General features: G+C 39.4%; 14 protein-coding genes, 2 long non-coding RNA genes, 1 other non-coding gene and 1 pseudogene across 24 annotated transcripts; 11 read left to right on the forward strand and 7 right to left on the reverse strand.

Annotated features, from left to right (window-relative positions):
• Positions 1-13,518: 13,518 nt before the first annotated feature.
• LOC149015497 (protein STRICTOSIDINE SYNTHASE-LIKE 6-like) lies at positions 13,519-15,827 on the forward strand. Its single transcript, XM_089156140.1, has 4 exons — positions 13,519-14,083; positions 14,220-14,527; positions 14,883-15,015; positions 15,098-15,827. Exons 1-4 carry the CDS (start codon positions 13,655-13,657, stop codon positions 15,359-15,361), a joined length of 1,134 nt encoding a protein of 377 aa, XP_089012266.1. The 5' UTR covers positions 13,519-13,654; the 3' UTR covers positions 15,362-15,827.
• Positions 15,828-19,294: 3,467 nt separating this feature from the next.
• Positions 19,295-31,585, reverse strand: LOC149015498 (Zn-dependent exopeptidases superfamily protein). The gene is made up of 11 exons (XM_089155562.1): positions 31,301-31,585; positions 30,897-30,954; positions 30,693-30,803; positions 30,253-30,390; positions 28,816-28,885; positions 28,668-28,723; positions 28,267-28,392; positions 24,626-24,765; positions 20,357-20,429; positions 20,200-20,274; positions 19,295-20,106 (listed from the first exon to the last, which is right to left on the reverse strand). Exons 1-11 carry the CDS (start codon positions 31,438-31,440, stop codon positions 19,795-19,797), a joined length of 1,299 nt encoding a protein of 432 aa, XP_089011688.1. The 5' UTR covers positions 31,441-31,585; the 3' UTR covers positions 19,295-19,794.
• Positions 31,586-35,690: 4,105 nt separating this feature from the next.
• Positions 35,691-41,735, reverse strand: LOC149015499 (butanoate--CoA ligase AAE1 pseudogene; annotated as a pseudogene). Its single transcript, XR_016173566.1, has 3 exons — positions 41,372-41,735; positions 39,772-41,127; positions 35,691-35,765 (listed from the first exon to the last, which is right to left on the reverse strand). The product of XR_016173566.1 is annotated as a butanoate--CoA ligase AAE1 pseudogene (transcript).
• A 6,138-nt stretch (positions 41,736-47,873) lies between these two features.
• On the reverse strand, positions 47,874-49,162 carry LOC149015500 (uncharacterized). Its single transcript, XM_089156830.1, has 2 exons — positions 48,885-49,162; positions 47,874-48,794 (listed from the first exon to the last, which is right to left on the reverse strand). Exons 1-2 carry the CDS (start codon positions 48,973-48,975, stop codon positions 48,262-48,264), a joined length of 624 nt encoding a protein of 207 aa, XP_089012956.1. The 5' UTR covers positions 48,976-49,162; the 3' UTR covers positions 47,874-48,261.
• Positions 49,163-53,109: 3,947 nt separating this feature from the next.
• On the forward strand, positions 53,110-53,610 carry LOC149015501 (putative UDP-rhamnose:rhamnosyltransferase 1). Its single transcript, XM_089156536.1, has one exon. It carries the CDS (start codon positions 53,110-53,112, stop codon positions 53,608-53,610), a length of 501 nt encoding a protein of 166 aa, XP_089012662.1.
• A 1,192-nt stretch (positions 53,611-54,802) lies between these two features.
• TRNAR-ACG (transfer RNA arginine (anticodon ACG)) lies at positions 54,803-54,875 on the forward strand. Its single transcript has one exon. It is a non-coding gene; the product is annotated as a tRNA-Arg (tRNA).
• Positions 54,876-66,475: 11,600 nt separating this feature from the next.
• On the forward strand, positions 66,476-71,891 carry LOC149015503 (uncharacterized). Of its 2 annotated transcripts, none has more exons than XM_089155847.1 (2): positions 66,476-66,675; positions 70,245-71,891. In XM_089155847.1, exon 2 carries the CDS (start codon positions 70,646-70,648, stop codon positions 71,786-71,788), a length of 1,143 nt encoding a protein of 380 aa, XP_089011973.1. In that variant the 5' UTR covers positions 66,476-66,675; positions 70,245-70,645; the 3' UTR covers positions 71,789-71,891. The 2 variants fall into 2 exon arrangements, with proteins under 2 accessions (XP_089011973.1, XP_089011971.1); XM_089155845.1 differs by lacking the exon at positions 66,476-66,675 and adding an exon at positions 69,610-69,682.
• A 17,615-nt stretch (positions 71,892-89,506) lies between these two features.
• On the forward strand, positions 89,507-90,241 carry LOC149015504 (uncharacterized). The gene has a single exon (XM_089156538.1). It carries the CDS (start codon positions 89,507-89,509, stop codon positions 90,239-90,241), a length of 735 nt encoding a protein of 244 aa, XP_089012664.1.
• A 12,553-nt stretch (positions 90,242-102,794) lies between these two features.
• LOC149015505 (uncharacterized) lies at positions 102,795-103,221 on the forward strand. The gene is made up of 3 exons (XR_016173613.1): positions 102,795-102,836; positions 102,976-103,038; positions 103,129-103,221. It is a non-coding gene; the product is annotated as an uncharacterized LOC149015505 (long non-coding RNA).
• A 12,251-nt stretch (positions 103,222-115,472) lies between these two features.
• LOC149015506 (E3 ubiquitin-protein ligase RDUF1-like) lies at positions 115,473-116,192 on the reverse strand. The gene has a single exon (XM_089156539.1). The coding sequence runs from the start codon at positions 116,190-116,192 to the stop codon at positions 115,473-115,475; it is 720 nt and encodes a 239-aa protein (XP_089012665.1).
• Positions 116,193-116,371: 179 nt separating this feature from the next.
• Positions 116,372-129,493, forward strand: LOC149015507 (uncharacterized). Its single transcript, XR_016173682.1, has 5 exons — positions 116,372-117,245; positions 120,156-120,247; positions 120,387-120,449; positions 120,540-120,596; positions 128,693-129,493. It is a non-coding gene; the product is annotated as an uncharacterized LOC149015507 (long non-coding RNA).
• A 3,175-nt stretch (positions 129,494-132,668) lies between these two features.
• On the reverse strand, positions 132,669-133,406 carry LOC149015508 (uncharacterized). Its single transcript, XM_089156540.1, has one exon. It carries the CDS (start codon positions 133,404-133,406, stop codon positions 132,669-132,671), a length of 738 nt encoding a protein of 245 aa, XP_089012666.1.
• Positions 133,407-137,606: 4,200 nt separating this feature from the next.
• Positions 137,607-165,689, forward strand: LOC149015509 (uncharacterized). Of its 3 annotated transcripts, none has more exons than XR_016173416.1 (6): positions 137,607-138,177; positions 140,042-140,168; positions 140,279-140,349; positions 140,493-140,574; positions 142,177-142,416; positions 165,289-165,373. XR_016173416.1 is itself a non-coding variant. In XM_089155296.1 (5 exons), exons 1-5 carry the CDS (start codon positions 137,945-137,947, stop codon positions 165,349-165,351), a joined length of 576 nt encoding a protein of 191 aa, XP_089011422.1. In that variant the 5' UTR covers positions 137,607-137,944; the 3' UTR covers positions 165,352-165,689. The 3 variants fall into 3 exon arrangements, 1 of the variants encoding a protein (XP_089011422.1); XR_016173417.1 differs by lacking the exon at positions 165,289-165,373 and adding an exon at positions 159,649-159,816; XM_089155296.1 differs by lacking the exon at positions 142,177-142,416 and having other exon boundaries at positions 165,289-165,689.
• A 4,609-nt stretch (positions 165,690-170,298) lies between these two features.
• Positions 170,299-171,006, forward strand: LOC149015510 (uncharacterized). The gene has a single exon (XM_089156541.1). It carries the CDS (start codon positions 170,299-170,301, stop codon positions 171,004-171,006), a length of 708 nt encoding a protein of 235 aa, XP_089012667.1.
• Positions 171,007-176,429: 5,423 nt separating this feature from the next.
• LOC149015511 (uncharacterized) lies at positions 176,430-177,047 on the forward strand. Its single transcript, XM_089156542.1, has one exon. It carries the CDS (start codon positions 176,430-176,432, stop codon positions 177,045-177,047), a length of 618 nt encoding a protein of 205 aa, XP_089012668.1.
• A 536-nt stretch (positions 177,048-177,583) lies between these two features.
• On the reverse strand, positions 177,584-180,286 carry LOC149015512 (SEC1 family transport protein SLY1-like). Its single transcript, XM_089157294.1, has 2 exons — positions 180,006-180,286; positions 177,584-179,865 (listed from the first exon to the last, which is right to left on the reverse strand). The coding sequence occupies exons 1-2, from the start codon at positions 180,034-180,036 to the stop codon at positions 178,031-178,033; spliced, it is 1,866 nt and encodes a 621-aa protein (XP_089013420.1). The 5' UTR covers positions 180,037-180,286; the 3' UTR covers positions 177,584-178,030.
• A 395-nt stretch (positions 180,287-180,681) lies between these two features.
• On the reverse strand, positions 180,682-210,641 carry LOC149015513 (DEAD-box ATP-dependent RNA helicase 35). 4 transcript variants are annotated; one of them, XM_089155289.1, is made up of 4 exons: positions 210,189-210,641; positions 210,026-210,106; positions 207,891-208,933; positions 180,682-181,934 (listed from the first exon to the last, which is right to left on the reverse strand). In XM_089155289.1, exons 3-4 carry the CDS (start codon positions 208,808-208,810, stop codon positions 181,070-181,072), a joined length of 1,785 nt encoding a protein of 594 aa, XP_089011415.1. In that variant the 5' UTR covers positions 208,811-208,933; positions 210,026-210,106; positions 210,189-210,641; the 3' UTR covers positions 180,682-181,069. The 4 variants fall into 4 exon arrangements, with proteins under 4 accessions (XP_089011415.1, XP_089011416.1, XP_089011413.1 ...); XM_089155290.1 differs by lacking the exon at positions 210,026-210,106 and having other exon boundaries at positions 210,363-210,641; XM_089155287.1 differs by lacking the exon at positions 210,026-210,106 and having other exon boundaries at positions 210,352-210,641.
• LOC149015514 (uncharacterized) lies at positions 194,091-194,764 on the forward strand. The gene is made up of 3 exons (XM_089155291.1): positions 194,091-194,289; positions 194,444-194,574; positions 194,663-194,764. Exons 1-3 carry the CDS (start codon positions 194,127-194,129, stop codon positions 194,744-194,746), a joined length of 378 nt encoding a protein of 125 aa, XP_089011417.1. The 5' UTR covers positions 194,091-194,126; the 3' UTR covers positions 194,747-194,764.
• Positions 210,642-211,715: the final 1,074 nt, after the last annotated feature.

Here is a 211,715-nt window from a genome sequence, read left to right on the forward strand (position 1 = left end):
TTCGCTCCATGGGTGGTCCCTCTTCTAATCAAGAGCCGACCATTCTGAAAAAAGGTGAAGATAAAAAGGTTGATAAAGAGGCTTCTACACCTTCACCTTCCCAAGAAAATGTCAATTTTAAGGGGAAAGATGCAGAAGAGGTAGTAGAGCCCTTCTAGCCTCTGGATCAAGTTGATCTAAATCCTTCTGATGATAAAATATCTCCTGTCATGAGAACTGATAACCCTGATACTGAAGATGAGGAGTTTTCGAAAATTTTCCTTAGTCAATTAGATAAAATGGCAATAACATTTGCTTCCCTAGGTAAATAAACTATTCCATTATTGTTTGGTGATTGTCATTTTTTTATTTTTTATTTTCGATTTCCAATTACCGATTATCGCTTTCCAAATCCGGTTATCTGTCCTTTTTAAGAGAAAAGAATGTTTAATACTTTACTCTAATCGGATAATTTGCGATTTCTAATTATCCAGTTGCCGATTAGCGATTTCCAAATCCGATTATCATCAATTTTCAAAGATAAAGATGTTGAATACTGTACGTATTCGGATGAATTTTTATCCGAATTTATCCGATCCTATAAGCAATTATCCAAATCTAAATCCGGTTGCTTATTGGAGCATACAAATATTTTTGGATAAGAAAAACTCAAGATTCGGACATCCTTAAACAAATACGAATGCAAATTTTGAAGCTAATTTTGGCTATCCATTTATAGGTCTAATCGCAAGTTCCCTCAACTTGAGATATCAAAATCTCGGGGCTCTGAACAAGGATGTTTATTTGCGGTAGCCGCTGCTGATTGTTGCCAACAGTGGTGATCGCACCATGTGATAAAATAATATTGAACGGTTGAGAGTCAAATGAGGGTTTACTTGTAAATACTAATTTTTATTCTTACATTTTAAAAGTTTAAGGTTCACTAATTTACAAAATCAGACCCCTCATTTACCCGAGTTCAAATCCTAAATCGCCCAATTTCCCAAACTCTAAGTGCTCCTTCGCTCCACCTCCACCATGGGCATGTCGAGAATGATACATTTTATAAACTTCCGCCAGATATAGAATTAGATTCGAATACCAGTTTTACTTATCCGAATCCAAACCCGATCCATTACAAGTTTACTTGAAATTGAGTCCCATGGGAAAACCCACGATTGTCATTCAAACGAGATTATCATAATATATCCGATAAAGTTCTAGATTCGAATTTGGATATATTTTGTAAACTTTTCCCAAATATCGGATCAGGTTTGGATAGTAGTTTTGCTTATCCGATCTGTTTACAAGTTTACTTGAAACCAAATCCCATGGGAAAACTCAAAGATTGGCATCCAAATCAAGTTTGAATCTAGGTACTCAAGTTTTTCATGGGATTGGGTTTCAAGTAGGATAAAATAATGTTTTACCTTATCCCTTGGATCAAGAGCCAAACTCGAAAGGGAGAGTAAGAGATAGTAGAGAGTCTTTTTTGGTGATTCTATCCTATTATGCACAAACAGGACCTTCCTAGCTAGGGTATGTGCAATAACATTTGCTTCCCTAGGGCTACGTTTGTTTGCAAAGGTGGGGTGGGAAAAAAAACATGTGGGTCCTATGTGTAGTGGGATGAGGGAGAAGGAAATGAAAGGAAAGGGTTTTGTGGAAAAGTAATGGTGGTGGGTCCCACTTTTTACTTTTTCCAATTTTTCCACAAAGTCCCACCAAATATGTGAGGTTTTTAAATGGCATGAGATGAGAAAGTTTGGGTGCCACATCACCAGACAAGTTTCCTTGATTCAAGGGAATTTGTCTCTTACTTTCCCATCCCAACCAACCAAACAATTTACTATTTTGGGATTTAAGGGAAAAGTAAGAAATCTGCACTCTTTTCAAGAATTTTCTCACTCCTTTTTTCCCACCCCACCTTTATTCCAGCAAACAAACGCAGCCTAGGTAAATAAACCAACTGATAGTCAAGAACATCCAATAGACAGATGAATACTCTCAATAGGTGCCAACACAAAAGGAAAGCAGTGGACCGGGGATTTACATAACCAACCACCAAGTGAAAATTAGTTTGGATTAGCAGATAGTCCACTGCTTGGGCCAGGCCTTCCAGAAGGCCCAACCGAACTACTGAAGCTTTACCCACTAGAATCTCATTAAACAAAGGCCCATCCGAGACTGCTGACACCAACCCACCATCAACTTCCTTCACCACAAACCCCCACACCTCCTCTTTTCTTCTTAGCATCCCATGAAGCATCACACATCAGCATATGGGTCCCTCGTGGCATATTTGAAAAAAGTTGGTCTCCAGGAGGCCATGTGGAGTCGTTCCTATATTGGCGTCTTCTCCACCTTTTGAAACCCAAAAATAGACGCCACCATGTGAAGGACTTGTTTTGATCCCTTTTCACCCTTCAAATTACAAATTGATTTCTTGCAAGGTTTAAAGTATTCCATAATATCATATGATACTAGTTGATACATATCCATATTTGATCTAACCGATGCCGTACATCTCGATACATTTCTCCATTGAATTACGCTAAAATACATTAGCCAAAGCGATACAATACTCGATACAAGACGATACGTCTCTTAAAATCACCTGACTGATACGATACTCAATACCGATACTTTAAATCTTAGTTTCTTGCGTGCCTTAAGTACCAACCGAGGCAGAACTATGAAGGGGCCGGGGTCCCCCGGATTTTTAAAAAATAATACTATTTTTCTTTTTATATAAATTTCCTTAATTTTTCCAGTTTTTCTCCTCTCACATGTGAAATGTCATTATTTGGCTCCCCAAAATATTGAGAACAATTTTCAAAGGTAAAATAATGGATATAAATGTCATTTCTAATTAAAAACTACCTCCTCAATCCCTATTTATTCTCTCCTCTCTTCTCTCTCATCTTTTATTTCTATTTATTCTCTTCTCTTTCTATAAACGTGGGTTAAAAAACTTTAGGAAAAAAAATCTTATTGGGTATTCAAAAATTTTATTCCTAATTAAAAACTAACTCCTCTGTCCCTATTTATTATCTCCCGTCTCCTCTCTCCTCTCTCTTTCTTTTCTTCTTATTTATTCTCTTCATTTTCTATAAAAATGGGTTAAGAAAATTTGGAAAAAAAATATACTCCACAATTAGGGACTCTTTCTCAATTTATTTATCGTTTCTCTCTTTCTCCTTTTTTATTATTCTTTTTATTTGATTTTATATTCTCCGTTTTGTTATTTCTTCTGCAATTTTTGTTATTTAATTTTGTATTGTGATTTGTGAATAAAATGTTTACTACCATTGGTTTGAATCTCTTACCTAAAAAAAAATAATTCTGGTTTACATTTCTTGCCAAAGACAATTTTGGCTTGCATCTAACTTTTTGGGGTTGAAGTCATGTTTATATAATTTTTTGTAGGGATAATTACTGTTGCCCCCCTGTAGTTTGATTTTATTACTAATAAAACCCCTTTCTGGGAGTTAAGGCGAAGTTTGAATATTAATGCTAATTTGTAATTAAGAAATTTCTTTAATTATAAAACCATATAAATGAATTTTACCTAATGTCAATGAAAAGAAAAAAAATCATTACTCAATAATCTAACTTATTTTTTTCAGAATATGAATAGTGGTCCCCACAAAATCATTTTTAGGTATTTGTTTTTGTGGTCTATTTTCTTATTATAATAAAAGGAATAGTTTTTAGGGAATTAAGGGACCCCAAGGAAAAAAAAAAAGAAAGAAAGGAAGGGGAAAAAAAAAGAGCAACAACTAAGAACAACGGAGGGGAAGAATAAGACAAAGAAGGGATAGAAAAGAGGGAACAAAAATAAAACAAAGACAAAAATTATCCTTGTATATGCTAATTACCATATTTTGTCAGAAAAAAAATATCATTATCAATAATCTAACTTATTTTCATCTTATCATAATTTAGAGATGGGACCCTCAATGGGTCTTATAAGAGCCCACAAAATATGTGTGGCAAAAAAACATTAGTGCTTCCCCAACGGGAAGGTTATCTGGCTTTTGTTCTTCGACCGCAAAAAAATCCTTTGCTGTGCACAGAGTGCGGCACCACAATTCGACACGTGGCGCATTTCTTAATAAATGGCTCAGATTAGAAGACAGGGTTTTAAGTGAAAGTGATCCATCTTATGACTCATTTTAAAAAATAATAACCCGTTTTGGTAACGCGCTTCTAAATATGGATGTCAATTTTTTTTTTTCTTCCATTTTTCTCTCATTGTGTCCCCACGCGATGTTCCCTTTCCTCCGTCTCTGTCACCCCATTTTTAGAAGCGGGTCACTAAAATGGGTTATTATTTTTTTTTAAATGAGTCATAAGATGGATCACTTTCACTTAAAACCCTGCCTTCTAATCTGAGCCGTTTATTAAGAATACGCCACGTGTTGACTAATGGTGCCGCACTGTTGTGCACAGTAGAGGTCTTTTTTCCCTCTTTGGCCCTCCACTAACAAATCTTGGGTCCACCCCTAGTACCAACTAATGGAGCTACAACAGGCCATGAACTCCTAGGCTCCTTTGCCAATAAACTTTCCACCGTGCTTCACATTTTCCACCACTCCAGGGAGGTCGTTGTAGGGTTCCACACACTCCAAATCACCATGGGAGATCCTAGCACACTGTCTTAGTAAAGGAGAAAAAAACAACACATGTGCTGTAGGCTCCACTGAAGCTCCACACCGCAAGCAACCCTCTACTTTTGCACACCACAAGAAAGATGTAAGCCTGGGCGATGCCTCGCAACTCTATGCAGCCCTCCACACATCCTCACTCACCAAACTCCACAAGGAGGATTGTGAGGAAGGGTGTCTATCCTCCTGAGCCATTTGCTGGGCATTAATGAGCATATTTTATGTTGTCTTCACCGGAAAAACCCTTGTCTCTAGATTTGCCCTAGTCTCAATTTGCTTTTATTTATCCATTTCCAATATTACCATTGCATTCTAGGCGAAGGAGATACAAATGAAAGGAAAACAAAAAAAATATTCATGTAGATGCAAGAACAGTCGAGTGTAGGGTTTTTCATTCAAGGCTATTCTTGTATTTTTGAAAAGTTCAACTTGCTTACATTAACACGACTTTTATTTCCTAATAGTAGGAGGTTTCATTGGTATATTTTTCAAATATAAGGGGTTTAATTGATAAAAAAAAAAAATTTGTTGATAAAAAAATAGATATAGATCAATAATTACATTATTTGCCCTTCCCATGGGTTTTCCTCTCTTAATGCTATTTCTGCTATCAAACTAGCACTCTTAAAAATCTCTTGGTAATTATTTGTGCACATTCTTAGCTCCTCTATGATTGGCAATAAGAACATTAGATCTTGGATTGCTTCAAAGGGCCATGGTTTTTTTGGTTTTGGTATAAGCTCTTTAATCTGATTCCACTGATCCTCATTTGTTATAATGCCTTCAATCCGCAGATTGTGAATTTCTACCCGTTTCAATCCCAGAACTAGTCCTTTGGCTATAGTAGACACCAAGTTGTGTTCCTTGTATTTTCCACAGTAGCATCCTGTTTCATTGTTTCCGTCTTTGGTCGTCCCTGCACAAAAAGCATTGTGAGATTTTCTGGTATTATCGATTGTAGATTTAAGAATTGCATTCCTTTGTCATTTCCATTCCAGTCTACTGGTGGATTCGGACTAACATCTATAGTCCCTGGTGGTTTTAACTTTAGGTTATTACACCATTTATTAATATAGGCCAACACATTCCTGGGGTCCATTGTGGCTTTCCTGAATTTTATCGCATTACGAAATCACCACACACTATAGCATGTAATGCTTATAATGGAAAATAACCACCTTAACATCGTCTTATCAAGGTTTGAATTATAAAACAGATCTAGGCAGAAATCAGAGATCTCTGCAAAGGGTAACATTTCTGTTCTAAGTCCTAATGGTCCCGCCGTCCAGATCCTCCACGACCATTCGCAGGTGAAAAAAAGATGCCAAGCTGATTCAGTACTGCAACCACAAAGTATACAAGGATCTGTATTTGGGTTCCATCTGGCCAGTACCGCATTAACTGGAATACCTGCATTCACAAGTCGCCAGAAAAAGTTAATAAATATGTGATGGATCTTAAGTTTCCATAGAAAAGACCACCAATTTTTATATACACAATCAAATAAAGACGGGTTTTGCTTAGACATCAAATGTTTATATGCAAATTTTGTGGTCACTTCCTGTGCAGATGAATTTCTTGGCTTCCAAACATCCTGTTCAGGTGAAAGCATAATAGAGTTTATAGCAGAAGAAGTTTGTGAATCAAAAGTAAGAGAAATTTCAGAATTAGATGCATCTCTGGAACCTATCACTTCTGCCAGATTAACCTTGTAATGCGCAAACAGCATGTTAAAATCACCCACCACATGATCTGATTTATTTTTAACCCACCAATCAAACCAAAAAAAGGTTTTTTCCCCATTCCCCACCTTCCTAATCACTAGATCTCTAAGAATGGGAAGAATAGCGCAGATACTATTCCAGACTAGAGATCCTTTCTTTTTCCACACTTTTGGATCACACAGAGAAGTATTATGAAAATATTTTGCCTTGAAACATTTTACCCAAATAGAATTTTCCTCCGTTAAGAGTTTCCAACCTAATTTAATAAGTAGAGCCTTATTCATGAGTTCCATTTTTTTGAAACCTAATCCTCCCAGAGATTTTGGACGACAGCATTTGTCCCAAGTAATGAGGGAAAGATTCTTACCTTGTCTCGAGTTTCCTAGCCAAAACCTTTGGCATATGGAATCCATTGATCTACACACCTTTTTTGGAAACAAAACATACTGCATATGATAAATAGGCACTCCTTGTACAACAGATTGAAGTAGAACCGCTCTCCCCGCAAAGGAAAAAGATTGTGCTTTCCATCCTGCCAGCTTAAGCTTCATCTTATTCAAAACTGGGCATAATCTGTCCGATCTAGCTTTCCCGGAAAACAGAGGACTCCCCAGGTAAGATGAGGTATTATCCATCTCCTTGATGCCTAGAGAATTGAGGATCTGCTCCTTTATCATAGGGCATGTATTTTTGCTGAAGAAAGCTTCACTTTTGTCCAAATTGATTACCTGTTCAGTAATATTTCCAAAAGTATCTAGGATAGTTTTGATCACACAGACATCTTCTATAGTAGCACGACAAAAGATGAAAGTGTCATCAGCAAAGAAAAGATGTGAAAATTCTGGAGCATACCGTGCTATTTTAATTCCTCGGAAAGCATCCTTTGCTCTAAAGACTCCAAGGAGCCGGGAGAGGATTTCCATAATGATCAGAAAAAGATAAGGACTTAACGGACAGCCTTGTCTTAGCCCTCTACTCCCCTTAAAAAAATTATAGGGGGCTCCATTCAATTTTATGGAAAAGGAAGTGGAAGAGATAAGACAAGAAATCAGATCACAAAATTTATCATTAAATCCCAGACATTTTAAAACTTTTAAAATGACGCTCCATTCCACCCTATCATAAGCTTTTGACATATCCAACTTAAGGGCAACAAATCCATTTTTTGCTTTTGACTTTTTCATGAAGTGGAAAATCTCATGTGCAAGCATAATATTATCAGTTATTTGTCAACCTGGCACAAAAGCAGCTTGGCAAGGAGAAATAATATTATGCAACACAGACTTTAACCGAGAAGCCAATAGCTTCGCAATTATCTTGTAGGACACATTACACAGACTAATGGGTCTATAGTCAGTGACCTCAACAGCCTTATCCTTCTTTGGAATAAAGCACAATAGAGTATGGTTAATTCTAGGGGGAAGACCAAGATGATTAAAAAAGTCAGAGACAAAACGCAACACATCCAATTTAATCAATTCCCAAAACTGTTGAAAAAAACATGCCTGGAAACCATCAAACCCAGGGGCCTTCGAGGCTCCAAGGGAGAAAACAATTTTTCGGATATCATCCAAATTCGGGTAGGAAGAGAAACTATTATTAACAGTAATAGAGCCTTCAGTAGGGAAAATCATATCAACAATTGGGGGAAGGGATGGGTTGCTGGATTTATACAGGTCCTGCATAAAACTTGCAAAACAATTAGCAATACTGGCAGGATTAGAGACATAACCCTCCCCTTGTTTGATAAACTCAATTTTCCTACTTTTCACATGAATTTTTGCAGCATTATGATAGAACTTGGTATTTCTGTCCCCATCAAAAATGAATTGAACTCTAGATTTTTGAAACCAAAAAGTTTCATGAGCTTCATAGATTCTGTGTAACCAACTAATTTTTTGGTGATAAAGATCCCAATCAGGCCAAGAGCATTGTTCTATAGTAGCCAATTCCAGTTCCAGTCTTTCACATAACGACTAGATATTGCCAAATTTCTTAGCATTCCATCCCCTAAGAAAATTTGATGTTGTAGCTAATTTTTGACCGAGACCCCCACACCCCAACTTGTTCCAAGACTCTCTCAAATCACTTTGGAATTCCGGGTGACCTAACCATGCAGCTTGAAAGTGAAAAAGTTTCTTGCCCTCGGGCAAGAAGAAGCAGGTATTGATAAGTAACGGAGAATGGTCAGAACCAGCTGCAGGTAGAATAGAAAGTTTTAGATTTGGGAAATGACTTAGAAAATTTGGGTTAGTGAAGACCCTGTCGAGGACTTCAAGGGTAAGATGTGGGGGTTTTTTGTGGTTTGACCATGTAAATTTTGATCCTTCCCCCAGTACCTCATTCAGATTGAAGCTGGAAATTATTTCTTCCAAATGAGTAAGGCTTGGAGATGGCTTAAAAGTACCCCCAAATCTATCCAAAGGATAAAGTAACTTGTTAAGGTCACCACACAGAATAAATGGATCAGAAAGAGAGGATAGTTGAGACATCAAGTCCTTCCAAACTGGAGTTTGTAGATGATATTGTGGTGGTGCATACACAAAAACAACAACCCAATTGATGACCAGATCACATACTTTGATCGCAATGTAATGATCACCAGAAAACACCACAGAAAGGGACTTGGATTGATTCGAAAGTACAGAATAGCCACCTTGGAAGCCTCGTAACCCTTTACTTGGGACAACATGGAAGACATCGTAGGATAACAAGGATCCGTGGAAACGTTTAAGCACATTACTGAAATCTTTACACTTGGGTTCGCAAAGAAAAATAATTTCAGGTTTATGTTTTCTACACAATTTTTCAAGTCTTGAAATGGTAAAGCTTCCATTAATACCACGAACATTCCAACTAAACAGTTTCATATCTCCTAACTTTTCTCTCCTCAGTCCTTCAAAAAGGTGAGTAGGACGAAGACAAGTGACACAATAAGAGACGCAGAGAGAGAAAAAACAAAACAGAGGAAAAAACAGCTACACAAAGACCTATCTTAAGGATAGAGCGCATGAAAATTTTCGTTGAAGACCTGGGTTACCATACACAATCAATTATAAGAGATGTTAGAAAGCACAAAGAACAATGGATTATTAGAAGAAAAATTTTGCAGTCTTACGAAAGCACCGGAAAACAAAGGTGCAGCAATCAAAAAAGGAGAGAACAATAAAGTCAAGAAACCACAAGAAATGAGAAGTAGGGGTCACCTGGTTGTCCATCAGTGGTTGATCCTGAGCTGGCGCTGGATAGAAGTTATTGGGAAATGGGTGTAGCATATTCTGATTTTCCCTCTCAAAAATTCTCATCAAAATATCCTCTTTAATGGAATTGAGAAGAGAGTCAGGATTGAAGGAATTGGCAAGGAGAGAGTTGACAAAAGCATGGTAGGATTCCATAGGATCGTAGGGCATAATGTTAGTGTTGGTCATTCTCATTCTCTTGCGGTTTGGGTGTTCAGCTTCCGTCTCCCAGTTCTCACTAGATTCAGTAGGCATTCTATTGTTAGCCACCTTTGTCATGCTGCCTTGACACCCCCCCTTGGAGACTTCATTGTTACAATAAACATGATAGATGTTCACGTTATGGGCCCCTTCAATCAATTCTTTCTCCAGATACGCACCACATTTGATTGGTTCACACATCCCTGTACCTGTAGCTATTTTCTCACAGGTTTGTTTGCCCTTTCTTTTGTAACTCAACACATTTTTTCTGATCTTCATCAAAAAGTTCTTTTAGATTGAAGCCTTCTGTGCTGTTTCCCTCATCAGTTTTTTCAGCTTTTGTAACATTCTCTGGCTCCCCATCACATTCCATTGCCGCCAAGTTAGTGTTATCAATCACCATTGATGCTATGGTGATTTTATGCTGTCCATCTTTTAGAGATGATAATTCTTTGGTTTTGAGCTCTAGGAACTTCTCCAGGTTTTTTGTCGAGAAAATCTTCGAAGAGCTTGACATTATTGGCCGGGTCTTTGCCTTCATGAAAGATCCCACAAGTGGGATATCAAGGTTTGGATTCCCTGCACCGCTGATTTGGGAAGGGCAGTTCATATCTCCATGGGAAATATGGCCACATCGTGAGCAAATCATTTTTAATTCAAACAAACACTTTGCCTGAAACATATTGCCTTTTGTGTTTTTTTATAGAAACTTGCAGTTCCACAAGTACGTCAAGATTGTACATCACCTTCACTCGAGCAGCATTTGTTGGGAGACCCAGTGCTTTTACGTTGATTTGAACGTCAGCAACCTTCCCAAATATAGATGCTGCTTCAGCAATTAACGGCTCCTTGTAGCAATCTTCCCGAATGTTGTGGATCTGTAGCCATACTGCCAAGGGGGGTGCTAGATCTTCCACATTTGCTTTATCTGGAAAAGGCGTGAGGGCGAGATGCAGGATACACGACTCTATCCACCATGGTGCAGAGGATATTGCACGGTTGCGATGCTCCTCCGACATAAACTCTGCAACCAGCAGATTTTTGTTGTAGCAGATAATATAAATAGCTCGCCACATTCCCACAGCTTTGCCAAGCTTTTGACCACCTCCGCTACTGGTTGGACTTTATATCCCATTACTCTGCCGAAACACACGCGCTTGCTGCGCTTGTGAGGGAGATGTCGAGTAACCGATCCTTCCAGCTTCGTGATTCCATGTTCGGACAGCTTCCAACAAGCCGCTTTGTCTTCAGTTCCCATTTGTTCTCCAGTCGCAGGGAACCAGCTTTTCCCAGGCGAGCTTCCAAGAATGCCAGAAGATGACCCACTGTGAAGATGGCCTCGAGGCGTTGACGAAGAGTTCTGTCTACCCATAGCTTCACACCGCACCCGCAGAGAGAATGAGAATACCGTCAGAAGAGAGAGTCACCGTTCAATAGAAGAGATAAAGGAGAGCAGAAATAGAAGAGGGAGAGTCACCGTTCAGCAGAGAGCTTCCGCTATTTTTCTGATGGAAAGAGAATAAGAGGAAGCAAGAATGACTATTTTCCCGAGAGAAAGATAGAAAATTACGGGGGATATCGAGAAAGAAAAAGAAGGAGATTTATTTAGAGAAAATATCGCAGAAGAGCATTTTAGGAAGGTCGAATTTCATTCGTGAAGGGAGAATTGGGAAAGTCTCTCTATAAAAGGAGTGACCGTAATACGGGGGAAGTAAATACGAGAGAGGGAGATAGGTGAAGAATTAAAGAAGGTAAGTAGAGGATTTAATTGATTTGATTTTTGAAAGGAAAACTCATAAAGGCAAAAACGGCTACACCCCTTTTCCTGTTAAATCCGCACCGCCTCAAGATCTTCTCTGATTTCCCACCAAGTGACCCCTAGAAGATTTACTGACTACAGAAGACAAGAAAACCAGTCATTGGTTGGGAAGTCCAGATACACATAGAGAGAAAGCAACGTGTCCAAAGAAAACCTAACATTGAGGTTTAATTGATAAATTTGATAACTCAAAGGGTGACGTTAATTTTGGGGGATAACCCAAGGGGTGATGCTGAAATCTCCCTAGTTTAAACCATGCGCGACAGTGGTTAAAGATCGTCACAGACATCTACAGGCACTCATCCAAGTAGACATAGACAAAGGTACAAATTAACTTCTTTACCCTAAAAAAAAAAGTGTAAACAACTTATTAAATTAATTTTTTCAATGGCAATCATTTTACTATCACAAATAGACACTCCTATGCAACATATTTTAATTTCCGCAGTATAAGGATGCTCTATTTACAACAGAATTAAATTCGTCGTATAAAATTATCATTTAGTTTTGGTCGTGTACATCTACTATGGTTATAAATGTAAATTATATAAGGTAACCTGGTACTATGGGAATTCATTTTTGTCTAAAAAAAATCATATCTACCCAATTTTCTTGTAGTGCACTGCACACAACATAGTTTGAGCTTGACCATGGCACCACGGACAAAGAATCATAAAAATAGAAGGGGGACATTTTCTCCTCTTTACCCCCAAATTGCCATCCACTAGTTTTCATACATGGTCAATCACCAACTTCTGAGAGAAGGTGATCAATGGCAAACCTCGGTCCACATATGGGATTTTGCGAAGGTAAGACATGATGTTTATCTTCTTACTAGTCTAACTTTGAGCATTGAAGTTTTCCTACCAGTCAAGGATTGTGCTTGGTAGCAGTGCCGCTCTCAGCTGCGCACGGTCCAAATGTATTTTAGAGTTTAGAACAAATTTAGACCATTAAATAAACATTTCATTTACCGATCTAGATTTGCTTTAGATTCTAAAGTGCATCTAGGCATTTGACTGGTGGAAGCAGTAGTAATCCTAGGCAAAATCACAAGAATAGACATTCCCCTGACTTTCTTTTTTCTTTGCGTGTGGTCACACCAAACCCTTAGAAAGAGCTTAACAGAATCTGCACACAAAAGAAAATGTCCATAAGGCATAAGTCCAATTCAACCGTATTATGATGGGTCCAAGGAGTCTAACTTTGCTATAGAAAGTTAAAAATGAGAAAAAGATGTGATCCAGATCCTTTAAAAGCATTCCAGATCAGGCATACAAAGAAAATAAGTGTTCCAAACCAGTAATTTCTCAATTACACGACAATACCACCACCGATTGATACCTCATTACCAAAAATATAAAGGTTAATTTGGGATACCAAAAATTTGGATGGAGTTTCAATGCCGTGCAATAATTGCATAACATTAAAGTGCGTTGGGTGAGGATGGAATGGATGATCAAGGGTGAAATCTTGACCACCTAATTAAAAAAAAAAATTAGAATTTTTGCAATCATATCTATTTGTAACAGAAAAAAATATGAAAAATGAGTGGTCAAGATTTCGTCCTCAACTACTCGAAGAGATCGTAGCCATACCCAGCTCAATGTTGCTCAATGTTGCTCATTCCCATTGAATGCCCAACACTTAACCCAAAAAATTTAGATTCATTACATTTGAATTTAGAGCTCATTGTGTGCTGCGAACGATCGAGATTTTAATATTAACTATCCGTTTTATACACCTTTTGAAAACGTACTATCGTGATCTCGATCTCTATCATCTATCATTAGCTGCTGCTGCGCATTACCCAAGCAATTTTAGCCACACCTTTTGTCTTTTGTCGTGTCTTAGTCATATGTGCGAAAGGGGTAACCATGCAGGCAACGACCATGACTAGTTGACAGCACGCCGGTGATACCGGATCTGGGAAATTATTTTTCTAACGAATCTGGAGTCCTACTTCTAGTTCTTCAGTTAGTTGCAGTCCTCAATCCATTGTTCATCATCTGCGGAGCAGTCATGGCGAACTCCAATACATCGATGCTTTTGTTTTTTGCGGTGGCAGCACCTGTGGCGCTGGCGGTTCTCCTCTATAGACTTGATGAGTTCAACCCTGCATCGCTTCCCGAACACGGATTGTCTCGATCGCCACCCATTCTACCGCAGAAGCGTTACGGCCGGGTGTTAGAATTGGCGGAGCGAGTTGGAGAAGGGCTCTTACCAGGGCCTGAAGACTTCGCATATGATGCCGAGACAGGGCTTCTATATACCGGTTGCGCAGATGGTTGGATCAGGCGTTTTAAGGTGCCAGCAGACTCGCCTGATGAGGAGGAGAAGACGAAGAAGACTCAGGTGGAGATCGAGAACTGGGCGTTCACCGGTGGTCGACCGCTTGGTTTGGCTCTTGGAGCCGACAAAAAACAACTCATCGTCGCTGATGCTAACAAGGTCTACTTGGAATTAACAGAGTCTGATATAGACTTCGATCCTCAATAACCTAGAATCTATTTCCTGAGCACTAATTTTCTCTTCTTTGATCAATATAGTTGGATTGAATTGAATTGATAATTTTTTAAGGTTGCAGGGACTCTTGAGGGTGACTGAAGGAGCAACAGTGGAACTATTGACAGACGAGGCAGATGGTTTGAAATTCAAGCTCACAGATGGTGTTGATGTGGGGAGAGACGGAGTGATATACTTCACTGATGCTTCATATAAGTACAGCTTGGAAGAACACGTGGTTGATGTTCTTGAAGGTAGACCTTATGGTAGGCTGATGAGCTATGATCCATCCATCAATAAAACCCAGGTGCTGGTTCATCACCTATACTTCGCAAATGGAGTTGCTCTATCACCCAATCAAGATTTCTTAGTCTTCTGCGAAACAGTGCTGTAAGTCTTTCTACCCAGTTATGTTGTCACAGGAATTCTTGTATCTGACTTCGAAAATGGAGTGTATATACGTACTTTGTCTCACCTATGAGAGATTTGGATTTTTTGTATTAGGGTTTGGGGTGAGATTTTTTGTGAATGGTTGAGAGACATCTCCGTTATTTTCTTTTTTGTAAACCACTCTAGGTTTCGCTATGCATGCATAAACCACCCTGTGTTCTTTTCGTTTTGTTTTTGTTTTAATTCGTGATTTGTTGGTGTTTTCTAACCAGCATTAATGAGAATGATTGAACTGGATCTTCACTACAGATGTTGACACTCTACTGATCTCCAAGTACCCAATTAATAATTGCAGGAGAAGCTGTAGCAAATATCATATTCAAGGTAAGAAGCAAGGAAGCGTGGAGCCCTTCATTAATAATTTGCCTGGTTTACCTGACAACATTCGCTATGATGGAGATGGCAGTTTTTGGATTGGATTAGCCACGGTAATTCATTGCCCACTTGTACTTCTCTTTGCAAATTGAAGTACAGAACTTGAATGCTTTTTTTTTTTTGTGGAGGAGGCAGGGAAAGACGATGTTCTGGGATTATCTGATGAGATATCCACTGGTCAGGAAAACTGTTTGGATGCTGTCAAAAGTGATGAAACTTCCTCAGATGCAGAGTAATGGAGGAGTGATTGCTGTCAATTTGGAAGGAGAAGCCATTGCACTGTTTTCTGAACCTGGGTTGTTCATGGTCACTGTTGGCATCAAGATTGGGAACCAACTATACATTGGTTATCTTGGCAATTCCTACATCACTCGTCTCCATCTCAGCAAACTTGCTTAGAAGTGTGAGAGTGGAACGTGTAAACAATGAGATTGGAATCCAAACATGGGCTTTTGGTCTTCAAAGAAAGAATAAACTGGGAAAGAATGTGCTGAAGACAATCTAAATATTGAGTTTCAGATCTTCAAGGGGAGAAAGGCATGGGAGGGGATCTTCAACTTTCCCTCATAAACTGCATTGTAGCAAGCCTCTACACAAGTCCTCTTCAGCAGCAGATATTTTGAATGTTACATCATATAGTATACCTTGAAAATCGTTTCTCTTTTGTAATGTTGAGATAATTTAGAGGTTTAGGATTTAAGGTATAGACTATAGAGGTTATTAAATATGACAAAATCATTAAAGACGGAGAGGCACCTTCTTATATTTATTCACTACTAAAGCATTTTCTAGAAGATGTAAACTAAAAGGTAGAGATTAAGACCCCCACTTAAATGTTGAATTTTATCCAAAAAAAAAAAAAGAACACCCAAATGTTGAACAAGTTTGGATCACCGCTTCATTCAAGGAACCCATTGCTCTGCCACGCTTTTTTATTACATATTTTGTGAGGCTCATATATGAGTATAATAAAAAAATTTAGATATAGGACAATTAGTGGGTCCTACATAAAAAACATACGCATATCAATATTCCACCATTAGTACTTTCTTTTTCCCTTCTATCTGTTTTGTAGCACATACAGGGATTCTTACCATTCCTTCCAACAAAAAAAAAAAAAAAAAAAAAAAAAAAAAGGGATTCTTACCCCCTCCCACTTTTACAAGGGTTCTTTTTCCCTTCTATCTGTTTTGTAGTACTTACAGGGATTCTTACCCCCCCCCCCCCCCCCACTTTTACAAGGGTTCAAATGAATAATCCCAATAGTAAACCAAGCCGGCTACCTTAAAAAAAAAAAAAAAACTCAAAAACCTGCATCGTCTTCTTTCTTCCTCGATTTCCAAATTTTCCTTCCTTGCTCTCTCTCTCTCAACGTGGTTTCTTTTATTTCTTTCTCTCTCTTTCTATCAACACCGATTCTCTTCCATGGTTTCCTCTCTCTCTTGATGGTAAGGTCTGTTGAAGAACATCAGAGATTTTTATTACATGGATGTTACAGTGTTCTACGGCAATAGCAAGAATGAAACTACCCAGAACAAGAGCGATGACATCATCCATGTAAGTTTCTGCAACTTCATCTGCGGTAGAAATTCCGAAGAGTGGGTAGAGGAAGAGAGGAGAAATGGAGGTAATTGGCATGGGTACAACTTCTGTTAGCCACCAGAGAAAAACCCATGAAAGGACTGCAAGCATATCTCTGCTGGTGTCGGGTTTGGGTCCATCAAAGCGGACGAAAAGTTTAATGGCTGCACAGGAGAGAGGGCCTAGCAGTATGAACAAATTGCTGGTGGTAAAAATCGATTTCAGAGACCAATGGAAGTTCGGCGATGAATTCTCTGAAGAACCATGGATTGGTAGTAGTGGGATCTTTAGGTTGTTAGAAGTTGACGTAGCTCCATGATTTCCGCTCATTTTTCTTCGTTTTCTTTTTTATTGTTTTGTGTCGTGAGGGAGGGGGTGAGGATTATCTAAGATTCTATTTCATTTGGAGAGATTAGAGATGATGGGTTTTGATGATTGACTGAAATGGCAATCTTGAATTCTGCAAATTTTGGTTTCGTTGGGAAAGAAGACGATGCAGGGATTTAGAGTTTTTTTTTTTTTTTTAAATGAATAATCGGCTTGGTTTACAATTCGGATCATTCATCTGAATCGAATTGTTTGATATCCGGTTTAATGGGAAAACCATTTTAAAACTTCAAATTAAATCTAACGGTTTTTTCTTTTTCTAGTGACATGTGGCGGCCATCAGGAGCTGCCGCTGGATGGTCGCATAAGACTAAAACCCCTTTTACAATAGTTCGGTTAAAGATGATATTTATTATCTAAAAAGAAGAAAATTTCTTTTTTACTACTTGTTTTTATCGTTTATGGTACTTCAAAAGATTTACTATTTTTTTTTTTTTTTTTTTTTTGTGTAAGAACCATGGTAAAACATTTTGTCAAAATTTGATGAATTTCAACTGGTTCGAATACTAAATTTGACAAATTTGGCTCGAATTTCACTCATGGATGAAGATGCCAAATAGGAGACGCGAGGAAGAATGGCATTTTCTGATTGTTCGAAACAGTTATTTGATTATTTATTACTTAAAATGAAAAGACAAACCCATGTGTATTGACACAAAGAACATACTTCCCTGCCATTTGAGGTATGCTAACCTAAACCATGTGATATTTGATGGTATGCTAACCGATATCATGTATGTGGTCTTGTGTCAGACTCGAAATCTGGGTCAGAGTGCAAGACAATTCTTGAAAAAGAAACTTTTTTGGAGCGGGGGGGAGGGGAAACAAGGTCCGAATCAGGAACGCCCCCCCCAGCAAACCCCCATGGGGGATTGGGGAAAGTGGGAAAAGTAAAAGGGACCCACCCGATCACTTTCCACAACCCTCCTCCCCTCCCCCACCGTGGGACCCACAGTTTTTTCCCACCCCACCTTTGCAAACAAACGCACCCTTTGGGAAAGTTTTACCAAAATTTTCGGCAAATTTGCCCGGATGTCGCACCTTACTAAGAACTTAAAAAGATTTACTTGATAACACTATTTAAAAGAAATTACATTAGAACCATTTCACCCTCTCTCACATAAACACCATAAAAGTTTCGAAAGAGATTACACTAGAACCATTTCACTCTCTCTCACATAAACACCATAAAAGTTTCGAATTCCTCAACAGCAATACCTATCATCTTCCATTCTAGTGATTTTCCAAGCAATTTGAGCTAATTCTTGTCAACAAACTCCAATTCACATATCTAAGTTGACACATGTCTAGAGCTGAGAAAGGACATTCTGAATTCTGGAGTTGCAGTGATGGAAATTTGGAGTTTAAAGAGGATACCAGAGAAAAAGCTTGGTCTCTCCCGGGGCTCTAGAGCTGAGAAAGGACATTCTGAATTCTGGAGTTGCAGTGATGGAAATTTGGAGTTTAAAGAGGATACCAGAGAAAAAGCTTGGTCTCTACCACAAGAAGGGTGGTTGAAATTAAATACAGACTTCTCTTGGTTTGAGGATTCTGGGCAAGGAGGTGCAGGTGCCATCTTGCGGGATCATTTGGGCCAAATCATCTGGGCTTGTTCTGATCGAGTGGAGTGTGGGTCGGTACTTGAAGGTGAGGCTTGGGCCTTGAGAATGGGTTTGGAAGAGTTGGTCTATGGGGGCTTCTCCAACATCATTCTCGAAGTGGACTGCAAAGAGCTCGTGGATCTTGCTTATGGGCATGCCCCGGATGACCCTTTCCTTGCTTCTCCTTTGTTAACCGATATCAGAAATTTTATTTGTAGGTCTGATTCCTTTGTTCTTTAGCCCATTTCTAGAGCTGCCAATTGTGTGGCTGATGCTCTAGCCAGGAAGGCCTCATCCTTGGCAAGTAAGGTGATTTGGCCAAATTCCACTACATGGCTCCTGGACCTGTGTTGCCAGGATGTTGTTGGTCCATCTTGCCCCTTTCAATGAAATTACTCTTTACCAAAAAAAAAAAAAAAAAAAAAAATTAACACATGTCAACCTCAAGGGGTTGGTTCATTTTATAAAAGACTAATGTTTCATGGTATGAGATCAACAGTTCAAAATCTGGATCATCTACTTTGATTGATAGAAATTTGTATTTCTTTCACACTTCTTCACCATATAATAAGATGAAACTCATATTTGAATTCTACCAATAAAACTTTAAAGTAGATTTTTCTCCTAATGTGTTGTAAACTACTGATGCTTGTACTAGTAAAATCCAACGGTTCTTATTATTTTATTTTTTTAAAAACCAACGGTTCTTATTAATCCTACGATCCGTAATTTCTTTCCACTCCATTGATAATTTGCCTTGTTTCCCAGACAACATCCACCATGATGGAGAAGCCTGTTTTTGGATCGGATAAGCCATTGTGATCGATTATCCACTTGTTCTTTCTCGCTTTCCTCTGCTGGATTGGTCCGTTAGGCAGTGAAAATGTTAAAGACAATGAATGTCTTGGGAAGTACTATCTCCCAGATTTTGCAACGATTAATGAAAACGATGACCAAAATAAAGCTTGTATAAGGTGTACAGCAATGAAAAAGGGTTATTGGCAAAGTATAGACATCAATTTCCTGTTCTGAACTTCATGAACACAAAATCAGAATATTTTGCATTATGGGTAAACAACTGTTTATCCTAATATCTGGTGTATAAGCTACAATATATGAACTTGACATGCAGAGCCGTAAGCTCAACGATATCCTACCATAAAAATAGAAAACTTTTTAACGAAATCCTCCCCGGTCACACGTCTTCCCTGCACTATCCAAGTCATCAGTGTTAAATAAATCAGCTTCTAGGGATGAAAAAAATCAGAGTGGTAAGCCAGAAACTACTTGTCTGCTATACTTCGTCTTTGAAATCCTAGAACAGAACATGAAGAACAAGAGAACTGAAGATAGTAAAAACAGTCTGAAATAAGTCCTTATCTCCTGCATGCCAAGCTCAAGAACCTCTTTCTTCTTGCCGTATCTACTGCTCCTTTCCATCAGGTACCCAGATAAATAATCATCTATGGATATCCATCCCTCTGAATTATTGACGGACCCTGAATGTAATCCCAGATAGTGTGGCCCTTTTTGGAAGATCATCAAGAATGCAGCACACCAATCATTGATAACTCTCTGAAATCCACAAAGCCACAAACGAAGAAAAAAAAACGATGAGATTGTCAGGAAATAATAAGGAGAAGCATCTGTTTTAAAAGTGTCACATACATTGAATGTTGTCAGGTCAATTGGGTTGAACATTCTAAAGCAATCTTTTGCTGAGGCCTCTACATCTCCATAGATCTGTAAAACAGAGACATTTACATAAAGTTCTCCAAGGATGAATCCCTCAAACAGCACCTGAGAAAGTGCTTGTCATTCTGACCTCAAACGTGAATGCCATGGGCACCTTGATTATGTCGTACATGTAATCTGTGGCAGTTCCATGAGCTAGATACCTGAAATTTGGAAGGACTCAGAAACACATGTTCACGGATAATATTAAAGGTATAAAAAGGTACAACAAAATCAATGAAGAAAGAAATATTCATGGGAAAACAAACCAAAATAATGGAACTGGGTACCCAAGAGGTAGCTCCAGGGTTCAAGACTGATTCTGCAATCAAGGGTGTACAATGTATAGAATCTTGATTGTATTCAGAACCTGGATTAAAATAACAGATTGCAAGCTCCTTGGGCCCCAATTTTGAGATTATTAGTATTGCTATTTGAACAACTGATTGACACAAAGGCATAAAGGAATGCAGAACTCTATGCTTCCAACATTTATTTGATATGAAAACCAAATGAGAAGAACAATGGATGCAGTGCTCAAGGAAAACAGTGCTCCTTGGGGGGGGGGGGCAATTGATGTAACTTGGGTTGGACTGCTTCCTAAAGTCAGACGAATTACCCCAGGGATATTTTAGTTATTCTCCAGCCCCCTTTTAGGGCTCAATATGAGTCTTGATAAAATCCCCTTGATCCAATGGTCATGGATCTACTTTTTGTTTTTTGTTTGAGTCAGTAGTTTTAAGTCATTTTTAAGTTGTGTTGAGTTAGTTAATTGTGGATATGATAAGATTCCTTATCCAAAGGAGAACTTGTTATTTAGAGTTTGTTTCTATTTGGAAGTTAATCTTTTATCTCTTAGAGTTAATTTTATTCTGAAATTAGTAGTTGAGTCCTAATTTGGAGTCCTTAGTGAAGTTAATTTGGGATTTGAAGGCTATGTCATTGGGTGTAATAGTTAGTGTTGATTGATGAATAAAATTGATTTGAGAAATTGACTTGCGAGAAGTCGTGGGATCCTTTGGGAGACCTGTGGCTGGGTTTGTGGCACTATTCCTGCAATTCTCAGTTTAGTTCATCTTCTTCAAAGCATTCCAGCAGCAGTCCAATGATCCCTCAGTTTACAAGTATAGAAGCTTCCCACCCCTTTCCCCATCTCCCCTAAGCCATTGCACTCATACCCCAGCCCCTTCCCTGATCTGTGCACCTAGATTTTCCCCTTGCTATTGTTGCTGCACCTACACAGCAGCATTCCCTCAGCCTCTACGGATCCATCTTCCCCTCCCCTAAGCCCAACGATAGCAACAGATCCCTTAGGAAATTCTGCAGGTCTGAAGTTCTGAAAGGAGCATCTGTTTCAGTTTTGAAACTGCAGACGGTAGCCAATTTCCCCTTCCCTAACCCTAGCCAAGACCTTCCCTAACCTTAGATTAAGTTCACTTTGAAATTTAAATCTGAGATTTCAAATTACAGCAACCTCAGGCATAATTCCCTGTTGCAGCAAGGTTCCCAAAAGCCTTAACATACCTAAACCACCTTGTTCAGACTTCCTAATTGCTGGAAATCCTGGGCGGTGCTAGGAAACAAGGAAATTACCTTACTACCCTTAACCCTATATTTGGGGTTTCATCAGTGGTATCAGAGCTGCTGGTTCCAGCACTTCTAGGAGTCCTTACTCAGCATAGATGAAGCAGTAAGCATGGATGAACCGACTAGATCACTACCAGTCTCACCACCATATCTACAGGGGGATACGACAGCCATAGAGAACTTCAGAGACATATGAATTAGAAACATATGATGGTGTTAAAGACCTCCAGGTGTTCTATGAATAATTGCATGATCTAGACAAGTATTTTGAGAAACATTATTATTCAAAGAATGATAAGATAAGGTTTGCATAGAGATACTTGGTGGGAGACGCTCATGAACAGTGAAGCTACAAAAAGGAGCAGCTGTGGTATACAGACTGAACCAGACACTTGGGAAGAGATGTCAGAGGTGTTGGGCCAATTATTCTTCCCATAGGAACACCCAGTCATGTGACACCAACAATGAGACTCATGAAAGTTCACTGAATTTGATGAAAGAGATCATGAGGTCTGGTACAGAAGAGCACGTGACAAGGTTAACCATATCAGCCATAACAGGTCCTACACTCACAATTTTGACCACGAGGTACACATCCACCGAAAGACTGTCCATAGGAAGGATCCACCGCCCACTAATTCTCCTTCAAAATTATCACCACCTCCTAGGACAGTGTACAACAGGGGATCCTACATCAACAAGGATTACTTAGCCAGTGAGTGCCCTCAAAGAAGGGGAGATACCCCTACTCCCCTAAACTAGCTCTTGAAGAAGTCATCTTTTGCCCACTTCTAGAAGCAACCAGCAATGATGAAGAAGAAGCCTTGAACAAGCCACCAGCTTTTGAAAAAGAGACTGACACAAACCAAGCCAAGACAAAGGAGGACCTAGCCCATAATGCCAAGGTCCTAATAACCAAAGGAGGAGTTGAGGTACCCACTCCACCAGGGTGATGGATATAAGGCCCATATCAACACCACTCCTATGCAAGATTGGACCTACTTTGGGTCTCAATTTCTTTTTGGGAGAAGATATTATATCTAAGGGCAACCAGCTATAGTCATGATAAAAGTGGTGACACAAGAAGACCCCAAGGGCATGGCTATCAATTCCATCCTTCCTCCTAGGGCTTCTAACACTTAGGTCCCTAGGATTGAAGATTACATTGCCACCGGTCCAATTTCACCAAGGTTCTGTCAAGGAAGGTGCAAGTAGCAACACACCTACTACTTCTTGCCCACTACAAGATGAGAGGACGAGTCCACATGCAAGCCCTCTAAAGGGTTGACCCTAAAGCACACGAAGAGCACATTCACCAGGAGATGAATGTTTCAAGACCCAAAGAAGCTTCCTAAACTGGACGAATGACCCCAGGGGTATTTTGGTCATTTTCAGCCCCCTTTAAGGGCTCAATATGGGTCTTGACAAAATCCCCTCAATCCAAGGGTCATGGATCTACTTTTGGTTTTCGTTTGAGTCAGTAGTTTGAGAGTTATAGCCCTTTTAAGCTGTGTTGAGTGAGTTGTGGATAAGATAATTCCTATCCACAAGGGAACTTATCTTTTAGAAATTGTTCCTATTTGAAAGTTAGTCTCTTATTTCTAGTTGAGTCCTAATATGGTAAGTATTTGTTCGATCCTATTAGTAGGGAGTCCTTAGCGAAGTTAAATTGGGATTTGAAGGCTACAAATAACCTAGTTGTTGGGTGTAAAGTCACTGTTGATTGATGAATAAAATTGATTTGAGAAATTGACTCGTGAGAAGTCATGGGATCCCTTGGGAGACTTGTGGCTGTTTTTGTGGCACTATTCCTGCAATTCTCTGTTTACTTCATCTTCTTCAAAGCATTCCAGCCGCAGTCCAACAATTTCCCTCAGTTTACAAGTATAGACGCTTCCCACTCCTTTCCCCATCTGCCTAAGCCATCGCACCCATACCCCAGCCCCTTCCCTGACCTGCGCACCTAGGTTTTCCCCTCCCTATTGTTGCTGCACCAACACAGCAGCATTCTCTCACCCCTATGGCTCCCTCTTCCCCTCCCCTCAGCCCAACGATAGCAACAGATCCGCAGATCCATTAGGAAATTCTGCAGGTCTAAAGTTCTGAAAGGAGCATCTGTTTCAGTTTTGAAATTGCAGACGGTAGCCAATTTCCCCTTCCCTAACCCTAGCCAAGACCTACACTAACCCTAGATTAAGTTCACTTTGAAATTCAAAAATGAGATTTCAAATTACAGCGACCTCAGGCTTAATTCCCGGTTGCAGCAAGGTTCCCTAAAGCCTTAACATACCCTAAACCACCTAGTTCAGCCTTCCTAATTGCTGGAAATCCTGGGCAGCCCTAGGAATCTAGGGAGATTACCTTACTACCCCTAACCCTAGATTCAGGGTTTCATCAGGGATATTCTGGAAAACGGTTGAATTTAAGGACGGAAAAAAAACCAAATACTAGTAAAAATTAATAAATAAGAACAAGGTCTTCCAGTGATCTTAAATTTTATTTATTAATTTTCCTTTATGCAAGAACAGAGACTCCTTTCGGTATGCTTTATAACTTGTACCTGAAAAGAAGCAATCATTGGTCCACAAAAGATTTCAGGATGCTAAAACAACTTAAATTTCCCAGTAAAAGGTCAGAGCACTGGATCCATTCAGGTCATTTATACTTTGATGGGAAGTCGAGGAAATGAAAATCAAATTATCAGTTATTATAACAACTTAAAAAAATCAGAATGTCATCTACTATCTACATTCTCATTATAACTGATACTTACCCAACAGATCCGCCTCCTGACCCAATTATGCAAAGGTCGTGGCAGTGATGATGATTTAATTCTTTGAGCATCATTCTCATTATATTCGAACTCGATTCATCTGGAGTCGTGTTTTTATGGTCATATGGCATGAACAGAGCCTGGACAAAGTAACTTTGACATAAGAATGTAATTATTTGAGAACCAAAAGGAAAAGGAAAAGGAAGAGCAATAATAACAAGATACAAATAGAAAAGCTATAAATATAAAATCTCTAAGCAACACAGTTATATTCTGAGTCCACAATAAACTAAGGGGACAACATATGTTTGCATCCCTGAATTCCATTTTTATTTCCATATAATTGTTAATTTCATTCCCCACATGTGATCATAAAGCTAGAAATGAACAATCAATCCTCATCGTATTCTTGTTCACTCTGCTCACTCTTCTGTCCTCAATGCTATTCTTTTCTCCATCTGTTGAAATCCAAAATATTCCATCCATTTTATAAGTTTCTAGTCATCGAAATCTTTTAGTAGATTATTGAGGACTCCCAATACTAGCTGAACCCATATCCAAGTGCTAATAGGATACCAAATTGAGAATGAACTTCCTAATGAACTCAACTCAACATAAGTCAACTAAGCCTTATACCAATTAAATGTGATCGGACACATAGAACTGTTTCACCCATCAATGGTATGTAAAGTAATGCTTGTTTGTCACCCTTAAATGATCCAGTTTGAAAGAACAAGGCAGCCAACGGTAAACCAGGACACTGAACAGTTCCAAGAATGACAAAGAGGTTTAGTTTTGAGTGTCTAATAGGTTATATGACCACGGGCGTAGTATTTTTTATTTTTTATTGAAATGGGTCAATATTATAAGGTGACACCCCTTTGTGGCTTAATATTGTGGAGTTACAATCTAACAAGGAAAACAAACAAATCAATTAAAAACTGACACCTAAGCAACAAAAGTCAGAACAAGATTAGAACTTAGGAAACTAAATAACATATCACAATGGAGATTCTCCTCTATCATGAATACGCCAAGGACTAAAGCTACCGCCAACTTCACAAACCCAAACAGGGTCTTTGGTCACATTATTTTTCTAACTCCATTTGCACTAGAAATTTCGTGATCCTTACTCCTCCATTTTTAACATGTTCCCACTTGTTTTCACTTGTTATCTGATTTCCATTATTTTTTCCAGTTAGGATAAAGCTCTGGTGATCTGGTCATTATTTGGCAACTTACAAAGTCAGTTCCAGTTTCAGCTAGTGCCTAATTTCTGTCATGTTTTGCCATCTCAGATCAAACCAGAATGCTTCTATTTTGATTGGTTTCAACATTTTGAGCCTAACTGCCATTTCTTCTCAATCATTACTACTGTTTTTTGGAAATATCTATTTTTGGATCACTTCCATATCTCCAGATGCATCCACTGGATCAAACTTTGCAGGATTACTCCTCTCCGCTGTAGGGTTAACCCATTTTCAATGCCATTAGATTTGTCCATCTTGAATCATTAAAAATCTCATCAACTTGGTTCTAAGGTTGTGTCCTGTGGTCCATACATATGGTGTGCATCTAAACCTAACTTTAGGTTAACCAGATTGCACAATTAATACAAGCAAGTCTTTTCCCACTACTTATCTCAGAACACTTAAAGCCTGCTACTTGGTATTTGCCACTTGCAATCTGAATCATATCATTCCTCTTTTACAAGTGCACTCAATGGTCATCAATGCGCATGATGCCATGACGCCCATACTACCTCAAACAACTTTCTCTTATTTGTTGTGTTCACTATTTTATCTTTTCTAGTAACACATCTATCTCAACATCCTCATCTTGATGCAAATCCCACAATGAATTGGCCTATTTTGCTTTGAAATCAACCTAGGGTTGATAAATATAGGTTTTGGGTGTTTGTTTAACAAATTTATGTGATCATGGGCTTATCTTATGGGGACAAAGTTTAGCTTCTAGCTCTAGAGAGGGGGGAGGGGTGCTCAAGCTATGCCAGCCTGGGGTTACAAGAGTGAAATATCTAAGTCCCAGGTAACAACAACGTGCCTATTCCTTGGGTTATCTACAAGAGGCTTATGAGGCAAGGGAGAGGTTGGAGGAGACATTCCTTGCAGACGGCTTTCCGAATCTGATGCAAGGATCTAGATTTGGCTGTCCATTGTTACGTTCCATAGTTTAATTGGTCTAATTACATAAATTCTGCCCAACTTAAGTTCTAAGGGCAGAATAGTCTTTTCCTTATGTCTTACTTCAGCTTTAGGTAAGTTAGTTTCTATCTTCCTAATTTAAGTCAGTTTCTAAGTCATAATTTCACCATGAGTTCTAATGTAAGGCTATAAATAAACCCCCAATTATTAGAATAGATTACAATTAATTAAAAGATAATTTTCCCTTCAAGCCTTGAGTGCTTTTATGTGTGTGTTGCTGCTGCAACTATTGGTTTATGCCAACTTTGGCTAGAGAAGGCCCAAGAGTTGAGTAATCCCATTGAGGTTCTTGCTGAAGTCAAGCCAAATCCTTTGGTTAAAAAGACAGCCTTCAAAAAGCCATTCTGTGCAACCATTTTTTTTTTTTTTTTTAAATTTCCGTACTTCTTGAAACCCTCAAGACAAGAACCTTGATATCTTCTAAGTTAGCCATCCAAACGCAACCAAACTTGGGGAATCATATCCCAAGATTACTACCTACATTTTCTCCAAGTTCCAATCCATTCTAACACCTATAAACCCCAGTTTCCCATCTCAAAGAATTTATTCCATGTCTCCCATGGGATGGGCTAAGCACCCATGTTGCCTTAAATATTACTTGAGAGCTTATGATTTTTACACACAAAACTCTAACTTAACCTTTTTGCCCCTAAAACCAAACCTTATAAGTTGGTTTTCTTAAAGATCTTGGACAAACTAGCCCTCATTCAATTGAAACTACATCACATCTTAGTCACACTAGTTTTGTTTATGTTGATTTTATCACTCTACCACATTCAAGTTCAAACACCAGTGCTAGTCTTACAGCTGTTCTGTTCTATAAATTTTATCTTTGAGTTTTAGTGAAATGCAAATGCAACGATTAGATAATACCCAAAGAAGGATCTCTGTACTTCATTAAGACTGATCCAAGAATGTTGGAAGAAAGTGTGAACATCATACACGTTACTTGAATCAGGGCATAGTGGATAAATCCCCTTCCATTGAAACTTCATTAGAAATTTTCTGCTCCCTTTCTTGTTTTGAGTCATCTTGTGTTTGGAAAACTCTCAATAGGTTGTTATGATTATGGAAAAAAAAAAAAAAAAAAAAAAAAAAAAAAGAGAGAGAAAAAAAATTCTAATTGTGAATTGCCAGTGATGGTTACAGAAGTTAAACATATGCAGAAAGTTATAACCAAAACAAAAAATCAATAAAAGGAAAGAAAAGGAGGGGGGGGGGTCGGACAATGTCTGTCAGAACTTCACTTCATATCTACAGTGATTCTCAAGGGAATATGGTGAATTTACATACAAAACTCGATCATTTTATCTCGGTAACTCAATGTGTCACAAAAGTTCGATCAAAGAAACTCAGCAAGAAATATGTAATAATATCAGTCAAAACGGGGAATAAGATTAGCAAAACATTACTCACTTCCATTCCAGAGTGCACATTAATCCATATATGTGGATTAAATGACTTAGAGATTTTCCGCATTATCTGAGTCTCAGGCTCGCTGAAGGGAGCCACTCCTGGATTTTCTTCATAGGGATCATAGTCCTACATAAAATATTCAGAAGATGAAGATGGGGAAGAAAGAAAAAAAACTGCCCTCAATAATTCCTCCATTGTATTAAAATGAACAGGGAAAAAAAATATTCCAAATGACGACCAGCAAGCAAAAGAGGGAAAATAATCAGTTCTAGAGCAAGTGGCAAATGATAAATCACTGTAACCAAGTCAATTGCTCTATCAGACCCTGTTATGCAAGTGAAGACCAACCCAAGTGGAAAGCAAACAACTGGAGGCAAAGATAATGATGGTGCCAAACCAACCTTCTCTTTCTTCCCCCAATCTACACTCCAATTTCGATTGAGGTCAACCCCCCTTCCTGCAAGACAACAAAACATTAAGCACTCAAATATCTTGACACCCAATCAAAAATATTCTATGCATATAAAACAATCAAATGAACAGTCAAACCATTTCTCCTCTCACAAAGTTTGCCTTCCTCAACAAGTTTGCGGCCATTCAAATTTTCCATTGGGACCACCTGAAATTTTGAAAGATATGAGGATTCCTGGGGTACCTAAGTTCCCTAAAGCATAATCTTTAGAAAGATAATGATAAAATCTATAGACAATGTCAAGAATTTGTTCAACTTTTATGATCTACATTGAGAAGAAACAACGTGAATGCATCTATTTCAGATATGGTTCAGCTACACCCAGATGTTTAAAGGTTTACGCAACCAAATTACTTTTGGAACTGTCAAAAACTGAGGAATGAGAGTCGAACAAGCTTCAGAAATAGACTCAAGCTAGATAACTTAGATAGTTGAATAAGAATTGTAATAGACATCATTCATTAGAACCGAGAGTAGGAAATTGAAAGTTAACAAAAACTTGCTGTTACGGAAGAGTCAGGTCAAAAAGGTTAGGTGGCAAAGTTACATTTACAGGAGAATCGGTGCAAAAAAGATAAGTTCCTATTTGTTCTTGGGGCCCCAGGTTTGTCATAAGAAGATAGACTTGTGAGCAAACTATATCTACTCTTCCATATGCATCAAATAATAAGTACAAGCCATTACCTAGCGCATTCTTAAGGTTGGTTCCTTAAAAAAATATCAAATAGGCTAGCCTTATAATCTTCCAGTGTAAATCATACACCTATGAAGCATTGAAACAAATCTAGGCACTGATTATCCTCTCTACTGCTTTCACAGTACCAAATTCAGCACCATGAGTTTCAATATTACCATCTAACTTACATCTCAGTATGTCAGACTTTGCAATTGCAGAAGCACATCCTTACATCCACACCAACGTGTGCAACTGTGCAACTATGATATACAGAAAATACTCCAACAACTGAATAAGTTGGTCAAACAATATCAAATGCAGTTAACAGAAAAGAGGACTTTGATGCCTAAGTTCACAATTCCTAAACAAGTTATGATCACAGTAACTTTATAAAGTGATTTATTTATTTTCTTCAATCTATGATATATATGAGGCAAACCCAATCACCCTTCCAGGGACGTGACTAATAAAAATAAAACCGAAATAAGTACACAGAGATGGAAACATGTGAGATGCTCCAATCAGGAATTAAGGAATCACAGGCATGAAAGGGCCAACCTGACATCCAGGGTCCAAGCCAGCTCACCAATATTTGAAAATTTGAAATTTATTGGGCTTCTTATGCAGCAGAAAATCGAACTCCAACTCAATCCCCTCACCTCCCCCCCCCCCCCCCCCCTCTCTCTCTCTTTTCCCCCCCAAAACATAAAAGGGACTGGGGGAGCTACTACAACTGGTGGTTGTTATGCAAGAAGATGAGTAATTGCAAGCAAAACTCACTGAGAATAGAAATCCAAAAGAAACTCATCCAAATTTTGAAGGATTCTTTTCAATTTACCTTTATCACAAGCTTCTCAAGTATTCGATTTAAAGAAATTGGATCTATCTTGGGAATGGATTTTTCTCCGCTTAAGATGGACAGTAACCTGAATGCAACTTCAGAGGTAATAAGCTCCCTTCCATGCTGCCCAAAACTCTGGAAGACAAGGAATCCTCTGTCAAAAAAACCAGCCATTTACCAATCTCAGACATATAACCAAACCTAGAATAAGTATAAAAAGTTATTTCTTTCCAAGAACTAAAAAGTATTTCCGGAGTTCTAAAAAGACAAGCCAATAATTTAACGACATTCTTTCACTACCCCCCCCCCCCTCCTTCCTTTTTTTGTGGTATTATAGGAAAGCACTAAGGCCAAAACCCCTAGTAATGTTGCAGTAAAGATCCTCGTTGATCTGCTTAAATAGTAATCCAGGAGAAGTGGGCTCTAGAAAAACTTACAAGAAGAATCCGAAACTTTGAACTTTCATTGATCTCTTTGCTAAATTCTCCAGAAGTAACTACCAAGACCTCTGCATGGTAGCCATTGTTTGCAGTTCCAATTGTCTCCATCTGTTAAAATTAGCACCGAATTTTTACTATCAAAAAGTAATGCCTACATTACTGAGCTGAGATCAGAACAACAAATTTAAATTAATGACTTACGCTAAGTCTCTTTGGATGACGACCCACTAATGCCTTAATTTCTTTAATCAAAGCTTCACTGCCAAATTACATAAGAACAAACAAAAAAGTGAAACCTTATATAAAAGCCAGCATAATTTCTCCACTACAACATTCCAGGATCCCGTTAAAAATGAAAGATTTAAAAAAGAAACAAGAACCGGCTTCACATCTCGTCTACCTCAAAGATGAAGCCAACTCAATAGTTAATAAAGGAAATGCAATTCAATCTATTAATCAATTAAAGGGCACTAAAATGAAGAAACAGGTTTCGGCTCTACATACCTCCAACAAAGAAAAACACATAAAACTAGTCTAAAATGTACGCAGAACAGAAAAACCAGTAACTAATTTGAAAATAGATAAATGGGTATTGACAAGCGTACCTCGAATGATAAAGATCGTGTCTGATAGCAGTGATAGGTGAATCAGAAGAATTTCTGCCATTAACGAGTGAGAAAAATTGCAGAAGACCCAAGAACAAAAGCAAAGTGGAGAAAGAGGAGGGAGACGCGAGACAGCCCATCTGCAGAGAAGCTCCCCTTCCTTCTGTCTCATTTGTTCATTCAAATCTTTTTGTAGAGAACTAAGAAGATCAAAAGAAAGAGAGAAAATTATCGAAAGTAGACTTCGGACATCAGAGAATAAAAGGGCTATTCAACCCCTCCACGTTCTACGGTTGTGATAATTTGGAATCGTTGCTTTGAACCATTTTGTAAATCATTCGAACGATCAGGATTCACTGGTAAACCATTTGCATCAAATTATATAATATTTTTATTAACGGTGAAAAGAGAGCTGTAGATGAGAAAGAAACGAAGCTTCTTTACATTATTTCTTGTATCGAAATTCGAAAGTCCTGAACTCGACAGACATTAATCATTTAAAATGTTGAATTCTAATTTCTAAGATCTAACTACCACGAAAAAAGGAAAAGAAAAGAAAAAAAAAAAAATGAATACGAAAAATGAATTTCTAAGATCTAACTAACATGCCACCTTGTCAAAATTTTGGATCATTCAAGAAAGGTTTTAACCAATCCATTGTTATATATATATATATATATATATATTTCTTATTCTTCCTTATTCCTAAGAAGCATCAAAAAGTTAGTTCGTTGGCAATGACAAATGCCTCTTACTGAGGAGGGTCAGGTTTGATTCTTATTGCGATATATTTAAATTATATAAAAGAATTATTTTAAAGAGATCTAGAAAAAAAAAATGCTTCTCCCACCTAAATAATGGTAATTTTCATTTCAACTCATGAAGTTTGACTCACATAGTCTTTAATTAAAAAAAATGACATTTTTCATATACTTGTCCTATGGTATTCAAAAAGGACCACTAACGATGAAACTTAAAGGGTCCAAATAAAAACAACACATAAACATATCTTGGTCATCAAAACCACTAAAGAAATGAAAACCATTTGATCATTAACAATATGTCTTTAGTCGGTCTTCTTTAGATATTTCAGAGGAGACAAATGCAAAATTATTATTTTTTTTAAAAAAAAAAAAATTTTTGTGGAGTTTTTGTTGTTAGAATATTAATTTAATATTCCACATAAGGTGGGCTTCATTGATTGTGTTACACTTTGATTTGGTTTCTTATTGGTCTGATATGGGTAATATACAGTTACTAGAACTCTTATATGGCTGGCTAGTGTGGGCTAATAGGAACCGTTAGATCTTGATGGACGATCTAACGGATTTGCCTATATAAAGGATGCTAGGTCCCTCCTCTAAACCCTAATCATAATCACAATCACATCTGCTTAGTCAGAAAAGATATACCATCAAGCCAGTGAATAGGGAGGAGTCTAGAGGAGAAGATCCAACATCAAGTTGATCATAGAATCAACTTCCACCTCAAGTTTGTTCCTAGTGGGAGACATAAAGAAGATATTCCGCTGCGCTTCATCTCCAATAGAACCATAGAAAGGTATGCTCATCATCATCTTGTGTCATTATCATACTAAGGTGTTTTTAGTCGATCTATGTGATCTTGGATAATTTAGATTCTTACATGTGGTATCAGAGCCTGCATAGAATCGATTAAAAACCCATAGGATTGTTGACTGATGAACTTAGGGTTCTAGAATGGAACCTATGAAACTTGTGAATTTGTTCTCCGTGTTTTTTCAACAAAACCGTGGGGTTTTTTGTCAATAACTTTTTTCTAGAAAGAATTTTGAAAATCTAAAACTACCACTGCGTAGATCTCGGAAAAAGAAGAAATTGATATATTATGGGTCTCCATCGGACTTCGGACGCGCCGGCAATCGCTGCCGGAATCCGGCAGCATCTTTTTGATCTTTTTTAAATTTGTGCGGTGTTGACGTGGCCCGCCAAGGCGACCCGTTTTTGAACCCGTCAGGTCAAACGGGTCGACCCGGTTGACCAGTCATCGGTCCAAGCGAATGGATTAACTTGGGCGAACCGGATTTATTGTTTGAACCATTTTGGACCAAACTCGTTTTTTGACTCAGCGAGTCAACTCGCTGATTTCTGTTTAATTTATGATTTCGATTCGATTTCTGATTTCGATTCCGGTTCAATTTTGGTTCAATTCGATTTCTGATTTCGATTTTTCGGTTCAATTTCGAATCGATTTCTAATTTAGATTCTTGGTTCAATTTTGATTCGATTCAATTGCTGATTTCGATTCGGTTCAATTTAGATTTGATTCAATTGCTTATTTCGGTTCGGTCCGGTTCGGCCTAATAAGATTCTGATTTATTAGACCGTTTTTATTTGCTGGTTGAACCAGTTTAATAAATAAATAAAAAACCGAATACTATATGTTTAGTATTTGTTTATTTCTGACCAAACCGTAAGAAACTTTAAAGCGTTCTTCTGGGGTTTTATATTTTGGATCATTTTGAACGCAATGGAATCATTTTCAAGACCCAATTCTACCCCTATATATGTGAAATATTATATATCATGTTTTGGTTGAGCCGATAATTGGAATGCTATTTATTAGTATTTTTTTATTTTTGGCTAAACCGTAAGGAACTTTAAAGCATTCTTTTGGGGATTTATGTTTTGGACCCTTCCGGACACAATGGAATTATTTTCATGACCAAATTCCACTTTTATATGTATGAAACATGATATGACATATTTATGTTGTATATGTAATTTCACCGTTGGGTGAATTTTTTAATATGGATTTTTTTATCAAATGGCTTTGTATTGTAAGCATGTTTTATATGATATTATACAATTGTAAAATATATATCATGCATGCCTTATAAAGGGTTTGATTACTTCTGGTAATCCGGATTTTTATGCAAATGTATTTTCGATTGCCTTTTGGTAATCCGGAATTTTAAATGTATGATGTATTTTATACATGCTTCGATTGCCTTTTGGTAATTTGGAATTTTATATAAATGTATGATGTATTTTATACATGCTTCGATTGCCTTTTGGTAATCTGGATTTCTTCCAAACAATGTATTAGCATTATTTGTGGGTAACATAAAGTATATCCCAATATGAGAATTTCATGAGCTTGATTGTGAGTGACTGCCAAAGTGGCATTCATGGTTGGGTTTATGGAATGTCAGCCATATATAGTAATGGGATGTCTCTTGATGTTAATGCATTTTTATACGCCCAAAGGTGGTAATTATGTGATAGCATTAAGAGGGAGACATGTACAACATTTGGTTGGGAGTTGATTAATCTAAGAAGTTTATACACCCAAAGGTGGTAAAATTTTCGAAGGTTGGAATACTCTCATGGACGCCGACGTATAAGGGAGTATCACAACTATATGTCATGAATTCTGTCCAAAAGGTGTTTTCATGATGATATATGTGTACTCTTTAAAGTGATGCACTTATAAGTTATATATTACCCACATTGTGATAATAAAGCGATGTACTTATAAGTTACATATTAAAGTGCTAATAAAGTGATGGAGTATCACAACTATATGTCATGAATTCTGCCAAAAAGTGTTTTCATGATAATATATGTGTGCTCTTTCTAGTGATGTACTTATAAGTTACATATTAAAGTGATAATAAAGTGATTGAGTATCACAACTGTATGTCATGAATTCTGCCAAAAAGTGTTTTCATGATAATATATGTGTGCTCTTTCTAGTGATGTACTTATAAGTTACATATTAAAGTGATAATAAAGTGATTGAGTATCACAACTGTATGTCATGAATTCTGCCCAAAGGTGTTTTCATAATGATATATGTGTGCTCTTTCTAGTGATGTACTAATAAGTTACATATTAAAGTACTAATAAAGTGAGGGAGTATACAAACGTATGTCATGAATTCGTCCAAAGGTGTTTTCATGATGATATATGTGTGCTCTTCGTTAGTCACATTTGTCTATAACAATATGATTGTTATTGAGATTCTTAAAAAGTCAAACTTCATGAAATTGTTGATGATGTGTTGTTAACACACATTCTTGTACTGAGTAACGATGGATATGACTCATAAGAGTATAGAAGACAAAAGTTGATTTTTTGCAGAGGTGAAAAGTAGTTATGTTCTTTTACGCCATTAAGAAGTCCATCAAGGAACACTTGATGAATTGTTTACCAGAATGCACTGTTTTGAAATTGTTGAATGGAGGTAAAGATACTAAGTCTCATCTAGTGTTGAAATAAGTATATTTTTGTAAGAGTTTTTTATCATAAGGTGGATGGTTTTGGAGGAGTTAGGGATTATTTCATCAGGATGACTATTTTTTAAGATAAAACTCAGATTCCTAATGTTTCTTTTATTACCCTTGCTATTATCCATCAATGCCCTGCATCCTCATGAGTTTGGAATTATAAAGATCAATACCTTTTTCAGAAGAAACTTTGTTCTTATGAGCATCAATACTCATAAAAATGTTCAGGGTAAAGACTAAGAGTCCGGCGGACTAACAATTTGGGACGTGAAAACTTCCTTATAAATAAAGATGATTGTTGTAAGTAGAAGTTGCATTGAGTATAAGGTCCGGTTAACTAAGTGCGAAAATGAAAGCTATGATTCCTTGGTTTTTGTTTGAAGATTTGATTTTCTCTTGTCCCATCAGCATGGTGTCTAGATAGTGGTCCTTATTCCTCCACCTGCGATAAATTATTATTTCATCATATTGTTCATGACCACTCTAATATGGTTTTTGTATTCAATTAAAGAATAATCTAAATCTCTAAGATCTTCAAGAATTTTAGACTGAAGTTAAGAAATTGTTAGAGACCGGGGAGGAGAGTATTATGGCTGATATGAGGATCTTGGACAGCTTAAGGGCCCATTCGCTAAATACTGGAAGATTCGGATATAGTTGGTCTGTTCACTATGTTTGATAGTCCCGAGCAAAATTGTGTAACCGAAAGGCTTAATCACAATTTTGTGAACATAGTGAACAGATGGTATGAAAACTATTTTGTCTGAATTATTTTTTATAAGGTGAAGCCCGATAAAGACCTCTTATATCCTTGATCATGTTTCTTTCCAAATATGTTCTTTTTTTACTCCCTTTTCCATTGCAAATTATTCATAAATCTAACTTAAACCATTTTAGCGTTTGAGTTGTTCTGAAATCTAAGGTTGAATAATCAAGTATTGTAGAAGTTGGAACATAAAAGTTTTTCATTGTTAATTTGTTTCTTACTCAGATCTTGTTTTACCATCATTGTTAAGACAACAGAATTGTGAATTCTTAAATAGTTTTTGGAGTTTGATATAGCCAAGAAATGTAGCTTGTTCCCAGACTACTTGATATAATGAACATGAATATAACATTGGCATTATGGTTGACCCAGATTACTAAAAAGTTGTATTTAATTAGATTTATGATTGGGTGCAACGAGATATATGATATAGTTGATGAGACAATATGATGTTTGGGAAGCTTGTTAAGTTGCCCAAAGGCTTTAAACCCATTATTTAAGTGGGTGTATAAGACTAATAAATATCAGAAGAAAGATTGTAAGGTTTAAAAAGAGGAGCAAAGAGTTTACTCATAAAGAGGAAGTAGACTAGTGAAATTTCTCACATCTCTTCTAAGGACTCTTTTAGAGTTATACCAAATAGATGTGAAGATTGCCTTTCTAATTGAAAACCTTAATAAAGAAGTCCATGTCATTTAGCCTGAGGATTTTGCGGTTGATGACCCTGAGGATTTTGCGGTTGATGATTTTAATCATCTTGGTGTAGACTCAAGAAGTCTAATTTGTGGTTTTAAGTAAGCTTCCAACTATGGTGTTTAAAGATTAATAATATTGTGACTTCATTCGATTTTGTTGAGAAACTTGTAGATCAAATATATATATATGGAAGGTCAGTGGGAGAAATTTTATCTTTCTCATTATTTATGTTGATAATATTTTGCTCACTAGTAGTGAGTTGGCGATAAAGAGAGCAATTGTTATTTGAGAATTATGATATAAAAGACCTTGGTAAGGCATCTTTGTCTTGGGCATTGAGATCCATAGGGATTGTTTATGCTATTTATTGGATCTTTCTCAGAGGGCATATATAATTTATATTTAAAGAAGTTCAGTATGCTAGATTGCATACTTGAGAATGGTTTTGATTCTCAAGGGAGATACACTGAGCTTATTACAGTTGTCCTATAAAGGATACTGAGAGAGAACAATTGAAGAAAGTATCTTATCTTGAGATACTTGAAGAGGACAATTGATGATAAGATAATCTACAAGCTTGTTCCAGACCTATAGCATTAAGGTATATATATTTGACCTTGCTAATTGTCCGAATAATAAGAAGTCTACTTGAAGTTGTTTTCCTTGATGGCATGAGGGATAATATTGTGAAAAGTGTAAAATAAGGTAAAATTACTTATTTCATCATAAAGGTTGAGTTTGCTACATGTTATGGGGCAGTTACTCAAATTGTTTGACTAAAGAATCTCATCAGATAATTGACAGTTCTATTTTAACATTTTGCATAGATCCATCCAGTGTACATGATCACAATCAGTTGTGTTGTTTATTAACAACAAGAAATGTGTGATCATAGGGTCTAAATACATGATGGTCGAGTATTTGACCACTAAAGAAAAAGCGTTTGGTTAAGGAACCCATTAGACAGTTGACATTTTTTTATGTGGATAGATCTATCCAGTGACTGTGATAACAATCGTTGTGTTGTTTGTTAACAACAATAAGGGTATCACAGGGTCTAAACACATGGAAATTAAGTATTTGACTATTAAAGAAAAGGTTAAAGAATGTGACACCACAGTAGAGCATATTTGTACAGATAATATGGTTATAGATCCCCTAACTAAGGGTCCCTGCGCAGACGTCTTTGATAGACATGCGGTAACTATGGGTTTAGGAGGAACCTTAGATGCGGTTGTTTAGTGGGAGTTTGAGAACTTTGCTCTATTGTGTAATAAGGTATTCTATCTGTACTTGTCTCTTGTATGCACTGATAATTTATTTGAATTCAATAAAGTTCTTTGGTGACATATTAATCTTCACATTATTATCATGTTGCATGTTATGAAAGTCTTAAAGTATGTGTTAACTTTAAGCAAAAGCTAAGGCATTCATGTATTAGCCTTAAGGTGTGTCATGTAACACATAAAGTTAAAACTCGAGTTATAAAGATGACACAGGTTCGTGGGAACCATAATGTACATATAATCTCATTTTTGTGGCATTGAGTCACAGGTTCGAACCATAATGTACATGCTTTCGTGGCATTGAGTCACAGGTTTGTAGGAACCGTAAAGTATATTCTTTTGTGGCATTGAGTCACAGGTTCGTGGGAACCATAAAGTATATTCTCTCGTGGCATTGAGTCAGGTTCGTGGGAACCATAAAGTGAGAGATTTGGATTGACAACAGAATGACACATGAGGATTTCTATAAAGTGTCATTAGTTGCCACACTACCATATTGCATCTATTTTCAGTAAAGTTAAGAGTATTTGTGACCATGGATGGTCCTGTGTTGCATAAAAGATGCAGTCACTGCCATGATTCGGTACTTAAGGCTCTATGTGAAGGGATTGAGCTCTAGGATTATCCTCAGACCAATATAAAGTTGTGCACATAAAGGTCAAAATGTTTTCAATGTATCTTTTTCAAATGTTTTCTTAAAACAAAGGAGATGTTTTGTTTTACTCGACTGTGTCACAATCAATATAGCCCAAGTGGGAGAATGTTAGAATATTAATTTAATATTCCACATAAGGTGGGCTTCATTGATTGTGTTACACTTTGATTTGGTTTCTTATTGGTCTGATATGGGTAATATACAGTTACTAGAACTCTTATATGGACTGGCTAGTGTGGGCTAATAGGAACCGTTAGATCTTGATGGACGATCTAACGGATTTGCCTATATAAAGGATGCTAGGTCCCTCCTCTAAACCCTAATCATAATCACAATCACATCTGCTTAGTCAGAAAAGATATACCATCAAGCCAGTGAATAGGGAGGAGTCTAGAGGAGAAGATCCAACATCAAGTTGATCATAGAATCAACTTCCACCTCAAGTTTGTTCCTAGTGGGAGACATAAAGAAGATATTCCGCTGCGCTTCATCTCCAATAGAACCATAGAAAGGTATGCTCATCATCATCTTGTGTCATTATCATACTAAGGTGTTTTTAGTCGATTTATGGGATGTTGGAAAAATAAGATTTTTATAAGGGGGGGGAGCACTTTGCCGGGGAGGTTTTTTTTAAAAAAAAAGAGGTGGGGGGTGAGAAAAAAAAACAATTGAAATTTTTTGAGTGGTGTGTTTGTTTGTTGGGGTGGGGGGGGGGGGGGGGGTTTGTGTTGTTTTTGTGTTTTGTGTTTGGGGTGGGGGGGGGGGGGGGGGGGGGGGGGGGGGAAACACAACAAAAACAGTAGGAGCCATATAATGGGGAAGACGATTGCGACAGAAGTTGATTATTTCCTCAGCAGTGGCATCAATACCTTCTTTCAGCTTCACAAAGGCACAAGGTGTTTCTCCCCAGTGATCATCTGGTCTTCCTACAACAGCAGCCTCAAGAACTGCTGGATGACTAAAGAGCACTGATTCTACCTCAATTGTGCTTATATTCTCTCCACCAGAAATGATAATATCTTTTGATCTGTCCTTCAACTCTATGTAACCATCAGGATGTTTAACACCCAAATCCCCTGTTCTAAACCATCCACCTTTAAAAGCTTCCTGTGTTGCTTTCAAGTTCTTGAGGTACCCATTCATCACTGTGTTACCTCTGAACATAACCTCACCCATGGTCTTTGCATCAGGTGGAACACTTTGCATGGTCACTGGGTCTTTTATATCAACCTCTTCCATTCCATTATGATGAAGACCTTGGCGTGTTTTGATCTTTGCACGTTGATCTGCAGGCAAGGAATCCCACTCAGGCTTCCATGTACAAATTGTCCCAGGACCATATGTTTCAGTCAGCCCATATGAATGTGTTACACTAAAACCCATCTCCTCCATCTTGGAAAGGACCTGTGGGGGTGGTGGTGCAGCTGCAGTCATTACATCCACCTTGCAAGGCAGTGGCTTTTGATCACTTGCAGGAGAATTGATAATCATGTTCAACACAGTTGGTGCACCAGACATGTTTGTTACCTTGTGAAGGGCAATACTATCAAAAATGCCCTTTGCAGAGACATTTCTAAGGCATACATTGGTACCACCTTGAACTGCCACCCCCCATGTAAGACACCATCCATTGCAATGGAACATGGGAACAGTCCATAAGTAGACAGGCATGGATGACATATTATGAAGAAGAACACCAGCAAGGGAATTGAGATATGCACCTCTATGGCTATAAACAACTCCTTTGGGGGTCGAAGTTGTGCCAGAAGTATAATTTAAAGTAATTGGATCAGACTCATCTTTAGGCCATTTGATAATGAAATTGGGTTTTCCCATGGCTAGTAAATCCTCATATTCCAAGTAACCTGAACTGGAGTTGATTTTTCTAATGGCAGATTCTGGCTTATTGTTTTCTGGGATTAAGATCAGGAGAGGCAAGTTGGTTTGTGTCTTGGAAAGAAGCTCAAGTGCTCCAAGTGCAACTTCAAGAAACTGGTAATCAACAAAAAATAATTTCGACTCTGAATGTTTCAGTAGCATGGAAATCATGGTGGAGTCATGGCGTGTGTTTAGTGCACAAAGGACAGCCCCAGCCATTGGGATACCAAAGTGCAGCTCATACATTGCTGGGATGTTTGGAGCTAATGCAGCAACCTGCTCAATGCACAATTTTTGTATGTTCAGACTTCAATTAATTACAAATCAAACAAGAAACTTGTAAGTCCATACATAACACTAGACTAAGTGGATTTTAAGATTTAAAAATTTAGAAAGTTATATACCCCAAAATCACAGTTGAAAGACAGAGCATGCAAAGATAGTAGAACACAAAATTAGACTAAACTGAAGGAGGAAAACATAAAGAAAACAGAGAAATGATGAATGATCTGCAACTTACTACGTCCAATGGGGAAATTCCCATCTGGGTAACAGAAGAAGCGAGTCTGAGGCATCGTTCTCTTGTCTCTCTCCATGTATACTTGACATTACCATAAACGATGGAGACCCTCTCTCTGTAAACACTAGCTGACCTCTCTAAGAAGCTTATGGGAGACAAAGGAATGTAATTTGCAGAGCATCGAACCAGTCCCTCCATTGATGAGCTTGGAATCAAGAAATATTTGTTATTTCAACTCCTTATGTGCTGAATCTTAGAATTTGAATTACCTAAAAGTGAGAAAGCTCAGAGTGAGCAAACTTACAAAGAATCCCCAGAGACACAGATGCGATCTACATATTATCATGTTAGGGGAATGTTAGGTGGGTTTCACTTTCACGCCTGATTAACTATGTGGGTTTCACGAGGGGAATCAAAATGACTCAGTGAAGTCACATCAGCATGTGACCATGCTCATTAAAATAAAGTCAATAATGCATAGCAGTTAAACATGAATACATCACATGGGGAAGAATCTATACCAACTTGTCTCATAGGGAATTTTGAATTTTTAAAACCTGATTACCACCTTTTCTTATCAATTAAATGCTTCTCAATCTCTGGATCAAAGTAAATTTTAAAATTTGAAACCTTAGTTATCTCAAGCATAAAACATTTATTTTTCTCTTCCTACTTAGATTTGAGATTTGAAATAACTATTCTTGGCATAGATCATCAATTAGTGACGCCCATATCATCTGATTACATAACTCAAATGGGCAATCCAATCACTCAGATTGAAGAGTTAGATGTCATGAATTTACCGTATAAAAGTCAGCGTAACCGATCAACAAATGACCATCCAATGAAGCACTTGATGAAACCTGTATAGATCAGTCTCCTAAAACAAAAACCATTACATTTTTTCTCTATTATAGATTTATTTTATTTTATTATATATATTTTTTGTTGGCCTGGTTATATTCTTTTTCCCCACATGAAAGGAAAAAAAAACTTCAAATGAGAAATCATAGGAATGGATAAAAATGCCCCTCCCTATAGCCTTTTAACTATATGGCTATGGACAATCATCCTCCGCCAAGAGGAAAACTCAAATCCAAAAAATATGTATCAGTCGCCCCTCTCTTCCTAGCCATTAAACAAACACCATCAGCACCACCTATCCCTCCTGCCTCCCCTGCATTCATTCAATCTTCCTTTGCTCCAACACATGTTTAGAAGGGGGACCCATCTTTGGACCATCTTGTTGGTGCTCAGAAGTGGGCTCTCTCATAAACTTGTGGTGGAGGGATGCGAAGGGAGCACAATCTGATCCAAACTCCTACAACTCATCTCACTCCATTCGTCACCCATCCCAACGTATTGCCCTCCCTCTGCATCTGCCTAGGTTTTGCTTAGTTGCCTACAAGTCTCCTCACAACTTGCATCTCTAGAAACCATTAGCCACATTTAGGGCAAAGAAAGGGGAAAGTCAATCAGGGGGGTTGAAAGGAGCAAAATAGACGACCATGGTGAGGTGGGTCTAAAAGGCAAGGTGGAAAATTGGGTGAGAGTAAGAATGGCAAGAAGAAAACCTACAAGATAAAAAGGGAAAAGCCAACTCCCTATTGGAACTAGAATTCCGGCTTTGAGATAATTTGGGTCCAAAGATTTGGGGAGTTGCACCTCTTTCATAGTGAATCTTATGGGATTACAATCTTGGCTTTGAGCTGAACTCCTGGACTCGGTCAACTTCTCATTCTACTAATCCAGAGTATGAAACAATATTGAGTGAAATCTCTGTTATCTCAATATGAGAATAACACATGTATATTTATAGTATAACCTAATAATACAAGATACGGTATATAAGAGAAAATACACAATACAATACTCTTATACAATACTCGTATCTCTCACACCCTCCCGCAAAGTCAAGGGTCCTGGAAGAAGCCTAACTTTGGACCGAAGAAGTTGAAACCGAGAAGACGAGAGCCCTTTTGTGAGAATATCAGCTAACTGGTCCAAAGTAGAAATATAGTGAACTTGAAGATCACCCTTGGCCACTTTCTCACGTGCAAAATGAAAGTCGACCTCAATATGCTTGGTTCGAGCATGAAAAACAGGGTTCACCGACAAGTAAGTAGCCCCAATATTGTCACACCATAAGACTGGAGGAGAAGACTGGGAAAGGCCTAACTCGGAAAGAAGAGATTGAATCCAAGTAAGCTCAGTAGTAGCAAGAGCAACAGCACGATACTCACTCTCAGTACTAGAACGAGCAACAAGAGACTGTTTGCGGGACTGCCAGGATACTAGATTATCACCGAGAAAAATAAGATATTCCCTTTGGGATTTTCGATCATCAGGGCACCCAGCCCAGTCAACATTAGAAAAAGTGGCTAGTGAACAAGAGGATGATGGAGTGATATGAAGACCATAAAGAATGGTACCCTTCAAATAGAGAAGGAGACGTTTTAAAGCCACCCAATGATCATCAGTCGGGGAAGCAAGAAACTGACAAAGCTTGTTAACAGAGAATGCAATCTCCGGCCATGTCAAGGTGACATATTGCAAAGCAACAACAAGACTCCTAAAAAGAGTCGGATCAGACAAGGGCTTTCTGCCAATACGGGAGAGGTGATGAAAAGACATAAGAGGAGTGGATATGGGCTTGGCATCAGACAAACCAACACGCTGAAGAAGTTCAAAAATATATCGTTCTGAGAAAGTAATAGACCATTAGAGAATGGTATAAGCTCAATACCCAAGAAGAATCTAGCAGTACCCAAATCCTTGAGAGCAAACTCTTCCCGAAGTGTGACCAAAAGGTCTTCAATAGCTCTAGAAGACGGACCAGTTATCAAAATATCATCAACATAAACCAATATATAAAGAGGTCCATGGGGCCCATGAGAATAGAATAACGAAGAGTCAGTCGTAGAACCATGAAACCCAAGAGTCAGAAGAAAAGAACTAAGCCGTTGAAACCACGCTCTAGGGGCTTGCTTAAGCCCATAAAGAGAACGTTGAAGCTTGCAAACATGGGAAGGATAGCTAGAGTCAATATAACCAGGCGGCTGCTGCATATAAACATCCTCTATTAAATGCCCATGCAAGAACGCATTATTGACATCGAGTTGTCGTATTGGCCAATTAGAGGAGACGGCCATGGCAAGCAAAATACGAATAGTAGTTGGTTTGACGACTAGGCTAAAAGTCTCATCATAATCAAGCCTGTACTCTTGGGTGTATCCTTTAGCCACCAATCGTGCTTTATAGTGTTCAATGGTGCCATCGGACTTCCGTTTTATACGGTATAACCATTTACATCCAATAATACGGCGACCCTTTTATACGGTATAACCATTTACATTCAATAATACGGCGACCCGGTGGAGGAGGAGTAAGAGTCCATGTGTTATTTGACACTAAAGCATGAAACTCATTATCCATGGCATTGCGCCACTCTGCATGCTTAGATGCTTGTGTGTAACAAGTGGGTTCACAAGTGGTCGAGACGGAGGCAACCAAAGCATAAGGAAGAGGATGTCAAGAGGAATAAAAACTCCGTGGAACTCGAGGTTTACGGGTCCCGTCTTGAGACCGAGTTACCATAGAATGGGTACGAATAGTATGAGATCCATCTACTATAGAATTGGTAGTGGAGGGTGGAGGAACTATCAAACCATCATGTTCTAAAATGGAAGAGGGTGCAACATCCAAAAACTCATTACTAGAACAGATTGGCAAACTGTTAGAGGGCCCAACAGCAACTATAGAAGGCCCAACAACAATATTAGAAGGCTCAACAGCAATATTAGTGGGCCCACCAGCAACTATAGAATGCCCAACAGCAATATTAGAAGGCTCAACAACAATATTAGAAGGCCCAACATCAATATTAGAAGGCCCAACAACAACAGTAGAAGGCCCAATATCAACAAGAGAAGGCCCAACAGCAATACCAGTAAGCAATTCATTAGGAATTCTACTACCAACTGTACTACCAACAGCAGGAGCACATGACCCATTAGGAAAAGAATTACATAGTCCAAGTCCATAAGACTTATCATACAGTCCAACAGTAGTACAATTATTATTACAAAACTCATTATTATTAACAAATGGTTCAAATGGAGTAAGTTCTTGAATAGTAGCAGAAACTCCTGGAACACCATTCAGAGGCTGAGCAGCTGTGGAAACATCATGTGCAGGCAAAATAGCAGCAAGAGAAATACCAGTGGCAGATCCAACAATAGTTGAACTAGAATCAGACAGCATACATGGGGCCCAAAGAGATGCTGGAAGCTCCTGTGAAGCTGAAGAAGAAGCCAAAAAACTAGGCAACCTGTGCTTATAAGGGAAAAATGACTCATCAAAAATCACATGGCGAGATACAATAGTCTTCCCAGTGATAGGATTAAAACATCTGTATCCATGATGTTTAGGGTTGTACCCAATAAAGGTGCAAGGAGCTGATCATAAATCAATTTTATGAGAATTAAAAGGACGAAGAAGAGGGTAACAACAACAACCAAACACCCGCAAAAACTAATAATCAGGCCACTGTTGATAAAGCCTATGAAAAGGAGAGTCAAACTGAATAGTGGAAGAAGGAAGTCGATTCATTATATAAACAGCAGTGTAGAAAGCATCAGACCAAAATTTTAAAGGAAGCCCAGACTCAACCAAGAGAGCAAGACCCATCTCCACAATTTGTCTATGCCGTCTTTCAACTTTCCCATTTTGCTCGGAAGTATAAGGACAAGAGAGCCGATGGACAATACCAGAACTCTCCAAAAGTTTAGAAAAACTATGAAACTCACCACTCCAGTCTGACTGAAAAGATTTAATTGTAGTTGAAAATTGATTCTCCACAAGAGAGTTAAAAAGTTGAAAAACCTTCACAGCATCAGATTTATGAGAGATAGTGTATAACCATGTATATCTAGAAAAATCTTGATATTGAGTGAAATCTTTGTTATCTCAATATGAGAATAACACATGTAAGGGTGTCAATTTGGTTAAAAAATCGTTAAACCATACCGTACCGAACCGTTTAAACCGTACCGTACCAAACCTTTTCCAAATTCGGTACGGTACGGTTATGGTATAAGGTATCATACCGTCGGTAAATACCGTTTACCATACCGTTAAACCGATTACCGATTACCGTTTACCATACCGTAAAGTTATTAACCCTTTAAAGTTTAAACCCTAAACTCATCTCTCACTTCACTTCATAGTTCACTCCCACCTAAGGGTGTCAATTCGGTACGGTACGGTATAGTATGGTATTGAATTTGAAAACCTCAAACCATAACCGTACGGTACCATATTTATATGGTACGGTATGAAAACGGTATTTTAAAAAACAGTACGGTATAAAATTGGTATGGAAAAACGACACGGTTCGGTATACAGTATGGTTTTATTACGGTATTGTATGGGAACAAGTGAAAAAAATCAAACCTAAACAGAAAACTAACAGCAAATTACTTAAAATTCAAATATCTCAACCCAGTCACATGAGGTTGAATTGTCATTAAATTAATACAACCACCATTCTAAACATCTTGCCAATGATGTTATAATGCATTATGGAATGGCCAATGACTAGTCTTGGCTTCCTTGCTTCGGTTATAATGCATTATGGAATGACAATGACTTGGTCACTTAAAGGAAAAAAACTCAACGGACCTTCAAAACATATGAAACAAAAACCACAAAGTCCTTTATATTGGGATTGCTTGGGATGCCAATCTTTACCTGGGAAGCACTTGGGAAGCTTCAGCAACTTTAGATAGACTTAAAGAGTTTAGTGGTACTGGCAGGAACAAGGATCACTACCAAGAATAAAGAACCTGAAAACCTATTTATAAAAATGAAGCATGTTATCAAATGCCTACCTGCAGATAAGAATGGCCATCAAACAAGCCATCAAGACAAGAACCAGATGTGGAAGCTCAGCCTCCCTGATTGGGGTCATAAGCTTATCTAGCTGGATCAAAGCCATTATTAACTTGATAATCCACTGGGTCTCCTTGTATTATGTTTATATCTGCGCCGTGCTTGAATTTCTTTTCATTAAGCAGATTGAGGCTGTAAGGTGGGTATGAACTATGAAGTGAAGTGTGAGATGAGTTTAGGGTTTAAACTTTAAAGGGTTAATAATTTTACGGTATACGGTATGGTAAACAAGAATCGGTAATCGGTTTAACGGTATGGTAAACGGTATTTACCGACGGTATGATACCTTATATTTATAGTATATCATAATAATACAAGATACGGTATATAAGAGAAAATACACAATACAATACTCTTATACAATACTCGTATCTCTCACTCAGACTACCACCAAAAATGGCACCATTTAATCCACTTCATTGGAAAATTACAATGTGGAAGATTAAATCAAACTAAATTTGTGTTACGCCACATAGTTCTAACAGTTGATTAACCTACAACTCTAAGATCAACAACTTGTTAAAATTCTGCACAAGCAGTAGTTAAACACCCTGACGACCTCTCTCTGTTATTAAAACTCAAACCAGAATAGACTCCTCTGCATCCTATTGTTTAGTTCTTATCATGCAATTCAATTGATCAGTAAAGAGTACTAAAAAAATTCCAAATGTTAATTTTTTTGGTGAACAATTCCAAATGTGTGACATAAAAATTCTCATCATTCACAGAACTCCCTAAAGAAAAACAATCAAATATATACACATTCTATTGAATTATCCAAATTCATAAGGAGAACAAAAAGAAACAAAGGGAAAATGAAGAAAGAAAAAAAAGAAAAAAAAAAAAAAAAAAGGAAATTGGCATCAATTTATCATTCTTGAAAGTAAATGGCAAGAGCACTAAGATCAAGAAGCTCCAACAGAGAACTCCTTCAAAGTTCACGTTTTAAGAATCCTGGGAGCTCCAGCTTTTCTTACTCCACCAACCACTGCCGTTAAGGAGATGCTAGACTGCTTCTTCTTCTCCTCATTGGCCTTGCTGTTGCTCCGCACTCGCAGAGGATATCTGGGAATCTCAGTGCTTCCACTAATAGAGAAATTTGCAGGGACAGATTTTCTTAAGTTCCCAAATTTCTTTAAATCCCTTTTCTTCCCAGATTCATTATTAACACCCAGATTACAAACACTCTTCCTGGAATCCTCCTTTCTTTCACCACTCCTTTTCCCCTTCAGCCTCTCATTCCTTCTAGCTGAGTATTCATCATATAATCTCCCTTTCTCGAAGACAGAAATCGAATTAGCAGTAAAATAATCAGGAAAAACGGTATTACCCAATTTGCGGTTCCCAAATTCATGTTCGATCATCTTCGCCAAAGCCCTAAACTCACATGAGATGGATCGGTATTCCGGTCGAGTATCCAAATCTTCCATTTCCCACGATTTATTTCGGGTATGTGGTTTCGCCATTGGACCTGCAGCAATTATAACAGAAAAATAAATGGAATATAAAAAAATTGAAGTTTGAGAAATACGATATTATTGAGTTATTCATCTAGGATCACCCGATAGGATTGGAACGGTGGAGGAAACACTGGTGCGCAAGATCCCATTAGGAAGACGATGAGTCGAGGAAGGCGATCTCATCTTCGACATTGAAGCTTCGAATTCGCAAAAGGAGGCTGCAACAAAAAAATCTCAATCTCGTCCGGAGGAATTTCGTAGGAAAGATCGATAGAAAGAGGATAAGGAGAGTTGAATTTCTTTGAAGTCTGGTTTCTTTCTTCTATAAACAAGGGATGTCAATTTAAATGAAGAGGAGCGTCACCAACAGTCATTTCAACCGAATGGCCGAAAGAGAAAGAAGTAGATGTCCCACTTTCCTGTTAAAAGACAATAGACAGAGAATGTGACTAGGTAATCCCTTCTTTTCCGGGATTAAATTTCCTTTCCTTTTTAGAATTTTTTTAAATATATTTTGATTTAGATCAAGCTCTTTATGGGAAATTGATGCGCACTCATGCGAAATTTTGGATCATCGAATCTGAAATTTCGATCGAGATTTCAATCCCAACAGCTGAATATCAACAGTCAAGTTCGATCCGGCGGTAAACAATGTTTGGCCGGCAAAAAATGTTTGGCTCTTCAGTCCTATGCATTAACTTAAGCGAGGTCACTCTTTATGGTTTGAATCTTTTTTTTGGTGAACACTTCTTTATGGTTTGAATCATGATGACAAGAGAGGTAGGTAATTACTATGATCACCTGGCCCTGGGCCAAGGGATATGAAATGATTATGCTACCCCTATAGATGAGGAGGAATCATAGTTCTTGTGATTTTTGTGGACATTCTTCATTGGTTGTTGCTAGGTTGTATGGGTGGCCTTTATGGTTTGAGCCTCACTTGGCTCATCCGAGTCTGAACTAGACTTGCTCAAAAATTTGGCCCTAAGAATGGGTTAAGAACAAGTCAAGTTGACCCTTATTTAGGGTTAGCACTCTTTAGGATTGTGTTTTTAATAAGTGCTTTGGTAAAACTAGGGCAACAACATAGAATTTTGTATTTTTATTTTTTAGTTAATGTCAATGTCAAGGCAAAGTTGAATGTCTAAATTGGATTTGTCTAGCCTTGTCTATCTTTTTTTGGTACGAAGTTGAAAAACTTCATTCATGAACTTGAAAGGAAATACAAACATACATAAAAAAAAAATAACAAAGTACAAAAGATAGATGCAAGAAAAACATAAGGTTCGGTCCGAACCAAGGAATGGAAATTGACCAAATTTCATAAATGCAATAGACAAGGTCATCCAAGCTAAGGAATGGGTTGAGCCCAATAAATTCTTAGAATAATGGTTGTAACAACCACAACAACAATTAAGCACAAGGAATATGACATACGTATCCTCCATCACAAACGCCCAAATAGGCACCACGCCACAAATGGCGAACACAAACACATTATAAAGATGGAAATACACGCCACAAGGGCGGAAAGATAACATGCCACAAGGACGGAAAGATAGCACGCCACAAGGGCGGAAACGACAACGACGAAAACACACCGACAATGACCAACAACACAAGACTCTCGCAGAAGCAAAGCTTCCAGATCCACCAGAGGCACTTCCAGCTCTGGCGTAAAACCTTCAGATCTGCGGAATGCACGACTATATCTCGCATCTACTTGAGTAATAATTTTTTATTTTTTTTCCTAGATAACTACAAACTTCCACCGGTGGGAAAAAAGATAGCAAAAAGAGAAAACAGAGAGAAAGATAAACTGAGATTTTTGCTTCTGCTTCCTCGTTCCGACTAATTTGCTTAAAACGAAGATGAATGCGAAAGATCCGCTATCAGTAGGGTTTGAGGAGGAGAGCCTCGATCCGACTAACTAGAAACCTTGCGGTGTAGGGGGGCGAGAAACCGGAAACTTGGAAACAGCGGAGAGAGAGAGAAAGGAAAAAGCGAAGACGAGGGAAAATGAGAAAGGAAAAATGCGAAAGATCAGAGAGAAACAAAGGGAAGAAAATACCCTAAACAGAGATAAACAGAGGATCGAAGGGAAAGATGCTAAGAGAAACGAAGTGGAGAGAGGAACGAAGGAAAAATAAGAGAAGATGAGGTGAGCAGATGGAGAATAGAGCTGGATAGAAGAAGAAAGGAAACAAGAAAGCAAAAGCAGAGAGGCTCTCCACCTCAAAGCACGGCGCCGATCGAGTTCCTCAGAGGCGCTATCAGTAGGGTTTTCCGCGTTTTCCAGTCTTGTCTATCAATGTTAAGGTTTTAAAAAGCCCAATCCAAGTGACCCTAGGTCCCTGCATTGATATAATCCATATGTCAAAATACTGATCTCTATGATTTCACTAGGTGAGTCTGTATTCACCTTGAAATTAAAATCATTTGTCTGTTGGACATTTCAATTTTCAAACCATAATTTGGAATATGTAAATTTTGGAAAAAAAAAACTATAAGATCCATGTAATTCAACTTAATTCATTTGGGAGTATTTTGTTGTAGTCAAGAAAGGCTGTCATGTTTTTCGGAAAGCTAATAATGTCATGGATCATCTGGCAGCTCAAGCAGTTAAGGATCAATCCTCCTTTTATTTTGATTCAACACCCCCTTCCCCAGTTTTATGTTGGCTTTTGTTAATTGATAAACTTTCTTGTTCTTTCTCTCGTGGTTTTAAATTCAAATAAACTGCTAGTAAAAAAAAAAAAGATGAACTTACATAATCTAGCAAGGACAGCCTTGTCAAGAGGGAATTCAACAAATGGTCTCGATTCCAATCCAGAATCCATGGTTGATAGATCTCTATAGTCTATCTTCTACAACTTTAACTCTTGAATAAATTTACTTTCAACCCAAAATAAAATGAAGGTGAACTAAGAAAATTTGGTTTTTTTTTTTTTTTTTTTTTTTGATGTGCCAGTATTTCCTTTAGAGTTCATTAATGAAGATTTTCAATTTCTTTTTTCCCTCACCTAAAATCCTTGCCCATTCAATCTATATGTACATATACTAGTAAAATTTCTTTTTTGGACAAAGAAAGTAAAATATGTAAAATATTACATGCATAAGCTGGTTAATTGTCATTACTTTCATTTTTTTTCAAAATAATTTAAATATTAAAGGGTTTTCATATTGAGGGAGAAATACTTTTTTTTTTACCCCTTTAACCGCATTATGAGATTTTTATTTAACATATCTTTCTTAAGTCATTAGAGTTTTTTTTTTTTTTTTTTCTTTTAATTTTTTTATTTAATATGTTGAATAAAATTAGGTATTAAAATTAATTTGGTCCAATGTAAAATCTACTATAAATTTGATCAATAAATAAATGAAATTGGCCTTATAAACAATACAATGCACCAATTACAGTCAACAAGTACGTAACAAATAGGACAAATTGGTCCAATGAAAAATTGACCACAAACGAGTCACAAAGCTTCAACAATGTAGGGGTTGCTAGAGTGATAAAGACTCATACCTCTAGGTTCGACCCTTACAAACAACAGATGTAATACATGCATCCCCATGCATAAAACTCTCTTGCTTTCAAAAAAATAACAATAATATAACTCTTTGACGGTATTTTAGGCAATGTGATCAATTACTGGTAATTATTATATTTTAAATAATTTTATCCATTAATAATAACAATTATTATAAATTCTCTCCTATTTTGGAAAAAAAAAACAATTATTATACTTATAAATAGAAATTACAATTTTAGATATCATTTATTAAAGATTTAAAGGTCTAATGAATTGAATGGATAAGGGTATTTAAGAAAATGAGAATGTAGTCATGTTCCTTGAGTTCCTATGGCAACGATTTTGTGCCAATTTGCCACATTATCAACTTTTTATGCTTATACGCCAAGGTGGGCAAATTAGATACAAAATATGTACTGAAATTTTGTATGTTTGAATATAGATATACACGTTTCTCTATCAAAATGGACACAAAATCTTATATGGTATATACAAAATGGATAATTTTTTTTAATAAAATAAATAATAATAATAAAAAGGTAAGGGTATTTTTCATCTGGACCCCTTGAAGTTTGGTCCATGTCACTTTTAGTCCAAAAAAAGTTCTCCTTTGCATCTGGCTCCCCTGTGATTTTGAGAAATGATAAAATAAGGACATATCATAATTTTGATGACCAAAATGCCCTTATGGTTTCGATTAACGGTTCATATTAAAAAGACAAATTATAATTACAAATATAATCTTTTCATTTTATATTCAAGGGTTTTAAGATTTCAAATTTACAAAATTATGCCCGATATATCAAGCGCTAAACTAATCGTAGATGGCTTACCAGCTGGTGCCGAAGCTATCGTCGATATGATCTCCATGGATCAAATACAGTATCTCAAGATAGCCTATGACCTCTTGAAACCACAACTCAAGCAGTTTTTCTCCCAAGATACCCCAGATTGGATCGTTCAAGATTTTTTTCCCCATTGGATGTCCGAGATTTTCCAGGAACTCAATCTCGAAATCCCTGTCATCTTCTTCTCAGTCTTCACCGCTGCCTTGTTAGCCTTCCTCGGTCCACCAGAGTACCTCACTGTTGAAGCCCAGAGTAAATATTGGTCAACCCCTGAAACCCTAACCTCTCCATCTGAGTGGATCACCTTTCCGTCCACGGGTGCTTACCGACCATTTGAAGCAGGCCCTTTACATGTCGGTTTCTTTGGTAACAATGCCTCAGGCATCACTGACACTGACCGAGTCGAGATCACGGTGAAGTCTTGCAAGGCGATCGCTATATGAAGCTGCAAAGATTTTGAAGGTGAATACGGTCGATTTGCTGGAGAAGATCTGTCTTTCTGATTAATGGTTATGGGTTGTATATTTCTGTTAAAATCAGTCAGGTATTGCTTGTGGGTGCCCCTGGAACACAACTGAAACTAGGTAAAGTGTGGAATTACAAATTCATATTATTATTGTAATTCCTCAAAAGTAAATTTGTATTGCGTTCCTGCTTGCCCGTATCTATTTTTGGTGAGGCGTCTTCTCTTTGGCAGCACATCAGTATTAGTTTGACGCTTGATATTTCGGGCATAATTTTGTAAATTTGAAATCTTAAAACCCTTGAATATAAAATGAAAAGATTATACTTGTAATTAAAATTTGTCTTTTTAATGTGAGCCATTAGATTGAAATGGCATATATGGATACAATCTTGACCTTTGCACCATAAGGGCATTTTGGTCATCAAAATTATGATATGTCCTTATTTTATAATTCCTCAAAATCACAGGGGAGCCAGATGCAAAGAAGAATTTTTTTTGGACTAAAAGTGACATGGACCAAACCTCAGGGGGTCCAGATGAAAAATACCCTTGTTTTTTTGAGCAAATTTCACCAGTACCTATAATGGAGACCTTGAAGCACTGACTCCCCATTTTATGTTTAAAAATACTAATACTCCAAAATTAGATTTTTATTGGATACATTAATTCAATTTGTCACCGAATATCATTAAATCACTATCAATCTTCTTCCCATTCCAAAAATATGCATATAATAAATAATGACTTAAAGGTTGTTAGTGACAAATTTGACTAATGTATTCAATAAAAATCCAAGTTTGGGGTCTCTGTATTTTTCAAACATAAAGTAAAGTACACTTTAAGACCTCTATGTTGGGGTGCCATGCAATTTGATTTTCTTTTATGTCCAAAAGAGTTCCTTCTTTTAGTCAATGGTAGTTCCTCTTTTTTTTTTTATATTTTATTTTCCCCGTAAATTTGTCCCTCCCCCTCAACTTAATTTATCATTTGCTTCTCTCGTACATTTATTCCTCCCTCTGTAGACTAAACAACAAAACAGCCACCACATCAGTGAAAACTGAAAACACAAAGAAGGCTAGTACTAAATTGGCGATGGAGCAACCCCACAACAACTTGATCATGAACCAAAATTGTTCTATATTTGACAAATCAATTCCATATGCATGTATGACTTCATGGCCCAATGGATAAGGCGCTGGTCTACGGAACCAGAGATTCTGGGTTCGATCCCCAGTGAAGTCGTTTTGTTTTTCATTTTTCTCAATTGGGGGCAACGTCTACTTTGGCCGGACTTTTGAAATTTTAGATCTTAAACGGACCAGGCGACTCCTTTCTCCTTACCCACCTTGACGATCTCAATTTTTAGGTCTCTCCCTTGCACCATTTCTCACAGGCTCTGAGGTGTCTCCTAAAACTGAATTGTGAACCCCTTTTTTTGGGTAAATAACTGTGAACCATTGAAGCTTTACGTAATAATGTTTCTCATGTCTACAGATAGACAGAGAAAAAAATAATAATAAATAAAAAGCCCATTCTCATAGGGTTGCTGGTAACAATTCCCGTATTTCTAACATGGAATTCGTATTGCAGGTCCGAAAATTCGAAGGTGTAGCCGGGTAAATTTCTGGAGTGTCCGGATAGAAGTCCTTAATCCATACCCTGAACCCATGGATCTGGATTCTTTTGTTGAAGAGCCTGCCTTGCTTGGTAGTTAGATGTTTAGAAGGCAAGTGATGTCTGGAGATATCCAGAATGAAGGTAAGACCTCCCCCATGTGTTAATTATGGTTAGGTTGTACTTGGACTTCAACCCCTTGAGCAAAGCACCCTTGTATAGTAATATACTAGGGGGTGGTTGCTAGTAGCGGTTGATTGGACCAAACGACCCCTCAAGCGACCGCTTGGTCCTGGTTGCGGGGTTTTGCCATATTTTGCCCCCAGACTTCTATAAATAGCAACCCTCGTCTATTTTATGAATATTATATTAGGAATTGCTGTTTTTTGTGGATAGGCGACAATGGAGACGTGCTGGAAGGTGATCCGAAATGCTGTTAGTGATTTAGAAGCTTCTCCCGTCTTTTCTAGTTGATTTGGTTGAGGTAAGTGATTCCCTGTTCACTTATACTCTACTCTTGGCTATGATTAAAGTAGATTTGTTTTCCTCTTTGGTTGTTCATGATCTTCTTATTATAGTACCTATCTTTTTAATTCTCTTGACGAGATCAGGTCCAAAAACGAAACCCTGCTTTCGTGAAAATGACTGATCTAGTCAACAAGAGGATTCTAGGTAACCAATTTGGTGTCAATTGTTAGGTTTCATATTACCCTTGGTTATGGGAGTGTTAAGTTTGAAATTCGAACTATGATCATTCAAAAATTGGATTGAAAACGGATGATCAAAAGCCTGAGTTTCGAATATGAAACTCACTGTTTTGGGGACGGTCACTAATGGCGGTTGCTCAGCCAAAGTGACCGGCCTAAGTGACCGGCTGGTTTCCAGTGACCAAGTAACTTTTAGATTTTGTCCGATTTGATTCATTTGACTTACATATTATTGTAACCCTGTTTATATGTATCATCTATTTCCAATAAAAGTCTTATAGTTGTCTCTGGTTTGCAATCTAGAGGATTTTTACTTATTTACAAGTAAGGACATACAAGCTCATCTTTATGTAATGACTTGAACATGCTAGTCTAGTGTCTTTCAATACTGTTCTTTCATTTTATATATTGTTGTACCCATAAATAGCATGTTGATCTTGTTATATGCTTGTTGTTTGTATTGTCATTACATATGAATTATCAATCATGAATGTGGTATGATGATGATGGTTTGTGGTTCTGATGGAAAGGGTATTCCATTGTGATATCTTAGCTTGGGATATCAGAGGGCTGTGATATAGGATACATGCTCGCTGATGTCTCCAGCACTGTCATAACTATTGGATGACATACCTAGGCAGAGTCTAGAGTTGCGTGGCTAGGTACCCCACATACTACTACCCTTTTGGTAGGGGAATTGAAGCCGGATGACCCGTGACGATAGTGGTGTGACTCTGTTTCATCCTACAGCGGTAACCGGTTGTGCGAAGACTCAGTGGTCCACTGTTGGTCATACAATGATAGGGTTGCATATGTTAGGGTTGGGCTCATGGACGTCCAACAAACGGATCGAGTGTCGTGAGGAGTCATGAGAGCATTCCGCCCCAACAATATGTGGATGATCATAGGGTTATGGAATGAAGTCCACTAGCGGTAACCAGTCCGTGAGGGTTCTCATTCCTAGGTTGCGAAGGATACTAAACCGAGTTGGTTGGTACCATAGGGGATGTATCTGGACTTCATGTAATATGTTATCATTATGACCTGCATTGGATTAGAAACCTCGACATGTGCCAGTACTCATGCCAATGGTTGTGGTGAGAGAGTGTTGACTTAACCCCAGCCATGGTTTGAGAGCCATGTGTGGACTTACCCTTTTTCCCAGATCCTTACAGAGGTAGCAGTCCTTGCTGGATCAGAGTGACTAGACCTACCTAGAGGAGGGCTTATGTATATCTTAAAGCATGTCAATTGTTAGAGACTTGCATAGTTAGATCTTATTGGTATTCATACTTTGCATTTCATACATATCATATATTCATTTCTAATGGTTTGACATACGGATGAGAATTATTGTTGTTCTTACTGAGTTCACCATAACTCTTCCTTTATTTTTCTATGTTATATTAGCCTGTACAGATGGAGGATATATGCCGGAAGATGGATTGGATTTCCTATGAAGGAGCCTTCTCGTATGAAGAGGATGTGACACCAACAATGGGAAATGGAGATAGCCTGTGCGGGAGCTCCTGCGAGTGCATGGAGTGCGCTTATAGCACCCATTGATTGGTGGAGGAGACAAGTTGCTAGACAGTTTGCCCATTGGATGGATAAGAATTGGAGAACCCCTCACCTTGATAAACTTGAGTCTAAGCTTTTAGCTTTAGACAAAGAAAACCGGAAAGAAACTTATTTAAACATTTTGAGTTGCTTCCACTGAACTCATATTCTTTTTGATCATTTATTCTTTCCTTGATTATTTTATTGGAGTATTTGGACTCCTGTAATCCTTTTATTTAATTATTGAACTTATTCTTGCTCATGATTATCTTTACTTGCATTTATTATTATTGATGGGTAAGACCGTGGATCCGTGACAGATCACTCCCACGGGTTGTCGAGCGAGTAATCGAGACCGGCGGGTGGGGTGTGACAGTTGCAATAAGGTTGGTTAGGATTTGGCTTTTTGAACTCTGAGGTTGATTATGACAGATCAAATCAAGCCCGTACTCTTGATTGGCCATAATTAGGAGATGCTGAGTTGAGTAAGTCTTGATTGATCTTGTCTCCGACGTTGTCCTTCATCACAACAAGAATAATCTATTATCATGGTTGAAATTAGGGTTAAACTAGGCAATTTGCCAGGATTAAGCCACGTCTTCTGGTTTGATAATAACTTTTGATTTTAAACATGTGAAGTTTGAGTTGTTTTAAGTGAATTAACTAGTAAGTAGATTGGTTCGGCTCAATTCCGTTTAATACCAAATCGGTTCAAAAGGTGCAAACCGAGGCATTTTGAAATGTCAAATCCAAGGAAATCTACCCTCTTCTTCTTCGTTCTCTGAAAACCGAAAAGCATAACTTGGAGGAGAGAGAGAGATTCTGCAAACAAGAGAAAGAGAAGAGAAAGAGAGAGAGTTGGTCTATTAAGGTTTCCGACAACGAGGGTTCTTGCTTCCAGCTGAAACTTGAAATCGTGTTGATGCGTCCAAAAATTGTTCAACCTTTAGATTCCTACAAAACAGATGTCAGACATGGGTCAATTGTGTCGTTGGGTAGCCACCTCCGAAAGTTAAATCAGTAGTTGGAACACCACAGAACTCTGGTCTGATGCAGAGCTTGAATTGAACGAATTAATGGAGGGAAACGATTCAGATACCTTCACCGTGTGTCCTCTCTTAGTTTATATAGGTTTTACCTATGGTTCATAACCGTTGGATCAATCATTGCCTCCCCTTTGTGGCTGCCCAATCATAGACTTATACCTCTCTTTTGAAGGTAATGGTAGTTACCTTCTTTGGCATGATTGCTCATCCCTTATTGGTGTTAGTTACTTTCTAGGACACAATAGTATATCCTAAATTTTAAGGAATCATGCCACCTTCTACAACTGTTCAAGTCCCTTCCTCTTCACGTTACTTGATGGTTCAACCATTGAGCCAGTCTTGACCGGGTCATCGGCCCGACCGTGGTTGAACCTAGCTCAGGGTTATTTTGTCTATATCACGTGCGAACATGATAGTGCGAAGGAGAAAAGGAGAGAGTGAGGACATTTGCATTGTGTTCTCGTCTTGCATCTGCTTGTTCATTCTCAAATAACTGAACGAGAAAGATTTGCAAACAATAATTTCCTACAATGGTAAGGACGAACACAAATGGCCTTTATCTCATCAAAGTTTGAGGGTACTCATTGACTCTCTTCTATAGGCTTTTAAATTTTCTTTAAGTCATGAAAACTTAAAGCTTTGTCTAAGAACCTTATTTTAAATAGCCTTTGATTTAGCCATTCTCTTAACTACTCGTCTTTTCTTTTCTTCAGTTCTTGAACATTGTGGAAGGCAAATGGGAATGTGAATCTGGTCCATGAGGGGGCTTAGGAGAGAGCATTGCTCGAAAGTATCTCTGAGATATAGTCGTTGGTTGATGTATCTGCATGGTCATGTATGATCTAGAAGCTGGGCACTTTGTGCTTATTGTTGATATTTTCACCCCAAAAATAAATAAATTATATGTGATATGGATAACTTTCTTTCAACGCCTTTCTTCTTTTGCTAAATTACCAACAATTTTAAGTTCAATTGTTTATTTTCCTGTGGATATCTCTGTTACTTTGAATGTTGATATGTGGGGTGTGAATTGGTCCTTAGTGTCAACCACTTCTATAGACTCTAGTATTATTCTGTTCTTTTCTGATATATGATTTGGTTAATATTGCATTCATTTAACAAGTATTATATAGGATGACACCTGAAATGCATAATTCCCTGTCAGATGATATTGGGTTTGTCTGTAATAAGATATTGTCTGTATGTTGATTCTAACTTAAGGTTCAATATATGAGTATTGTTGCAGCCTGACGTCAAGTTATCAAAACAGCCTCCCAGCAAAAATTGTTGGAATAAGGTTGCATGGGAGAATTGTTACATTTTTCTAGGGATTTTGCTTGTGCGGAAGCCTTTGGTACCGGATTCGCCCTTATATGAGTATTGCTTGTCTTATATCAATTCAAGCACAACGTCAAGTGTAAAAATGGCATCTATGGCTTTGTCAACTTTTTTTTTTTTTGTTGCCAACCCCGGTTTCCAAGGCTTTGCACTAACTAATCCGGTGTTTGACCTGGGTAGCACACTTGGCTGTGGTGGGTGAGTCTCCCAGCGGGGATTTTTTACATCCTCAAGGTTTTGATACTGGAACCTTGCTTAAGCTATGGATAGGTGAGTCTCCTGGTGAATGGCTACTTTCTACCAGGTTCCTTGCGCATTTGTGCTTGTGCATCTGGCTTTCCTTTTATGAAAACACACTCCTGTATAACTCAACTTGGAATAACCTTGTTTACCCAAAGAAAAAAAAAAAAAAACTTGGAATAACCTTAGTGGGGGCACAGTGCGTGCATGGTATTGGACCAGTCCAAACTGACTTCATGATCCTTGTGAAAGATGAACCCGGTCCTTGGGTTCAATATTATATTTAGTCCATTTATTTGTAAGGTCTTCGTTTAGCTGGGGCATTTATTGTAATCTTTTCTTTTTATTTCTGATGAGCTGAGCATTAGGATTTTATTTCAGTAATCATCTCAATTAGGAGCCATCATGTTTAATCCCAGCTTCAGGTTACAATTAAGAATCCATATTTCCTTTTAAAAAAAGTTAAAATTGTTGTTTCTCTCGGTTTCATTTAAATAACTTTTTTGTGTTTTTTAATTGTTACCAGAATTGTATGATAGATGCAGGCTGTGAGAGACCTTTTCCTCTGCTATCTTCTTCGTTCCCCTAGTACATACCTAGAAGGCTACTGCACTGTTCTGGATGGTAGTTCTGTTCCAATCTCCTCTCTTCCTCTTCCTATATCTCTCAGGTTCTGTATGTAGAAAATCTTTCATTCGGTGACCAAAGGCCCCAATTCTGGTTCTTGATCTTCCTTTGATGTATCCTAGATTGATAGACGATCAGCTAGGTCCTTCAATATCCAAACCCCCCCCCAACCCTGGTTCTTCAGCTACCTTGATGTGGTCCTGGATTGATAGATGATCAACTAGGAGTCAATTCTTCCAAGATCTTGATTAGAACCAACTTGTGGGATTAAATATGAAGTCTACTAGCTTTGGTTATGGCTTTGTGGATAGGGTATTGTTATTTGGGCGAAAATGGGATGATTTTGATGTTAAGGATGTAGATGCTTAATGTAATTAAGCTTGGCAACCTCAAATTGGAGATACGTGTGGTTCAAAAGAATTGCTGTAAGTTTCACTGCAATGAATTGGGTGAACCTGTCCTATTTCTCAGTGATGTAGATGGTATAGACTTAAAGGTGTCAAAATGGGATTAAAACTAGGATATGATGTTACTAGGGTTGGGGAGGTGATGGGCTTAAAATTTGGATAGATCTGATGGGTAGATTGGTGTAGATCTAACCTTGAAATTTGGGTATCTTGAAAAGTCTGAAAATAAGAGAAATAGAAAACAGGGGCGGATGGAGGCTGCTAAAATACTGGGATGGTGGAACCTTATGGAGCACAGGAGCATTGGGTTGAATGGTGATGGAGTTTTGCAGCCTTTGAATTCAGCTACAGTAAGGATCTTTGCTTGACTTCACCTAGGGATACTCATATTTAGGCCCCCCTGCAAACGTGTTGCAGCGTATGCTGTTTTTAAGCTTGGAGAACATTTAGTGAAATGGCACCATGTCCGTTTCACCTCTTGCGGGACAAGCCTCTGTTGAAACGGCAGCAACCTGTCGTGCCTCAGACTCTAAATGAATAACTTGTTCTTTCTCTAGGGGGTTAAATAGCTTAAAATGGCCTGGCAGCCATGCCATGTAATGGACGATTAAACGGCAAAAATAGAGGCACCAAAATTGGAGTGCTCGCTTTTTTAAATTATAACATTTAGTGAAATGGCACCAGCTCCTTTGTAGCCTTGCGTTTTTTAAATTATACTGTTCCAGTTGAAGCATACAATTAGGCTATTGTATCCACTCTAAGGGCACCATGCCGGTATTTCACAATTGTGATTTCCTGAAACGTAAGGAATAGTTGATGGACCAGGGCTGTGAAATTTTCCAGTTGCCTTGAAAGGAAAAAGACCAAAACAAAAAAAGGGGGGGGCCAAAAGAAAAAAAAACCCCCCCCCCCCCCGGGGGGGGGACATGATGTCGTTTTAAATTATAAAGGGTTTAGTGGCCATGCCGTTTCAAAATCTTGCAAAATAACATCATGCTATTTTAAATTCCAAAGGTGATTCATACATTTTAGTGAAATGGCATGGTGTTATTTCACAGCTGCAGAGAACAACACCATGCCGTTTTAATTTGAAATTTTTTTGTTCCTCGGTATGCTTTGGTTTAAAAAAATGTCATCGGATTCGTATGCATCGAGGTACCTCCATCGAAGGCTTTACTAAGTTTCTTCAAATTCTTATAAATTGAGAGTATTTTCTCACTACCATCGGATTCATGTATATTGCTTCAACTTACAAGAGTTGAATGCCTGGGAAAATAACAGCCTTTATGTCTTTCAGTGCCACAAGAAATTCTGGAAATGGTAAAATTGTCCTCTTAATTGTTCAACAGGATTGTAACCTTCTTTAAACCAAGCAAAATAAAGTGTCTGGACTCTGGAAATTTTTAGCTTTCCACCATGTCATGAGCTCTGGTTGCTATCATTTTTATGGACATTTATCAACATATCTGATCAAATTGTCAAATGCTAATTATCTTCTTTGGACTAATTTAAGCATTTTTAGCCTGGACACTTTATGGTTTCTTCATTACTTCAAAACTGCATCTATAATTTGGAGAGTTCGTAAATTGATTTCTCAAACCAATACAGAGTCTATGCATTTCAAATTTTCAGTTTGTAGATTTCATGTCTAGTGTAAGGTTATATTACAAGATCATAAGTCCAATCATCAAAGGAGAAATCAGTCAAGAAAATTTGAATACGAACAGCCCTACCTCAAGTTCCCAAAGCCCTTGAATCCAAATGGAAAGTCAATACAGGATTAGAAAAACTTGGACAGTCTTTTTAACAGATGATTTTATATATTAGGAATGAGGGTATCATTTAATATAAAGCCAGGTTCCACTCCTGGTCTTGACGGGATTCATACTCCTGATCTACTTGGAGGTGGCAGTCTTTATCGAATGTGACAAAACCAAGATGGAATATCATAAATTATACCGTAACCTTAGCAGGGTCATCAAATTTCCATCGGCCATAGTGTAAGGAAACAATCTCAGGATGGGAAGGTTATGCCCGGATGATAACTTCAAAGCTCATAAAATATTCACATTGTTCTCTTCAAACACACAACATAGTGACAAAGCAAGACGAGTGGGTTTTTTTTATACCGAAATTATACCATACCGTTTTTCTTGTACCGATTTTTATACTAAAACCGTATTGAACCATTTTTCAAAATATCATTTTCATACCATACCGTATAAATTCAATGCGATACGATTTTGATATGAGGGTTTTAAATTCAATACGGTATCATAATGAATTGACGCCCTTCCTGGTCCCTTCAGGATTGAGAACTGAAGTTTTCTCCAACAGGTGAAGGCTTCATTCTTGTGTGGGACTCTCCTCACATAAACTGCGGGACTCAAAACAAAACTCATTGCCTTCTTCAGTTTTTATAGGTATTTGCCTTTTTATTGGAGACCTAGGAACAGTGTGGTGTATAGATAAGTTACAGCTGATCCTCTATGGATGTTACATATAAATAAATATATAAATTATCAGAGTAGAGTTGATCTTGTTTCAGATTATATTAACTAGCAACCTCTGCTTTTTCCTTTGAAATTTACTAATTTTTCTAACCCAATTCTAAGTTGTAGATGGGTAACCAACTCTAAATTGAAAAAGATACATGGGTGTACAGTGTTTTGTTAGCAAGGATCTTCATTGAAAGTTGAAACCACAGGTATTTTCGAAATGGAGAACCAGGTGAAAACGCTGCTTTGGAGCATTATGAAAACCTTGGATCTCTGGGTCATGCATTGGCACACATTCAAATGGAAAAAATGGCCGAGTGCAGACTTGATGCCTGTACAAAGCTTGACTGGGTTTGTCAGGATACTGATAAAATGCTCACGTTTTAAGCCAAAACTTGGACATGGGCTTAAATATATTCAGGATAATGTCGGCTGTATTGGCTGAACTTGAGATTACTGGTTGTTGATGAATTGGTGGTCTTGACCATCCATGATGCCCATAAAGTTGCTCAGAAGATCCTGAAGAGGAAGGATAGTAAGATGGCTTTATGGATCATGGAGTGAACTCAAACGCCAAGAGGCCAAGTGCTTGTGAACTGTAGAACTTCCTTTGACAGTAATTACAGGAGAAGACTCTTGGCTCAGCTTCGGCACCTTGGGGAGACTAATCTGGGGAATTCTGTGATGAACCCATGTTGAAGCAATCGATAAGATTGAGTTCTTCCTTCTACCCATGATTTGGATGACTGTTAGAAAGACTAAGATCTAATAAGAGAACATACAACCAAATCAAAAGAAGTAATAGAGGTTTTTCTTACCTCGGTTTCAAGTTTGAATTTCAGCACCAGCGAATAAATTGATGGAGAACAGAAAAGATTTGATGAGAAAATTAAATGCCGATGGTGAAGATGAGTAACTCGTTTAAGAAGCATAGCAACCCGTGAAAAACTAATAGCAACCCGTGATGGAAGGTTAACATAATTAATTAATGAGAGGAAAATTAGAAACTTTCTTGGACGATTCAGATAACAATTTGCGCGTTTCTTCAGCCACAATTTAGTCATTAATTGATTAATCAAAATGACGAGGGAGTGATTGAACCAAAAGAGAGTTTTCTTTTCTGTAACAGCCATCAACGTTGTCGCGAGTAAAAAAAAACCGCCGTAACACACATAAGATAAGATGCAAACAAATGTATTGACATATTTGATTTCATTAATATGTAACAACTTACAATATCAAGATTCAAGATTCAAACAGTTATTGTTCAATTCACAACTAAAATTTACAAGGTCCTAATGAGACCGTAAGTAATCAAGATTCAGATTGTTTTGGCATTGCAAAACGACATAATGGGCACGTGTTCTTGTACTCCAACCACTTGATGATGCATTCGCTGTGAAAAAAATGTGAACAATCCAACTTTATGATGTCAGCTCCTCTCACGTAATCATCCATGCAAATCATACACAAGTCTGTAGAAGAGGCATTGTGTAATTTCTTTATCTCCAAAGCTTCAATCGAAGATTTTGAAGCAGAAAGCAAACTAAAACCTTCATCTACATTCAAATTGGCTTCAAATTCTCTCATTTCTTGCCAAATATCTACATATTCTATCATACAGACATCAATAATTATGACGATATTCAATTCTCCATTATTTTTTTCTCCATTATTTTTTTTGGCTTTGTGGAACTCTGTCTGCTTTTTAGAAACATATGTAGATATTTCATCTTTCAATCTCTCAACGGAGACAATAGGAATGTCAAGTTCGGTAAGCATAGTGTGGATTTGATACTTATTAACTTGAGGAATAAAGAGGCTATGAAACTCAACCTCAAATTGTTTCACCGGTAACAAATTAGTTGTCTGCTCAAGAATAATTGAATAGCAATCATCGTTTGGGAATGTTGCCCTAACATCCTTACGTGCAACGGCGAAATCGAATCTGACTCCGATTTCAGGTTCAGCGCTGACTCCGACAGTGTTCTCTCTCTCTTTAAACCGGTAACTGATAGATGAAATGATTGCCGGACGCCTTTGACGCAAAAAGTGAAGCATGATTGAGTGACCGGTGAAGTTTCAGAAGGAAGACAAAAGAAAAAGGAAAAATGGCAGGACGAGATGGTAAGAGAAGGGCTCGCCAGTTATATATAAGACTAGATTAAGACTCCTAGTCCTAGTTGTATTCTGTGATGAACCCATGTCGAAGCAATCGATAAGATTGAGTTCTTCCTTTTCCCCATGATCTGAATGGCTATTAAGTAATCATATTTCATATAAACAATAGAAATATTTGTCGAGTGAGTGATGTAAACCTGAGTTTTCTTGTTTAATAAGGAATCTCCTATTATAGATTTTATAGAAAAAAGCAGTGAAGAGCTCTCTTAAAATTGGTTTTCTCAAGTTGGAGTATAACTAGGATTAGGACTTAAGAGTCCCTGAATTTAGAAAACAGAGGTGTTTTTATCGTTGTCTTCACAGTTTGCATCTCTTCCTTCAGTTTCTGATCATCTATCAGATCAATGTGATCCTTCTCTGGGTTGGGTTACCATGCTTTTAATTCACGTTTTCACAAGTTCAAATCAACTGGGAGTCTCCGAGCTCTTCTTCAAATTGGTTTTCTCGAGTTCAATTTCGATTAGTTGTATAATGTATTATAAAGGGCAGCAAACATAGTCGTCAAGTTCTTCTTCAAACTGGGTCGGTGCTTTTATCACCTTGTGCTCTTCCTCTTGTTTGTCCAAGAGAGATTAATCATGATTTTGATTGCAATTACTGAACAGCGTTCAAAGTTTTGAGGAAAGCCCCATAAGCTCCAGTGATGGTAACTGTGATGTGATGCAATTCTATTAAAATCCATGGAGTAGCGATATGGCTGCCGGTTGGTAGTCCTCAGTGACTCAGTGTAAGGGTAACCAAAAGTTTCTGCAGTTGAATCAAGGAGTCGGAGGTTATTACAGTAAACCACAATGGCTTCATCGTGCAAACAATAATGGCCCAAGGTACTACTTCCTTCTTCCTTTTCTATCTCGCATGTCTTTGCCAGGCTTTTGGTTTTTGTTTCTGCATTTCATTTCCTACGTTCTATCTTCTATATGAATCCCAACTCCTAGAAGGCTACAAAACATCGAACTCTGATTAAAATTTGGGTCTCCGTTGTAAATCACTTGACTTTGGAGAATTAGATTAACGAATAATTTCCAAACACTAGTAGTTTGATAAACAAAAATCACCTAAACTTGTCTAAGATTCGCATAGAATCTTCTTTGCTTCTGCTTAGATTTGAATGGGAACTAATAATAAATCAGCTAACCAAAGGTCTCTTCTAATAAGAGGAATGTCAATTTCCTATTCCGCTAAATGAAAAATTCATCCAAAGACAAAGATGGAACACCCAGTCAATATTAACCATGAATAACAATGGAACTCTTCCAAATTGTAATAAACAAAGGGCATTCCACAAATATAGGATGAAGGTTCTCATATGCAAAATAACAAAGATTATATATCAAGACGATAATGTGCCCTTCTGGATGATTATGTCATCTCCTGGGAGCTTCAAATGTATTAGCCTCCGCCCAAAGACTGAATGGTGAGGTTGAATACGTTGACCAAATCAAGGAGTTCCATGAAACTCTTGACTTCTGATTCTCCGATTTCATCCGAAGCAAGTCAAAAATACCCAGGATGTTTAAACTCGCAGAAAAAAATGTCATCTACTTGCGTTTGATGGAGAGTGACACTCTCAGCTAAGGTGCAGATATTCTGCATAAAACTTGATTTAATGTGAGGGAAATACCTGTGAAAGTCAAATAAAGTCCAAGGCCTTTACCCTTCGGTATTGAAATAACATTGGATCAAGGCTTGAAAGATGGATAAGTCATATTTTTTCCTCATAGAAACACTGAAATTTGATTATTCATGCTTAACTGACCAGCAGAGCTTGCACAAGAAATACGTATTGTACTTATTATCTCTCTCAACCTACGCCCCTCCAAACCCCTTTTCTTCTTTGACTTACTTTAAGAACTCCGGAGGATGTAGTCTTGATTGATTGAGGGTCAGTTCTTTTAAGATCTCTAAAGAGAACCAACTTAAATGAGACCAAAAAAGGTTTCTTGATCTTAGAGTTATGTGATGAATACTTTAGAGATGAAGAACTGAGGTTTGTAGGTGTTAGAATGGGTTGAAATCTGGTGGGGTGTAGTTAATGATATATGGATATGATCCCCCAAGTTTGGTTGGATGGAGCTAAATTGGAAAAGACGAGGCTTCTTGGTTTTTGGGGTTTTTGGAAGTGCATAAGTTCAAGAGAATATCTATACCTTGAAATTGGATGGTCAAATAGGGTCAATTGGGATAAGGTCCTTAGGGTTGGTGGGATGATGTACCTAAAAAGAAACATATCTAATGCTTAGATTGGTGTAGATTTGACCTTGGATTTTGGGTTTCTTGGAAGATTTGAAAATTCAAGAAAGATAAAAAAGGGTTATACTAGAAAGAAAATGGAGTGTAGGCTGGCAGATAGCTGGATGGGGAGACTTAACGATGGGAATGCTTTCTTGAAGACTGTCTATTCAGCCAAAAAAAGATCTAGTCTTGAGTTTCTTGACCTCGCTTTAGATCTTTAAGAGTCTCTTTCAATCTTGGTCCTTCACTGACCAAATTTAACAAAAGCAGTATGCATCAGCATAATGCAAGACAATCACTCAAACCTGAGAAGCTTTATTGAGCATATCAAGTTTGGGTCCCTTTCCATCAAGTGGAACGGTTTTATCTGTACATAATAAGCTGGAGATCTGATCTGATTTGAGTTCTTAATTGAACGTTAACTCAACATTGAAACTAATTTAAGGTAGAAACCAATTGACTTAGACCACCTTAAACTGCAGCAAGAACACAAGAAATGGTTATTCGTACTTAGCCTGGACATTTAACTTTTGCGCCTGTAGAATAGGCCAATGAACACATAAACATATTAAACAAAAGCCCAACACACATAAATATCCACCCTAGGTTGATTTCAGAGGAAAATAGGCCAGTTTGGTGTTAGATCTGCATCAGCCCCAGCTTACCACTGTTGCTCATGAGATATTCAGATTGGAAGAGCAGATAATTTTTGCATCTAACATTACATCAGAATATCAGATTAATAGGAGATGTAGACTGCTAGTAACTCCACACACATGCACACACAAAAAAAATAAAGGCAGGAAAAGAATGGGGAGACTGAAAAGGGCTAGTTTTGCTGGTCATTAACACTCACCTGAGAACTGAGTTCTCCCCAGCAAGACCTCCTTGGTTAATTACAGACTTCACACATAAAACCCCTCCTCTGCCTCTCTCCCTTACATAACCCAAAACCCCTTTTAATTAACTGCTGTACCCTACTCAATACTGTCTTTGCCATCTGGACAACATTCTCTGTCCCCTGTCATAACCTAACGTTAGGGTTGCTGTAGTGAAGGATTGTCGTATGGAAAGATCCAATGAGCCCGTTGCAGCTTGGAACAACTCATTGTTGTGTCAGTTGAGTCATCAAATGAACTGGAAATTGGCTATTTCAGATAGTCCTCTTACACATAAAATAGGGATGCGAATGGTTGCATACCTGACTTTTTCCCTTTTGCTGTAAACTGTACCACATAAATCATCAGAAAAATGAAATCAAGCCACAGAAATGTTGATTAAGAGTGGCCATCATGTTTCCCTCCTGTATGAGAGGCCAGACTAATAAGAGAACATGAATCACTCATAGTTGCAAAATAGATTTTCAGTTTATTCTCGTCATTTGTATTTATATTTGGGATTTACTTTCTGACACATTAGGTCTCTAATGATTTGTAACCATACATTTTGCACGTTTAGTATGATACTTTTTTCAGGGGGAAAGATGTCTTTTGGGCATATTCTAAACTAATAGAGCTCTCCCTTTTGCTGAAGGGTCTGGCGATTTCCTTCTTGTTTTGCTTTTTTCAGTGAAGGTTTTTTGCGATTCTTACATTTTCGGTAAGAGAAAGCATCACTTTTTAGTGTAACTTTTACCTTTGAGGGTATTTCTGTTACTCCGATTCTTGATTGTGAGTGTTAACCCTCCCGTGAGGGGGTAAAAACCTCTGTTTCGCTGGTGAAGTTAGGGTTTTTTTTGGGTTTTGACATCGGTATGTTTCTTCACTTCTATTTTTTCAGGGTTTCAAAACTTCTCTCCAAAGGAACTGATTTCTGCCATTTTCTCTAGTAGTTGTAGGGTTTCGGTTATTCTGGAATATCTGTTGTGTATATTTGTGCTAATGGTAGGAAACGGTATGGTTTTTTCTTATTTCTTCTTAGAGTTTTAACTTTTTTCTTTAACAGAAACGGTATGGTTTTCTCTTATTTCTTCTCAGGGTTTTTACCTTTTTCTTTAAAAGACACTGATTTCAGCCATTTTCCTCTAATAGTTGCAGGTTTGCTTATCTTAGTCTATCCATTTGTCTTTTTGTGTTAATAGTAGTAAACGGTGCTTATTTATTTCTTTTCTACCTACTTCACTTCTCTGTTTTGTTTTTCTTTTGGTATTTTATTGATGCAGGACGTTGAACTTCCAAATGGAGGAATCATCAATACAAGAGGATGCTGATCTGTACATGCCAGATTTAATATTGAGTCCAAACTGCCAAGGTGATTCTGCTGGGATTATTTCATCAATCGACTGGACCACAGTAGTAATTGGGAAAGTGGTAGCTCCAAAAAGGATTCCAGGTGGAGCAGTAGCAAGTTCTTTGAAAAATGCTTGGAGGCTACACCATGAAATTGAAGTTCGATGCTTAAAGGAAAACTTTTTTCTTATAAAGCTTCAGAATGAGGAAGAGAAAGTTGTGGCTACAAAACAGGGACCGTGGCTTGTGAAGAATTTTCTCTTGATGATGCAAGATTGGGTTCCTGAATTACCACTAGAAAAGTACCCTCTCAATACTTTTGAAATAACCATGTATGCTGCAAATGTTTCCTCCGCACCTGTATAATGAGGATATTTCAATTCAGCTTGGAAGCAAGATGGGAATGGTTAAGTTAGTAACAATCTCAACTCAGCTCAAGGATTTGGGGAAACCCATCAAGATTAGAATTGAACGCAAGATTGATCAACCATTCCGACCTGGGTTTAGAGTTGGTGGGGATGATGGGTTTAAATATTGGATTGATTTGCAGTTTGTAAAGATTCCTCTTTTTTGTTATTATTGTGGGATTATTGGACACGAAGCTCATCAATGTTTAGTGAAGGATCTCATTAGGAAAAGAGGATTTCCAATTTTTTCACAGCTTCCTGAAAGAGTTGCCACTCAAATATGCAATGCTGATTTTGGTGATTGGATGCGGTATGGAAGCAATCTAAGCAGGCCTGCAAGAGGGCAACTTCAAATTCTGCTGGCTAAAGCCATTTTGATTGAGTCCAAGATGTTAGTGCCTGCATCTGCAGCATTTAGACACATAACTCTTCCTTTGCGGTTACAGAAGCTCGTGTCGGATCTCATTATAATGCAGGAGCAGATGCAGATTGGAGATATAGGGTTTGAGGGCAGCTTGCCACCTGTGCCGTTGTTGAATGAAGTCCCAAATCTGATTACATCTTCTCCAGCTCAGGTTACCAGTAACAATGCTATTTCAGCCCTAATTATCCAATCAGGCTCACATCAGATTCCAGGTATGTTTCAAACCACTTTGGAAAAGGGTAATAGGCAAGCCCAAGAGGGCCCATTAAGTCCAGCCCTTTCTACTACTGGGCCCATAAAATTATCTGAGGAGGAGATGGATCATTCTTTTAAATGCTATGATTTCCTAATGGATGTTGAAAAAGGCCCAACTCTTGACCCATTAAGAAAACTTAAGGGAAAGGAAATTATGGGCTGTCCAGCCCATTATCCTGAAACAAAAAATGACCAACATGCAAATACAGAAGCAGAAAGCCAAAATGACAACCATGCTAAACCGAATGAGGTAAGACTTCTATTACCTCATGCTTTATATGGGCTCACTTCTAAAAAGGAGGTTCAAGGAAATGAAATGGACAGTGACAAAGGAAAACTTAGTGATAATTCAGAGGACAAACTTTTACCAGTGGTAAACAGTTGGATTTAGGCCATCAAAATATGATTGAAGAATCAAAATTAGCTATTGCAGTTGCACAAAAGATAATTATCATGACTTCAGCACAGCCGAAGCCTTTTATCCCTCTTTCTTCTGTCACAATTGAAGAATTACCGCGTCCAGATGATATCACCCCAAATGGAAATCATATGTTCAAGAGGAAACTAGAAGAGGACCTGCAAATGGCAAATCATTTTAAGAGACTTAGAATTTCTGATGCAGACCAGAGCTTTACTTTGGATGCAGTCCGAAGAGTTTCTCACACTCACATGTTAAAGAATTGGGCTAGAACAATGCTGCAAAATCAGAGAAACTGGGATACAAAAAAGTCTATAATAGTTTCAAGTTCTTCACTGGAAAATAGCTCGGCAAACAGGGTGAGGATGGCTGCCCTAAATCAGCCCCCAGGTGAACAATGAAGCTTCTAATGTGGAATAGTCAGGGGTGTGGTCAACCCCTGACTAAGCAATATTTGCATAAGATATGCAAATTGTCTAGACCCAGTTTGGTTTTGCTTCTTGAAACAAAACAGTCCAATACTGCAATGGAAAGATTATCTGCTTCTCTAGGCTATGCTGATAATTTCTTTTTGAATCCAATAGGACATTCTGGAGGTACAGCCCTGCTTTGGAACGGTAATGTCTCTATTACTTTATTATCTGCTTCCGTTCATTTTGTTGATGTTATGGTTAATGTGATCTCTTTGGATTTAGAATTTAGAATTACTTTAGTATATGGGGATCCAAAATTAGAAGAAAGGAAAAGGAATTGGTTAGAACTTAGTCAATTAGGCAGAACTGTCAATACACCTTGGATAGTACTTGGAGAGGAAACCAAAACCACAGAGACAAATGGATCTGTTTAGGGACTCAATTTCAATTTGTGGGCTTCATGAATTAAAGTGTACTGGGCCAAAGTTTTCTTGGTCCAATAAAAGAAGAGGGAAAGCTCTTGTAAAAGAAAATCTTGACAAAGTTTTTTGTAATTCACAAATGCTCAACTCTTGTGGGGGTATTCATGCACATAAAATGGCTATGGTTGGGTCTGATCACACCCCCATTGAGGTCACTTTAGTTAAATCTAAGAGGAAACCTATAAGATTCAGCTATGAAAACAAATGGGAAGAATATAGTGACCTTCAGGAACAGGTTCGAAAGGGCTGGGCAATAACCAACCAGGGATCTCCTGCTTTTATTCTACAACATAAAATATATCAATGCACCAAATCTCTCAGAGAATGGAGCAAATCAACTGTCACTGTGGCTTCACAGGAAATTAAGAGATTGCAACAGAATTTAGAGGAAATTCAACAACTTGACCCGTCTGAACAACAAGCTCAGGCTGAATTTGAAATTACAACTAAATTAGTGGGTCAACTTAGGGAGGAAGAAAAATATTGGCATCAAAGGTCTCGAATTAAATGGCTTAAAGAAGGGGATAAAAATACTGCTTTCTTTCACTCAATCACAAATCAAAGAAGACAAAGAATGCCATATATAAATTTCGAGATCAGAATGGGCAATGGTTGAATTCTGAGCAGGAAATATCTAATGAAATATTTGGGTATTTTTCCACTCTTTTTCAATCATCTCAACCCACTTCTCAATCACTTTTATCTTGTGTTCAACCATGCATCACAAGGTATGAAAATGAAATGTTATGTAAGCCATTTTCCCGAGATGAAATAAAATTTGCTCTATTTCAAATGAAAGGTAGTAAAGCTCCAGGGATAGATGGTCTTCCCGCAAGGTTCTATCAAAAACATTGGGAGATAATTGGGGAGGATTTGATTAATGGAATTCAACATTTTTTTAATAGGGGATATATGCTTCAAGTCTGAATAGAACTGTTATATCCCTTATCCCAAAAAAGAAAAATCCACAAGAAGTGAGTCACCTAAGACCGATCAGTTTGTGTACAAAGTTATTGCAAAGTGTTTGGCAAACCGACTAAAGCCCCTTTTACAATCCCTGATAAGTGAAACTCAGAGTGCCTTTGTTCCTGGTAGATCTATTTCGGACAATATATATCTTGCTCATGAGTGTCTTCATTATATGAAAAACTCAGGATCAAAAGTGGGTTATATGGCTCTGAAATTAGATCTCTGTAAAGCGTATGATAAAATGGAGTGGGGTTTTGTTAAAGATTCTTTAAGAAGTTTAGGCTTTGAGGAAAAATGGGTTAATTGGATATTTCAATGTATATCCACGGTGACATATCAAATCAAAATCAATGGCCAATTAACTCACATGATCACTCCTTCTAGAGGTCTTAGACAAGGTTGCCCCTTAAGCCCCTACATTTTCATTCTTTGTCATGATGTGTTATCAAAATGGCTCTCTTTTTCAACTGGGATCCCTAGGCTCCCAGGTATTAGGGTGGCTAGATCCGCCCCAGAAATAAATCATTTGTTCTTTGCAGATGATTGTATGCTTTTCACACATGCAAAAATTTAAAATGTACAGCTCATTAAGCAAATTCTGAAAGAATATGAAGAAGCATCTGGACTACACATAAACCAATCTAAATCTTCAATTCTCTTCAGTAAAGGGGTTTCTGATCAGAAAAAGAGTCAGATTGCTCAATTTCTCAACATTAAGGAAGTCACCTCTCATGGAGTATACTTAGGACTTCCCTCAAGTATTGGGAAGTCTAAATCCCAAGTATTTTCTTTTCTATATGAGAGATTGAAATCAAAACTAGAAGGCTGGAAGGAAAAATTACTTTCACAAGCGGGAAAAGAAATTTTAATTAAAGCAGTAGCAAATGCTATTCCCACTTACACAATGTCAAATTTCCTCCTACCAAAAGACATGAGCAATAAATTATCTAGGCAAATTCGAGACTTTTGGAGGAAAAACAAAGGAAATTCAGGCATAAACTGGATAAACTGGGAAACTCTGTGCCGTTCAAAGAATCATGGAGGAATGGGCTTTCGTGATCTCCATTCTTTCAATAAAGCTTTATTGGCCAAACAGGGATGGAGATTACTAACCCAACCAAATACATTATGGGCAAGAACTATGAGGGCCAAATACTTTAAGGATTCTACTTTCCTTGAAGCACATATTCCAAAAAAAGCCTCTTGGGGTTGGAAAAGCATCATAGCAGGAAGGGATGTCTTAAAAAGGGGACTTCTAAGGAGCATTGGAAATGGTTTATCAACGAGGATTTATAGTGATCCTTGGATTCCACTCGTGAATTCCCATTACCCGGTGCAAACTCCACATCTACCTGGACCATTACTTGTCAATGAACTGATTGATTGGTCCAACAGAAGTTGGAAAATCAATCTTTTAGATTCACTATTTAGTTAAGAGGAAAAGAAAGCTATATTAACAATCCCAATTATGACACAGGACAAAGAGGACCATTGGGTGTGGGTTTTTTCAAAAAATGGTGAATTTCAAGTTAAAACAGCATATCATTGTATTCAAAATACCACCACTGCTATGGGTCTTTCCAACTCTTCAATTTCAAGAATAAACTGGGGTAGAATTTGGAAAATTAAAACATTACCCAAGATTAAAACATTCATGTGGAAAGCTGCACATGAGGGAATAGCTACCCAACAAGCTTTATTTGAAAGAAGTAGTAGCTTGACGCCAATATGCTTGTTATGCACATCCCAGGTTGAAAGTGTAATGCATGTTTTATTTCATTGTGACCATGCAAAAGCTTGCTGGAGGGCTTCCCCGCTACGGATTGATACATCAGAATTTGTGGGAAATAGTATGCATGATTGGTTAGATTTTTTGGACTACAAATTCCATGGATGTAATCAACGTGATATTGTCTTTACTATTTGCAGTATTTTATGTTGGGTGATATGGAATGACCGAAATGAAATGTTATTTCATGGGAAAAATCATTCTCTTACCCGTTCTATTAATTGGATGTACAGATTATTAAATGAAATTCTGTGGCTTCAGGAAAATGTAAGCAGCCAAGAGTCGGTTGTGGTGCAGCCCCTATTTTCAGGTTATGCAAATGATTTGGATGAAGACGATAGTCCTGTTCGGTCCAGCTTCAAAGTTTTTACGGATGCATCGTGGGATCGACTCTCTCAAATGGCGGGGAGAAGTTGCATTATATGGAGCCCTGCAGGCCAGTTTATTTGGGCAAAAGCATCTTTTTGTTTTGGTTTTTCAGCAACTGTGATGGAGCTTGAAGCTATTAGGGATGCTGTTTTTGCAACTCTTGATTTGCAGATATCGCAGGTTATCTTTCACTCTGATTGCCTTCCAGCCATTAAGGCCTTAAATGGCCAAACTCAGTCTTTAGATTGGGTTAGTTGTGGGCTGGTTCAAGAAATTAAAAGGCTGTCAGGTTGCTTTGATTTTGTCCGTTTTGTTTTTGTGAATCGATCTAGAAATCATCATGCTGATTTTCTTGCCAAAGGGGCTAGGGCTCTTCAGTTAAGTAGAGTTTGGAATGATTTGCCTCCTATGTGTATTGTTAATCCTTCTGTAATCTTCTCTAGATTTAATCTAGAGGCATTTCAATGAATGTCTATTTGGCCAAAAAAATTTAAATGGGGGGGGGGGCCCCCCCCCTTTCTATTTATAAAAATATTGGGGGGGCCGGGGGGGGGGGGGCGGGGGGGGGGGGGGGGCGGCGTGAGTTATAAATTCATCAGATTTATGATCATACCTGACATGCTGAAGCACCGATGTTCTAGAGGCTTGATGCTAGAATCAAGGTATTCACACCACACACACATGATTGGTTTTCATTATTTCATCATATATAAGGTTCTGTTGTTCTTAACCATCTCTGTTTACTCTTACAGGGGCAGGGCTCAGCTCTTGGATTAGGTTGCGGTCGTGCTTTTGCAATGCAGGCCAGGGTAAGTTAATTTTTTACTACGCACAAATTTTTGTTCTGCTGGGCCAGCATCCTTTTGAGGTAATCCAGGCCCCAGGGCCCTTTGGGTTCTGCTGGTAGGTATTCCAAGAACCCTTGTGATGGAAACCAGGTCTAGGGTTAGGGTTATTTTAGTAATTTTCCTAGACTTAGGGTTTGCCCAGGAAATTCTGGCAAAGAGGGAGACTGAAACAGGGGGCTTTAGGTTATATTAAAGCTCTAAAACCCTGCTGTACTTGGTTATTGAGATCTGAAATTGATCAAACTTAGGGTTTCAGAGGCTCTTAAAATTCGGCAGAATTCTTCCTGTGAAGAAGATAAAGTGCTGAATTTTAGAACTTGAGAAAAACAAGGTTAAATAAGAAGGGAACTGTAGGGTTAATACCTAAAGGATGATATGACCTAATTGGAGTGAAAAGGGAGGCTTAAAGGGGCTGGGAAAAGGAAGCTGCAGGTATTGGGTTCTAGGGTAGCCATAGGGAAGAAGGGGAAGTTGGGGAGATGTGGTTCTAGGGGAGAGTTGGAGGAAGGGCCTAAATAGGGTTGTGGTAGGGACGTAGGGTAGGGGAGAGACTGGGGAAGCTATGGGGTCTGAGAAGACTGCTACACAGGTGTGGCAGCAAGGACAGGGGGTAGGGGAAGTTGCACCGAACAGGGGGAGGGGCAGGGTATGGGTGCGATGGCTTAGGGGAGGTGAGAAAGGGGTGGGAGAAGCTCTGTACTTACTTGGGGCTGCTGGTCAAAGGCTTGAAGACTGCTGTAAACTTGTTTGCTTCTGTGATTGAATGCTTTAATACTTGAAGAATGTTGTTGATGATTGAAACCAGAAAATTAGAATGTTCAACTTGACGACCGCCGGGTCCCCCTTCAAAGGAACCCTGCCACACCTTGGCAATAAACCAGAAAATTAGAATGTTCAACTTGACAACCGCCAAGTCCCCCTTCAAAGGTACCCTGCCACACGTTGGCAATAAATACTCAATGATCTTTATTCATCCAAAAACTGAAAATTACATTGAATGAATATGCTATTTATAGCCTTAAAACAAAAGACTCTAAATGTGGTTGGAAATCCCTAATAGATAAAGATTCCAACTCTAGACCAAAACACTCAAAGGGATTCAAATTAGTACAAGACTACAACCCTAAAATTGGAATCTTACTAAAACACGATAATTTAACTTAAAAACACATGCTAATTAAGATAACTTAGGACTTAGTTACAACTTTAAATCAAACTAGAATTCTCTAAACAAAACCAAACTCCTAAAAGATAAGAACCCTCTTGGATGAGTAATCTTATCTTATCCAAAATTAACTTATAATGGACTTGTACTCTTCATATCTCAAAATTTACAAACCCAATAAAAAACTAAAATTAGATCCATAACCCTTGGATCGAGGGGATTCAATCCAGACCCATATTGAGCTTTAAAAGGCCTTGAAAATGACCAAAATGCCTTTAAGGCTGATTCAATTAGCTTTAGATTAGTTTCTTTGGTCCGAGTTTTGAGCCCAATTATTTTATTATTAATTTTTTTTTTGTGGGGGGGGGGGGGGGGTGTGGTTCAACCATGTTCACATTACCTTGTAAGCTAAATCACTTGAACAATATCAAAGCCTAAACGCAAGTTGACTTGTGATCATCTGTAATGGAGGGGATGCTTAACGGTTTAGTACAGTGGTTTCGTGCATGGGGACTAAGAGGCAAAAATGGTGGGTAGGCACCAAATCTACAACATGGCTGATGGATGAAGCTGAAATTATGCAGTGAGGCCCCAAGATCCTTAGGTTGCAAGTCTAGGACAACCAAGAGGGTACTTGGGACAAGGGTGCATGGACGTATATGGAAGAGTTTGCCATTAGGTGGGAGGGTAAATTGTTAGAAGATTCGCTATATTTCATATCGTAAGAATTGTCACAGAATTCATCCTAGTGGTATGACCAATGTGCTTGTTCCAGCTTTATTTCCTGGTTTTCCAACCAAAAAAATTGTGATCTTCTATAAACAATTTATTGATTGTTATACAAGAAAAAAGAAATGATTTCTAGCTTTGACCAATAGAATGAAGGTTGCCTATTTTCTTGTTTAGAATTTAGAGCTAGTGGTTAATGCAACTAAATACCTAATACAAAGAATTCGTATTTGTATATGTTCTCTCTAGAAATTTAGAATTCTAATGTTAAGCTGATGACAATGGACTGAAGTACGATCAGACTATTGTTTACCACTGAATCCCCCTGCGCTGTGATCTTTGTTCTGCTTTTTGTCACGAAGCCGCCTCTTGTTCAACCTCAACTCTTCGTGCTTCCTCCTCAGGCATCCATAATCCTGATTCTCGAGTATCTCTTGCCTCTCAGCCTTCATTAGCAGAGCCACTGATAGAGAAGATGGACTTGATTCCTGCGAAGCCCCGAAACTCGATAGACTTCCTTGAGTCTGTCTCGGTCGATGTGCTCCAGCCTTTGCTTCAATCTGTAGCTGCCCCCGAAAAAAGGATAGCCTCCACTGTGGTTGTCGCCGGTAGAAACAAACTGTCGATTTCCCATCTCGCAAAAACCTACCGTCGAAGCAGAAGAAAACTTAAAATCCTGTCGCCGGCGAGTAGTGCTATCCCCCAGACCTTCAAGGACCTGCCGAAAGCTGCTCCCCTCTGCTCCTCTGCTCCTCTGCCTCTACAGAGCTGAGCCCTGAGCCCTGAGCCTCTTTGCGTTGCCTCTGATGCCGCCATCGAATTGGAAAGCTCCCCCCTCCCTGCTGATACGACCAAGGCCTCAAGAGATATGCTTGCCTCCGCTTGATCGATTGTTAAGGCAAGGTCTGATCTGTTGACCAATTTTCCTGTAAATCTCGATCCTTCTCCCACGACTGTCTCCCCTGCGAGGTCTAGTGTGAGCCGAAATAGGAAAACCAACTTGTGCTTTACTGGTTCAACTCCCACCACCTCCGATATTAACCTAAACCTTTCCTATCCAGTGAAAATTTTCATTTTGCCCTCATCCCCTCCTTCTAAGAACCTTCCCGCTACCATCTACCATCGGCCCAAACCCATCTCCCAAAACCCAAAACCGTCTCCATCACCTTCGCCACCTTCTTCTGGGCCTAAGCCCAAATCTCCTGGCCCCCCTAAAAAGCTAAACCACATATATCCTAAACGTTCTAAACCTCTTATACCAGTGCTACCCATCTCAAAAGCCTAATACCCATCCCACGACCATACAGCCCAAGCCTCTGCAAACAACAAACCTCGGCCCAATACCACCCCCGACTACCACTCAACCAATTTCCTCACCTCCTCGAGTTCCAAGCCCTCCTCCCCTCACCTTGTGACACCTACAAACCTGAAACTTACAACCCTTGTTCCTAACCCGCCTTTCACCCCCTTGACCTCCCCATTCCTGAAACTAGCTCCCTTTCCTCCTACTCATCCATTGACCCCAATATATTTGAAACACCATCCCCTCTCTCTTCCCCCCTGTGTGAGAATCCCCTCCCCCATTGCCCCTTCCCCGAAAACGATATGGATGCCCCCCCCTGTTAAGCTATGTTTGATTTCTTTATTTGGAATGTTAGGGGGCTCAACTCCCTTGAAAAGCAAGCTAATGTTAAAAATGCCATTAAATCCTCTAAAGTATCCCTTTGTGCCCTTCTTGAAACTCATGTCCATATGGACAATGCCCTTCGGATAGCTCTATCTATTGCTCCCTCTTGGTCTTTCATCTCTAACACTTCCCCTTCTATCAAAGATCATATCTGGATTCTTTGGGATCCCTCTAGATTTCAAATTTCTCTCATTCGTTCCAATCCCCAGCTTATGCATCTCAACATCCTCGATAACCTCTCCCATCCCTTTCTCCTCACCATTATCTATGGCTTCAATCGAGCCGTTGATCGTGCTCCTCTTTGGGAAGACCTTAGATCTATCTCCATCACTTCCCCTAATACTCCCTGGGGTATTGGCGGGGATTTTAACATCATTAGGTTTTCCATGAGCGTGTCGGCGGCTCCCCTCTCGATCCTGTCGCGATGAATGACTTCAAATCCTACATTGATGATTCAGGGATTTCCGACCTCCGGTGGTCGGGTCATTCCCTTACTTGGCATAATCGTCACTCGGGTCAAGCTCGAATTGCCTCCAAGCTTGATAGATTCCTCTCCAACGATTCTTGGCTCTCCTTCTTGGTCCGAAGCCCTTCAAATTCTTTGATATGTGGACTTCTAGTGATTCTTTTATTCCCACTGTCATGGATGCCTGGTCTAGGTCTGTCCATTGTCATTCTTTCCCTCTTGTTGCCTTCGCCCGAAGGCTTCGCAATGCCAAAGAAGCTCTTCACTCCTGGAACTCCACTTCCTTTGGCAATATCTTGGCCAGAGTCTCCTCTTGCCGCTCTGGTCTTCAGTCCACCCAATCTCTTCTCCAAATTGACCCTTTCAACTCCTCCCTCGCGGAGGAGGAAAAATCTCTCTCCTCTAAACTCTCCTCCCTTCTTTCCTAAGAAGAAAGCTTCCTCCGCCAGAAAGCTAGAATCAAGTGGCTTGATCTAGGGGATTCCAATTCCGCTTTCTTTCATCGTTCCCTCAAAGCTCGGAATAACTTCAATTCCATCCCTTCCCTCATCACCAATAATAGTATTTGCATCTCTGATCCCGCTAGCATAAAGGCTGAGATTGTCTCCTTTTTCTCCAATCTTCTCTCCCCCCCTCTCTCCCTCCTCGCAATTCTCTCCCCCCTAATCTCATTAACAAGTTTGTTGATCCTTCTGCCATCTCCTCTCTCTGCGCTATCCCTTCCTAGGAAGAAATCTTTCTTGCCATCCACTCCCACAAGCCTAATAAGGCCCCAGGTCCGGACGGGTTCAGTATGGGCTTCTTCCTTATCTCTTGGGACCTTATTGAGCATCATCTTATCCTTGCCATCTGCAACTTCTTCTTCTTCAATGCCTCTCAGCTCTCTTCCATCAACCAAACTTTCCTCTGCCTCATTCCCAAGAAACATAGGGCTTCTTCCCTCTCTAACTTCCGCCCCATCTCTCTCTGCAACCTCCTCTATAAATTCATCTCTAAAATCCTTGTGAATAGGCTCAAGCGCGTGATTCCCTCTCTTGTGAGTCCGAATCAATTGGCTTTCATCTCAAGCCGTAGCATTGCGGATAACATCCTCCTTTGTGCGGAGATTGTTCGCGGCTTTGATAGATCCGCTCATTCCCTAGTTGCGCTCCTTAAGGTTGATCTCCATAAAGCCTTTGACTCTATTCGTTGGGATTTCATTTGGGATGTCCTCTTCTCCATGGGTTTCCCTCCCCCCTTCATCCTCTGGATCGAGCCCTGTATCTCTTCTCCCCTCTCCATCTTGGTCAACGGATCTCCGGCAGGATTCTTCCCTTCTCGTGTTGGCATTCACCAAGGTTGCCCCCTCTCTCCTTACCTGTTCTCTCTTGCCTTGGAGGTCCTCTCCCGCATCCTCCAATCCAAAACTAATCAGCTCCTCATCTCCCCCATCCCCAAGTGCAGGACCCTAAACCTCACCCACCTTGCTTTTGCTGATGACCTTAGGATTTTCTCTAAAGCTGATCACCTGTCCATTTCCTCTCTACTCTCTCACAGTTTGAATCCCTTTCGAGGCTTCGTGTTAACTTAGACAAATCCTCAATCTTTCTATCTGAAGTCCCCGACCAGCTTCGTGCCTCTCTCCTCCACCTCTCAGGATTCTCCCCTAGATCTTTCCTTGTTGTGTACCTTGGCTTCCCGCTCATTCCGGGTAGGCTCACTCGCCAGTCGCCACCACTGCCTTCCTATGCTTGACAACATTCGTAAGAAGCTTAAACTGTGGAAGGGTAAGCTTCTATCTTTCGCCGGTAGAGTGGTGCTCATCTGATCTGTGCCTTCCTTTGGAAAGGGCAGGAAGCCACGCGCGGAAAATTCTCTTGCAGCGCCTCCGCGCCATTTCCGCTATATCCACTTCCATCTCCTCCGGCTCCTCCACCTCCTTCTGGCTTGACCCGTGGCATCTGATGGGCATTCTCTATAACATCTTTGGTCCCCTTAGTGTCTATGATTCCCGTATCCTTAAAACCACCCCCTTGTCCAACTTCATTTTAATGGATCCTGGATACCTTCCCCTCTCCCCATTCTCACACAGGTTTGGGAATCCCTTCCCCGAATCTCTAACTCCTCTAGAGATCTCATTGTTTGGCTCCCCTCCCCACCAAAACATTCACCGCCTCTTCGGTATGGAACCTCATCCGATACCATAGCCCTAAGCCCCCCTGGCCCCCCTTGGTTTGGTTCAAAGGCTTCATTCCCCGCCATTCCCTTACCCTTTGGAGAGCCCTCAACCTAGCCCTCCCAACCCAGTCCTTCCTTATTGGCTGCCATATCCCTACTAACCCCAATTGCATCCTTTGCTGGAGCGGCTTGGAGAACCTTGAACACATTTTCTTCTCTTGCCCCTTCTCCAGATCTCTCTGGGGAAAAGCCCTTGCTTCCATTGGTCCTGCTCAAGACGATCGTATGGGTTCTTTAGAGATTGGTCTTGGATTTTGAGAAACTTTTCAGGCTCCTCCATTTGCGATCGAATTGGCAAGCTAGTCTACTGTGCCTTGATCCATCACCTATGGTGGGAGCGCAATATGAGGAGATGGACTTCCAAATCCCATTCTATTGAGAGGATTTGGAATGCCATCTATTATGATGTCTCTTCTAGGCTAATAGCTATCCCCCATCCCCCTGTTGATGATACCCCAAGGAACATGCTCATTGTTGTCTCCTGGGGTCTTAACTCTGCTTCTTGGCCTTATGCTTAAAGGCCTTGTTCTCTTGGTTTCTTTTGTTTAATATATTTTTATTCATCCAAAAAAAAAAATCTGCTAAAATGAATTTGTCAGTGTATGTTTGACTTTCATAAGTCATGGTTTCTACTTATTTCGAATTATATCCTTTTGTAAACCAACTGATCAAATCTTACTGTTTAGACTTCTTTTGCTCCATGCTCTTTCTGTGGTGTATGGAGTGCAGCATCCATGCCAACTATGTTATGCACCACAGTAATACATTGGCAAACCCAAAAGAATGGTTGTAAAGGCTTATGGGCTTATGCCAATAAAACATATTTATTTCATGATCCTCAATCCATATGAACTTGAACAACTTGACTGTATAATGTACCAAAAGAAGAGGATGGGGAGGAAGTAGAAAAACATCCATCTGTGGTTACCTTATACATATGTACTAATGTACCTTATATCCTGTTTGCAATTTTATTTGGTATATAGAATCTGCGGTACACTTAGTATTTCATGAAATATTGTTGCCTGATTTGATTTCGCAATTTACTGAAGCTGTTTGTGCTTTGAAGGTGTTTTAGTTACATGTGTAGGACTTCAATGTTCACTTCATTGATGGTGTTTTCATAGAAAAGGAAGAAATGATATTGTTCTTTCAAGTCCAGCAAATGTGGTTGATGAACGCATAAATAAGTCCTAGCAATATTTGTTTGTTCCAGAAACATTTCCATAATAAGTACAATGATGATGCTTTAGATTGGTTGCATTTATCTCTTATTTGGTATGAAACTAGTTCTTGGTGTATGATTCTTGAGATACCCTTCTTACCTGTTACCATATTAAACATAGACATGAATCCAAGAAGAATTTCAAATAAAATATTTGCCATTTTGCACTTAGATCCTTTGTTACTGATTTAGGGTACTTGAGTGCAAGTTGGAGGATCTGTTAACCATATGATTAGATAGAATGTGGACTAAGACATATTTACTTGCTCATCTGAGGCTCGGAGCTGCTGGACGTGGTGCTCCTCCTGGTAGAGGTGTTGTGCCACCTGTACAGAGGTAACCTGTAATTTGGGAAGGAATCCTGGCTGCTTAGTTCCTTGATGCGGAGTTAAGTTCTCACAAGTATACTGTCTTCATTAGTGTAAGAAGAGGTTGCTAAGGAGTGGTGGTGCAAATGGTTTTATTTGTAATTGATGTCATCTGGTTTTCACCCGAATTTCTCCCCGGATTCATCTGGAACAAATGACACCTAAATTTTGATTGCAGAACCTGTGTTTTTGCCTATGTATTCCAATAGGATAGGATGTTCTAGACACTGCTCCAATGTTATGGAATAGTTTGTGGTATATGAGTTGAAACTTTCTTCCCTTCTATTTACTCCGTTTCCTCTTTTCTCTGGGTCATGCATTTGGAGTGCTGACTTGATGTGTATACAAAGCTTGGCTGTGTTTGTTTGGATACTTTGAAGATGCTCACATTTTAAGCGGAAACTTCGACATGGACTTAAATATATTCAAGATTACATCGGCTATATTGGCTGAACTTGAGATTTGCCAGGAGCAATTCAAGTGATAATTCAATCTGCATCCAATATTAGGCAAACAATGGTTCCTCATTACATTGGCCGAGCTAACAGGAATGGTAGAAATATTTTGTTTTTTTTGGTAGAAAGGAATGATATGAAATATACGGATATGGGATTCCCTGCACTTTTATCCTTTCAAAACACTATAGAATTGTTTGGCTGAGCGTGCTGCTTGGCCATTTTCTGGATTGAATGCTCTTTCCAGGGATAGATTCCTACGTGTTATTCATTGGAAGTGGTACTGAAGTACAGCGTTCGTTGAGAAAGTTGTCAGGACACGTTTGTTTGATAACCCATCAAAACAAAACACTTTTATCAAACAGTTTTCCATCAATTCTTTGTTTCTTGAAGCGAGAAACACCATTTATTGGTGGATTATCAAAGGGGTCCTCGCAATGCCTGTGACCGGCAGGTAAGAAGCCAATCAAAAGCGTCTGTTGGGTTAGTAAAAAGGATTACATCCACAAGCACAATGCCAAGGTTGCTCAATTGCTCAATTGTGAGAGTTAGCACAGGTCCAGAGCAACTCCCCATTAGGGGAGGGGTATCGTTTCTTCACCACATAATAGTAATAGGCCTCAGTGAGACTCATTGGAATTTCTTGTATTTATTGGAAAAACATGAGGAGAATATATACAGATGCAAACTCCTTAAAACCCCCAAGGGCTGACCAAAAATGATTCCCTTTCATGGATCACGGCACTCAACTGGATCTAGTTTGGTTTTTCCAATGACAGCTTCAACTGCTGTAAACACTCAACCCCTTCCTGCATCGGAAACTCAAGAAAGGGATCAGCAAGAAATAGAAAGGGAGCAATTGCAACCAATTGATATTTGTCCTCGTACAGGAATTCTTGAGCATCCACAAGGAAAACAGAAGACAGCACAAAGCTTGAAGGCAAAAGTAAAGGCCAAGAAACTCAGAAGTGTTGAAAAACTAAGAAGTAATTTGATTATGGAGTCGGAACATTTTTTAGCCATTACCCCCGTGGAGGATGCAGGTTGTCATCCCCACGGGAGACAATGAAGATTTTGGTTTGGAACTGTAGGGGCTTGGGGGGTCCTCTTACAGTTCGTCATCTCTGTAGACTCTCAAAGGAAAATGAGGTGGATATTATCTTTTTGATGGAAACCAAAGCACAAAAGAACTATTTAGAAGGTATCAGGAGAAAGTTGAGTATGGATTGCATGATAGTAGTAGATCCTATTGGATTGGCAGGGGGCCTCTGTTTACTATGGAAGAAGGAATTTGATATTGATGTCCAGAGCTGTTCACAGAATTTCATGGATGTCCATATCCAACCGAAAAATACACTTGGGTTCTATTTCACTGGCGTATATGGCAGCCCTGTCCGAGCCGACAGAAAGGGTATCTGGCAAAGGATCCAACGCTTTGGAGAGATACGAGACCAAAGATGGCTGATGGCAGGGGACTTCAATTCTTTTCTTAGATGGCAGGAGAAGTCAGGAGGATCTTGTAAGGGCAGTGCTGATGTTTCCCACTTCAGAAATTTGGTAGAACAATGCAATCTAGTGGACCTACAATCACAAGGACCTGCGTATACGTGGAGCAACAGGCGCAAGGGTAGAGAGGAAATACGAATTCGTTTGGACCGAGCATTGGCTAATACTACATGGAGATCTATCTTCCCTGAAACTCTTGTTTTCACTAAAGCGGCAGTTGGGTCTGATCATAGCCCGTTAGTCATCAATACTGAAGGAAAACCTCAACGAGGTCCTCGTCCTTTCAGGTTCCAAGCGATGTGGTTAAGGCATGCTGATTTTAATGTGGTGGTTGATAAGGCGTGGAGGAAAACAGCAGCAACGGAGGTTGAGAATGTTATGGATGAAAAATTCGGGCAATGTCGTAGAGAATTTGAAATGTGGAACAAAAGAGTTTTTGGAAATCTACAGAGGAATATTCAGAATACTATGCATCAGCTAGAGTTTCTTCAAAATAAATCAGTGGGTGAAGCGGATCAAGAGCAAGAAATTTCTCTCATGAACAGACTGGAAGAACTGCTGCAACAAGAAGAGGACTTCAGGGCTCAGAAATCTCGAGTGGACTGGTTAATAGCAGGTGACCAGAATACTGGATATTTTCATGTTGTTACTACACAGAGGAGGCAGTTCAATAGGGTGATGAAAATCAAAACATCAAATGGTGTTTGGACTGAGTCAGAATCCATAATATATAAAGAATTTCAAGAATATTATCATAACTTGTTTACAACAGAAGAGTGTGACCCGATGGCTATTAAGGAGGTGTTGGAGGCTTTAAACACTAGCATCAATGAACAAGAGAATCAGTACCTCAGCTCACCACCATCAGAGGAGGAAGCAAAAGCTAGCCTATTCCAGATGCACCCCCTCAAAGCTCCTGGAATAGATGGCTTCCCAACGTTATTCCTGCAAAAATATTGGGAGCTCATCAAATCTGATCTAATGGTTTTTCTAACCTCATTTTTTGAAACAGGTACCCTCCCTCCTCAAGCCAATGACACTTTAATCAGTTTAATTCCAAAGAAGGCTTGCCCTGAGGAAATTGAGCATTTTCGTCCCATAAGTTTAGTTAACACCTATATGAAGGTAACAACTAAGATATTGGCTGCGAGATTGAATAGATTTCTACCAGAGTTGATTGATCCAGAACAGTCGGCTTTTGTAGAGGGACGATCCATCTCAAATAATGTAATGGTGGCTCATGAAGTGTTCAACTTTGTGAAGAAAAAAAAGAAAGGGAAGATGAAGATGGTGATCATGAAAATGGACATGAAGCGAGCATATGATAGAATGGAATGGCACTATATTGAACAGATCCTTCTCCATATGAGATTCCCTCAAAAGTTTGTGAAGCTACTTATGGCATGCATAACTTCAGTGGAATACTCCATCTTAATTAATGGGGCTATTAGATGTGTTATTAGCCCTACACGTGGACTACGGCAAGGAGACCCCTTATCGCCTTCCCTATTTGTCTTGTGCAACCAAGGGTTTTCAGCTTTAATGCGTAAAGGAGAAGCAGCTGGACTGGTTCAAGGTATTCAAATCAGAAATAGGGGAATGCGGCTCTCACACATGCTTTTCGCTGATGATTGTTTAGTTTTTTCAGAGTTGAAGCTAACAACATTACACCAGGTGAAGAATATCATTAGTTCATATTGTAAAGCAAGTGGCCAACAGGTAAATAGAGCAAAGTCTAGCCTCTGTTTCAGCAGTAATACTCATCCTAAATTCAAAAGATGGATCTCCCGCATCTTTAAAATTCCATATGGAGATGGCCCCTCAAAGTATCTCGGTCTCCCATCTACAATTGGCGTTTCCAAAACACAAGTCTTCCATGAAATAAATGACAGGGTGGAAAAAAGAATACAAGGATGGTCTCGAAGTTGCTATCACCCAGCAGGTAAAGAAATCTTGTTAAAATCTTCTGCCCTTTCTATATCCAATTATGCAGCAGGGCATTTCAGATTACCAGTGAGCTTCCATAAAAGAAATTCCCAAGTGGCTGCAAAATTTTTTTGGGGTGATCTAGAGGGTAATGAGAAAACTCATTGGATGTCATGGGACCGATTATGCACGTCTAAGGAAATGGGAGGACTCGGATTTAGGGATGGCTCGTTACATAACAGAGCATTGTTGGCAAAGCTGGCCTGGAAACTACTAACAAATTCGTCTTCTCACTGGGCTATGATTATGAAAAGTATTTACTATCCAAAATGCAATTTTCTGGAGGCAAAATCAGGAAGTTCGCCTTCATGGGGATGGCGAGGTGTTCTATTGGGCAGAGATGTCATCAAGAAAGGCCTTGCGTGGAAGGTTGGAAGGGGAGATAGCATTCATCTTTGGAAAGATAGATGGGTTCCTGGGCTAGAGGACTGGCGCATTCCAGCCTCTATTTTGCCATCAGAGGATGTAGTATATGTTAAAGATTTAATTGATGGGGATGGTATGTGGAATAGAAGCATTTTAAATGCACTGTTTCCAGCTGAGATTGCCTTAGCCATTTTACGAATCCAATTACCAATGTTCCCAGTAGAGGATCAACTCATTTGGGCAGCAGATAAGAAAGGTATTTTTACAGTAAAATCAGCATACCACATGCTGATCAATGAGAAGCAGGAAATTAAGCAAAGGAAAGCTTCAACCTCAAATCGGAAAAAGTGGGAATTGGTGGATAAAGCAGTCTGGAAAAAGGTTTGGAGTCTTAATGCGTTACCAAAGGTGCGAGCTCTACTATGGCGTGCATGTAACCAAGCTTTGGCATCCGGAACAAACTGCATACATAGGGGAATGGAATTGGATGATAAGTGTGCTAGATGTGGAGATTTGGAAACTACGGAACATATACTTTTTCATTGCACTTATGCACGAGCGGTGTGGCTGGGCTAGAATCTAGGCTTGCGATTTGATGAAAGTTTGGATTACACGACTGATAGATGGATTGCAGAATGGGAGCACTATCAAATGGCGGACAAAAGCACCTATAAGCAGGTGGAAGCTCAAATAGGATCTATTCTCTGGTATCTCTGGAGAGCCAGAAATATGAATGTGTTCAACAATGGATGCTGGCTTCCTACTGATGTAATCCAATTAGCCTCAAGGGCAGCAGTAGACTTCCTCAATGCACAAAGTAACTCCGTTGCCACAACAGCAACTCAACCCAATGTGGTTAACGAGCAGATTCAGAGGACTCAAGTTGGGTGCTCATGGAATCCTCCGGAAAGGGGAGTACTAAAAATAAACTCTGATGCTGCGTTGAAATCAGATAAATCAGCCAGCGGGATTGGTTTTGTGGTAAGAAATTGGAGAGGGGATCCATTATTGGCAAGATCCATGCCTATGGTATTCGGAGAAGCTGAAGTTGGAGAGGCTCTAGGTATCAAGCATAGTTTATGGACTGCAATTGGTGAAGGCTGGCTGCACGTACATATAGAATCTGATTGCCTTAATGTGGTAAGACTACTTCTACAGCCACATCTTCCGGTACCTATTAACTTGGTGACTGTAGTTGAAGATATACGTCGGCTTGCTTGTGCTCCAATCTCATGTATCTTCTCTTTTGTTCCAAGGAATGCTAACTCTGTAGCTCATTCCTTGGCCCAGGAAACCCTGACGCTTGAGACGGCGTTAGATTGGCCTAACTCTACTATCTGGTTGAAGGAGCCTGTTCCTCATCCAGTTTCCCTGTCTCTTGCATAATCAAGTTTTCTACCAAAAAAAAAAAAAAAAAAAAAGAATATGTAGGATGATATAGTTTCCTAAATCAATCTGATGGTGTGATTGCCCTTTCTGTTTTAGTTAATTTCATAGGACCTACTGATAATATGATTCACCGTTGTCTTCAATGGTTTTTAATCTGCAGTTCCCAGGATCTGGGGAATTATGTGATGAACCCATGTTGAAGCAGTTAATAAAATTGAATTCTTGGAAATCCAGCGCCAGCGAATATGGAAAAACGATTGTTGGGGTAATTGTATTACAAATTCTTCAAACATACAAAAATGAAATTGCAATACAATTGAGAGATGAAGATCTTTAGCAAATCCGAAAAGCTTGTAGTTGCAACCAAACGAACCACCGATCAATGAGGTTGAATCACACCTTGAGTGCTGTCTTTAAAGTAATTGATGCACCCTACTACCAAGGGTTCTTCGCACCACAATCTCCAAGATAAAGCAACTTCCAACTAGAAGATGAGGTAGTTCTTCTAGTCCCTCCAAGGAGCCAAAAGCTAGAGCACAACACTTAGACAACTCAAGAAAGAAATGAACTTTGTAAAACAAACAATGTGAGTGAGGAGTGTCTCAATTGCACACCACATGCAAGGAAGGGTTGGGTTTATATGGACCCAAACCACACCTCCTCACAAGGGGGAGAATCAATGGCTTGTCCCTCCTCCATTAATGTAAATAAACCCCCTTGACCTAACCTCCCCATTACTTGGAGAAGTAACTCTCATATTCACTTCTTTGGAATGAATAGGATTTAACCCATTCAAAGACCTTAACCCCCACTCATGGCAATGGCCATGAATGATCATGAAGTTGAAATGAGAAATGAATGTCAAGAGTTAGAATTTCAAAACCTTTAAGACCCATGACCAATGTCATGAAGAGTCTCATAACCAAGGTCATGAAGTGCCTCCTTTACACATGGTGCCTCATTACCACCCTTACCTCATGGGTCCCATACACAAATAAAACAATTAAATAAAAGAAATACAAAGACCAATTTTGAAACTTAATATATAGATAATATAGATTTTAATAAAAATCCTAACAACGAATAAATTGATGTAGAAAAGAAAAGATTTGATGAGAAAATTAAATGCCGATACTGAAGATGAATAACTCGTTTAAGAAGCATAGTTTTCAGAGAGACGATGTGTTGCAAAAAGACGTTACTCTCTCTCACCCTCTCACCACCGGCGAAGATCAACCGTAGTTTACTCGCTTTCCTTTCTGAAAAACTAATAGCAACCCGTGATTGAAGGTTAACATAATTAATTAATGAGAGGAAAATTAAAAACTTTCTTGGACGATTCAGATAACAATTCCTATCCAAAAAAAAAAAAAAAATCAGATAACAATTCGAGCGTTTTGAACCAAAAGAGAATTTTCTTTTCTGTAACCGCCATCAACTTTGTGGTGAGTGAAAAAATAAGATGGTTACACATAAGACGCAAACAAATGTATTGACATATTTGATTTCATTAATATGTAACAACTTACAAGATTCAAGATTCAAACAGTTATTGTTCTACTCACAAGTAACTAAAATTTACAAGGTCTTAATGAGACCACAAATAATCAAGATTCAGATTGTTTTGGCATTGTAAAACGACACAATGGGCACGTGTTCTTGTACTCCAACCACTTGATGATGCATTCGCTGTGAAAAAAATGTGAACAATCCAACTTTATGATGTCAGCTCCTCCCACGTAATCATCCATGCAAATCATACACAAGTCTGCAGAAGAGGTATCATGTAATTTCTTCATCTCCAAAGCCTCAATAGAAGATTTTGAGGCAGGAAGCAAGCTAAAACCTTCATCTCCATTCAAACTGGCTTCAAATTCTCTAATTTCTTGCCAAATATCTACATACTCTACCAAACAGACGTCAATAATTATGAACATAGTCAGCTCTCCATCATCTTTGTCGGTTTTGTAGAACTCTGCCTCTTCAAAAGCATATGTAGATTTCTCTTCTTTCAATCTCTCAACACAGACAGAAGGGATCTCAAGTTCTGTAAGCATAGTGTGGATATGAGACTTACTAACTTGAGGGATGAGGAGGCTATGAAACTCAACGTCCAATTGTTTCACCGGTAAGAGATTAGTTGTCTGCTCAAGAATAATTGAATCGCCATCATCGTTTGGAAATGTTGCCCTAACATCCTTACGTTCAACCACGAAATAGATTTTGACTCCGATTTCAGCTTCAGCACCGACTCCGACTTCAGGTATAAACCGGGAACTGAGACATGAAATAATTGCCCGACGCCTTGGACGCAAAAAGTGAAGCATGATTGAGTGACCCGGCCGTGAATTTCAAAATCGAAAGGAATTCAGACAAAAGAAAACGAGATAGCAAGAGAAGGAACACGGAAGAATGGCAGGACGAGATGGTAAGTAAGAGAAGGGGCTCGCCGCTCGCCAGTTATATATAAGAAAAGACTCCTAGTCCTAGTGGTATACCACTAAGTAATCATATTAACATTAGAGTTTAACTAGGACAACTACTAGTGTTTCCTCACTAGTTCCGTTTCTACTTTCTATTCTTGCTCCATGTAGGTCATTTTGTTCGTTATGATCTGATGGTCCCCAGCGGGATATGCTTGATCTGATCGGTTAGATGATCAAATTAATTTGATCGATTTCCTTAAGCGTAGGTCTCTTCCCACTCAATTTGGTAATATTCTTCTATTCAATTAGGAGAGCCTATTATAAAGAGATACCTTGACTTAAATTGGGAAAGCTTGTTTACAAATAGTTGATTGCCCTTCATCTCAGATATTTAAGGATTAAGTGATGTTATGATTTGAATTTAATTTTTGTATTCAAGTTTTTAATTTTGAATTCAAATTTGAATATTGTAATTGAATCTTGTACAATAGCTATGTGGAGGAATCTGGGTTTCTGATCATCTATCAATGTGATCCCTCTCTGGGTTGGGTTACCATGTGTTTAATTTATTCGTTTTCACAAGTTCAAATCAACTGGGAATCTCTGAGCTCTTCTTCAAATTGGTTTTCTCGAGTTCAAGTTCAACTAGCTGTCTCGTTGTATAATGTATTATAAGCTCCAGTGATGGTAACTGTAATGTGATGCAATTCTATTAAAATCCATGGAGTAGCGATATGGCTGCCGGTTGGTAGTCCTCAGTGACTCAGTGTAAGAGTAACCAAAAGTTTCTGCAGTTGAATCAAGGAGTCGGAGGTTATTACAGTAAACCACAATGGCTTCATCGTGCAAACAATAATGGCCCAAGGTACTACTTCCTTCTTCCTTTTCTATCTCGCATGTCTTTGCCAGGCTTTTGGTTTTTGTTTCTGCATTTCATTTCCTACGTTCTATCTTCTATATGAATCCCAACTCCTAGAAGGCTACAAAACATCGAACTCTGATTAAAATTTGAGTCTCCGTTGTAAATCACTTGACTTTGGAGAATTAGATTAACGAATAATTTACTTCCAAACACTAGTAGTTTGATAAACAAAAATCACCTAAACTTGTCTCAGATTCGCATAGAATCTTCTTTGCTTCTGCTTAGATTTGAATGGAACTAATAATAAATCAGCTAACCAAAGGCTTCTGATAACCAATAAGAGGAATGTCAATTTCCTTTTCCACTAAATGAAAAATTCATCCAAAGACGAAGATGGAACACCCAGCCAATATTAACCATGAATAACAATAGAACTCTTCCAAATTATAATAAACAAAGGGCATTCCACAAATATAGGATGAAGGTTCTCATATGCAAAATAACAAAGATTATATATCAAGACGATAATGTGCCCTTTTGAATGATTATGCCATCTACTCATCTCCAGGGAGCTTCAAATGTATTAGCCTCTGCCCAAAGACTGAATGGTGAGGTTGAATACGTTGACCAAATCAAGGAGTTCCATGAAACTCTTGACTTCTGATTCTCCGATTTCATCCGAAGCAAGTCAAAAATACCCAGGATGTTTAAACTCGCAGAAAAAAATGTCATCTACTTGCGTTTGATGGAGAGTGACACTCTCAGCTAAGGTGCAGATATTCTGCATAAAACTTGATTTAATGTGAGGGAAATACCTGTGAAAGTCAAATAAAGTCCAAGGCCTTTACCCTTCGGTATTGAAATAACATTGGATCAAGGCTTGAAAGATGGATAAGTCATATTTTTTCCTCATAGAAACACTGAAATTTGATTATTCATGCTTAACTGACCAGCAGAGCTTGCACAAGAAATACGTATTGTACTTATTATCTCTCTCAACCTACGCCCCTCCAAACCCCTTTTCTTCTTTGACTTACTTTAAGAACTCCGGAGGATGTAGTCTTGATTGATTGAGGGTCAGTTCTTTTAAGATCTCTAAAGAGAACCAACTTAAATGAGACCAAAAAAGGTTTCTTGATCTTAGAGTTATGTGATGAATACTTTAGAGATGAAGAACTGAGGTTTGTAGGTGTTAGAATGGGTTGAAATCTGGTGGGGTGTAGTTAATGATATATGGATATGATCCCCCAAGTTTGGTTGGATGGAGCTAAATTGGAAAAGACGAGGCTTCTTGGTTTTTGGGGTTTTTGGAAGTGCATAAGTTCAAGAGAATATCTATACCTTGAAATTGGATGGTCAAATAGGGTCAATTGGGATAAGGTCCTTAGGGTTGGTGGGATGATGTACCTAAAAAGAAACATATCTAATGCTTAGATTGGTGTAGATTTGACATTGGATTTTGGGTTTCTTGGAAGATTTGAAAATTCAAGAAAGATAAAAAAGGGTTATACTAGAAAGAAAATGGAGTGTAGGCTGGCAGATAGCTGGATGGGGAGACTTAACGATGGGAATGCTTTCTTGAAGACTGTCTATTCAGCCAAAAAAAGATCTAGTCTTGAGTTTCTTGACCTCGCTTTAGAACTTTAAGAGTCTCTTTCAATCTTGGTCCTTCACTGACCAAATTTAACAAAAGCAGTATGCATCAGCATAATGCAAGACAATCACTCAAACCTGAGAAGCTTTATTGAGCATATCAAGTTTGGGTCCCTTTCCATCAAGTGGAACGGTTTTATCTGTACATAATAAGCTGGAGATCTGATCTGATTTGAGTTCTTAATTGAACGTTAACTCAACATTGAAACTAATTTAAGGTAGAAACCAATTGACTTAGACCACCTTAAACTGCAGCAAAAACACAAGAAATGGTTATTCGTACTTAGCCTGGACATTTAACTTTTGCGCCTGTAGAATAGGCCAATGAATGCATAAACATATTAAACAAAAGCCCAACACACATAAATATCCACCCTAGGTTGATTTCAGAGGAAAATAGGCCAGTTTGGTGTTAGATCTGCATCAGCCCCAGCTTACCACTGTTGCTCATGAGATATTCAGATTGGAAGAGCAGATAATTTTTGCATCTAACATTACATCAGAATATCAGATTAATAGGAGATGTAGACTGCTAGTAACTCCACACACATGCACACACAAAAAAATAAAGGCAGGAAAAGAATGGGGAGACTGAAAAGGGCTAGTTTTGCTGGTCATTAACACTCACCTGAGAACTGAGTTCTCCCCAGCAAGACCTCCTTGGTTAATTACAGACTTCACACATAAAACCCCTCCTCTGCCTCTCTCCCTTACATAACCCAAAACCCCTTTTAATTAACTGCTGTACCCTACTCAATACTGTCTTTGCCATCTGGACAACATTCTCTGTCCCCTGTCATAAGCTAACGTTAGGGTTGCTGTAGTGAAGGATTGTCGTATGGAAAGATCCAATGAGCCCGTTGCAGCTTGGAACAACTCATTGTTGTGTCAGTTGAGTCATCAAATGAACTGGAAATTGGCTATTTCAGATAGTCCTCTTACACATAAAGTAGGGATGCGAATGGTTGCATACCTGACTTTTTCCCTTTAGCTGTAAACTGTACCACATAAATCATCAGAAAAATGAAATCAAGCCACAGAAATGTTGATTAAGAGTGGCCATCATGTTTCCCTCCTGTATGAGAGGCCAGACTAATAAGAGAACATGAATCACTCATAGTTGCAAAATAGATTTTCAGTTTATTCTCGTCATTTGTATTTATATTTGGGATTTACTTTCTGACACATTAGGTCTCTAATGATTTGTAACCATACATTTTGCACGTTTAGTATGATACTTTTTTCAGGGGGAAAGATGTCTTTTGGGCATATTCTAAACTAATAGAGCTCTCCCTTTTGCTGAAGGGTCTGGCGATTTCCTTCTTGTTTTGCTTTTTTCAGTGAAGGTTTTTTGCGATTCTTACATTTTCGGTAAGAGAAAGCATCACTTTTTAGTGTAACTTTTACCTTTGAGGGTATTTCTGTTACTCCGATTCTTGATTGTGAGTGTTAACCCTCCCGTGAGGGGGTAAAAACCTCTGTTTCGCTGGTGAAGTTAGGGTTTTTTTTGGGTTTCGACATCGGTATGTTTCTTCACTTCTATTTTCTCAGGGTTTCAAAACTTCTCTCCAAAGGAACTGATTTCTGCCATTTTCTCTAGTAGTTGTAGGGTTTCGGTTATTCTGGAATATCTGTTGTGTATATTTGTGCTAATGGTAGGAAACGGTATGGTTTTTTCTTATTTCTTCTTAGAGTTTTAACTTTTTTCTTTAACAGAAACGGTATGGTTTTCTCCTATTTCTTCTCAGGGTTTTTACCTTTTTCTTTAAAAGACACTGATTTCAGCCATTTTCCTCTAATAGTTGGAGATTTGCTTATCTTAGTCTATCCATTTGTCTTTTTGTGTTAATAGTAGTAAACGGTGCTTATTTATTTCTTTTCTACCTACTTCACTTCTCTGTTTTGTTTTTCTTTTGGTATTTTATTGATGCAGGACGTTGAACTTCCAAATGGAGGAATCATCAATACAAGAGGATGCTGATCTGTACATGCCAGATTTAATATTGAGTCCAAACTTCCAAGGTGATTCTGCTGGGATTATTTCATCAATCGACTGGACCACAGTAGTAATTGGGAAAGTGGTAGCTCCAAAAAGGATTCCAGGTGGAGCAGTAGCAAGTTCTTTGAAAAATGCTTGGAGGCTACACCATGAAATTGAAGTTCGATGCTTAAAGGAAAACTTTTTTCTTATAAAGCTTCAGAATGAGGAAGAGAAAGTTGTGGCTACAAAACAGGGACCGTGGCTTGTGAAGAATTTTCTCTTGATGATGCAAGATTGGGTTCCTGAATTACCACTAGAAAAGTACCCTCTCAATACTTTTGAAATAACCATGTATGCTGCAAATGTTTCCTCCGCACCTGTATAATGAGGATATTTCAATTTAGCTTGGAAGCAAGATGGGAATGGTTAAGTTAGTAACAATCTCAACTCAGCTTAAGGATTTGGGGAAACCCATCAAGATTAGAATTGAACGCAAGATTGATCAACCATTCCGACCTGGGTTTAGAGTTGGTGGGGATGATGGGTTTAAATATTGGATTGATTTGCAGTTTGTAAAGATCTTTTGTATATTTGGGATTATTGGACAGGTGTCAATGTTTAGTGAAGGATCTCATTAGGAAAAGAGGATTTCCAATTTAAGCTTCGAAAGAGTTGACCAAATATGCAATGCTGATTTTGGTGATTGGATGCGGTATGGAAGAATCTAAGAGGCCTGCAAGAGGGCAACTTCAAATTGCTGGCTAAAGCCATTTTGATTGAGTCCAAGATGTTAGTGTGCATCTGCAGCATTAGACACAAACCTTCCTCGGTTAAGAAGCTCGTGTGGATCTCATTATAATGCGGAGCAGATGCAGATTGGAGATATAGGTTTGAGGGCAGATGGTTGTGAATGAAGTCCCAAGAAATCTAGCCAGAAGTAAAAGCTATTCAGCCAAATCCAATCAGGACAGAAAAACACAAAAGGGAAAGGAGGAAGAGCACGAAAAAAGAGGAGAGATGGATCATCTTAAAGTAGATTTCCAATGGATGTTGAAAAGGAACCGACCCATAAGAAAACTAAGAAAGGAATATGGGTAGCCCATTATCAAAAAAAGAAAAAAAAGAAGAAAGAAAGAAAAAACGAATGAGGTAAGACTTCTATTACAGCATATGGGCACTCTAAAAAAGAGGTTAAGAAATGAAATGGAAGTGAAAAGAAAACTAGTGATAATAGAGGACAAAAGAAAAGGGGATTAGGCCATCAAAAATGATTGAAGAACAAAAAGCATGGGTTGACAAAGAAATATCAGACAGAAGCAAGCCTTTATCCCTCTTTCTCGTCACAATTGAAGAATACGCGGGATGATATCACCCCAAATGGAAACAAGTAAGAGGAAACAGAAGAGGATAAATGAAATCATAAGAGATAGAACGAGGAGAGCTTAGGATGGTCGAAGAGTTTACACCACGGGTTAAAGATGGGCTAGAAAAGGAAAAGAGAGGGGATACAAAAAGCAAAAGTTTCAAGTTCTTCAGGAAAATAGGGCAAACGGGTGAGGATGGGAAACAGGGGAACAAGAAGCTTCTAAGGGAATAGTCGGTGTGGTCAAGACTAACAAAGATAAGAATGAAAGCAGACGTGGTTGCGAAAAAACAGAAGAATGGAAAGATTAGCTCTCAGGCTACGATAATTTCTTTTTGAATCCAAAGGACATGAGGAGCGGAAGGAAGTCCATTACAACGCCGTTCAGTTGATGTTATGGTAATGTGATCTTGGATAGAATTTAGAATTACTTTAGTATATGGGATCCAAAATTAGAAGAAAGAAAAGAATGGTTAGAACTTAGTCAAAGGAGAAGCAATACACTTGGATAGACTTGGAGATTTTAATGAATGAGTAATGATGAGAAATGGGGGGGAAACCAAAACCACGAGACAAATGGATCTGTTTAGGGACTCAATTTCAATTTGTGGGCTTCATGAATTAAAGTGTCTTGGGCCAAAGTTTTCTTGGTCCAATAAAAGAAGTGGGAAAGCTCTTGTAAAAGAAAATCTTGACAAAGTTTTTGTAATTCACAAATGCTCAACTCTTGTGGGGTATTCATGCACATAAAATGGCTATGGTTGGGTGATCACACCCCATTGAGGTCACTTTAGTTAAATCTAAGAGGAAACCTATAAGATTCAGCTATGAAAACAAATGGGAAGAATATAGTGACCTTCAGGAACAGGTTCAAAAGGGCTGGGCAACAACCAACCAGGGATCTCTTGCTTTTATTCTACAACATAAAATATATCAATGCACCAAATCTCTCAGAGAATGGAGCAAATCAACTGTCACTGTGGCTTCACAGGAAATTAAGAGATTGCAAAGAATTTAGAGGAAATTCAACAACGAGCGAACAACAAGCTCGGGCTGAATTTGAAATTACAACTAAATTAGTGGGTCAACTTAGGAGGAAGAAAAATATTGGCATCAAAGGTCTCGAATTAAATGGCTTAAAGAAGGGGATAAAAATACGCTTTCTTTCACTCAATCACAAATCAAAGAAGACAAAGAAATGCCATATATAAATTTGAGATCAGAATGGGCAATGGTTGAATTTTGAGCAAGAAATATCTAATGAAATATTTGGGTATTTTTCCACTCTTTTTCAATCATCTCAACCCACTTCTCAATCACTTTTATCTTGTGTTCAACCATGCATCACAAGGTATGAAAATGAAATGTTATGTAAGCCATTTTCCGAGATGAAATAAAATTTGCTCTATTTCAAATGAAAGGTAGTAAAGCTCGGGGATAGATGGTCTTCCGAAGGTTCTATCAAAAACATTGGGAGATAATTGGGGAGGATTTGATTAATGGAATTCAACATTTTTTTAATAGGGGATATATGCTTGATCTGAATAGAACTGTTATTATATCCCTTATCCCAAAAAGAAAAATCCACAAGAAGTGAGTCACCTAAGACCGATCAGTTTGTGTACAAAGTTATTGCAAAGTGTTTGGAAACCGACAAAGCCCCTTAAACGATAAGTGAAACTCGAGTGCCTTTGTTCTGGTAGATCTATTTCGGACAATATATATCTTGCTCATGAGTGTCTTCATTATATGAAAAACTGGGATCAAAAGTGGGTTATATGGCTCGAAATTAGATCTCTGAAGCGTATAATAAAATGGAGTGGGGTTTTGTTAAAGATTCTTTAAGAAGTTTAGGCTTTGAGGAAAAATGGGTTAATTGGATATTTCAATGTATATCCACGGTGACATATCAAATCAAAATCAATGGCAATTAACTCACATGATCACCCTTCTAGAGGTCTTAGACAAGGTTGCCCCTTGAGCCCCTACATTTTCATTCTTTGTCATGATGTGTTATCAAAATGGCTCTCTTTTTCAACTGGGATCCCTAGGCTCCAGGTATTAGGGTGGCTAGATCCCCGAGAAATAAATCATTTGTTCTTTGCGAGATGATTGTATGCTTTTCACACATGCAAAAATTTAAAATGTACAGCTCATTAAACAAATTCAGAAAGAATATGAAGAAGCATCTGGACTACACATAAACCAATCTAAATCTTCAATTCTCTTGATAAAGGGGTTTGATCGGAAAAAGAGTGGATTGCTCAATTTCTCAACATTAAGGAAGTCACCCTCATGGAGTATACTTAGGACTTCCCTCAAGTATTGGGAAGTCTAAATCCCAAGTATTTTCTTTTCATATGAGAGATTGAAATCAAAACTAGAAGGCTGGAAGGAAAAATTACTTTCACAAGCGGGAAAAGAAATTTTAATTAAAGCGAGCAAATGCTATTCCCACACACAATGTCAAATTTCCTCCTACCAAAAGACATGAGCAATAAATTATCTAGGCAAATTGAGACTTTTGGTGGAAAAACAAAGGAAATTAGGCATAAACTGGATAAACGGGAAACTCGGCGTTCAAAGAATCATGGAGGAATGGGCTTTCGTGATTGCATTCTTTCAATAAAGCTTTATTGGCCAAATAGGGATGGAGATTACTAACCCAACCAAAACATTATGGGCAAGAACTATGAGGGCCAAATACTTTAAGGATTCTACTTTCCTTGAAGCACATATTCCAAAAAAGCCTCTTGGGGTTGGAAAAGCATCATAGGAAGGGATGTCTTAAAAGGGACTTCTAAGGAGCATTGGAAATGGTTTATCAACGAGGATTTATAGTGATCCTTGGATTCCACTCGTGAATTCCCATTACCCGGTGAAACTCCACATCTACCGGACCATTACTTGTCAATGAACTGATTGATTGGTCCAAAGAAGTTGGAAAATCAATCTTTTAGATTCACTATTTAGTCAAGAGGAAAAGAAAGCTATATTAACAATCCCAATTATGACACAGGACAAAGAGGACCATTGGGTGTGGGTTTTTCAAAAAATGGTGAATTTCAAGTTAAAACAGATATCATTGTATTCAAAATACCACCAGCTATGGGTCTTTCCAACTCTTCAATTTCAAGAATAAACGGGGTAGAATTTGGAAAATTAAAACATTACCCAAGATTAAAACATTCATGTGGAAAGCTGCACATGAGGGAATAGCTACCCAATAAGCTTTATTTGAAAGAAATAGTAGCTTGACACCAATATGCTTGTTATGCACATCCTAGGTTGAAAGTGTAATGCATGTTTTATTTCATTGTGACCATGCAAAAGCTTGCTGGAGGGCTTCCCCGCTACGGATTGATACATCAGAATTTGTGGGAAATAGTATGCATGATTGGTTAGATTTTTTGGACTACAAATTCCATGGATGTAATCAACGTGATATTGTCTTTACTATTTGCAGTATTTTATGTTGGGTGATATGGAATGACCGAAATGAAATGTTATTTCATGGGAAAAATCATTCTCTTACCCGTTCTATTAATTGGATGTCAGATTATTAAATGAAATTCGTGGCTTCAGGAAAATGTAAGCAGCCAAGAGTCAGTTGTGGTGCAGCCCCTATTTTCAGGTTATGCAAACGATTTGGATGAAGACGATAGTCCTTTTCGGTCCAGCTTCAAAGTTTTTACGGATGCATCGTGGGATCGACTCTCTCAAATGGCGGGGAGAAGTTGCATTATATGGAGCCCCTGAGCCAGTTTATTTGGGCAAAAGCATCTTTTTGTTTTGGTTTTTCAGCAAGCTGTGATGGAGCTTGAAGCTATTAGGGATGCTGTTTTTGCAACTCTTGATTTGCAGATATCGCAGGTTATCTTTCACTCTGATTGCCTTCCAGCCATTAAGGCCTTAAATGGCCAAACTCAGTCTTTAGATTGGGTTAGTTGTGGGCTGGTTCAAGAAATTAAAAGGCTGTCAGGTTGCTTTGATTTTGTCCGTTTTGTTTTTGTGAATCGATCTAGAAATCATCATGCTGATTTTCTTGCCAAAGGGGCTAGGGCTCTTCAGTTAAGTAGAGTTTGGAATGATTTGCCTCCTATGTGTATTGTTAATCCTTCTGTAATCTTCTCTAGATTTAATCTAGAGGCATTTCAATGAATGTCTATTTGGCCAAAAAAAAAAAAGTATGATACTTTTTTCTTTGTCATAAAGATTTATAATTTGTAGCTGGTGCCATGGTCTGATCTATAGGATGGGAAGGTCTCTCAACTTGAGCATGGTTTCATCTGAGGTAGCAAAGTCAGGTAATTTTATTATTTATCATATGATAAATTTATAAGTTGATTATTTGATTATATTGGAACTACCGCATAGTCAGAAACAAAAGTATCTAGAGCAGACCAAACTCCGTACCAAAACTAATTTGAGTTATAAATTCATCAGGTTTATGATCATACCTGACATGCTGAAGCACCGATGTTCTAGAGGCTTGATGCTAGAATCAAGGTATTCACACCACACACACATGATTGGTTTTCATTATTTCATCATATATAAGGTTCTGTTGTTCTTAACCATCTCTGTTTACTCTTACAGGGGCAGGGCTCAGCTCTTGGATTAGGTTGCGGTCGTGCTTTTGCAATGCAGGCCAGGGTAAGTTAATTTTTTACTACGCACAAATTTTTGTTCTGCTGGGCCAGCATCCTTTTGAGGTAATCCAGGCCCCAGGGCCCTTTGGGTTCTGCTGGTAGGTATTCCAAGAACCCTTGTGATGGAAACCAGGTCTAGGGTTAGGGTTATTTTAGTAATTTTCCTAGACTTAGGGTTTGCCCAGGAAATTCTGGCAAAGAGGGAGACTGAAACAGGGGGCTTTAGGTTATATTAAAGCTCTAAAACCCTGCTGTACTTGGTTATTGAGATCTGAAATTGATCAAACTTAGGGTTTCAGAGGCTCTTAAAATTCGGCAGAATTCTTCCTGCGAAGAAGATAAAGTGCTGGATTTTAGAACTTGAGAAAAACAAGGTTAAATAAGAAGGGAACTGTAGGGTTAATACCTAAAGGATGATATGACCTAATTGGAGTGAAAAGGGAGGCTTAAAGGGGCTGGGAAAAGGAAGCTGCAGGTATTGGGTTCTAGGGTAGCCATAGGGAAGAAGGGGAAGTTGGGGAGATGTGGTTTTAGGGGAGAGTTGGAGGAAGGGCCTAAATAGGGTTGTGGTAGCGACGTAGGGTAGGGGAGAGACTGGGGAAGCTATGGGGTCTGAGAAGACTGCTACACAGGTGTGGCAGCAAGGACAGGGGGTAGGGGAAGTTGCACCGAACAGGGGAGGGGCAGGGTATGGGTGCGATGGCTTAGGGGAGGTGAGAAAGGGGTGGGAGAAGCTCTGTACTTACTTGGGGCTGCTGGTCAAAGGCTTGAAGACTGCTGTAAACTTGTTTGCTGCTGTGATTGAATGCTTTAATACTTGAAGAATGTTGTTGATGATTGAAACCAGAAAATTAGAATGTTCAACTTGACGACCGCCGGGTCCCCCTTCAAAGGAACCCTGCCACACCTTGGCAATAAACCAGAAAATTAGAATGTTCAACTTGACAACCGCCAGGTCCCCCTTCAAAGGTACCCTGCCACACGTTGGCAATAAATACTCAATGATCTTTATTCATCCAAAAACTGAAAATTACATTGAATGAATATGCTATTTATAGCCTTAAAACAAAAGACTCTAAATGTGGTTGGAAATCCCTAATAGATAAAGATTCCAACTCTAGACCAAAACACTCAAAGGGATTCAAATTAGTACAAGACTACAACCCTAAAATTGGAATCTTACTAAAACACTATAATTTAACTTAAAAACACATGCTAATTAAGATAACTTAGGACTTAGTTACAACTTTAAATCAAACTAGAATTCTCTAAACAAAACCAAACTCATAAAAGATAAGAACCCTCTTGGATGAGTAATCTTATCTTATCCAAAATTAACTTATAATGGACTTGTACTCTTCATATCTCAAAATTTACAAACCCAATAAAAAACTAAAATTAGATCCATAACCCTTGGATTGAGGGGATTCAATCCAGACCCATATTGAGCTTTAAAAGGCCTTGAAAATGACCAAAATGCCTTTAAGGCTGATTCAACTAGCTTTAGATTAGTATATTTGGTCCGAGTTTTGAGCCCAATTATTTTATTATTATTATTTTTTTGGGGGGGGGGGGGGGTGTGGTTCAACCATGTTCACATTACCTTGTAAGCTAAATCACTTGAACAATATCAAAGCCTAAACGCAAGTTGACTTGTGATCATCTGTAATGGAGGGGATGCTTAACGGTTTAGTACAGTGGTTTCGTGCATGGGGACTAAGAGGCAAAAATGGTGGGTAGGCACCAGATCTACAACATGGCTGATGGATGAAGCTGAAATTATGCAGTGAGGCCCCAAGATCCTTAGGTTGCAAGTCTAGGACAACCAAGAGGGTACTTGGGACAAGGGTGCATGGACGTATATGGAAGAGTTTGCCATTAGGTGGGAGGGTAAATTGTTAGAAGATTCGCTATATTTCATATCGTAAGAATTGTCACAGAATTCATCCTGGTGGTATGACCAATGTGCTTGTTCAGCAGTTTATTTCCGGGTTTTCCAACCAAAAAAATTGTGATCTTCTATAAACAATTTATTGATTGTTATGCAAGAAAAAAGAAATGATTTCTAGCTTTGACCAATAGAATGAAGGTTGCCTATTTTCTTGTTTAGAATTTAGAGCTAGTGGTTAATGCAACTAAATACCTAATACAAAGAATTCGTATTTGTATATGTTCTCTCTAGAAATTTAGAATTCTAATGTTAAGCTGATGACAATGGACTGAAGTACGATCAGACTATTGTTTACCACTGGATCCCCCTGTGTGATCTTTGTTCTGCTTTTTGTCACTAAGCCGCCTCTTGTTCAACCTCAACTCTTCGTGCTTCCTCCTCAGGCATCCATAATCCTGATTCTCGAGTATCTCTTTCCTCTTAGCCTTCATTAGCAGAGCCACTGATAGAGAAGATGGACTTGATTCCTGCGAAGCCCCGAAACTCGATAGACTTCCTTGAGTCTGTCTCGGTCGATGTGCTCCAGCCTTTGCTTCAATCTGTAGCTGCCCCCGAAAAAAGGATAGCCTCCACTGTGGTTGTCGCCGGTAGAAACAAATTGTCGATTTCCCAGCTCGCAAAAACTTACCGTCGAAGCAGAAGAAAACTTAAAATCCTGTCACCGGCGAGTAGTGCTATCCCCCAGACCTTCAAGGACCTGCTGAAAGCTGCTCTCCTCTGCTCCTCTGCCTCTGCGAAGCTGAGCCCTGAGCCTCTGTGCGCTGCCTCTGATGCCACCATCGAATAAGAAAGCTCCCCCCTCCCTGCTGATACGACCAAGGCCTCAGGAGATATGCTTGCCTCCGCTCGATCGATTGTTAAGGCAAGGTCTGATCTGTTGACCAATTTTCCTGTAAATCTCGATCCTTCTCCCATGATTGTCTCCCCTACGAGGTCTAATGTGAGCCGAAATAGGAAAACCAACTTGTGCTTTACTGGTTCGACTCCCACCACCTTCGATATTAACCTAACCCTTTCCTATCCAGTGAAAAATTCCATTTTGCCCTCATCCCCTCCTTCTAAGAACCTTCCCGCTACCATCTACCATCGGCCCAAACCCATCTCCCAAAACCCAAAACCGTCTCCATCACCTTCGCCACCTTCTTCTGGGCCTAAGCCCAAATCTCGTGGGCCCCCTAAAAAGCTAAACCACATATATCCTAAATGTTCGAAACCTCTTATACCAGTGCTGCCCATCTCAAAAGCCCAATACCCATCCCACGACCATACAGCCCAAGCCTCTGCAAACAACAAACCTCGGCCCAATACCACCCCCAACTACCACTCAACCAATTTCCTCACCTCCTCGAGTTCCAAGCCCTCCTCCCCTCACCCTGTGACACCTACAAACCTGAAACTTACAACCCTTGTCCCTAACCCGCCTTTCACCCCCTTGACCTCCCCATTCCTGAAACTAGCTCCCTTTCCTCCTGCTCATCCATTGACCCCAATATATTTGAAACACCATCCCCTCTCTCTTCCCCCCTGTTTGAGAATCCCCTCCCCCATTGCCCCTTCCCCGACAACGATATGGATGCCCCCCCCCTTGTTAGCTATGTTTGATTTCTTTATTTGGAATGTCAGGGGGCTCAACTCCCTTGAAAAGCAAGCTAATGTTAAAAATGCCATTAAATCCTCTAAAGTATCCCTTTGTGCCCTTCTTGAAACTCATGTCCATATGGACAATGCCCTTCGGATAGCTCTGTCTATTGCTCCCTCTTGGTCTTTCATCTCTAACACTTCCCCTTCTATTAAAGATCGTATCTGGATTCTTTGGGATCCCTCTAGCTTTCAAATTTCTCTCATCCGTTCCAATCCCCAGCTTATGCATCTCAACATTCTCGATAACCTCTCCCATCCCTTTGTCCTCACCATTATTTATGGCTTCAATCGAGCCGCTGATCGTGCTCCTCTTTGGGAAGACATTAGATCTATCTCCATCGCTTCCCCTAATACTCCCTAGGGTATTGGCGGGGATTTTAACATCATTAGGTTTTCCTATGAGCGTGTCGGCGGCTCCCCTTTGGATCTTGTCGCGATGAATGACTTTAATTTCTACATTGATGATTCAAGGATTTCCGACCTCCGCTGGTCGGGTTATTCCCTTACTTGGCATAATCGTCGCTCGGGTCAAGCTTGAATTTCCTCCAAGCTTGATAGATTCCTCTCCAACGATTCTTGGCTCTCTTCCTTCCCCTCCTCCTATGCCTCCTTCTCTAATTCCAATCTTTCTGATCGCTCTCCCTGCTTTGTCCAAATCTCTCAGCCCACCTCTTTTGGTCCGAAGCCCTTCAAATTCTTTGATATGTGGAGTTCTAGCGATTCTTTTATTCCCACTGTCATGGATGGGTCTAGGCCTGTCCATTGTCATTCTTTCCCTCTTGTTGCCTTCGCCCAAAGGCTTCGCAATGCCAAAGAAGCTCTTCGCTCCTGGAACTCCGCTTCCTTTGGCAATATCTTGGCAAGAGTCTCCTCTTGCCTCTTTGATCTTCAGTCCACCCAATCCCTTCTCCAAATTGACCCTTTCAACTCCTCCCTCGCGGAGGAGGAAAAATCTCTCTCCTCTAAACTCTCCTCCCTTCTTTCCTCAGAAGAAAGCTTCCTCCGCCAGAAAGCTAGAATCAAGTGGCTTGATCTAGGGGATTCCAATTCCGCTTTCTTTCATCGTTCCCTCAAAGCTTGGAATTACTTCAATTCCATCCCTTCCCTCATCACCAATAATAGTATCTGCATCTCTGATCCCGCTAGCATCAAGGCTGAGATTGTCTCCTTTTTCTCCAATCTTCTCTCCCCCCCTCTCTCCCTCCTCGCAATCCTCTCCCCCCTAATCTCATTAACAAGTTTGTTGATCCTTCTGCCATCTCCTCTCTCTGCGCTATCCCTTCCTCGGAAGAAATCCTTCTTGCCATCCACTCCCACAAGCCTAATAAGGCCCCAGGTCCGGACGGGTTCAGTATGGGCTTATTCCTTGCCTCTTGGGACTTCATTGAGCATGATCTTATCCATGCCATCCGCAGCTTCTTCTTCAACCCCTCTTAGCTCTCTTCCATCAACCAAACTTTCCTCTGCCTCATTCCCAAGAAACATGGGGCTTCTTCCCTCTCTAACTTCCGCCCCATCTCTCTTTGCAACCTCCTCTATAAATTCATCTCTAAAATCCTTGTGAATAGGCTCAAGGGCGTGATTCCCTCTCTTGTGAGTCCGAATCAATTGGCTTTCATCTCAGGCCGTAGCATTGCGGATAACATCCTCCTATGTGCGGAGATTGTCCGCGGCTTTGATAGATCCGCTCATTCCCTAGTTGCGCTCCTTAAGGTTGATCTCCATAAAGCCTTTGACTCTATTCGTTGGGATTTCATTTGGGATGTCCTCTTCTCCATGGGTTTCCCTCCCCCCTTCATCCTCTGGATCGAGTCCTGTATCTCTTCTCCCCTCTCCATCTTGTTCAACGGATCTCCGGCGGGATTCTTCCCTTCCCGTGTTGGCATTCGCCAAGGTTGCCCCCTCTCTCCTTACCTGTTCTCTCTTGCCTTGGAGGTCCTCTCCCGCATCCTCCAATCCAAGACTGATCATCTCCTCATCTCCCCCATCCCAAGTGCAGACCCTAAACCTCACCCACCTTGCTTTTGCTGATGACCTTAGGATTTTCTCTAAAGTTGATCACCTGTCCATTTCCTCTCTACTCTCTCGCAGTTTGAATCCCTTTCGGGGCTTCATGTTAACTTAGACAAATCCACAATCTTTCTATCTGGAGTCCCCGACCAGCTTCGTGCCTCTCTCCTCCACCTCTCGGGATTCTCCCCTGGATCTTTCCTTGTTGTGTACCTTGGCCTCCCGCTCATTCCGGGTAGGCTCACTCGCCACCATTGCCTTCCTATGCTTGACAACATTCCTAAGAAGCTTAAGCTGTGGAAGGGTAAGCTTCTATCTTTCGCCGGTAGAGTGGTGCTCATCCGATCTGTGCTACAGTCGTGCTATCTCTATTGGTGCGGAATCTTCTCGATTCCTAAATCTACCATCCATGCCATGGAATCTTTATCCTGTGCCTTCCTTTGGAAAGGGTAGGAAGCCACGCGCTTCATTCACCCGATCAGTTGGTCTTCCATCTGCCGCTCTACCTTTGAAGGTGACCTGGGTATCCGTCGAATCATTGATGTTAATATTGCCTGCCTTCTCAAACTAATTTTGAAAATTGCTGCAAAGCATGATTCTATCTGGGTTAGGTGGGTCTACTCTTTCCATTCTTTGATCGGATTCCCTTTGAACTGTCCCTATGCCCTCTAATCCCTCTTAAGTCTCGGAGGAAAATTCTCTTGCTGCGCCTCCACGCCATTTCCGCTATATCCACTTCCATCTCCTCCGGCTCCTCCACCTCCTTCTGGCTTGACCCGTGGCATCCGATGGGCACTCTCTATAACATCTTTGGTCCCCGTAGTGTCTATGATTCCCGTATCCTTAAAACCACCCCCTTGTCCAACTTCATTTCTAATGAATCCTGGATACCTTCCCCTCTCCCCATTCTCACACAGGTTTGGGAATCCCTTCCCCCAATCTCTAACTCCTCTAGAGATCTCATTGTTTGGCTCCCCTCCCCCACCAAAACATTCACCGCCTCTTCGGCATGGAACCTCATCCGACCCCATAGCCCTAAGCCTCCCTGGCCCCCCTTGGTTTGGTTCAAAGGCTTCATTCCCCGCCATTCCCTTACCCTTTGGAGAGCCCTCAACCTAGCCCTCCCAACCTAGCCCTCCCAACCCAGTCCTTCCTTATTGGCTGCCATATCCCTACTGACCCCAATTGCATCCTTTGCTGGAGCGGCTTGGAGAACCTTGAGCACATTTTCTTCTCTTGCCCCTTCTCCAGATCTCTCTGGGGAAAAGCCCTTGCTTCCATTTGGTCCCGCTCGAGAAGATCGTATGGGTTCTTTAGAGATTGGTCTTGGATTTTGAGAAACTTTTCAGGCTCCTCCATTTGCGATCGAATTGGTAAGCTATTCTATTGTGCCTTGATCCATCACCTATGGTGGGAGCGCAATATGAGGAGATGGACTTCCAAATCCCATTCTATTGAGAGGATTTGGAATGCCATCTATTATGATGTCTCTTCTAGGCTAATAGCTATCCCCCATCCCCCTGTTGATGATACCCCAAGGAACAGGCTCATTGTTGTCTCCTGGGGTCTTAATTCTCCTTTCCGGCCTTATGCTTAAAGGCCTTGTTCTCTTGGTTTCTTTTGTTTAATATATTTTTATTCATCCAAAAAAAAAAAAAAGCATCTGCTAAAATGAATTTGTCAGTGTATGTTTGACTTTCAGAAGTCATGGTTTCTACTTATTTCGAATTATATCCTTTTGTAAACCAACTGATCAAATCTTACTGTTTAGACTTCTTTTGCCACCTGATTACACCATATGGTTGCTCCATGCTCTTTCTGTGGTGTATGGAGTGGAGCATCCTTGCCAACTATGTTATGCACCATAGTAATACATTGGCAAACCCAAAAGAATGCTTGTAAAGGCTTATGGGCTTATGCCAATAAAACATATTTATTTCATGATCCTCAATCCATATGAACTTGAACCACTTGACCGTATAATGTACCAAAAGAAGAGGATGGGGAGGAAGTAGAAAAACATCCATCTGCGGTTACCTTATTAATATGTACTAATGTACCTTATATCCTGTTTGCAATTTTATTTGGTATATAGAATCTGCGGTACACTTAGTATTTCATGAAATATTGTTGCCTGATTTGATTTCGCAATTTACTGAAGCTGTTTGTGCTTTGAAGGTGTTTTAGTTACATGTGTAGAACTTCAATGTTCACTTCGTTGATGGTGTTTTCATAGAAAAGGAAGAAATGATATTGTTCTTTGAAGTCCAGCAAATGTGGTTGATGAACGCATAAATAAGTCCTAGCAATATTTGTTTGTTCCAGAAACATTTCCATAATAAGTACAATGATGATGCTTTAGATTGGTTGCATTTATCTATTATTTGGTATGAAACTAGTTCTTGGTGTCTTGATTCTTGAGATAGCCTTCTTACCTGTTACCATATTAAACATTGACATGTATCCAAGAAGAATTTCAAATAAACTTATTTGCCATTTTGCACTTAGATCCTTTGTTACTGATTTAGGGTACTTGAGTGCAAGTTGGAGGATCTGTTAACCATATGATTAGATAGAATGTGGACTAAGACATATTTACTTGCTCATCTGCAGGCTCAGGCTGCTGGACGTGGTGCTCCTCCTGGTAGAGGTGTTGTGCCACTGTACGGAGGTAACCTGTAATTTGGGAAGGAATCCTGGCTGCTTAGTTCCTTGATGCGGAGTTAAGTTCTTACAAGTATACTGTCTTCATTAGTGTAAGAAGAGGTTGCTAAGGAGTGGTGGTGCAAATGGTTTTATTTGTAGTTGATGTCATCTGGTTTTCACCCGAATTTCTCCCCGGATTCATCTTGAACGAATGACACCTAAATTTTGATTGCAGAACCTGTGTTTTTGCCTATGTATTCCAATAGGATAGGATGTTCTAGACACTGCTCCAATGTTATGGAATAGTTTGTGGTATATGAGTTGAAACATTCTTCACTTCTATTTACTCCGTTTCCTCTTTTCTCTGGGTCATGCATTTGGAGTGCAGACTTGATGTGTATACAAAGCTTGGCTGTGTTTGTTTGGATACTTTGAAGATGCTCACATTTTAAGCGGAAACTTGGACATGGGCTTAAGTATATTCAAGATTACATAGGCTGTATTGGCTGAACTTGGGATTTGCCAGGAGCAATTCAAGTGATAATTAAATCTGCATCCAATATTAGGCAAACAATGGTTCCTCATTATATTGGCCGAGCTAACAGGAATGGTAGAAATATTTTGTGTTGAAAGGAATGATATGAAATATACGGATGTGGGATTACCTGCACGTTTATCCTTTCAAAACACTGTATAGAATTGTTTGGGAACCTGTGACGTGTTCTATTGAAAGTACAAAAAATGAAAATTTATAGCCATTGGGCAACTGTGAGGAAAATCGACCTTGCTTGGGTCATGCGTGCGCAAGACCATCAAGCCAAGCATTTCAGGAGGTCAGATTGGAATTTCGGTCGAAATTTCGATATCGATTGTTGAAATTCAACGGTCGAGATTGAAATTTCGACTTGATGGTCATGTGCATTTAAGGAGAAATGACCCAAGCAAAATTAGAGGAAAATGAGCCTCCGAAGGAATGGGTTGCTTGTTACGCAGTTGAACGTTGAGCGTGCTGCTTGCCCATTTTATGGATCGAATGCTCTTTCCAGGGATAGATTCCTACGTGTTACTCATTGGAAGTGTACTGAAGTACAGCGTTCGTTGAGAAAGTTGTCAGGACACGTTTGTTTGATAACCCATCAAAACAAAACACTTTTATCAAACAGTTTTCCATCAATTCTTTGTTTCTTGAAGCGATAAATACCATTTATTGGTGGGTTATCAAACGAGTCCTAGCAATGCCTGTGACCGGCAGGTAAGAAGCCAATCAAAAGCGTCTGTTGGGGATTACATCCACAAGCACAATGCCAAGGTTGCTCAATTGTGAGAGTTAGCACAGGGTCCAGAGCAACTCCCCATTAGGGGAGGGGTGTCTCGCTTCTTCACTACATAATAGTTGGCCCTTGTGAGACTCATTGGAATTTCTTGTATTTATTGGAAAAACATGAGTAGAATACATACAATGCAAACTCCTTAAAACTCCAAAGGGCTGACCAAACATGATTCCCTTCCCAGTTTGAATCTAACGAATATGGAGGATGATATAGATTCCTAAGGGCCTGTTTGGTTGGCGACCCGGGGTTGGGAAACCCCGGGACCCACAAAGGGGGTTTACCCCCTTGGGGATCAATCCTGATGGTGTGATTACTCCCTTTTACTATGTGATTTAGTTAATTTCATAGGATGAACCATAATTCAATAATTTTTTTGGATATTCTCTCAATCAGTTTTATAAACTATAATATTGACAGTTGTATCTTCAATGGTTTTTAATATGCGATTACTCAGGATCTCATGGGAATCGTCAGGATCTGGGTGATGAACCGGATTATTGTTCGCGGCTGCGCGGATATCCTCCGCGCAGACCTATAAGGATGACACGTGTTCTCATAAAATCAAACGGTTGAGAGGTGAGGGAAAATTGGTCATTGGTTTAAAAATTTTCGTAAATTACAAAAACCCACCTCATATGAATTTGAATTTGCAGAAAAGATCACTTTTACCGTATTGTTGAAAAACGTCTTGAGTGAAACCCTACCGTCATTTATGTGCCTCTTCTCCGGCGATGTGGTTTTGGAAAGTTAAGAAACGCCTAACCTTTGCACTTCTTAAACGACTACTTTGATATTGTCAATGATTTGAATCCAACACTTCTCCAGTTAACTGCACCGCAGATGATCTCTGTTGATACTGGTCTCATTGTTGATGATTTAAATCCAACACTTCTCCAGTTAACTGCACCGCAGATGACCTTTCACACTAACTGGTGATTGCTGTATTTTCCAAGTTTTGTAATGCAGATTTTGAAGTGTTCTTTCGTTTTTAGGGAGTGTTGTAGCCATTTTTCAATGATATGATAATGTATAATCAACTGAGAGAATCTGAAAAACATTACATCCATATTAGTAAAAGATCATTCATGGGAAGGATTGTCATCGGGATTAAAAATGTTCTGTTGACTATTTATGTGCAAGAAAGATAGGTTCTTTCAGAGGATGAATTCAGAATCCATAATTGCAGTGCCATAATATATATTCAGAGGAAGGTATGGAGGATCGAATCCCTGGTTCTCCTTGTGCTGTTGGTTGAACAAGAACTTCAGAAGGATGGTATGCTTTTATGGTAAGGATTCGTTGTAGACCGGTTCAGACTTCTGTGAACCACTGTTGACACATGTCTCTTAAAAAAATAGAATTTGCAGAAAGATCATTTCATCAAATTGGGAAAACAAGTTTGAATGAAACCCTAGCCATCGTTCATCGGCCTTTTCTCCGGTGGCGACGAAAACCCACCCCTGAGTCTCTCTCAACAACCGCTTATTCTTGCTCTCTAGAACACCCGCCATTAAGAAACCAGGAAAATTCACAATGAAGGTGAAGGCGTGGTCCTGATTCGTGAAACAGAGAGGAAAACCTAAAAGGAAGCCATGATTAAGCTTGAATCTTGAATCTTCAAGAAGGTAGGTTAAGTTCAAGATTTATGAAAATCTTCAAAAAAGGATATTTGTATGGACTGAAAATACTTGTCAAGTCGGTTTCTTGACGCCTTGGACGAAAGCTTGAAATTGCATTGTTCGTTTCGACAAAAATTCAAGGCCTTCAAAATCCAATTTCCTGACATCTCCTCCTCCATAAGATATCAAAGTAGTCGTTTAAGAAGTGCAAAGGTTGGGCGTTTCTTAACTTTCCAAAACCACATCGCCGGAGAAGAGGCACATAAATGACGGTAGGGTTTCACTCAAGACGTTTTTCAACAATACGGTAAAAGTGATCTTTTACGCAAATTCAAATTCATATGAGGTGGATTTTTGTAATTTACGAAAATTTTTAAACCAATGACCAATTTTCGCTCACATCTCAACCGTTTGATTTTATGAGAACACGTGTCATCCTTATAGGTCTGCGCGGATGATATCCGCGCAGCCGCGAACAAGAATCCGCGTTGAAGCAGTCATAATATGCAGTTCCCAGGATCTTGGGAATTTTGGAAATCCAGCGCCAACGAATATGGAGAAACGATAAATTGATGGAGAAAAGAAAAGATTTGATGAGAAAATTAAATGCCGATACTGAAGATGAATAACTCGTTTAAAAAACATAGTTTTCACTTTTCGGAGAGACGGTGTGTTTCAAAAAGACGTTACTCTCTCTCACCGCCGGTGAAGATCAACAGTTGTTTACTCACTTTCCTTTCTGAAAAACTAATAGTAACCCGTGATGGAAGGTTAACATAATTAATTAATGAGACGAAAATTAGAAACTTTCTTGACAATTCAGATAACAATTCCTACCCCAAAAAAAAAAAAAAAATCAGATAACAATTCGCGCGTTTTGAACCGAAAGAGAGTTTTCTTTTCTCAGTAAATCGCCATCAACGTTGTCGCGAGTGGAAAAATAACGACGGTAACACACATAAGACGCAAAAAAATATATTGACATATTTGATTTCATTAATATGTAACAACTTACAAGATTCAAGATTCAAACAGTTATTGTTCTACTCACAAGTAACTAAAATTTACAAGGTCTTAATGAGACCACAAATAATCAAGATTCAGATTGTTTTGGCATTGTAAAACGACACAATGGGCACGTGTTCTTGTACTCCAACCACTTGATGATGCATTCGCTGTGAAAAAAATGTGAACAATCCAACTTTATGATGTCAGCTCCTCCCACGTAATCATCCATGCAAATCATACACAAGTCTGCAGAAGAGGTATCATGTAATTTCTTCATCTCCAAAGCCTCAATAGAAGATTTTGAAGCAGGAAGCAAGCTAAAACCTTCATCTCCATTCAAAATGGCTTCAAATTCTCTAATTTCTTGCCAAATATCTACATACTCTACCAAACAGACGTCAATAATTATGAAGATAGTCAGCTCTCCATCATCTTTGTCGGTTTTGTAGAACTTTGCCTCTTCAAAAGCATATGTAGATATCTCTTCTTTCAATCTCTCAACGCAGACAGAAGGGATCTCAAGTTCTGTAAGCATAGTGTGGATATGAGACTTACTAACTTGAGGGATGAGGAGGCTATGAAACTCAACGTCCAATTGTTTCACCGGTAAGAGATTAGTTGTCTGCTCAAGAATAATTGAATCGCCATCATCGTTTGGAAATGTTGCCCTAACATCCTTACGTTCAACCACGAAATAGATTTTGACTCCGATTTCAGCTTCAGCACCGACTCCGACTTCAGGTATAAACCGGGAACTGAGACATGAAATAATTGCCCGACGCCTTCGACGCAAAAAGTGAAGCATGATTGAGTGACCCGGCCGTGAATTTCAAAATCAAAAGGAATTCAGACAAAAGAAAACGAGATAGCAAGAGAAGGAACACGGAAGAATGGCGGGGACGAGATGGTAAGTAAGAGAAGGGGCTCGCCGCTCGCCAGTTATATATAAGAAAAGACTCCTAGTCCTAGTGGTATACCACTAAGTAATCATATTAACATTAGAGTTTAACTAGGACAACTACTAGTGTTTCCTCACTAGTTCCGTTTCTACTTTCTAGTCTTGCTCCATGTAGGTCATTTTGTTCGTTATGATCTGATGGTCCCCAGTGGGATATGCTTGATCTGATCGGTTATTGTAGATGATCAAATTAATTTGATCGATTTCCTTAAGCGTAGGTCTCTTCCCACTCAATTTGGTAATATTCTTCTATTCAATTAGGAGAGCCTATTATAAAGAGATACCTTGACTTAAATTGGGAAAGCTTGTTTACAAATAGTTGATTGCCCTTCATCTCAGATATTTAAGGATTAAGTGATGTTATGGTTTGAATTCAAGTTTTTAATTTTGAATTCAAATTTGAATATTGTAAACGAATCTTGTAAAATAGTTATGTTTTTTCTTTGCATTCTTTCAGTATGCTAAAACAGAGGTGTTCTTCTCGTTTCTTTGCATCTCATTCTTCAACTTGGTGTTTCCCTACTGGTGAAGGAATCTGGGTTTCTGATCATCTATCAGATCAATGTGGTCCCTCTCTGGGTTGGGTTATCATGTGTTTAATTTATTTGTTTTCACAAGTTCAAATCAACTGGGAATCTCTGAGCTCTTCTTCAAATTGGTTTTCTCGAGTTCAAGTTCAACTAGCTGTCTCGTTCTATAATGTATTATAAGCTCCAGTGATGGTAACTGTGATGTGATGCAATTCTATTAAAATCCATGGAGTAGCGATATGGCTGCCGGTTGGTAGTCCTCAGTGACTCAGTGTAAGGGTAACCAAAAGTTTCTGCAGTTGAATCAAGGAGTCGGAGGTTATTACAGTAAACAACAATGGCTTCATCGTGCAAACAATAATGGCCCAAGGTACTACTTCCTTCTTCCTTTTCTATCTCGCATGTCTTTGCCAGGCTTTTGGTTTTTGTTTCTGCATTTCATTTCCTACGTTCTATCTTCTATATGAATCCCAACTCCTAGAAGGCTACAAAACATCGAACTCTGATTAAAATTTGGGTCTCCGTTGTAAATCACTTGACTTTGGAGAATTAGATTAACGAATAATTTCCAAACACTAGTAGTTTGATAAACAAAAATCACCTAAACTTGTCTAAGATTCGCATAGAATCTTCTTTGCTTCTGCTTAGATTTGAATGGGAACTAATAATAAATCAGCTAACCAAAGGTCTCTTCTAATAAGAGGAATGTCAATTTCCTATTCCGCTAAATGAAAAATTCATCCAAAGACGAAGATGGAACACCCAGCCAATATTAACCATGAATAACAATGGAACTCTTCCAAATTGTAATAAACAAAGGGCATTCCACAAATATAGGATGAAGGTTCTCATATGCAAAATAACAAAGATTATATATCAAGACGATAATGTGCCCTTCTGGATGATTATGTCATCTCCTGGGAGCTTCAAATGTATTAGCCTCCGCCCAAAGACTGAATGGTGAGGTTTAATACCTTGACCAAATCAAGGAGTTCCATGAAACTCTTGAGCTCTGATTCTCAGATTTCATCCTAAGCAAGTCAAAAATACCCAGGATGTTTAAACTTTAAAGTCACAGAAAAAAAAATGTCATCTACTTGCGTTTGATGGAGAATGACGCTCTCAGCTAAGGTGCAGATATTCTGCTTAAAACTCGATTTAACATGAGGGAAATACCAATGAAAGTCAAATAAAGTCCAAGGCCTTTACCCTTCAGTATTGAAATAACATTTGATCAAGGCTTGAAAGATGGATAAATCATATTTTTTTCCTCATAGAAACACTGAAATTTGATTATTCATGCTTAACTGACCAGCAGAGCTTGCGCAAGAAATACTTATTGTACCTATTATCTCTCTCAACCTATGCCCCTCCAAACCCCTTTTCTTCTTTGACTTACTTTAAGAACCCAGGAGGATGTAGTCTTGATTGATTGAGGATCAGTTCTTTTAAGATCTCTAAAGAGAACCAACTTAAATGAGACCAAAAAAGGTTTCTTGATCTTAGAGTTATGTGATGAATACTTTAGAGATGGGGGACTGAGGTTTGTAGGTGTTAGAATGGGTTGAAACCTGGTGGGGTGTAGTTAATGATATATGGATATGATCCGCCAAGTTTGGTTGGATGGATGGCTAAATTGGAAACTACGAGGGCTCTTGGTTTTTGGGGAGTTTTGGCTGTGCATAAGTTCAAGAGAATATCTATACCTTGAAATTGGATGGTCAAATAGGGTCAATTGGGATAAGGTCCTTAGGGTTGGTGGGATGATGTACCTAAAAAGAAACATATCTAATGCTTAGATTGGTGTAGATTTGACCTTGGATTTTGGGTTTCTTGGAAGATTTGAAAATTCAAGAAAGAAAAAAAAGGGTTATACTAGAAAGAAAATGGAGTGTAGGCTGGCAGATAGCTGGATGGGGAGACTTAACGATGGGAATGCTTTCTTGAAGACTGTCTATTCAGCCAAAAAAAGATCTAGTCTTGAGTTTCTTGACCTCGCTTTAGAACTTTAAGAGTCTCTTTCAATCTTGGTCCTTCACTGACCAAATTTAACAAAAGCAGTATGCATCAGCATAATGCAAGACAATCACTCAAACCTGAGAAGCTTTATTGATCATATCAAGTTTGGGTCCCTTTCCATCAAGTGGAACGGTTTTATCTGTACATAATAAGCTGGAGATCTGATCTGATTTGAGTTCTTAATTGAACGTTAACTCAACATTGAAACTAATTTAAGGTAGAAACCAATTGACTTAGACCACCTTAAACTGCAGCAAGAACACAAGAAATGGTTATTCGTACTTAGCCTGGACATTTAACTTTTGTGCCTGTAGAATAGGCCAATGAACGCATAAACATATTAAACAAAAGCCCAACACACATAAATATCCACCCTAGGTTGATTTCAGAGGAAAATAGGCCAGTTTGGTGTTAGATCTGCATCAGCCCCAGCTTACCACTGTTGCTCATGAGATATTCAGATTGGAAGAGCAGATAATTTTTGCATCTAACATTACATCAGAATATCAGATTAATAGGAGATGTAGATCGCTAGTAACTCCACACACACGCACACACAAAAAAATAAAGGCAGGAAAAGAATGGGGAGACTGAAAAGGGCTAGTTTTGCTGGTCATTAACACTCACCTGAGAACTGAGTTCTCCCCAGCAAGACCTCCTTGGTTAATTACAGACTTCACGCATAAAACCCCTCCTCTGCCTCTCTCCCTTACATAACCCAAAACCCCTTTTAATTAACTGCTGTACCCTACTCAATACTGTCTTTGCCATCTGGACAACATTCTCTGTCCCCTGTCATAAGCTAACGTTAGGGTTGCTGTAGTGAAGGATTGTCGTATGGAAAGATCCAATGAGCCCGTTGCAGCTTGGAACAACTCATTATTGTGTCAGTTGAGTCATCAAATGAACCGGAAATTGGCAATTTCAGATAGTCCTCTTACACATAAAGTAGGGATGCGAATGGTTGCATACCTGACTTTTTCCCTTTAGCTGTAAACTGTACCACATAAATCATCAGAAAAATGAAATCAAGCCTCAATACAGAAATGTTGATTAAGAGTGGCCATCATGTTTCCCTCCTGTATGAGAGGCCAGACTAATAAGAGAACATGAATCACTCATAGTTGCAAAATAGATTTTCAGTTTATTCTCCTCATTTGTATTTATATTTGGGATTTACTTTCTGACACATTTGGTCTCTAATGATTTGTAACCATACATTTTGCACGTTTAGTATGATACTTTTTTCTTTGTCATAAAGATTTATAATTTGTAGCTGGTGCCATGGTCTGATCTATAGGATGGGAAGGTCTCTCAACTTGAGCATGTTTTCATCCGAGGTAGCAAAGTCAGGTAACTTTATTATTTATCATATGATAAATTTATTTGTTGATTATTTGATTATATTGGAACTACCGCATAGTCCGAAACAAAAGTTTCTAGAGCTGACCAAACTCCGTACCAAAACTAATTTGAGTTATAAATTCATCAGGTTTATGATCATACCTGACATGCTGAAGCACCGATGTTCTAGAGGCTTGATGCTAGAATCAAGGTATTCACACCACACACACATGATTGGTTTTCATTATTTCATCATATATAAGGTTCTGTTGTTCTTAACCATCTCTGTTTACTCTTACAGCGGAAGGGCTCAGCTCTTGGAGTAGGTTGCGGTCGTGCTTTTGCAATGCAGGCCAGGGTAAGTTAATTTTTTACTACGCACAAATTTTTGTTCTGCTGGGCCAGCATCCTTTTGAGGTAATCCAGGCCCCAGGGCCCTTTGGGTTCTGCTGGTAGGTATTCCAAGAACCCTTGTGATGGAAACCAGGTCTAGGGCTAGGGTTATTTTAGTAATTTTCCTAGACTTAGGTTTGCCCAGGAAATTCTAGCAAAGAGGGAAACTGAAACAGGGGGCTTTAGGTTATATTAAAGCTCTAAAACCCTGCTGTACTTGGTTATTGAGATCTGAAATTGATCAAACTTAGGGTTTCAGAGGCTCTTAAAATTTGGCAGAATTCTTCCTGCGAAGAAGATAAAGTGCTGGATTTTAGAACTTGAGAAAAACAAGGTTAAATAAGAAGGTAACTGTAGGGTTAATACCTAAAGGATGATACGACCTAATTGGAGTGAAAAGGGAGGCTTAAAGGGGCTGGGAAAAGGAAGCTGCAGGTATTGGGTTCTAGGGTAGCCATAGGGAAGAAGGGGAAGTTGGGGAGATGTGGTTTTAGGGGAGAGTTGGAGGAAGGGCCTAAATAGGGTTGTGGTAGGGTAGGGGAGAGACTGGGGAAGCTATGGGGTCTGAGAAGACTGCTACACAGGTGTGGCAGCAAGGACAGGGGGTAGGGGAAGTTGCACCGAACAGGGGAGGGGCAGGGTATGGGTGCGATGGCTTAGGGGAGGTGAGTAAGGGGTGGGAGAAGCTCTGTACTTACTTGGGGCTGCTGGTCAAAGGCTTGAAGACTGCTGTAAACTTGATTGCTGCAGTGATTGAATGCTTTAATACTTGAAGAATGTTGTTGATGATTGAAACCAGAAAATTAGAATGTTCAACTTGACGACCGCCGGGTCCCCCTTCAAAGGAACCCTGCCACACCTTGGCAATAAACCAGAAAATTAGAATGTTCAACTTGACAACCGCCAGGTCCCCCTTCAAAGGTACCCTGCCACACGTTGGCAATAAACACTCAATGATCTTTATTCATCCAAAAACTGAAAATTACATTGAATGAATATGCTATTTATAGCCTTAAAACAAAAGACTCTAAATGGGGTTGGAAATCCCTAATAGATAAAGATTCCAACTCTAGACCAAAACACTCAAAGGGATTCAAATTAGTACAAGACTACAACCCTAAAATTGGAATCTTACTAAAACACTATAATTTAACTTAAAAACACATGCTAATTAAGATAACTTAGGACTTAGTTACAACTTTAAATCAAACTAGAATTCTCTAAACAAAACCAAACTCCTAAAAGATAAGAACCCTCTTGGATGAGTAATCTTATCTTATCCAAAACTAACTTATAATGGACTTGTACTCTTCATATCTCAAAATTTACAAACCCAATAAAAAACTAAAATTAGATTCATAACCCTTGGATTGAGGGGATTCAATCCAGACCCATATTGAGCTTTAAAAGGCCTTGAAAATGGCCTTGAAAATGACCAAAATGCCTTTAAGGCTGATTCAACTAGCTTTAGATTAGTTTCTTTGGTCCAAGTTTTGAGCCCAATTATTTTATTATTAATTTTTTTTTTTTTGGGGGGGGGGGTGGTTCAACCATGTTCACATTACCTTGTGAGCTAAATCACTTGAACATATCAAAGCCTAAACGCAAGTTGACTTGTGATCATCTGTAATGGAGGGGATGCTTAACGGTTTAGTACAGTGGTTTCGTGCATGGGGACTAAGAGGCAAAAGTGGTGGGTAGGCACCAGATCTACAACATGGCTGATGGATGAAGCTGAAATTATGCAGTGAGGCCCCAAGATCCTTAGGTTGCAAGTCTAGGACAACCAAGAGGGTACTTGGGACAGGGGTGCATGGACGTATATGGAAGAGTTTGCCATTAGGTGGTAGGGTAAATTGTTAGAAGATTCACTATATTTCATATCGTAAGAATTGTCACAGAATTCATCCTGGTGGTATGACCAATGTGCTTGTTCAGCAGTTTATTTCCTGGTTTTCCAACCAAAAAAATTGTGATCTTCTATTAACAATTTATTGCTTGTTATGCAAGAAAAAACTAGCTTTGACCAATAGAATGAAGGTTGCCTATTTTCTTGTTTAGAATTTAGAGCTAGTGGTTAATGCAACTAAATACCTAATACAAAGAATTCGTATTTGTATATGTTCTCTCTAGAAATTTAGAATTCTAATGTTAAGCTGATGACAATGGACTGAAGTACGATCAGACTATTGTTTACCACTAGATCCCCTTGCGCTGCGATCTTTGTTCTGCTTTTGTTCACGAAGCCGCCTCTTGTTCAACCTCAACTCTTCGTGCTTCCTCCTCAGGCATCCATAATCCTGATTCTCGAGTATCTCTTGCCTCTCAGCCTTCATTAGCAGAGCCACTAATAGAGAAGATGGACTTGATTCCTGCAAAACCCGAAACTCGATAGACTTCCTTGAGTCTGTCTCGGTCGATGTGCTCCAGCCTCCGCTTCAATCTGTAGCTGCCCCCGAAAAAAGGATAGCCTCCACTGTGGTTGTCGCTTGTAGAAACAAACTGTCGATATCCCAGCTCGCGAAAACCTACCGTCGAAGCAGAAGAAAACTTAAAATCCTGTCGCCGGCGAGTAGTGCTATCCCCTAGACCTTCAAGGACCTACCGAAAGCTGCTCCCCTCTACAGAGCTGAGCCCTGAGCCCTGAGCCCTGAGCCTCTTTGCGCTGCCTCTGATGCCGCCATCGAATCGGAAAGCTCCCCCCTCCCTGCTGATACGACCAAGGCCTTAGGAGATATGCTTGCCTCCGCTCGATCGATTGTTAAGGCAAGGTCTGATCTGTTGACCAATTTTCCTGTAAATCTCGATCCTTCTCCCATGACTGTCTCCCCTGCGAGGTCCAGTGTGAGCCCAAATAGGAAAACCAACTTGTGCTTTACTGGTTCGACTCCCACCACCTCCGATATTAACCTAAACCTTTCCTATCCAGTGAAAAAATCCATTTTGCCCTCATCCCCTCCTTCTAAGAACCTTCCCGCTACCATCTACCATCAGCCCAAACCCATCTCCCAAAACCCAAAACCGTCTCCATCACCTTCGCCACCTTCTTTTGGGCCCCCTAAAAAGCTAAACCACATATATCCTAAACGTTCTAAACCTCTTATACCAGTGCTGCCCATCTCAAAAGCCCAATACCCATCCCACTACCATACAGCCCAAGCCTCTGCAAACAACAAACCTCGGCCCAATACCACCCCCGACTACCACTCAACCAAATTCCTCACCTCCTCGAGTTCCAAGCCCTCCTCCCCTCACCCTATGACACCTACAAACCTGAAACTTACAACCCTTGTCCCTAACCCGCCTTTCACCCCCTTGTCCTCCCCATTCCTGAAACTAGCTCCCTTTCCTCCTGCTCATCCATTGACCCCAATATATTTGAAACACCATCCCCTTTCTCTTCCCCATGTGAGAATCCCCTCCCCATTGCCCTTCCTTGCAGGATATGGATGCCCCCCTTGTTAGCTATGTTTGATTTCTTTATTTGGAATGTCAGGGGGCTCAACTCCCTTGAAAAGCAAGCTAATGTTAAAAATGCCATTAAATCCTCAAAAGTATCCCTTTGTGCCCTTCTTAAAACTCATGTCCATATGGACAATACCCTTCGGATAGCTCTGTCTATTGCTCCCTCTTGGTCTTTCATCTCTAACACTTCCCCTTTTATCAAAGATCGTATTTGGATTCTTTGGGATCCCTCTAGATTTCAAATTTCTCTCATTCGTTCCAATCCCCAGCTTATGCATCTCAACATCCTTGATAACCTCTCCCATCCCTTTCTCCTCACCATTATCTATGGCTTCAATCGAGCCGCGATCGTGCTCCTCTTTGGGAAGACCTTAGATCTATCTCCATCGCTTCCCCTAATACTCCCGGGGATTGGCGGGATTTTAACATCATTAGGTTTTCCCATGAGCGTGTCGGCGGCTCCCCTCTGGATCCTGTCGCAATGAATGACTTCAATTCCGCATTGATGATTCAGGGATTTCCGACCTCCGCTGGTCGGGTTATTCCCTCTTGGCATAATCGCGCTCGGGTCAAGCTCGAATGCCTCCAAGCTTGATAGATTCCTCTCCAACGACTGGCCTCCTCCTTCCCGCCTCCTATGCCTCCTTCTCTAATTCCAATCTTTCTGATCGCTCTCCCTGCTTTGTCCAAATCTCTCAGCCCACCTCTTTTGGTCCGAAGCCCTTCAAATTCTTTGATATGTGGACTTCTAGCGATTCTTTTATTTCCACTATCATGGATGCCTGGTCTAGGTCTGTCCATTGTCATTCTTTCCCTCTTGTTGCCTTTGCTCGAAGGCCGCAATGCCAAAGAAGCTCTTCGCTCCCGGAACTCCGCTTCCTTTGGCAATATCTTGGCGAGCTCCTCTTGCCGCTCTGATCTTCAGTCCACCCAATCCCTTCTCCAAATTGATCCTTTCAACTCCTCCCTCGCGGAGGAGGAAAAATCTCTCTCCTCTAAACTCTCCTCCCTTCTTTCCTCAGAAGAAAGCTTCCTCCGCCAGAAAGCTAGAATCAAGTGGCTTGATTTAGGGGATTCCAATTCCGCTTTCTTTCATCGTTCCCTCAAAGCTCGGAATAACTTCAATTCCATCCCTTCCCTCATCACCAATAATAGTATCTGCATCTCTGATCCCGTTAGCATCAAGGTTGAGATTGTCTCCTTTTTCTCCAATCTTCTCTCCCCCTCCCTCCCTCCTCGCAACCTCTCCCCCTAATCGCATTAACAAGTTTGTTGATCCTTCTGCAATCTCCTCTCTCTGGGCTATCCCTTCCTCGGAAGAAATCCTTCTTGCCATCCACTCCCACAAGCCTAATAAGGCCCCAGGTCCGGATGGGTTCAATATGGGCTTCTTCCTTGCCACTTAGGACTTCATTGAGGATGATCTTATCCATGCCACCCCTCTCAGCTCTCTTCCATCAACCAAACTTTCCTCTGCCTCATTCCCAATAAACATGGGGCTTTTTCCCTCTCTAACTTCCGCCCCATCTCCTCTGCAACCTCCTCTATAAATTCATCTCTAAAATCCTTGTGAATAGGCTCAAACGCGTGGTTCCCTCTCTTGTGAGTTGAATCAATTGGCTTTCATCTCAAGCCGTAGCATTGCGGATAACATCCTCCTTTGTGCGGAGATTGTCCGCGGCTTTGATAGATCCGCTCATTCCTAGTGCGCTCCTTAAGGTTGATCTCCATAAAACTTTTGACTCTATTTGTTGGGATTTCATTTGGGATGTCCTCTTCTCCATGGGTTTCCCTCCCCCCCCTTCATCCTCTGGATCGAGCCCTGTATCTCTTCTCCCCTCTCCATCTTGGTCAACGGATCTCCGGCAGGATTCTTCCCTTCCCGTGTTGGCATTCGCAAGGTTGCCCCCCTCTCCTTACCGTTCTCTCTTGCCTTGGAGGTCCTCTCGCATCCTCCAATCCAAGCGATCAGCTCCTCATCTCCCCCATCCCCAAGTGGGACCCTAAACCTCACCCACCTTGCTTGCTGATGACCTTAGGATTTTCTCTAAAGTTGATCACCTGTCCATTTCCTCTCTACTCTCTCGCAGTTTGAACCCTTTCGGGCTTCGTGCTAACTAGACAAATCCACAATCTTTCTATTTGGAGTCCCCGACCGCTCTGCCTCTCTCCTCCACCTCTCGGGATTCTCCCTGGATCTTTCCCTGTTGTGTACCTTGGCCTCCCGCTCATTCCGGGTAGGCTCACTCGCCACCACCGCCTTCCTATGCTTGACAACATTCGTAAGAAGCTTAAGCGTGGAAGGGTAAGCTTCTATCTTTCGCCGGTAGAGTGGTGCTCATCCGATCGTGCTACGGTCTTCCTATCTCTATTGGTGCGGAATCTTCTCGATTCCCAAATCTACCATCTATGCCATGGAATCTTTATCCTGTGCCTTCCTTTGGAAAGGGCAGGAAGCCACGCGCTTCATTCACTCGATCGTTGGTCTTCCATCTGCCGCCCTACCTCTGAAGGTGACTTGGGTATTCGTCGAATCATTGATGTTAATATTGTCTGCCTTCTCAAACTAATTTGGAAAATTGCTGCAAAGCATGATTCTATCTGGGCTAGGTGGGTCTACTCTTTCCATTTTTGATCGGATTCCCTCTGGATTGTCCCTATGCCCTCTAATCCCTTTTGAGTCTGGAGGAAAATTTTCTTGCTGTGCCTCCGCGCCATTTCCGCTATATCCACTTCCATCTCATCCGGCTCCTCCACCTCCTTCGGCTTGACCGTGGCATCCGATGGGCATTCTCTATAACATCTTTGGTCCCCGTAGTGTCTATGATTCCCGTATGCTTAAAACCACCCCTTGTCCAACTTCATTTCTAATGAATCTTGGATACCTTCCCCTCTCCCCATTCTCACACAGGTTTGGGAATCCCTTCCCCCAATCTCTAACTCCTCTAGAGATCTCATTGTTTGGCTCCCCTCCCCCACCAAAACATTCACCGCCTCTTCGGCATGGAACCTCATCCGATCCCATAGCCCTAAGCCTCCCTGGCCCCCCTTGGTTTGGTTCAAAGGCTTCATTCCCTACCATTCCCTTACCCTTTGGAGAGCCCTCAACCTAGCCCTCCCAACCCGGTCCTTCCTTATTGGCTGCCATATCCCTACTAACCCCAATTGCATCCTTTCTTGGAGCGGCTTGGAGAACCTTGAGCACATTTTCTTCTCTTGCCCCTTCTCCAGATCTCTCTGGGGAAAAGCCCTTGCTTCCATTTGGTCCCGCTCGAGACGATCGTATGGGTTCTTTAGAGATTGGTCTTGGATTTTGAGAAACTTTTCAGGCTCCTCCATTTGCGATCGAATTGGTAAGCTATTCTATTGTGCCTTGATCCATCACCTATGGTGGGAGCGCAATATGAGGAGATGGACTTCCAAATCCCATTCTATTGAGAGGATTTGGAATGCCATCTATTATGATGTCTCTTCTAGGCTAATAGCTATCCCCCATCCCCCTGTTGATGATACCCCAAGGAACAGGCTCATTGTTGTCTCCTGGGGTCTTAATTCTCCTTTCCGGCCTTATGCTTAAAGGCCTTGTTCTCTTGGTTTCTTTTGTTTAATATATTTTTATTCATCCAAAAAAAAAAAAAAAAGCATCTGCTAAAATGAATTTGTCGAGTGTATGTTTGACTTTCAGAAGTCATGGTTTCTACTTATTTCGAATTATATCCTTTTGTAAACCAACTGATCAAATCTTACTGTTTAGACTTCTTTTGCCACCTGATTACACCATATGGTTGCTCCATGCTCTTTCTGTGGTGTATGGAGTGGAGCATCCTTGCCAACTATGTTATGCACCATAGTAATACATTGGCAAACCCAAAAGAATGCTTGTAAAGGCTTATGGGCTTATGCCAATAAAACATATTTATTTCATGATCCTCAATCCATATGAACTTGAACCACTTGACCGTATAATGTACCAAAAGAAGAGGATGGGGAGGAAGTAGAAAAACATCCATCTGCGGTTACCTTATTAATATGTACTAATGTACCTTATATCCTGTTTGCAATTTTATTTGGTATATAGAATCTGCGGTACACTTAGTATTTCATGAAATATTGTTGCCTGATTTGATTTCGCAATTTCTGGAAGCTGTTTGTGCTTTGAAGGTGTTTTAGTTACATGTGTAGAACTTCAATGTTCACTTCGTTGATGGTGTTTTCATAGAAAAGGAAGAAATGATATTGTTCTTTGAAGTCCAGCAAATGTGGTTGATGAACGCATAAATAAGTCCTAGCAATATTTGTTTGTTCCAGAAACATTTCCATAATAAGTACAATGATGATGCTTTAGATTGGTTGCATTTATCTATTATTTGGTATGAAACTAGTTCTTGGTGTACTGATTCTTGAGATAGCCTTCTTACCTGTTACCATATTAAACATTGACATGTATCCAAGAAGAATTTCAAATAAACTTATTTGCCATTTTGCACTTAGATCCTTTGTTACTGATTTAGGGTACTTGAGTGCAAGTTGGAGGATCTGTTAACCATATGATTAGATAGAATGTGGACTAAGACATATTTACTTGCTCATCTGCAGGCTCAGGCTGCTGGACGTGGTGCTCCTCCTGGTAGAGGTGTTGTGCCACCTGTACGGAGGTAACCTGTAATTTGGGAAGGAATCCTGGCTGCTTAGTTCCTTGATGCGGAGTTAAGTTCTTACAAGTATACTGTCTTCATTAGTGTAAGAAGAGGTTGCTAAGGAGTGGTGGTGCAAATGGTTTTATTTGTAGTTGATGTCATCTGGTTTTCACCCGAATTTCTCCCCGGATTCATCTTGAACGAATGACACCTAAATTTTGATTGCAGAACCTGTGTTTTTGCCTATGTATTCCAATAGGATAGGATGTTCTAGACACTGCTCCAATGTTATGGAATAGTTTGTGGTATATGAGTTGAAACATTCTTCACTTCTATTTACTCCGTTTCCTCTTTTCTCTGGGTCATGCATTTGGAGTGCAGACTTGATGTGTATACAAAGCTTGGCTGTGTTTGTTTGGATACTTTGAAGATGCTCACATTTTAAGCGGAAACTTGGACATGGGCTTAAATATATTCAAGATTACATCGGCTGTATTGGCTGAACTTGAGATTTGCCAGGAGCAATTCAAGTGATAATTAAATCTGCATCCAATATTAGGCAAACAATGGTTCCTCATTATATTGGCCGAGCTAACAGGAATGGTAGAAATATTTTGTGTTGAAAGGAATGATATGAAATATACGGATGTGGGATTACCTGCACGTTTATCCTTTCAAAACACTGTATAGAATTGTTTGGGAACCTGTGACGTGTTCTATTGAAAGTACAAAAAATGAAAATTTATAGCCACTGGGCAACTGTGAGGAAAATCGACCTTGCTTGGGTCATGCGTGCGCAAGACCATCAAGCCAAGCATTTCAGGAGGTCAGATTGGAATTTCGGTCGAAATTTCGATATCGACTGTTGAAATTCAACGGTCGAGATTGAAATTTCGACTTGATGGTCATGTGCATTTAAGGCGCATGACCCAAGCAAAATTAGAGGAAAATGAGCCTCCGAAGGAATGGGTTGCTTGTTACGCAGTTGAACGTTGAGCGTGCTGCTTGCCCATTTTATGGATCGAATGCTCTTTCCAGGGATAGATTCCTACGTGTTACTCATTGGAAGTGTACTGAAGTACAGCGTTCGTTGAGAAAGTTGTCAGGACACGTTTGTTTGATAACCCATCAAAACAAAACACTTTTATCAAACAGTTTTCCATCAATTCTTTGTTTCTTGAAGCGATAAATACCATTTATTGGTGGGTTATCAAACGAGTCCTAGCAATGCCTGTGACCGGCAGGTAAGAAGCCAATCAAAAGCGTCTGTTGGGGATTACATCCACAAGCACAATGCCAAGGTTGCTCAATTGTGAGAGTTAGCACAGGGTCCAGAGCAACTCCCCATTAGGGGAGGGGTGTCTCGCTTCTTCACTACATAATAGTTGGCCCTTGTGAGACTCATTGGAATTTCTTGTATTTATTGGAAAAACATGAGTAGAATACATACAATGCAAACTCCTTAAAACTCCAAAGGGCTGACCAAACATGATTCCCTTCCCAGTTTGAATCTAACGAATATGGAGGATGATATAGATTCCTAAATCAATCTGATGGTGTGATTACCCCTTTCTGTTTTAGTTAATTTCATAGGATCTACTGATAATACTATTCACCGTTGTTCTTCAATGGTTTTTAATATGCAGTTCCCAGGATCTTGGGAATTCTGTGATGAACCGGATTATTGTTCGCGGCTGTGCGGATATCCTCCGCGCAGACCTATAAGGATGACACGTGTTCTCATAAAATCAAACGGTTGAGAGGTGAGGGAAAATTGGTCATTGGTTTAAAAATTTTCGTAAATTACAAAAACCCACCTCATATGAATTTGAATTTGCAGAAAAGATCACTTTTACCGTATTGTTGAAAAACGTCTTGAGTGAAACCCTACCGTCATTTATGTGCCTCTTCTCCGGCGATGTGGTTTTGGAAAGTTAAGAAACGCCTAACCTTTGCACTTCTTAAACGACTACTTTGATATTGTCAATGATTTGAATCCAACACTTCTCCAGTTAACTGCACCGCAGATGATCTCTGTTGATACTGGTCTCATTGTTGATGATTTAAATCCAACACTTCTCCAGTTAACTGCACCGCAGATGACCTTTCACACTAACTGGTGATTGCTGTATTTTCCAAGTTTTGTAATGCAGATTTTGAAGTGTTCTTTCGTTTTTAGGGAGTGTTGTAGCCATTTTTCAATGATATGATAATGTATAATCAACTGAGAGAATCTGAAAAACATTACATCCATATTAGTAAAAGATCATTCATGGGAAGGATTGTCATCGGGATTAAAAATGTTCTGTTGACTATTTATGTGCAAGAAAGATAGGTTCTTTCAGAGGATGAATTCAGAATCCATAATTGCAGTGCCATAATATATATTCAGAGGAAGGTATGGAGGATCGAATCCCTGGTTCTCCTTGTGCTGTTGGTTGAACAAGAACTTCAGAAGGATGGTATGCTTTTATGGTAAGGATTCGTTGTAGACCGGTTCAGACTTCTGTGAACCACTGTTGACACATGTCTCTTAAAAAAATAGAATTTGCAGAAAGATCATTTCATCAAATTGGGAAAACAAGTTTGAATGAAACCCTAGCCATCGTTCATCAGCCTTTTCTCCGGTGGCGACGAAACCCACCCTGAGTCTCTCTCAACAACCGCTTATTCTTGCTCTCTAGAACACCCGCCATTAAGAAACCAGGAAAATTCACAATGAAGGTGAAGGCGTGGTCCTGATTCGTGAAACAGAGAGGAAAACCTAAAAGGAAGCCATGATTAAGCTTGAATCTTGAATCTTCAAGAAGGTAGGTTAAGTTCAAGATTTATGAAAATCTTCAAAAAAGGATATTTGTATGGACTGAAAATACTTGTCAAGTCGGTTTCTTGACGCCAGACGAAAGCTTGAAATTGCATTGTTCGTTTCGACAAAAATTCAAGGCCTTCAAAATCCAATTTCCTGACATCTCCTCCTCCATAAGATATCAAAGTAGTCGTTTAAGAAGTGCAAAGGTTGGGCGTTTCTTAACTTTCCAAAACCACATCGCCGGAGAAGAGGCACATAAATGACGGTAGGGTTTCACTCAAGACGTTTTTCAACAATACGGTAAAAGTGATCTTTTCTGCAAATTCAAATTCATATGAGGTGGATTTTTGTAATTTACGAAAATTTTTAAACCAATGACCAATTTTCGCTCACCTCTCAACCGTTTGATTTTATGAGAACACGTGTCATCCTTATAGGTCTGCGCGGATGATATCCGCGCAGCCGCGAACAAGAATCCGCGTTGAAGCAGTCATAATATGCAGTTCCCAGGATCTTGGGAATTCTGTGATGAACCCACGTTGAAGCAATCGATAAGATTGAATTCTTGGAAATCCAGCGCCAGCGAATATGGAGAAACGATAAATTGATGGAGAAAAGAAAAGATTTGATGAGAAAATTAAATGCCGATACTGAAGATGAGTAACTCGTTTAAAAAACATAGTTTTCACTTTTCAAAGAGACGGTGTGTTTCAAAAAGACGTTACTCTCTCTCACCGCCGGTGAAGATCAACAGTTGTTTACTCACTTTCTTTTCTGAAAAACTAATAGTAACCCGTGATGGAAGGTTAACATAATTAATTAATGAGACGAAAATTAGAAACTTTCTTGACGATTCAGATAACAATTCCTACCCCAAAAAAAAATAAAAAAATCAGATAACAATTCGCGCGTTTTGAACCGAAAGAGAGTTTTCTTTTCTGTAACCGCCATCAACGTTGTCGCGAGTGGAAAAATAACGACGGTAACACACATAAGACGCAAAAAAATATATTGACATATTTGATTTCATTCATATGTAACAACTTACAAGATTCAGGATTCAAACAGTTATTGTTCTAGTCACAAATAACTAAAATTTACAAGGTCTTAATGAGACCACAAGTAATCAAGATTCAGATTGTTCTGGCATTTCAGATTGTTTTGGCATTGTAAAACGACACAATGGGCACGTGTTCTTGTACTCCAACCACTTGACGATGCATTCGCTGTGAAAAAAATGTGAACAATCCAACTTTATGATGTCAGCTCCTCCCACGTAATCATCCATGCAAATCATACACAAGTCTGCAGAAGAGGTATCATGTAATTTCTTCATCTCCAAAGCCTCAATAGAAGATTTTGAAGCAGGAAGCAAGCTAAAACCTTCATCTCCATTCAAACTGGCTTCAAATTCTCTAATTTCTTGCCAAATATCTACATACTCTACCAAACAGACGTCAATAATTATGAAGATAGTCAGCTCTCCATCATCTTTGTCGGTTTTGTAGAACTCTGCCTCTTCAAAAGCATATGTAGATATCTCTTCTTTCAATCTCTCAACGCAGACAGAAGGGATCTCAAGTTCTATAAGCATAGTGTGGATATGAGACTTACTAACTTGAGGGATGAGGAGGCTATGAAACTCAACGTCCAATTGTTTCACCGGTAAGAGATTAGTTGTCTGCTCAAGAATAATTGAATCGCCATCATCGTTTGGAAATGTTGCCCTAACATCCTTACGTTCAACCCCGAAATAGATTTTGACTCCGATTTCAGCTTCAGCACCGACTCCGACTTCAGGTATAAACCGGGAACTGAGACATGAAATAATTGCCCGACGCCTTCGACGCAAAAAGTGAAGCATGATTGAGTGACCCGGCCGTGAATTTCAAAATCAAAAGGAATTCAGACAAAAGAAAACGAGATAGCAAGAGAAGGAACACGGAAGAATGGCAGGACGAGATGGTAAGTAAGAAAAGGGGCTCGCCGCTCGCCAGTTATATATAAGAAAAGACTCCTAGTCCTAGTGGTATACCACTAAGTAATCATATTAACATTAGAGTTTAACTAGGACAACTGCTAGTGTGTTTCCTCACTAGTTCCGTTTCTACTTTCTAGTCTTGCTCCTCCATGTAGGTCATTTTGTTCGTTATGATCTGATGGTCCCCAGTGGGAATATGCTTGATCTGATCGGTTATTGTAGATGATCAAATTAATTTGATCGATTTCCTTAAGCGTAGGTCTCTTCCCACTCAATTTGGTAATATTCTTCTATTCAATTAGGAGAGCCTATTATAAAGAGATACCTTGACTTAAATTGGGAAAGCTTGTTTACAAATAGTTGATTGCCCTTCATCTCAGATATTTAAGGATTAAGTGATGTTATGGTTTGAATTCAAGTTTTTAATTTTGAATTCAAATTTGAATATTGTAAACGAATCTTGTAAAATAGTTATGTTTTTTCTTTGCATTCTTTCAGTATTGCTAAAAGGTGTTCTTCTCGTTTGTTTGCATCTCTTTCTTCAACTTGGTGTCTCCCTGGTGGAGGAATCTGGGTTTCTGATCATCTATCAGATCAATGTGATCCCTCTCTGGGTTGGGTTACCATGTGTTTAATTTATTCGTTTTCACAAGTTCAAATCAACTGGGAATCTCTGAGCTCTTCTTCAAATTGGTTTTCTCTGAGTTCAAGTTCAACTAGCTGTCTCGTTGTATAATGTATTATAAGCTCCAGTGATGGTAACTGTGATGTGATGCAATTCTATTAAAATCCATGGAGTAGCGATATGGCTGCCGGTTGGTAGTCCTCAGTGACTCAGTGTAAGGGTAACCAAAAGTTTCTGCAGTTGAATCAAGGAGTCGGAGGTTATTACAGTAAACAACAATGGCTTCATCGTGCAAACAATAATGGCCCAAGGTACTACTTCCTTCTTCCTTTTCTATCTCGCATGTCTTTGCCAGGCTTTTGGTTTTTGTTTTTGCATTTCATTTCCTATGTTCTATCTTCTATATGAATCCCAACTCCTAGAAGGCGACAAAACATCGAACTCTGATTAAAGTTTGGGTCTCGGTTATAAATCACTTGACTTTGGAGAATTAGATTAACGAATAATTTCCAAACACTAGTAGTTTGATAAACAAAAATCACCTAAACTTGTCTAAGATTCGCATAGAATCTTCTTTGCTTCTGCTTAGATTTGAATGGGAACTAATAATAAATCAGCTAACCAAAGGTCTCTTCTAATAAGAGGAATGTCAATTTCCTATTCCGCTAAATGAAAAAATTCATCCAAAGACGAAGATGGAACACCCAGCCAATATTAACCATGAATAACAATGGAACTCTTCCAAATTGTAATAAACAAAGGGCATTCCACAAATATAGGATGAAGGTTCTCATATGCAAAATAACAAAGATTATATATCAAGACGATAATATGCCCTTCTGAATGATTATGCCACTCCAGGGAGCTTCAAATGTATTAGCCTCCGCCCAAAGACTGAAAGGTGAGGTTTAATACCTTGACCAAATCAAGGAGTTCCATGAAACTCTTGAGCTCTGATTCTCAGATTTCATCCTAAGCAAGTCAAAAATACCCAGGATGTTTAAACTTTAAAGTCACAGAAAAAAAAATGTCATCTACTTGCGTTTGATGGAGAATGACGCTCTCAGCTAAGGTGCAGATATTCTGCTTAAAACTCGATTTAACATGAGGGAAATACCAATGAAAGTCAAATAAAGTCCAAGGCCTTTACCCTTCAGTATTGAAATAACATTTGATCAAGGCTTGAAAGATGGATAAATCATTTTTTTTTCCTCATAGAAACACTGAAATTTGATTATTCATGCTTAACTGACCAGCAGAGCTTGCGCAAGAAATACTTATTGTACCTATTATCTCTCTCAACCTATGCCCCTCCATACCCCTTTTCTTCTTTGACTTACTTTAAGAACCCATGAAGATGTAGTCTTGATTGATTGAGGATCAATTCCTTTAAGATCTCTAAAGAGAACCAACTTAAATGAGACCAAAAAAGGTTTCTTGATCTTAGAGTTATGTGATGAATACTTTAGAGATGGGGGACTGAGGTTTGTAGGTGTTAGAATGGGTTGAAACCTGGTGGGTGTAGTTAATGATATAAGGATATGATCCGCCAAGTTTGGTTGGATGGATGGCTAAATTGGAAAATACGAGGGCTCTTGGTTTTTGGGGAGTTTTGGCTGTGCATAAGTTCAAGAGAATATCTATACCTTGAAATTGGATGGTCAAATAGGGTCAATTGGGATAAGGTCCCTAGGGTTGGTGGGATGATGTACCTGAAAAGAAACATATCTAATGCTTAGATTGTTGTAGATTTGACCTTGGATTTTGGGTTTATTGGAAGATTTGAAAATTCAAGAAAGATAAAAAAGAAAAGAGAGGGGTTATACAGAAAGGAAATGGAGGTAGGCTGGCAGATAGCTGGATGGGGAGACTTAACGATTGGAATGCTTCTTGAAGACTGTCTATTCAGCCAAAAAGATCTAGTCTTGAGTCTCTTGACCTCGCTTTAGAACTTTAACAGTCTCTTTCAATCTTGGTCCTGCACTGACCAAATTTAACAAAAGCAGTATGCATCAGCATAATGCAAGGCAATCACTCAAACCTGAGAAGCTTTATTGATCATATCAAGTTTGGGTCCCTTTCCATCAAGTGGAGCAGTTTTATCTGTACATAATAAGCTGGAGATCTGATCTGATTTGAGTTCTTAATTGAACGTTAACTCAACATTGAAACTAATTTAAGGTAGAAACCAATTGACCTAGACCACCTTAAACTGCAGCAAGAACACCAGAAATGGTTATTTGTAATTAGCCTGGACATTTAACTTTTGCGCCTGTAGAATAGGCCAATGAACGCATAAACATATTAAACAAAAGCCCAACACACATAAATATCCACCCTAGGTTGATTTCAGAGGAAAATAGGCCAGTTTGGTGTTAGATCTGCACCAGCCCCAGCTTACCACTGTTGCTCATGAGATATTCAGATATGAAGAGCAGATAAATTTTTGCATCTAACATTACATCAGAGTATCAGATTAATAGGAGGTGTAGACTGCTAGTAAATCCACACACAAAAAAAAAATAAAGGCAGGAAAATAATGGGGAGACTGAAAAGGCTAATTTTGCCGGTCATTAACACTCACCTGAGAACTGAGTTCTCCCCAGTGTGACCTCCTTAGTTAATTACAGACTTCACACATAAAACCCCTCCTCTGCCTCTCTCCCTTACATAACCCAAAACCCCTTTTAACTAACTGCTGTACCCTACCCAATACTGTCTTTGCCATCTGGACAACATTCTCTGTCCCCTGTCATAAGCTAAAGTTAAGGTTGCTGTAGTGAAGGATTGTCTTATGGAAAGATCCAATGAGCCCGTTGCAGCTTGGAACAACTCATTGTTGTGTCAGTTGAGTCATCAAATGAACCGGAAATTGGCTATTTCAGATAGTCCTCTTACACATAAAGTAGGGATGCGAATGGTTGCATACCTGACTTCTTCCCTTTAGCTGTGAACTGTACCACAGAAATCATCAGAAAAATGAAATCAAGCCTCAATACAGAAATGTTGATTAAGAGTGGCCATCATGTTTCCCTCCTGTATGAGAGGCCAGACTAATAAGAGAACATGAATCACTCATGGATTTTTGTCCACTACGGTTCTGACATCCTCCGGTTTCCCCCTGTTCTCCCTTTGATTTTTTTACACGTATTAAATTCAAATCTAACGGTCAAAAACATTCCATTTTCAAAATGAGAGTTGGGGCTTGAACGAACTTCTTCCCTCGTTCAGTTTTTCCCTCTTCGGCTGCCATTGTTCTTCTATTTGAAGAACTCAGGTGCCATCGTTCGCTGCCGCTGTTCTTCCATTTGAAGACCTCAGGTGCCATCGTTCCTCACGAATCACCGGATTTTTGTCCTACGGCTTCAACCATCCTTCGCTGCCGCTGTTCTTTAGTTGCAATATCAGAAGGTGAAGAAGTTCTGCAACTCTCAACCTCTCTAACAGGTAGACTCGTTTTTTCATTTCTTTGCCAAACAAAGAACAGAGAAAATTAAATTAATCCCTTCGTAGGAGAAATCACCGCTCATTGGGAGAGAATCCGATAAATTAATCCCTCTGTTCCACGGATTTGCTCGAATGAATTTTTTTTTTTCTTTCAAGGCAACCGAAATCCCTCTATAGCTGTACTTGGTGGACAAAAGTCCATCTTTGGTCTGTCACAATCTCTCTCGCTTTCTCTTCCCGCTCTTCTCCTCCTTCCCCTGCTATAAATACAGCTATAGAGGGAGAACTGAGTCATAGGTGTCTGCAATTCTGAACTTTGCAGAGCGAGTAGCCAAATGGAGAGAAAAAGATGGAGAGTGGGTTACTCTGGGTAGGATTGACAGTTCTGATTGGAGGGTTTATTGGGTTTTGCAGATTGCTCAAGAATGTTAATTCCTGGTTATATGAATCCAAACTGGGTGATAAACGGGCTAATATCCCTCCAGGCGATATGGGTTGGCCTTTGATTGGCAATATGTGGACTTTCCTCAAAGCTTTCAAGTCCATTGAGGCTGATACCTTCTTCACAAGCTATTTCCAGAAGTCAGTAATCTCTTAATCTGTTCTTTCTTTAACTTTCATAGTTATCTGTGTTAGTTGTTACTGTTGTTTCTGCTGTTCCCTTTTGAAATAATTAAGATTGTTTGAGATAAGTATGAATTTCGAACAGATGTAGATAAAGGTAAGAGAAGGGAATGATAACATCTATTAGAACAGTGTCTGATGGTTAATTTTTTGAGGAATCATAGGAGGAGGATGGGGGAATGCTAGAGGGTTGGAGTACCAAGAATGCACTTCTCAATGCTATTTTTTTTATTTCCCTTTGCCTGTTTTTGATGTTTATGTTGTTCTGCATTTTCTACCTTTAATGCAGTGAACTCCAACTTGCAACTAACAATTAACCTATTTTTGCTAACACTCTTTATGTAAGTAGGTGAATCTTTAGCTCAAATAGAAGAACACATGGGCCCACCCATGAGATGGTGGTTCGATTCCACTAATATTCGATATCTTTGTAGGTCTCTCAGATCTTTACTTGGTTCTATATTATGTGAAGATTTGTTATAATGTTTTAGATAGCCATCATACCATTTGATTGGATATTTATTTTTCAATCCGATCTTTGGTTAGACAAATGAAGTGTAAAAGCATTTTTGAGACTGGTCTTTTTGTTGCCCTGAAAAGAAAAATAAGGAAAATTCTTTCTGAGTCTTGGTGGACTTGAACCACCATCTCATGGGTGTGACCCCATGTGCTCTTCCAGTTGAGCTAAAGACTCATTTATCTAAGACCTACCCAGCCTCTTGAATCTAACCAAAGCCTCTGAGTGTGATTCTCTACTCAATTGTTCAGTTTATTTTTGGTTATTTATGTATTCTGTCTTAGAATTTCCTATCTTTATGTTATTAGTTTGCTTGGATGATCAATTAGTGCCATAGTGGTTTCTGTCTTAGGCTTTCTATTGTTAGATTTCAATATAAAGCTCATGTAACAACTGTCTATGACAATAACAACTCACATTGGTTCGCGACTTGCTCCTCCAACATTAATGTTCATGAACTAGTGCCGCTAAGTGCTAACATGGCATTAGCATGCCCTTGGTTTAGGAAATTGCTAGTTTATAGATGTCCCAATCATGTTCTTTGGTTATGACAAAACAGTTGCATCAAAACCCATGATCTACAAGGTTCAGGAACTTAGTATGTGTCTCAGTATGTTGGGATGATGTCTTAGCCACTGAAGAAACAAAACCATGCAAATTCTGGTCTATCATCATGACATGAATTAAGCTGATACCCATAATATCAAATATTTCTAGAAGTAGTAGCTAGGCTTCTCAGATGGGTAAGATCTCCCAATTGAGGGTGGGACACTTGGACTGGAATAACAAATTCAAATTGCAGTCAGGTTTGGGATGAATCTTCAAGGCTTGCTTCAGTGAAGAAGTCTTCCATTTCTTTGTTTATCAGCTATGTTTTGTTCATAGTTTTTTAATCACTGTGGAACCATAAAGGTTTTTGAAATTATTTATGATTCTTATTCTTAAATTTTGTCTTAGAAGCCTGTTGACTTACCTTTGCAATTTAGTATTTTTTGAATTATTTATCGGAAAAGGAAAAAAGATGGATTGGAAGAGGGCTAAATTCCTTTGTTAGTCATGAATTGAAAAAAAGGAAGAGATCTTACATATTTGATAGTTCATCTGTTCCTCAATTATTAATAAATTGTTAGGAAAAATTCTTGGAGATGCACAATTAGGATACATCCACCTGAGATGAATGGATGTGAATAAATGAAGAACATATATCATAGTTATGCTCCTTATAACAACGCATTTATTTTGTTTGTGAAATGAAAACGTGTTTTGCACTAATTGGTAGCATTTTTGTGCCTTTGAACTAGTCAGGAAACCAGTTGACTTGAGTGGCTATAAACATCCACTTGAGCTTCTTCAGATTCTTCCTGCAAAGTCAACTATGAGAGGACCCGACTGTGGCTCACAAATTGGACCAAACAATCCAAAATTTGTCTTGGTATTGTCTATCATATTTTGTATGCTAATTATATTTCTAAAGTTTGTGAGCCTACAAGGATCGTAAATGAATATGATCTTGGTCTAATTTTTCATTTATTTTGGCTATAGGGAATGCAAGCTTTGTTGGACCTAATTTTTGCAGTTGATGGCTCTGTATCAGATGCAGTAAAGCTTTTGGGGTATAAAAAATTCCACTATTTGTTGGAGTTATGAAATATTTGATATAATACAGCAGGCATTCTGGTTCTTTGCTTTAACATGTTTTACCATACCCTAACCCACTATCAATTAGAATCATTGCATTCTCTCTTGAATGTTGCAGGTTAAGCACTGGTGCACTGTCACGTTTGATATTATCTGACGATTATCTTAGAATGGCTGTAAATGAACTAAGGACATCCAAGGTATGCTTATATAGAATCAGGCAATGTTCAAAGTTCCTCATCTAAATCTTACTATAGTAATGTATGGACACCCTATTCATGTTTCATATGAAAGTTTTCTGTCAGTTTTCCTTGTTTCGTAGTGTTGGGGTGATTGATGACATATACACTGTTTTTAGCGATGTAAACTGTCTCTTTTCCCCTTCTCTCTTTCAGTTGAATGAAAAATGGACCATTAACATTGATAGAATTATTTTAAGAAAGATATGGTTGTCCAAGATGCGACATGTTGACATAAACATACTTGAGAAACTCAAGCAACTTCTGCTGCAAAGCGCACCAGTGTTTCTTCTTCAATGTTCACGTAGGTCAATAGCTCAGGTAATTTAACTGCAAAAGCCAAAGAAGTTCAAAATATATGATTAAAGTTTGAAACCAAGCTGAATGTAACAATCAAAAGAACAACTTGGTACTCTGGGTGGCAAAACATCCATACTTGTTGTTTAGGATATGGATTCTTGTTGTCTGATTCAGTTCCAAAACCAAACACTTCTGATGCTCCGGCGTTGAGAATGCTTTCCGGCATCTCCCCCGCCTCCCTCCACCCCTCCCTCTCCATCTGCTGCCCTCAGTAACCTTCCATCTACCTCCACTCTCCCCATCTCTCTTGAAAATGCTCCCCCTTCCATCCCTGAACCCCCTCCGAAAGCCTGGAACTCCATGTTCACATCCACCCACCCTCCATTTCCATCTCTTCCCTCCGTTGACTGCAACCTATCTTTCATTCCCCCCTCTACCTCCCCTGACTCCACTCTCTTGGTTCACTGTCCCTCCTTTGCCACTGCCGATAGCATCCGGCACTGGAATCTTGCTGTGCTCGGTCAATCTCTTGGCCCTTGCCCTCCCCCTGGCATTGTCAAAGCCTCTCTGTCTAAGCAATGGAATGCTCCTGGCTCTTTGGAAACATACCTGATAGATGCTAATACCTTCCTTTTTAAGCTCACCTCTCTGACCTTTTTGCTGCCCTGAAAAGAAAAATGAAAGGAAAATTCTTTCTGAGTTTTGTGTACTTGAACCACCATCTCATGGGTGTGGCCTCATGTGCTCTTCTAGTTGAGCTAAAGACTCATTTATCTAAGACCTACCCAGCCTCTTGAATCTAACCAAAGCCTCTGAGTGTGATTCTCTACTCAATTGTTCAGTTTATTTTTGGTTATTTATGTATTCTGTTTTAGAATTTCCTATCTTTATGTTATTAGTTTGCTTAGATAATCAATTAGTGCCATAATGGTTTCTGTCTTAGGCTTTCTATTGTTAGATTTCAATATAAAGCTCATGTAACGACTGTCTATGACAGTAACAACTCACATTGGTTCGCAACTTGCTCCTCCAACATTAATGTTCATGAACTAGTGCTGCTAAGTGCTAACATGGCATCAGCATGCCCTTGGTTTAGGGAAATTGCTAGTTTATAGATGTCACAATCATGTTCTTTGGTTATGACAAAACAGTTGCATCAAAACCCATGAGCTACAAGGTTCAGGAACTCAATATGTGTATTCCTTTGACAAAAATACCCTTCTTGGCGTCCTCTGACTCGCCTTCACCTGTGTACTTTCCAAGTTGTGCTAGGGAGTTGGCCTTTGCTCGTACAAGGAGAGTTTCTTATGCAGCCTTCACATTCTCTGGCCTTCCTGCCCATGTCTTCAGGCAAGTGTTCTGAAGTGCTCTTGCATAAGAAAATGAAACATGCCATGGGTTTGCTCCTTGGTTCATAGCATTCAAGTTCAAAGTTGCTTCGACTTCTGATTGGCCACCTGAAAGGAACTATTTTGCCAAAGAAAAAAGAAAAGCAGTTACAAGGTAAACTTTCAATAGAAGTTCCTTTTTCTTCATTTTTTTTAATGTTTTTGCCCGCTCTTTTTTGAAACAATTAAAGTATGAAGAATGTCAAGATAAGCATACCATAATTCCTAGGACAGCGGGGGGAATCCTTCTATGAAGAAGTTTTAGAGTGTATTTAGCAACTTGCTCTGGTGTGGCTTTCTCCTTACATTCAACACCGGGTGTCACCATGCTGGGCTTGAGCAAAATCCCTTCAAACATAACATTGTTCTCTGCCATGTAGAAGAAAACCTTTGCCCACACTTTCAAGGCTACCTCAAAGGTCCTGTCAATTCCATGCTCTCCATACAGTAAAATTTCAGGTTCAACTATAGGAACCAAACCATTATCCTACATCAACAAAATGAGGAACTAACTAGTTAGTCCCATGGTGGGAGATCTCACTCTCGAGCGAGATCTCGAGCGAGATGGCGAGATCTCGGTCGAGATCTACCAAAATTTTGGCGTAATCTCGGTGGCCCATCTTGGTGGGTTTTAGGGTCCCGGTTGGGCTGAAATATGGTATCTAGCCTATTTAAGGCCTTTTGAACATATTGGTGGCCTTAGATTTGTGAGAAAATAACCCTAAGTATGTCTTCTAAGTCGACCCTATGTGTAAAATCAAAGTGATGTGAAATGCAAGGTTAGACAAGTAGACAACATGTAATGTAGAGATATCAAGTAATTCATGTTATCAACTATAAAGTATCAAATACATTACACATCAAACTATCAAAGAACTTAAATGTCTTCAAAATTTTACAACCATAAGAAGTTTTAGACTTCTAGTAAGTCATAAATCATAATCCATAAGTTCACAATCACAGAAGTATTGAGTAATAAGATTACAAGACAGCAAGAGTATCACTCAGCATTATGCATCAACTGATTCTGAACGGTGGCCACATATGACTCCCAAGTCAACTCATCACTGTAGTATGTCACATATCGGTTTAAATGTCACATTAAATTGGTTTCCATGAAAGTGTAGATCAAAGCTTATAGGTCAACATATATTTATATTAGACTTACACACCCATTGTAGAACATTCTATTTGAAAAAAATTCAAATTTGGGGGAAAATCTTACCTTTGTTGAAAATCTAGCTGAAATAAGCTTAAATGTTGATAATTTGATGTTGTAGATGTCTTAAAGATGTTTAGAAGTTGAATCCCCAACAAATTCCGGCAAAAAATCAAGTTTCTGACAAGTTTTTATGGTTGCAGCGAGAGAGAGGCGAGATCTCGCCGAGATATGGCGAGATGTGGCGAGATCTCCCATCTCGCAGATCTCGCCTCTCCTCTCGTCTCGCTATCTCAAAATAGCGAGATATCTCGCGAGAGATCTCCCACCATGGTTAGTCCTATGTCTTCCTCTAACAAAAAGTACCACCATGCATGATTCGCTCGTCTCCATTCTTTTAATAGGTTTTAATTTAGAAAATAACTTATCTTAAGCTAAAGTTATTTGATTCATTAAATTTACAAGTCGCAGTTACTATATCCTTGTTCATGTAAACTGAAGTGCTCTGTTCTTCATGCTGGACATTTTTTTAAGCAAGTTTAATTTATTGAACCACTGAAATCGTCAGATTTTCTTGATGTCTAACATTCACATATTGCCTTTTTAGGATTCAGTTTTTCAGTAAGGGATTATATGGTACTTTTCTAATGAATGTTTTTTCAGTGTCTTTGAAATTTTGATAAATTTAGGCACGAAAAATCATGGACTGATAAGCTTCTGTATCTTTGCATCCTCATTCTGTGGTTTATCTACTAAAATGCTAGGTGTGGCTGATAGTGCATCAGTGTATCAGTTTGTTGCTATTTTTCATTCTAAATTCCTTGTCTAGCTACATTGGACTCTAAAATGTGGAAACAGAAATGAACTGAAGGGTCTGAGTTACTTGTGCAATAGCAACATATCTTGCCAACCCCCAGGCAGCTTCCTTCACTGCAAGCGCAGATGGCCCGTTTGGAATACTGACAACAGTTCGCCTAGCATATGATCAACAACAAGAATCAGCATTTGCATATAGAAGTGTAGAAATAGAAAGTAGGATGTTACTCCTAGAAGCTTTTATGTGCATTCACCATTAGGCAAAGTGTGCCCCTTGCTCATAGTATGCTGCACAACGAGATGCCAGACCATCGAGTCCTTGGCACCATGATTCATCGTTTGATCCAGCCAGTGGCACCAGTCCCTACGTATGAAAATGGTATAGAATCATAAACATGACAAAGGGGCCAACAACTTTAATACAAAGATTTATGTCTATATGCATGCCTCTTGTTATGATCATGCATATGGTTCATTTTCATGTACCAGTTTGTCATCGGATTCATTGTTTCATACATTTCCTTACCTCGTCAACCTTGATTCCTGGCATTATGTTCTGGTCCTTGAGAACATCCACCATTTTCTTACCATCTACTGTAGACTGATAGAGTGTTTCCTCAAACAAGATTGCTCCTGAAATGACTGGCCCAAACCCGGAACAGAGACAAGGAGTGTTCTGTATGCTTGGCGGTTAGCCTTTGTGTTTTCAAGACCAATCAAGGCCAATCTCTTCCCACAAGTTGCATTTGATTCAGCCATGGCCAATATACCTCTGTCAGGTGTTGCAATGCTTTTCTGCAAATACATGACAGTTAGGCTCAGATTTGATGGTATAGAATGATTTACTGAATCAGAAAATTAAATTTGTAAGGCTGTCATGGCCAGCCATAAGTAAGAATCAAAATGTCTAAATCAATAAGTAAAGTGAGGCGGAATCCCACTCTACAACCAACGGAAAGTAGATTGCAAGTCAAAAGAAAGATTACATCTGGTTCTAAGATAAGAAAGAAAGATATAACAAACTAAACTAAAGTCTATTATACTTTATAAAGAACGTCTTCATAAACATAGACTTCATCAATGACGCTCAGACGTTCCGACTCCATAGTAGGGCTAATCCTGGTAACAAGTAAAACCACTTGAGGAATCCTCAAAGTAATCTTCATGGTTGCCAGCAACTTGCGTGAAGTACGCCTCTTCAGTTTGCGCTTCCTCATATTGACCTTCATAGTCATCAGTACCTGTAGAGTAATCTAACAATATATTGCACAAAAGGAATGAGTTTCAAAGAAACCCAGTAAGGCAGTTAATCCATAACAACATAAATAGCAGGATTTCAAAGCAGAGTAAAATGCTATATGATATGAAACACATGATGCAATATGATTCTAACTCTATGTATACTGGTCTCTATTGGCAGACATGCTTTAAGTCATAGCACCGTACTTCTTTGGGAAGGTCTCATCACACAATGCCTTTTGGTAGTGGGTTCGGCATCCCTAGGGACATTCCATGGCTGGGGGTTAAGTCACCACTCTCTCACATCACCATTGGTCTAAGTACTAGCGCATGTCAGGGTCAAAGACTAGCCAAATGCAAGTCTTTTACTTAGTTACATCAAGTCAGATCCAGATACGTCCATTCCTCGCCCTTGGCGATCCTTTCCGGGATCCTTCACACTAGAGTCCTCATAGCCCCTGACTACGGACTCATCAACCCTATAGGTCATCCACATATGGTAAACGGGAAGCTCTCACGTCCCCTCATGGATTGGTTACCGGTCTTGAGCGCCCATGAGCCCAAGTCTATAAATATGCAACTCTACCAACAAATGGCCCCCACAATGTGATTCCTATCCTCTCACGGATTGGTTACTGGTCTTGAGCACCCATGAATCCCCATTGCTACCACGGGTCGTTTGGTCTCAATACCCCTCCGATTAAGGTCTGACATAATAGGACATCCTAGCCAAACACTACTAGACAACCCTAAGTATGTCATCCAACAGTTTAGGAAGGTGTCCAAAGGGCATCTCCGGAAACATCCCATAATATTCCCGTAGTTGTCCAAGGACAGAAGTGTCAAAAGGACACCTCTCCTTTCCAAACCATACTTAATCATTCACAAGCATAAATCCATAACATCACATGTATGGTAACTTCTTATATGGAAAGAAATCAATAATAACATCCAACTTGCATGAATCAATTAACATAAACAAGTAATGCTACTGTAATTCAAAGTAGTTGCATCAGTAGTAGATCATTGTAAAAATCTAATTAAGGAAACAAATCAATGATATTCAAATATAGAAACATAGATTATGCAATCTATGTAATTAAGGAAATAACCATCCTTACCTTATATAACTCGCAAAGGATCTTAGGGAATCAAGTAAGACCTTAACTAAACTTGGGAAGAAAGTCCTAAACAAGTGTATATAATATATTAGGAAAGATACTAAAAATGAAAGATATCAAAACATCCAAAACAGACCAAATATGAGGTTGCTGTACTCATTGGTCGATTGGATTGGTCTACTGCCTCAGTCGACCAACAGAGATAGTGGCCTTCAAAAATCAGAGTTTTAGAATATGAAAGCGAATTTGGTGGTTCAAAAGGTGAAGGATGCGAAGGAAGCTGAGTTTATGGTTCTCACACAAGGATCTTTGTCTGTGTTGGAGTACCAACAGAAGTTTGAGGAGCTTCATTTATTTGCTCCTGATTCTCTGAAGCTTGATCTCGCCAAAGCGAAGAAGTTCTTTAAAGGATTGCGCCCTGCCATTAAAGCTTACCTCACTGTCCAGCTTATAGTGAGCTATGCTCAAGTGGTGTAGAACTCGAAGAAGTTGGAAGAAACTGAGAAGGAGAATGCATGTGTCAAAGGCCCTGGCAGCCTAGGAACCCTGGATTAGTGGATCGTAGTGACCGGCGTTTTGTGAGACCTACACCCTACCCCACTCCTGCTTTTCAGCCTAGGAGTGTAGGTCAGAGCCCTGGTTTTCCGCAGCCCGGCAAGTGTAGACAGTATGACGGGAATCGACCACCAATGAATGTTAGTGCTAGGCCTGTGAATGCGAATCCTAGGCTATTGGTTCAGAAGCCCCCTGTTGCAGCTACTCCAGTTGGACCTAGCAATCCTGTTTGCTTTTTCTGTAAGCAAGCTGGTCATTTTGCTCGTGCCTGTCCGAAGCGACCTGCCTAGCAGCCTGCCCCTGTGGTGAAGAATGCCCCTGCTCCTCCCTCTGGTAGAGTGTTCAATATCTCCAGTACTGAGCAAGATACAAGCCACGATGTGATTACGGGTACATGTTAGTCGCCTATTCCCGCATTTGTCTTATTTGATACGGGTGCATCTCACTCGTCATGCATCCGCATTCATCAGAAGACCGACCTAATCCCGAGAAATTGTCCAGTTGTTTATCGATTAGTACACCTACGGTCCCGTGTGAAACTAGATAAAGGGTTAGTTAAATGTCCTGTGTTGATTGGTGAGAAGAACTTGAAAGCCAATTTGGTACTCTGATATGAAGGAATTTAATGTCATTTTGGGAATTGATGGTTGACAGCCCACAAAGCTGTGTTTCTTGCTCCTCAAGGAAGATTCAGTCCATGTTTGTGGAAGTCCGGTTTTGAATTTCAAGGTGAGAAAAGAAGGGTTTGTAAGAAGATACTGCATGACGATGCAAATCATGCCTTAGTAGATGATGCTTCATCCGAAGGCAAGAGTAAAGTGGAGAATAGAGTGACGAAGTCAAGATTGTCCGTGACTTTTTGATGTCTTCCTTGATGATTTATCCGGAGTGCCTCCAGATAGGGATGTTGAGTTCTATCGATCTCATCCCGGTGCCGCCCGGATCTAAGGCTCCGATAGGATGGCTCCCCCCGAGTGAAGGAGTTACAAAACCAATGAATGAGCTCATGATAGAGGTTCGACAACCTAGTGTGTCACCGGGGAGCCATTTTCGAGTGCGGAAATGATACCAGATATCCAAAGATATCAAAAGAAGAGAGAAAGGCGGAAACTCACCCACGAACGGCGGAACGCAGATGTAAGTCTAAAAGGAATTACAATTGAAACAATAGAAATAAGAAAATAACTAAACTAAGAGTCCTAGATCCTATGATGACATCTTCAAAATAGGGACTTCACGATCCAACAGAGATGTTCCAACCACGGCCGTAATCATAGACGAAATGTGATCGCCGAGGGATCATCGAGTAATCTTGATTGTCACCAACACCGCGTGTAGTACGCTCATCGGCGCGCTTCATTATCGTCCTTCATAGTAGTCGGTACTTGTAGAATAATCTAACGGAACATTGTACAAAAAGGAATGAGTTTCAAAGAAACTCGATAAAGGCGATTAATCCAAAACAACATAAATGGCAGGATTTCAAAGCAAAGTAAAATGCTATATGATATGAAACACATGATGCAATATGATTCTAACTCTATGTATGCTGGTTTCTATTGGCAGACATGCTTTAAGTCATAGCACCGTACTTCTTTAGGAAGGTCTCATCACAGAACGCCTTTTGGTAGTGGGTCCGGCATCCCTCGGTACATTCCATGGCTGGGGGTTAGGTCACCACTCTCTCACATCACCATTGGTCTAAGTATCGGCGCATGTCAGGGTCAAAGCCTAGCCAAATGCAAGTCTCCTACTCAGTTACATCAAGTCAGATCCAGATACGTCCATTCCTCGCCCCTAGCGATCCTTTCCGGTATCCTTCACACTAGAGTCCTCATAGTCCCTGACTACGGACTCATCAACCCTATAGGTCACCCACATATAGTAAACGGGAAGCTCTCACGTCCCCTCACGGGTTGGTTACCGGTCTTGAGCGCCCGTGAGCCCAAGTCTAACCATATGCAACCCTACCGATAAATGGTCCCCACAATGTGATTCCTGTCCTCTCACGGGTTGGTTACCGGTCTTTAGCGCCCATGAATCACATTGTTACCACGGGTCGTTCGGTCTCAATACCCTTCCGATTCAGGTCTAAAGTAATGGGACATCCTAGCCAAACACTACTAGACAGTCCTAAATATGTCATCAAATAGTTTAGGAAGGTGTTCAAAGGGCATCTCCGGAAACATCCCATACTATTCCCGTAGTTGTCCAAGGTCAGAAGTGTCAAAAGGACACCTCTCCTTTCCAAACCATACTTAAGCATACACAAGCATCAATCCGTAACATCACATATATGGTAACCTCATATATGGAAAGAAATCAATAATAACACATAACTTGCATATATTTGGTAAGTAAATCATACACGAATCAATTTGATATAAACAAGTAATGCTACTGAAATCAAGATAGTACAACAGTAGTATCACATTGTAAGAATCTAATTAAAGAAATAAACTAACAAGATTCAAATACCAAAACTAAGATATGCAATCTATGTAGTTAAGGAAATAACCATCCTTACCTTATATAACTCGCAAAGGAATCTTAGGGAATCAAGTAAGACCTTGACTAAACTTGGTAAGAAAGTCCTAAACAAGTGTATACAACATATTAGGAAAGATACCTAGAAGGAAAGATATAAAAACATCCAAAACAGACCAAATATGAAAATGTTGTACTCATTTGTCGATTGACTTGGTCTACTGCCTCAGTCGACCAATGAATCAACAAACAGAGACAGTGGCCTTCAAAATCAGAGTTTCTAGAATATGAAACCGAATTTGGTGGTAGGGTACTAAACAAGTGGTAAACTACAATGGCAGCATACTAGTATATAGAGGACTTCAAAACATTAATCAAATCGAGTTTTCAAGTTACAAACTAGGAACCAAAAAGTTACCCTAATTAGGTCAATCATGGTTCTTGAAGAAAGCATGGTATGATCAAGGATAAAGAACTAGAGAATGATAGGTTACAAATCTTGTAAAGAAAACACAGCGATTAACTACTAGTATGATCAATAAAAATAGATCCAAGAAACTAGGGTTTCAACCTTTATGGCTCTCATGAAAAGGTTATGATCACAGGATGAAAGGGAATAAATGCTTGGCCAATTATAACAAGAAAATCATAGGAATCATGTTTAGATTAACATAAATATTGCCCATGAGGTTTCCCTCACATGGGAGGTTTCTAGAAAGATCATACAAAGGTTAGGGTTTCAAGAAAATCTTCGGCTAGGGTTAAGATCATGATGATGATCATAGATCTCAAAGAATAGAATGAGATCATGGAATAGATGGTTGCAAGAATGCAGCATCTCCTTTCTGATCTCAATCAAGAACAAGATTAAAGAAAAGAAATTCAGAGATGGAGAAGAAAAAGAGAGTGTAGACATACCTTTGATGCAGGAGGAAGAAGATTACTTGAGTTCTTACGAGAAATCAACCCAGGATGCAAGGAAATTGATTGGAATGGAGCTCTGACTCGTTCCAGAGGCTTAGGAGGCAGTGGAGACGAAGTAATCCCGAGATTTGGATTTAAATAGAGTAGCCACGACCTAATTAGCAAAAACAGAACCCATTGGTCGATAGATTGGTCGAATGGTCCAGTCGACTAATGAGTCGACCAATCAGGACCAGCAAGTTCAAACTGTGGATTTGAAGGCTCAGATCAAGTCCAAACATAAAGGGTTTTTGCACACACCTAAAGTGACTTACCTAGTAGGTAGAAATGCCTTCGAACCAATACAGAGAGCACTCCAAGTCCATCAACTAATCCGATCTTCATCAGGATGCAGTTTCCATAAATGAAACACTGACCTCAACACTCATGGATTCCAATCCAGCCACCAAGTCTTCTACTGAAAAGGCCCAAAGCTGATTTCTTGCCTTACTTCGGGTTGTCGGACCTACAAACAACAGGGTTTCTAGGTCAAGGTTAGGGCTGGGTTTCACATTCTCCCCCCTTAAAGAAATTTCGTCCCCGAAATTGAAAGCGTACCTGTGCTTTCAAAGAGGTGAGGAAACTTCTCCTTCTCCCAAGAAACTTCTTCAGGGGTATGGTTCTTCCACCGAATCTTCACCAAAGGGATGGTGCGATTCCGTAGCTACTTGTCCTTATCTAGGATTTCGGCAGGTTCTTCATCATAGGTAAGATCAGCACTAAGTCCTTCAGGTGCTTGCTGTAAAATGTGTTCCGGGTTCTCTATATATTTCCGAAGCATCGAAACATGAAACACATTATGCACAGCAGCAATAGACGGAGGTAATGCTAAACGATACGCAACAGGTCCAACCTTTTCCAAAATCTCAAAAGGTCCAATGAAACAAGGGCTAAGCTTTCCCTTAACATTGAATCTTATCACACCCTTCATTGGTGAAACCTTCAAGAAAACTTTCTCTGCAACTTGAAATTCTAGATCAGTCCTTCTCTTATCAGTATAAGATTTCTGTCTTGATGAGCCAGACTTAATCCTTTCTCTAATCATATCAACCATCGCACTCGTAGCTTCAATCATCTCGGGACCTAAGACCTTTCTTTCACCCGTCTCAGTCCAGTACAATGGTGTCCTACAAGTATTACCATACAAAGCCTTGAATGGAGCCATGCCTATTGTTGCTTGATAACTGTTGTTATAGGCAAACTCAACCAAAGCTAAGTGTTCATCCCAATTTCCACCCATATCCACCACACAAGACCTGAGCATGTCTTCCAAGGTCTGAATTGTTCGCTCAGATTGTCCATCCGACTGTGGGTGATGAGTTGTACTCAAATTCAATTGGGTTCCCAAGGCCTTCTGCAAACTGTTCCAAAACCTTGAGGTAAACCTAGGATCACGATCAGAGACAATACTCATTGGCACTCCGTGTAGACGAACCACATTGTCCACATAAAGCCTAGCTAGCTTATCCAGAGTATGAGTGATCTTCATAGGAATGAAATGGGCTGATTTGGTCAACCTATCAACGATCACCCACAAAGTGTCAATGATGGTTATTTCCTTAACTACATAGATTGCATATCTGTCTAAACTAGCCGGGCTGCTGAAAACCAGGGCTCTGACCTACACTCCTAGGTTGAAAAGCAGGAGTGGGGTAGGGTGTAGGTCTCACAAAACGCTGGTCACTACGATCCATTAATCCAGGGTTCCTAGGCTGCCAGGGCCTTTGCACACGTGCATTCTCCTTCTCAGTTTCTTCCAACTTCTTCGAGTTCTGCACCACTTGAGCATAGCTCACTATAGGCTGGACAGTGAGGTAGGCTTTATTGGCAGGGCGCAGTCCTTTAAAGAACTTCTTCGCTTTGGCGAGATCACGAGCAAAGAAATGAAGCTCCTCAAACTTCTGTTGTTACTCCAACACAGACAAAGATCCTTGTGTGAGAACCACAAACTCAGCTTCCTTCGCATCCTTCCGCCTCTAGGGAAATAGTTCATGCAGAAAGCTTCCTTGAACAACTCCCAAGTTACAATACCCGCATGCAAACCTTCCATAACAGGCTGAGTGGAGGTCCACCAAGCGTCAGTTTCATGTTGCAACTACTGTTCAGCAAACAGAATCTTTTGAGCTTCCGAACATTGTAGATGTCGAAAAGCCTTCTTCTAACTCACGAAGCCACTTGTTAGGAAACAAGGGGTCCTTTGTAACTCCAGTGAAAGTGGGCACTTGCATCTTCAGGATACTCTCCATCTGACGAGTATGAGGAGTTCCAGCCAATCCTCCCGCATTCGGGACTACAGTATGAAGATTTCCGTTGTGAAACTAGATAAAGGGTTAGTTAAATGTCCTGTGTTGATTGGTGAGAAGAACTTGGAAGCCAATTTGGTACTTCTTGATATGAAGGACTTTGATGTCATTTTGGGAATTGACTGGTTTTTTTTTGGATGAATAGGTTGACAGCCCACAAAGCTATGTTTCTTTGTTCCTCAAGGAAGATTCAGTTCCATGTATGTGGAAGTCCGGTTTTTGAATTTCAAGGTGAGAAAAGAAGGGTTTGTAAGAAGATATTGTCTGCATTGATGCAAATCTATGCCCTAGTAGATGATGCTTCATCTGAAGGCAAGAGTAAAGTGGAGAATAGAGTTGACGAAGTCAAGATTGTCTATGAATTTGTTGATGTCTTCCCTGATGATCTATCGGGAGTGCCTTCGGATAGGGATGTTGAATTTTCTATTGATCTCATCCCTGGTGCCGCTCCGGTATCTAAGGCTCCGTATAAGATAGCTCCTACTGAGCTGAAGGAGTTACAAAACCATTTGAATGAGCTCATTGATAGAGGTTTCGTACAACCTAGTGTGTCACCTTGGGGAGCTCCGGTTTTGTTCGTCAAGAAGAAGGATGGTAGTATGCGTCTGTGCATCGACTATCGTGAGTTGAATAAGCTGACCATCAAGAATAGATACCCGCTGCCCAGAATTGATGATCTTTTCGATCAGTTGAAGGGTGCAGCTGTGTTCTCGAAGATTGACTTGAGATCTGGATATCACCAGTTGAAAGTGAAGCCTAGTGATATCTTCAAGACAGCTTTCCGAACAAGGTACGATCATTATGAGTTCAGAGTCATGCCTTTCGGTTTGACTAATGCTCCCTCTGTGTTCATGGAACTCATGAACCGAATCTTTCACGATGTGCTCGATAAGTTTGTGATAGTCTTCATTGACGATATCCTGATTTATTCGAAGAGTGAAGAAGAGCATGCGAGCCATTTAAGTTTCACTTTGCAAAGACTGCGAGAAAAGAAGCTTTATGCCAAGTTTAGCAAGTGTGATTTTTGGCTCAAGAGTGTAGTATTCCTTGGCCATGTGGTTTCAGCTGAAGGTATTCGTGTTGATCCTAAAAAAGTCCAAGCAATGGCTGATTGGGAAAGACCGAAGACGGTTACGGAAATAAGAAGTTTCCTTGGATTGGCGGGTTACTACAGAAGGTTTATTGAGAACTTTTCTCGGTTGGCTGCTCCAATGACTAAGTTAATAAGGAAAGAAGAGAAGTTTGTTTGGTCTGACGCTTGTGAGAAGAAGTTCCAAGAGTTGAAGGATAGATTGACAAGTGGCCCGGTTTTGACTATACCTGATAGTTCCGGTGGTATGACAGTCTATACTGATATTCCGTATCACCCAGGGAAGGCTCATTAGTCAACTGGACCAGTCGACCTCGGTTTTGACTATACCTGATAGTTCCGGTGGTATGACAGTCTATACTGATATTCAGTATCACCCTGGGAAGGCTCAAGTATAGTCAAAACCGGGGCATTTGTCAATCTATCCTTCAACTCTTGGAAATTCTTCTCACAAGCGTCAGACCAAACAAACTTCTCTTCTTTCCTGGTTAACTTAGTCATTGGAGCAGCCAACCGAGAAAAGTTCTCAATAAACCTTCTGTAGTAACCCGCCAATCCAAGGAAACTTCTTATTTCCATAACCGTCTTCGGTCCTTCCCAATCAGCCATTGCTTGGACTTTTTCAAGATCAACGAATACCTTCAGCTGAAACCACATGGCCGAGGAATACTACACTCTTGAGCCAAAAATCACACTTGCTAAACTTGGCATAAAGCTTCTTTTCTCGCAGTCTTTGCAAAGTGAAACTTAAATGGCTCGCATGCTCTACTTCACTCTTCGAATAAATCAGGATATCGTCAATGAAGACTATCACAAACTTATCGAGCACATCGTGAAAGACTCGGTTCATGAGGTCCATGAACACAGCATGAGCATTAGTCAAACCGAAAGGCATGACTCTGAACTCATAATGATCGTACCTTGTTCGGAAAGCTGTCTTGAAGATATCACTAGGCTTCACTTTCAACTGGTGATATCCAGATCTCAAGTCAATCTTCGAGAAAACAGCTGCACCCTTCAACTGATCAAAAAGATCATCAATTCTGGGCAGCGGGTATCTATTCTTGATGGTCAGCTTATTCAACTCACGATAGTCGATGCACAGACGCATACTACCATCCTTCTTCTTGACGAACAAAACCGGAGCTCCCCAAGGTGACACACTAGGTTGTACGAAACCTCTATCAATGAGCTCATTCAACTGGTTTTGTAACTCCTTCAGCTCAGTAGGAGCCATCCTATACGGAGCCTTAGATACCGGAGCGGCACCAGGGATGAGATCAATAGAAAATTCAACATCCCTATCCGAAGGCACTCCCGATAGATCATCAGGGAAGACATCAACAAAGTCATAGACAATCTTGACTTCGTCAACTCTATTCTCCACTTTACTCTTGCCTTCAGATGAAGCATCATCTACTAGGGCATAGATTTGCATCAGTGCAGACAGTATCTTCTTACAAACCCTTCTTTTCTCACCTTGAAATTCAAAAACCGGACTTCCACAAACATGGAACTGAATCTTCCTTGAAGAACAAAGAAACACAGCTTTGTGGGCTGTCAACCTATTCATCCAAAAAAAAACCAGTCAATTCCCAAAGTGACATCAAAGTCCTTCATATCAAAAAGTACCAAATTGGCTTCCAAGTTCTTCTCACCAATCAACACAGGACATTTAACTAACCCTTTATCTAGTTTCACAACGGAAATCTTCATACTGTAGTCCCGAATGCGGGAGGATTGACTGGAACTCCTCATACTCGTCTGATGGAGAGTTTCCTAAAGATGCAAGTTCCCACTTACACTGGAGTTACAAAGGACCCCTTGTTTCCTAACAAGTGGCTTCGTGAGTTAGAGAAGGCTTTTCGACATCTACAATGTTCGGAAGCTCAAATGATTCTGTTTGCTGAACAGAACTTGCAACATGAAGCTGACGATTGGTGGACCTCTACTCGGCTTGTTATGGAAGGTTTGCATGCGGGGGTTGTAACTTGGGAGTTGTTCAAGGAAGCTTTTTGTATGAACTATTTCCCTGAGGCGGTGAAGGATGCGAAGGAAGCTGAGTTTGTGGTTCTCACACAAGGATCTTTGTCTGTGTTGGAGTAACAACAGAAGTTTGAGGAGCTTCATTTCTTTGCTCGTGATCTCGCCAAAGCGAAGAAGTTCTTTAAAGGACTGCGCCCTGCCAATAAAGCCTACCTCACTGTCCAGTCTATAGTGAGCTATGCTCAAGTGGTGCAGAACTCGAAGAAGTTGGAAGAAACTGAGAAGGAGAATGCACGTGTGCAAAGGCCCTGGCAGCCTAGGAACCCTGGATTAATGGATCGTAGTGACCAGCGTTTTGTGAGACCTACACCCTACCCCACTCCTGCTTTTCAGCCTAGGAGTGTAGGTCAGAGCCCTGGTTTTCAGCAGACCGGCTAGTTTAGACAGATATGCAATCTATGTAGTTAAGGAAATAACCATCATTGACACTTTGTGGGTGATCGTTGATAGGTTGACCAAATCAGCCCATTTCATTCCTATGAAGATCACTCATACTCCGGATAAGCTAGCTAGGCTTTATGTGGACAATGTGGTTCGTCTACACGGAGTGCCAATGAGTATTGTCTCTGATCGTGATCCTAGGTTTACCTCAAGGTTTTGGAATAGTTTGCAGAAGGCCTTGGGAACCCAATTGAATTTGAGTACAGCTCATCACCCACAGTCGGATGGACAATCTGAGCGAACAATTCAGACTTTGGAAGACATGCTCAGGTCTTGTGTGGTGGATATGGGTGGAAATTGGGATGAACACTTAGCTTTGGTTGAGTTTGCCTATAACAACAGTTATCAAGCAACAATAGGCATGGCTCCATTCAAGGCTTTGTATGGTAATACTTGTAGGACACCATTGTACTGGACTGAGACGGGTGAAAGAAAGGTGTTAGGTCCCGAGATGATTGAAGCTACGAGTGCGATGGTTGATATGATTAGAGAAAGGATTAAGTCTGCTCAGTCAAGACAGAAATCTTATGCTGATAAGAGAAGGACTAATCTAGAATTTCAAGTTGCAGAGAAAGTTTTCTTGAAGGTTTCACCAATGAAGGGTGTGATGAGATTCAATGTTAAGGGAAAGCTTAGCCCTCGTTTCATTGGACCTTTTGATCTACTTAGTGCTGATCTTACCTATGATGAAGAACCTGCCGAAATCCTAGATAAGAAGGACAAGCAGCTACGGAATCGCACCATCCCTTTGGTGAAGATTCGGTGGAAGAACCATACCCCTGAAGAAGCTTCTTGGGAGAAGGAGAAGTTTCCTCACCTCTTTGGAAGCACAGGTACGCTTTCAATTTCGGGGACGAAATTTCTTTAAGTGGGGAGAATGTGAAACCCAGCCCTAACCTTGACCCAGAAACCCTGTTGTTTGTAGGTCCGACAACCCGAAGTAAGGCAAGAAGTCAGCTTTGGGCCTTTTCAGTAGAAGACTTGGTGGCTGGATTGGAATCCATGAGTGTTGAGGTCAGTGTTCCATTTATGGAAACTGCATCCTGATGAAGATCGGATTAGTTGATGGACTTGGAGTGCTCTCTGTATTGGTTCGAAGGCATTTCTACCTACTAGGTAAGTCACTTTAGGTGTGTGCAAAAACCCTTTATGTTTGGACTTGATCTGAGCCTTCAAATCCACAGTTTGAACTTTCTGTCCTGATTGGTCGACTGGACCAGTCGACCAATCAATCGACCAATGGGTTCTGTTTTTGCTAATTAGGTCGTGGCTACTCTATTTAAATCAAAATCTCGGGATTACTTCGTCTCCACTGCCTCCTAAGCCTCTGGAACGAGTCAGAGCTCCATTCCAATCAATTTCCTTGCATCCTGGGTTGATTTCTTGCAAGAACTCAAGTAATCTTCTTCCTCCTGCATCAAAGGTATGTCTACACTCTCTTTTTCTTCTCCATCTCTAAATTTCTTTTCTTTAATCTTGTTCTTGATTGAGATCAGGAAGGAGATGCTGCATTCTTGCAACCAGCTATTCCATGATCTCATTCTATTCTTTGAGATCTATGATCATCATCATGATCTTAACCCTAGCCGAAGATTTTCTTGAAACCCTAACCCTTGTATGATCTTTCTGGAAACCTTTGGTAACCTCCCATGCGAGGGAAACCTCATGGGCAATATTTATGTTAATCTAAACATGATTCCTATGATTTTCTTGTTATAATTGGCCAAGCATTTATTCCCTTCCATCCTGTGATCATAACCTTTGGCATTCTATTTTTATTGATCATATTAATAGTTAATCGCTGTGTTTTCTTAACAAGATTTGTAACCTATCATTCTCTAGTTCTTTATCCTTGATCATACCATGCTTTTTTCAAGAACCATGATTGACCTAATTAGGGTAACTTTTTGGTTCCTAGTTTGTAACTTGAAAACTCTATTCGATTAGTGTTTTGAAGTCCTCTATATACTAGTATGCTGCCATTGTAGTTTACCACTTGTTTAGTACCCTTTTGAACCACCAAATTCGGTTTCATATTCTAGAAACTCTGATTTTGAAGGCCATGGGAAACGACCAGTGTGATTCAATTGGTCTGTTTGGATGCTTATATCTTCCTCAGGTACTCCTAATATGTTGTATACACTTGTTTAGGACTTCTACCAAGTTTAGCAAGGTCTACTGATCCTAAGATCCTGCGAGTTATATAAGGTAAGGATGGTTATTTCCAACACATAGATTGCATATCTTAGCGATTGAATTGTTAGTTTATTCTTTAATTAGATCACAAGATACACGTGACATCTTGATTGAGCATTACGTTTAAAAATGATTGGTAGATACACCAAATATAGCAAGTTATGTGTTATTATGATTTCTCCAATATGAGGTTACCATATATGTGATGTTATGGATTGATGCTGTGTATGCTTAAGTATGGTTTGGAAAGGAGAGGTGTCCTTTGACACCATCCGGGGACAACTACGGGAATAGTATGGGATGTTCCGAGATGCCCTGACACCTTCCTAAACTATTGGATGGGACGTTTGAGAGCTTCCCGTTTACGATATGTGGGACCATTTACGGTAGGGTTGCAATGAACGGGCGGCCACCCCGTGAGGGGACGTGAGAGCTTCCCGTTTACTATATGTGGATGACCTATAGGGTTGATGAGTCCGTAGTCAGGGACTATGAGGACTCTAGTGTGAAGGATACCTGAAAGGATCGCCAGGGGCGAGGAATAGACGTATCTGGATCTGACTTGATGTAACTGAGTAGGAGACTTGCATTTGGCTAGGCTTTGACCCTGACATGCGCCGGTACTTAGACCAATGGTGATGTGAGAGAGTGGTGACCTAACCCCCAGCCATGGAATGTACCGAGGGATGCCGGACCCACTACCAAAAGGCGTTCTGTGATGAGACCTTCCTAAAGAAGTACGGTGCTATGACTTAAAGCATGTCTACCAATAGAGACCAGCATATATAGAGTTAGAATCATATTGCATCATGTGTTTCATATCATACAGCATTTTACTTTGCTTTGACATCCTGCCATTTATGTTGTTATGGATTAACTGCCTTACTGAGTTTCTTCGAAACTCATTCCTTTTTGTACAATGTTTTGTTAGATTATTCTACAGGTACTGACTACTATGAAGGACTGTACAATGAAGCACAAACCGATGAAGCGTACTACACGCAAGGTGTTGGCGACAATCAAGATTACTCTGATGATCCCTCAGGCGATCACATTTCATACTACGATTAGAGGCAACGTGGAATTGGAACATCTCTGTTGGATTGATGAAGTCCACTATTTTGAAGATGTCATCTATAGGATAAAAGACTCTTTAAGTTTAGTTATTTTCTTATTTCTATTGTTTCAATTGTAATTCCTTTTAGACTTACATACTGCGTTCCGCTGTGTCTGTGGAGTGAGTTTCCGCCTCTCTCTACTTCTTTTGATATCTTCAAATATCTGGTATCATTTTCCGCACTCTGATTATATTATTTATTCATTTCTTGACTTTAATCTTTTGTTTATAATATTTAAACCATGATTATTTCCTGTTTATGATTATGTTTTTGTATATGTGGGAGGATGATTTCCTCGATACTTGATCTTCGGGGCTGTGGATCACACACTCGGGTATGCCAGGTAAGGTACCGGTTGTGTGGATGTGACAGAGTGGTATCAGAGCAACTGTTACTTCTAGAGAGCTTGTGTTTCTATGTCATCCTTTAGAAAATTTGTGCTCTTGTGGTGGAGAACAGGCAACAGTGAAAGGAACATGTCAAGGAATGACTAGATAGTTCTGAATTTGGTTACTACACACATTCAGTTGGTTAAATCCTGCGCCCCTAAACATGGACTAACCCAGATTCCCTGTGTGGTCTAAGATTCATAACCTGCGATTCATTAATTTCATTTGCATCTCTTGCTAATAAACCTTTCTTACTTTAGTCAACTTTAGCTTTATGTTAGATGAAAGTTACTGATTCTTAATGAAGTGGTAGCAAGAAGCAAAAAAAAACTATCTAGATAGAAAGAGATAAGAAGCAATGAGTAACAACTAACACAGATAACTATGAAAGTTAAAGAAAGAACAGATTAAGAGATTACTGACTTCTGGAAATAGCTTGTGAAGAAGGTATCAGGATCAATGGACTTGAAAGCTTTGAGGAAAGTCCTCATATTGCCAATCAAAGGCCACCCATATCGCATGGAGGGATATTAGCCCGTTTATGACCCAGTTTGGATTCATATAACCAGGAATTAACATTCTTGAGCAATCCGCAACACCCAATAAACCCTCCAATCAGAACTGTCAATCCTACCCAGAGTAACCCACTCTCCATCTTTTTCTCTCCTTTTGGCTACTCACTCTTCAAAGTTCAGAATTGCAGACACCTATGACTCAGTTCTCCCTCTATAGCTGTATTTATAGCAAAGGAAGGAGGAGAAGAGCGGGGAGAGAAAGCGAGAGAGATTGTGACAGACCAAAGATGAATTTTTGTCCACCAAGTACAGCTATAGAGGGATTTCGGTTGCCTTGAAAGAAAAAAAAAATCATTTGAGCAAATTCGGGGAACAGAGGGATTAATTTATCGGATTCTCTCCCAATGAGAGGTAATTTCTCCTACAAAAGGGATTAATTTAATTTTCTCTGTTCTTTGTTTGGGAAAGAAATAAAAAAACGAGTCTACCTGGTAGAGAGGTCGAGAGTTGCAGAACTTCTTCACCTTCTGATATTGCAACTAAAGAACAGCTGCAGTGAACGATGGTTGAAGCCGTAGGACAAAAATCCGGTGATTCGTGAGGAACGATGGCACCTGAGGTCTTCAAATGGAAGAACAGCGGCAGCGAAAGATGGCACCTGAGTTCTTAAGAACAGCGGCAGCCGAAGAGGGAAAAACTGAACGAGGGAAGAAGTTCGTTCAAGCCCCAACTCTCATTTTGAAAATGGAATGTTTTTGACCGTTAGATAGAATTTAATACGTGTCAAAAATCCAAGGGAGAACAGGGGAAACCGGAGGATGTCAGAACCGTAGCGGACAAAAATCCATCACTCATAGTTGCAAAATTGATTTTCAGGTTATTCTCCTCATTTGTATTTATATTTGGGATTTACTTTCTCACACATTAGATCTCTAATGATTTGTAACCATACATTTTGCACCTTTAGTATGATCATTTCTTCTTTGTTATAAAGAATTATAATTTGTAGCTGGTGCCATGGTCTGATCTATAGGATGGGAAGGTCTCTCAACTTGAGCATGTTTTCATCCAAGGTAGCAAAGTCAGGAAACTTTATTATTTATCATATGATAAATTTATTGCTTGATTATTTGATTATATTGTAACTACCGCATAGTCAGAAACAAAGGTGTCTAGAGCAGACCAAACTCCATACCATAAACTAATTTGAGTTATAAATTCATCAGGTTTATGATCATACCTGACATACTGAAGAATGCACCGATGTTCTAGAGGCTTGATGCTAGAATCAAGGTATTCACACCACACACACATGATTGGTTTTCATTATTTCATCACATATAAGGTTATGTTGTTCTTAACCATCTCTGTTTACTCTTCCAAGGGAAGGGCTCAGCTCTTGGAGTAGGTCACGGTCTTGCTATTGCGATGTTAATTTTTTACTACGCACAAATTTTCGTTCTGCTGTGCCAGCATCCTTTTGAGGTAATCCAGGGCCCTTTGGGTTCTTCTGGTAGGTATTCCAGGAACCCTTGTGATGGAAACCAGGTCTAGGGTTAGGGTTATTTTAGTAATTTTCCTAGACTTAGGGTTTGTCCCGGAAATTCTGGCAAAGGGGGAGACTGAAACAGGGGGCTTTACGTTATACTAAAGCTCTAAAACCCAGCTGTACTTGGTTATTGAGATCTGAAATTTATCAAACTTAGGGTTTCAGAAGCTCTTAAAATTTGGCAGAATTCTTCCTGCGAAGAAGATAAAGTGCTGGATTTTAGAACTTGAGAAAAACAAGGTTAAATAAGAAGGGAACTGTAGGGTTAATACCTAAAGGATGATATGACCTAATTGGAGTGAAAAGGGAGGCTTAAAGGGGCTGGGAAAAGGAAGATGCAGGTATTGGGTTCTAGGGTAGCTGTAGGGAAGAAGGGGAAGTTGGGGAGATGTGGTTTTAGGGAAGAGTTGGAGGAAGGGCCTAAATAGGGTTGTGGTAGGGTAGGGGAGAGACTGGGGAAGCTATGGGGTATGAGAAGACTGCTACACAGGTGTGGCAGCAAGGGGGTAGGGGAAGTTGCACCGAACAGGGGAGGGGCAGGGTATGGGTGCGATGGCTTAGGGGAGGTGAGAAAGGGGTGGACGTACTTGGGGCTGCTGGTCAAAGGCTTGAGGGCTGCTGGTCAAAGGCTTGAAGACTGCTGTAAACTTGATTGAATGCTTTAATACTTGAAGAATGTTTGTTGATGATTGAAACCAGAAAATTAGAATGTTCAACTTGACAACCGCCGGGTCCCCCTTCAAAGGAACCCTGCCACACCTTGGCATTAAACACTCAATGATCTTTATTCATCCAAAAACTGAAAATTACATTGAATGAATATGCTATTTATAGCCTTAAAACATAAGACTCTAAATGGGGTTGGAAATCCCTAATAGATAAACATCCCACTCTAGACCAAAACACTCAAAGGGATTCAAATTAGTACAAGACTACAACCCTAAGATTGGAATCTTACTAAAACAGTATAATTTAGCTTTAAAATACATGCTAATTAAGATAACTTAGGACTCAGTTACAACTTTAAATCAAACTAGAATTCTCTAAACAAAACCAAACTCCTAAAAGATAAGAACCCTCTTGGATGAGTAATCTTATCTTATCCAAAACTAACTTATAATGGACTTGTACTCTTCATATCTCAAAATTTACAAACCCAATAAAAAACTAAAATTAGATCCATAACCCTTGGATCAAGGGGATTCAATCCAGACCCATATTGAGCTTTAAAAGGCCTTGAAAATGACCAAAATGCCTTTAAGGCTGATTCAACTAGCTTTAGATTAGTTTCTTTGGTCCGAGTTTTGAGCCCAATTATTATTATTTTATTTTATTTATTTATTTATTTATTTTTTGGGGGGGGGGGGGTCAACCATGTTCACATCACCTTGTAAGCTAAATCACTTGAACAATATCAAAGCCTAAACGCAAGTTGACTTGTGATCATCTGTAATGGAGGGGATGCCTAACGGCTTAGTACAGTGGTTTCGTGCATGGGGACTAAGAGGCAAAAATGGTGGGTAGGCACCAGATCTACGAAATGGCTGATGGGTGAAGCTGAAATTATGCAGCGAGGCCCCAAGATCCTTAGGTTGCAAGTCCAGGACAACCAAGAGGGTACTTGGGACGGGGGTGCATGGACGTATATGGAAGAGTTTGCCATTAGGTGGGAGGGTAAATTGTTAGAAGATTCACTAGATTACATATCGTAAGAATTGTCACAGAATTCATCCAGGTGGTATGACCAATGTGCTTGTTCAGCAGTTTATTTCCTGGTTTTCCAACCAAAAAAATTGTGATCTTCTATAAATAATTTATTGCTTGTTATGCAAGAAAAAAGAAATGATTTCTAGCTTTGACCAATAGCATGAAGTTTGCCAGTAACAAAAGGGAGAAGACAAATTAATGACTGTATGAATGGGAAACCTATTTTCTTGTTTAGAATTTAGAGTCTAGTGGTTAATGCAACTAAAATACCTAATACAAAGAATTCGTATCTGCATATGTTCTCTCTAGAAATTTAGAATTCTAATGTTAAGCTGACTAAAGCATCTGCTAAAGTGAATTTGTCAGTGTATGTTTGACTTTAAGAAGTCATAGTTTCTACTTATTTCGAAGTATATCCTTTTGTAAACCAACTGATCAAATCTTACTTTTTAGACTTCTTTTGCCACCTGATTACATCATATGGTTGCTCCATGCTCTTTCTGTGGTGTATGGACAGCATCCATGCCAACTATGTTATGCACCATAGTAATACATTGGCAAATCCAAAAGAATGCTTGTAAAGGCTTATGGGCTTATGCCAATAAAACATATTTATTTCACGATCCTCAATCCATATGAACTTGAACCACTTGACTGTATAATGTACCAAAAGAAGAGAGAGGGGAGGAAGTAGAAAAACATCCATCTGTGGTTACCTTTTACATATGTACTAATGTACCTTATATCCTGTTTGCAATTTTATTTGGTATATAGAATCTGCAGTACACCTAGTATTTCATGAAATATTGTTGCCTGATCTGATTTTGCAATTTACTGAAGCTGTTTGTGCTTTGAAGGTGTTTTAGTTACATGTGTAGGACTTCAATGTTCACTTCATTGATGGTGTTTTCATAGAAAAGGAAGAAATGATATTGTTCTTTCAAGTCCAGAAAATGTGGTTGATGAACACATAAATCAGTCCAAGCAATATTTGTTTGTTCCAGAAACATTTCCATAATGAGTACAATGACAATGCTTTAGATTGGTTGCGTTTGTCTCTTATTTGGTATGAAACTAGTTCTTGGTGAAGTGATTCTTCAGATAGCCTTCTTACCTGTTACCATATTAAACATAAGAGATGAATTCAAGAAGAATTTCAAATAGACTTATTTGCCAATTTGCAGTTGGATCCTTTGTTACTGATTTAGATTACCTGAGTGCAAGTTGGAGAACCGGATAACCTTATGATTAGATAGAATGTGGACTAAGACATATTTACTTTCTTATCTGCAGGCTCAGGCTGCTGGACGTGGTGCTGCTCCTGGTAGGGGCATTGTGCCACCTGTACGGAGGTAACCTGTAATTTGGGAAGGAATCCTGGCTGCTTATTTCCTTGATGGGGAGTTGAGTTCTCACAAGTATACTGTCTTCGTTAGTGTAAGAAGTGGTTGCTAAGGAATGGTGATGCAAATGGTTTTGTTTGTAGTTGATGTCATCCGGTTTTCACCCGAATTTCTCCCTGGATTCATCTGGAACGAATGACACCTAAATTTTGATTGCAGAACCTTTGTTTTTGCCTATGTATTCCAATAGGATAGGAGATGTTCTAGACACTGCTGAAATGTTATGGAATAGTTTACTGATAAAGAGTTGAAACTTTTCTTCACTTTCCTGTTTACTCCTTTGTTTCCTCTATTCTCTGGGTCATGCATTGGCACACATTCAAATGGAAAAAATGGCCGAGTGCAGACTTGATGCCTGTACAAAGCTTGACTGGGTTTGTCTGGATACTGATAAAATGCTCACGTTTTAAGCCAAAACTTGGACATGGGCTTCAATATATTGGCTGAACTTGAGATTGGCCAGCCAGGAGCTATTCAAGTGATAATGATTCTACATCCAATATTGGGAAAACAATGGTCCCTCATTATATTGGCCGAGCTGACAGTAATGGAAGAAATATATTGTTTCTTGGGTAGAAAGGAATGATAGAAAATTAAAACAAGAGGAGCTACCGAATTATATATAAAACTAGAGACTCCTAATCCTAGTGGGAGTGAATACTTTTTAACTTGAAAACGTAATCATATTAATAATAGAAGTTTAACTAAACAAATATACACTCAACCATATATAGCGTTAAATCTGAGTTTCTGATGATCATCTGTCGTTTTTCTCAAAGTTCTTGTTTAATTGGGAATTTCTTATTTCGTTTGTCATTCCTACTAGTAGTTCAGCAGTTCCTCTTCTCTCCCGAGTAAACCTCACCATTTACATCTCCATTTCCATTTTAGTTCATTTTGAGTGTTTTTCCTGCAATTCTTAATCCATCCTCTTTCAAGCAAAAATGACTGACATGATCCTCCATGGTACTGCTGTATGGGATTCATCAAACATCAACGAAAATTCTATAGCTTCCACTGAAGTTCATTATGAATATCATCTGGCAGCACCGCTTCCTCCTCAAGAAGCTTGTATGATTTGCTTCCGCGAATATCCATTCTCGGAGCCACCTTCTACCCACTTTTTCCATCATGACTGCATCCTAGAGCAGTTGAGAACGTCCTCTGAAAAATGGATTCATACTTTGACAAATGAGTATTTTGCTTCCCTGAAATCAGACCCACCAACCTGGTCGACTGATTTCTTTGCTTCCCTCAAATTAGATTCATGTTCGTCCTCCATGAAGTTGTTGACTTGGAAACCACCACCTCTTGATTGGGTTGCCATCAACACTGATGCATCTAAAAGATTAGATAGAGCGGGCTATGGAGTCATAGCTAGAGATAGCAAAGGAAATGTCTTATGTGACAGTCGCTGGTGGTGCAGATCCAAACAAAGGGATCTTAGAGTTAGAGCGGATCTTAGAGTTAGAGCTTGAAGCCTTAAAAGGAGGTATGATACTAACGGCAGAAATGGGCTTCAATAAAATTGAAATAAATTCTGACTCAGAACTATCAGTTAAATATGTGAACAAGGAGATACCAGCTCCTAGGTGCTTTAGAGAGCTTCTAGAGGAAATTGAGGGGTTGATCCCTATTTTTTTGGATATTCACTTTATATTTGTGTATATGGAGATAAACAATTGCGCAGATATATTATCGAAAATGCGCATTCCCTTCTCGTATGAGTTTCACGTTGATTTATTTTGTCCTCCACAAAATCTCAGTAATGCTATTGCTAGAGATGCATCTGGATGTATATATTTGAGAATGAAATAAATATGTCTTAAAAAAAATTATCTCCTATACATTTCTTTTATTTGTGGATATAGTATAAAAATGAAAAATAAATAAGGTTCAATTACAGTCTTGAAGTTAAAGATCTCTACCACCCATCATAACACATTAGCATTTTTGTAAACAATTATTTTGACAACGTATAGTGAAAAAGTATTTCCATCAAATAAACTGATTCTCTTTTGTTCTATCAGCAACGGTTCTCAATGGAGATCAAACCTATTCTCATGATTTGGTGCTGGTGAAGCTATTCCTCCCTACACATGAGGCTGTTTATAGGCGGTTGAAGTTGAACTGCATTACTTTCCCATTAGACAACTTGAGGTCTATTGATCAATCATGGATTCAAGGAATATTGCATTCACATTGTGCATCAAAACAGCCAAGTTTTACTATCAAAACCAGGAATAAATAAAAGGCTTTGGTACACTATCAAAAATCAAAAACAAAAGAATCAAAGGGTTGTTGAATCCTTCTAAATATTTGTAAGATGAGATACTCCAAGAGACCTGCCAAGCTTGAAAATGGTAAACAACAAGACAAAAGCAAAGCTGACCAAGCGAAACGGAGAAATGTCAACCATAATGTTTGCCATCAAACCGCACATAGTGAGAAACCAAAAGCTAGATGAACCCCCCAAAAAGGGCAAGGACAAAGCCGAAGCAGGCAAGAACAAAAAAAGGGAACAAGGGGGGGGGGAAGAAAGCGCGAGCCACCACAAAGGAAAGAAAAAACCAGAACCACCAAGAGAAGGTAACCAGCCAACAAACACACACTACTCTAAATAAAGACAAGACAAAACACCAGCATGTGGACGGACTAGATCGGAACCGCCGCCTCCCCCCCAAAAAGGCCGACCGGGACGCTCCGACGAGCAAGACCAAAAACCAACACCGGAGAAACAAGAAGACAGAAAGAAGCACCCCAAGGACGAGGGAAAAGAGAAAAGAGTATGTCGGAAGGACCTAAAAGAGAGTTTAGGAAAGAACCAAAAGAGCACCAGCACCCACCGGAGGAGGAGGAGCACCGCGCCCCCAACAGGAAGGGGTGAGGCGGCCCCAGACCGCGGCGCCACGGAACCGCGGCGCCCAGGCGACCGGAGTATAGAAGACTATTTTAGCTCGGGACGCTCTCCCAAATCATTGTCCCCAGCAAACCAACAAAAAGAGCCCCGCACAATGGGAGGGGCACCGGACGGCGAAGGGTATCATGTCTGTCTCCAAGCCTCTCGGGATCTTGGCGGAAGCAGCTACCTCTCCCATTCAATTGGCTCCAAATTCTCTAATTTCTTGCCAATTATTTACATATTCTACCAAACTGACATCAATAATTATGAAGATATCCAACACTCCATTATCATTTTTGGCTTTGTAGAACTCTGTTGTTTTAAAAGCATATATAGATATCTCTTGCTTCAATCTCTAATGGAGACAATAGGGATCTCAAGTTCTGTAAGCATAGCGAGAATATGACATTTACTAACTTGAGGGATAAACAGGCTTTGAAACTCGACGTGGAATAGTTTCACCAACAGCAAATTACCTGTCTACTCAAGAAAAATTGAAGAGCAATCATCATTCGGGAATGTTGCTCGGACATACTTACAATCAACCACATTATAAAATTTGACTTCGATTTCAAGATTAGCAGTGACTCTTGTGGTGTTGTCTCTCTCTTTAAACATGGAACTGAGAGATGAAATATTTGTCAGACGCCTTGGATATATATGATAAACCATGACTGACCAATCACTGAACTATCAACAGGAAGACGAAAGAGAAGGAAGATTGGCGAGCCAAAATTAAAATAGCAAGAGGAGCTATCGAATTATATATAAAACTAGAGACTCCTAATCCTACATTTTTATTTGCAGCTGCTGCTGCTGCTGCAAGTAGCCAATGGCCTAGATTAGGCCATGTATTCAAAATAAAATCCAATAGTGTAGAATCAAGGGGCAGGGTTTAGCTGTAAATACAAATTTTTATTTTTACATTATAAGGGTTTAATACTTTACTAATTTACAAAATCAAATCCCTCCATCCACCCGACTCTCCAATCTCCTATTGGAAGAATTGTTAGCTGAACGGAAATGGTTCCAATGGTCACCTGATTCTGACCGTACTAGAAGAACTGGTTTTATGGGGGAAAGCATGACACATGAAAAAACCCCCAAAAGCCATGAAGAAATTTTCTGCTTCTTTGGAAACGTCAATGTTAGGTTTCCTCTTTTCAGTTAAATTCCAAGGTTGGATTTTGGGTAGGAAAGATAGTTAAGCCAAGGGAGAGATTTCTGTTTGGTTTTCCGATTTTGAGTTGGATTTCTGGTGGTTTTATCTGTGGGAGGGCTTTTCATCCTTTTCATTTATAGAGGTGGGTTTGTTGTTGGATGGGATTTAGTTGCAGAGAAAACGCTGCCATGTGAAGTCGTTTAAGGATTCCCTGAAAGCACTTGAAGCCGATATTCAACATGCTAATACTCTGTAATTCTCTTCCCTTTAGTAGAAATTTTCTGTTTCTGTTGTTGGAATTGTGATACTATGTTTATTCTCCGATTGTTAAACCTGAGTTTATGATAAATCTGTCGTTTTTCTCGAAGTTCTAGTTTAATTAGGAGTTTGTTATTATACTAATTCTTTTTTTTGTAAAACAGTGAACAGACTCTCTTCACATTGGTTTTCTAAGTTAAAGAGTAAAATTAGGAGTGGGAGTCCTGAACTCTGGTTAAAGAGTTGCTCTTCTGGTTGTTTTCACAGTTTCGTTAGTGCATCTCTTCCTTATCAGTCGTGTCTCTTTGTTGAAGAATCTGGGTTTCTGATAGTCTACGGTTGAATGTGATCCAACTTTGGGTTACCAAGCTTTCAATTCATTCGTTTTCTCAAGTTCAAGTTCAAGTTCAACTAGAATTCTCTTCTTCAAACTAGTTTTCTCAAAGTCAAGTTCGACTAGGATTCTCATTACATTATAACGTTATAAATAACGGTGAAATCGTCGAGCTCTTCTTCAAACTGGATCAGTGATTTTGTCTGCTTGTGTTCTTCCTCTTCATCGTCAAAAGAGATTAATCATGGCTCTCGAAGAACGTCGTTCAAGTTTTGAGGAAACCCCCATAAGCTCCAGTGATGGTAACTTAGAAATTAGTGTCAAATTCCATTACGTTGTTCAAAGTCAAACTCTCAGAGCAACAGGGCCGGACAGTGGAGGCTTTTATATCGTACATGAGAACACAAACGTTCTAAGACCAGAGAGGGAGTTCAATATTCAGTTCTCTTCCTTGCTTATCCTTGAAGAAAGCAAGTCCCACATCCATACTATGCTTGCCGCGCAAAACATTCCTATCATGGAATCAACGAAACAAGAGATATCTACATATGCTTTTGAACAAGCCAAATCTTGCATAGAAAAAAATAGTAGTGGGTCCTTGGACATCTACCTGAAAATTGGTTTCTTTACATTCGAAGTCATCGATCCTGGTGAAGAAATCGGAGAGCACGTAGCTAGGGTGATGAATTTAAATGGAGATGAAGGGTATCGCTTGGATCCTGCTTCAAGATCTTCGATTGAAGCTTTAGAGATTAAGAAATACAACCATGCAGAAGAAAGGGCATCTTGTTCAACAAGGACCTGTATGATTTGCATGGAGGATTATGTGAAAGAAGTCCATATTGCACAATTGCCTTGCTCCCATTATTTCCACAAAGAATGCATTTTCAAGTGGTTAGAACATAAGAATGCATGTCCTTTGTGTCGTTTTGCAATGCCTACAGAAACTTGATTTTTTTTTCTTTTGATTCGATTTGTAACTATTAGACTAGTTGTATTCGACTTTTATTTCTTAATGGAATTTTGTTTATGTTTGTTCACTTATAATCTAGTTCATTAATTTGAGAGATTTGACGACTGCAGCAGGTGCTGACCATGGCCATGGTGTCTTCTCCACCCCTAAGAAGAATGCTATTGGAATGCTCTATAATCCCAAATCGATACCCTTGTGGAGAATCGATGGTCAAATGGTTTGATCCTAGTATACAACATACCCTAACCAGAATTTGGATACTCAGAAAAAACAAACAAACATTACCATATGAAAAATACAATGACAAACAGATGAATCAATACAACTCATTTGAACCAATCCAATTACAGCTTCCAGTGGAGATTGGAGCCATATGAATCACAACCCATACATGGTTGGCTGCCAAGAACTATTACAACAATGCAAATAAGGCATGAGCAGAGCTCTCTCTACCATCACTCAGAAAATATTTCTCAGCTGGTGATTCAAAAACAAGCAAGGTGGGGGCAATTATTTTAATTGAGGATAATTTAGTATTTTAATTGTTAAGGTGATTAAGTAATTTATAATTTAAATTAAAATAATATTTTTAGATAAGAGTAATTTGGGGTTTTAGAAAAATATTTAATGGTAAAAGTTAAATTTATTCAAAAAAATTAACAAAGGGGAGGTGTTTGATATATCTGTTAGGGTAAGAGGGGAGGTAAGTGACATTATCCAACTAAGAGGGAGTCTTAAGTGTTATTTGTTCAGTTAAGAAATGTGGTAAGAGTTAGACGTGGTCCGACCGTGGGGTCGGGAGGCCACCTCCGAAGCTTAAGTCAATAATTGGACTGATCACAAAAGGCTTTGGCTAATTGCAGAGCAAAAGAATAGTGAATACATAGTTGGGAAACGATTCAGATACCTGATAGGTTGTACGTCCTTGGTTTATATAGATTTTACCTCTAATCCTCGATCGTTGATTGAATTCCTGATCTTCCTTAGTGGCCGTCCGATCTTAAAGTTTTTCCCTAGATACTCAGGGCCGTAACCGGTTATCAACCTCATCATGATTCTTTCACCGCTTTGCTAGTAAAGGCCTTTTAAATCAAGTTCACATACCGCAAAGTTCGGGAAGCCATACCAGATTATTAACTAGAAGACGGCGCCCTTATGATTGATTCATTAGGTCTTGATAGGCCCTGGTCACGGTTCGACCGGGCCGAATAAGGTGATCCCAATCTGACGTGTTCGGTTCAATTTATATCAAATCACAGAGAAAACGCTGCCATGTGAAATCGTTTAAGGATTCCCTAAAAGCACTTGAAGCCAATATTCTTTATGCTAATACTCTGTAATTCTCTTCCCTTTAGTAGAAATTTTTTATTTCTGTTGTTGGGATTGTGATACTATGTTTATTCTCCGATTGTTAATTTTTTCCACTTAGAAATCGCTTGTCGATTGAGAGGTGGAATCAAAAGCTCAATGGGAAGTAGGGGTGTAAATGGATAACTGAAATCCGCTTCCGAATTTGCATCCGCATCCATTTGGGGTATCCGAATTTATTCGATTATTAATAGATGCGGACATGGTATACCCTTTCTTACCGATTATTATCCATCCAATAAAATAATCCGATTAAGTTACTTATTTAAATTTATTATTCTTATTTTTATAAATTTTACCTATGATATTTGATTATTTTTCTAGATTTTCTACTAAAATAGTTATGAAAGTTGTTAAATTCTTAAATTTCAAACCTAGCCCTCACAAATAAAAAGGTAAAGATATAAACATGTAGTCAAAAACTTGTATTCAATCTATATTCATGTCCATTTAGAAGAATCAACTTAAGAAAATAACTATCCGATTATCATCCGAATCCGACAAAATCCGTCCAAAAACCGATAGGATATTATCCGAATCCGTCCAAATATAATAGGATGCTGATATGGATAATACCACTATCCGATCCGAATCCGGTCCGTTTACACCCTTAATGGGAAGTAGGAGATAGGTTAGATGTGTTAGATCCGACAAATAAGTTAGATGTGTTAGAATTAGGAGTTGTAGCTGTGGAACTTGCAGAGGTCGAAGAACCAAAGAGTCGCGGCGGTCGTTGTGGTGGTGCCAATGTTGTTAGGGAAGGAAGAGAAAGGAAAAAGAATCGTTGATACAGTCGTGTAGATTTAAGGATTGTTTTGTAAATTTAAAAAATAATAAACTTCTTTTTATAAATAAAAATATTTTAAATGTAAAAAATAAAATTTTATTTACATCTATATCCTATTTAGTTGATATAAGACCGTAGATATTTTTTAAAATATGTGGCAAAATCCTAGCCCTCAGCTGCTGGCAGAAGGGCTGCTGCAAATAAAAATCCCCTAATCCTAGTGGGAGTTAATACTTTTAACTTAATAACATAATCATATTAATAATAGAAGTTTAACTAAACAAATATAGGGAAAATTACGTGATTAGATTAGCCGCTTAATCTAATTTAGTTCGGCAAACCATCATTAATTGAGGTCTTTCGTTTTGCTATGTTTGACTGCTTGGAGAAGAAGAAAAGTCTCTTTTTTTCCCACAAATATATACTTAACCACATATAACGTTAAACCTGAGTTTATGATAATCAATCGTTTTTCTCAAAGTTCTAGTTTAATTAGGAGTTCGTTATTATACTAATTCTTTTTTTTGTAAAACAGTGAACAACTCTCTTCACATTGGTTTTCTAAGTTAAAGAGTACAACTAGGAGTGGGAATCCTGAACTCTGGTTAAAGAGTTGCTCTTCTGGTTGTTTTCACAGTTTCGTTAGTGCATCTCTTCCTTATCAGTCGTGTCTCTTTGTTGAAGAATCTGGGTTTCTGATAGTCTACGGTTGAATGTGATCCAACTTTGGGTTACCAAGCTTTCAATTCATTCGTTTTCTCAAGTTCATGTTCAAGTTCAACTAGGAATCTCTTCTTCAAACTAGTTTCCTCAAAGTCAAGTTCGACTAGGAATCTCATTACATTATAATGTTATAAATAACGGTGAAATTGTCGAGCTCTTCTTCAAACTGGATCAGTGATTTTGTCTGCTTGTGTTCTTCCTCTTCATCGTTAAGACGGATTAATCATGGTTTTTGTTTTACTTACAGAACAACGTTCAAGTTTTGGAGAAAACCTCATAAGCTCCATTGATGGTAACTTAGAAATCAGTGTCAAATTCCATTATTATGTCGAAAATGTTATTTACATAGAAAGGCTAAACAGCGAAGGCAGAGCCGTGGCTGAGCCCATAAACATTCAAACAACAGAGAGAGAATTCAATATTCAGTTCTCTTCCTTGCTCATCCTTGAAGAAAGCAAGTCCCACATCCATGCTATGCTTGCCAAGCAAAACATTCTTGTCATAGAAACAATAAAACAAGAGATATTTACATATGCTTTTGAACAAGCCCAATCTTGCATAGAGAAAAATAATAGTGGGTCCTTGGACATCTACCTGAAAATTGGTATCATTACATTAGTCATAGATTCTCGTGAAGAAATCGAAGAGCATGGAGATGAAGGGTATCGCTTGGTTCCTGCTTCAAGATCTTCGATTGTTCGATTGAAGCTTTAGAAATTAAGAAATACAACCATGCAGAAGAAGGGGCATCTTGTTCAACAGGGATCTGTATGATTTGCATGGAAGATTATGTGAAAGAAGTCCATATTGCACAATTGCCTTGCTCCCATTATTTTCACAAAGAATGCATTTTCAAGTGGTTAGAACATAAGAATACATGTCCTTTGTGTCGTTTTGCAATGCCTACAGAAGCTTGATTTCTTTTTCTTTTGATTCGATTTGTAACTATTAGACTAGTTGTAGTCAACTTTTATTTCTTAATGGAATTTGTGTTTATGTTTGTTCACTCACGTAATCTAGTTCATTAATTTGAGAGATTTGACGACTGCAACAGGGGCTGACCATGGCCATGGTGTCTTCTCCACCCCTAAGAAGAATGCTATTGGAATGCTCTATAATCCCAATTTGATGACTTTGTGGAGAATCGATGGTCAAATGGTTTGATCCAAGTATACAACATACCCTAACCAGAATTTGGATACTCAGAAAAAACAAACAAACATTACCATATGAAAAATACAATGACAAACAGATGAATCAATACAACTCATTTGAACCAATTCAATTATAGCTTCCAGTGGAGATTGGAGCCATATGAATCATAGCCCATACATGGTTGGTTGCCAAGAACTATTACAACAATGCAAATAAGGCATGAACAGAGCCTCTCTACCATCGCTCAAAAGAAAATATTTCCCAGCTGGTGATTCAGAAACAAGCAAGGTGAGGCAATTATTTTAATTGAGGATAATTTAGTATTTTAACTGTTAAAGTGATTAAGGTAATTTATAGTTTAAATTAAAATAATATTTTTAGATAAAGGTAATTTGGGGTTTTAGAAAAATATTTAACGGTAAAAATTAAATTTATTTAAAAAGTAAACAAATGGGAGGTGTTTAATATATATATTAGGTAAGAGAGGAGGTAAGTTACATTATCCAATTAAGAGGGAGTCTAAGAGTTATTTGTTCAGTTAAGAAATATAGTAATTGATATTTACCCTTTTAAATAAAAACAAAATTGATGCCAAATAATTAAAAATTAAAAAAAAATCTCATAATTAAAAATAATAATTGATACCAAAAGAAGCCTTAACTTAATAACGTAATCATATAAATAATAGAAGTTTAACTAAACAAATATATATTTAACCCAATATAGCGTTAAATCTTACTATAATATATATATATATATCTGAGTTTCTGATTATCTATCGTTTTTCACAAGTTAAGAGTATGACTAGGAGTGGGAGTCCCAGAATTCTGGTTTTATAAAACCAAAGTTGCTCTTGTTGTTTTCACAGTTTTGTTAATGCATCTCTTCCTTTTCTTGAGGAATCTGGGTTTCAGGTCATCTACGGTTGAACGTGATCCAACTTTGTATTAGGAAGCTTTCAATTCATTCGTTTTCTCAAGTTCAAGTTCAACTAGGAATCTCTTCTTTCAAACTGGTTTTCTCAAAGTCAAAGTTTAACTAGGAGTCTCAGTTACCTTATAATGTTATAAATAACGGTGAAATTGTTGAGCTCTTCTCCAAACTGGATCAGTGTTGTCTGCGTGTGTTCTAGTCTTAATATAAATCTTTCTCAAGTTATCCTTAATTTAGTTCTATTAACATGTACCAATGAGAGCTTTCAAGTATCTCCTCTATTTGTCCTTCCTCCTAGTAGTTCGGTAGTTCCTGTTCTCTCCCATCCCAAACAACATAGGAGTAAACCTCACCATTTACATTTACATTATCATTTTGGTTCATTTTTGAGTGTTTTTCCTGCAATTCTTAATTCATCCTCCTTCCTCAAACAAAAATGACTGACATGATGTTCCATGGCACTGCTGTATGGTATTCATTAAACATCAACAAAATTTCTATAGCTTCCACTGAAGATCAATACGAATGTTATGTGGCAACACCGCTTCTTATCAAGAAGCTGTTGATTTGCCCATGCATCTCGAGAACCGATGCATCTAGAAGATTAGACGGAACGGGCTATGGAGTCATAGCTAGAGATCATGAAGGAAATGCCTTATGTGCCGTCTCTGGTGGTGCAGATCCAAACAAAAGGATCTTAGAGTTAGAGCTCGAAGCCTTAAAAAGAGGTATGACACTAGAAGCAACAATGGGTTTCACTCAAATTCAAATAAATTCTGACTCAGAGCTATCAATCAAATATGTTAACAAGGAGATACCAGCTCCTAAGTGTTTTAGAGAGCTTCTAGAGGAAATTGAGGGGTTGATCCCTATTTTTTTAGATGTTAACTTTGTATTTGTGTATAGGGAAATAAACAAGTGTGCAGATATATTGTCAAAAATGCGCATACCCTTCTTGTATGAATTTCACGTTAATTTACTCTGTCCTCCACAAAATCTCAGCAATGCTATTGGTAGAGATGCATCTGAGTGTGTGTATTTGAGAATGAAATAAATGTCTTAACGAAATTGTCTCCTGCACATTTTTTTAATTTTTTTAATTTGTGGATATAATATAAAAATGAAAAATAAATGAGGTTGAATTACAGTTTTATGGTTAAAGATCTCTCCACCACCCATCATAACACATCAACATTTTGGAAACAATTATATTGACAATGTATATTGAAAAAGTATTTCCATCAAATAAACTGATTCTCTTTTGTTCTATCAGCAACGGTCCTCAATGGAGATCAAACCTATTCTCATGATTTGGTGCTGGTGAAGCTATTCCTCCCTACACATGAGACTGTTTATAGGCGGTTGAACTGCATTACTTTCCCAATAGACAACTTGAGGTCTATTGATCAATCATGGATTCAAGGAATATTGCATTCACATTGTGCATCAAAACAGCCAAGTTTTACTATCAAAACCAGGAATAAATAAAAGGCTTTGGTACACTATCAAAATCAAAAACAAAAGAATCGAAGGGTTGTTGAATCCTTCTAAACCTTTGTAAGATGAGATACTCCAAGAGACCTGCCAAGCTTGAAAATGGTAAACAACAAAACAAAAGCTAAGCTGATCCAAGCTTGAAACTGGAGAAGTCTCAACCATTAATGTTTGCCATTTCTAATACCGTTTACATAGTCAGAATCCATAAAGCTAGATGAACCCCCAAAAAAGGATTTCAATATTAGTGCATTACATTAATGCTTCGTAAGTTTTCAGGCAAGAATCAAAAAATATAGTGGAACAAGGGGGAAAAAAAAAGTTAAATGCTGGAGCCTACTCACCCAAGGAATAGGAAAAACCAGTATTTTTACAACCAAGAGAAGGTGATGTTTCAGTTCCAATCCGAACATCATCATGCTATCTCTAAATTAAAGACGAGTACATAAACATCCCTGCTATGTTGTGACCTTGAACTGCTTGCACCCAAATTCATTTGTACACCATCCAAAGCAAACTTCAAACAAAAATGAGCAACCTGCATCAATGGGAGGGAACACCAGGACTACTGCCTAAGCCCATTTTCTGTCCTAGCAGTGTTAGCTGGTCAACAAACTCTGTTCCCGTAAGTAGCTCTGTTGTTCCATATATAACATGTTTGGCAGGCTGCTGATGGCGTGCAAACTCTTGCAAGCTCCCAAATTCAACATAATTTCCACCACCAATCATAAATACAATAGCCTCCTTGAATGGTCCCATCAAATGATTGCTACCAGTCCCCAAGCTTGATTTTGGGGCACGAGGATCAAACAGCAGGCACGATTCAATGTCAGGGTTTGGCTTCCCCTCCATCAGGGCTTCTACAGTTCTTGTCACCGCCAACTGCCGATCACCTGATAAGAGATTCTTCACACCTGCTGTAACAGCACTTATTGATTGCCCATAGAGCTTCTCAGCCCAATCGACAATGTTACTCTTGCTTTCAGAATTTACTGAAGAAGCCAAAGAGGCATTCAGCGATTTTATCTTTTTTACATACTGAAATGCACAAGTATCCACCTCAGATTCTCTCAGGGAAGCTTCCACTTCTTCAAGTTCTGACTGAGGGATAGTTTCTGCAGAAAGAAGGTAAATCAATGCAAACCGTAGCTTATCAACTTTCAAGCCAGGCCCTCGAAGGACATCAAGAAGTTCGTTCCAATCAATGCTTCCTCTCACCAACATATCATTCTCCTTCTTGGCATAAGAATCCAATGACCTCTGCTTGATCTCACCCAACAGCACAGTGGCAATATTTGTGTGTTTATCAATGACCTGTTTCCGCTCTGTCAGTTCAGGCAGCGAGTTGACAGCACTCATTAAATGTTTTGTGTTGCCAACCAAATCCTGCCCATCAAAATCAGCCAAATCTTTCCCACCAGTTCGCTTATTCACCTCATCCACATCCTTCTTATATTTATTCAACTGGTTCTCTATCTCTACTGCAACTTCTGGGAATTCCAATGACCCATTTGCCACCCAAAATGGGTCCAAATGATCCAATTCATAAGAACGGGGAGCACCCTTCTCTCCTTGGACAGTCAACCGGTTAAGTTTCAACCCAAGAACATCATGAACTAGAGGACGGTACAAGAAATCGTGCTGAATTCCAGCCGAAAGCTCAAAATTCCTGTCAAAAATACAGAGTAATGGACGTTGGAAAGAGCTCCCGAGATTTCCCCCTTCTGAGAATAAATTGTTCTTCGATATCAGATGATCACGCAGTCGTGAATCGAGTTCAGACGCAACCACCTCGGCAGGTCCACCTCGTGGGCACCTAATAATCGGAACGACAGAAAGCGTGGCAAGCACACAGAACAACCCATTCACAATCTTCTCAATTACCACTTCAATCTCACGATCCCCAGCAGAGGGATCATTCAGTTGAACGTAGCAAGACTTTTGCGCTAATGAAAACAAGTTATCCTCAAGAGTTACGAATTCTAAGTACTGGTCGTATACCTTCGAGACCCGATGAACCGAATCAGATTTCAAGGCTCCAGAAGCAAGATCTTCAAGCAGAGGTCGAGGGATGGAAGAAGATAAATTCAAGTGGAAATTCTCATAGAGAGGGGTAGACACATCAGCAATAATTCTCTGAATATTAAATGGAGTTGGCTGCACAAAGTATACAGCGGGAACATCAGGGACAGGCTTTCGCTCCTTGTCAACAAGGAAATACAGAGTGACACCATATTTTCGGAGTTCTTTGACATGAATCAATGGCGATAAAATGTCCTGACAGAATCTGTCATAAACCAAGATCTTATAGACTTCCTCATCCACATTCCCGCTTGCATTCAAGGGTTGGTTTAGATTTAACATCCGAATAATACAACCTATTCGTTAAATGGAACAGAAAAATCACTTCGCAAATCACAAGAACCAGAATTTAAAATTACGTAGTGCTTCATTCGTTTGCGTGCTTGCATATTTACAGTGAAAATGAAAACATTTGACGAGAGAAAGGAAACCTTACCGATCTGCTTCTGCCGAAGATTGAGTGCCATTTTCGCTTGTAACAAATATCCCTGGAGTTGAGAGTCCCTGGCTTTTGCTTATGGATGAGTGAACCCTACTCCATTGGTCGAAGAAAACTTTCTCATACTTCAAGAGGATTTCAGTTCTGGATTTAGATTCCAGTTCGGTTCCTTCTCAGATACACAGGCATGTCACAGATACAAAGGTAGAGAGTGCCGGAGAAAATCGAATGCAGATAGATAAAACTACTGAGAACGCTAATTAGAGCTTGTCGTTAACCAACGACAAAAATCGGCGTGACTCGGTCATAAACTTAAAATTGTCCGAGTCAACTAAAAGATTCTGAGCAATTACAACTCATTTCTGCTGAGTTTCATTAACCGACTCCCATACAAAAGATATGATTTTAATTTAGTTTGACCAGGTTAAGTCAACTGTTTTTGTTTTCCTCTTAAGATGAGTCAACTTAGGAAAGCTATGTAATAAGACAAGACATGTCTCAACAACGATGACATCACCAGAGAGATGTAGTAGCGTGGCGACCTTGTGCTTTGAACTTGAATTTAACCTATGCAAGCATTAGCGCTCTAAACTACCAACACAAGCACTAACCCGAAACTCAATCAAAGAAAATTACAACGCTGTCATATCCTTTTCTCATGTCCAGAGTATCATTTTAGTAGCGAGAGTATATCATCGACAACTGGTCTCCTGATCTTCTCCAATTAGGGTGAAGTCCTAAAGATAAAAGAGAGATTTTAAAACAGAACCTGTAATGGTTTAATTACTCCTATTTCATGTGAAGGAAATAAGAGAGAACTCCGATTTTATTGAACAGATAAAGCTGGCAAAAGCACTTTAGCCTTCAGTGCATTGTAATCTTCCTAAGTTTGTTATAGATATCCAAACTAACCATGCGACATTTCTGAAGTTCTAATGCTGATCTCTAAAAGATTGCACTTCAAACTCACTGCATGTAAAATATACAGTTGACAAAGTTTTGGTCAATTACAGACATGAATTGAGAAAATGTGCACATACAAAACATGAGGAAAGGATATGTCAAATTTCCCCTCGATAACCTCCAGAACCGAAATAATCCCGTCTTGAACTTGCTATTGTCATACTCTTTTGGTGCTCCAGCTTGGGGCAATCACGGATACGGTGGCCAAGCCCACCACAATAGGCGCAACCTTTAACACCACTTGCATTTGTGATGGCATCCACATCTTCCATTGGATCATTTAGTTCTGCGAGCACAGGCGGGATTCTCTGTTTTGCTTCTTGCAGAAGGTGCTTCAAGTCCAGCAGTGTGGTCTCACTCTGGTTCTTGTTTATGAATGTTGTTGCTATTCCTGTCTTCCCACATCTTCCAGTTCGACCAATACGGTGGACATAGTTCTCGATTTCGGCAGGCATGTCATAATTAATTACATGCTGAATGTCTGGAAAATCTAGACCCTTGGAGGCAACATCTGTGGCCACCAAGACATCCTTCTTCCCAGCTTTGAATGATGAGATGGCATATTCTCTCTCTTCTTGGTCCTTGCCTCCATGAATGGCTACTGCCTCAACTCCTTTAAGCAGGAGATATTCGTGAATATCATCCACATCAGCTTTGTTCTCACAAAATATGAGCACAGGAGGTGGGGTCTTCTGTAGACATTCAAGAAGGTAAACAATCTTAGCTTCTTGTTTCACGTACTCAACTTCTTGTATCACATCCAGATTTGCAGCTCCAGCTCTTCCCACGTTGACTGTGACAGGTTTTACCAATGCACTTCTTGCGAAGTTCTGGATTTTTGTGGGCATGGTAGCAGAAAATAGAAGAGTTTGTCTCTGGGCTTTAAAGTGATCAAAGACTTCTCTGATATCATCTTCAAACCCCAAATCAACTAACCTATCAGCTTCATCCAATGTCAAGTACCTACAGAAGAAATAAATGCAGTTGGGACTTGGGAGCTGATAAACAGATATGGGGGTATATTTTGCTTTAGAAAGAAAATGAATCCTATGTCCACCAAAAGAGCGTTAATTGTATTTTCCATTACACTGGAACGTGGAAGAGAATCTAAGAAATTTGTAGTTCAACATGAGCGTTTTAAAGGATTTAGAGATACAGATGCTAAACAAATTGAGTGGGACACGAGCATTTACACTTAATTTTACAAGAGAAAAGACAGTTAACCATTGTTTGCAGTAAAATATTTGATGCATATCCAACAATGAACTGGATTACTTTCCTTTCAAATCAACCTAAGGTTGACAGATGTGTGTTGTGCCTTTGTTTTATGTGGTTATGAGCCTAAAATTTTAGTGACTAGGCTAGATACAAAAATAATTAAACTAATTGGTTTAATCAAGTAGATTTTGCCCAACTTTAAGTTATGCGTGCAGAATAGTTTTTTCCGTATTTTCTATTTCAGTTTTAAGTTTCCAAGTTACAACTTACAAGTCCTGTAGGAGTCCAAGGTATAACAGGCTTTTGAGCACTACATCTTTTAGGAGCTTATTTTCTATTTTCATTGTAAGTTGTAAGGCTGTTTAGCCCTTATTTATAGCCCCTAAAGAGAAGAATAAACCACATCCGATTTGATTATTTTTGCTACTGCAAAACTGAGACCTGATTGAGTTTTGAGTGAAGATACTCCTGGACATCAAGTTATTCTCTCTCCGCCCCAGTGGTTTAAGTCTAGTAAAGATGTAACCTAAACACCTATTGCTGTCTGTGGAATCAGTCTACACAAATTTTGCCTTCATCTATATTGTTTAAATAAGATAAGGAGAGCTGATCTCCTTCCCCCTCCCATACCCCCTCTGTGCGTGACACCTTTATGAATCTCTGGACTCCCTAAAACCCAAACAATAAGAAACTGAATATCTTCCTACTCAGGATCCAAACTCAACCAAACTTGGAAGATCATATCCCTGTATCACTACCTACATCCCTCCAAGTTTCAACCCATTCTAACAACCCTAACCCTAGTACCATCAAATCCTGATTTGAAACCCTAATTCTTGATCCTAAAATCAAGAATTTTCATCACTTGAGATTTACCAGCCAAAACCACCACCCGCAATTACTAAGCATAACCTGCTTAGTAAACCCATGCTTGATTCTAAGTTGAGCCCTTCCTGAAACCTAAAACCAACCCAGAAACACATCTCAAGAAATCATCCCAAGTTCAGCCCATATCAAGAAATCTCTCCATTAGCTAGAAATCTAACCCATGGTGTTTGAAACCTAGCTAACATCACCAAGCCAAAACCATTAATCACTCACTCATTAAACACAAGGAAGAACCCGTTTGGGACCACACCGCAAATATACCCCATATACCCTAACTGAAATTTCCTCAACCCTAACTATTTTGGAGCTAGTTCTGAATAAGATATTGGTTGGCCCTCATTCAATTGTGACTAGATCAATGTTTATCATCGAATGAAAGGTGATATGAAAGGGGGGGGGGGCTGAGGGGGATGTAACTAAAATAAGAGTTTTTTACATGCACCCCCTAGTTTGGACCATATTTCATGCCTTCCCCCCCCCCCAACCCCCAAACCAAAAAAAACAACAATCCAGGACAAAATTGGGCTCTTTTCATGAAGTCAGCCTAGGGCTGATAGATACGAGTGTTGGGCCTTTGGTCAATAGGCTTATGTGGCCATGGGCCTATTCTACAGGCCTAGGTGCCTATGCTAAGTACGAAAACAATTTAATTAATTGCTTTAATTATGTAAGTTCTGCCCAAATTATAAAGGTAAATTTGAATGTCAGGGTAGGAAAAGATACCCTTAAAATTTTAAGTTGAACCTATACTAAGGACGATTCCTCCTGTCTAATTGAAGATCTAATGTTTGATTTGATCCCAAGTTCTTTTTTCCAACAATTTGGCAGCCAAAACCCAGACTGTCCCATTCCAGGATGGGAAATTCATCAAGAACCACTTCTCTCCATTCTACTTAATTTCTTTTATCTTTTAGCCTCTTTTTATATACCGTCCATATAGATTAATAGAGAGCCACGAAGGCAATTAGCTTACCATTTTGTAAGAAAGTCTAACTGACAAGAATTTTAGCCAAACTGGTCCTGAACTAGGAATCTATTAAGTGCAATCTCTTCCAATACATTTCCAGTGCATATCTAGGAAGAAGACGTGCAGCAGATCTGCAAACGATCTAAATTGACTCAAACAATTTAACCCTCCCAGCCCCAACACATGCCTCTCAGAGCCTCCCTTTCTTGCAATCATCACCCTCACCTCTCTGGAGACAATGCCCTCTGATCTCTCATGCCCCTCTCACAGTAGTGTGGCTTTCTCTTAGTGGAAGTAGTACCAGAAGCTCTGAGCCGAGGGAAGAAGAGGAATGCTGTTTTATCTTTCTCCTTCATTTGATCAAGTTCTTGATTTTCAGTTTCTCTGCTTTCATTTGGATTGGGTTAGTGAGCTTATCCAGGATTGACAAGCTCTTGCAGCTGAACTGGGGCACTGAACAATTTCAGTTATGAAGGAGAACAGGTTAAGCTTAAGCTTGATAATTATTTTGGTCAGTTGTTGCTTGTATTTTTTTTCTTCTCCAGCAACATTTCGACATTTTGGCTTTTATTTCAATTGTTCCACATTGTCTTTATTGCTTTTTGGTCGCCCTTTGTTTTTTAAATCATTTCTGGTTCTTTATTGTAGTATTGTGTTTGGCTCTCCTCTCCTCTGTTTTTAGGCATTCATCTCAAATATTATCCTCTTTTGTCCTACATTTTTTCGTGTTTGCTATGTTCTTCACTCAGTATTGAGTTCTGCTTTTTCTTGCTGCTCGGTTGAGCTGTGCCATAGCAATCTCACTTCCACTTTGCTTTCTTTTCCTGTATTATTCTTTGGCATTTGTTGACAAGGCTGTGATTAAGGATTTTAGGTGTTGGATTTGCTTCAAAGAGTAAGTATATATTTACTGGGGAAACAACAATACAGGTCAGATTGTCACAACCCATCAGGGCCTCATCTACACTCACTTTGAATGGGGGAGATCCTATAGGAACCTATCCCAATTTTCTTTTGCTAGGCCCATAGCTGAAACCCTACTTTCTTATGATTATGAAGTTCATTCAAATATGATCCAATCCTGGAAATACAGCATCCCGCTTTTTTTACTACCATGACCCAGGATTATATTTTATTATCAATTGAATCACTGTAAACGTAAAAGGAACCATTTGGATTTAATGCAGCTATGATTGCATATACGATGGGGTTGCCCGATATTGTAATCATCGTCAATCAGCAACAAGAGTATATGGCTCTTCAAGAATGTGTTACTTTGGGAATTCCAACAATTTGTTTAATCGATACTAACCGTGACCCAGATCAATGCTTACCCCAGGGGGGATTCCTACAGAACTGAGGTTTTGGGGTTCAAATCATATCCAAGAATCCCTGAATGTCTACAGGTTCAGTTGATAAATATATTTCTGTTAACATGGTCAGCTGAGAATATGGAGTTCCAACACCTTTGAATCACAGATAGGGCCACCCAATTAACGAAAGTCCAGATAACAGGAGCATTACAAATTCCTTGATCAACAAAATTTTGTAAGGTTAAATGGTAAGGTAAGAAGACAAAAATTTAACAGGGATTACCATTTATTTTTGAAGATAGAAGGTTAATAAGGATTGAACAGAACAAAAAGGAAAGGTAGGGAAAAACTTTGGAAAGGAACAGATGATTTAAAGCAAAACGAGTGTAGTTTCTCTTTAACCTTCGACTATAACAGAACCAGCTACAGAGAAGGATCCTTTATAACTGATCCAATCTCTTAACGAGGACACTTGAATTGATTAAGTGTTTAGGATATTAAAAAAACTACTGAATCTCTAACAATGGAACCAATATTAGATCAAAGGAAAATTATAACCCCCCCCCCTTTGCCTGAACTATTTTGAAGTACTGGTTAGCCTCTGCACTTTCTAAAATTTCTTTTCAAACCATATAGTTTGCATGGGTTTACTGTTACCCCCGCCAGTAAGGGTTTGTTAACTACTGATATGGCATCTGTGTATCTTTTTCAAAATGGCTAAACTAGCCCTGAGTAGAACATTATTGCTATTGGAAAATTTATTTTTAACCCCCCCCCCAAGCAAGGTTGTCAAGACGGCAAGGCGACCAAAGTGATTGGAGCTCCACCTAGGCGATTAGGAAACAAAGCAATGCTTAGGCGGCAATAAGGCGACCAAAGTGTTTGTGTCAAAAATTTTCAATACAACTACGTTCAAACATTCAATAGTCACATTCGTTCAAAAGAAAGCATCCAAGAATCATAATTATGAAAAATTATCCAAAAAAAGAACACAAACATAAGTTCATCTCATCAAGCATCACAACAATGACTACGTACTAACAAGGCCAACACGATAAATTAATAGATCTCATTATTCCGATCTCCAAGTCATTGTCCATTTAATGATTCATTGATTCTCGATGTTGAGTACGACTCATGCTTCACATTCTATTGCCAACGGACACAGGGATCCCGCTCCGACGAGGGTGTGGAGGCAGCGCCCCTGGAGCTTGTAAAGGTCCTATGTCACTTTGGGCCTCGGAGTTCCTTTGCAATATGGGCCTTGATTCCGAAATGACTAAGCTATTAAATGTATATACGGCTTTGTTGAAGAAATTTTGATTTAAAACAAAATTAAGAAAAAATTATTATTGTTCAAAATGTCAAAAAAGCGGTTGCTTTAGCAACTAGGCGGCAATAAGACGCACAAAACGGCAAAAAAACAACACGTCAATTAAGCTGTTCAAAACAAGGCAATTGAAAAACTGCCTTGCTCCTAGGTGCGCTTAGGCAGATGCTTTGACAACACTACCCCCAAGACTATTGCGGAGTTATTGGCGGACCCCTACACTTTCTAAATTGTTGCTCAAAACCTAGAGTTTGCATAGGTTTATTGTTACCACCACCCCCCCCCCTAATCATTAACAGGTATTCATTAACCACTGACATGGCATCTATCCATTTTTAAAATGTCCAAACTAGCCCTAAGTAGTACATTATCCTATTTTACCCTTGACCTAAATTACTAGTGTATCTTTTCTGTAGAACACCCACAATAGTCCCATTTCCAATTTTTTCTTTTACCCCTGAAAAATATACATCAACGATGTACCTCTGCTGCACCACTAGGAACTGCAGCTCTAGCTAAGATACCCTCTGATAGTATAACATCCACCTACAAATTCACATAAAATCATTATTAGTTAAGAAAGATAAAGATACAAGGTGTTGGGGGGAAAAAAAAGAAAAGCAAGCTTCATTCACTGCTTCATAGAACTTACTTATTGAAGCACTGAAAATAACCTAAGTTTTGCAGAGACACGATTGGATTACCCAGTCTACGATTTTGATCCAAAATGGTAAGAACCAACAGATTCTGCTACAACATTCTTTAAGAGCTTAGGTACTACCAAAACAAACAGATGTAGCAGAGGGATTTTGTAAGGATTTCAATATCCTTTTCATTTATAAAACCGGTCAAAATGGGTCCGGCAAGAAATGGAAGAACTAATTGAACCATAACTGTTGGATTTCCACCGCTGTCGAAAACTTATCTTGCTCTAAGAAGCTTGATCATTGCCATCAACAACATCCCTATAAAAACCCCCAAAGCCTAACATAGAAGCTGCCTCTTCTGTCCAACATTCCAAATCAATTTGGACACTCGATCCTTGATCAATGGTCAACCCACCCCTGAACATTGATGAGCAGTGAGGAGAGAGAGGGGTTTGAAAAATTAAACAGTTTCTGTATGTTATACACCCAGCTGATATCGCTCCTACCAAGTTTCATTTCTTTATGAGCTTCACCTTCACTTACTGTTGAAGCTTTCTATAAAGGAAAGGCTGAAGTAACAAGTCACTCTGACCAGGTACAGAAAATGAGAACAATTCCAAGAGGTTCAAGCACCACTACAGCCAATGCCAAAAAGAAACAAATAAACCATGATGGTTAGTTCTATCCTGTTACCATAAAATGCCAACTTTGAGATGGTGGGTCTGAAGTGAACCAGGATCTGGGGTGTAGCTGATTGGAATATTGCCCTAGATCCAAGATCACTCCAAGATTCTCTTCCCTGGGAATCAGCGGTCTTCTAGGGCTGTAAACACCTTTGGTGGATGGGTTTTGGGTAGATTCTAGGTATGTAAGAGTTGGGCTAGGGTTAGGGTAGATTTGGTCAGGCTTAGGGGTAGGGTTTTATGTTCAAGGGCTTGAAACGTTGCTGCAATTGTAATTTCAGAATTGAATTTTATGGTTTAGGGATTTGAAATCTAGAGTTTGATAGGAATTAGGGTTTCTAGTGTACGGATCAAGCTAGGGTTAAGGTCAAGTGTATCTTAGGTTGGATGAATCTAATTCCAAAAGGGCTTAAGGTTTGGATGAATGGTTGAAGAGAATTAAGAGTTAGAAAATTCTAGAGTTAGGGTTTCTAATGTATAAGATGGAATTTGCAGAATTTTCTAGGGTTTAGAAGGACGGGGGAAGGCACAAAAATAGAACCAAGGGGCGGTTAGGGAAAGGGATTCTGATAGCCTAATAAGGTAGGGTCTTAAGTACGGGTAGCCTAGGTTTTAGGTTTGATCTTATAAAATAACTAAATTCTGGAATATCGAGAAGCTGCCGCAGGTTAGTGAAGAAGAAGAAAACCTAAGGGGAAAGGGCTGGAATTACAGTTTGGGTTAGGAAAGGGTTGGGGGTTTAGTAATAGAGAAGGGGGAGGAATCCTAAGGCTGCCGTAGGGGTTGGAAGGGGGAACTTCAACCTATGATGGAGGGGAGGGGCTGGGGTTGAAGAAAACTAAGGTTTAAGGGGTAGGAAGGCTGCATGAGGTGGAGAATAAGGGAGGGGCTGGGATGGGACTGTGAATGTCTTGTATTACTTGAAGGTGAAGTAGAGCTGCTGAACTTGAAGAAGATTGGTGAGGTTTTAAGAAAACTGCAGAAAACTCTCAGTCAAGGCTGCTACAAGTCCCCTCCATGGGAACCCACGACTTCTCTCCATTGCTCCTTCAGATGCAGCTTTATTTCATTAATCATAATTTGCATTGTTACAACCTAGAGACGCTTATTAATAGCCTATATGAACTCACTCACTCTAGGACACAACTTTAGAAAGGAAAAACTCTGATGTAAACCCAGTTTCAGGGTTAGGGATTTTGAGAATATTCCCTAAAACTAAGGGCTGCCCAAAATCTTCCAGCAAAGAGAATTACTGTTCTAGGATGTGTAGGGTGGTCTTAAGCACTTCAAACATTGCTGTAATACTGAATTCAGATCTGAATTTTAAGAAGGGGGTTTTGAAAAGTAAGGTTTTGAGGTGTCAGCCAGATGGACTGTGATTGCTGTTTTGCAATTTCAGATCTATTTCTAATGAGTTTAGAGTGTGGTGAGGGTTTAGGTTGAGCTACGGTTTAGCTCTAGAGGTTGAAGATAAAATGCATAATTTTTTAATGAAGAAGATGAAGTGCAGAAATTTAAGGAAGGGCAAGATGCGATCCAACTGGAGGGAAAAGGGAGGTAAAGGGGGTGGGGGATTATAGACTTAACCGGGGAGTGAAACTGCTGCTGCCACAGGGAAGAAGAAACAGAGAGAGGGAATGGCGGGGGGCGTAGGGTAGGGGAAAGGTGGGGGAAGGGTTAGGAGATGTCACAGGGGGTGGGGAAGAAGCTGGGAGGGGCTGCAATGGGGTGGGGTGGGTTTCTAGGGTTTGCATAAGAGGGGAGAGGGGAGAGGGGAGGGCAGCAGTGATGGCTTAGAGAGGAAAGGGAAGGGGCTGGGGTTGCTATTACTTACTTGTTTGCTGGAACTCTCGAAGAGATGGCTTGAATACTTGTAGATGCTGGAAATATTGATAAGAGGTGCTAATCCTTGAACAAAACTGTTAATTACTCAACCATGGTTACCTCAACAAGGAAGCATGATCCTTAACTCAAACTCAATTTTATTCAATAATCACACTCAACTTACAAAGAAAGAATAGGCTTTAATTTATAACCTAGTAAATTAGGATTCCAACACATAATCTTGACTGTCGAAATCAAATCTATCTAAACATCTAAAGGTCCCTAATGGACACGTGCTGAAATAAAAGTTTTAATTGACTTAAACTCTAATAAGCCCATGCTTAAATTCTGTTTTAAGTAAAACTCTAATTGTCACATGTGGTAGAGTTTAAAAGACTTAGGACTCAATAACTAAATCAACTACTGACTCAAAACTAGACTCTTTAACGACGCTAGAAATAAAACTTGAATTAAATTCCAATAACTAATTAGGGCAGAAAATGCCCCTTGATTCAGCCAGCCTAGGGAGGCTTCTTAGAGCCCTCTTGTGGGCCCCACTTAGGGTTTTGGCCAGAATTCAACGCAATTTAAATTTATAATTGACTAGGACTTTACTCACACAAGAAATCTTCATAACTAACTCCATCCTCTCTTTCTTCTGCCTCTTTTGCGCTGTCCCTTTTTCTTGGTCCTCTTTCTTTCCTTATAATGCTAGTGAAAATAGGAGTCATAGGACTTGAACATCTTTCCTTATAATCCTCTACTCATGTGGGCCACCCTGTTCTTATACCCAATTGTAGCAGTGCATTATTGGATGCATGACTCAGAGGGTAAGACCCAATCCCTTACCTGAGCACACCCATGTTGAAGAGGAGGAGGAGATGCCCCCACAATCCTCTGCTCTGAGTGGACCACCCCCTTCTTATACCCAATTGGAGCAATCCATGAGCCTAATTGAGATTTCTCAATTCACATCATGGAGGAACTTGAGAAAATCCAAGAACAACAAAGAGACAATGCCCATTGTTTTGGGCTGCCTAATAACATGGAGCACACTCGTCCATGTTTGTTTTTGTGTCAAATAGTGGCCAAGAATAAGAGCATGCATGTGCACTTTTGTTTGTGATCTTGTTGAGTAACCATGTGCCTTCATCACAAATGTCGGTTTCCACATAAAAATGCAAGAATGACATCAAAAGTAGTTTAAAAACAAACAGGGAAATAAGAAAGAGGAAGAACAAAGAAAGAAAGACAAGTACATAAAAATAAAGTTTGGGGTTCAAACATTCAAAAGATTGTAAAACAGGTTCTTGGGTGTGAAAAGGCTCAAAGGGGTATGGGTCCCTAATTAGTAGAGAGGTAATCATTTGGTCTACCTATGAAATCAATGAACTAAGCTTGATGATCATAGTTCAGCTGGACTAGGATAATCTGGGCTGATATCCTTAACCTTCACACACACACACACACACACACTGGAGGGCAGCCTTATGAGTAAGTGTATGAAATCTGAGTTTAATTGGCAGGGGTGTTAGGATTGAAATATCAAAGGAAGATTAAGAGGCAACTTCTGTATAACTTATATCCAACCATGGTGGGAGATCTCGCGAGATATCTCGCCTTTTTAGAAAGGCGAGACGAGATCTCTGGCGAGATCTGCGAGATTGCAGATCTCGCTCGAGATCTCGCCCATCTCGCGACATCTCGCCAACGGGACTTTTTTGGCTGCTTTAAAAAGCCCCTGTCTCGCTCGAGAGAGGCATCTCTCGCCTCTCTCGAGCCTCTCTCTCTCTCCTCTATCTCGCTGGAAGCCCATATTTGGCCGGAAAACTTCATTTTTGGCCGGAATTTGGCCGGAAATTGTTGGGGATTCAACATAGCAACATCATCAACTCATCTACAACAACAAATTGAAGCATATTTGTAGTGATTCAAGCATATTTCAAGGGATCTTCAAGAAATGTAAGATTTTCCCCCAAATTTGATTTTTTTCAAATACAAGGTTCTACAATGATTGTATGAGTGTGATATAAATATATGTTGATGTTCAAGCTTAGATCTACACTTTCATGGAAAAAAATTTAATTTTCTGTTATTAATTTTTTTTTTTGAATTTTCGTATTTAAAAAATATATTATCTAAAAAATTAAAATTAAAGATTATAAATAAATACTTATGATATGAATGTGATTATTATTTATGTTAAACTACATTTAGAGGGTTACAATCTCATGTATTAATATTTTGATTATCCTGCTTGCTGTGTTTTTTTTTATTTAAATAATTAAATAAAATAATTATGAAAAATAATATTTTATTGAAAAATTATCTTTTTTTTTTTAAAATGATGCTTATATTATGTAGTTTATTTTAAAAATACAAACATGTCTTATTGAGCATTGTATATATGTTATCTTAGAACAAAGTGTGTGTTTTGTTGTTTTATAAATTATTTTTACATAAAATAATTATAAAAAATAATATGTTATTAAAAATTTATCTGTTTTTTTTTTAAAATGATGCTCATATTATGTAGTTTATTTTAAAAATACTAACATGTTTGTTTGAGCAGTGTATATATGTTATCTTAGAACAAAGTGTGTTTTGTTGTTTTATAAATTGTTTTTACATGTTTTTATGTATCTAAAAATTATTCTAATGATTATTTGGGAATATTCATGATTCATGTATGTATTTCAGACTTTCAGTGCTGTACATTTGAATCTTAAATGGCAACTAGTGGGAGTGGCGGCCTTGGTAGTGGGACTCGGGACATTGCTTGGCAACATGGGGATCCACGATGCTGAGACAAGAAGAAATCCCGATGCAAGTATTGCCTCAAGACTTTGAATTCTAGTGGTTCAACCAGATTAAAGCAACATTTGGCTGGTGGTTATAAAGATGTTGCGAAGTGTTCCAGGGTTCCTTATGAAGTCCAAAAAACAATTGCAGCAACTTTAAGGGGAGGGAAACAAAAAAAGGAAGAGATGGCACAAAAGCAAAGGGAATTTGAGGATATAGTGCTATCTAGTCCTACTCTTGATGTTGATGAGGAATCAAGCGATGATGAAGAGAGGAGGAGGGTTATGGGTGTTGAGTCACGAGCCGAATGGAGACAGATGAAGGCTGCAATGGAAGCTAGCGAGACAGTCCTTACATGCTTGATAGTGTGAGGCAATATGAACAAACAAGGGGAGCAGGTGGTTCGGGGGTCGGGGGGCATCCATGCCACCTAGACATAGTTTTCGAGGAACCGAGGCGAGAGGACCGAAAGGAGGAGGAAGACTACACATTATGATTCCACATTTGACCAAGACCCCTCACTCTTCAACCAACAAGACATCTATCAAAGAAGCATTCCCTATATGTTTCTTTGGAGGTAGAGAAGGCGAGTAGGGAGGAGGAAGCTAGGTTATCAATCAGCAAATTCATGCTCTATAACAACATTGCACCCAATGTAGCCAAAACACCATACTATCAGGGGATGGTCAATGCAGTTGTTAGGGCAGGTGTAGGGGTTAAAGGCCCAACAGCTTGGGAAGAAATGAATAAATATTTACCCAAGGTAAAGCAGGAGGTGGATGAATACATTGAATCATTAAAAGAAAAATGGAGTACATATGGTGTTCTTGTGATGGTTGATGGATGGACTGGTCCTACTAGACAGTCCATCATTAATTTCATGGTGAGCTGCAATGGAAAGACATCCTTCCTCAAGTCAGTGGATGCCTCAGATAAGATCAAAGATGCTGACTACCTTTACAAGCTTCTTAGGGAGGTGGTCCTCGAGGTAGGGCCAAAGAATGTTGTCCAAATTGTCATAGATAATGGTGCAAACTTCAAAAAAGCTGGTGAAATGTTGATGAGGAAGAAGAGCAGCAGGATCCACCTCTTTTGGACACCATGTGCTGCTCATTCGATTGATCTTATGTTGAAGGACTTGGGGAAAAAAAAGTCAATCAGTACTGTGGTTGAGAGGGCTAGAAGGGTAAGTAATTTTATTTATAACCATGGTTATGTGCTGAAGATGATGAGGAACCACTGTAAGGGTGATCTAGTCAGACCTGGATTGACTAGATTCACCACCAACTATGTAGCTCTGAAAAGCTTCCAGAAGAAAGTGGTGGGTCTTCGGCACATGTTTGCAAGTGAGGAGTGGTTTGGTTGGCGTGGATCTAGCCATCCTGATGCAGTACTAGCCCAACAAACCATTGCTGATGATTCCTTTTGGAGGCAACTAAATAGGACACTGGGCATTATAGAGCCTATTGTGTTTGTTTTAAGGATGGTGGATTCGGAGAAGAAGCCCACAATGCCCCACATATATGCTGCCCTCCAGCAAATGAAAGAGTTGGTTAGAGCTGCTGCCCCTAGCACCTTCAAATCCTACGAGAGGATCATCGATAATAGATGGGAGATGCACTTGATGCATCCTTTGCACTTGGCTGGTGAGTCACTTTTAAGTCTTTAAGTTTTTGTTGTATACTTTAATTTAAATTCTTTATTTGTTATAAATTATAACTTATAATTTATAAACAAGTAAGTTAGTAAACAACCAAATCACTAAGTCACTAACCAAATTTTTTATTTCCACAATGCAAGCTTACTACCTCAACCCAAAGTACCATTACAAGAATGATCTGGGGCTTGATGTAAAGTTGATGACTGCGGTGCAAGAGGTGGTGGAGAAGCTTGTGTCAAATCCCATCATGCAAGGGACAATTAATGGAGAGGTGAGAACTTATTCAATTGTTTCTTCAACTTCTTGCATTAGTGCATTAAGCATATACATAATACAATAATTGAAGAATTGGTGTACAGATCAGGGAGTTCAGGGATGCCTCTGGGAGTTTTGGAAAGCCTTCTGCAGTTGCAACTAGGAAAAAAACTGATCCTGGTAAATAGTTCACTACTCTATAAGTCATTAAGTCTATAAGTCTATAAGTCTATAGACTATAAGTCTATAACTTTATAAATGATAACTGATAAGTTATATAAATATAAAGATTTGCTTGCCTAATGCATTCTTATTTTTGGTTATGCAGCTGATTGGTGGTTTCTATATGGAATTAGTGTGCCAAATCTCACCATAGCAATTAAAGTACTCTCACAAACTTGCTCATCCTCTGGTTGCGAGAGGAACTGGAGCACCTTCTCGCTCATCCATAGTAAGGTACGGAACAAATTGGGGAGTAAGAGGCTCGAGAACTTGGTGTATGTGCATTACAACATGAGATTGAGAGTAGGGCACATACAAGATAATATAGATGACGACAATCGTGAACCGATTGAGTTGACTGATATATTCCACGAGCCCCCTGCAGAAGATGAGGAAGATGATGTCATATATCGGTGGGTTAGGGATCGAGGTGGCCCGGTCTTTGGATGGGCCGGAAGGGCAGCCTGATCCTACCATTGCTGCTTCTTGTGGGCCCAGATCTTGTGGGTGAGCACCTATCTTCGATGAGGGTCGTGCTGTAGCGGCATCGAAGGATCGGTTGTACCATTTGTGGAGCCACCTGGTCGACTTCAACAAACAAGCGAGGTGACAACTAGTAGTGGGGATTCGGATGATGATGCCGATGATACCACTCATACCAGGACGGCCAAGTGGCCCAAATCGGACATCGAGTTCGAGTCATGGAGGCGATCGGGCTGGTCGTGTTTACGGTGGAAGTCGGCATCAACAAAGGGAGTCACCGACTCACCTCCACCAGTCCGAGTCATCCGACACATGTGAGCCATAGTTCCCCTATCTCTCGGACTTATAGTAGGAGTCGGAAGAGCAGATCAAAGCAAGGCGGGGGCAACCGAATGATGATGCGAGCATGCATGATCTTGAATTGAACATGGGAAGCATGAGCCTAGATCAGAGTGATTCACAACAGCAGAGCCTGTCATCGGGGTACCAATACGGGGATCACAGCACCGGGTCAGATTACAGTGGGTATTCTTCTTATGGAGGTCATACTATTCCTCAAGACCCTTCACCTGGAGAGTATGCATATGGGAGTGAAGGTGGGTTGTTAAATGAGTGGTTTAGAAACCCGTACCCAAATACTCAACAACTATATGAACAACAACAACAACAACAACAATGGCTCTTTCACCCACCCACGATTGACGGTTATCCTGCATCTGCTATTCCTCCGGTGATTTCGACATGCAAACATATAATGATCATATAAACCGATATGTGACATACTTCAGTGATCAATTGACTTGGGAGTCATATGTGGCCACCGTTCAGAATCAATTGATGCGGAATGTTGAGTGATACTCTTAATCTTGTAACTTGTAAGTTGTAACTTGTAAGTTGTAAGTTGTAATCTTCTTAATTCTTATGGAGTTATGGTTGTAAAATTTTGAAGACATTTAAGTGTTTAACAATTTATTACTTTGAATCTTTGATAGTTTGAAGTTTGAACTTTGATCACTTGTTGACTTGATTCTTGAATACTTGATGTGTAATGTTATTGTATATTTGTATTTGATACTTGATGGTTGATAAATGATAACTCATTAACTTGAAGTCTTGAATTACTTGATATCTTTACATAATTACATTACATGTTGTCTCTAACTCTCTAAGACTCTAACTCTATATCTATAATCTCTATTCTCTAAGACTCTAACTTTGCATTTCACAGAATTTCGGTTTTACACATAGGGTCGACGTAGGAGACATAGTTAGGGTTATTTTCTCACAAATCTAAGGCCACCAATGTGTTCAAAAGGCCTTAAATAGGCTAAATACCAAGTTTCAGCCCAACCAGAGCCCTAAAACTCACCGAGATGGGCTACCGAGACTACCGCCATTTTTTTGGCATATCTCGACCGAGATCTCACCATCTCGGTCGAGATCTCGGTATTTCTGAGTGGCGAGATCTCGCTCTCGAGCGAGATCTCCCACCATGTATCCAACTACATGACCAAGCTAGGTAGTTGTCTTTTCTTTTCTTTTAGTGTCTTAGTGTTGTCCTTTGTTTTGTAGTGTTGGTTTTCTTTTTATCGCTTGAAGTCTAGCAATATCTTAAGTTTGGGGGTGTGATAACTCTATGAAATAGAGTTAGTTATAGTGCTTTTATGCTTGAGATAGCTTGATTTGGACTAATTTGTCTTATTTTTAGTAAGTGATCTTACTTAATTGTAGTTAGAGAGTCTTAATATTACAAGTCTAGTATGGATCTTTTATGTTGTTTTTGTATGAATTTTCTTCAATTAATGGATGGAATTGATCAACCCTGATTTTTTTGGCACTGTAGGAAGTTTAGTATTATTTCGGAGAAAGAAAGGGCATAAGTTATGAAAGGTAAACAAGGAACAGATCTTTTGAGTTTGCTGCAGACATGCTGCAGCATAATTTTGCAGATTTGCCTGATCAAAGCACACGTGGCACACATCAAATGAGATCACCAAAAGAGGCTAGCTGATTGGATATACCTTTTTGTCATTACCTCAAAGATCTCTGATGCAGCACAACCAGAAATTACTGTTCACGCTACAGTAGCACGAACAGTAACTTAGATGATATTTTTCATATTTGGTGGGCCCCAAGTCTAGCTTGCATGGAAATAGATTCAAATTTGGTGGGCCCAAACTGCAGCTTGCAAGGAGATAAAATAGGATCTGTTTTCGTGGGAGTTCTAGAGATAATTTAGAATTTTATTATTTATTATTGGGATAATCATGTAATCGAAGTTTTTTATCTAGGTAGGATATCTAGGATAAGTTTTAGTTAGTTTTAAATTCCTAAGAGTCCTTGAAGGATCAGTCTTTTGTTAGTTTTAAATTACCAAGAGTCCTATTATAGTCTGTTTTCGTATCAAGTATGTTTGTTTTGTTATTTAAACACTTGTAATCAGCTTATTGAGTATGGAATAGAAAAATATGAATTGAAGCTTTAGCTTTGTGCGTTTGCAGCAGCCCCCCCCCCCCCTCTCTCTGTCTCTCTTTCTCCTTCTTCTCCTTCTTCAAGCTTGCTTCTTCTCAGATTTCTCCTTCTTCCCCCTTTCTTCTTTATCCCTTCTTTCTTCTCTATTCTGTCCCCCATTAATCTCAACCACTGATTTCAAGGGAAGATGTTCTAATCTTATAGCTCCTATTTACCCTGCACTCAAGGAAAGAAAGGAGGCAGCTAAATAAAGGAGGCAGGAGAAAGAGAGAATAGAGGGAAGAGACTCGGCTAGGAGAAGGAAGCTACTAGATAGAGACCTGAAGCACTGTGGAAGCATCACCAGACTCTCCATTTGGTTCTATTTCTCTTATTTTTCATCTATTTTAGTTGTACTCCACTAATGGCTGTAATAATTTCTTTGTTCATGAACTTCAATATAAATTAATTTATAATGTTGGGATGATAAAGTTTCTGATCCTGTGATTTGAGCTTGAATGTGTAGTTTGTTGTTTTCTTGTTGTAACTTTATTGTAGCAAAATTCATTATCAAAGTGTTTAATATATATGTTTCTGTTAAAGTTCGTTTATTGGCCAGCCATCTTTAAATGAATGTTGTGGTTTTAATTTGCTGAAAAGTTAATTGGAGCTAGACCAATGTTGAACAATGGGTGTTAGTTCGATCCTCCTCTGGATTAAGTTCATTAGCAGGTAGTATAGGGATATTCACTTGCCTCATATAATCTCTATTGGAATTTAAACGTAACTCGGCGTATGCTTAGTTTAATTTTTAATCGATTTAAAATAGAATGATGAATGCATAAGCTGGTCGAAAGATTCATGTGTATAATGTTGTTCCAGGTTCTCTGATATGTTTGTTGTACAGTTTTGCTGTAGCATTCAAGTTTTCCAAATTCAAGAGAAGGGAAATTGATTCCCAACATCCATACCACTGATTTAAGTTCTTTTTAGTATGTGCTTTCTAATTTAGGATCTCCTGTTTATTTCACCCGTCTTTCCTTTGATTAGTTTGTCAATCCGTATATTCACTTTAAATTTAACTATAAATTAGTATTCCTTTTACACTGACAGTCAGGGACAATTTTCTCCGTGGGAATGATACTCTCTCTTTATTACTTGATTGCAAAGCAAAAAGAGAGCAATCTTCCTAAAAGGCCAAAAGAGAAGAACAAAACAGAAAGAAATAATCCAGGTGCAGGATAACAATTTTGTATGCACTGTTGAACAGCATCAAAACTCTATGGGGAAAAAACTCATATCTTAGACTCAAATCATTTCTAACTGACTAACAGAAGAAGTCAAAATTACTCTGATAGACTCAAGGAAGCAACCAAGTCCTTTCCAATATGCCTTGTAAGAGGCCAACCAATAGGAGCAGTCCTTTCCTTTCCAAAGAGAGGAAAACATAAGACTTTCAAGCTTCAAACTAACAGCCTGAGGCAACCCAAAAATGCCAGACCAATAGATAAGAGAACTGGATGGATATATCAACTCAAGCTGGCCCACATAAGATAGAAGCATGCCTACCAAAGTTGGAGTCTTATGCATAAGATCTAATGCCAAGGTACAGTGGTGGACAGTCTTATCTGGAAAAAATCAACGCATGGTCTTCAGTTGGTTGAATCAGTTAATATTTGTATCCTTCAAGAAAATTTTGTAATAGCAGATTCATAGTATAGCATATAGCTTCACAAAGGTGCTTACCTTCATCACTAAAATATGCAGCAATCTTTGAGTTTTTATTACTTCCCACACACATGCTAACATTGATTATCTCTACAACAAACAATGGATCAGTTTAACAGCAAGTAAACCAACCCACCCACCCACCACCACCACCACCAAAAAAAAAAACAAGAGGCAATAAAAATATGAAAACGAGAAAAAAATGAACATCTAACCTCCTAGCGTTGAACAGGATATGTGGAAACATATAAAAAGCATAAAGCCTAATTCATGGCAATTCATTCTTTCAGATGTTGTTGATTGTCATCCAAAAGTTCTCCCAGAGGAATGCTGTTTTTATTCCTTAGCCTTCCCTCTAAAGCATAAGCAATTTAAAGGATAGAAAGATTTGGGACAAACCATTTTCAGCTGGAAATGGTTATCATTACAGCAAGTGCTTCTTAAATGCACAAGCCCCACCCCCTTTTGCACTCTCATGTGTATGCACCTGTTTCTTTTTTTCTTTTTGGTGGGGGGTGTTCAGGAAGGTTCCAGCTCCACTATATCTCTCCATGCAAATTGTTCAAGAAGTTCAGATCCACTTGAAGAATGGAGAACATCCAATCCAGAAAGGAGATACAGACACACAAAGTGGGTCGCATGTAGCCCATCCAAAGGAATTGTGCAGCCTCCATGCAAAGTCTTTGACCGGGGCTCCAGCAACTGAAATTTTAACCCTTCTAATCCTCGAGCTTCATCCCTTCCTTGACCTCACCGACAAACCACTTTCTACCTTCCTCCGGCTCCCTTAGCCAACCCAACCACTGGCCCTCAACCTCACACTCTGTATCCTCTCCCACCCCCACCCCACCCCCTCTTCCTCCTCTTTCCCTTCTTCACCCTAACCAGCCTTCCTCTCCTTCCAATTGTTCTCCCAATTAAGGTCACCACAAGAATTACCTCCATGAGAAACCTACATTTGAGCTTCCGCTCTCCAGCTAGTCACAATTCTGCCATTGGTGCTTCTAGGACTGCTAGTCCTTCCCCCCTCTCTCTGTACCTTTCCTCTGGTTGCCTTGTACTCTGAAGTATTGTCACCATCAGCCCTTGAGAAACACCTTCTTGACTCTTCTCTGGCTAATTGTCGTCTTCTCCCTAGTCCCCTCGATCTGCGACTTCACGCACTCAAACTCTAATTTCTCGTCTTCCCCCCTTCTTTTACCTCTCCAATAGCCCCTCTTGAGGTTGGCACCTCTCCCCTTTCTAACTCTTTAGGCCCCCCTATCCCCTCTCTTCATTCTAGGCCCACTCCCTTTAGACCCCCAATCCCTGATGACCCTCATGGGCTTGTCATCTCCACCCCAACTATTTGCTCTCATATATCCCTCCCAGCCCTTCCAAACTTGCATTTGCTCCCATGCCTGACTTCCTTCCCAAGACCTCTTGCTACAAGTCTACGTCATGATTCTAATACCTACCACCCACCCCCCAAGTGGCCCTGTCTACCTATCTGTTACCTGCCAATGAGAAGATCTTGCCCCTGTCTAAGGATATTAGAGGGCACATCCTATGCCATGACCCTATTCAAAATAGTTAGAGCTTGCCCTACTTGGTCCACTCTCTTTACCATGTGAGGCTTGCATTTGTCTGTTTTGCTCAGGTCTGCCCTTACTTTCTTTATCTACGCTTTGTTTCTCTTTTGGTTCACTTTTGTATCATCCTTTCCCCTCCCCCTTTCATCGTCCCCTTTGCCAATGATTTTTTTCTTTTGGGATGAATCCCCTTGTGATGTAACCCTCTAGAACCCCCCCCCTCTTCCAAAGAAGCCCCAAGAGCCTCAAGGAAGGAAGAAAGATCAGCTGAAAACCTTGTGGCCCTACAAGAAGGCCAAACCATATTGATGTGAACCAAATTCTAAGGTGTAGAAAAGTGAACTTATGCACTAGAATTGGGCACTCCAAGTCTCCAAGACTCTCTCTCTCTCTCTCAGAGGGAACCAGCAGTCTTCTAGGGCTGTATATGCTCGTAATTGAAATTTCTTGGAGGAATCAGGGTTTTAAAGGGTAGGGTGATGCCCTAGAAGGGTTCAGCCAGGTTTAGGAATAGGGCAATTCTGGGTTTTGAAGCTTGGAATCTTGGAGGAATTTAGTTTTTAGATCTGGAATTTAGGTCTACGGTTAGGACCAGGGGGTTTTAGGGTTGAATTGAAGAGGCTTAGGGTTTGGCTGCTGCTGCTACTGAAGTTCAGAACTGAAAATTGATGTTGGGGTTTAGGAATTAAGGCGCTAGGATTTAGGTTGGGGGAGAGGCCGTAATTGATGTTCTATAAGTTCAGGTTAGTCCTAATGGGTCCAGGGCTTGTTTTGAAGTGTCCTAATTGGGTTAGGACTAATGGGTTCAGGGTTTGTTTTGAAGTGTCCTACATGGGTTAGGGAGAGGTAGAATAGGAGTGTAAAGGTTTTGCAGTTTGGTTGATGAATTTGGGAGTTATAGGGTTTTTAATGAAATTAGGCTTTAGGGTTCCCAGAGGTTGAAGATGAATAGCAGAAAATTTGTAAATGGATGATGGCTGGACAGAAGATCTAAAAGTAGGACTCGGGTAAGCGAACAGGTATGATCCAAATAGAGGTGGAAGGAAAGGAAGTGGGCTGGGGATCTAAGAGTTCTAACAGGAGAGGGCTGCTGCTGCCGCAAGGTTTAGGAGGGGGTGGGGAAGATGGCGTGGGCTAGGGGAGAGGGAGAAGGGGGCTGGACGCCTGGAATGGGGTAGGGAGGGGCCGTGCTTAATTGGGAGTAGGAGATGTTTGCTGGAATTGTTGACTTGTTGGTGGAATTTATTGGAGCTTAAAGACAATTGTTAATGATCCCCTTACAAAGCTGCTGCAGACCTCCCAAGGAAGCCCACAACTAGTTCCTCCAAACTCTCAATTTTATTATCAATTCAACTTGTGGTTACAAAGAATGGAGGCTTTATTTATAGCCTCAAAAATAAACAAACTAAGATTCAGACTACGAAACCAAATTGACTTCAAACTAACTTTCTAATTCTAATTAGGACTTTGACTTGACAAACAACTTCTCACATAAACAGTGACTATCATAACTTACTCTAGAGAGATCCAGTTAGGATTATAAGAGTTGATACAGAGTCCTAATAAAAGTAGACTCAAACTAAGGGATTCAAACACAACTAAGAATCACACCTAGACAAGGACTCTACAATAAAAACACAAAATAATAATCCAAATAAGAAAATAAAAATATATATAGGGTCTTGACAATTAACTGAACTCGATGGGATCCTGAACTAGGACACCACGAAAATTGCAAAATGACCAAAATACCCGTGGATCGAAATAGGAACCCTAGGTGCAGGACTTGGGAAATACCAAAATACCCCTGGATTGAAATAGGAACCCTAAGCGTAGGACTTGGGAAAGTAACCCTAGGCCCTGTGGAACCCCTGGAAATAGTTTACATCACATATGGGTGGCATTTGGGTCAATTTACCACCTCCTTTTGGGTGACTCTTGGCCTGGTTAGATGCAGCACAATTTTAGGAGTCCAAAATCTACTTTTACTTTGTTATTTAAGTCCTTTTAAGACTCCCAGTCCAAGTAGGAGAGTCAAGTTGGAATCCTATTTCAAATTGGATTCTTTCTTAAGTTAGGAGTTCCTTATTATTTATTTAGGAGTCCTTACAACAGAATTCTTTCTTTAATTAGTTTCCTAGACGAGTCGTAGGCTCTCTTTGGCATAATTTATATTTATGTTTATGATCTATTTATGGATAATTGATTATGATAATAGGTTATAAATCCTAATAATAATTTGGTTACTGATAGATATAATAGATAAATAATAAAAAATATGTTTGGTACGTTAACTATACAGATTTATTATACATTTGTTAATTTCAAAACTTACATATGTATTTGAGAAAAGGACTCAAAGACGCCAATCTACCCTAATCTCTCTGTATCTCTCCTCTCATCCAATTAGCTTCAAATTTCCACCATCACACATTGGTGGCTGTCTTTACTAAATAATCAGTCAAATCAAAATGAAGGTACTCTTTATTTCCCTGGTAGATAAGTATTGATTGTAAATTTATTTGATTGTTGTTCCCTCATGAACCAACCAACCCCAGGAGCAGCTGCAACTGCATCAGCAGCACCATCACCCCAATTTCCATCAATCTTCTCAACGTGCAACTCTCCCCTCCCCAGCTGCAACACCCATTTCAGTATTTGCTCTCGGTTTTGCATCCCCTCTTCCACTCGGGAGCAAGCTCAATCCCAATCCCCACTTCATACTCAAATTGATTCTCAATCCCAACTCCAACCTCTACCCCAGCTCTTAATTCATCTGGAAATGCAACCCCAAGCCCCAATTCAGATAAATCTCAGATTCGTCACCCCACCGGAGCCCCAAACAAAAACTGAAACTTAGCTTCATCAACAGAGCTTCACTTCTCAAGCGGTAGAAGGCACAGGTGCACAACCATCATTGCTCTGCCAGTAGAAGGCACAAGTATCATAGCTCTGCCACAGAAATCTTCTTGAGTGTCTAAGATATATACCTTTTCAACCTAGGAAGATAAGAAGGTAGTTGAGGAATTTTTGCCGATAACTGGGAATACAAATCTCCCTCAGCCTTTGACAAAGATAACCCCAATCCGACTCCACCATAGGTAACAATAAGAATAAGTGAGAAGGGAAGGAAGAGATACGACTTAAGAGGAAGCAAAAGAGAGATAGATTCAGGAGATATACAGAGTATACTATTTGTGAAATGAGAGAAAACTTAAGGGATACAACTCTATCTTTGCATGCAAATATAGAGCCGTCATTGCCGTCAACGATGAAGGAACGTCAAATGCGAACAAATCTTATAAAATTATACAAAAGCACATTTTTACCCTTCATTTTGTAAGGTTAAAACACGTGTTAATTAAACTTCCCTGCATAAATAACATTAAACTCTTTATCCCAATAAATCATAAACAGCTCTTCACTTCATTATGAATTTTTTATTATTGGAGTAATTTTCATATGGACCCCCTGAGGTTTGGTCTATGTCATTTTTAATCCAAAAAAATTGAAACTTTGCATCTGCCTCCCTATACTATAGAAAAAGTTAATTTAATGACAAATTCTCACTTCTATGACGAACTTGCCCTTATTTATTTATTTTATTATTATTATTATTATTTTACATTTTACAGTTACTTAATTTACAAAATCAAGTAGATGGCCTTGGGCATGGCGGATGTTGAGATTCAATGGTGGTGATGTGGTTCCAATTCCATGTTGATGTCTCTGAGACAAATGCAAGGTATCGCAACCTCCACCTCCCCATTCATCGCCTGAAAAAGTGTTCCAGCGAGCGGCCTTGATGCAGGTCTACAGTTCATCCGGTACAGCGTGGCCGATGCACTTCTGCTGCTTTCTGTAATGTAAACAGGTTCGGACATTGATCCTCTGCAAACTCGATTGCTTTTGTTTAAACTGTTCTCTTCGACATTGGGTCTTTCAGTGTGAGCCCACTTCCATTTCCAGAAGAACAGAGCATTTCTCCACCACATCATCTTCTTCTTCTTCTGCTTGCTCTTCTCTAAGTCTTCTTTCGATATGGGTTTCTGTAACTTGAAGTGCAGAGCATCAACAGATCTGGCCGTATCCCTCTTGTGCTTTCGAGCTTCCTCCAGAACCTTTATACAAGAAAAGAAAGGTGAGACGGAAACTGGAGAGAAAAACCCATAATAGAAAAATAATTGAAAAATGAGTGTACCTGGAAATAATCGATCTGGGGTCAAAACCATAGTCGCTAAAATGACGAGGCTCAGGAATAGGAAATATTGGAGACTTGTTTGACATATGGCTTCGCAGAGTTGCAGATAGATCAAGAGAGAAATCCCTAAAGAGACAAAGAGTAGCTCCATATTCCTCTTTATCTCAAACAAAAACGTCTCCACCATCACCACCAAAAAGTTTCTCCCTCTCTTCACAGCAACACCCACCACGTCTCCACCATCCCCACCAAAAACTTTGTCGGAAAATCCACAAATGTCGCCAGAACAGCTTCATAACATCATTGAAGCTATAATGGGAGCAAATGATTTTAGAAGCTAGGCTAATATTCTCACTACACCAGATCCATCTACCTTCCCCATGACTGCAACCTTCTTCATCCTAACCGACGATGCCGTTCAAAGCACGGCCACATCTCTGACTCGTAACTTCGATTCGTCAATCATCCTTTACCATATTGTTCCTCAAGAACTCATATTTTCCGCTCTTCTGAGGTTACCAATTGGTTATCATCTCGCTACTCTGTTCGGGAACACGTCGATCCTTTTGACTAACAACACCATTTCGAATTTCACCATTGATGATTGCCTTATCACACATCCTGATGTGATTATTAATGGCGCATTCTCTGTCCAAGGAATTGGATCAGTCCTCAACTCCACCGCTTACGGTGATCAGCCACTCCACGAGTCGCTGGAGTCTGACATCCCCAAAGGGTTTTCTTCGCCGATAGGAATGTTTTAGGTCTTCGTCATTCAGGCGCACCAAGTTTTTCCGCAGATCAGCAGCAGTAGAAATCGTAAGTACCTTAATTCCACCGCTTCTCAAGAGTTGGAGATTAGGTTTGGAAAATAAGGATAGAACCAGGGATTTGGGAATCGGGTAATGAAAGAGAATCTGATTTTGTAAATTAATAAATTTTCATCTCTTAAAATATAAAAATAAAAAATTTTAAATTAAAAAAAATAAGGGCAAATATGTTATAAAAGTGGTAATTTGTCCTTAAATTGACTTTTTCTATAGTACAGGGGAGGCAGATGCAAAGTTTCAATTTTTTTGGACTAAAAATGACATAGACCAAACCTCAGGGGGTCCATATGAAAATTACCCTTTATTATTTTTGTATTATTTTAAATAGAAATAAGGATAATAAAGCATACCAAACAACCCTATTTATGTTTATAGATCTAATAATCATAAATTTAAACTATACCAAAGAGAGTCGTAGTGTGAGTATGGGCACCACTCCAAATAGAACTCCTTGTTTGATGAGTCCTATTAGGAAATCCTTTATGTAAAGGCTATAAATAGAACCATTCATATGTAAACAAGGTAAGTTGATGATTAATAAAAATTGTGACGGAAGGATAGTGGAGTTGTGGGTTTTTCCCTAGGAGGGAAACCTTGCTATTGAGTGTGTGTACAGTGCTTACAAAATTCTGCAGAATTTAAGTCTCGAGCCCCCATCTTCGTCTACAACAAGTAGGTTCAAACCCTATCCCCAGTCATGACCTCCCCTTTCTTCCTTCTTCCACTGGCAGCTGCTCCCAACCCCAAATACTAATTTCTTCAAAACCCAGCCCCATCCCTTCACAAGCCCCTTCTCCTTCCTCCAATCCCTGCAGCAGCCTTTCCCAACCCCTCCCTACCAATTTCCCCAATCCCTTCCATTCCCCACCCTATTTTTTCTACTTGCAGCAGCATAGGAATCCTGGAATTTTTCCCAAAACCCTAGTTCTCCTATAACTTTTAATTCCCACCCCCAATCCCCTTACTCTCTTAGAACCACCTCCCCCTTCCCTTCACTCATACTTGATCCCCCATTTCAGCCCTATCCCTTCCCCAAAAACCTAGTGAAACCTAATTTTCTCTTTTCTCTTAACACCCTAGAAACCCTAACCTTAGTTTCCAATCGTACTTTACAAAGCCCTCATCCCAAACCCATTCCACTTTAAGATCATCATCGTCTACCCCTAAGCTACATTCAATCCCAACCCTAACCCTAGCTTACCCTTTAAAAACCCTAATATTGAGGAAACTTTAATTACTTAAACCCCTAAAATTCTGGAATTAAGTTCAACCATTAAAATAACTGAATTCAAACTTAGTTTTACTAAAACCCCAACCCTAAACCTATTTGGCTGAACCCTATTCTTCTTCCCCCCCCCCCCCCATCAACCCTAAATCACCCTAGACCTCTAGAAACCCTATCCCCAAGGTATATTCAGCCCTAATTAGCTGCTAAGTTGTTTTGCCCTAAGAAGTCATTGTTGCAGGGGTTTAAGAACCCTAGCTTACAGCTGATTTCAACCTAAGTGATCATGAAGACTGGCCCTCAATATGGGGGTTACATCACCTTTGTTAATGAATTCATTTATTTATCCAAAGAAATGGTGACCAACAAATACTGTCATCTGGCAGAAATAAAAGCCAATGCTGGAGATCAGAACAATCATTGTTACAGTTCTAAACACATAAACTAACATTATTCTTATCACCGAATTACTAAACTAAAAAAATTTGTGGAAAACATAGAAATCATCACTGGCAAAATAATCATGTGGATTTATTCTGTACACATCAAATATGCATCTAAAGTACAAATCCAGGTGAGGCATCAAAGCATTATAAATTTGAAGAATATTGATTTGGGTACCTGCAATTGTCAAGACTCATCTTCTTCTTTGCAAGCATATCCTTTAACCTACCAGGAGTAGCAACTACAATATGCACACCCTTCTTCACAACCTCTAGTTGTGAGCGCATATCTACCCCACCAATACAAAGTAGTGGCCTCAATTCTGGATACCCAGCCTCTTTCATAGGGATTAGAAACTGCTCCACAACCTCATAAGTCTGTCTAGCCAGCTCTCTTGAAGGACAAATCACCAAGCCAAATGGACCTTCCCCAGGAACTATAGGCATCATAACCTCCTCTTGCAATGCAATCATGATAAGTGGTAGCACAAAAACAAGAGTCTTGCCTGAACCAGTGAATGCAATTCCAATCATGTCCCTCCCCGATAAGATAACAGGAAGCCCCTGGACCTGAATAGGTGTGGGCTGCACAATGCCCTTAGCTTTAAGCATCTTCAAAATTGGTTCTGGAAACCGCATGTCTTTAAAATTCTTAACTGGTGGAGGAATATCTTCGCCATCAACAAGTATATGCCATTGCTTCCTTATTAGTTCACATTCCTTCACAGACATCCTCCTAATTGCCAAGGGAGGTTTCCATCCTGTTACCATAGGCTCTGTATAGGTAATTCCCTTGGCTAGCTCACGTACTGACATGAGGGTCTTGCGGTCAGATAGATGCTCAATCATCTCCTTTTCTTGTTGCACAAGCTGCTCAGTGGGGCTAATCTCAGGGAGGTCACGCTTAAGCTGAGAAGCCTTGACAAGCAGGCTGGGTTTTGCTTCAGCAAGCTTTGACCGCTCAGAGTCATCCTCCAAAGCTGAAGATTTTCCCTTTCGCTGGAGGATTTTTTGGGCTTCCATTGCCCTGCGCTTTTTCACAGGGATATATTCGACATAATCATCATCATTTTCCTCCGTGATAGATGAAGGTTCCATATTCTCCAGGTCTAATGCAGTAATGTACGTTACTTTCTAGACAATAACTCAATTATGCAGCAATAGGAACTGCTGCTAGCCTGCTACTGAAACACTATATGAGAGAAGCTTACTTTCTTGACCCTACAAAAATGCAGAAACTTGAATGAAACTAAACTTTTCTTTGATAAGACAGAACTTTATAGAACAAACTGAAAAAGGAGAAATATCCCCATCAGAAAACAGAAAATCTCACATTCAGAAAGAAATGTAGAAAATACTAAGAAAATTTGATTCATCAAGCAGTTGAGGTTAGTATTCCCTGCCGCAGAATTAAAAAGGCCAAATCTAGAAGAATTGAAAAGCCTGAGAAAAATTTAGAATTAAATAACACGCTATATTGAGAATTGAAGTTGTCAAAACATATCTTAATGGACTGGAAAAGTATTGAAGAAACTTCTAGAATCAACAAACAAATCTTAGTAGATGTTCAGAGACTGTTCTCTAAATGGAAAAACACACACATGCACACTATTATTGGGTATCATGAGAAATGAATAACTACATGGGAAAGCGACCAACGCAAATCTACAATTCTCATGTATCCAGAAAAGAAAAAAGCATTATTAACACATGGTCTATCTGAATCTTAATTAACAGCTAAAAAGTCAAATAGGAAGTGCATCTTATATTTATCAGATCGTCCAGAAAGAAAATAAAAACTAATAGAATGTGAAAAGCTAATGCAACCAACATATTCAGTAAACCATAACCAGACAAGCTTTCAGATGACTATGGTTCAGAAACATATTTCCCAACAACCATGAGAGAGAAAAAGGGGAAAATAAGAGGTAGAGGACCAGTAAATAAGAGAGAGAGAGAGAGCCATCTGAGCAGGATTATGTCATGGTTGTTGCAAATGGTCAGTGGTTGGATGCCCAAGAACTTTAGTAAGTTTGCGAATTCAATAAAACTGGTACAGATACATACAGAAATTAAATGGACCAGACAGTAATAATACTTCTAAAAATCCAGCCTAATATTGTACATACTTATATGGTCACTCTATGAAAATCTCTTCAGTAGTTGACACTACTGCAAGAAAGAGCCCCCATTGAAACGTGTACTCAATAATAAGCTCCTCAACAGTGAACGTGGAGAATGAAACCAGTAACAAACAAGTTTGACCCTATAATTTCCGTAAACTGACAATTGTTAAAATTGACTGGTCCATACCAGCTTACAAGAGTGGAACTTTTAGTCAAGCTTGTAATTTCAGTTCATTTTTTCAACAGAGGTGGAGCAGGCTGACCCTTTCTGATACAATCGAAAAGAACAATCAAGCTTCCAATAAAAAATTAAAAAATATAATCTAGAACGATGCAGGAAAAGATTGTACCTTGAAAGACCGATTACCCTTGGAATTGCAAAACATCGCAGGATTAAGCATAGAAGCAAAATGGGAGGAAAAGCAATAATAGAAAATAAGCACCACTCAAGCAGACAAAAACCCAACCAATCCGAATTGGGAAGGAACAGAAGCAAAGGAAAGAGTATCAAACCTGGCCTTGACCTTGAGATTGATATGAGCCGCAGACTGGAAACCAAGGTTTAAAGTAAAACAGTGGAAGAGGACTGAGCAACAAATGCGAAACGAGAAACCCTTTCTTCCCCTTCTGCAAGACTGCAAGTCTGCAACTCGTCACTAGACATGAAAATAACCCTTTCTTTCGATATTCATCGATAGAAGCGATACCGTCCCGAATTAAATTAATTTTTCAAAAAACAAAGACCATGTCTTGGATCGGTTTTTTGTGTATCGATCGATAGACTCGATACACTGAGAGACGCAAGAAACATAGCCCCATTGTTATACGGATTTTTATTTGCGGCAGCTGCTGCTGCCAGCAGCCGACCGCCTGGATTTTCTAAGTAGAATCTAACGGTTTAAAATTAAAGATAAATTTGTTAATTTTACATTTAAGGATTAATAGTTATCAAATTTACAAACAAGAACCCTACTCTTCTTTTCTTTTCTGTCTGTTTTCTCCCCTACTAATTCGTCTTTTCAACACCTCTGCACGCTCGTTTCCACTAATAGTTCTTCTCCAGGGAAAATCGATTCATGTAAAAATACAGGATTAAGTCTATTACAGGTCAGTTTTTTCTCACAAACCTGACAAAGAACATCCATGGTTCCCTGGCTATAACCTTCGGGCAGAAGCTTAACCCGGTATTTTTGCACTCCATTCTTGACATCCATTGTGGATCTGCCTTCGGAACAGCTCTCACAATCTTGGGAGAAGCAAAATTTGCCTGGTCCTTCCCAGATGAGGGGAAGTTCAGGGACCTCCCATAATCATCGGAAGCCACAGGAAGTGCCTCGAGCACCGTAGAGATCCCCTTCTCACCATCATAAGGATAGACACCATCCCCAAGCCCATCATCACGAAGGCCACTTCGATCGCAATGGAACGAGCTTTCGGGTCTCTTATTGTACAAATCAGAGCGACTTCGCTCCGTATAGTCCTTGATCAATATAACCACCACCATGATCGAATTTCACACCACTCTAAGTGTCGGTTGAGTGAGGGGTTTCTATTGAAGAGAGGACAAGTTTTTGCAAAGAAATCAGAGCAGCTCCAAACTCAGATGGCAAAGAACCAGACGAACTATTGAGGAAGAAAACAGACAAAAGGAAAGAAGAGTAGGATTTTTATTTGTAAATTTGATAACTATTAAACCTTGAATGTAAAATTAAGAAAATTTTCTTTAATTTTAAACCGTTAGATTCTACTTGAAAAATCCAGACGGTCAGCCCCTAGCAGCTAATAAAAATTCTTCCTATACCAAGAGCAAATTATGTAGTCAGAATATGTTGTCAATGAAAAATTCTAATCAATTGCACAAGAACTTGACCCTAGTC

The sequence above is a fragment of the Hakea prostrata genome, chromosome 5 (assembly GCF_041222555.1).
Source record: "Hakea prostrata isolate BN-2017 chromosome 5, UWA_Hpros_2, whole genome shotgun sequence".
In the NCBI taxonomy this organism is placed as follows: domain Eukaryota; kingdom Viridiplantae; phylum Streptophyta; class Magnoliopsida; order Proteales; family Proteaceae; genus Hakea; species Hakea prostrata.

Coding starts and splice junctions, on each gene's coding strand:
- LOC149015514 (XM_089155291.1), top strand. CDS start 194,127: ATGGTGGATTCGGAGAAGAAGCCCACAATGCCCCACATATATGCTGCC. Junction 194,290..194,443: donor GCATCCTTTGCACTTGGCTG/GTGAGTCACTTT, acceptor CCACAATGCAAG/CTTACTACCTCAACCCAAAG. Junction 194,575..194,662: donor AAGGGACAATTAATGGAGAG/GTGAGAACTTAT, acceptor ATTGGTGTACAG/ATCAGGGAGTTCAGGGATGC.
- LOC149015503 (XM_089155847.1), top strand. CDS start 70,646: ATGCTGCAAATGTTTCCTCCGCACCTGTATAATGAGGATATTTCAATT.
- LOC149015509 (XM_089155296.1), top strand. CDS start 137,945: ATGGAGAGTGGGTTACTCTGGGTAGGATTGACAGTTCTGATTGGAGGG. Junction 140,169..140,278: donor ACAATCCAAAATTTGTCTTG/GTATTGTCTATC, acceptor TTTTGGCTATAG/GGAATGCAAGCTTTGTTGGA. Junction 140,575..165,288: donor ATGAACTAAGGACATCCAAG/GTATGCTTATAT, acceptor TCTTATCTGCAG/GCTCAGGCTGCTGGACGTGG.
- LOC149015510 (XM_089156541.1), top strand. CDS start 170,299: ATGGCTCTCGAAGAACGTCGTTCAAGTTTTGAGGAAACCCCCATAAGC.
- LOC149015504 (XM_089156538.1), top strand. CDS start 89,507: ATGGCGGACAAAAGCACCTATAAGCAGGTGGAAGCTCAAATAGGATCT.
- LOC149015513 (XM_089155290.1), bottom strand. CDS start 208,810: ATGGAACCTTCATCTATCACGGAGGAAAATGATGATGATTATGTCGAA. Junction 181,935..207,890: donor ATGAGTCTTGACAATTGCAG/GTACCCAAATCA, acceptor TTTCTTCTGTAG/GTACTTGACATTGGATGAAG.
- LOC149015497 (XM_089156140.1), top strand. CDS start 13,655: ATGGCGAACTCCAATACATCGATGCTTTTGTTTTTTGCGGTGGCAGCA. Junction 14,084..14,219: donor TCGTCGCTGATGCTAACAAG/GTCTACTTGGAA, acceptor TTAAGGTTGCAG/GGACTCTTGAGGGTGACTGA. Junction 14,528..14,882: donor GTCTTCTGCGAAACAGTGCT/GTAAGTCTTTCT, acceptor TAATAATTGCAG/GAGAAGCTGTAGCAAATATC.
- LOC149015512 (XM_089157294.1), bottom strand. CDS start 180,036: ATGGCACTCAATCTTCGGCAGAAGCAGATCG. Junction 179,866..180,005: donor TCTTCGGCAGAAGCAGATCG/GTAAGGTTTCCT, acceptor TTTAACGAATAG/GTTGTATTATTCGGATGTTA.
- LOC149015500 (XM_089156830.1), bottom strand. CDS start 48,975: ATGTCGAAGATGAGATCGCCTTCCTCGACTCATCGTCTTCCTAATGGG. Junction 48,795..48,884: donor CACCGTTCCAATCCTATCGG/GTGATCCTAGAT, acceptor TAATTGCTGCAG/GTCCAATGGCGAAACCACAT.
- LOC149015501 (XM_089156536.1), top strand. CDS start 53,110: ATGCCCGATATATCAAGCGCTAAACTAATCGTAGATGGCTTACCAGCT.
- LOC149015508 (XM_089156540.1), bottom strand. CDS start 133,406: ATGCTTCACTTTTTGCGTCGAAGGCGTCGGGCAATTATTTCATGTCTC.
- LOC149015511 (XM_089156542.1), top strand. CDS start 176,430: ATGACTGACATGATGTTCCATGGCACTGCTGTATGGTATTCATTAAAC.
- LOC149015498 (XM_089155562.1), bottom strand. CDS start 31,440: ATGGGCTGTCTCGCGTCTCCCTCCTCTTTCTCCACTTTGCTTTTGTTC. Junction 30,391..30,692: donor CAAAGTTTCGGATTCTTCTT/GTAAGTTTTTCT, acceptor CTTGTCTTCCAG/AGTTTTGGGCAGCATGGAAG. Junction 28,724..28,815: donor ACTTTGTGAGAGGAGAAATG/GTTTGACTGTTC, acceptor GTTGTCTTGCAG/GAAGGGGGGTTGACCTCAAT.
- LOC149015506 (XM_089156539.1), bottom strand. CDS start 116,192: ATGCTTCACTTTTTGCGTCGAAGGCGTCGGGCAATTATTTCATGTCTC.